Below are 288,358 nucleotides of genomic sequence, written 5' to 3' on the forward strand. Positions count from 1 at the left end.
AAAAAGCATAAGCATATAGTGAATGCCCACAAACTCAAGAATTAGATCATTACTAATAGATTGCGTATCATACTTCTTCACCACATGTCAGAAGTGATCACTAGCCTAAGTGTGAATTCCTGGCTTTTTAAATATGTAGTTTATCACAGCATACTGTTTAATTCTACATTTTTATCTCTATAACTGTATCATGTTTATTCTTCTGGGATTTATGCTTTTAGTTAAATATATGTTTCAAAATTTGGTTGTGTATAAGATTATACATTTGTAGTGCTGTGTATTATTAGTTGTGTAACTAGAGCACAACTGGTTTATCTAATCTTCTTTTCATGGCAGTTTGAATGTTTCAAGTTTTTATCACTCAGACGTTGCTGCCATGACCATTCCTGTATATGTCTCTTAGATAGCATCTCATGAATAAGATTACTGGATTGTAGAGTACTTGTTTTAATTTCTTTCATAATGCTAGAATTAATCAGAGTTTCTGTTTTTTTAAATCAGTTTTGGTAATTTATATTTTTCTAGGAATTTGTCCATTTCCAAGTTTCCAAGTCTGTTTGCATAAAGTTGTCCATAGTGTTCTCTTTTTATGTTTAACTTCTGCTTTATCCACTATTGGGTCTCTCATTTTAATAATTTTATTGAGTCATAATTGACATACAATCAACAGCACCTTTTTAATGTGTCTAATTTGGTGAGGGGGTAGCCATGGGACTGTCCTTCTCAGATCTCCTACTGCTAGGAGAGTAATTGGCTAACAGTGCTGACTGCTATGCTCTGAAATCCATCACTGCATTTGGCCCAAGGCCACACTTCCCACAGGATGCTCTTACCCAGTGACCAAGTACAGCAGAGAACTAAGACAGACCCTTTCCTGTGAGATGCAGGACTCCACTGATGGGCCCAGAGAACTCCGTTTCAACCTTGCCAACATTTCTTAGAACTATACTCTTGTCCAGGACCTTCCCGTTTTCCATCCTACTTTCCTTTCTCCCATAGCTGGTCTGTTCTGTACTGTAGTCCCATGGTTCTCCCAGGCTCCTCTATCTCCCTCACCTGTTTTCCTCTCAGGTTTTCCCCCCAACTGCTCTTTTAAAATCTGATCCTATTGTGGTATCTGCCTCTTGAGGACTCAGCCGAACACAGTGAATTTTGACTTCTGTAAACACTATAAAACCATCACCATAATCAAGATAATGAACATATTCATCATTGGTCATTCCCAATAGTCTCTTCTTGCCCCTTGTCCCCATGCAAACTCTGGTTTCATTTCTGTAACTATAGATAAATCTGCATCTTCTAGTATTTTATATAAATGAAAGCATACAATATGTACCCTTCCTTGTCTGGCTTTTTACATTCAGCATAAGGATTTTGAGATTCATCTATGTTGTTACGTATATCAACACTTAATTCCTTTTTTATTGTTGAGTTTTATCCCACTATACAAATATACAATATGTTTATTCATTCATCTCTTGATCAACATATAGATTATTTTCCATTTTCAATTATTACAACTAAAGCTATGAAAACTCACATCCAAATTTTTGTATAGTTTTCATCTCTCTTGGACAACTACCTAGGAGTGGAATGGGTTATATGTCAGATGTACATTAAACTTTTTAAGAAACTGAAAAGCTGTCTTCTGTGGTGTTCTAAAATGGGTTTTGTGCCTTCTTTCTTTAATAATTAAAAATTCTAGCCAAATATTTACTTCTTTCATTAACTTAAAAAAATACTGTTGGCTTTGTTGGTTCTTTGTATTCTTTACTTCTATAGTGTAGATTTGTTTTCTATTTCATTGATTTCTTCTCTGATATTTATTATTCAGTATCGTCTTCCATAATTTTTTGCCGTTTTATTTGTTAATTTTCTAACTGAAGACTATAAATTTATCTTTAAGTATGCTTTTGTAGCCTCCCATATGTAGTATTTTTATGATTGTACATTTCTAATTACTTTTAACTTTGTGTATTCATTTTTTCTTTGACTCATGAATTATTAGGCATGTGGTTTTATTTATCAACTGTATAGGAATGTTTGGTTTATCATTTCATTGCTGACATATGCAATTACACTCTGGCCAGAGAACATCGTCTGTGTGATATTGATTCTTTAGAAGTTTTTGCAACTTGTTTTATGACCTAAGGCATGGTCAGTTTTGATATATGTTCCATATTTATATGAAAAGAAGGTACATTCTCTGTTTTTCCCCTATATTCACTAGATCAAGATTGTTTTATTTTATGTTGATTGAATCTTTTTGATTTTTATAAATTTCTATGTATGTAGTGACATGTCTCTCAGCAGCCCTACTCCACTTGGTATCATGCAAAGATGACATGTCAGTATTTTTCTGAGGGCCAACCATGGACATAGTGCATCGTTTCCCCAGGATGCTCTCCAACTCATAAAAATGAGTGGCTACAAAGAGAGGCTTGATGGAGGGGTATTGCCTCCCTCTTATGCCAGCCACAGCCATTCCTCTGCTACAGTCTTGTGCACACACCTTATGTACTTATCAGCATCTCTGGAGCATACGTTAGCACCTTTTGCTGGCAGTCAACTTTTTCTTTAAAACAGGATCTCATTTCAGAAAACATGCTAAATTGAGAAGAGTGGAAAGAAACGCAATGGATAAACTAATCATAATCTGTGGGCTCAACAAAACAATTTTCTTTCATGAGGCAAAATTACTCTGGCTTAACTTGACTCTCTAATGACTAGCCTGACTCTCTCTTCAGGCAACTCTTCCCCAAACACAGCCACAGCTGCTTGACCTGCATGTGACTTGAGATCAATCCAACTGATTGACTTCCAGATCCTTAGATCTTTTTTTTTTTTTTTTTTTTTTTTTTTGCGGTACGCGGGCCTCTCACTGTCGTGGCCTCTCCCGTTGCAGAGCCGGACGCACAGGCTCAGCGGCCATGGCTCACAGGCCCAGCCGCTCCACGGCATGTGGGATCTTCCCGGACCAGGGCACGAACCCGTGTCCCCTGCATCGGCAGGCAGACTCTCAACCACTGTGCCACCAGGGAAGCCCCAGATCCTTAGATCTTAAAAAGCATGACTGCCACTTACTGTTGGGCTCAGTCTGACCCTGTGAGTTTGGGGCTCAGTCCGACCCTGTGAGTTTTGGGTGTGTACTTTTCCTATAAGAACATTCCACCTTGTGTTCTCCATGGGGAGAGTCTTACTTTGATATTCCATCTTCTCTCTCTCCCCTCTTGGTCTCTGAAATTCTGAGCCTCAGCCTTACCAGCAAACCTTGTTATGGGCCAAAACTCTTGCTACTGGCTGCCATTTCTCACCTACAAGGTCTGACCTCCTGGACCACTAGGTATGAGGGGCCCCGCACTGTTCGAAGGCAGCTACCTCTTGGAGGATGCTAGACACTCCTGGTGATTTCCTGAGGCTTTGAGCTGGGGCCTGGAGCACCCACCTACCTGCCTTCCTTCTCTTCACCTGTGTTAGTACTTATATTTACTCTTTTAATAAATCTTAGTGGAGTTGACTTTCCAGATTCTGATCCCTTCTGAACCAAACAGCCTACTGGCAACCAAACTCTAACTAAGTACTTGGGGGGAGAAATCAGTGTTGAATTCTCAAACCCAATCCCCTGGCTGAACACCATATTCATAATGTCAAAACAAAACCCCTAGCAAGTATTGTACATCCTGACATATTGTTTACTCCCTTATGGCAAATGTTATATGTGCACATAATTGTCTGATTGCAGACATATATTAATATCTCTTCTGTACATTTAAATTATAAGCTTCTTAAAGGCAAATATAAACTCAACACAATCCCTTAAATAAAACAGCTGCTTAAGAGAGATCTGCCAATTGAATTTAATCAGTTAAGAGATTAACTTTGTACTTGTTTTCTTTAGTGTAATTTCTTAGCTTGGTGTCTTGTTCATTCTTTCCACAAATATTTATTTACTGAGGGCCTACGATGTGCTAAGGAACTTTTCAGGCGCTCAAAGTATTATTCCATCAAAATAAATAGAACAGATTCCCTCATAGAACTTATGTTGCAGTGGGGAGTTAGACAGTAGCTAAATAAAAAAGTAAAAATGTTATATGGGAAAAGGTGCTACAAAGGAAAAATAAGTGGGGCAAACGAATAGAGAAAGATGGAGGGTGGTGTTTATCTGGAGTTTTGTACATTTTGCCTCTCTTAGAGAATAAGCTCCTATAGGTCTCTGTTTTGTTTGCTTTGCATTTATTTTATTGGAGACTTCTAAACAGAATATACTAAACATGGAGTTTTTAGGTCTTTAACAAATACTTTTTGCAAATAAAAGATTTATCAAGCTTTTAAAGATCCCCTACTTCTTCATTTTTTTTCCCTTTACATTTTAAATATAGGAGGCGGGGAGCAAAAGACATGGATTACAGTCAGTTTAGTATGTGTGGGAATTAGTTTTCTTTCTATAAGCCCTCTGGCTCTAATATTTTCAATAGCACAGTTTATTTAACAGACAAGATCATTTGTAATCTTTTTGTTTGTTTCAACAGTATCTGGAACATTAGAAACCCTGTTTACTAATCACTTTTTTCCAACCCAAGCCCCACTTCCCTAATGCTTAACAAGCTGACGTACCTGAAAAACCCTTGATGCAACCCACTAGAAGAATCACAAGAAATAGGCTCTTCAGAGTTACCTTGTGTGCTAACCTGGGGCAGGCACTAGGACCGCCCAGACGCCAATAGGCAGCCAAGCTTCACTGCTTGTCAGAGGGATTGAGCCGCCTTTGCTGTTACACAAGAGAGCAGGCAGCAGCAGTAGCAGCTCAGCATCCTTCCCCCTTCTGGTGGATCGGAAGGTATTTACTTGCTGTTTATCATTCAGATTTTGTACACCGTCAGTGTGCCTTTAGTGTTCACTTAATCTGATGCTCTGGAACACTGTCCAGCACTTGTTGGGTTACTATATTATTTTATGTTAATTTCCACAGCTGATGGAAGCAACAGTGCCATAAAGAAATGGGCTAGATATTTCCAGAGGCTGAAATCTGGAGGCATTTGGAGGTGTAAGTACATCGGTCACAGATTTCTAATGTGCTGGCTGTGTTAACTACGTCTTCTGACCTTCTTCCTCATTGAAGGATCCAATGTAAGATGCCATCTACATATTTCATTCATGAAGGAAAAGCACCAAGAAGGTGACAGAAACCACTAATGATGGGCCTGAGACTCCACTTTGGAGTGGCTGTGGTTCCCTCTTCTAGCCTGTGGGTCTGCAAGAGGAGAAGCTGGATTTGCAACAGAGTTTTGATGGGAAAGAGCTTTTGCTCAGGGCTGCAGGCTGCTTGCTCGCTCGCTGCTTTCTGTTTTCAAAGCTCAAGAAGGTCCTTTCTAATCATTGCAGTGGTGCGGTGTAGGAGTCTTTTTATGCTTCGTTTATTTCTGGTTTCAAATACTCTTATCATAAATGTGGGCTGCCAGAAAGCTGTGAGACCATTCTGTACCTCTCAGTGTAAAGCCACTGAAGAAAAATCTAGTTTGCTTTCTCTTGACCATACTATACTCAGTACTACAATTAGTAGATTATATTTAAAAAAAATAATAACCTTAGATTCCCTTTCTTGTTCAACAATAAATCTGGTTATGTGTGGTAAGGGAGTAGTTTGCTATTAGGAAACCTAAATAAAGATGACTCTACAGAGAAAATTGGACATTCCCTTTAAGTATTTTACAAATCAATTGAAGTTGATTTTTTTAGGGCCTTGGTACAAATTTCCTGAATTGAAATCTCTTTGAAAATTTTAAAGTCTTGTCAAACTGTCAGATTAGATTATTACTTTAGAAGTTAGATCAGATTTAGGAAACTTATACCAAAATGTATTAGGTAAACATATTTATAATTCAATAAAATGTTAAGTCATATTAATGGTCAGTTCATAGAAAATTTTAAGATAAACAGTGTCATTTAATTTATTTCAGGAAAGAAAATATCAAACTAAGACACAAAGCAATTCATCAGTATCGAAAAAGTGACTTCAATGAGAGCAATTTTTAAAATAAATTTTAAAATTCTTTTAAGTGTTTCAAAAATTAAGTACGTTATATTTTCTATATTGGAATACGCTAAGTGAGATTTCAAATTAAGTATCAAACTTTGGAAAAGACACCTATAGTTCTAAAACTCAATTTTGTAGAAGAAAGAGGGACAGAGGATATGAGGGAGGGAGAAATTGAGTCTTATTTTATTGTTCCATACTTGGTAAATTTAGAACATTCTGATTGAATATTTACTATACAAATATGCTACCCATATTTTTCAAAATGTAACAAAAATTTACAAAGCTTATATTAATTTGTAAATCCTTAAATGCAGGTGAATATAAATATATAAAAATAACATGCTAATATTGCTATATAATATTTCTTAAGCAGGGAAAATTTTTTTGAAGACAATGCCTTGCTTCTAGTGGAAATGAGGGAAATCAGGTTGGGGTTAGTAACAGCCTTTCAATATTCTGTGATGCGAAAGTAATTTTTTTGTTTGTTTTTTTGCGGTACACGGGCTTCTCACTGTTATGGCCTCTCCCATTGCGGAGCACAGGCTCTGGACACGCAGGCTCCGCGGCCATGGCTCACAGGCCCAGCCACTCCGCGGCATGTGGGATCCTCCCGGACCGGGGCACGAACCCGTGTCCCCTGCATCAGCAGGCGGACTCCCAACCACTGTGCCACCAGGGAAGCCCCAAAAGTAATTTTTAAAGTTTATTTTTAGTTGGTATAACAATATACTAGATAGCTCCATGAACTTTTGTTAATAAAGTCTCTCTCTTTCTCTTTTAAAAATATTTTCTGTATTCCAAGTTTAGAATGTTGACTCAATTCTTCAAATTAATACTTAGCTTGAAAATTCTTGCTCAGCCTATGATTTGCAGCCTTAATCTTCAGTTTTATGTCATACCCATACATGTCTTATCATAAATAATTTTAAATAACTTCATTTTATGTTCAGTCTAAAGATTCATTGAATTCAGTGATGACTTAGGGGAAAAAATCTTGAGAACATAGATCTTATTCAGAATTTGATACTTTTCTCAGAACCTGAAACTTCTTCCTGAATTTAAGCCCTGAAATTAAGTCCACTGGCTAGAGTCAATTGAAGACAGTGGGAAGAGTGCTCAGCAGAAATCTGGAATTGCTGGCAAACAAGTGGAGTATAAGCTGAAGAATAAAATGCAAAACCGAGGGCTTCCCTGGTGGCGCAGTGGTTGAGAGTCTGCCTGCGGATGCAGGAGATACGGGTTCGTGCCCTGGTCTGGGAAGATCCCACATGCCGTGGAGCGGCTAGGCCCGTGAGCCATGGCCTCTGAGCCTGCGCGTCCGGAGCCTGTGCTCCGCAACGGGAGAGGCCACAACAGTAGAGGCCTGCGTACCGCAAAAAAAAAAAAAAAAAAAAAAAAAAAAAAAGCAAAAGCGAAAGCTAATTTGTTAAAGTGTGAAAGTAGGATAACCCCCTTAGACCTTGAAAAGTCTCCTTGCCCTGGAAATCCAGGTGAATATCAGTATTGTCTAGATTTACTGATTAAGTAAGGTTGGTATTTCTAAGAGATTAATTTTACATACATATTTTTATTTAAAGAGGTTCAGCAGATAGCAAATCTGGTTGCACCGATTTTGCCTGCAGCCTTCGGGGGGGGGGGCTTCTAAAGAACATAACATTCCATTTGAAACTGGTGCTTAGTGAGACCTTTAAGAAAGATGGAAAAAATAGCTTTTACATGGCTAAACCACCTAGAAGAAACTAGCGTGAAGGGAGAAAAGACACATCAGCAAAACTTGTTCCGGTATTCCAGTTTACTTTTATTTTGGTTTTCTGAGCACCTGTGCTTTGAGTAAGAAGAGATGTCTCCTGGTAGAAGCTGTGGAAAAGGCAGCTGGGGGTTGTCTTCCAATGGGAAGCACTTCGTGTTTGTTGAAGGGGTAAAGAAACAAATGTAAAGAAATGACAAATAGTCCTTCTCAATTTGTCCTGCAAGGTGATTACATGAGTTTTTCAGATTCTGTTGGCCACATATACAAGCCACAATAAATAGGAATTATATGTCACTTGAGAATTTCTTTGAAATCTAATTATGATTTTCCCTTATTAAATAAAAGACCTAAAGGGAATGGAATGAAAGAGTATTAGCGGCAACAGTTACAGTTGTGCAAACCAGGAGGGATGAGTTTTGTATTTTGCTGGAGTTTGGCAATAGGGGTAAGCGATTATCCATTTTTATCCCGAAAATTTTTTCGGAAGAAGCTTTTCTCAAAAGCAAAGATGTTGTTTACAGAAATTGATTTTACGTATAAAGAAATAAGTTTGTAGGTACAGCAGAAGGCTTTTAAATAGATGAGACACAGCCTTTGGGTAGAAAAGAGCCATTAACAATAGGAAATGTGTGCCGTGCATTGTTGATAAGCTGATTCATCCCAAACATTAATTGTCCCTCCTGATTCTCACAACTGTAACTGATATAAACATGGGACACGACTAATATATGCTCAGTCCCTTCCCTTAGGTCTTTTATGGAAGAGGGAAGAAGTTAAAAACTCTAAGGAAACTGTTGACAAATATTAATCATGATTTCATAGATGTTAAGTTGCAAATGAGCTTTGCTATTCCCCCACATATAATGTAATAATTGCAGTTTGCACTTTGGAGTTAATGTAAAATTTTACGGACACAGCATTTAATATTTTTGGATTATCTTTTTATTATTATTTCTGTTTAAAATAATAATGGATTATCTTTTTAAAAATAGATATTTATCAATTTCTTAATGTATGTCAGGTATGGAATTTAGACAGTAAACAAGGTATGTCGAACATTCGTGGTCTCCATCATTCCATCATTTTGTGAAGGGAAATAGGCAACAAACAAATATTATGAACCAAACACATGATTATTAAACTTCTTAAAAATTATTATTATAATTTCTTACAGAATATCTCTGATAGGTACTAACTTGAAAATTAGAAGAGAGTGCTAAGATAAAGAACGACTTGGTGGCTTTTTTAGATGTGGTTGTCTAGAAGGTTCCCTGAAAAAGTGACGTATCATCAGGGATCCCAGTAAAAGATGCAGCCAAGCAGAGGGCAGCATGTGCTCTAATAGAATAAGTGCAGACTTTGTGCAAACCTACTGCAATTTAAATCCATTCTGTGTCATTCTTAAACCTTGAAATCTTGAGCATTCCACCCCCTTGATAAAACTTTACAGAGTTTTGAGAAGAATGAGATTTTCTTTACAGAGTTTTGAGAAAAATGAGACAGCATATCGAGTGTCCATGACCATATCTGGGGCAGATTTAAATTTCCATTATAACTTATAAAGCATTGTTGCAACTTTATGAATTCACTCCTTTGAATACCTAGTCAAATAAACAAGTATTGGACTATTTTATCACTCCTGTCCCCCTTTAAATTCTTCAGGTGATTCTATAATCACAGAGTTGAGGCAGAAAAGATAGCCCCTTCCACAGACAGCAGAAAAAGAGAACAATGCTCCTGAATTTCCTAAAGACCAAGTCTCCATGAGGAGCTTTGTCAGATGCAGTTATGGTATATTTTTGATCGCCTCCTCAGAACTCACCAGCACAGTGCTGGATGGGGATTAATTAAGGTGCTGTTCCTTCTAGGGAATGCCCGACAGAGATGACCACACCCAAGGAGGTTAGATACATGTCCCTTGCCAGCACTGTGCTTCCTGGACTTGGCCTGTCAAACACAACTTCTCGAGAAGTTCAGTGAGATGAACGTGGCACTTCACAGCGCACAGCACAGGGTTCAGGCTCAAGTTGAAGAAGTGAGTTCATTGGTGAAGACGATAGTTTATTGATACTTGGAGTGACTCACATCTAAACACTTTTGGAGTTTTACCATCTGATCAGTATGCAGCCCTAAAATATATACCTGTACACAAACAGCCACAGTATATATATAATTTTTAAGTGTAAAATTGCTATGAGTGACTTAAGTATTTTCCCCCACAAAATTTACTTCTGTCTGGAAATTTTCATAAGGAATCTTAAGTTGGACTTTTAAAATTCACTTTTAATACCTCTTCTATCTTAATGCTAGGAAACCAACCCCAAAACACTCTTTCCACTAGATTTCACCTGCAATACCTATACATTTAGGTGAAAGCTTCTCTTTTAGAGCCCTCAAATTTGCTAAGTTCCCTAACCTACTAGATCAGCTTCCTAGAAAGGCTTTGTGGGCGTCCACTCCGCATGTGTTCTATAATGATAAGCTGCCATACTTAAGTAAGAATCCATCTGAAATGTGACACTCCAAGCATAGACTTGGTTGCAACACTGATTTGTGTAGTTATATCCTGGTAAATATGGTGATAGATTCCTATTGATACTATGGAGATTTTAAATTATTTTATTATTTTTATGTTATAATTTTTATTATTTTATTATATATATATATTTATTGCCATGGAAAGGAAGGAGACTCAGTAAAAAATATTTACTTCTAAATTCCAAGTGGGTTGGTGAGACTCAGATACCATTTAGAACATTTAATTTCAGTTTCCAAAGCATAACTTTCTAATGTTAGGATTAGAGATAACTTAAGAAGGAAGAGAAAGCATTTCCTTATATGCTTATTAAAAAATAGAATGTTAAAATAATGCCAAACATATTCCAGACAAATAATCACACTTGCTTTTTCCCCATGAGCTCATTTAGTCCTGGTGGTTAATCCTTTCATGCAGTATGCCTGCTTCTAGATTACAAGGAGTCCAGCAACACCTGACTCATTTCACTGGTACAGCCTGAAAGCTGTCTAAGCCATGTGAGTTTAGAAGCCTATCCCGCAGAGTCTATTCTTTGAAGAGTACTGGTACTGTCCTTTGTATGAGGCTCCTGGACTGACCTTCTTTGTCGAAGACACCGATTCTAGCCTATAGCTTATAGCAGCGCCTTCAGGCAGGCGTCCAAAAACAGAGAACTGTTTGATGATGGGACTGATTGGCTGTTAATTTCTGACAATAACCAATGATGTCAGAAGAGAGGAGAGTAAAATTCTTTAATAGGGCTCTCATAATGGTTTGACCAGTGTTTTCTCTGAGACAACAACATATTACGGAAGGCACTGAAGAATCTCCAGGGCCTTCCCCACAAAGCATCTCGTTTCCGAAATATTTATATTAACACTTTATCTATGCAAATTAGCCTAAGGAAGTCTGAGTCTCTATTCTGATTTTACAGCTCTTATATAATAGTATTGAACTAATTAGTAACTACGAAACTGCCAAACCTAATTATTTCTAGCAATTTTTTTCACTTTTATAGAGTAAAATAACAAATCTTTGTCATTTATTGGATGCTCTCTGAGAAATCTCAAAAATAATTTTATAAGTGAATTTTAGGGGCTTTTGGGGGTGACCTCCAAAACTGCTAAAGTCTAATTTTCAAATCATGCCTCTCTGGAAAATATAAAATGAACAAATATAAACAGTTGCACATATTAATTAATAAAGAAACCAGATGTTACGATCGCTTTGGAGAAAATGTGAGGCATTATGTATACATAGGCAAATTAACAAAGATATGTTAAAGCAAAATTACTATGTCAGATTTGAAAACTGGCTAATATCTAACAGGTCATAAATCTTTGGGGTTATTTGCTCCACTGGGCAAAAATTATTTGCATATCTATTGGATAAAATTCTACAAATTAACAAGTAATTTTACTAAGTCTAGGTGTTTTAATAATAATAAATTGGGAGATTGGGATTGACATATATACACTAATATGTATAAAATGGATAACTAATAAGAACCTGCTGTATAAAAAATAAATAAAATTCTAAAATTCAAAAATAATAATAAATGAGACAAGTAGTACATTCCTCTAGACCTGTAAATAAATAAAGTAGCCACTAATTCTTTAAATATGGCTATTAAAATTTAAACTCAAATTAATTAAAATTAAACGTAATAAAGCTTTTAGATCCTTAGCCCCACTATCCACTTTTCACATGCTCAATGGCTGTACTGGCTTAGGGGCTACCATATTGGGCAGCATTTCTATCTTCATGGAAATTTCTTTGGGATAGCACTGCTCCTGCCTAGACAATCCTTAGGTGGCCATCGGCCTTTTATGGATAAGGATAAGTTCCCCACCTTTTTGCCTTATTTCCAACTTTCAGAAAAATTTTCTGACAGTCTTAATTGTGGTAGACTTTATAACCATCTAAAAGTAAAACTCAATAGTAAACGACTACTATCTGAATAGACTTAAAACGTAGCACAGTCATGCCAAAACAGGGTGATTATATGATACATGATGTATTTTGGTAGCAGTATAAAAATGACTTTAGAGCAGTGCACACTTTGAAAAAATACGATGCTACCAAAATATGTATCATTTGAATTATTCAATGTGATTCAGTCAAACCTCTTAGGAAACCATAGAAGTTGGGATGTTGTGAATGGTTCTGGTAAACAAGAGTAGAGTCAAAACAGAAAAGATGTGAGTCAGGACAACCATAGTATCTAAAGAAAGTTTTGCCTTTTGCTTCACATAGCATTTTATTTTTCTGTGTTTAATTATGATAAAATGGAATTACACATATTGCCATAAAAGTAACTTCTATGTTAAATAGAACCGTATGTTTTATAGTAATGCTCAATAGTGCAGAAGGGAAATACAGCATTATCAAACTAGGATGCTATTTAAAAATTGTGAGAATTACTTATGTAATAGATAAATGCTTTATCTTGGATTTCTCGTTAACAAGCTGAAAGCATTATTTCCCTGAATTTCACTACTGTGTGTAAATTTCATTTATTAAACAAATAGCTGTTAGGTGCCTATAGTACAAACAAGATAGAAACAGTGTCTGCCCATACAGAGGGTGCAGACTGGTAAGGAAGGCAGAAAATAAACAAATAACTAATTAATTACAAATGTCGTAAGCTTTATGAAGAAGCAGTGTGAGAGCATATGAGGGAAACTTTACTAATCTGTTGGGATAGGAGCTGGTTGTGTATTTGAAGGCATGCAGCCAAGAAAGCCATCTTTCAGAAAGTGCCGTGTAAATTAGGATCTGGAGGATAAGGAGGGATTTTCTGGGTAAAGGAAAGTTGCAGGCGGTGGAAAATTTCATAAAGGAAACATCATATAGGAGGTCCCTGACCAACGAGGTAGCATGAGCATTTGAGTTTTCAACTGAATGAAGATGTAATAACTTGAACTGTTTTCCTAATGCTATTTCCCCTTTTTTGGCCAAAAGAGAGAGAGAGAGCAGATTGGCCCAGATTACCTCCTTATATCAAATTGCAATCAAGGAAATACATAAGTAGACAAAATCCTTGTGACCTGCTTCTCATTCAGAATTGCCAGAAATGTTTCCCTCTGTGGAAGAAAGCTGCCCATAGTAGTCGCCTTGACCTTCCACTGAGGTCCAAAATGGAAGACATCAACTTCATATCCTAATTTATGGGTTCACTGTTGACTCTCTGGGCTGTCTTATGCAAACAAAGTTTCTTTCTCATAAATAAAAGTGAAGGCTTGGATGGGCTTACTGTCTTTAGGCATAACTGCAGGTGTTTAAGTAACCAGAGAAGAGGAGTTACTGTCCTTGCCTGGGAAAATAGCCACAATCTTAATGCCCAAATAACTCAGTCTTTATTGATAGTATCAATTATAGACCATCTACATTGATATATCTAAGTGGCATTACATTTGATTGCAGAATTTTAGATTAGATAATGGATGGATGGATCAGAATTTTCTTTGTGAACTTTATCTGGAACCTTATCTCAGCACCATCTTTCTCCCTGTCCACACACTTCTCATGATGCATTTGACCCACCGTTATAAATTTGTTGCTGTATTTGACATTTTTTCTAGAATATGAGCACATAATAATCTCTGTATTTCTGGCACTTAATGCTTGGCCACTGATGTTCAATGTGTGTTTATTAAGAGACTAAGCAACTGAATAAATGAAGGATTGTAGGTTTATAAATATATTAAGAGAAAGAAAAAGACCTTAAAATATCTGACTTAATCAAAGTTTTTCATTTTATTTGGAAGTTAATAATATTTAATTTATTTGATTAAATAATATTGATGAAGCTATCAGTCTCATCAACAATATTTTCAAAGATGAGACTATCCATCTCATCAACAATATTCAAATTTTACTGAATGCTTCTTCTGTACAAATCAGCAATACAAAAATAAAAGGTATCAGGCATGATTCTTGCCTTCTAAGAATTGGTGACAAAGTTGAAAAACAAGGATGTTTGCTTAAAAATGAAATGTCTAATATAGGAAATGTGTACTAAACGCCAAATGAGTCCAATAAAAAGTGAGAGATGCCAGAGTTAAGAATGTAAACAGCAAGGACATTCTGAAACCCAGGTCATATTAAAAATCACAAGAGGGACGACCTTTCATAAAATACTAAACTCCTCTCATTGTTCTTAGATGACTAACCATTGACTCATAATCTTGTCCTTTTGCTGTATCTCTCAGTATTTACCTACATTTTCCACACACAAACAACTGGAAAAAAGAATGAAATTAGTATCTGTTGATCACCTACCATATCTCAGACATTGTAGTCAGAATTTTACATAATGTATCTCTACCTTAAACATTTTTAGAACATAAAAACGTTCACAATATTTTTTAAAAATTAAAGAAAAATTTTATCTTCATCTTTTGCTTAGTTGTTGTGACAGAACCTGATCTTGACAAGAACTTTTTTCCATAAAACAACTTTGTTGTGGTGTACTTACATAAAATAGACACCTATTTTAAATTTACAACTTAATGCATCTTGAAAAATGTGTACTCCTGTATACACATTCAAGATAGAGAATATTATCGTCACCCCCCCAAAATTCCCTGATGTCTTTTTGCAATCAGTCTTGGCCTTAGGCTACCTCTGATATGCTATTTATCACTATAAATTCATTTGCCTTAGCAAGAATTACATATAAATGAAATCATGCAGTATGTATCCTTTTGTGTATGGCTTCTTTCATATGTAATGTTTTTGAGTTTCACCCATGTCCTTGCATATCTAAGTACTTCAAGATTTTTTTAAAAATTTCTTAGTATTCCATCTTATGAATATACTACAATTTGTTTATCCATTCTCCTATTGATGGACATTTAGGTAGTTTTCATTTTTTGGCTGCCATGAATAAAATTGGTATGAACCTTGATTTTCAAGACTTCTTATAGAATTGTGTTCTTATTTCTCCTGGTGAGCACCTAAGAGTGGAATTGCTTTGCTGTATGATAAGTTTACATTTAGCGTTGTGTTTGTTGTAGTTTGGTTTCCCAGCAGAAATGGTTGAGAGTTCTAGTTTCTCCTTATCTTCACCAGCACCTGATATTATTAACGTCTTTAAGTAAACCTTCCCTGTGGGTGTGTAGTGGTAGCTCACTGTAATTTTAATTTGCATGTCAAGTTAAATCACTCTCTGATAGATGAATGGAGTTGAGCATCTTTACTTGGGTTCATTAGACATTTATCTTCTTTTGAGAAGTATCTGTTCAAATCTTTTGCCCACTTTTGTGTTGAGCTGTTTGTAACAGAGTTGTAAGAGATTTCTATATTTTCTGGTTACAAATCCTTTGTAAGATATATGTATTGCAAATATCTTCTCTCATTCTATGCTTTTTTTTTAAACAAGACTTTATTTTTTTTAGAGCAGTTTTAGGTTCACACCAAAATTGAGAGGAAGGTACAGAGAGTTCCCATACACCTCCCCCTCAACCACCTGCGTAACCGCCTCCATTATCAACATCCCCCATTCAAAGTAGTACATTTGTTACAACTGATGAACCTGCATTGACACACCATTATCATTCAAAGTCCATAGTTTACCTTAGGGTTCACCCTTGGGGTACATTCTATGGGTTTGAAAAAATGTATAATGACTTATATCCATCATTATAGTATCGTGTATAGTATTTTCACTGCCCTAAAAATCCTCTGTGCTCTGCCTATTCATCCATGCCTTCCACCCTTGGCAACCACTGATCTTTTTATTGTCTCCATAGTTTTGCCTTTTCCAAAATGTCATATAGTTGGAATCATACAGTATGTAGCCTTATCAGATTGGCTTCTTTCACTTAGTCATACGCAGTTGTCTCCTCCATGTCTTTTCATAGCTTGATAGCTCATTTCTTTTTTGTGCTGAATAATATTCCATTGTCAAGATGTACCACAGTTTATTTATCCATTTACCTACTGGAGGGTGTCTTGGTTGCCTCCAGGTTTTGGCAGTTATGAGTAAAGCTGCTGTAAACAGCCATGTGCAGATTTTGTGTGGACATAAGTTTTCAGTTCATTTGAGTGAATACCAAGGAGCATGATTGCTCAGTTGTATGGTGAAAATGTGTTTAGTTTTGTTTGTTTTTTTATTTTCATAACAGTTTTTTTTTTCCTAAGAGCAGTAGGTTTTAATTTTGATATAGTCCCATTTACGTTTTGTTTTTGTTTGGTCGTTTATGGTTTGTGCCCGGTCTGGTGGCAATTGCACATGACTAGAGGAAGAATTCATCCCATGCTTAATATTATTAAAGTTCAGTTATTTGACTGACTCTACATAAGGCAGTAGTATTGAGGATCATCATAGAAGAGTGGTTTTATCTTATACATTTATTAACCAGTGCTTTGGATAATGAAATAATTCATAGGCACTGTCTACCTAACTCCTCAGAGGTCTAAATAGAAAGAGTTATAGAGCCTCAGGGTTAGGAAGGAAACGATAAGACATTCTTTCCATCCATTGGATAAACATTTTAGCAGTCAGATCATTTTTCTAATGCACTTTCCAGAACCTATTTTCATTGTAGGCAGCAATGTAGCATAATTCATCTGGATGTTAGAGCAGGAAAAGAAATAAGAAACTTCTCTCTGATTTTTCATTTATAAGATGCCTGCCTGAGTTTCCACAGCTTAGCAGCGGAACATTTCTGGTCAACGTATCACTTGCTTTCAAGAAGAATCATGCCTTGGGAGAAGCTGCAGTGGTTCTCTGGGCAGAGTGAGAGCTTTCTAATCAGACAAAGCTGGGCATGTATGCTGGGCTAGCAAAGTGACCAAGTAACTGAAATGTCCTGAGCCACAGTTTCCCTCATCTGTAAAATGTAAAGGTTAGGATATATACACCAAAATACAGTAGGACCTCACTAGACAGCTTTTTTTTTTTTTTTTTTTTTTTTACTGATTGGTGATATAAATAATGAAATAGAGAGAAATTTTATTTTATTTCTGGTGCATTTTTATTATTAGAAGAAAGACAGCTAAGAAATTCAGCAGGACAAAAATGTCAAGATGAAAAATTTGGTCTTTATTTTCAGTAAGGCCTACCTGGGTTTTTATTCATGATCATAATCTAATTGTGGTCTATTTTCACAAGAAGCATGTCTTAGAAGTGATGGCTATTGCATTATATCTTTGGTATGCACAACCAGAGAATGAAGTGGTATCACAATTATTTTCAAAGGTAAAACAAAATTAAATATTATTAAGAAAGACCATGTCTTCCTATGGGACCTTTTAAAGTTTTGAATAAGTAATAAATTGCCCTGATTCAAAACCCAAGCAATAAGGCTACACCAAGTAGACTCACCTCCATTCTTCTCCCCACCCATCAAGTTCTCCAAACCTCTGTTCCCTAAGCTATCAGTTTTATTACCTACTCTGTGTTTTTTTATGCCAATACAGACAAATATGAATATATAGTCTTTCCTCCCCTTTTGTTATACAAAAGTTAATGCACTACATACTCTGTTGTACATCGAGCTTTAAAAAAATGTATGTATAGGGCTTCCCTGGTGGCGCAGTGGTTGAGAGTCCGCCTGCCGATGCAGGGGACACGGGTTCGTGCCCCGGTCCGGGAAGATCCCACATGCCACGGAGCAGCTGGGCCCGTGAGCCATGGCCGCTGAGCCTGCGCGTCCGGAGCCTGTGCTCCGCAACGGGAGAGGCCACAACAGTGAGAGGCCCGCGTACCGCAAAAAAAAAAAAACAAAAACAAATAAAAAATATATGTATAGAAATTAGCATGTCACCCCTACAGAATGGCCATGCTAAGCTTCTGTGTAGCATTCCAACATTATTGAATGTGCTGCTGAAGTAAAAACCCTGCAAGTCCTTTGCTAAATAAAAAAGTGACCTACCTCTCAGCCTTGGTGGATTGGTTCTCCTCTTGCCTAGAGGCAGAAGGTGGCAGTAGGTAAGAACTTGAGACCTCTGTAATTTTTGAAGACATATTCTAGAGTTTAACTACTCAGGAAAAGAGGCTCTGGGAATTCTGACATTCTTCCTTCTGGCAAAATCAGTCTTGAGGGGTTGGTTTTAGCCTGAAGGCTTGTGCTACAAATTAATGTATGTTTCAGCATAGAAGTTAATACAGCTTTTCATTGAAGAGTGAAGGTTTTCATGTGTAAAACTTGCAAGGGAAAAGGAGTCTAATGTAGTCTTATCTCCTGATTAGAACAAATGACTGGAAGGAAATCCTTCTAAGGCTATTGCTTGTAGAGGTGACTTAATTGTCACCCTGGAGGAAGCTATAAGCTTCTTGGAGCACTATCTCCCAAGAAAGGCTTTTCTCTGAGTCATAAAGGTGGGTGCAGTGCAACGTGGTGTTGGCGACACTGTTACAACTGCAGTTTATTTTGCAGCTAAAATTTCTGCATTCAGTTTCATCTTTCTGAGCTTATAAGCATCCCAGCTTGTTTTTTTTGTTTGTTTTTTTTTTGCGGGTACGCGGGCCTCTCACTGTTGTGGCCTCTCCCGTTGCGGAGCACAGGCTACGGACGCGCAGGCTCAGCGGCCATGGCTCACAGGCCCAGCCGCTCCGCGGCACGTGGGATCTTCCCAGACCGGGGCATGAACCCGTGTCCTCTGCATCGGCAGGTGGACTCTCAACCACTGCGCCACCAGGGAAGCCCCCAGCTTGTTTTTAAAAACCTAAAAGCACGTGTATACAATTATTTTAACTCATAATTATGGAAGGCAGGAAGAAGTTAGTGTCAGATATACAAATATTAAAAAGTATAAGGCTGCTTAAGTCACTCACAATTTATTTCCTAAGAATTAATTTGCATATATCATATAATACCGTTTATATGTGGAGTCTAAAAAAGTGATACAGATGAACTTATTTACAAAACAGAAATAGACTCAACAGACATAGAAAACAAACTTATGGTTACCAAAGGGGAAAGAGGGGAAGGGATAAATTAGGAGTTTGGGATTAACAGATACACGACTACTGTATATAAAATAGATAAACAACAAGGACCTTCTGTATAGCACAGGGAACTATATGCAATATTTTTAATAACCTATAATGAAAAAGAATCTGAAAAAGAATAGATATATACATGTATGTATAACTGAATGACTTTGCTGTACATCTGAAACTAATAGAATATTGTAAATCAACTATACTTCAATAAAAAATAATAATTAAAAAAAGAATTCATTTGCTATTTCTGCAATAGATTTACCTTTATTTCTGTGTTTTCCTTCTGCCAATAATCAAGTTTATTTGCATTTACTGAGTACGTAGCAAGTCATCAAAAGAAAAAGAATAGATACATGTATATGTATAACTGAAGCACTTTGCTGTACACCTGAAACTAACACAACATTGTTAATCAACTATACTCCAGTATAAAATAAAAAATTTTTTAAAAAGCACAGGTGCCCTGAAGACAGCTGAGTGGTAGGTGTAAACCAGTGTGGTGCCCACAGTTTCTGGGTTTCCAGATTGTGAGAGTGAACACAGCCAAGCCACAAGTAGTGACTGCTGGCCAAGTGTTCTCGGCTGTATAACATTCTGGTTCCCTCTGCAGATAGTGGCCATATCCCAGGACATCGACGGGAGATCTCACTTCCTCGAGCATGCAAGAAAACCTTGTAAATTTTGCATCCATGTCAACTCATACTGTAGGGACAACTATTTATAGTAATCAGACCCTGTTCTACTTTTGGAAGCCTGCAGAAACTGGCTATCCTCAAAAGTGTGTCTTTCATTTTGGGACAGGATATTTAGAAACAGAGAGAATCGTTTTCCTTCCTGGTCCTGTATAACAGCATTCAAGCATGCAAGGACATCAAACGTATGGTCTATACCAAGTATGTCATATCTGGCCCTTAATTCTGTACTAGATTGTAGAATATCATTCAAGTATAATGCTATTTAGCTTTTATATGCTGTAGTTTTCAACATTTTACATCCTCTTACTATAACTGAATTATGAGTTTGTTTTAGCACAAGTATTCCATTATTCATTCAGTAAATATTGAGTGCCTACTATGTACCAGATCCAGTGATAGAATCCCCTCTATCCTGGACCTCTGGATAGTATACTAAATATACTAATACATCTATAGTTTGTTAGATGGGGATAATTAAAGGAGAGAAAGAGTTGAGAGAGTGTGACTGATTTAGATTGAATGGTAAGGGAAGGAAACTCTGACCATGCGGTCCTTAGGCAGTGACCTAAGTTCAGTGAGTGAAGGAGCCACACAGATAACAAATGCAGGAAGAGCACCTATGACAGAGGGAATGGCATATGGCAGATATCTTGGGCTTTGCATTGGGCGTGTGTTTGCCATGTTCAAGAAAGAGCAAGGGGGTACCTATGGATAGAAAAATGTGAAAGAGAGGAGAGTAATAGGAGAGGAGACCAGATACACAAGGGAGAGGCTTAGTGGGTAGCGTGAATAATTTTATGGAACTGGGGGCTTTATGGTGAGTGAGATGGGAAGTCATTGGAGGAGGCTGAGCAAAGGAGAGACAGGAGCTGTCGAGTGAATGTCTCACTCTGAGGGCAAGGGAGCAGGGATAGAAGCAGGGAAACCATTTCCAAGGCTGTCACAATACTCTAGACAAGAATAATGGTGCTTACAACCGGTGGCTAGAGGACTAATTCAGACATAATTGTTATCCAGTGAAATCTCTCCAGAGAATTTGGGCCAAGCAGTGTGCCTGACTCTGTGCTCTTAACCACTGCAGTGCTTCTTGTAAAATAAAACAGTTAATAATGAGTATTATATTAATAAAATAGATTGATTTCATTCATTTGAAGGTTTTCAAGCCATGGCTACATCTCTTAGGCAGCTCTCATTGGACTCCTACAGGAAGATTACCGGATACAGATTTTTAATATTCCTTTTAATATTCCTAACTCGTTTTCAGGACAAGATTTTTAGTTATCTGTTTGTATTCCAAAATGTGATAAACAAATCTCTTAAGAGAAGATGAAAGCAATTTTTTTCCTTTAAGATTTGGGCTAAATTGATAATACTAGAGCTGTGAGGCCCAGATCATATGTGACCCTGTATCTCATCACCCACGATCTAGACCTATTAGCTTGTTTCTTTTTTTTTTTTTTTGCGTTATGCGGGCCTCTCACTGTTGTGGCCTCTCCCATTGCGGAGCACAGGCTCCGGATGCACAGGCTCAGCGGCCATGGCTCACGGGCCTAGCTGCTCCGCGGCGGCATGTGGGATCTTCCTGGACCAGGGCACGAACCCGCGTCCCCTGCATCGGCAGGCGGACTCTCAACCACTGCGCCACCAGGGAAGCCCTAGCTTGTTTCTTTTTATAGGAGGGTGCATAGAGATATCAGGAGCGATGCCATCTGGGGGAGAATAATACTTCAAAAGAAGTTATTGGAAACATTCATCCAGTCAGTTTACAAATATTTATTGAACCATGGCAGTGAGTTGGCCACCATGTTGGCCAAGATAGATACAAAGTCTGGTTGGTGAAATAGCACATAATCTACAGTTATATAGAAGCATGATGCACAGACCACAGGAGACATATGTTCAGAATGCTGTGAGAGTATAGGGAGGGAGGTATCTCATTGTAAGTGGGAGAGGACTGTCAGAAGATGTTGATGGATGAGATGAAGCTAGGAGGTTGCTAGGTGGACAAGGAAATGCATTGACTAGTTTTTGAACTTGTCTGAGAAGAATGAAATTAGTAGGTGCTTATTCTAAAAAAAGAAGTCCCCAGCTGGGGAAAAACTGAATAAAGATTATGCCAGTGTTATTACACGGCAAGGCTATCCTTTGCTTCGGTCCCGGGTATGAGATAAGACTCCTAATTGCCAACCAGATGGTATAAAAACCAGGAGGTTGACTTTGGTTTCTGGATGGCAAGGATATTATTAGATATAGGTGCTATTGGGAGGATCTATAGTAAGACCTGAACCCTCAGTGATGTTAATTTTTAAAGACCTATTTTGAAGTATTTCCACCTGGGTCATAATTTTAACCTGTGAAAACATCCCTGAAATTTTGCAAGGAGATTTAAAAATAAAGTTGTATTTCTTTTATACATGTCAAAGGAGATTGTAGATATAGGAATCTTAAATTTAAGGCTTTTTATGTAGTTAACACTCTTTCAGTTTTTGAAGGCATTCAAGCTTGCAGTTAAGACAAAGGGGACTAGAATAAATCAGACTCGAGTGTAAACCTTGGCTTTATCTGCTACCTGCTATCCTTGTTTAATTAGTCTTTGTTTCATCATCTGAAAAACTGGGAGAATAATAGTACCTTTCACCATAGTTGAAAGTGAAATTAGTATAAATAAAACACGTAGCAAAATGGCTGGCACAGATTAAGTGGTTAATAGTTACTATACTCAAACCCCGATTCACTTTTTGTACACTTGCATTTCCACAATGGTTTTGCTTCAAGTAACTTATTCAAAATTTTATAAATCAAGCTTTATCAAAGAATCTTGGCTTGGGGAACCTGAGAAGGAAAGCTTCCTAATAACAAAGAGAAACAGTACAGAGATTTAACGTTTACCTACAAGTGAAATAAAATCAGTCTCCTCTTGACCTGCCTACTTCTCAGATCTCTGTGTAGCCGAGAGGAAATGTACATCTGCTGCAAATTATCTCATAACATTCCACCGGGCCAGGCCAAGACAGACTTTCATGTTCGGCTTCAGTGTTCCCCAACCTACTCTCTGTCTAATAGCGCTCTCCTCCCTACAATCTTAAATCCTCTCTAGCTTCAAGCTACTCCTGAATTGCCTCTACTTTTACTTATAACAAGGGACTCTATCCTGTAGAATTTTTTCTCCCTCTTGTGATAATCAAAATTTGCCAGCCCAATGTCTCACTTTCTCTCTTCACATTACCTTATAAATAAATACAGATTAATAATATAATAGTGGTTGTTAATATCTATGGGTTACTCCTTCCTGGTGACAAGGTTAAAACTAACAGAACTTTTAATACATAGATTTTTGTTTTAATTTTAAATATAGATTTTAAAAAACCTGATAAGACAAATTTGCCATGGATATGAATTATGAGCTAGTGGTGGTGTACAAATGACCACAGTGGGTGATTCAGTCTGTAGAATGTGGGAGGATTTTTAAAATCTGAACGCTAGTTCTTGGCATTTCCAGGTGTGTGTTATGTGTGCTCACGTGCACACATTTAAATTCTCTTTTTGCTTCCCATTCTTGGCCTGCATATAATTATGACATTCCAAAAGAGGCATGGATTTCTGAGCCAATGATATTAGATTGTGAAATTAGAATTTCTAGCTTGGGTATTTTATATTCTCTTTATTAAGACTTTCTCAGTGGTTGATCCTATCCTGTTCACAATTATAATGTTGTATTACATTCACAAGATCATCTGAGTTCTCGTAAGGATTAACATACTTCCTGTGAGGATCGCTCTGGAGGATAAGCCTTTAGGAAGCCTTTTCTAGAGAAAAGCCAGAATGACCGGTGTGGGAGTTCAATGAGCTAGATTATTTCAGAACCTCGCAGCCATTCTCACCTCTGAGCCTTACACATATGGGGATTCACTGTAAGGTATGTCACAAGTATTTTTCTTGTAAGTAAAATGCAAATGTTTCTAAATGAAATACCTAAATGCAAGTGGATTGAAGGCTGTCCCTAAAATTACGTGGTTCTCTGGGGTGGGAGAGAAAGGAGCTGTAGTCACAGACATTTTGTATATGGCTTAAAACAGATGTCCCCAAACTCTAGCCTACCTCTGAATCCTCTGGGGAGATTGATAACATTCAGATTCCTGGGCCCTACCTCCAAGAAGTCTGATCTTGTACATCTGGGTTGAGGTGCAAATGTGCATCTTTAACAAGCAACCCAGGTGACTCTGACCCAGGTGGGTAGAGATCATATTTTCACAAACAGCCACTGGACTTCACAAAAGGCAACCGGTCTCTAACAGACCTCACGACTTCCTTCCAGCCTGACTGCCTTGTCCTAGCTCCCAGTCTAAGACTTGCTGGTATGTTCTCAGTCAAAAGCGGGTTGGCTCACAGACCTTAATTTCTTACGGCAGGTGCTGACAGCTGTCAGTTCCTAACGTGAGTCACTCTCCTCCTCACTTGCACTAGCAGAGATTGTAGAGGACTTTTCTAAATCAGATGTCACTGCCACCTACAAATAACAGCACAGAAAATGGAAAAACAATTTTTTTTCATGTCTAAAAAGAACATATTACATGAAAAAACCTACTAAATGGGTGGGATAAGAGAGTCCAAAAAGGCTAACATTATGAGTGACTTATCTAGCATGAGGAGAGATGATAGGAAGGGAGAAAAGGAGCAAAACTTTTCTAAATACTCATAGCTTTTCCCAGCAATGCTACAGACAATATTACAGTGCTTTTGGTTTTGTTTTTTGTCTGCAAGCTATAACAATGTGAGCTATATTTTATTATAAACTAATACTTCTTATTAATTATGCTCTTTGCTTTGGGCTTTTAAATTTTTTCTACTGTTTTAAAATACCTACAGACAAGGTTTTTTTAAAATACTGACTGTTCTTGAATCCCTAATCATTGATGTTTGAGATTTTTGCATCAATTAGTGTCATGCTTTCAACAACATTGTACCAGAGCCAAAAAGATAGATGACTCATGCTTCGTTTGTATACAGTGGAAGGTCCATCTTTCCTTACTAGCCATTCTTTCATGTCTCTGTCCATTCACACTTGTAAGGAAACTATTTCTTTTGACTTTCTATCAATGCAATTGATGATCTCTTTCAGAATCTTATAATTATTCAATTCTGGAATAAGGCAAATATTCTACTTACAGTCAGATATGTAAAGGCAGTAAGTAGCTCCTTTTTTAAAAAAAAATTGAAGTATAGTTGATGTACAGTATTACTTACAGGAGTACAATATAGTGATTCACAGTTTTTAAAGGTTATACTTCATTTAGTTATTGTGAAATATTAGCTATATTCCCCGTGTTGTACAATATATCCTTGTAGCTTATTTTGTACCTAATTGCTTGTACCTCTTACACCCCTACTCCTATATTGCCCCTCCACCCTTCCTTCTCCCCACTTGTAACCACTAGTTTGTACTCTATATCTGTGAGTCTGCTTCTTTTTTGTTATATTCACTAGTTTGTTGTATTTTTTAGATTCCACATATAAGTGATATCATACAGTATTTGTCTTTCTCTGTTTGACTTATTTCACTTAGCATAATGCCCTCCAAGTCCATCCATGTTGCTGCAAATGGCACAATTTCATTCTTTTTTATGGCTGAGTAGTATTCCATTGTATGTGTATACCACATCTTCTTTATCCAATCATCTGTTGATGGAGACTTGGGTTTCTTCCATATCTTGGCAATTGAAAATAATGCTGCTATGAACTTTGGGGTGCATGTACCTTTTCAAATTAGTGTTTTTGGTTTTTTCGGTTACGTATCCGGGGTGGAATTGCCGGGTCATATGATAGTTCTACTTTTAGTGTTTTGAGAAACTTCTATACTCTTTTCCATAGTGGCTGCATCAATTTACATTCCCACCAACAGTGTAGGAGGGTTCCCTTTTGCACCACATCCTCACCAATATTTTTTGTTTGTGTTCTTTTTGATGATAGCCATTCTGACAGGTGAGGTGATATCACATTATAGTTTTGATTTGCATTTCCCTGATGATTAGCAATGTTGAACATTTTTCCGTGTGCCTGTTGACCATCTGCATTTCCTCTTTGGAGAAGTGTCTATTCAGTTCTTCTACTTTTTTTTTTTTTTTTTTTGCGGTATGTGGGCATCTCACTGTTGTGGCCTCTCCCATTGCAGAGCACAGGCTCCAGACGCACAGACCCAGTGGCCATGGCTCACGGGCCCAGCCGCTCCATGGCATGTGGGATCTTCCCAGACCGGGGCACGAACCCGTGTCCCCTGCATCGGCAGGCGGACTCTCAACCACTGCGCCACCAGGGAAGCTCTCTTCTGCCTAGTTTTTAATCGAGTTGTTTGTGTTTTTGATGTTGAGTTCTATGAGCTGTTTATATATGTTGGAGATTAATTCCTTATCCGTAATATCATTTGCAAATATTTTCACCATTAAGTAGGTTGTTTCCTCATTTTGTCAGTGGTTTCCTTTGCTGTGCAAAAGCTTTTAAGTTTAATTAGGTCCCATTTATTTAGTTTTGCTTTTATTTCCTTTACTTTAGGGGACAGATCCAAAGAAATATTGCTGCGATTTATGTCAGAGTTTTGTCTATGTTTTCCTCTAGGAGTTTTATAGTATCTGGCCTTATATTTAGGATTTAATCCATTTTGAGTTTATTTTTGTATATGGTATTAGAGAATGTTCTAATTTCATTCTTTTACATGTAGTTGTCCAGTTTTCTCAGCACCACTTATTGAAGAGACTGTTTTTTCTCCATTGTATATTCTTGAAGGTAGTAACTATCTCTTTTTTTTTTTTTTAGTAACTATCTCTTAAAGCTCTAGGAATCTTTGTTTCATTTGTTTGTATAGAGAAGTGAAGGATAATACTACAATTTTACTTGAATTTTTAACGTTTACCATTTTCAAATTGTGTGAACCATTATATGGAGATTGGACCTTACTTACTTCCTTTTTTTAGTTGTCACTGGTAGAGCACCTGCTTATGGTCAGGCAATATAGTTAACACTGAAGAAACAAAGATGAATACAATACAGTCTTTGAGAGTAGTCCTGGAGTTAGCAGTGTGGTTAGAGAGAGGAAAGACACAGTAAATGCTATAGAAGATAATGAGTACTGTAGAAGAAGCATATACAGAGTGCCATGGAGGTATCTATCATTCACAATGTTTCACTGAGTACCAGACTCTGTCTAGTTGTTGAGGGTACAGAATATCTTCACTGAATTCAAGAAATTCACATTATAGAGAAGTATAGTGATTAATTTTAATGATAAGAGAATTGCACGGAATATTATGAAAGAAAGTAGAACCTGGGAGGCAGTGGCGGACAAGGTACAGTTTCCCGGAAGAGGCGTAATAGAAATGAGTCTTAGGTGATGGGCAGGAGTTAGCCAAACAAAAGGCAGAGGGCCAGAGGCACAGATTTCAAAGCAGGTTGGAGGGGCAGTGCAAACATCTATTATTTTTGGAGAACTGAGTCCTAGACAGAGGCTGATGGGAGTTGTGAGTAAAGAAGAAGGCAGGGACTAGGAGATGTAGAGACGCTTGGCCTGCTGAAGAGATGGGACTTTATCCTGTCCCCGAGAGACACTAAAAGTTAAGAGGGTAATGAAACAGGTTTAATTTTATACTCCGGCAGCTGCATAGCTGATGGGTTTAAGACATACAATACTAGAAGCTTGAGCATTGAATTGGTAGTGCTTGTGAAACATGATAGTCTTAACTAGGGCAGCCCAGCGTGGAAGAGGATGGTAGCAGAGAACTGCAGAGGAAGTCAAATGAGCAGCACATAGCAGTTGATTGATATGAGAAGTAACAATGAAGGAAAAAATCAAGACTGGCACCCAGAGTTCGAGTTTGGATCGAGTGATGCCACCGACTGAGAATCTGAGGGGGAGAAATATTCATGAAGAGGAAGATAAACAATATGGTTTTGGGCACATTGGGTTTGAAGTGCCTGTGTCACTCTTGGGGGAGCCTCACAGATAATTATTTGAACGTGAAAGGGAATCTGGGCAGGGGGTATAGATTTGGGGCTCCAAAGACTATCGGGGTAGTTGAAAAACTCTGAGTTCAACTTTGGGCACAGTGAATTCCAGGGGCCATTGGAATGTGGCCATGCCCGTCCCAAACTCAGAAGTGAGGTTGAGGGAGAAGGATTTTGAAACCAGTAGCATATATGTGGACCGCATTTCTCTCAGCTCACACAAAATATGATAAACTAGGTGGTTGAATCTACCCAGATGCTGGAGGGAAGACGTAAAAGATGAAGGGAAATTAATGAAGCACAGAATAAAGAAGATCCATAAAAATTGAGCATCCCAGCTATTAGGCTGTGAGAAAAGTAATTGGCGAAATGACCGCCATTAGCGAAAATGCTGAGCTGGGAAAACAGTTGCTGAAATTATAATTTCTCTGGTTGTCACTTTTGTGGGACTGCAGTGTAACAGTTCATACTAGTTGGGGTTTTTTTAATCTTCAGTGGCCCCATCTGGTTCACATTCTAGGACCCAAATTGTGAGTTAAGATGAGGACATGGGTCTTCCAGTCAAAGAAGTTATTATTGCAACCATTCAATTTAGCACTTCATAACACACCACTGTATATTTTTCTGTGCTTGATTCACATGTAAGATGAGGCAGGGGAACACAGTGGGTAGCTGGTCTGCTTCCGACACTAACTCTGTAACCTTAAGTCACGAGCTCAGTTCATTCAGGCTTAAGGGCAACTCTCAGCCCGGGCTGCCCACTGGAATCATCTGGGAGTTTTTATTAAACAGGATGCCTTGACCTCCCTGCCCCCAGAGATTATGATTTAATTGCTGTGGGGTGGGACCTAGGCATTCATATGTTTTAAAAGACCCCCAAGTGATTCTCATGTGCAGACAAGCTTGAGAATCACTGCTGTCAAGTAAGGGAACACCTGCCTTGCCAAATCAGCTCAGCGGGAAGAAATCCAATAAGATAACTAAGGTGTGTGAAAGTATAATCCTATTGTAAGAGGGTATTGAGGAATGAAATAGCAAAAACACTAAAAGGTGTTTGTTTTTGTTTTGTTTGTTTGTGGTTTTTAACCTTAAAAGATACCTGTGCAAGGGCGAGCAATTGACTCAGGCAGTAGACAGTCTTAGAAGTTTCTGTGTTCCTCCCAACAGCCAGGAGGACCATGAAAGCCCTACTGTCTGAGCGGGCATTTTACACAGCCCCACCCACTCCGATGGAATAGCTGTGCTAGCTGTATATTTATAATTGCTTACCTTGGGATTTCTGTGCCTCTTTCCTGTTTTCTAAGCTATCCACTTGCCTCTCCACTTTCTGTACATGTCTCCAGGCAACACATTCCAAGACTTGTATTCTGTCTTGTAGGCTTGGCCACTTAATAATTGTTTGGCCTTGGGCAAGTTATTTGAATTCCTTTCCCATCCATTTCTTCATTTGTACTCAAGTTTGTTGTGAAAGTTAAATCAGGTAATACATCTAAAGTGCTTAGCACAGTGCTAGATGGATTGTAAGCTCCCCAAAATGGGTAAACCACAAGGCTCTGCAGTGCTATACATTAGTTTTACTTTATTTTATTGTTTATTTATCCTCCGCATAGCCCAGATGTTCCCCTAAAACAAAATATTTCTATGAGCATTCACAGATACATTCAATGTAATGAACAACAAAAGATTTAGAAAGATAATATACCTGTGTAAGTTAATTGGTAATTTGTACATAGTTTATTTCATTGCATAATTTATTTCACTTAGTCACATCCAATAGTTTTGCTATTTTATAAAGGACTAAGTTAATTCCCAGACCCCCAGTGTCATACACACTCATACAAATGGTGTTTAGAAGAAATATTCATGTTAGCAGATCCTACAGTTTTTGTAGATTTTCTACCGATACTTAGAGAGGTTAGACCTGTTTACAGAGAGATAGCTGATTGAGACTGTTTTCTTTGGATGTGCACCTTTGTTATGTAAGTTGTGTTAGCTATATAAATATAGGTTATTGTTACTGCTGAAATTATTATAAAGTATTGACTTTCCTGTGAAAGGAAAGAAAAATGTTGGAAATGGGACATTTCCTTTATAGGGCATATTGCTCTGTTGACACTTGGAAATGTTTGTTTACTTGTAGTTTAAAAAAATCACTTAAAACTTTCACCTAAAGGAGAGTTTTTGGATCCAGAAATAGTTTCTCCATAGTAACACACTATGATTGGTTCCTGAGAGATTTTCTAGGATTCCTCCCCTATGGGACAATGTAATTCTCACAACTGCAGATCACATTAAATGACAAGTGGGCAGCGTCCCTTTCAAGGCACTTTGGCATTTAACCTCCTCATAACTAAAGAGAGCCCCAATAACATGGGCCAACAGTATGGACTGCGTGGGATCGTCACTTAGCTGTAGTTTTATAGTGCAAACACCTGGTCTGACCCCAGATCCCCATGATTATTAACATTCAGTTTGAATTCCTGATAGGAAAAGTTGATGATAGCAAATGCCCCTGTTCCATCACAGCCATCAGAGTTCCATCAGCCAAATGAATCTATCAGAAAGTAACCTAGATGTCAGTGAGCAATGATCATGTAGAAACATTGCACAAGACGATGCTGAATATTACGCTGAGAGCATATAACAGTGTTACCACAATGCGGTTTTGGTCCAGAGGCCTGCATGAAATCAAAAGCAGTTAACCCATGGAGACCTCTGTCTGTTAATAGTGACTCCACTTTGATTGGCTATTTCAATAGAGATCTGAGTAATATTATCTTTTTGCAGTTTATGTCTCTATACAAAAGTGAAAACATCTATCACTGAGTAATGAAGAATGATAACTGAATAATGTCATCAAACTATTGAAAAAAGTGTGAAATGATCATTGATCTGTCAGCCAGGTAATTCTATTGAACTTGACCTCTACTATAGGCGTACCTCAGAGATATTGTGGGTTTGGTTCCACACCACTGCAACAAAGCGAATATCACAATAAAGTGAGTCACAGGAGTTTTTTGTTTCCCAGTGCGTATAAAAGTTATATTTACACTATAGTCTATTAAGTGTGCAATAGCATTACGTCTGAAAAGCAATGTAGTACCTTAATTAAAAAATACCTCATTGCTAAAAAATGCTAACCATCATCTGAGCCTTCAGTGAGTTGGAGTCGTAACATCAAAGATCACTGATCACAGATCACCAAAACAAATATAGTAATAGTGAAAGAGTTTGAAATATTGTGAGAATTACCAAAATGTGACAAAAAGACAGGAAGCAAGCAAATGCTATTGGAAAAATGGCAATAGACTTGCTTGATGCAGGGTTGCCAGAAACCTTCAATTTGTACAAAAGCACGATAAAGTGAAGCATAATAAAACAAGGTATGCCTGTACACAAAAATCAATAGAAATGATCCAGGAATGACCAAAAACTTTGCCTATCCCCCCCCCCCCCACAGTGATATTTTCCTTAAGTAACAGAACGACCATATGAAAGCACCATTTTACATTTCCCGGGAATCATTGCCACCATTTCTGCCTTTTCTTGATGTCTACAACTTGCTCCTCTTTCAACCGGAAGCCCCTCCTTTCTGTTACACATTGCGTCTAACTGATTCATTCTCCCAGGTTGTTTTAAGTCTCTCCACATTGACACATTCACTGAGAACCCCGAATGCTAGTTCACTTTTTCCAGATTATAAAATACTGCTTTACTAGCATGATTTTGTCCCGGCCCCCTCTTCTTGCCCCTGGGAACAACACACTTTGCTCAGAACTACCTATTCAGTGTGGCAGGTAAGGGACTGTTCACTCTAGAACTGGTGTTGTTCAGTGGAAACCTTCTCTGCTCTGTCCTGGGCTGGATGCATTTATGTGTCTGGACAAAGCTAGTCCCAGGCCAAACTGTGATGTACATTTGTCTAGTTTACCTTAGCACTATGGCAGATACTCATGTTAAATGAATGGATGCATGCATAGATGAATGGATGAAGAATGAAGGTGATAGATAAAGGAATGAACTACTAAGGTCAGTTGAGAAACTGTATTTTGCTTACAAGAAAATGAATTTCCTATACCTACCACCTTAATCTTCAGCAAGTTCTTTATTTCCAACTAAGCTTTCATGCTGCATATAAGTAAACAACTTCTAGAGTAACCCTCATTGAGACAGTTCATCCAGATCTATCCCACGTGGCACCCAAGTGGTAATGGCTTCAGATAGGGTGGTCCCTGCAATGGTCGCTAGAGGTCAGGATAGAGCTGGGAACCAGATGGGCAGAGGGCCATTACACTCAAAGTGGCCAACTTAATGGGAAGACCAGGCCCAGCCAGCAGTCCTGGTTTTAGAGCAGGAGTGGCCAAAATCTCAGTTAGGAGCCATACACAAATATTAATACAGGAAGCATGAGCAGAGTAGGAAGCAGACAGGTCAAAAGTATTAAAAGGACACCAAAAGTCAGAACAGAACAGAACAGGGATCCTGGAAAGCCTTGGATATCCAAGCCATTATCAGGGGAAGTCAGATCCAAAATTGGGAGATAAAATTAGAACTCTGGGGGGAGGAGGAAAGGAACTAAGGCTCTAACAGCATCTGAGGGGGTTCTAACCACTATTACATGTCTGTTGGATATCAATTAAAAAACTATTTCCTTATAACGTTTGCAATTAGTCATAACTTTTGACCTTAATTTTTCATCTTAATTTGAGACACAGTGATGGATGGCATAGTGGTCAACAGAGAATATGAAATTCAGTCTACTATTTCCTGAGAAAGTTGTTGATTATCTGATTTTATCATTTAAAATATATTTTGTTATGTATAAAATGAATCCCTATATGTATTTGCCAATAACTGAATATTAATAAATTAGTGTAAATTGTTGCAGAGGCAATGTAATTTATCCCAAGGAAGAGTGTTTTGTCAGAATAGAGACCAAAAAGGGTTATTTATTTTTTTGGTAAATATTTAAGGACAAGATAATTCTAGTTGAAATTATCACAGTGAAAATGGAAAATAATAGGTTTTATGGGGCCTGAAGCTTGTAGTATTTGGGGGGAGCGTCTTTGATTTGATCATAAATAAATTAATTATGAATACAAAATTACATATGGAAGCAAATAATTGAAGTGACAAAAACAAAATAAAGTACAAATTCTGTACAAACTGAAAAATATAAGAAACACCATAAAATCTAGAAATATTTGTATTAATGAATTGTCTGATGTACTTCTGTAATACCTTATTTTTCTATGGATTTTTTGGTTACGTGTTCTTCATATGTTGAAGAGTTGTAGGATCATTTTTTGTACATAGAATGGAGAGATAATTCAGTCTCTCTATTAGCATAATTGATCAGAACATGTGTTTGCAGCCTTGCATGTGTATATATGCGTGTTTAACTTACTGATTATGTAGAAAAGATTTTTTTCAGTTTCACACCATTTTTGGTAGCATCATGTACATTTATAGAATTGTAGACAAATTTGGTAAACCTCTGTCAGGTTTCTCTCATATATGAGCTGTAGGTTTTTAAAACATTTCAGGTTTTCTTATGCAGTGTCTAATCTTAAGTGCTATTTAAGTTGATGATGCTTATTTACCAGCCTGTCATCACTGTCCTTGTTGTAATGATGTATTTTACATTTTGTGTTATTCTTGTCTTCCATATTTTGTGGGAAATCAGCAAGAAATTTTTTTTTTTTTTTTTTTTTTTGTGGTCTCTCCCATTGCGGAGCACAGGCTCCGGACACGCAGGCTCAGCGGCCATGGCTCACGGGCCCAGCCGCTCCGTGGCATGTGGGATCCTCCCAGACCGGGGCATGAACCCATGTCCCCTGCATCGGCAGGCGGACTCTCAACCACTGCGCCACCAGGGAAGCCCAGCCAGAAATTTAAATCCTTTTCCAGTGTCCATAGATTCACTCCTCTTCATTAATTAAATTATCAAACTATGAAAGAGTGTTGATTCATTACTTTTCTTTAAAATATATTTCCTCCTCTTAATAAATTATTGCTTTTGGAAGATAATTTTTATCTGATGTTTTTGTTATAATCCTCTAGATACCAGATAGATTTCATTAACTTTCAGTTAATTTTTTATCTGAATTTTCTCTCAAATCTTTAATGAATGATGTTAAAGAGATAAAAGCAGCTGCTTTTCATGTATGTTAAATCAGGAATTTGTAAATACTCAGACTGTCTAAATTGTTAAAATGGAGATTTTCAACTCAACATTCCCTTAGCCAAGTCCCCAAAATACTCATGGCCACTGATATATGTCTGATGTGAGAGGAAATGTGACAGAGGAAAAGTCAGAATGGAAATGGACAGTGTTCTTATCCAAGGTAGTTAAAATACCTTATTTTTGTAAATTTAGCAAAAAATATATGACCTTTTGATTACCCCATGCAAGTAAGGGGATCTGAAATTTATGCTTCATTGGCTTTATGGCAAATCTTTTTATGGATGACCCCTAACATTTATGGATGACCCCTAACATATGCATGTATAATTTGTCTGCATATAAAAGTATAAAATATGACCCAATCATTCACAATATAATCTGCATGACACTAGGTCTTGCACAAAAAGATCATAATTTTCAGTTAAGAAAGATGTGATCCAAAAGTTTTTTTGCAAGCAACATCTGTATTAGTATTTGTAAATTTCCTCGACCTAGGAAATGGGGGAAAACAGTAACATACTTGAAAACCAGTGAAATAAAAGTTATATACACCACACACATGTACTCACAGAATGACACAGACTGCTTGCAAATACTAACAGTGTGACCTGCTTTGAGATCTGATGAAACACCAGCCAACCATAATTTGATGTCTCTAAACCCCGAATTCAGTATTTCCCTAAATCTTGCCAGTCATGCTCGCCATATTATACCAGGAAGGTCCGCTCTAATTTAGATAACGAGTCAGAAAGAACGTATGATTCTTCCTTAAGCTCTGTCGCTGGTAAATAGTGATCCAGATTATACCTTAGCAGAGCAGAATCTCAATAAACGTGCTGATTTTAAGTGAATTATTACTTTAGTCAGGTGCTATTACCTATTTTTTTTTTTTTTTAAGAAGATGTTGGGGTAGGAGTTTAGTAATTTATTTATTTTTGCTGTGTTGGGTCTTCGTTTCTGTGCGAGGGCTTTCTCTAGTTGCGGCGAGCGGGGGCCATTCTTCATCGCGGTGCGCGGGCCTCTGACTATCGCGGCCTCTCTTGTTGCGGAGCACAGGCTCCAGACGCGCAGGCTCAGTAGTTGTGGCTCACGGGGCTAGTTGATCCGTAGCATGTGGGATCCTTCCAGACCAGGGCTCGAACCCGTGTCCCCTGCATTAGCAGGCAGATTCTCAACCACTGCGCCACCAGGGAAGCCCTATTACCTATTTTTAAGTGCAGCTAGTGTCTTACTGTTTAGGAATCTGACTCTTAGAATCTTAGTTTGTCCAAAGCTTGTATATATAAACTTGACCCCTACCACTAAACTCTCAAGAGTTCTGGCCTGGCTCTTTCTGCACATCTTCTAACTGAATAGCATTGTTTCACGTTATGTGAAATCAATAGCAGTGGTTACTAATATCATGTAAAATGCAAAGCACATCCGAACCAAGAATTGATTTTTTTCATAATATTCAGTAATTAAGAGCTGTATTTACTGTACCTGCCAGAAATAAAGTCAGATTTTGTGTTAACTCAAATTGTTCCCCCAGTAAATGCAAAGGTTCTGAATTTTTACATGTAGCCCACTTGTTTGAATAATTGGATCCAAAACGTAATTTGGTTTCTAAAAGCTCCAATAATTAGTTTAATGTGTCAAACATGTATGATCCTTTAAAATTTTTCTCTTTTTTTTTTTTTTTTTTTTTGCGGTACGCGGGCCTCTCACTGTTGTGGCCTCTCCCGTTGCGGAGCACAGGCTCCGGACGCGGAGGCACAGCGACCATGGCTCCTGGGCCCAGCCTCTCCGCGGCATGCGGGATCTTCCCGGACCGGGGCACGAACCCGTGTCCCCTGCATCGGCAGGTGGACTCTCAACCACTGCGCCACCAGGAAAGCCCTTCTCTTTATTTTTGATTTGTATCTTTCCCTAACTTACCAAGTAGGCTTCCTTGAAAGCTCTTTTTAAAGTGTTCATTTGTATTATTTAACAGATTCTCCTACCACCACCACCCACAACCACCAAACAAAGAAATACCAACACAGTCTTCTTCAGAAAGGATAGCATACTGTAGGAAACCAGATAATCAAGAATTGTAGTTTTCTGTCACTAATCTTGACATTCCTTTAGAGCTGGGAGAATTCCTTTGTGAAATGGGTTGTGATTCAGTGAGTGTGGTATCTTTTCTTTATCTGGGGAATTAGAAGGGTCTTTCATTGGGGAAAAAAAAACTATTTTTGAAGAATCTGATGAATGCTAGGTGTAAGATTAATGCTGTGTTTTGTAGCCTAGGTTTTTTCCTGTGTTTTCCAGGCAATTCTTTGTCCTCTATTAGTTAATAACCAAGTGTTCTTAAAGCAGTTTCTAGTTGGAGGCATGACAATTAAGATTGTTAATTCCCTGGCTATTTGATTGAGAAACTACCTTCACTGTAATTTACAGAACAGGTACAATATGTGGTAATTTCTCATTGATTCTATTCAATTTACCAAATACTCATGAAAGCCATTATGTGTACAGTACTGTGTTAGTGACTGCAGGTGATATGAAAATAGAACAGATAGAGGTTTTACCTTTGAGAAACTGACAATGCAATGAAGAAAATTAAACAAGCATCCAAATAAATATAGTACAAAATTCAATAATAGAAATACCTAAAATGTGTTATAAACAAAGTATTAAGAGTTAGAGAGGGGAAGATATATCAGATTTGGGAGGAATTAGGAAAGACTTCATGAATTGAGGACCATCTGAGATGGGTCTCAAAGGTTGGGGATGGAGTGATCAGTAGACCAAGGTGCCTCTGTCCAGCTTGCAAGTGACCAGAAACAAACAAAAACAGAGGAAGAGGTTGGAGCCAAGAGATCCTGCTGGATTCTAACATTAATCTTTGCCCTCAGTCCACTCCCTGTCCCTCTAGATGAACGAAGATGTTGGACTCCTGATTCCAGTGTGCTCTGTAGTGCGTTGAAGTAGGAACAGACATCAGTGTGGCAAATAGGAGTTAATGAGTGGTCACTAATTAGCTTTGTGTAACTAACCTGTTCAGGACTTGATACCTCCTTTTAAAATGAGTTTGAGGGAGTCAGGAGACTTCAAAATTCTCTCTGGAGAATTATACAATTAAACAGAAACCCAGCACCAACTTCTATTATCATATTCTTACCAGAGGTAACAGTGTTTCCTTTTCATTTTTTTAAATTGTGAGTATGCTATTCCATCTATAACACTGATTTTTGCACACAGCAGTTGGTCAATAAGTACATATTGAATCACCACTAGCGTCAGGAAATGTGGCAAGTCACTAAGTGGCGCCGAGTGTAGATGTGCTGCTTTGCAAGATGCTGTATGTTCAGAGGGGTGTAAATACAAAGATAACTAGGAATCCTGGGTAAAACAGAATACATATCAAAAAAGTGGTAGAGAAAATGTGTTATTCATTTATTAAATAAACATTTAATTAGCTACATCTCTGTTCAGGGTGACCGCCAGGACACCTAGAGACAATCTTGACTAACTCAGATATAAACCGAACTCATAATCACCCAAGCATATATTTCAGGCATGATAAGTGCTATAAAAAATGTAAGATGCAATGAGCACAAAAAAAGCAGGGTACCTGATCTCGTATGATGGATTGGAAAAGTATTTTCGAGGATGGGATGCTTGAGCTTAGATCTAAAGGATGAAGAGAGTGAAGCTGGGAAAGAGAATTATTATTTCAGGTCAGATGAGGTAGGTGGGAACGTGCACACAGAAGATCGGGCCAAGAGTGAGTAACTTGTGTAGCAGGTGAAGATGGGGCTGTAGCTTAGAGAGAGAACCTGGAATTTTACTCTATGTGAAATGGAAAGCTATCCAAAGGATTTTAAGCAATAAATCACATAAGTTAACTTACATTTTGAAAATATCATTTTGGCTGCAATGTGGAAAATAGACTAGATGAATTAGTCAGGAGGCAATTGCATTAGTCCAGGCAAGAGATGATAACTTAAACTTGTTGCAGGGTTGCCTCAAACTTTCAATTTATGAAAAACGCAGTATCTGGGAAGAGCAATAACACAGGTATGCTTGAATGTGGAATCTAAAGCCAAAACAAATGAACAAGCAAAACAAAACAAAACAAAAATCACAGATACAGAGGACAGAATGGTGGTTTTTTCCAGAGGGGAGGGGGCTTCAGGATGGGTAAAATGCGTGAAAGTTGCCAAGAGAATAAATGTTAAACATTCTCATCACACATATTAAAAAAATAAAATTGTAACTTTGTACTGTGACTGGATGGTAACTAGACTTATTGTGGTGGTCATTTCACAGTGTATACAAGTATTGAATCATTATGTTGTACACCTGAAACTAATATGACCTTATATGTCAATTATACCTCAATATATTTTAAAAAAGCCTTAAAGATGTTTCTAACTAGTTACTTGCAAATTGCTTTCAGCTCAGTATTTTTTCAGTGAAAGGAAGTGATACCCATACTGTAATGAATGTAGTGAAATGCTTAGCAATAATTTTAATAGAACTGTTTCTAACTAAGAAAAAAAAAAAGAAAGAAAACCTGGAGAATTCTGAGTGAGAGAGATGGTATCCTCTTCAGGCAGGACAGGCAGAACCTGAAGGCGATCACGAGGACGCCACGTTTAGAGGAGATGGCTTTAACTGGAGCCCTGACTCTCTTATGGAAGGAGGAGAAGGTATGAGAGTTAGACTGAATACCAATCGTAGAAAATGGAAGAATGTTCCTTAGATAATACATAACAAAGAGACCATTGTCGAATCAATGGGAAAGGCCCATGGACAGGCAATTGTTAAATAAGGGGCATACTTGGTCTCTATTTTGTACTGAATATCAAGAAATGTGCTTGAGGACCTGACATGACAATGGGGATAATTTACAGTATTTCATTTCCTTCATTCTCCCTGCATGTCCTGTCCCCCTGAGGTTATAACTTGGGAAGTGAATCAAGATTTCAGCTGAAACTGTTACCAAAGCACTCAGAAGTTCATATTGATTCTCATTATTATTTTTCCGGCTGAGCTGAACTTCTGAGGTTCTTTAAGATGCAGGTCTTGACTTTCTTCCCAGATGGATGAGATCAGTTTCCTTCCCTAAAGAGCAATATTTCCATTCAAATAGATTCAGTGAATCAGAATATAGAGTTGTTTTTGTTCTAGGGTTTGCATAAGAAATGTAGTACATTTATCCATCCCTGTCATGTGAATGTATTTTCCTCCCTCAGAACAATTTATTTATCTTTAAAGTTTTGCTCTGTTTGAATTGCAACAAAATGCATTACATCATAGACATACTTAATAAGAAACACCGAATATTAAAACTGGAAAAGGGACCCAGTGTCCCCTGCCTACATACAACTGTTTGTAAACCATCATTCAGGTTTATCCCTTATTCACAGCAGACTCAATCAGGCAATAACAGCTACTGGGCTGCCACATAACTTTTTCTTTTCCTAATACCAATGCTTCTCTTATTTACAAAGCAGTGAAGAAGAAAAACCCAATAAGTCCAAAACCCTATGTGTCAATAAATCCTACTGGCTTAATTAAAAATAGATCTAATAGGACCACTTCTCACCACATGTCTACTGTTACCAGCTCAAACCACATGATCCCACAGATGGATTAATGACATCTGAATCCTTTCCTAACTGCCCTGGATGCTTCACCCTTGCTCCCTGTGGTGGACTGAATAGTGCTTCCACCCCTACCAGCCCGAGATTCATGCCCGCCCAGAACCTTAGAATGTGGTCTTATTTGGAATAAGGTCTTTGCAGATGTAATTAAGGTAGCGATCTAGATGAGACCCTACTGGATTAGGGTGGGTCCTAAATCCAATGAGAGTGCTCTTGTAAGCGACGGAAAAGAAGACGCAGAAACACAGAAAGGAAGGAAATGTGAAGATGGAGGTAGATATTGAAACAATGCATTTACAAGCCAAGGAGTGCCAAGGATCGCCAGCCACCACCAGAAGCTAGGAGAGAGGCATAAGACGGTTTCTCCCTCAAAGTCTCCAAAAGGAACCTACCACGCCAACACCTTGATTTTGGACTTGTGATAAATTTCTGTTGTTCTAAGCCACCCAGTTGGTGATAATTGATTATGGCTGCCCTAGAAAACAAATCACTCCCTTCCAGTCTAACTTTATTTCCTTCTACTCTCCTCTTGCACACTCTGTTTCAGCCACAGTGGCCTCTTTGCTACTCAAACCACCAAAATATACTCCTGTTTTGAGCCTTTACACTTGCTATTCCCTCTCTTGGAAATAGTCTTCACCCAGATATGTGCTTGACTTGCCCAGTCAACTTCTTAGATGCTTTGTGCAAAGATTACTTCTTCCTTGAGGGCTTCCCTGATCATTTTACTTAAAATTGCACGCCTCCTTCCTCTCCCGACCCACTCCTTCTCCCTGCTTTCTTACTCTTTCTAGCATGTATCACTCTGTGGCGAATATTTTACTCCTTTATTTGCATATTGTGTGGCTGCTTCCTCTAGTCTGGAGGCTGTGTGGGTGCGGATCTCTACTGTTTCTATCACACTCGTGTCCCCGACACCTGTAACAGTATGTGTCATAGCGTACCCAGGCAGAGAGGAAGAAATGCTTAAACTAAAGAAGGTTACTTTACTTCTTCCAGCAGAAAATTGGCACTTGCCGTCTGCCTCTGCAAGGATGAGGTCACTAGCCACTGCAGCCACTGACCCTCAACACACCCTGAAAGGAGTTCAGGGTGGAGATCAGGGGTGAAGCACTCTGTGCTCTGGGAAAAACTGGCAGAACAAGCCTTTAGATAGATATTTTCAAGATAAGATTTTATGAGCCCAATTCTTGCATCTTATATCTAGAAAAGCACTAAAATCATTAACAGTGACATCTGCTCCTCGTGACTAGTAGCCAGCCTCTGCCAAAATGTGTGCTTGACTGCACGTCCCCCCTTCACTAAAGTCACATATATACTGCCCCTCCCCCTGCCTCTCCGGAGCAGTTTCTCAGAGCTATCTGAAATGCTGTCTCCCGGGCTATAGTCCTCATTTTGCCCCCAATAAAAATTAACTCACAGCTCTCACACTGTGCATTTTTTTTTTCAGTTGTCAGTCGACACTTCACATTTATTTTTCTAATTAGTTAACTCATCCATCCATCAAATATTTGTTGAGTCTCTAAGCTCAATGATTTGATGAATACTTTGATCCATAAGACTTGGTCCTTGCCCTCAGGAAACTTAAAACTTAAAAGGGTAAGTTATATATACAAAAAAAGTAAGTCAGGGTAATGGAAAGTCTCTGAAGTGAGAGTACCATGGTTCATATACTGCATCTGACATTATTTTGAGCATTTAAAATATTAACTTCCTAGTTTTGTAGATCGTGCTTTTTGAAAAGTCACAATACAGACCAGTGAGTGACACAAAAACACAAAGTCCTTTGAAAAGCACAAAGTGCTAAAGAGCCCAGGAAGGGAGAGTTCATTTCAGGCAAAGGCATTCAGGGAAGGCATCCTGGGGGAGAAGGTATTTGAGCAAAGCTATGAAGGTTGGCATGATTTTGGTTGGTAGAGATTATCAGAATGTACTCCAAGGATAGCAAATAATACTACAGTATACTGTATGTTAATACATCTGGCAAATGTGCAGCGTCTCCAGCTTTAGTGGGAGAGATGCCCGGGAAGGTTAGGTGATAGACTGAAGTATCCTCTACATGATTTGATTCCTCTACTTCTGTTTGATAGAGAAAGAAGCAGGGATAGGAGGAGTCTCTGTCATTCAAATACATTTGAAAAAAAAGTTATGACTCAGGCTTTCCCCCTGAAACTCCTATGCCTCATTTGTTTCTTTTCTCTTGGCCCCATCCCCTTTAAGTACTAACGTCCCATACTCAATCCAGGACTGCAGCAGGAGTCTGGTCCTAGTAGGAACTGGCAAATTGGATGAATGAGAGGTATTAATTGAACCTGTTTTACATTCTTGGTTTGCCTGAAAAGGACCAGTATTGAGAAGGGAAAAGTTTCAAAGTTCTCACTCCCTAGTTTGGGCATTTGTCACCTCTAATCAAGCCATCCGTCTTTGGCAGCCTTGACATCTTAAATGTTGAACATTCTTCTTCAGTCAATCATGCGCTGTCTCGCATGTAGTAGGTACTCATGAAACAGTAGTTAACCTTGATTTATATTTAACTTGGCTTGTTTATTGATTGCTCTCTCTTCCTCTCAGCCTTCCCTAGATGTAAGTCCTTGATCTACATTCATCATCGAGGTCACAGAACTGAGCACATACCAGGTACCTCATTAAAGCTCATCTAACTGAACTCAGTTCTCTTGGAATAAATACAGTGTCCCTACTCCAACTTTCATATCTATGTGGGTAAACTTGAAGTCTGTATCTCTGACCGGGCATTTTCTTATAATCCTATACCTCCTGAAATGTAATATTGTAAAAGAACGTTGAATATAACATCATGAGATTGGGATTAAAGTTTTGGCTATACTCCCTGCTGAGTACGTGTGTTTAGAGCAAAACCCGATATTTCTGCTATACAAATTTCTTACCTGAAAAGTAGAGGTGATAGTGATCATATCTATATCTCATTTGGAAAATGTTGTGCTTTCCACAGTCACCATTGTGGTGATGGAACATCTCTCCGTGGGTATTTGCCATCATATCCTCAACACTCTGTTAATGACACTACCACTCTCTTAGGTTAAAAGTTGATTTCCTATCTTTTTTTACCGTACCTTTTCTTTGTTTTCTTTACTGAGTTGCTCTGCAGGTGTATTGATTCTTTCTTCAAAATGCATTTCAGACTTGTGCACTCCAGGGTAGGTTTGTCCTAAACTCCTAGCTTTGTCTTCTAACTGATGGCTACTCTTTGTGGTATCTCACAACCCCAGCCCACCTCAAACATCACCAACCAGATTTATTTTCAAAAAACCCTGCTGGGTCATCTTACTTTCCAGTCAGAAATCCTCCGGCTGTTCTCCATTGTACGTCTTTTATTCATTCATTGGTTCTTTTCAATGCCTATTTTTCATGCCCAGGCTATGTAGAAGGTGCTAAGGATGAAGAAGAAAAGACCCACAACTTCAGGAAGACTCTTGAATTCTCATTAGAATAAAGACATTTAAATTCTGCATGTACCCTGCCCCTCCAATCATAATTTCCTTTCCCCTCAAGCTCAATGCTCAACCCTAACCCCACTCCAGGCAACCTAGATTCTTCACTTTTCCGTGACTAAAACGTTGCAGTGAATCTGATTTCAAGATACTGTTCATGCTGCTGTACAACCCAGAATGCCCTTCATTTGTTAAGCAAATATGTATCGATCAAGGCACTTTGTGCAAGGCAAAATTCTGTCTGCATATACTTGTGGGTCTAATTTAGAATGTACTTTGTCCCAGTTGAGCTCAAGTCGAAAATTCTAATGGCTTCATCTGTGCCTTATGGGGATACTGGATACTGAATTATTCACTGCCTTATGATTTTGCTTACTTGTGTGTTTGTCGAGATTATAAACTCGAGAGGTCTAGAGTCTTGTTAACTTCCTACATTTCCTTCTCCCTCCCCTCTCCCTCTCCTCACCCCCACCATACGATGAGCTGCCTACAGAAAACATTCTGCAAATACTTTTTAATAAAATGAAGTATTGAAGGAGGAGATACTGGGCCACACCCCACTGCTCACTGTGATAAAGCAACTTACTAATGTTTGTTCTGTAGAAGGTTAGTTCTGTCAGAAAATGGTATTAGGTGCACACACACACACACACACACACACAAAGACTTCCATATTCAAATATGTTTGAGAAATAATGGGTTAAATAAAACTAAACTAGTTTATTTATAGCAGGACTCCTCAGAGCTTTTAATATGCAGATAAACATTGACTTCTTCCAGCAGGAACTATAGTTTCTCAAATTTATTTAACTACAAAACACAAATGTTTTTGTTGTGGCACATTTTTAGTATTAGTGCACAACAGTCCCACCTCTGGAATTGCCAGTTTTAGACTCGGTAAACCCACTAGTTCCTCGAGTTTAGTTCCAGATTTGTAATTGTTGCAGGCAGTAACACATGGCTTTATTCCGTTTCACCATTTGATCATCTTCATGGTAAACCCTCCAGAGATTAGCAAAAGCAGCAAATAATACAAACAAATATAAAGCAAAGCAACATTGGAACATTAAAAATGGGGTCAATATAGGAGAACGAAAGGGCACTGAGGACCCTATAAATTTAGCTTATGGAGGTTGCATAACAGGTAGAGTAAAAGCCGGGGCACACTTCTGCAGTGAGCATCAGACTAGGATTCAGGAGAACTGGGTTCCATTCTTGCCTTTGCCCTCAATTGCCCTAGGATTTGACCAGGTAATTTAATGTGTCCAGTCGTCAGCTTTTTCCATTTATAAAGTGAAGGGGTTAGGTTAAATGAGTGCTAAAATATATTTTGGGTGTACTGAGGTTCTTTTCATTTTAGTTGTGTCTTACCTCTCCATACAAATCCATGAAATATGCCTCAGGACATGGACGTAGTGCATGAAATGCTAGAAACCTCTGATAAGGGATGTGCAGGTGACTGGCTTTTGTTTCATATCCCCTCCAGTAGTTTGTGTGCTGGTTCCCCAGAGATAATAAACTCAGCTTGTTGGTTCTGAAATGTCATTTCAGTTACTCATTCTAAAGTGAAGAAGCGATGCCTGCCTAGGGAGTTTTTAATGTGAATCAAGGAGCTAAATCATCACTACTGCATGGTAATGTGACTTTGCTAATGGCTTCTTTAGAAGGTTGCTGCTGGTCTGCTTTTGGCTCTTCCTTTAATTGTGCCAAATGACAAGAATGTAGGCATTTGGCCACAGCTGACGAGGAACTTTTGATGACTATCCAATTCACTTAATTTGTGAATGAATATAAATTTGGACTGTAGACTCAAACAGGGAAGGTGGGAAACTTTATCACAAAGGTTTTCCTTTCTTTTATCTAAGACCTTTAACATACTACCTAAAGGAAATGAAGCACTAAACTACTTTCTCCATTTTCCCGTTTGCTCTAATACTCCCCAAGCAGGTTTTCACATGGGTAAATAATCTGGAAGGGCAAATAACTCTACACACAACCAAGCTTTACCCAGTGGCTCACACTGACGTGCGGTAGGCAGTACTGACTTATCAGGAGTCGCCCAGCTGTTCTAAGTGGTTAGAGGTCACAGGACAGTGCTCTGGTGAGATAATGGCTGTGAGGGCATTTGACTGCAATAGCTATTTTAACTCCCTGTATTTTCGAGAGAACCACCAGTAGATGGTGACTGATTAATGGTCTTTCTTTAAAACAAGATACAGCTAAAAATAATCTAGGTAGGAACAGTTTGTATCAAGGTGTTCACAAACACAATGAGGCAATCATTTTCGTATTAGTTTAGATAATGACACTGAATACTATGAAGTCAGCGAATGTTGTTTATCTTCCATTTTTATCTTGTTTAACGTACACTCATTTCATTCCATCTGGTCAGTCCTCAACCAGCTGAAGTCAGTTGGTTCTATTGCCTGTTTCCCACAATTCACCAAAGAGCACACAAAGTCCCCACAAGTGCCACCCTCTGCACCTTGAATGTTGCTACTGTTGTATGATTGAGCTTTTACCTACTGTGTGGACACAGCAAGCTCAGCCTTATCTCCACTAAAGTGATCAGGTTGTAAGGGAATGGTTTGCTCCATAAAAGTAACCTGGAATCATTTCAGGGAATGCCTGTATTGAGGAAGCTAGTGAGAAGAATAAAAGATGAGCAGGGACATATGATAGATAAGAGACCATCCTTTCTTCCAAGAATTCCAGGCCAATAAAGGCATGAAGAAGAAAGACAGGCAAGGAACAATCACAGCACTGCCTGGTAGGAGCCATTGCAGAGTAAAGACAAGGAAGGTGTGTAGGAACTGGATGGATACGCTGGAGGAGGTGAAACTTGAACTCCCATTGAGGGATGAGTAGAAATTCAGCAGGTAGTTAAAGAGGAAATCGTTATAATGGTAAATCCGAAGAAAAGGTAGGATGAGAGAGTGGAGCATGTTCTAGGAATGGAAAAATGTGCCCTATGGGTAAAGCACGAAGGTGTTTGTGAAAATGGAGAGCTGTGATGGTGGAATAACAGGCGATGGTCAGATGGTGAAGAGCCTTGAAGGGCAAACAATCTTTAAATTAAAAACGTTATTGCCTAAAGCTAATAAAGAGCCATGGCGAAATTTTAAATTCTCTTTCCTTCACTCAAAGTATATATTCTTTTCATATAGACTAAAAGTGAACACATACAGGCTTTCTACATTGGATTTCACCTTAGCCTCTTGTCTTCTGTATTCTCATCAGCAAACTACCCACTTGGGATAATCGATGTTAACACTCTGATTTAACCTTCATGCTTTCTCACGGTCTGTCTAATCATATACAAATATGTAAAAGCACACACAGATGGAGTTATCATTGTTTAATAAGAATTTACTCATATGGTCTATACTTTTCTGCATCTTGGTTTTCTCACTTAATGCCTCTTTGGAACTCCTCCAAGTGAACTTACATTTTCGAGGCTTCGTAAAATGTGAATGTATCATATTCTCCATGTTTATTTAATAATCCACCTATGCATCTGTTGATATGCTTCTTCTTTGCCTCCAGTTTATATATACACATACACATTACACATATATTCTTACAAACTGGTGTTTCTGTTTCTAGGGTAAACACTTAATAACTTGCCAGATTATATTCTCAGGAGGCTATAACGACATACATTTCTGCCAGCAGCATGTGAGAATACCTTTTATTACAGAACCTCGTTAGCACTGGATGATATAATTCTTTTTTGTTTTGGATGGTCCATTGTGTATGAAATTATTACATTATGCCACCTCATTAGAGCACCTTTTCTTATATTTCTTCACCACTAGGATTTGATCTTTGGGGAATAGCTTTCTATTCTTTGCCCAGTTTTGTTGTTTTATTGTTTTTTTCTTGTTAAGTTTTTGAGGGCTCTTTATCTATGCTCTGAGATAGTAATACATATTCAAAATTTATTTTGTCTAGTGAGTTTTTTTTTTTTTTTTTTTTTTGCGGTACGCGGGCCTCTCACTGTTGTGGCCTCTCCGGTTGCGGAGCACAGGCTCCGGACACTTAGGCTCAGTGGCCATGGCTCACGGGCCCAGCCGCTCCGTGGCATGTGGGATCTTCCCAGACCGGGGCACGAACCCATGTCCCCTGCGTCGGCAGGCGGACTCTCAACTGCTGCGCCACCAGGGAAGCCCCGTGAGTTTTAATAATAGTATATTTTGCCATACAAAAGGTTTAATTTTTATATGGTATCTTTTCATTTCTAACATTGGGGTTTCTGGTTGTGGTTAAGAGGATCTTCCTTTCTCCTACATTGCACATGTATTTGCTGAGATATTCTTTCATGATTTTGTGGTTTTATTTGTTACAATTAATTACCTAATTCATGTGACATTTATTTTTGTATATAATGTATGTCAGGGGTCCAATTTCTTTTCCTTCTAATTAAGTACCCTACTATTTATTAAGTAAACGACCTTTTCCCCCACTGCATTGAAGTACTACCTTTATCATGTGTTAAATTCTTCTGTATTCTGGAATCTATTTCTGCATTCTCAATTCTGTTTCATTGATCTATATCTCCATTCCTATACCAATACTATGTGTTTGAAGAGCAGCCTTATAGTACTTTCTATTATCTGTAGAGAGGGCAAGGCTTATCCCTTCCTTAACATTCTTTTTCAAAATTTTCTCCTGCTCTTATTATTCCATATAAATGTTAGCATCATTTGATCCAATTCAAAAAAATCTTGTTTGGGCTCTAATTAGAATCGAATTAAATTTATACATTAATTTGGGGAGCAAAGGCGTTATAGTTTTCCTCATTTACGTTCTGTCCCTTTTTTGTTAAAATGGCTAGGCAAGACCAGATGTGTATTTTAAAGGTTCAGTGCAGCATCAGAATGGAGGAAGGATTAGACTGCAGTAAGACAGCACAAGGAAGATCATTATGTGGATATTGTCACCATCCAAAAGATGCTGAGTCCAGGCTAAGGCAGTGACAGTCAGGTGAGCCAAGAGGGGACTGAAAAGAGAGTTATTTTGCAGGTAAAGATGAACATAAATTTTTAATGGAACCGATTCAGAAGTTGAAGGAGATGTAGGAGTATTTAATGACCTAGGATCTTGGCTGGATTGTGATTGGACTCACGTGTGTGCCATTTATAAAAAGGCATCAGAATAAGATCAACATTTCCAAGAGTAGAGAGACAGTGAGCTCAATATTGGGTGTATTTCATTTTAAAGTGCCTAGAAATAGATAAGAATTTGGAGTTGAAGTGAGAGATCTGGGTTAGAACTATAAAGGGACTATCATAGGGTGAAGGTTATAGTTGAGGCGCGTGCGTGTGGGTGTGTGTGTGTGTGTGTGTGTGTGTGTGTGTGTGTGTGTGTAGAGGATGAGATTGCCCAAAAAGACCATGCAAAATAAGAAGATAAAAGTTCATTAAAGGAACTCTTCCACTCTCTCTTTAAAACATCACATCTGATTCATGTTTGGCAAAGTGACAAAGGATATTTCTACTTGTAAAGAAGCCAGACTGAGGATAAATCTTCACTCAGTTTTCCTAAAATAGTTAGAAGGATGGACTAAAACCCAAGCAGCCTTGGACACTGTGATCTGAAGACTCTGGCAAGAATAAATATTTGCTTTATTTATGGTGTTGAGGAAGTCTGGTCACTAATTTAGTCAGTAAAAATCATCCGTATTACTTGATGGAGTAAAGACTTTCTCATTTGTGTACATTTATTGACACACATGCAAACCCACAAAAACGCACTGATTTATTTAAATGTTCCTCTTCGATTTCTTCATGTTATGTTTGCTTATGGATGAGCTGCCATGTTTATTTCTAATGATGAGTTTCTTTAGAGAATGTGTCTCTTTACCTCCAGTGATAATATTATCAGTATAGTCACATAGAGGTCCTGGATGGGGACTGCTTTGTTAGATGACATTTGGCAGCTGGCTGACGAGGTTTAGCCAATTGCCATGCCAGATATTTAGTAACATAATGTATCATGGGTTGGATGCCAGTGGTTCTTGGACCATTTCCTCTCCGTGCTTACGTGCTATGGACCCAGGGGGTGACTAACAAAGTGGCACACTTTATTCATCTGTGAATAACAGCATGTGCAAATGAAGCCTGGGAATTAGAGCTCTCCTTCCTTTGCTGGAGAGAAGAGAATGCTTTGGTGGCTCATCCTTAAGTCTGCATTGGCCTCTAGGCTTGTCCTTATTGATTGTTCCCACATTTCCATGCAGCAATTTGAATCAAAATGTGAAACCTTTCATATTAAAAGTTGTATGCGTCCAAACTTCAAATAGACATATACTCTGAAAATAAGAGATGTTTTGCACTGAACTAGGACAGTTAAAATTCTTACTCTAAACCCAGTTCTCCTTTATTAATCACTGCAAAGTAATACTTAAGGTATTAAGTATCTTAAGATATTATATTTTATACTCAATTTGTTGCATACTTAGTAAGAAATGCTTCTTATTCATTCACTTATTTAACAAATTTTTATTAAAGATGTACTGTGTATAGTCACTAGGCTGCATGTTGTCCCATCCCATATGCTTTATTACATGTGATTCTTACTGCTTTCATTTGTTTGCTCATTTCTTCATACAACTTACCTTTGCTATCTGGAAGAATAATACCAGTTTCTTTCATAATTTAATTCCATGATCTCTTCATGCATTTTGTACTTGATGATTCATATGCAATTTCAAATCCAATGTATTTTCAGAATCTTTTAAAAAGCGGGTAGACCAGTTGTCAAGCCTGTATATCCTTCTTTCTTCACCAATCATTTTTGGTTCACTTGGCAACGATCATCTCATATTTTGTCCTGCATTTAATTGATCTGAGCAGTTATTGGCTTTGAAATTTAATTTTCTAAAACACAAAAGAAAATGAGTCAAGCAAACAGTTAGAGGGATCAATATTTCTTGCTCCTTAGGCCAGGATCCAATGTACTAATGTTTATCCTCTTTAAGGATGCTCCTGGGTGGATCTTCTAGACAGAAGCTCAGCACCAACGTCACTGGCCTGATTCTCCCCAAAGGAAACAGCCCGTGGGGCTCTACAGGGGAAAGGGAAAGGGGTATTGCCGTGGTGGTGAGCCCCAGTTCCATTTTATACAAGCGTGGCTCAATACGATGGCCTCTTCTCTCTTACTTGGCTATTATTTATTATTCCTTTCCATCAGGCTATCAGGTCAAATTGACCTTATCGTCTAAGCACTTAACTCTGCCAGACACTGTCTTAGGTGTTGCAGATACACATGAATACGGAAGTTTTCTTACACAAGAATGCACACTCTAGCAGAGGATACAGATACATAAAGCAAGATATATGCTACTTCCTAAGGCCAGAAAGTGTCAGTTATTTAACTTTTGACTAGTAGGAAATATACCTTCTATTTTTTCTAACATATTCATTTTCTTCAAATGGTAGCCAGAAAAGTCTTTAAAGAAACTGTATGAATGAATAACTAAAACACACAGTAGATATCTCTGCCTATTATACTCTCAACTGACACTGTATACTCTCCCCCCTCAAAAAAAAGTGAGTGCTATCAGAAAGAAAGTCATAGATTATCATTCAGAAATAATTATAACACTGTAAGGTTGGTTTTCATGCTGGGAACATTTTCCTGAAAAGGTTACTGTATTAATAGATAACTTATATTGAGCATCTATTCTATGTGACCAGCTCAGAGCTAAGCAGTTTGTTTGTAATATTATCTCATTAATCCTTCCAATAACTCCACAAGGAAGGTACCATTATTACTTCATTTTACAGACAGGAAAGCAGGGACCTAGAGGGGTAAATTGGGTTCACTGACTAAGGCTATGTGGATTTTAAGGCATGGAACCAAAACTGAATGCAGGAAGTTTGGCAGACTTCTAAGTTCTAAGAGAATTTAACTACTCCAATGGTCTCACCCTCAATAATTATGTAAACTACCCATTATTCACTGCTTGCTATATTCCAGAGAGATGGCAAAGCCCTTCATAACTCTGTTGCATTCATTTCTTGTTACAACTTGGAGAAATTAAGACTATTCATTTCTATTTTCATTTTCATTTTACAGTGAAGAAACACTGTTTAATAATTGCTCCAGATCCTAAAATAGCATCTTCCTCCTGCCACTCTTTATCCTCATATCCTGCTTTATTATTTTATTTTCATAGAACTTACTTCCATCTGACAGTTTTGTATTCATTTGTATATTGTCAGTCTCCCCTCACTCCATCAAAGGCTTCTTGTGTTTTGTTCACTGCTGCATCCCCAGAGGCTAGATCTGTGTCTTAGAAACGCCATGCGCATAACAAATATCTGCTGAGAGGTTGAATGAATAAATACAAAAGGGTCTGTGTGCTTTTGGGGGGCTGTCAGTCACTGCTCTTGCATCCTGGGAGGAACTCTGTCCTTTCCACTGCGTCTTCAGAGGGCCTGGCTCTGTAGTGGGCAGTTCAGCTTCACCCAGGCTCAAATTAGGAGTGTGTCTGCCATTCTCCTTTTAGATGGCCCCCACCTGGAGGAGGCCGTGATCACAGTGTCAACATGAAGCAGCTTTGAAATCACGTAAAGCCCAGAAATGATGTCTGGTACATTCTCAAGCTCCCATTAGCTAAATAATGGAATGTAGCAGTTGCACTTTAGACCTTTTTCTCGAGGCTGGAACTGATGCCAATTTGACAATTCTATCCATTACACTTCCAGAGAACAGGTTGAATTTCTTGGCCTAATTTTTATCCTCTTGGCATCATATTGCCAAGGAAAACATATCTAGGGATTTGTCCGCCCAAACCTGCTGCCCCAGCCAATAATGTGGTCCTTGCAGCATCCATAAACTTTTCCCATCTTTTGCAACTGCCAAGCTTTGAATCTTAGCCTTTAGGATAACACTAGTGTATGTGGACCACATGGAGTCTGACCCCAGAATAACTGTTCTAGTGAACTGAATCTAATAGTCCTCTGAAATCTAGCCCTTGTCTATTTCATCTTCATCTCCTACCACCCCCTGATAGAACTACTTGTAATGTCCCCCATGTCAGCCATGCTGCCTGCACTCAGAGATTTTCCTCGTGCTGTCGCCTCTTCTTGAATGCCTGAATATCACCCCTCCTCTTTGTGACCCAGCCAATTTCTAGTCTTCTCCAGCTTTCTCCCTGATACCTCCATCACTCATATGAGTGTATGATCGGCCTTGGTGCCATCACTCACCATCATATACATATTGAGCATCCAGGTGCCTTGCAGTGTGTGCCAGATTCTGAGAAGCATAGTGATGCTATAAGGCAACCATAGGAAAATGCTGAGACCCTCTGGCATTTCCACAGATGATTTCTCATGGAAAAGATATGGAGTTACTATACTGTGATCATAGCTGTTAAGTATGTTACTCCAAGATTTATGTGCTGCTTATTCAGAAAATATGTCAGATGGGACACAAAGAGCAGACATGTAGTATTCGCAAATCCCTTGGTATAAATCCCATTTGTTTGCAAATTGAATTTGTTTGACTGCAATGTTTTTAGAAAACAGAGAGAAACTGGTCCTTCAGTGTTTCCAGTGAGGAAAGGAAGTTGCCCGTGATCGCAGCTACGAGCTAGAGCACCACCCCTCCTAGGAAGGGTTTCCTGCTCAGACACGCAAGGCCTGACTGCAGGCAGAGACCCCACCCACTACTCTTCACACACCTTTGCATTCCACCCCAAAATCAAGTGACCTGATTCCTCGCTGAGGCCTCAACCACTCATGAAATCAGGCTTGATGAAATCACCTTCAAGGAGCAGCCCGTTGTATGTGAGCATTGCTGGGCCCTGCATTTTGTAGGCAACAGGGGCCAGTAAAGCTCATGTGTCTGGTCTCTATCCCTTGGTTTCCTGAAATCTCCACCTTCTGTGGTTGAATGACTCATAGCAAGGACAACCCAGAAGAGAGGTGCTATCGCTGCTTTGGGGAGATTGCAAAACCAGCAGTGAACAAAACAGACGACTTCCTTATCTTCCTGGAGGATAGATTCTAGAGGGTGTTGCCGTGATGCCCTCTGCAGATTTGTATGTGGGCCCCTTCAACACTGTTCTACATCAGTTTATGTGCCTGTCTCTTGGACTGTGGAAATTTTTGGAGTCTTTTCATGTTGATGTCCACAGTGCCTAAAATAACTCCAGCTCCTAATCAGTCACATGGGGAACATTTGGTGAATAAATGAATCTGATCACAATAACATAAGCATATATAAGAATAGGGTGCTTAGAAGTACTCTCATATATACTTCGGAAAAAGTGAGAGGAATTCTTTAGTGTACAATAACTTTTATAAGGTGAATTAATTGTTACAGCTTTGAAGAATATGAACTCTGGCCTGTTAAAGTACTCAAAAAGGATAAATGGGGACTTCCCTGGTGGTGCAATGGTTAAGAATCCACCAGCCGATGCAGGGGACATGGGTTCAAGCCCTGGTCCAGGAAGATCCCACTTGCCGCGGAGCAACCAAACCCATGTGCCACAACTACTGAGCCTGTGCTCTAGAGCCCATGAGCCACAACTACTGAGCCCACGTGCCACAACTACTGAGCCTGTGCTCTAGAGCTGGTGCTCCGCAACAAGAGAAGCCACTGCAAGGAGAAACCTGCGCACCGTAACGAAGAGTAGTCCCCGCTTGCTGCAACTAGAGAAAGCCCACACACAGCAACGAAGACCCAACACAGCCAAAAATAAATAAAAATAAATTAAAAGTTTTTTTAAAAAAAGGATAAGTGGTGAATGGTGTGAAAGGAGAAGAGAGAGACCGTTCAAAACACAGAACTGCAATCTCTTAGGGCAGGAGATGGGAGCAGGGGGCGAATGAGAAAATGATACTAGAAATGCACTGATGTGAAAACAGTTTTACAGAGTTGGAAACAAGGTCAGTATTTTTTTTTTTTTTTTTTTTGCGGTACGCGGGCCTCTCACTGTTGTGGCCTCTCCCGTTGCGGAGCACAGGCTCTGGATACGCAGGCCCAGCGGCCATGGCTCACAGGCCCAGCTGCTCCGCGGCATGTGGGATCTTCCCGGACCGGGGCACGAACCCGTGTCCCCTGCATCGGCAGGCAGACTCTCAACCACTGCACCACCAGGGAAGCCCCAAAGTCAGTATTTTTGCAGCCCAGCAAGACTGCATGGTCTGTGCTCTGGCTGCACTTAAATTTGGTGGAAAGTTCTCCAATAAAAACTGGAAGGATTTAGGAGAAATTTAGTAAGCAGCATGGAGATAACATACCTTTTGTTTAAGTAATTAGCTTGTGTGCTCAAGAAGTATGTTGTCTGTGTTCTTGGCTGTAGTTCTTTAAGGTGTCTGTATTTAACATGAGGTATTAACTTTGATATTTGTCTTAGTTTTCCTTTTTACCTCCTTAAAAATAAATTTAAATTGCAAACTGTATTTCCATATTTCCTTCATGATATAATCAAAAACAAGGTTCCTCACAAATTTCATTAGGAATTGGCTATTGGTTTTTAAGTACTTCTTTGGATATAATGAGTGGCATTTTTTCTCTCAGTCTAGCTTTCACTTTCACTTAGTGATTCTGGTAAAAACATAAAATAACAAGACAAGAAAAACTTGCTATAGAGGTCAGTGTGCAAACGAAGAAGCCCCTCCCCTGCTAATTTGCTATAACACTTCACAACTTTTAAAAAAATTTTTTTTCTTTTATTTATTTTTTTATACAGCAGATTCTTATTAGTCATCCATTTTATACATATTAGTGTATACATGTCAATCCCAATCGCCCAATTCATCACACCACCACCACCATCCACCACCACTTTCTCCCCTTGGTGTCCATACATTTGTTCTCTACATCTGTGTCTCAATTTCTGCCCTGCAAACCGGTTCATTTGTACCATTTTTCTAGGTTCCACCATATATGCATTAATATACGATATTTGTTTTTCCCTTTCTGACTTACTTCACTCTGTATGACAGTCTCTAGATCCATCTACGTCTCTACAAATGACCCAATTTCATTCTTTTTTATGGCTTCGTAATATTCCATAGTATATATGTACCTCATCTTTATCTATTCGTATGTCGATGGGCATTTAGGTTACTTCCATGATGTGGCTATTGTAAATAGTGCTGCAGTGAACATTGGGGTACATGAGTCTTTTTGAATTATGGTTTTCTCTGGTTATTTGCCCACTAGTGGGATTGCTGGGTCATATGGTAATTCTATTTTTAGTTTTTAAGGAACCTCCATACTATTCTCCATAGTGGCTGTATCAATTTACATTCCCACCAACAGTGCAAGAGGGTTCCCTTTTCTCCACACCCTCTCCAGCATTTGGTGTTAGTAGATTTTCTGCTGATGCTCATTCTGACTGGTGTGAGGTGATGCCTCATTGTAGTTTTGATTTGCATTTCTTTAATGATTAATGATGTTGAGCAGCTTTTCATGTGCTTCTTGGCCATCTGTATGGATGGATTTTCTTTGGAGAAAAGTCTGTTTAGGTCTTCTGCCCATTTTTGGATTGGGTTGTTTGTCTTTTTAACACTGAGCTGCATGAACTGTTTATATACTTTGGAGATTAATCCTTTGTCCATTGATTCGTTTGCAAATATTTTCTCCCATTCTGGGGGTTGTCTTTTCGTCTTGTTTATGGTATCCTTTGCTGTGCAGAAACTTTGAGGTTTCATTAGATCCCATTTGTTTATTTTTGTTTTTATTTCCATTACTCTAGGAGGTGGATCAAAAAATACCCTGCTGTGATTTATGTCAGAGTGTTCTTCCTATGTTTTCCTCTAAGAGTTTTATAGTGTCCGGTCTTAAATTTAGGTCTCTAATCCAGTTTGAGTTTCTTTTTGTGTATGGTGTTAGGTAGTGTTCTAATTTTATTCTTTTACATGTAGCTGTCCAGTTTTCCCAGCACCACTTATTGAAGAGACTGTCTTTTCTCCATTGTATATCCTTGCTTCCTTTGTCATAGATTAGTTGACCATAGGTGCATGGATTTATCTCTGGGCTTTCTATCTTGTTCCATTGATCTGTATTTCTGTTCTTGTGCCAATACCATACTGTCTTGATTACTGTAGCTTTGTAGTGAAGTCTGAAGTCAGGGAGTCTGATTCCTCCAGCTCTATTTTTTTCCCTCAAGATTGCTTTGGCTATTTGGGGTCTTTTGTGTCTCCATACAAATTTTAAGATTTTTTTTATCTAGTTCTGCAAAAAATGCCATTGGTAATTTGATAGGGATTGCATTGAATCTGTAGATTGCTTTGGGTACTATAGTCATTTTCACAATATTGATTCATCCAATCCAAGAACATGGTATATCTCTCCATCTGTTGGTATCATCTTTAATTTCTTTCATCAGTGTCTTATAGTTTTCTACATACAGGTTTTTTGTCTATCCTAGGTAAGTTTATTGCTAGGTATTTTATTCTTTTTGTTGCAGTGGTAAATGGGAGTGTTTCCTTAATTTCTCTTTCATATTTTTCATCATTAGTGTATAGGAATGCAAGAGATTTCTGTGCATTAATTTTCTATCCTGCAACTTTACTAAATTCATTGATTAGCTCTAGTAGTTTTCTGGTGACATCTTTCGGATTCTCTACATGTAGTATCATGTCATCTGCAAACAGTGACAGTTTTACTTCTTCTTTTCCAATCTGTATTCCTTTTATTTCTTTTTCTTCTCTGATTGCTTTGGTTAGGACTTCCAAAACTGTGTTGAATAATAGTGGTGAGAGTGGACATTCTTGCCTTCTGCCTGATCTTAGAGGAAACACTTTCAGTTTTTGACCATTAAGAATGATGTTTCCTGTGGGTTTGTCATATATGGTCTTTATTATGTTGAGGTAGGTTCCCTCTGTGCCCACTTTCTGGAGAGTTTTTATCATAAATAGGTGTTGAATTTTGTCAAAAGCTTTTTCTGCGTATATTGAGATGGTCATGTGGTTTTAATTCTTCAGTTTGTTAATATGGTGTATCACATTGATTGATTTGTGTATATTGAAGAATCCTTGCATCCCTGGGATAAATCCCACTTGATCATGGTGTATGATCCTTTTAATGTGCTGTTGGATTCTGTTTGCTAGTATTTTGTTGAGGATTTTTGCATCTATATTCATCAGAGATATTGGTCTGTAATTTTCTTTTTTTGTAGTATCTTTGTCTGGTTCTGGTATCAGGGTGATGGTGGCCTCATAGAATGAGTTTGGGAGTGTTCCTTCCTCTTCAATTTTTTGGAAGAGTTTGAGAAGGATGGGTGTTAGCGCTTCTCTAAATGTTTGATAGAATTCACCTGTGAAGCCATCTGGTCCTGGACTTTCGTTTGTTTGGAGATTTTTAGTCACAGTTTCAATTTCATTACTTGTGATTTGGTCTGTTCATATTTTCTATTTCTTCCTGGTTCAGTCTTGGAACGTTATACGTCTCTAAGAATTTGTCCATTTTTCTTCCAGGTTGTCCATTTTATTGGCATAGAGATGCCTGTAGTAGTCTCTTAGGATGCTTTGTATTTCTGCGGTGTCTGTTGTAACTTCTCCTTTTTCATTTCTAATTTTATTGATTTGGGTCCTCTTCCTCTTTTTCTTGATGAGTCTGGCTAATGGTTTATCAATTTTGTTTATCTTCTCAAAGAACCAGCTTTTAGTTTTATTGATCTTTGCTATTGTTTTCTTTATTTCTTTTTTATTTATTTCTGCTGTGATGTTTATTATTTCTCTCCTTCTGCTAAATTTGGGTTTTGTTTGTTCTTCTTTCTCTAGTTCCTTTAGGTGTAAGGTTAGATTGTTTCTTTGAGCTTTTTTTCTTATTTCTTGAGGTAGGCTTGTATAGCTATAAACTTCCCTCTTAGAACTGCTTTTGCTGCATCCCATAGGTTTTGGATTGTCGTGTTTTCATTGTCATTTGTGTCTAGGTATTTTTTGATTTCCTCTTTGATTTCTTCAGTGATATCTTGGTTAATTAGTAATGTATTGTTTAGCCTCCATGTGTTTCTGTTTTTTACGTTTTTTTCCCCTGTAATTGATTTCTAACCTCATAGTGTTGTGGTCAGAAAAGATGCTTGATATGATTTCAATTTTCTTAAATTTACTGAGGCTTGATTTATGACCCAAGATGTGATCTATCCTGGAGGATGTTCTGTGTGCACTTGAGAAGAAAGTGTAATCTGATCTTTTTGGGTAGAATGTCCTATAAATATCAATTAAATCTATCTGGTCTATTGTGTCTATTTCTTCTTTATTTTCAATTTGGATGATCTGTCCATTGGTGTAAGTGAGGTGTTAAAGTCCCACACTATTATTTTGTTACTGTTGATTTCCTCTTTTATAGCTGTTAGCAGTTGCCTTATGTATTGAGGTGCTCGTATGTCAGGTGCATATATATTTACAATTTTTATATCTTCTTCTTGGATTGATCCCTTGATCATTATGTAGTGTCCTTCCTTGTCTCTTGTCACATTCTTTATTTTAAAGTCTATTTTTTCTGATATGAGTATTGCTACTCCAGCTTTCTTTTGATTTCCATTTGCATGGAATATCTTTTTCCGTCCCCTCACTTTCAGTCTGTATGTGTCCCTAGGTCTGAAGTGGGTCTCTTGTAGACAGCATATATATGGGTCTTGTTTTTTTTTTAAATTAATTAATTAATTAATTTTATTTTTGGCTGTGTTGGGTCTTCGTTGCTGTGCGCCAGCTCTCTCCAGTTGTGACGAGCGGGGGCCTCTCCCCGCCACGGTGCGCGGTCCTCCCACTGTGGTGGCCTCCCCACTGCAGAGCATGGGCTCCAGGCATGCAGGCTTCAGCAGTTGTGGCATGTGGGCTCAGCGTCGCGGCTCACAGACTCTAGAGCACAGGCTCCGCAGTTGTGGCACATGGGCCCAGCCGCTCCGCGGCAAGTGGGATCCTCCCCGACCACGGCTCGAACCCGTGTCTGCTGCATTGGCAGGCAGATTCCCAACCACTGCGCTACCAGGGAAGCCCCAATGGATCTTGTTTTTGTATCCATTCAGCAAGCCTGTGTCTTTTGTTTGGAGCATTTAATCCATTCATGTTTAAAGTAATTATCGATATGTATGTTCCTATTACCATTTTCCTAATTGTTTTGGCTTTGGTTTTGTAGGTCCTTTTCTTCTCTTCTGTTTCCCACTTAAAGACGTTCCTTTCGCATTTGTTGTAGAGCTGGTTTGGTGGTGCTGAATTCTCTTAGCTTTTGCTTTTCTGTAAACCTTTTGATTTCTCCATCGAATCTGAATGAGATCCTTGCCGGGTAGAATAATCTTGGTTGTAGGTTCTTCCCTTTCATCACTTAAGTATATCATGCCCCTCCCTTCTGGCTTGTAGAGTTTCTGCTGAGAAATCAGCTGTTAACCTTATGGGAGTTCCCTTGTATGTTATTTGTCATTTTTCCCTTGCTGCTTTCAGTAATTTTTCTTTGTCTTTAATGTTTGCCAATTTGATTACTATGTGTCTTGGCGTGTTTCTCCTTGGGCATATCCTGTACGGGACTCTCTGCACTTCCTGGACTTGGGTGGCTATTTCCCTTCCCATGTTAGGGAAGTTTTCGACTGTAATCTCTTCAAATATTTTCTTGGGTCCTTTTTCTCTCTGTGCTCCTTCTGAGACCCCTATAATGCAAATGTTGTTGTGTTTAATGTGGTCCCAGAGGTCTCTTAGGCTGTCTTCATTTATTTTCATTCCTTTTGCTTTATTCTGTTCTGCAGCAGTGAATTCCACCATTCTGTCTTCCAGGTCACTTATCCGTTCTTCTGCCTCAGTTATTCTGCTATTGTTTCCTTCTAGTATATTTTTCATCTCAGTTATTGTATTGTTCATCTCTCTTTGTTTGTTCTTTAATTCTTCTAGATGTTTGTTAAACATTTCTTGCATCTTCTCGATCTTTGCCTCCATTCTTTTTCTGAGATCCTGGATCATCTTCACTATCATTATTCTGAATTCTTTTTCTGGAAGGTTTCCTATCTCCACTTCATTTAGTTGTTTTTCTGGGGTTTTATCTTGTTCCTTCATCTGGTACATAGCCTTCTGCCTTTTCATCTTGTCTATCTTTTTGTGAATGTGGTTTTTGTTCCACAGGCTGCAGGGTTGTAGTTCTTCTTGCTTCTGCTGTCTGCCCTCTACAACTTTTTAGAATTACACATTTACGTGTAGTTTTTATCTCAAAAATCTTCTTCTCATGTTGCAAGGCCTGGCAAGTTACCTCTGGCCAATAGTCCATATGCTCTTTCTCTGAATATCTCACAAATGCCGTAATTGCCATTCCTTACCCTGGGTACTTCCAGAATTTGCATTTGAGCATCCTGCTATCACCTCCATCTGAACACACTTAAAGCCATATTCATCTTTTTTTTCCCCTAAAATCACTACTTAGGATGACCCCACAATTACTCCTGCTCAAAATCCTCCCCTGCTTCCCCTTTTCCTACAGCATCAGAATGTAACTCCTGAACTCAGAGAGCACTGCATGTATGAAAGCAACTGGTCTTTTACTCACAAATCCTGGTTACAAATCTGCCTGTGACACTTGGACAAACTGATTAACCTCTGTGAATCTATAAAAGAAGATGAAACACTTGAGCACACCATTGATGTAAACCAACTAAGTAACATAGAGCTTTACATTCCTTCATTCAACCTATTTTTACTGAGCACTTACTTTGCAGTGTGCTTGGTTCTAGGGATAAAAGACTCTGTCCTCCTAGAGTTTATAGTCTGGCTTTTAGTAAATGTTCAATATATAGAAGCTATTAGCCATAAATGATCATTATCTTATATTCAAGGCTATCTCATTCTGGGTTAACTCAGCTTTCGGCCCTTATTTCTCTCCTCTCCATTCTCCTTCGAATAAAGATGATTTGTGTATGGTCCCTGGATACAACTTGTGCTTTCTTTCCTCTCTGCTTTATTCACCATGGCTTCTACTAACCTCTAAGGTCTTTCTCATTACTTTCTATACATATAAACCTTTTTCACCCTTCAAGGATTAGCTGGCTCTTTTGAAGTCATTCTAGGTTATTTTAGATAGCAATTCTTTCTTCCTCCTCTAAAATTTTGTAGCATTGGTTGTCACCATTGAGTAAGATACAAAACACCCAAAGATGTTGTTAACAATGCAGTTCTTACACACTGTGTTATACTCCACACTGCATAGTATTGAAATAGAAAGTATAGGCTTTGAAAACATACAAAGTAACATCCATGACAAAACATTTTTCTATTTTCCTATTAAGAATTCCAGGTTCTGGGACTTGAGGGAAGCTGGTCCCATCAACCAGGACTGCTCAGTGGGGCACAACACAGATAAAATCCCAAGATTGAGGTCTCATGTTATGAGGGTGCAGTCAAAATCAAGTTCAGCACAGCCGGGGAAGAGTATACATGGCAAAGTACAAGGGTCCAGAACTGGGAAGCCATTCCATCAGCTGAAAGGACCTAATCAGTGACCATCAAGGTGTGGTTCTTCAGGTCAGCAGCAGCAGCATCACTAGGAATTTGTTAGAAATGCACATTATTGAGTCCTATCTCAGACCTACTCTATTAGTTTGCGAGGGCTGCCATAGAACATATCACAGCCTGGGTAACTTAAATAACAAATTTATTTTCTAACAGTGCTGGAGGCTAGAAGTCCAGATCAAGGTGTCAGCAGGGTTTGTTTCTTCTGAAGCCTTTCTCCTTAGCCTGCAGATGGTCACCATCTCCCTGTGTTTCTTTTCTTTCTTTTTCTTTTTTTTTAAAGTCTTCCAACAGTGTCTTAGAAAGAATATAGACAGTTTTAAAACCTCCACTGTCATGATCATAAATTGAGGTTTTTAGCCCTGGTACAAGCAGAATCAAAAAAAGAAATGAAAAATCCAATAGTGTATTAACATTTTTCACTCATTTTCTATACAATGCAAACATAAATTTGGTCTAAATGACTCTCAAGCAACTCAAGCAACCATGTACAGCCTTTCTTTGCCCTCCATACTAAAAGATGTAAGAAGACGCTTTTTTCAACAACAATGTAGTGTGTTTTAAATAATCTAGGAAACTTTTCTTCCTACCCTCTTCCCTTTCTATTTCTCTTCTTGTGTTAAACAACACTAAGATACAACCTTATGGCTATTCTTATATATTTTCGTCATTGATTGTCACATAAATTCCAAGAAAACCTCTACAGTGATTTTCAAAATTGTCATTAAATCCAGTGATCCTTTAAATTTGATTGTAAAACATACAGTTCATACATGTTCCATTTTCTGAGCAGTAGTGATGTTGACTCTTCTGTAACTTCAGAAAACCATAGTAACAAATCAGTCAATAATAGCTAGGGCATCATGTTTTTTAAACTGGAAATACACCTTGCAGTACTCCCCTCAGTTCCATTGATGAGCTAAGTATACAGTATCAGAATCCTGTATGAAAACCAGAACTAAATGTGCAGCTGACACAATGACAGGGTCATTATGGATTTCTCAGGATAATAATGGTAAGATTTTGGCAATAATATTTTAAGATGCTTTTGGGAACACACCAAACTGATGCTTATCATTAGCACAATTCTTTCAGAGTTTGAAGAGTGTTTTATCACCTCCCCTACTGTGATTTTGCAACTCTGATATCCATTTCTAAAAAGCATTTCGAATGTGGTAGCTGAATTACTAAATAATTTGCTTCCAGCTTTAGAATGTTAATCATGGAGCCTGTGGAGATACATATTTTTATATTTATGTATATGTATGCACGTATGCACAGTAATCATCATACTTTTAGATCTTTAGTTGTCACACCAGGGTCTTATGTTAAAGTTTTCTGAGTACATATAGTTGTAACTAATTCTAGGCAATTGATTGTGAGGATACAAAGGTTTCTAATGGAAACCAAGGAAGGCACCACACAGATGTCCTGGAAGCTGCTCTCTCCCTCTCTTGTCTCTTTGCTACTCTTTAGGTATGGGCTTTATTCTTTCCTTCCTCTCGAAACCAAATTCTTCCTTTTCATGGTGGAAAGTCTGCATGGTGGAAACTGATGCCAACCACATGTTCCAAGCTTACACCTCCACTCCTCAGGAAAACAGCCAGACTCTGGGCTCTCAGAACTACAGATACCCTTGGGAAGCAGCCCACTGGGCTAGCGTGGGTCTTGCGCCCGACCGTGAACCAATCAGTGCAACAAAGGCAGAGTCACATTATCCAAATGTATTTGCCCCCATGAAAATATCAGAAAGAAAGGAGGGGGGACAGTTCACAGAAACAAGTGGACCGGGAGAGTTATCCATAACGAGTCTACCATGGTATGCCCATCTGGTCATATTCCAGAAAATAATTGCTAAGCTGTGTCTGAAGAGTGATATGATTAATTGAGACAACAAGGCAGGAGTTGGAGTGAGGGGGATTAAGGGAGAGACGTCTCATCTGGTTCTGCCAGACAGCCAAGGAATCAAATAATTTCCAAATTTCACATTTCTATCGATGTTGGCCTTACCTCTTTGCATCTCATTTTCAATACAGCAGCCAGAGTGATTGATTCTCTTAAAACATATGTCAAATCATGTCACTCCACTTAAAATGCTCAAATGGTTTCTCCTCTCACTCAGAGTGGAAGCCTCTATGGTCTTGCTCACGACTCCCTTCCCGACCGTATACCTTTCCCCATCCCCTTGGTTCATCCCTCCAGCCATTTCCAAGTTTAAAATTAAAACAAGTGCCTGCCTGATCAATCAACAGACACACCTCTATCTCAGGACCTTTGCCCTGGCTTTTGCATTTGACTGGAATGTTCTTTACCCTCAACTTTCTCAGATCATTTCGTAAAATGCCACTCTATCAGTGAGACCTTGCCTGACCATTCTTTCAAAAACTGATTCCCAGGACTAACCTTCCTGTATTTCCCTTGGTAACACCATCTTAGATAATGAAGTTTATAGTCTACTTATTTATTTTGTTTATGGTTATCTTCTCCCATCAGGATATAAGCTCCACGAGGGTTTTCGGTTTTGCTTTCTTCCCTGCTGTCTGCTCAGCTACAGGAGCATGGGAGGTATTCAGTACATATTTGTTGTTCAAATGCATTAGTGCATATTTTATAGACACTGTCTAATAATAAGGACAAAAAAGAGAATGCATGTTTTTGAACAGCTGTGGGCCAGCTACTATAGCACAGGCTTCTAATGCCTTAAGAGAAATCTAAGATCAAATCAATGAATAAGGGATTTTTCCCACCCTACAGTTGTGACTATAGAGGCCCCTAACATGAAGTAGCACGTCCAAGTGAGGTGTCAGAAATGGGGTGTAAACCTACGCCAGTTTGACTGGCATTTTGCAAAAACACGTTTTCTTTCCATACTTTTTGTGGCTAATCTGCCTCTTCCTTCTCCTCTTCCTCTGCTTTCTCTTCTTCCTTTATATTTTCTGCTCCTCTTTTTCCTCTACTTTTCCATCATTTTTGTCTTCTGCAAAATACTTCCTCCTCCCTCAGACAATGTGGTGTTTGCTTTCAACTTTATGAAAAAGCCAAAGTTCCTTCCCTTGCTTCTTTTCAGAATTACTCCAACTAATTCTAAGTTGTTGGGAAAAAGTAACATCAACAGAAACGTGCCTTTGACATTTCCTGCCTCCCCAGACCTGTTCTCACTTGTCTCTCTATGTGCAAATCTTAGTCTAGTTGAAGTGGAAATTCACTGGGAGCAACCAGAACCCAACCTTCCTTTCTGCCTAATTCCCTGGTGACACACTAACTCATTACTTTGTTTCATACACAAATCAGCTAGATAATAAAGCTGTCTGAAGGAAGAATGTACCATCTGAAATACCAGGTTAGATTAGATAATATCTTTCTTTTTTCTAAAACTTAAAAAAAAAGTTTATAGTTGATGTACAGTATTATATAAGTTGCAGGTTTATGACATAGTTATTCACAATTTTTAATATATATATTCCATTTAGAGTTATTACAAAAGATTGGCTATATTCCCTATGTTGTACAATATATCCTTGTAGCTTATTTTATACCTAATAGTTTGTACCTCTTAATCCCTTACCCCTATATTGTCCCTCCCCCCTTCCTTCTCCCCATTGGTAACCACTCGTTTGTTCTCTAATCTGTGAGTCTGCTTCTTTTTTGTTATATTCACTAGTTTGTTGTAATTTAAACTCCACTTATAACTGATATTATCTGGTATTTATCTTTCTCTATCTAAGTTATTTCACTTACATAATACCCTCCATTTGTTGCTGCAGATGGCAAAATTTCATTCTTTTTATGGCTGAGTAATAACATTTAGAAACACATCTAGACATACATATTGCATCTATAACACATGCAGTGGAAGTATAAGAGAATAGTCTTTAAATTATTTGACAGACTGATGCCATTTGAAGTGTTAATAAAAATTTGAGAGTTTAAAAACCACTATAGAACCTGATTTTCAGTTAATTATTTTTTAACATTCCTGAAATATATTTATTTGAAAATGATGTATTTGAGGTTTGACAACTACAACTGGAGGAGTTATGTTCATAAGTAAATTAAATTAAAGCACTTCAGCTATGATAAAGTGGTCTTAACGATTTATATCATTAAGGTGTTATATATTGAATAAGTATTTTAACACGTCTCTTTGCATCAGCAGAGATCAATAAAGTTCTGTTGTGCTCATATGCACCGATTAATTAGAAATTGACTCAGGTTTATTTGCGTTGCTTAATTCATCATGCCCAGAGCAATTTCATATTTCAGGATGCAGTAAAGATGCTGACTGGTGCAGCTCAAAAACTCGGTCCCACTCTTGAAGACAGAGTAGTAGCTATGTAAAAGAAGTATTTAATAGAAGAGTGAACAGAACAGAGTTAAAGCTTTCCTCTAGTCCCCTGTGTTAGTCCAGTTCAGAAAAGTCTTCCCTTTCGTTTCACACTGTGAAAGTGAAAACAAGAGTCGCCTTCTTTAGATGGCATCAAATATTGTTTTGAATGTTTAGTGTTTCTCACAAAAGCAGGAGCCCTGAAAGGTTTAGGAGCAGAGTGAGCTGCAAATAGGGATAGAGTCACCATCTGAAACTGTCATTAGGGTCATTCCATCTCCCCCCATATCTAGGCTCAGTTGTCCTGGGTTGACTCTGTTGATAGGCAGTTCTCATCTGTAGGGGCAAGATAGTGGCCAGCTGTTCCAAGTTTATCACCTACTAACACAAAAGTATTCTAGAATTGTGTCTCATTGCCTTTGAGCCTTTTGCGTTAGGTCATGTGCCCACTCTTGAAACGTGGGAAGGTTCTCTTTCCCACCAGAACCACGTGGTCTGAGAGTGAGCAGAGTATAACTGCAGTGTTGTTATCTTCAAAAGGGGAAGGAGCTCTGAGTCAACAAAAACAATAGACCTCTGCCTTACTACCTGTAACTCTATGATGGGGAGAGATGGAGAGGATCACCTTGCTTCCTGCTCTGAGAGAAGGCCTTATCTCTTGCTAAGCAGACAGAAATTTTGACTTCTCAGCACACTCACCTACACACACACAGAGGTAGAGAGAGGATAAAAAAAAAAAAGAAACTAAAATCTAAGAAATAGTAATGGCATCAAACTTCAAGAAATATAATAAAATGTGGAGAAAATTTGTAAAGATCGGTGCAAGATTCCAAAAGAACGTATTAACTGGCTAGAAAACTGCTAAAAACTTGCGAATCCCTAGTGAGATGATTAAAGTTAGATTTATGCCTAAATAATGACTTAGCTTTATATGTATATGCCCAGGTTAAATGTTCATAACTTGCACTATATAATTTTTTCACATGAATTCTTTAAAAGTCAATTTAAGTGGTCTAAAATTTCAGTAAAAGATTCCATTCAAGCAATATTAAACCAAAAATATTGAACCTACAGAGTCCCAGTTGTCACTCAGAAGTCACTCTTCTGGGATTCATGAGATCGACTTTGAGTATATTGCTAGCACCAGTTGTGCATATCTGTATTTTTGGTATATTTCTTCCTGTGTTCCTCCCATTTTCTCAGTGAGGCTAGAAAAATACTAGAGTGGCAAGAATTAGCCCAGACAGAAATAAAATGGTTAAACTAAACAAGCTCTAATAGAGAGATTTGATTGGAAGAAGTACAGATTTAGAGACTTCTAAACTCTCCAAATATTTCAGTATTTGTACGCATCATGGCTGATTGCACATGGTGCTGAAGTGTGGTGATTCCGTTGATTATTAAAAGCACTGAGACTACAGCCATGGCTCTTGGAAATCTGATAATTCTACAGTTGGCAGTCTTCCTCAGCCTTAAAACAAAATTAGGAAGGAAAAAAAAAGGAAAGAAAAAACAAATGATCTCTTCTTCTGACCTCTTACCCTAATTCCCAGCTGTTTCTTACCACTCTGAGGCTGTCCCCAGTTTCTTCTTCTTCCAATTTTGCCCTTTAGTATCCTTGTCAATAAAAGCAAAACCCTATCCCAACTAGTTTCTTATTTCCTTAGAATCAACATCAAATGGGAAATAAGCAAAAGGAATAAACTTCACAAGAGAATTCGCATTTCAGAGTTCAGTTAACTCAATGAGCTCTCCCAATGGTGGCATCTGCAAAGGAGCTACTTTTGAGTCGGAATGTTTGTTCTATCCCCCAACTATGCATCAGGAAATAAAACATATAGAGTTGGCCAGCATCTAGTCCCTTTGCCAGAGACTTACATCCCAAGGAACTCAGTAACTGAAAGATCCTTTGAATAGAGCGTGTGCTGATTTTTCACAGTGCATAAGAGAGGTCACTGAAATTATGAATTCCACAAACTCTGTTTAACTCATGGTTCTAAGTAATTATGACATTTTTCCTAGCATTATTTATTCTAGATATTGGGTCTGATTGACTTTCCAATAATGGAGATCTTAGCCACTTAGCACAAAAGGTTAATTTTAATTCCATATTTGAGGTTGAAGAAAAGTAGATCATCTGGGTCAGAGCTATAAGAAATTTTTCAATTCTTATTGTGATATCCATAACATCCTTAAAATACTATTATGAACTAAAAGAGCACATCAACATTGAAATGTTTTATTTTTATATTCATACCAAGGGCATTAATTTACCCTGTTAATTTTTTAAGTATCAAAATTATAAATTTAGGTATATTATGGGATGCTTTCATTCAAACCAATCAATATTTTTCTAAATCAGTATATAAATACTGTTTAAATAACAATTAATTCTTTTTAAATTATAAGCAAACAAACTACTGGAACACTGTCTAGTTATTATTGCCCCAATAGTTTATAAATGATAGATGTTTGAAAAGTAATAAAAATTCCATGGTGCTTCATAAATACGTATGTATACATATTCATTTGATCATCTTATTACCCAAATATAGTTTTCAGATGTCCTATCTTGAAATTTTTTTCCTGTTTTCCAACAGCAAGTAATGTTTCATGTTTGAACTAAGTAGCTGTAGCAATAATGTTTTACATGTGAACTAAATAAATTGTTGTAAATGAGTAGTGTTAGAAAAAACACACTACAAGGGGCCTTTCATATCTTTCAGATGGATTTTTAGATCAAACATCTCTGTGATGTAATTATCATATCAGAAGAACTGGCCATGTTCAAATTGAAATTAACTTCTGCTTGCTTCCTATTTCATTAGCAGAATTAAAATGAAACACAATGAAACAATCTGTTACTAGGATATTTTTATATTAACACTCCAATCCCACCCTGGTCTATTCTACATTTACAAAGATTTTGCTTTTACATTTGAACCATGGACTATTTTGATTAAATTTGAGCTCAGTTGCTATAAGTTCTTAAAATTAAATTGTCTAGTTTTAATTGACCATCAGATCATTCAAAGTGGCAGATTTCTTAGGTCTTTTTTGACATAGCTTAACATGAGGCAAACTTACTGATGGAAAATTAATGAAGTAGAGGAATGAGCTATTGACATTCTGTGTTTGTCAGAAAAGTTAAAATAGTATTTAAAGATAACTTTGTTAAAGGAACACATGCTATTTGTTGATATTATGAAGTATTCTCTAAGTGCTTATTTCTATAGATGAACTATATTAATGGATGAAGTATGGCATATTTTAAAAAGAAAAAAAAGACATTAGGTATATAAACCAGACAGTTGTAAAAGTGAAACGTAGTTACAGTGTTTAAAAACAGAATCCAAGAAACATTTATAACATTTTTTAAAAGAGTGAATTTTCACATTTGTGAAAAATTATTCCTTCCAAATACTCTGAATGATCTGGGCCCCTGCCATGACCATACCTGAATTTATTTTGGATGTTAACTACATAAAGACCATCAGTAATTTAATCTTGCATGGTGCCAGAAGACAAGCATGTTAAGATTGTCTTGTATATTAAAATACAGAGGTAAAAATAAAAAATTCAGTAAACACCTAGATGTTTTCAAAGAGCCAGATAATTAGTATATATTCTTAACAGGTGTAATTTTCAACAAAGAAAAATAATTTCAATTTTTCTTGAAGATGTTTTTTATGTAAGATGTCCACAGTCTTAAAACATTATCTAGAGATGACTCCAACATTTATTATTGCAGAATGGCTATTTGTAGTTTTTTTTTTTTATTTTTGAAGGAAGCATATAAGAATTTAGAAACTCAAATGAGTGTCGTCCCTAAAAAATTGTCCTAGAAAATTACAACACTTTAAAAATGCCAAAATTTCAGTAAAACATTTTAGCACTTGTAGAATTATCTTCAAGGCTTAATTTTGAACCGTGCAGAGCAGGACATGACTCAACTTCTTGAACTCCTCTCTTTACCACACTTGATTCAGAATGGTTTCTGGCTCTTTATAAATATCAAATTCAGCATCAAAGTACCGAGATTTTTGAGTGCTAAGATTTGTTTCAAAGATACTTAATACAGTTTAAAAAGTGGGATTTGAAAAACATTTTGAACAGGGACATTGCAATAAGAATATGGTCTTAGGTGACTAATCATTTGTCATTTGGATTTTAGAATTCTATATAAGTTTTTTTTAATCCCTCATTATTTTATAGCCTTATCTCATAATAAAGGGGGATCTAAATCATCAAAAAAAAAAGAAAAAGAAACCTCAACTCTATATGGACCAAAGAACATCAGATTCACAAACTAACTTTGCTTGTTTTCCCTACAAATTGATTCCTGTACATGGCTATTTATGTCATCAAAGATGCAGAAGTAAGGCCAATAAATAACAATCGAAGCCCCTTGATTCAGTTGTGCAAACTGAGCAAAGGTAAGAGATAGGAACCTAGATGAACACTTGTGTTAATGAGCAAAAAATATATTTATGTTTGTAAGCTAGTGGATAAATGGAATATATCCTAGTTTTCTAAATAATCCTTCATTCGTTTCCTCTAGTTATTACTGTAATAGATATTACTATATTCATTTATATTCAAAGCAGGAAATAATTTTTCCTTCCATGCTCCAATAGATAACACTCTCTAATAATAAGGATTTCCTGAAACCCTCTGCTAGATTACTACCAGAAGAAAATTTTCTCTACAAATTTCTAACAAAAAGTAGGTTTTCTTAGGTTCTGGTAAGAGTCATAAAAGGTAAAATATTTGGATATGCTAGTGTCAATAGCATAATAGTTGTCTTTTTTAATAGCAACATAACAGTAAATTTCTGATATTATGTGAAAATCAAGACTGTCTCAATCCCTGATGTAAATACTTGGTAAATTAATGGACATTGAAATATCCTTGGGTCTTTGAGCAAAAACACAGCAGAAAAAATAGCAGAATACTTTGGATTTAAAATATTTCAACTCCACTACTTAACAGACTTTGAGAGAAGCCATTTGACCTGATTCCTCCTCATTTTCCTCCCTGGAGAATTCTCCACCATCAGGAAATGACGTCCTTTTTCAGGTGGTGTGCAACATAAAGAGAAAGGAACATAAATTAGTGATAGAGGAAAAGGACTCCCCTATATTCTGACTGAATTTTGGTGGTCAATGGAAAGATAGGTGTCCTAATTCTCATTTAGTTTTCCCAAGTTCTCAATTAAGGGTAATTTGGACCAGATGATCTCCATGGTCTGTTCCTTCTAATTTTTATTCCTTAGCATTTTGTGAAATATTTGAAATGACAACAGCAAGTGAGCAAATCAAATGTTGCCATAAAGTAATAAAGACTTCCTTGTGTTGCATATTGGACGGAAAACACTGTCAGTGGTTCATAATGGATTCAGAAGATGGCGCACTGGAGTGGTCCATTCAGTTACAGAATAGTTACCTCCTATATACTGCATCACAGGAATGCACCAATCTGAGATTCTGCTGTAGTTTTCATGGTTCACATAAAGATGGACAATCATTTTGATATCTATTAACTTTTTGATTTGAAAAGCTGGCAGAGGGATTGCTGTTGGACTCTGGAGCCAAACTGCTTGGGTTCAAACCCTGGTTATACCACTTGCTAGCTGGGTAAGAAATTAGACAAGATACTTAAATCTCTGTGCTTCAGTTTCTCTATCTGTAGGGAGATGATAAAAATAATACCTACATCAGGTAGCTGTTATGCGAATTAAATGAATTAATACACACAGAGTACTCAGCATAGAGCGTGGGACCCAGGAAACACTATATAAGTGTTTGTCATCATCACACACGCTAACCTTCTAAGAACTCTCTATAAACTCTGAGTGCCGGATGAACACTTGGCATATTTTTCTGAGTGCCCTTATCAGTGACATTTAAATAGGACTGAATTTTCATTAAATAAAAAGTTGAGAATAATCAAAATGAGCTCCAGTGGCTGTATCAAAAGGCATGCTTTTTTCTCTTAGTTAAACTGGAATGGTGAAACGCCATTCAACTCTGACGTGAGCTCTGATAGAGTGAAACATCTTTACACTTTTCTAGGAAATGAGATCTGAGCCTTATATGTGGGAGAGTCCTCAGTCTGGAAATACCAAAGTCGTTTTACAACAAAGGTCACAAATCAATGTGTTTGATCCATACACTGTTGAAAAAATATTGGAATTACTTACTATTTTTTAATGAGAGTTCACATAAATTTCTTGATTTCCCACTTCTTTTGAAAGAATCATAAACCTGGCAATATGTGCCACGATAATTACCAGCTGAGTTGAGCAGATGTAGCTCCCCTTTGGCGTAGAGGAGCAGTTTCCAGAATGCGGGTCCCCAGCATTCCCTCATTCCCTTTGTTTTTCATACAGTGTCTAGACTGTCCCTCCAAATATGTTTGTGTTCGTGCTTCCTTCTTTTAGTGTAAAATAATGAAACATATAAATAGAAACAAACGACCCGCAATCCGGTCACATAAGACACAAATGATGATTTCCTTGGAATCACATGGCTGGCTACTCTGCACGTTTGTTGCTTTCTTGGCTATTCCACTTTATTGCAGAGACTACGAGCCATATTTTTCAAAATGAGGCCCTCCGTTTCTCACTGCAGCACAACAGCAGGCTGACCTGTCTTCTGCCACCAGCTTCGCAAATGTCCCATCCTTACATCAGAGTAGAAGTTGAGCTTCAGCGTGATTTTTAAAGTTTTTTATTTTCCACTTCAGGTTAATGTTACAGAATTTGTGATGCTACCATGATGTCACTCCCTTGTCACATGCCTGAGTTGATAACTTGGACGTATAGCCTCAAGACCCCTCATTCTGGGACTAACACCTCAAAATCTGGTTTTTTTTTTTTTTTTTTTTTTTTTCGGTACGCGGGCCTCTCACTGTTGTGGCTCTCCCGTTGCGGAGCACAGGCTCCGGACTCGCAGGCTCAGCGGCCGTGGCTCACGGCCCCAGCCGCTCCGCGGCATGTGGGATCTTCCCAGACCGGGGCACGAACCCGTGTCCCCTGCATCGGCAGGCGGACTCTCAACCACTGCGCCACCAGGGAAGCCCGTCAAAATCTGGTTTTAAGTTCGATTATTAATTAAATTTTTGCCGTTATTACTGTTCTTATCGTCACCATCCAAATCTAGTCATATCAACTTCTAATGGGAAAAATATAGATATTGACTGATCAAACAATTGATAGATGAAACAGTAAGTCTGAGGAATGATCTTCTTTCCCAGATGTTTTAAACAATCAGAGACTAGTGCTCTGTGAAAATATGTTCTCCTCATACTTTCCCAGTTTATATCTACAGTTGGGAAAACTATAGTCAGGAAACAGTCATTCTAGCAGATCTGAAATTAAGACAGTAGCCATGTGACAGTTGTATTAACAGCTGTATCACGTGGTACTTGGTCCTGAGCAGGGTGTAGAGGCAGAGAATTTTCCAAGATATCAGAGTCTAAGATGACTCATTGCAATCCTTACCCCATTTCAGAAACAGGGATATAGAGTTTTATCCATCTGATTCATTTCTGATGTGACTAATATCTAACTCTGTCAACAACAAGAAAATATATTTCTAGCCCTATAAAAGTATGTGCACAGTAATTATATAAACACGTGTGGGCACTTGAATGTGCAAGTGTGTGTACAGGCCTTTAAGAATTTGGAATTGTTTATCAGCATCCACAGCTTTTTAAAAATGCAAAACACTAATTCATTCCTTCTTTATTCAGAATATTCCAGTCTAACTTACTTTCCTCATTTATGGTAACAGACTAAAGAAACAACTATCTGTCTCTATTTTCCAATGACTGAAGACTGGAATCTAATAGGAAGCAAATTTAAAACTACTGCTCACTTCCTTACGCTCTAGAGAGTCTCAACCCTGGCTGCTCAATAAAGGACTCATTAAAGGAGTGACTTGTAGTTTCTTTGTAAACCAAGAAGAGTTAAGATTTTTAGGTTTGTAGATATTAAAAAAAAAAAAAAATCTCCATTTGCATAAGAGTATTTCTGCATTGACTTACTTTCTCTCTTTTTCAAATAATTCTGTCACCATCATCTTGTCTTGTGATTCTCAGTCCTGGCTGTGCAAAAGAGATGCCTGAGAGTCATTATTTTCATTCTTGTTTCAATATCAATGTCATCCCTATCCTGGAAGATTCTGATTTAATTGATTAAGATAAAGCTGAGCATTTTGTTTAAAACTCCCTAGGAGGCTCTAATTCTAATGTGTGAATCACTGGTCTATTCTGTAATCTAACAACTGAATTCTCTTCCCATTTCTCTGTTCTTTCTGCTTGTCTTTCCCGTTAATATTTCAGATTGAGAGTTTATCTCCCCTCTCTTATTGTTTAACAATTCATTTCCTATTTCCTAAGAACATTAGAAGCTCACGAGACAACTTTCCAGCTCAGAGCAAGTGGAACATACAGGCAACCCTCCTCAAAGGCTGAGAGATGCTAAAAGAAAGCTCCAAGGAATCCAGGATTAAAGCGTATTTCCCAATCTGGTCATAGAATCAGAGAGGTTTGGGGCTTGAAGGGACCTTATCTATTAGGTTGCAGAAGTCTTTTATTTTGCAGATGATGAAACAGAAGCTTGAAGATGTAGAGATCAAAGAGCTAGTGATGGCAGAGCCCAGATGAGAACCAAGGTCATGGGGCAACCAGGCTTACTCTGACTCCACTCCATCCCAAAGCCACCCCTGTTATAAAAGAGCAGATGAGTCCCTTCAGAGAAGTATCAAGGCAGAGAAAAGTCCCCGTCTGTCCAAGCCAAACTACACTTGTGAAGTTTCTCTGTGTGTTAAGCCCTCAAAGAAAGTAGGAAAAATATTGTCAGCATGGCAACATTTCAAAGTACTACTTACTATGAAGAGATAGATCTTGTAAGTTTTAGAACTTCTAAGTTGCTAACATTCTAAGTTAGATTATATTCTATGATCCAAACTTTAATATCAAAGAGTTCCTAGTTGTTTGAATACCAAATACTTTTATTTATTTATGAAGCTCTTGTTTTCACTCATGATATTAGATATTAATGTAGTATATCACACAAGTCTTGTAAATTAAAAACATTTTTTTAAATATTCTTTTTTGAAGTGTATTATTGACATTCAAGAGATTACAAAAACATTGAAATCAAGAGGAGTGGAGATGAAGATGAAGATCAAAATGTACATTTTTTTTAACATCTTTATTGGAGTATAATTGCTTTACAATGGTGTGTTAGTTTCTGCTTTACAACAAAATGAATCAGTTATATATATACATATGTTCCCATATCTCTTCCCTCTTGCATCTCCCTCCCTCCCACCCTCCCTATTCCACCCCTCCAGGCGGTCACAAAGCACCAAGCTGATCTTCCTGTGCTATGCGGCTGCTTCCCACTAGCTATCTACCTTACGTTTGGTAGTGTATATATGTCCATGCCTCTCTCTCGCTTTGTCACAGCTTACCCTTCCCCCTCCCCATATCCTCAAGTCCATTCTCTAGTAGGTCTGTGTTTTTATTCCTGTTTTACCCCTAGGTTCTTCATGACCTTTTTTTCCCCTTAAATTCCATATATATGTGTTAGCATACGGTATTTGTCTCTCTCTTTCTGACTTACTTCACTCTGTATGACAGACTCTAGGTCCATCCACCTCATTACAAATAGCTCAATTTTGTTTCTTTTTATGGCTGAGTAATATTCCATTGTATATATGTGCCACATCTTCTTTATCCATTCATCCGATGATGGACACTTAGGTTGTTTCCATCTCCGGGCCAAAATGTACATTTTTTTTCAAAGTTACATTTACTTCCTCTAGGCTTAGTTGCATAAGGAAACATCTTTTGTTCAATTTCTCTGGCAGTTTTCACGTAAAAGTAAAATAAAATAGCCATCTCCATTTGGTTTCTACCTGCAAGTGATTTCTTATTTAAGGTTATGTTCAGCACTAGTTATAACAATTTAAAGGTTCTATAATGGTAGACTAATACTTATTTTTTAAAACCAAAATTGTGATTCACTTCCAAATTGGTGTTAGTTGATGAAGCTAGAATTTGGGAGAAAATATAATGTTTACATGTTTTATTTGGCCCACTTAATTCATCATTAACGACGCAAAATGTCTCCTTTTCTAACTTAATGGCACTTTTGCTTTCTCTAACTATGCCTTTCTCAAACTTTTAGAGACACAAATAAATCTACTGGAATTTTCTTGATTGCTAACAGAACAAGTAAAGTCTGGTGTTAGTGATCTTTTAGGTCATGACATACAACTTCATATAAAAAAATGCTACACTAAATTTTCCCCGAGGGTATAATGTATGGATATTCTACCTTTAAATATATATTATATTTCAGATTGATTTATGCATGAAAGTAATAATATTTTTTGCTTTAATAGCAACTTTTATTCCTTTTTTCTTATTATAGGAGGAAGATATATTTGCAATATATATAGGAAAAAAACCCAGAAAATATAGACAATAATTTCTAAGCAGAATAAATAATTACTATCTCAGCACCCAGAAACAAGCAGTAAAAACATCAGTCAACAGAAACATGAACTATTGAGAACATTTCTTTCAGTGCCTCCTTTCATTCACTTTCTCTCATGCCCTCCCATCTATTTTGTGCATTTATAGTATTTTGAATATTTATTTTACTTAAAAAAGGTCATAAACTATCTTCTCCATACATATGGACATCTCATTCTCTTTGACTGCTGTTTAACACTCCACTGGGTGATTGTTAATATCATTTATTTTATGAATGGACATGTGAGTTATTTCTAATTATTTGCTATTATAAACCATGTTACAAAGAACAGAATTCTATGTACATCTGTATCCACTGATTCAATTGTTTCCTTAAGATATTTCCTAGATGTGGACTTGTGCATGAAAGAACGTGTACATTTTCAATTTGAGAGCAATTTTGTTTTATTTTTTATAGGTTTTTTAAAATATAAATTTATTTATTCATTTATTTTTGGCTGTGTTGGGTCCTCGTTGCAGCGAGCGGGGGCCACTCTTCACAGCAGTGCGCAGGCTTCTCATTGCGGTCGCCTCTCTTGCAGCAGGGCACGGGCTTCAGGAACGCGGGCCTCAGTAGTTACAGCATGCGAGTTCAGTAGTTGTGGCTCGCGGGCTCCAGAGTGCAGGCTCAGCAGCTGTGGCTCACGGACCTAGTTGCTATGCGGCATGTGGGATCCTCCCAGACCAGAGATCGATCGAACCAGTCTCCCCTGCATTGGCCAGCAAACTCCCAACCACTGTGCCACCAGGGAAGTCTCTTTCGAGAGCGATTCTAGATAGCAAAAAAAAAAGTTTATATTTGCCAAGAGTGCACTAGTGTGCCTCTCTCTCTCCTCATTGCCAGGCCACACTGGGCAGTACTTCCTTTTTAATTTCAACAAGGAAAACTGTCTCATTTTAATTTGCATAGATTTGATTATCATGGAAACTGAGCATCTTTTGCAACTGTTTGCAGTTCTTGTTTTGAGATTCACCCGTTTGTATTTTTTTTCCACTCTTCTACTGTTTATTCTTTGCATCATCTATCTGAAACAGTGTTATAGATCACAGATTTTAAGACTCTCACCCCTGCTTACCTCCTTAGGGTCTTCTGTAATCTTATCAAGTACATGATATTGTTTAAATTTTGTTCTTTATTTTTTAAATAGAATTTATATTTTTTAAATTTAATTTTATTTATTTTTTATACAGTGGGTTCTTTAATTAGTTATATATTTTATACATATTAGTGTATATATGTCAATTCCAATCTCCCAATTCATCCCACCACCACCCCTCCCCACTTTCCCCTCTAAATTTAGTTCTTGTTTATATTAACATTTTTTTTTACTGGTAGGCATTTTCTCTAGTTATTGTTCAGACTAATGCCCATTTTTAAACTGCTGTCTGTCCTCCTACGTGCTCAGCCTTAATTGTGTGATTATAGTCATCTCATGTATAATAAATAAAGTACTAAATCTGCAATGGCAAACCAGCAATCCATGGGCCAGATCCAGACCACTGACATATTTTTTTTTTGGCTCGTGGTGTGGCTTTATGTTTTTTAATGTTTTGTTTCTGTGTTTTAATTTGGATTGGTTTTCAACATTATAAAATTGATTTCCAAAATTTATAAAAACCATTATAAAACTGGTTCGCAACAATAGAAATCACCCATTAAAAACCCAGATTCCTTTCCTCTCTTCGTAAATTGTCATCACCGCGCCCATATTGCTGTATCCCAGCTCACCACCATCCCCATGATGCCCTAATGATTCATGGCCAGCAGAAATGGGGGACATTGGGCTGCCAAAGAGTATAAGGTCTAAATGGACTGGTATCATTCTGCAGAACTTTAAGTAGCCTCCTGGACATAGCAAGAGGAATGGTCCAAGGGCCTCACATCAATGTCATTCCAGCCTAAAATCTATGTTGATGGAGCACGCACAGATTGGAAAGGATACGCTGGTGGTGAGCAATCATGTGGGAAGTCATACCTTACCAATTCCTCATTGGCAATCTTTTGCTTACCAAAACATTTTGACTTAGGCTAGCACTCATTTATTCCCTCTTTCATTCATTTTTTTCCAGTTAATATTTATTGAGTGCTTATGTTATATCTGGCATTGGAACGTAAATACATCAATGAAAAAAATACAATGTTTCTTCGCCTACAAATAAATAAATAACTTAGTTTCACAGAGTGATGATGCTTACCATGAAAATAAAGGTAGTGAGTAGAGAAGTAAAAAAATTGGGGGACGGGGCCATTACAGATAAGGCAATCAGGAGGTCCTTGGAGGGGTTGGTTTTTGAGCAGAGGTCTGAATAATATGGAGTAGCAAGCTATGCAAAGTTCAGGAGGAAGCTTATCCAAGGCAGAAGCAGCTTGAAGCTTGGCTGGTCAGAGAAAAAACAAACTGGCCAGTTTACAGTACAGGCAAGGATGAGATGAGAGAAGTCACACCCGTCCTTGTGAAAAAGGAAGGAGCTTGGATTTTTTTTTTTTGCCTAAATGTAATAAGTAGCCAAGAACCTGGTATGCTCTTTCAAAAAGATCTCTCTGGCGGCTGTGGAGAGGGGGACAAGAGTGGGAGCAGTGAGACCAGATGGGAAATAATTTCAGTCGTGCAGGAGGTAGTGGTGATATGCAATGCATTAAGAGCAGCAGAGACAAATAGAAGTGAACAGATTTGGGGTGTTTTGGAATTAGTGTTGCCAGATTGGCTGTGGGAGCAGAACATGAGAGAAGAATTAACGATGACTTCTTGGTTTTGAATTTAAACAACTGGGTGGATGATGGAATTATTCACTAAAATGATGGTCAGGACAAGCCTGGGAGTTCATTTTGGGATGGAGGAAATCAACGGCTCTAGAAGGCTGGGATTTCTGGTGGTGAAACCAATAATTTTGGAAGGTTTGAGCTTCTGGATATGACAGCATTAAACAAGCATGAAGAATGGTGGGATTAGTCCCGATGAGGGGGGATGTGGGTAATCAGCCCTAATTATAGCTTCCTCTTCTTGACTGGGTGTCTTATGGGCTCTTTTTAATCAAAGTGTGGTCAGCACCATCAATGGCCTGGGGGCTTGTTAGAAATGCAGAACCAGATAAACAACGAGGGCCTACTGTATAACTGTATAGCAGAGGGAACTATATTCAATGTCTTGTGATAACTTATAATGGAAAAGAATCTGAAAAAGAATATATATATATATATATGAGAATCACTTTGCTATATACCTGAAACTAACATAACATTGTACATCAACTATACTTCAATAAAAAATAAAAAAAAATAAATAAATGCAGAACCAAGAATCTCACCATAGTCTTATTAGTCAGGATCTGCATTTTAACATGATCTCTGTGAGATTCCTATGTACCTTAAAATATGACTGTTATTTTGAGTGGTGTTATAGGAAGGAAGGGGGAATTCTCATCAAGTGTCAGAGAGGTAGCAAGAGGGAAAAACTTGGGTAGACAAGGGGGAAACTATGGCATTCATTCCCAGAAAAGGCTCTACAAGAAAGCACCATAGAAACATTTTTAATTCCGAATCCCTTTTCCTTCGGGTTCATTTTTTTTCCCCATCAATGCATAATGGTAAAACGTTCTATTTGCCTTTTTCTCCACTTGTAGAAAGTTATGTCTTTCTATTTAAAATTGTCAAGGTACTACCCTAGGTATATCTCCAAAGCACAAAACAATTTTCTCAACCTTAAATGGTAATGATTTGCTCCATATACTTGGAGAATCCATGAGTAGGTTTGTCTTTACCCAATGTGGTTGAAGATGTCCCTCTCTGAAAAGACTACAATCCGGTAGTGATGCCTTGAAAACGCTAGCATGAGATTGTGAGTTTAGAGATCATGTGTATCATGCCCTGAAAATGAAGGGCAGATATTTCTTAGAAAATATTAATAGAGTTGAATGTAATCTCAAGGTTCACTCACCATTCACTAAACAGGCACCTTTAGTTGTTGTTTGCAACATAAGTTTCTAAACTGAAGATCAGTTTCAAGAGATTGGGTTTCATGTTGAGTAATAAAAATGCTTCAGAAACCATGTATTTTTTACTCCATTGGAAAATAAAATTTAGGTCCCCAAATGCATGGATTGAATAAGTAAACACTGCTCCATTAAAAGCATGCATTTCTTTCTCATAAGTTGAGACAAAGCAGCTACATATGAAATTGTGTTCTCATTTGTTTTTGTGGCTCTGTTGCAGAGCATCTGATTTAGCTGCTTCTTCAGGATAAAAGTGAATGATGTATTCAGTCCACTGGATTTTCTTGCAAGCTGTGGGATTTCCTTCAGAGATATGAAACACTTTGCTGCTGCTTCCTTATTTGTTTCCGATGCCCACATCCTGTGCTCAGAGGAGAGTCACGTCTTTTGAGACAGTGTTGACAGCCAGTACAGATAAGCAATGTACTCAGCCTTAGGTCGAGAACCAGAAATCGTGCTGGTATCTGAGTCATCTGCTTAACTCAGAACTCACCTCTTATTAAAGAGATGAAGCCAGTTGTGACACGGAAACTATTGTGTTACCTTGTGGGGGGCATGTAAGACTTTGATTAGAGGAGCCATCTCTCTTTTTATCCCCTTGTTTAGGTAGCCACTTTGATTTCAAGTGTATACAAGCATTGAGGATCCAAATAACAAATGAAAAAATACAGCCTACCTAACACTCTTGGGCACTGTTATTTCTTTCTCATTCATATTTTAAGTGGTTAAATGTATGCCTATTCAAAAGTTATTATTACAGGAATTATCACAATGAAAATTATCATAATAATGATTCTCTAGTTCAGGCTGTTGCTTTTCTGTTAGGTCTGTTAGGTGTTAAAAAAGCATGTTTTCTCCTCATTAGTCGCTTGAAATGTTTCTCACTTCCAAGGTGACCTACACATGGAGAATGTGTTAGGATTTACCTGCATGGATCTGCAGAAAAATAAACACATTTCTAAGACTCCTATCAAAGAGGGGAGAAGTTACCAGGGACTGAAGCAGTGGCAGATGGGGCATGCTTTTATCACTACCAGGCAGTCTCTGGTTAGTCTATGTATTTTCAAAAATAGTTAAAGTTTGTTGACCTAAATGTTTCTAAAGTTGCTTGCTTCGTAAAATAGTGTAAAGAGCTGCTGGTTGTCTCTACTTGTAGGAAATACATTTTCTTCTGTAATAAAGGCATTAGACGTATGACTGCTAATACCAACACAAAGTATCTGCAGATTGTAAATTCTTACAATAAAAGGCATGTGACTTTCATATAGCCATATCTACGTACTTCATTTTGGATACCCTTAGCTGTTAGGTGCTATGAAGCAAATATGAATTTCCCTGGAATCTGAGGGAACAATTGACAGCTAATACTGACCTGTGACTTCTCTTTGGGTTGATTAGTTGAAGTTATTGCCTCTCATGGATCTCATAGAAAATTTCAAGTTCCATTTTGCAACCCTTACATCAAGAAATAGTCTTCATTTAACAACTTCTCTGCAGTCATCTGCTCCTGTTAGGAGCTTGCCATTCTCCTTCTAGTTGTTAAATCTAGGGAAAACAAGAAGTCGCCAGGATTGTTTCTGCAATCAATGAATCAATGAGCGGTGGTAAATCCAATCTTCATCAGTTCCTCAAAGCCATACCAATTAAACCTATCATCTACAAAAAAAAAAACTAGCCTTCTCATTTTGCACACTCATTGGGGAATTTGTATAATATCTCACTCTCCCTGAACACAAATTGATCAAGTTTATGAAGGCATACTAGTCCCCTACTCTCCTTCAACACCTCTTTGTAGGAATTCTCAAGTTCCCCTTCTGAGTCCTTTTTTCTTTTTTTTGGCTGCACCATGCAGTCTGTGGGATCTTAGTTCCCCCGACTAGGGATTGAACCTCGGCCCTCGGCAGTGACAGTGCAGAGTCCTAACCACTGGACTGCCAGGAAATTCTCTTGAGTGTCTTTATAATAGGTCTTAATATGTGACATGTAATCCTTCTCATGCTAGAAGCTTATCTTGCTTTCAGGGACCTTACAATCTGGTAGGGGAGAATACACAAATAAATATGAAACAGTTCGGGTGTTACATGATCAATCAATTCAACATAGGTTTTGGTATCAGCTGTATTTTTCAGAGAAAACGATTTGAGAAGGTGGGACCTGATCTGATGCTGTAGGAATAATACATGAAGGATTTGAACTAGTCAAGGTGATGGGTTTGGTATCCATGAGGGGAAGGAGACCTAAACAAAGATATTGAAGTGGAAAGGAATTTGCTCTAACAAACTGTGAGGAAATTTATCCCATTTATGTGAAGAATTTACATGAGAAATTACTAGATAAGAAATATCAGATTATGAAAGTGAGGCAGAAATGTATGTTTAATGCTGTAAGAATTAACAAACCAAATTTTGAGAAATGGCAGGACATGATTAAAAAACCCACACTTACACATTAAGCTAACTGAAAGAAACCATACTAAAAAGGTTATATACTCTATGATTCCATTTATTTGACATTCTTGAAAAGGCAGAACTATAGGGACAAAAACCAAATCAGTAATTGCTCTGATGTTGAGGTCAGGTAACGTGGAGGGTTTTTTTTGAAAAGATGGTACTGTTCTGTCTGACAGTGGTGGTGACTAAATGATGTTTACCAAATACATTTAACAAAGCTTGCAGAATTACACACCCAAAATGGTGAATCTTACTGTCTCTATATTATACTCTTAAAATATAGGACAAATATAGTTGTCCTTATTTAAGGACAAATATGGGTTGAAAATGATAATGAATGTTGACAGGAGCAAATAGAAGAAAGAATTGTTAAAATTAATGACAATATATTAATCAAAAACTTTGAAATTTTCAAACCTATGAAAGAAGATAACATACGTGGAATATAAATACATGTCTGAGGACTATATACATGTAATTTTATAAAACCTTTCAGATGTATGACATAGTTAGATTAGCTTTCAGGATGTTTTGTTAGTTGCTTTCAAGCTGGGATGGTTAAGTGAATAGGAAACATGAGTCTCTAACACCATGTTTAATCTGTTACGGACTAGAAAAAAATAACATTCAAAAAATTAAAGGATCACATCAATACTGACCTGCTCAATATCAGAAATAAGCATTCTAGGTCTCTTATAAGCAAACAAGAGTAGGTCTGAGCAAATTTGAATTGACTAGAAGATGGTTAATTCTGAAATGCTGAACCACTTTCTGAGGTTTAGTTAAATTAACTGGAATTTAGTTTTCAATTAACTGTACTTGTCCTGCTTTGAGATATAGTCCATCATGTGCAGTGTCAGTATTCAGGAAAAAAAAAAAAAGTTTCCAAACATTGATGGGCACTGACGTTGAGGATAATCTTCTTGTGTGAGGGTTAAACTTATCATGTAGGAGTGGGCAACAGAAGAGTTGGGCAGGCTTTGTATAAGTCCTCAGCTTTTTGCCCTAAGAACATAACCTCCCCAGAAATTTGTGGCTTTACAGGGGTGACCACAATAACTTGACTCATACCACTAACCCCCAGCCTTTGACAAAACCAGCTAATTTCTTGACTCTGTCAATATTCATACCATTTGACAGCCAGCTATGGAAACAAGCTCATCTTATTCCTGGTGAATGTGTGTCAGTAATGATACCTTTGTGGGATTTAAGTACCACCTGCAATGTCTTGTTAGTGATGTACTGGTTTTGTTCTTGAACACTCAGTGGGGAACAGACCAAGTTTCCCAAGCCCTTCATCTACACTTGCATTCCCAGATGAGTTCTGAAAATGGGATAACTCCATGCTGCACTGCAGGGTACACACTGTGAAAACCACCCATGTCTGAACTAAGGGAAAAAAAGAGTTCAGAAAATAAATGAGAACTTAAAATTCGTCTTATTATTTCATCACCTCATGGGATATCATCTCTCTCTGAATATAGACATACATGGTACTAAGCCTTGGTCTTTTAGATCTTTTTCTTGTCCCCAGTCTGTTTGTATCTTTAAAAATAGGAGTTAATTTGGCACTATCTACATGTTAAACATTGATAAAACTAGTAAAAAGCCAGAGGAGCTTCCATTATAATGAAAGTAAGGTATCCTGTAAGAATAAACAAAATTGGCTACCTATCATGCCATTATGAATATTTAAAATTTGTTTATTTACTACTTAAGGTACTATACATTCCTTGTACTCATCTGGATAAGTTCAGTAATGCTGTGGTAACAAACAAGTCCCCATCTCTGAGCAGTTTATTCCTTATTCACATATGGTCTCGGCGACCCTTCTGGGCAGCTGTCCTCCGTGTGTTTTTCCAGCATCCCAGGCTGCTGTGGTCTCATGGCATCTCCAACTCAACCCATGCTTCTGTGGTCCCTGAGGAAGAGTGGGCACCAGCTCAGAAATGTTTCCTCCTGGAAGTGGCACACATCACATCACCTCTGTCCATATTTCCCTGACCAAAACTAATCACATAGCCAAAGCAGACCTCAAAGGGCAAGAAAGTGCAACTCTTCACCAACACTGAAGTAGAGAAGAACTAGCTAGTGGGAAACATCAGAAATTTCTACCAGTCATCAACAAGTAAAGATGCCACAAATCAACCTATTCAAGCAAAGCCAGTATACTAGGGAATGTGTTTTAAAAATGTATTAATTTATGATTGATCATGCAGTTCTTTACTGAATAAACCAAACCAATTTATTTTTTCCAATCTGTGGTCAAAAATGTAAATGATTATCATGTGTACATAAACACATGTACATAACTTAAAAAGCTTCCAACTTTCAATTAGAATACCCAGTTAAATACTCCCACTTCACTGAAGTAACACAATTAATATGAAATATTAATTAAAATAACAGAAAAAATATGAAAAGTAATCACTTAATATCTAGCTGTGCTCAAAAACGAAATGAGCATTTACTAGACCAGGAACTATAACAAATTGCTAAGAGAAATCAAAAGAAAGGCCACGATGCCAAAAGGAGGCCACTGTGAAAAGATGTGACCCAGGGTCCACAGAAAAAACTTTTCCTAAGGAAAGATAGTTATTAGAGCAATTAATACATGATCAAGTCTTCTGAATGAAATTTTCCCAATTAGACAATAAACATTGGTTTAAGGCACTGCTGTTTGGAGTGATTTATTATATTGCATTATTGCAGTAAAAGCTTAACCAGTACGAAAGTCAAAACCAAGTGTTTGGAGTCAAACATGCTTAGAAACACTTTTGTTAAATAGACAGCAGTTGGTTATATAAAATAATTATTCACTTCAGTACAACACCGCATTGAGCATCTACCTACATGCCACATAAGACACTACTAAAAATTAAGTATAAATGTTATTAAATAGATCCCACATTAAGATTAATTTTTTTGGAAAATTGGGCTTTCTTTAATTGCTTTATAGAGTACACTCATGCCCATTTATGTACAGATAATCCTACTTTGGATGACACTGATTTTGAAAAAGCTTAAAAAGTTAGATTTTCCTATTCATTAAGAATCTAAATAATCATAATTTTATTTTTCTCAGTGTCCAGGTTTTCAACATTCGTGTAAGTTGAAGTTTTAAGAATATTGATCTGAAAGTATTATTGAAAATATACCATGTGAGAACAAATAAACATCTTCAAAATATAAAATAGAAGAACCAGTGCTTATAAGGCACCCCACACTGAGGGACTCAGAGTAAGAGGAGAGGAGTTAAATAAAAAGACAATGGTGTCTCTTTTAAGGGGTTGCTATTTAAGCCTAGTTTTATGTTTATGTTCCTTTTTTTAGACAGCTTTATTGATGTTTCACTGACATAAAATAAACTGTACATAATTAAAGTATACAAGTTGATCATTTGACACATGAGCATATGTACTAATGAACCATCACCACAGTCAGGACACTGAATAGATCCAACATGTTTAATGTGTCCTCCTGCCCATCTGTAATCCCTTCCTTATTCCCCACTCACTTTCGATAAGGTTAAACTTTGGGGTTCCATTATAAGGCCTCTTACTTAGTAGGCTCCCAATAAATTTGGTTGAACAAAACTTTATTCTAGGAAATACTGTGCTTTCTCATTTTTATTATCAGAAATATCTATCAAAGTATTTTCAGGCATGCAACTCTATGAAATAGTTATTGTTATTATTCTTATTCCTTTATATAAAAGGGGAAACAAAGGATTAGAGAAGTTATGCAACTTATTCGAACTAATATCGTTTTGAAATTCAGACTCAGAACCTCACAAAATTTGTAGATGCTCACTAAACACCTGTTGAATAAACGTCTTTAAAAGTCTGCAAAACTTTGTGAGCCCCCTGAACCCCTGCAGTTGTAAATTTCTTAAGACCAGGAGTATAGCTGTCATATAATTTTTTTTTTTTTTTTTTTTTGCTGTACACGGGCCTCTCACTGTTGCGGCCTCTCCCGTTGCGGAGCACAGGCTCTGGACGCGCAGGCTCAGCGGCCATGGCTCACGGGCCCAGCCGCCCCGCGGCATGTGGGATCTTCCCAGACCGGGGCACGAATCCGTGTCCCCTGCATCAGCAGGCGGACTCTCAACCACTGCGCCACCAGGGAAGCCCTGTCATATAAATTTTACTGTTAAGGAATCTTCGTATCCCCAGCGTCTAGTCCATTGTTTTTATATAGTCAGTGCTCAACGATGGTGACCTGCAACTAATGCATTTCCTATGAAACAATGAATAATTATTCATATAAGAATAATTCATATAATTATTCAGTATTCATATAAGAACATAGATTGATTTATTACTTTTCAGTTAGCCTGTGTTTCATCACCCACCTGAATCACTCAGAAATAGCTGTTTCCTAAGCTTTGAGTGGGAGAGGAGATTCTCTGTATAGTGATGTTCATTCAATCCTTACAGATCAGCTTCATACCACGTGTCTCCAATGAATCCTTCACCCTCCCCTGTGTCCCCCATGCAGGGACTTAGAGGGTTCCCGCCACTCTGCTAAGGCAGTTAGCACACTTCCATCTGCTTGCTAACGTCAAAATATCTGTTGCCCCTTTCTCTTGTTCTTGTCCTTATGCATTAATACCTTTCTAATTCCTTCATTGCCATTTTTTGGAGTTTTGGGATGGAGAGAAGATAAACATGTATTCAACAGGACTTCGGGATCTAGAAAACATTTAGATTAATGGTTGGCAGACATGAACTGAAGACATGAGTTGCAGTGTTCACTTTTTTGCTATACATGATGATATTTCATTATCTATAGAATGAGTGAATTAAACTAGGTGAAGACTTACAGATGTTCTGGGAAGAATACAGATGTTCTGGGAAGAATACTTCCAGGAGATGTGAAATAGGAGTTTATGAGTAAAGAAAGTTTATTGCCAAATTACTTAGGATAAGACAGGCTTAATAAGATTGAAGAATTTTTTGCTGCAGACACTTCAATGTGTTTGCACTCGTGGATTTAAAGAGGCAGTAGCAGAAGCAGTGTTTCCCAAAGTAGTCTGACTAAGGAACGCTTCTTACACATGCACACAATTAATACCTCTCCTATATAGTGTTCCTTGGAAGAGAGTTTAGAAAATTCTGACCTAGATGATTGCTTCCAAATTTTGAGTTTCTGTGACTCCAAATTAAGTAACAAGAACATTTTAGGAATTACATTTGTTAATAACTTTATTTCTAATGATTTGAAGATAAAATGAAGAAGGATTTTGCGTAAGGAAAAAATACATACAAATATGTGTGTATATATACACAAGTAGACACACATATATACATATGTATATGTATACATACATATATAAATATACAAAATAATGGCAAATAAAACTAATAACTTAAGACTTTTTTTTAACCACTTCTTGATGCAAATGATAATTCTAAGCCTCAGCACGGGGAATAGAAAGAATAAAGAAGCATAGTTCCTTTGTCATCCTCTGCAATTATGGCCTTAGTTGACATAATTCAGAGAAGAAACCGGATGTCATGGATGGCATAGAAATATATTATTACCCTTTTCTCAGGTTGCTGTCAGTGGTGGCTTTTTTCTCGGGGGCTCTGTGGTCCTTGTCCATCACTGTGGTGAGGAATGACCCAGCCCTTGAAAGGGTTTTCTTTACTCCTTTCTCTATTCCATCTGCTTATTGAAAAAGAATAAGATAGGAGTTTCTTGTCTCTTCTCTTGTCTATTAGAAGCAGAGGTAAGAGGAAAAATTTTAAATGTAGTATGCCTTGCTATGTGCTGGACATCACATTAAAACTTTTATACATTTTATTTCTTAATTAAGATCACCATAAAGGGTAGATATTGTTACGTTAATTCACCTCAAATCAGTTTTTGGAAGGGGGGGAGAAATATCCATATTTGAATATCTCCAGTGTATAAAAAAAGAAATGGAACAATAAGGTAAGGTAACTCATCTGTTTCAACACAATTGGTGATTGGTTGGGTCAGAAATGGAATTTGGGCCTGTCAGACTCTGACAGTTGGGCTCCTTCAATTCTAAGCACCCCACATAGTGCACCCATGATTTTAACAAAAATTGACCTCTACCGTGTATATTGTTTTCAATTGCTTGATTCATATGCATTGTGAATCTATTTTCATCTAATTACACATTCTTTTACAGTAACATTTTAATGGATTCAGTCTTTCATCAAATGGATAAACAATAATTTATTATGGTCTACTGTTGGGGACAGCAGACTTCCTTTGTAAAGGGTCAGATGTTAAGTGTTTTAGGCTCATGGGTTACTTGGCAACTACTTTGTCACAGCAACTAATCAACTTTTACGTTGTAACGGGAAAGCAGTTATAAACCCAGATTTATGATCCAGATTTATTTACTATAAGTACTCTTCTTGAAAAAATCCTGTATATGAACATTAAGAAGCTTGTGCATACATATAGTGGTCAATTAATATTTGAAAAGAAAGTCAAGAACACTCAATAGAGAAAAGACAGTCTTTTCAATAAATGGTGTTGGGAAAACTGGATAGTCACATGCAAAAGAATGAAACTGGACTCCTACCTTTCTCCACTCACAAAAATTTACTCAAAATGGATTAAAGACTTAAATGTAAGACCTGAAACCGTAGAACTCCTAGAAGAAAACAGGGAAAAAGCTCTTTGACATTGGTCTTGGCAATGATTTTATGGATATGACATCCGAAGCACAAGCCTCCAAAGCAAAATAAACAGGTAGGACTACATCAAACTAAAAGGAAGGTGATCGATAAAATGAAAAGGCAACCTACAGAATGGGAAGAAATATTTGCAAACCACATATCTGATAAGGGATTAATATCCAAAATATATAAAGAACTTATACAACTCAAGAGCAAGAAAACCAAATAATTCAATGTATAAATGGGCAAAGGACCTGAATAGACATTTTTCCGAAGAAGATATTCAAATGGCCAACAAGTACATGAAAAAGTGCTCAATATCACTAGTCCTCAGGGAAATGCAAATCAAAACCATGAGATATCATCTTACACCCATTAGAATGGCTATTATCAAAAAGTCAAGAGATAGCAGGAGTTGGTGAGAATGTGGAAAAAAGGGAAGCCTTGTGCTCTGTTGGTGAGAATGCAAACTGGTGCAGTCACTATGGAAAACAGAGAGTTCCTCAATAAATTAAAAATAGAACTACCATATGATCCAGCAATTCCACTTCTGGGTATATAACCAAAGGAAATGAAATCACTATCGTGAAGAGATATCTGCACCTCCGTGTTCATCGCAGCACCATTTACAGTAGCCAAGACATGGAAACTATCCAAGTATCTATCCATCATGGATAAAGAAAATGTGATACACACACACACACACAATGGAATGTCATTCAGCCATAAAAGAAGGAAATTCCCATTTGCAACAACATGGATGAAACTTGAGGGCATTATGCTTAGTGAAATAAGAGAAAGACACTTATGATCCCACTTAAATGTGGAATCTATAAAAGCCGAACTCATAGAAACAGAGAGCAGATTGTCAGCGGCAGGAGGTGGAGGGGGAGAAAATGGTAAAGGTAGCCAAAGGGTACAAATTTCCAGTTATAAGATGAATCAGTTTCTGGGGATGTAAGGTAAGGTAATGTACTTACGTGAATATAGTTAACAATACTGTATTACATATTTGAAAGTTGTCTAAGAGAGATTTTAAAAGTTCTCTCCTCACAAACACACACAAAATTGTAACTATGTGAAGTAATTGCTGTATTAACTAACCTATTGTTGTAATCAGTTTGTAACATACGCATGTATAAAATCATTACATCGTAACCTTAAACTTATACAACGTTATATGTCAATTACATCTCAATAAAGGTAGAAGAAAAGAAGCTCACGGAAGTACCTTTGGTTAACTCCAGGGCGTAGGACGAAATGGAATAAGGGAATTTATGGCTTTTCTTTATGTGTTTTTACATTGTTTCACCAGTTACAATGAGGAAATTCCATTTTTAAAAAAATTAAATTTCAAACAGTGATTCACTTCAGTGATCCAGAGCATATTAGCCTCTGGCTACTTTTTATTTTTAACAATCACAAGATACACTTCTTGGGTGAGCTACATCTACTCCCTCCTAGTGCATACCATAAAAAGACAGGGATTGTTAAGCAATATAATGCAATTTCTTATTTTCCCAACATAGGATTGACATTAATAGAACAACAACCAAGCCAAAATAGTAATATTCTGAAACCAAATTCATCTTTTTACTAGACATATTCCAACATTTAACTGAGTTAACTTATTCCTTTACCTGAGGACATACAATACAAATTATTTATATTGAAGGATACTGAACGAGGTTATAGTGATCCAGTTTAAATGTTTAAATGTCTGTGAGTTGGGGCTGGAGAAATGTAGCTGTTATTATTTTGAGTTTACATTTGATTTCATCAGTATTTATTAACCTTTATTTCACATACATCCCCCCACCCAGGGAGCATTTTCAGTTATTTTTTCCCCTAATTGCCCCCCCACCATGAAATATTAATACCACTGTTATACTGTGTATCTGTTTATGTGCTGTATGTATATCTATGTTTTATACATAAAAAGAGTAAAACCATTTCACTCTCCAAGAATGAATTTCATCCACTTACGGGTAATATTGTTCCCTTTGAAAATGCATGGATTAAACCTACTTCAATTCTTTTCCAAGAATTGGACTGATGCTCCATGAAGTAGAACTTCAGGGATGTGATGACTGTTTAGTAGCGAAGACCCCAAACTGCTTCTGAGGAGCCTCCTTTGATTTAGCCTTGAGCAGAAATCGGGAACTTTTTCTGTCATACACACACCCATGCCAAGCTTCTCAGCTTTCATAACAAGATGTCACTCTTTCCCTCATTGGCTAAAGCCCATGGATTCTCATTTAACCAGCAATATAATGGTCGCTGTCTATGTACTCCTGAGGAGATATAGTCTGAAATCCACTTGCCTCAGGACTTATCAAAATCTATGTACTGAGGATACAGTCTATCAATTCTGTACTCTCAAAATCAATTCTTCAATTAGATTAAACCTATAAAGAATGCCATTTTGTGAGCCCCTAATTTGTCCAAAGAACTACTTACTTACTTTTACTGAATTAAAATCTACTATTAATACCATGCTTCTACACTAATGGCCATTTTAAGAAACCATCCCACACAATTCATTATGGTATTTTACTGTCAGAAAGTTCCAGAAGTCGTAGCTCATTACATAGGATGACTCCTCTTCACAAACATGGGAGCAGAGATCTTCATTCTATGAATGGACGGGTGTCTCTTGAGCGACACGTTTGTTTTTTTATGGACATAACGAATGATATTAACTTCATGGTCTCTAACAAACAGAACAAATGTTAGAGAAGGTATTTTTCCATCCTAGTCTAACTTCCGACTTCATCTGTCCATATTCTCTTTTTCACCTTAATCTGATTTCAATTTTCATTTTGTTGTTAATTTGTATTTTAAGATAATTTTACGGCTGAGCAAAATGCATGCAGAAATGTGTACAAATTGTACATATAAGCCTGAGTAAACTTCACAGAACAAATGCGTCTATGTAACCAGCACACAAATGAAGAAATAGAACATCACCAGAATCCCTCTCCTGTCTCTTCTCAGTCAGTGCCCCCAAACCCGACAAGATAATCACTGTCTTGACTGCTAACACCACTGATTAATTTTGCCTGACTTTGAAGCTTATATATATGAAATCCTATAGAGCATAAGGTTTAGTGTCTGGATTTTCTCATTCAGTATTATGCCTGTGCAATTCGCTAATGTCACAGGTAGAAATACTTTATCCCCATTGATGTGTAATATTCCATTTTATGAATACACCTAAGTTTAATTTTTATCTTATTATTAATGGACATTTAGGTTGTTTTCAGTGTGCAGCTACTACAAGTAGCTCTTGTGAAAGACTTCTGGTGAACATACTACAAAGTTCTACAAACCATATATTTAAAATGGGCCATATCTCTGCCCAAGTTCAGTTTTCCAAAATAGTCAAACCAATTTACACTCCCACTAGCAGTAAATAAACATTTCATTTACTTCACGCCCTCACCAACACCTGGTATTTTGTTTTATTCATCCTGGTAGATGCATAGTTGTATCTCATTATGGTTTAATTTGCATTTCTCTGATGACTAATGAGGGTGAGCAACTTTTCATGCTTACTGGATATTTGGATTTTCTCTTTTTGTAAAGTGTCTATTCAACTTTATTGCCCATTTTTCTATTAGGTTATTGATTTCAATTTTATTTTTCTTACTGGATTCAATGCAGTTATAAAAAACTATCATCTTTGTAAAACAAATTTGGGTATAAACAGACACAAATAAGTGAAAAAAATAAAGTAGATGTCAAGTCCAAACTAACAATAAGCAAAGCATTTGGGGCATAGGACTTGACAGTTTAGTTCTAATAAACTGTAGAGGAGGCTTGAAGGGTTAATAGCACCATTTTTATGCAGAAAGGACATAGCATATCCATCCTAAGTCTGATGTTATTGTCAATCCTCAGTGATCCTTTGTGCTGATCAAGGTTTAGTCACTGAAGAACTTCATGAAACTTATTATGAATAAGTTAAGAACCATTGGAATTGGGCAGTCACATATGAGAGGTACAGTTAGTAACAGCGTTCTTATGCCCAGTATACTGTAGAATTTCATTGTGTAAATTACTGTTCATTTAAAAATATTTATGTGCTAAAGGATAAGTCAGCAGCAGTTACCTTTTTGGGGTTAAAATGATAACTTTAAAAAATGTAGTCTAAATTTTCGACTATAGATTAGTCACAATGTATAAAATCTGTGCTAAGCTATGGCTTTAGGAAAATTAATCAACCTAGAACTAGGAACTCTTTAGTTATAAAAGGACATTATAGTTTTAATTTAATGGATAAATCAATTAAGGTAAGGTATACAATAGAATGCTTCATATTTTCAGGAAATATGAAAACATTTTTTAATGGTCAAAAACAACACTGAGGACTCAAGAAAATAGTCATGATTATTACATGGGTCCTAGAACAAACCATATTATACTTAATTTAATACCACCTACCAAATTGTTAAAAAGTTACAACATTTCAAAGAAAGAAATTTAATAAGAACTGTTGAACAAAAGTATTTGTTACAACTCAGACCTTTCCCTCTTACCAGTAGCACAATAATCATGAGAGCTATTCAGTCAAACAATGTAATTTTAACATTATAGGTAGATATTAATTGAATGAAGAAACATGCATTAAACAGGGACCCCTAAAAAGACAAAATGAAGACTAAAGGGTTTTATTTTGAGGATCAGTAAATAAATAGATGAGATAGTTATTCTAGCCAATGGAATCCAAAATTATGAATTTCAATTTTCAAGGTTAAAGCACATAAATGTTTGACTTCCGGGACATCATCAGGGAATTTGATATTCTACTTAGTATTTTTAATTTATCAGCTAAGTAAATCTTGTCTTTTTAAATATAAACAAATTTTTGTCTCAGCGTTTGTATTTATTAAATTTGAGTATATAATCCTTTGCTTTCTTCAGCTGGTTTATTGACTATAATTTAATTGTTTTTGTGAAAACACAAATTCAGCAGTATAAAGGAAACTATTTATGGTTTCTATTAATGGTGTAAAGCACTATTATAACATGCAGAGGTGTAAGTAGCAAGCCCTTTTAGAGTTACTGTGGGGAAGCAGATTTGGTAGTTACAGGTCGTAGCTAAAAGTCGTCATTTGTGCCAGCAAGAGTCCTAAGAGGGTGTCAAGGGACTACAGATGCTTTATGGTCCCCCAGGACCAAATTGACAGCAAAAAGCCAATGTCAAATGAAAAATAACTTACATACAGTAATAGTTGCAACTACGTGAATCATGGGGTCATGGAGTTATGGGGTCAGGAACTGTATTCAACTTTGAGATACTTTACAAATTTCCAGTGTTATCAAAAGGCTTTATTTGTGCTATTTTTCAATCTGTAAATACAGTTCTCCCAAAACAACTGAGGAATGGCCATGTGTGGAGCTATATACTAACTTTTTTCTCTAACTTATTGGGTGGTTATTAATAGTTGAATGAATTATTTAAGCAAACATTTCATTTTAATTTAATTCCTAACTTTAAAACAGAGAAGCTTGAAGGATAATATTTTTGTCTTTACAGTGAGAGTCTCAAGGAGGAAGAAGAGATTAGAAAACTTGCAATCACTTGCCATTAGTTGGAGAAAGCAGATTCCAAATTGTGATGACCAATGTTAAAAGATCTCAGATCATTAAATGCAAGTTGGGCCGTGCATTTCTGATTGTTACAGATCCAGTTTTGTCGCTGATGGGATGAGTCAAGGCTGAGGGTGCCCAGCAGTAGCCAAGGCATTTCTGTGATTTATTTGTCTTACGTTAAATAGTAGGAGAGGGGGTTGCCAGTATGTTTACCTTTAGTCGTGACATAAGGTCATAATAACTGAAATGAGAGAGTCAAAGTCTCTCTTTCTAATTTTCATTGAAAAATAATATGCACATTTGTATCGTGATGCCTCAAGGAGTTTCCTTAATTTGCTATGAACCCTTTTATTTCAAATCACGTTTACTTTGAGAGACCGATATACAGTTCCTTGAATCATTTTCACAAATCTATTTTTCCAACTCTTAATATTTCAGTTATGAAAAGTAAGATTTGATGAAATATAAAGGACAGAATGGACAAGAGACTCTTCTCTGCCCCACTCCCCTCCACTGGCTTTTTTTTTTTTTGAAAACTTCCTAGCTAAGGATGTCAAGGTAGTGAACAGATTCATTTATTTATTGACTCATTCAACAAACATTCATTCTTTGGACACCTATACTGGTGTCAGACATGAAATTTTTATGAACAGAACAAATTATTTTAAATCCCTGTTTCTAACATGTAAGATCAAAGAAGAATCATCACAAATGTCTTTTGGCTAACTATGGAGTGAATGTCAAGCTTTTTGATTTAGAATTCTTGTTCTAAAAGTAAGATTGCTTTTCCCAGGTTTGATATTTTATTGTCCCCGCTGCAGGGCATGCTGGCATAGAACTAGAGTTATAAGCCTAAAAGCATTCAATCATGTAATTAGAACACCACCATGGGAACCACTCAATGCTATTGCATCCAGACCCTGCATACTGCCACCCCTGTCATGAGTATCTGACCCCTTTGGCTTTTATAGGGGACTCTCACCAAGACATGAATTGGAGAAGACCTCACAAACAAAAAAGGGGTTTGAATGCCATATACCCAGAAGATGACTAATATTTACCACATTTTACAGGTGGAGAAATGCAAGAAAGGGAGAAGTTCTTACTAGCTGTTGTATCTTCATTCTGATCATGTGTTCTTTTACCAGTTCTTTTAAAACATCTTCTCTCCCGACACTCACACTAAATATATGACTATAAAAATAAATTATTTATAATTTATTTAAAATAAGTTGAATAGTTCTAATGAAATATATATTTTATATGAAGTACACAGAGATTTTCTTCCATTCCTTCAATCTACAGTAGTTAATAAAATATGTAGCTAAAAATTCCACAGCGTGGGAACCTACTTAGTGGTTATGGCAGCGATGCATATTTCAGGAAGTAATGTATGGCTACGGTACTTAAAATTTTCATGTTATTTTGGAGATAGGACATTTAAATATATCTTAGAAATATAATAAAAATTATTATGGATATATAAACTTTTACCATACTGATTACAAAAATAAATTAGATGATATTTCATGTAATTATAATGTAACATTGTTTAAAAGACAGTCTTACTATTTCTTAAAAATACAGTTTTAAAAAGTAATCAGTTAGGGCTTCCCTGGTGGTGCAGTGGTTGAGAGTCCGCCTGCCGATGCAGGGGACAGGGGTTCGTGCCCCGGTCTGGGAATATCCCACATGCTGCGGAGCGGCTGGGCCCGTGAGCCATGGCTGCTGGGCCTGCGCGTCCGGAGCCTGTGCTCCGCAACGGGAGAGGCCACAACAGTGAGAGGCCCGAGTACCGCAAAAAAAAAAAAAAAAGTAATCAGTTAGCATGGGATTCTTGGCTATCACCAAATCTTTATTTGCTAATTGTTATTTTCGCAAATTATCTTTTAATATCATATATGATCAAACATAAGGAACATCATTTCCCAAATTATACCTTAAAAAAGAGATGTTTATCTTATATTGATATCATTATAGATCTCTTATAATGGAACATTCATGAAAAAACTTTAATTTGATCAAAAAAGTATTTTGGGAAAAAGACATATTTGCCTGAAATTACATCAATCAATGTTAGTTTGGATGTGTGGACAAATTACCTGATAATTTGTTAAAAGGCAGGCAAAAGAATTTAAGACAGATTTAATTATTCCTAAGTGTGTGGCATTACAATCTGAAGTGTTTGCAGTTAAAAAGTAGCAAAAGTTGTGAAGAAGAACACTTTCTTTTGATAACATATTTTGGGAAAATGAAGGAATCACCATACAGTTGTTTACACTTATACGGTAGGCTTATGTGACATTTTATTTTGTAGCTCACTGTAAAGCTAGCATTAAGCATATATACGTATATACTTTACATGTGCTTGTAAAGGACTATACTTATGTTCACACATGCAATTATATATGTAGATATATGACTGTGTATGTATATATATTGTCATTACATTCTTTTCTACATATATAGAAAAGAATGCTTAGTTTTTATGAATATGAATTTATTAATATGAATTAATCATTATTTATAATTAATACAATTATTAATTTTATTAATATGAATTTATTTCTCCTTAATTTGATAAATTGATTTAAGTTTATAATTGTAATTTTGTCCATAATTATGGCAGTTTTTGTTTTTTGTCTATATGCAAGCATTACTCATGAAACCATTTGTTCCTTTCCCACAGAATGTTCCTTTAACATAAAAAGAGAGAATTAGATTAAGTTACATGATTTCCATATAAGGTTCCAGCGTATGTCCCTTTCACGTTTTAAGAAACTGAGTCAAAATGAAATTAGAAGTGGGGAAGTTAAGACCTCACCATAGAATAGATGCTGTACATATAATTATGTGAACAGGTCCACTTCGATGCCTAAAATAGGTCTTGACGTTCTACACATTTAAAGTAATTTGCCAGTAAAACTTCACTTAAGCATATATATTCCTTGACGTTATATCTTTAAAAGTAGTTAGGAAAACTAGCATGACCTGGGAGTCCAGGCTTGTGATTTTGAGCCATGCTGTGGGGTTTCCTCAGACTGGGGAGGGGTTGATTTTTATTTGTGATTAGACGACATCATATGAACTGCAAATCAGCAGAGGGTGGAGGCAAACCCGTGTGTGACTACCTGGCAAATCTTTCACTGCAATCCCAAGAATGGGGTGAGTTAGGAAACCTCTGATCTCATCAGCGTGGGGTTCAACTCAAAAGACAAGATGGAAATTTTTAAGAGTATTTTGAAGGAGGAAAGGCAATCTCTTACCCTAAAAGTTAAGTCAGTGGCTCATGTCACCTAGGACAAGAGAGAAGAAACCAAATATATTTGTTCTTTAAAGCTTTAACATGCTCATTTTCTCAGAGTACCTTATGTTTTTCCTTCATGTTCTCCACTTTATCCCCCCTGTGCCTGATATCCCCAAGTATCAGGCACATGTTACTTAATAACTGTTTGTTGAGTGAATAAATGACTGTGCAAACCTCTCAAATCTATCTTCAGTCTGCACCCTAAATTCACTTTCTCCATTGCTCATAGGTTATTATGCAAAAAATATGCAAATACTTTAATAATAAATTGTAATGTTTTCTCTGTTAAACACATACCTTTTGTTTTCCTATGTATATTTTAAAACTAATATTATTTTTATTTTTATTAAGGTAAAAAACATCTCATAGTGTTCAAAAATAGGTGTTCAAATTCTTAAAAACTAGCACAGATTTCTTCTTACGTCCCAGTTTCAATCCCCACAGGAAAACACTTGACTCTTTCAGTGGATTTTTATTGTAATACTTACATGTGTTTTTCTAAATGGTTTGCTTATCCTACTATTTCTTTATTTAGTAATTTCATACATTGTTTATTAACTATGTTATAATAGTTGAGAATTTAGTTGTTTTGCACATACATGCACCGTCTTTCCCTATTGCCCACCCTCCATATGCAGCTATATTGTAGTTTATGGTTACTCTCTTGTCAGTGTTACCATTATTCTGATTATATTCACATTTGAATGGGGTGCTATATTATTATTGTTTCTTTTCTCATAACCTTTTGTTTTTCCTGGAGTTACTAATATCATTTTTTCAATTTGTTTAGTATACTTTGTACCTACTGTAAATTATTCATAAATGCTCCCAAATGATCTTTCAAACTGAAACAATCAGAATGGTCTAACTGCGGGACTTCTCTGGTTGTCCAGTGGTTAAGACTCCATGCTTCCACTGCAGGGGGCATGGTTTCATCCATGGTCTGGGAACTAAGATCCCACATGCCGCGCAGCACAACCAAAAAGAAAAAAAAGAATAGTCTGACTGCGTTAACAAACAACTCCTAAAACTCTCAGTGGCTTATCTCAGTGTAAGTTTATTTCTTGCTCGTGTCACAGCCCAATGTGTGACAGTTAGGGTTTCTATGCCACACAATCATTCAGAGCCACAAATACCTTTCATCTCAGAACTTTAGTGTCTTCTAGTGCCTCAGAGCTCTTCAGTTAGTCTTTGTGTCTGGATACTAATAAGGAAAGAAGGAAAGCATGGAGGATGTCATAGGTCATTTTATGGGAATGGCCTGGAAGTGGTGTATGTCACTGCTGTGCCCATACCATTGGTTGGAACTCAGTTACATGCCTCCTTACTGGCAAAGGGCTAAGGACTGAAATCCAGTGGGGTGCACAGGAAAAAGAGAACCTGGGATTGGATGAGCACTTCCAGTCTCCACTACATGGACGTTATCAAAAATTTTTCAGGGCTTCCCTGGTGGTGCAGTGGTTGAGAGTCCGCCTGCCGATGCAGGGGACATGGGTTCGTGCCCTGGTCCGGGAGGATCCCACATGCCGCGGAGCGGCTGGGCCCGTGAGCCATGGCCGCTGAGCCTGCGCATCCGGAGCCTGTGCTCCGCAACGGGAGAGGCCACAACAGTGAGAGGCCCGCGTACCAAAAAAAAAAAAAAAAAAAAAAAATTTCAAATGTACATGTACATTAAGTAATTTTTTTCTTTTTCTTTCCTGGAGACTTTCCCTCTGCGATCCAGACTTCTGCTTCTCTCTAGTGCTGTTGTTCTAGAGAATTCACTTCACTGTCTCCTGTGTTGGACCTTCATTTCCTGGGTTCCATCTCTCCCTCTTTCTTGATTTATAAGTTTGTTGGGGGGACCGTTCCTTAGAAACAGTAAAGGAAATATATTTTTGAATCCTTATATGTCTAAAAATATCTTTAATCACACTTGGCTGACATTGTGTATGGGTACACGATCCTCATTTCAAAATAATTTCATTTATAAATCGTGAAGGCATTTAAAGAATCTTCTGGATGCATTATTGCTCTTTTTTTTGGTTTATTTTTTTATTTATTTTTATTTTTGCCACTGTCACTTTTTTTTTATTATTGGAGTATAGTTGCTTTACAATATTGCATTAGTGTATACTGTACAGCAAAGTGAATCAGCTATACGTATACATATATCCCCTCTTTTTTGGATTTCATTTTCATTTAGGTCACCACACAGCATTGAGTAGAGTTCCCTGTGCTATACAGTAGGTTCTCATTAGTTATCTATTTTATACATATGCAATGAAATTTTTATTCTTTTCCTTTGTATGTGATTTGCTTTATGTTTCTGGAAGATGTTTTTTGCGCTTCTCTTTATTCCTGGGCTTCTATTATTTCAGAATGATATGTCTTGTTGTGTTTAATTACTTAATTAAAAAATTTATTTTCCTGAACATTTCATCTTATAGCCCATCTTTCAAATTTGTAAAATTTTGAGTATTTTCAATTTCAAGAGGTTTCTTTTTTTACTGTCTTGAAGGTACATTTCTTTTTAATTCATTTTCTATAGGAGCAGAGTAAAAATGCATGTGTTCAGTTCATCTTGCTAAACGACAATTTACTCTAGTTTACTTTCTCCAGAAAATAAACCTCCAGTCTCCTGGAGGCTGGGGTGAGCAGATGGGGGGACTTATGGTTGGTTGATTGCATGACAGTGCGGAAGGGAACATTGGGTCCAAGCATTCTGAATACAGACATCTAACCAAGCCCCTGTGTTCACCCCACCAGCTGGCCTCCTTCTCCGGTGGTATTTCCGCCTCCTAAGCATGAGCCTCCCAGGTTACACAGGGAGTTAATGCTTCTCATCCCTCAGCCCTCCTACAGGCATGCAGTGTCCACCTCATCCTCTTCCAGATCAGTTACCCAGCCTCCGTATGACTTAGGTTTTTCCAAATCATCCAATGCAGTTTATTTTGTCTCTTGATTTCTCTTCTCCCTTTTATTTGTCTTTATGGTTTCATAACATATAAAAATGTATTTATTCTTGTGTCAGAGGAGTTTGGGGAAGGAAAAACGAAACACATGTGATCAATTTACCATTTTTAACTAGAAGTCACCCATGTACATTTATATATCCGTTTACCTCAGTGCTGTGTTTATTCAGTGATAAAACTATTGACAGAAATTACGTCTATCAAATTTGTGCTATGTAAACTCCAGGTGCAGAAGACATTTATTTTTTATTACAACACAGGATGCTGTGTCACCTTGTTTACATGGTTTTCCAGGGTCTTTTATTCTGCTCCATCTCTGGTCAAAGTGGCCTTCATGAAGTGGCCAAGAATCATTCTGCTCATATTCTCCCACTGCCGTCTCATCTTTGGAACCCTCTGCCCACAGGGAAGGAAAAGTTCCACCCTCTCCAGTAGCTGAATAGCATCACAATGTAACACTAGTACCTCTGAGCCTCGGAACCAGAAACACAGGATTTCTGTGGCAGGTGACTCCAGGAGAGTTGTCCCTGCAAGGGTTAACCTTACAAGGCAGCTGACACACTTACGTATCCGGGGAAGGGAAGGGTGACAAAGAGAGCAGATGATAAACGTGTGTGTTAGACTTTCTCCCGACAGGAACTTTGTCCATAAACAGAAGGGAGGCAGCACGGTGTCCTGACCACTGTGAGCTCTGTCTTCCAGATCAGCACACCTGAGTTCTACATTCATGGACTTTTGTGATTCTCGGCACATTGCTGGGACTTCCTCAACCTCAGTTTCTTCATTCTTAAAAATGGGGACAATAAAAAATAATAGAGGCCTTGCTCCTTTCAAAGCAATATTGTGAAAATCAAATGAGATGATCTATGGACAATGGCATTATAAAAGCTGTGGAGTATGGGAAATAATATCTATTAGGATTAATGTAATTGAACACATAAACTAGGTGAAGAATACACATTACCATTTTATATCATGTACAGAGAATCATTTTAAATTAATGTGCTATAAAAAGAGGAATAAAGTCAAAGTTGTTTATGTATTTCTTTTATCTCTCTCAGGCCCCATAGATACACACAGCAATAAAAATATTGCTGATGGTGCAAAATAGATTTACTATAAATATATATTCCCAGCATATGTATTTTGAAAATCTACAACCCAAACCTCCAGTAATTTTTCACAGTAGATCAGAATAATTTTTATGAATCGGACCTTACTTTGGAGGAATGGAGTAGATAAGTGCTACCAAAATAATAAATATAGCCAACATATATACTTTACCGTGCCAGGTGCTGTTCTATGCGCTTTGCTGATATGAACTCATTTACTCACAATAACCCTATGAAGAAAGACATTTTATTATCCCCATTTTCAAGATAAGACCATTGAGGCACAGAAAATAGAACTTCTCCCATATTTTCCTAGTAGAATAGACAGATTCCTGTGAAACCAAATGTTTTCTCCAACACTCCTCTTCTCCACTGCTTTGCTATTGTTTGTTTATTTGCATGTGGTTTTGGCTTTAGGTTCTTTCTTTTCAGATGCCTCCCACAGCACTTCTCCAGGAGATGTTCCATAGCTGATGTCAGTGCCTCTCAGATTGTCTCTAAGGCACCTTGTCAGAACTGGGTCAAACAATTAACATTTTAGCAGTCACCTCATCATTTACCAACATGAATGCAAGCAACATATTTGGAACTTTTTGATTTTCTTCACAGTGGAAAAACTCAATTGCTATTATATGTCTTCAACCTTGGATTCTTACTGTTACCATCAGGGATGTCAGAGTCTGTCTGAAATGTGACCTCAAGAGAGCCAGCCAGGATCTTGGTTGTGGACAGATGAATCCGAAGTGTCTAGAACAGGGTCGGCCACATAGTAGGTACTTAATAAAGATTTGTTCAGTGAATGTATGTGCTCCTGGTTTCTTCTGATCTCATAGACATGACACCTATTTACTAACCTACGTTATCTCTGAAATGACTTTAGGAGGCAAAGATTAGGGCGGTGCATACTGATTAATGTATTCATATTAACAGATTCTAACTTTTAAAACACGGATTTCCTTCTAAGCCCTTTTATTTCCGGAAGTCTTTGTTTGCTCTCCACTAGCAGTTCCTTGCTTTCTCTCTAGTTAATGAGACATCTCCCCGGAGGAGAGAAATGCAGTGCGTTGGAAGCAGTTCTCCCGGTGCCCAGGGCTCTATGAAAAAGAGAAATCAAAGAAAACACGCAAAAATAAAGGACTAAGAATGAGCTGCCTGCTAGGGCTTGGAGCCCTGCAGTGAAGAGAAGTGAACCAGAAGCCGAGCGCCTTTGAGTCGCCACCAAGATTAGCCTGAGGTGCGCTCCGCACGTCCGCGTTAGGACTGGGAGACACGCCTTCTTCTCACACAAACCTTCCAGATCCCCGGTCTCCGCGGACTCAGGGGTGGTGCTACAAGTCCGGCCACTTGCAGTCCTGACTGGCAGGGGCTGGGAACCGGCCGGCGTTGCACCGATCCAGCGCCACAGGTTGGAAAAATAGGAGCTGTCCCCAGGACTGTCGCCCTGGAAGGCAGATCGTTGCTGGAGTCGGACCCCAGGAGTCCAAAGGCTTGGGAAGGGGGCAGGAAACCTCTGAAACCCGACACCTCTTGCTGCCGCGGAAACTTCGCAGGCTGGTGAGTTGGGGAAGCCGGGCTGTTATTGCTGGAATGTGTTCCCACCAATTCGGGGTTTGCTGGGCGGCTCGCCTGCGAAAAGGAAGTGAGACATGGATGAGGGGCCGCAGGCTCGCGGCGAGGGAGACGGGTCCTGGAGCCTGGTTTTGGGTGTGAGCGCAGTAGGGGGGCGGCTTCCACCGAGATCCAGGTGCAGACGTGATGGGTACGCGGACGTCATCCAAAAACTAGCTGGTTGTCTTTCTTTACTTTGGCTTTTGCCTATCAAACAGCTGGTTCGGATTACAGAAGAACCTAGCACAGCAATGTCAATTTCCTTTCATCTGTATCTCAAAAAAACCCCCAAACAAACAAAAAACCAAAAACAATTCATTATCATAATGTGTTTAGAGTTTCGTTTAAGGAGAAGTCATTTCGTGAGGCAAGCCAGGTAAGCGACAGGACATTTCTATGTCCGTCCGTGGGTGAAAGAGCTTCAGAGAACTCAAGAGCAATGTCTGTCTGCCAATTTTTTTTTTTTTTTCCCCGTGTTCCTTCTGAATTGTGATCCGGGTGTTGCAGTCCTAGAGGGTGTGTACATGTGTGTTTGTTCAACTGGTCACAATAAATTAGCTTCCAAGAGTTTTCCACTCAATACATTATCTCATTATCTGAAAACTATTAAAGCCGGTGAAATGTCCCTAAACAGAAGCTAGAGGCTGTGTTCCTAGGAAGAGGCTGAGTTTGGTTAAATTCATCACGCTTGTAATACGGACACTGCTTTTTATTTCAAGACCTAAAATGAAGAGTATATAAGATTCCAGTTGTGTATATGGCACATTATTAAATTAAGCCCAAGTTAATAACATGTAGTTTCAGAGCTCTTAGCAACAAAATTATTGTTGAACGTAATAATAGCTGTGAATTTTGATTTAGTCTGTTTCAAAGAAAAATGTGTACTGTTCTTAAAATTGAGTTACATTCACGGTAATATTATAAATATATATATATTTTTATATGCATGGGTATAGAGTTCTAAATCTGGAAAGTTAACAGAAAAGTTAACTTCAGCATGATAGCCTCAGGAATTTAAGTTTATTGAGTTTTTAAGCTACTATAAAGTCCAAATTGTAGTTTGAAGTGAGAGCCATACTTGCCTTGTGCTGTTCCCCCTAAATACTTATTTTTCACAGTTTCCTATCATAATCCTCTACCCAGAGGGAATCAGTCCTTCTTGAAGGCAAGAAGGGATTCTCAGGAATGACCAAAACAAGGTCATCTTGGCAGGTAGTTTAATATTAATGAGCCTTTTCTGCTTAAGAACCGACAATGGCCTCCCATAAAATGGTACCATCTTTGCTTTAGAAAGGAGAACAAAACATTGCAGATGAAACTGGATGAGGCTGTTCTCAAAGATGCCAAGAAGGAATAAAGGGAATCTCAAATGTAAGCAAACCACAGCTCTCTCCTAGGCCGTTTCTGGAACAGGAATCTTTGACGCCCTTACAGGAAAGGTAACTCTAATATAATTGATTTGCTCAGCTCCTTGGTGCACCATCTTAGACTAAAAGTATCTACTGGTTTCTGAATTGCTTTTCGTTTATTTAGCTGTACTTCTGGAAAGGTGGAAGTCATCCAAAGCCCCAGGTGGTTCAGAACAGAAACCTGCTCTTTTCCCACCCTCAGCCTGGGACATTTCTGGTTAGTTTTTCAGGTCTTTCAGGTCAGGAGAGCATGAAACATAGACCAACTATTCCCATAAAGCTCAGCTCACAATTAATCCAGTTGCCTGAGTTGATTCATAGAGGTAGGTTAACCAACAGTTCAGCTCTTAAGCAAGTTTTTGCAGTGTTGAGAGACAGGAAAACAATGACAGTAAAAACAGACAGGACAAACCAGGGGTTTCCCATGAAGGGTATGCCACTTTCTGGAGCTGGTGGCTAAAAGGGAGCGATTTTTCACTCATTATTAGATGTAGTATGGAGCTGACATTTATTATATAGTAGTAGGAAGTAGCAACACCACAAAGCACAATAAAAACCTATTGTAAACCCCATAAATGGAGTTCAGAGTATTACTTAATTTGTTTCACACCCTTTGCATTATTCATATTCTTTAAATATTAACCTTCTCTTATAGGCCCTCCTTAAATGAGGGAAACTTGTCTGGATTATCAGTAATGAGAATGAAATGCTGTTTAACACACAGCCAAAAAATCTTCAGTAAGTTGTCTTTTCTAACTAAACAACTGCTGAATGCAGTGAGAAAAAGGACTTAAGTTTCTTGTTCATTTATTCAACAAATATTCATTAATAGTGTCAAGCCCTGTTCTGGGCTGTGTGTGGACAGAGGTGGACCAAATGGACCAAAATGCCAGACCCCAGAGAGCTTGCCTTTTACTTTAGAGAACAAACGAGATGAGCAAGTTGGATCCATGCTATATCGGAGATAAGAACTAAGGAGAGAATATAAAGCAGAGGAAGCACACAGAAAGTGGCAGTGGCACGGCCCAGGCTGTGCTGAAATTTTAGATCAAGTGCCCAGGGAAAGTCTCACTGAGAAAGTGACATTTGAAGGTTGCTCTGAAGGAAGCCAGGCAGCGTACCTTGTGGTTACGGGGAGGAAGAGCTGTCTAGACTGAAGGAACGACAAGCAGGGGTTTGCCTGGCATCTTCCAGGAGCAGCAAAGAAGCCTGTCTGTATGTCTGGGGGTGGGGCGATAATGGGGCAGGTCACAGAAGGCTTTTGAAAGTACATGTTGGCTTTTGATTTTTATTCGGAGTAGAAGAAGACGACTAGCATTTAGATATTGTCTATTGAAAAGAAGAGTTTAGAGAGTAGAAAGCAGGGGCTGGAGAGGGGCACAAGGTGAGGCTGGAGAGAAGTGGGAAGCCGTTGCAAAGGCTCGATAAGATGTGAGAAACCTAAGTCCACTGCATGACTTATTCACTGTAGAGATGGTTTGTACCGAGAAGAGGAACTAAGTCACCTTCAACCCCTCTTCCAAAACTGTGATCCTACAAACACAAGAAAGGACACAATTTGTTTGGTATGTGATAGATATTCTAGATCACAAATTAAGAGATAATAGTGAGAGTTTAGTTAATACAGTTGTAAAAAATAATATCAAAGTAAAGTAAGTTGTAGCTGTGATACAAACCAAATGCCTAATATCCAGAAATGCAGGACCAACATATTTTTAGTAGGTAAAAAGGACATCAAGACTCACTCACATAATCTGGGAGAAATTTTAGAGAAGGCAGATACAGATATCATAAATTGGTGGGATTTAAATCAAACCTTTAAGAAGCCCATCATTAATCAAATTCTACTAGTGCTGAATAGTATAGCTATGGGTATGGCATTCAGCCTCCTTAAGGCATAATTTTCTCCTGTGTAAAATAAAAGCAATAGATTGGTTATTTTAATATCCCTGTTGTCTAGCTCTAGGCCTGGGTAACCTACAACTCTTACTTCATGTTTAGTTCCTTACCTTCCTTTTTTTCCTTGTTTCTTTCCTCGCTTTCATTTATGTACCTATTACCCATTTAGTTAGATAGATATTCATAGTTATAGATGTTTTTATGTGTGTGAGTATCAATGTTCATAGATATAGATGTATATATGTGTAAGTGTATACACACACATACACAGAGAGATAAAGAAAAAAGAGAAATACATACACTCTATAAAAGAGGAAAATTTTCATTTTAAGAGGCTTAGGAAAAAAATACAAGATTTTATTTTAGTTTTCTTTCTGTAGCCCATAAATTTATTTTCAATTATAGTGAACTTGGGGTCAACCCGATCTGTTTTCTTGTTGCTCTCTTCTTAACTTTCTCAGAAAAATGAAACTGTGTGTTAAGTCTGACCTGAGGGATACACCAGAACAAAAATAATTAGAAAAAGCAAAATGGGTTTGTATGATATTTGTCCAATCTAACTTAGGCAAGGTCCTCAGAGCCTGAGAAGTTCTTTAAAAGAGGTACTCAGTTCTCATGGACTGTTATTCAAAATATACTGTTTTCATAAACAAAATGTACTGTTGATAAGTGTTTCTGGATATGTCAAAATGGTAAAAAATATAGAACGAACGTAGATTTTTCAAAGAGGGAACAAAAAATGAAGCATCTCTTAGTGCCTAAAAAAAGTAGAAACCTTTTCCAAGATCAAGAACTGCCTTATATTGACCCAAGGCACCTTCTTGGACTGACTTAGGCTTCCGATTTTCTGAAATTTTTTTCCAAATGCTGGGAAGTACAGGAGCAATGCACCTCATTTGCTAATTTCTTAATTTCTTGTGTGAACTAAAGATGAATACCACAAGTAAATACGTGGAAACTATTACTCCCAGTCTCTGCCCCTATCCCTCCCCGATTCAACCTTTGATCCTAATCATTCCAAGGTTGGCAATGCCAGTTATCAAAGGCTGCTTCTCAGGGTTTGGAAGTGAAAGCTTCTATTAGAAACAATGTAGAAAACAAACACTGCAAAACATATCTTAGGAAAAAGTCGCTTTACTGAAAATATCCTTGTATTTATAACTGAGGGGTAAAAACATACTGAAACAGGTTTAAATGAATAGGACATGGTATGACAAAGACCTATTCTTTAATCTTAAGTTAGAAATGGGATGTTAAGAAGATGTGGTATATAATATAAAATATATATATTATAAATATATATATATATACACACACACACACACACACACACACACACACACACACACACACACATACAATGGAATGCTACTCAGCCATAAAAAAGAATGAAATTTTGCCATTTGCAGCAACATGGATGGACTTGGAGGGCATTACGCTAAGTCATGAACTAAGTCAGCTGAACTAAGCCAGAAAAAGGTAAATACTGTATGATATCACTTATACATGGAATCTAAAAAGTACAACAAACTAGTGAATATAACAAAAAGAAGCAGACTCACAGATACAGAGAACAAACTAGTGGTTACCAGTGGTGGGGGCAAGGTAGGGTGGGGCAGTGGGAGGTACAAACTATTAGGTGTAAGATAGGCTCAAGGATGTATTGTATAATATGGGGAGTATAGCCAGTATTTTGTAATAAACTGTAAATGGAAAGAAACCTTTAAAAATTGTATAAAAATTTAAAAATTAAAAAAAAAAAGAAACGGGATGCTAGTTGATGAAGACTACATGGTAGCAATAAAGTGTAATGAACAACTTTGGGTTTGCTTTTTTCTCAGGACCACACTAGGCCATCATCAGGTTCTAGTCATTTTGAAATTGACCTATTTAATTTCCCCAAATACCCCTTGTTAGGTGATAATTTTGCACTTAGCTACTAGAAAACCCAACGAAACAAAAGTAGAATGTATAACTGATTAGTAGGCTCCTGGATTGCTTCTCTCTTTATTTATTTTTTGGCATTTTTTTCCAATTTTTATTAAAATATTGTTGATTTACAGTGTTCTGTTAGTTTCAGGTGTACAGCAAAGTGATATATATATATATAGATGATAGATAGATAGATATTCTTTTTTAGATTCTTTTCCATTATAGGTTATTACAAGATATTGAGTACAGCTGCCTGTGCTATACAGTAGGTCCTTGTTGGTTATCTATTTTCTATATAGTAGTGTGTATTTTTGTTTGAATTTTTTTTATACAGCAGGTTCTTATTAGTCATCCATTTTATACACATCACTGTATACATGTCAATCCCAAACGCCCAATTCATCACACCCATCCCCACACCCCCACCGTTTTCCCCCCTTGGTGTCCATACGTTTGTTCTCTACATCTGTGTCTCAACTTCTGCCCTGCAAACCGGTTCATCTGTACCATTTTTCTAGGTTCCACATATATGCGTTAATATGCGATATTTGTTTTTCTCTTTCTGACTTACTTCACTCTGTATGACAATTTCTAGATTCATCCACATCTCTACAAATGACCCAATTTCGTTCCTTTTTATGGCTGAGTAATATTCCATTGTATATATGTAGCACTTCTTCTTTATCCATTCATCTGTCGATGGGCATTTAGGTTGTGTCCATGACCTGGCTATTGTAAATAGTGCTGCAATGAACATTGGGGTGCATGTGTCTTTTTGAATTATGGTTTTCTCTGAGTATAAGCCCAGTAGTGGTATTGCTGGGTCATATGGTAATTCTATTTTTGTTCTTTAAGGAACCTCCATACTGTTCTCCATAGTGGCTGTATCAATTTACATTCCCACCAACGGTGCAAGAGAGTTCCCTTTTCTACACACCCTCTCCAGCATTTGTTGTTTGTAGATTTTCTGATGATGCCCATTCTAACTGGTGTGAGGTGATACCTCATTGTAGTTTTGATTTGCATTTCTCTAATAATTAGTGATGTTGAGCAGCTTTTCATGTGCTTCTTGGCCATCTGTATATCCTCTTTGGAGAAATGTCTATTTAGGTCTTCTGCCCATTTTTGGATTGGGTTGTTTGTTTTTTTAATATTGAGCTGCATGAGCTGTTTATATATTTTGGAGATTAATCCTTTGTCCATTGATTCGTTTGCAAATATTTTCTCCCATTCTGAGGTTTGTCTTTTTGTCTTCTTTGTAGTTTCCTTTGCTTTGCAGAAGCTTTTAAGTTTCATTAGGTCCCATTTGTTTATTTTGTTTTTATTTCCATTACTCTAGGAGATGGGTCAAAAAAGATCTTGCTGTGATTTATGTCAAAGAGTGTCCTTCCTGTGTTTTCCTCTAAGAGTTTTATGGTGTCCGGTCTTGCATTTAGGTCTCTAAACCATTTTGAGTTTATTTTTGTGTATGGTGTTAGGGACTGTTCTAATTTCATTCTTTTACATGTAGCTGTCCAGTTTTCCCAGCACCACTTATTGAAGAGACTGTCTTTTCTCCATTGATAACCTTGCCTCCTTTGTCATAGATTAGTTGACCAGAGGTGCGTGGGTTTATCTCTGGGCTTTCTATCCTGTTCCATTGATCTATATTTCTGTTTTTGTGCCAGTACCATATTGTCTTGATTACTGTAGCTTTGTGGTATAGTCTGAAGTTAGGGAGTCTGATTCCTCCAGCTCCATTTTTTTTTCCCCTCAAGACTGCTTTGGCTATTCGTGGTCTTTTGGGTCTCCATACAGATTATAAGATTTTTTGTTCTAGTTTTGTAAAAAATGCCATTGGTAGTTTGATAGGGATTGCATTGAATCTGTCGCTTGCTTTGGGCAGTATTGTCATTTTCACAATATTGATTCTTCCAATCCAAGAACATGGTATATCTCTCCATCTGTTGGTATCATCTTTAATTTCTTTCAACAGTGTCTTATAGTTTTCTGCATACAGGTCTTTTGTCTCCCTAGGTAGGCTTATTCCTAGGTATTTTTTTCTTTTTGTTGCAGTGGTAAATGAGAGTGTTTCCTTAATATCTCTATCAGATTTTTCATCATTAGTGTATAAGAATGCAAGAGATTTCTGTGTATTAATTTCATATCCTGCAAATTTACCAAATTCATTGATTAGCTGTAGTAGTTTTCTGGCAGCATCTTTAGGGTTCTCTATGTATAGTATCATGTGATCTGCAACAGTGACAGTTTTACTTCTTCTTTTCCAATTTGTATTCGTTTTATTTCTTTTTCTTCTCTGCCATGGCTAGGACTTCCAAAACTATGTTGAATAATAGTGGCGAGAGTGGACATCCTTGTCTTGTTCCTGATCTTAAAGGAAATGCTTTCAGTTTTTCACCATTGAGAATGATGTTTCCTGTGGGTTTGTTGTATATGGCCTTTATTATGTTGAGGTAGGTTCCCTCTATGCCCACTTTCTGGAGAGTTTTTATCATAAATGGTGTTGAATTTTGTCAGAAGCTTTTTCTGTATCTATTGAGAGGATCATATGGTTTTTATTCTTCAATTTGTTAATATGGTGTATCACAGTGTTTGATTTGCATATATTGAAGAATCCTTGCATCCTTGGGGTAAATCCCACTTGATCATGATGTATGATCCTTTTAATGTGTTGTTGGATTCTGTTTGCTAGTATTTTGTTGAGGATTTTTGCATCTATATTCATCAGTGATATTGGTCTGTAATTTTCTTTTTTTGTAGTATCTTTGTCTGGTTTGGTATTAGGGTGATGGTGGCCTCATAGAATGAGTTTGGGAGTGTTCCTTCCTCTGCAAGTTTTTGGAAGAGTTTGAGAAGGATGGGTGTTAGCTCTTCTCTAAATGTTTGATAGAATTCACCTGTGAAGCCATCTGGTCCTGGACTTTTGTTTGTTGGGAGATTTTTAATCACGGTTTCAGTTTCATTACTTGTGATTTGGTCTGTTCATATTTTCTATTTCTTCCTGGTTCAGTCTTGGAAGGTTATACCTTTCTAAGAATTTGTCCATTTCTTCCAGGTAGTCCATTTTATTGGCATAGAGATGCTTGTAGTAGTCTCTTAGGGTGCTTTGTATTTCTGTGGTGTCTGTTGTAACTTCTCCTTTTTCATTTCTAATTTTTTTGATTTGAGTCCTCTTCCTCTTTTTCTTGATGAGTCTGGCCAATGGTTTATCAATTTTGTTTATCTTTTCAAAGAACCAGCATTTAGTTTTATTGATCTTTGCTATTGTTTTCTTTGTTTCTATTTCATTTATTTCTGCTCTGATCTTTATGATTTCTTTCCTTCTGCAAACTTTGGGTTTTGTTTGTTCTTTCTCTAGTTCCTTTAGGCATAAGGTTAGATTATTTATTTGAGATTTTTCTTGTTTCTTAAGGTAGACTTGTATGGCTATAAACTTCCCTGTTACAACTGCTTTTGCCACATTGCATAGGTTTTGGATTATCGTGTTTTCTTCGTCATTTGTCTCTAGGTATTTTTTGATTTCCTCTTTGATTTCTTCAGTGATATCTTGGTTAATTAGTAATGTGTTGTTTACCCTCCATGTGTTTCTTTTATTTACGTTTTTTTCCCCCTGTAATTGATTTCTAATCTCATAGCGTTGTGGTCAGAAAAAATACTTGATATGATTTCAATTTTCTTAAATTTACTGAGGCATGATTTGTGACCCAAGATGTGATCTATCCTGGAGAATGTTCCGTGTGCATTGAGAAGAAAGTGCAATCTGCTGTTTTTGGATGGAATATCCTATGAATGTCAATTAAATCTACCTGGTCTATTGTGTCATTTAAGGCTTGTGTTTCCTTATTAATTTTCAGTTTGGATGATCTGTCCATTGGTGTAAGTGAGGTGTTAAGGTCCCCCACTATTCTTGTTTTACTGTTGATTTCCTCTTTTACAGCTGTTAGCAGTTGCCTTATGTATTGAGGTGCTCCTATGTTGGGTGCATATATATTTTCAATTTTTATATCTTCTTCTTGGATTGATCCCTTGATCATTATGTAGTGTCCTTCCTTGTCTCTTGTCACATTCTTTATTTTAAAGTCTATTTTATCTGATATGAGTATTGCTACTCCAGCTTTCTTGTGATTTCCATTTGCATGGAATATCTTTTTCCATCCCCTCACTTTCAGTCTGAATGTGTCCCTAGGTCTGATGTGGGTGTCTTGTAGACAGCATATATATGGGTCTTGTTTTTGTATCCATTCAGCAAGCCTGTGTCTTTTGGTTGGAGCATTTAATCCATTCACATTTAAAGTAATTATCGATATGCATGTTCCTATGACCATTTTCTTAATTGTTTTGGGTTTGTTTTTGTAGGTCCTTTTCTTCTCTAGTGTTTCCTGGTTAGAGAAGTTCGTTTCGCATTTGTTGTAAGGCTGGTTTGGTGGTGCTGAATTTTCTTAGGTTTTGCTTGTCTGTAAAGTTTTTGATTTCTCCATTGAATCTGAATGAGATCCTTGCCTGGTAGAGTAATCTTGTTTGTACGTTCTTCCCTTTCATCACTTTAAGTATACCATGCCACTCCCTTCTGGCTTGTAGAATTTCTGCTGAGAAATCAGCTGTTAACCTTCTGGGAGTTCCCTTGTATGTTATTTGTCGTTTTTCCCTTGCTGCTTTCAATAATTTTTCTTTGTCTTTAACGTATGCCAATTTGATTACTGTGTGTCTCAGTGCGTTTCTCCTTGGGTTTATCCTGTATGGGACTCTCTGCGCTTCCTGGACTTGGGTGGCTATTTCCTTTCCCATGTTAGGGAAGTTTTCAACTATAATCTCTTCAAATATTTTCTCGGTCCTTCCTCTCTGTCTTCTCCTTCTGGGACCCCTATAATGCAAATGTTGTTGCGTTTAATGTTGTCCCACAGGTCTCTTAGGCTGTCTTCATTTCTTTTCATTCTTTTTTCTTTATTATGTTCCACAGCAGTGAATTCCACCATTCTGTCTTCCAGGTCACTTATCTGTTCTTCTGCCTCAGTTATTCTGCTATTGATTCCTTCTAGTGTATTTTTCATTTCATTTATTGTGTTGTTCATCTCTGTTTGTTTGGTTTTGTTTTTCTTTTTTTGCAGTACGCGGGCCTCTCACTCTTGTGGCCTCTCCCGTTGCGGAGCACAGGCTCTGGACGCGCAGGCTCAGCGGCCATGGCTCATGGGCCCAGCCGCTCCACAGCATGTGGGATCTTCCCAGACCGGGGCATGAACCCGTGTCCCCTGCATCGGCAGGCAGACTCTCAACCACTGCGCCACCAGGGAAGCCCCCATCTCTGTTTGTTTGTTCTTTAATTCTTCTAGATCCTTGTTAAACATTTCTTGCATCTTCTCGATCTCTGCCTCCATTCTTTTTCTGAGGTCCTGGATCATCTTCACTATCATTATTCTGAATTCTTTTTCTGGAAGGTTGCCTATCTCCACATCATTTAGTTGTTTTTCTGGGGTTTTATCTTGTTCTTTCATCTGATACATAGCCCTCTGCCTTTTCATCTTGTCTATCTTTCTGTGAATGTGGTTTTTGTTCCACAGGCTGCAGGGTTGTAGTTTTTCTTGCTTCTGCTGTCTGCCCTCTGGTGGATGAGGCTATCCTGGATAGCTTCTTAATTGAGGTGCCCTCTCCCCCCACCAGGAGCTTGCACATTTGGTGAGAAGTCATTCCGTTTAAGATCACGAAGAGTATACTTAGATAAAGGTGAGAATGAGGTGAGAAATGGAAAGTATGGACCCATGTCCCACGTGTGTTTTGTCCTCTAACCGGGGTAGTTTCACCAGCTGTGGGCTTGCTTTGCTCAGCAGACTTGAAGGAAGCCTGGCATGTGTCTGTTTCCAGTGCAAGTTGGGGAGGAGGTCTTTGAGTTCTATGGTGTGGTTTTCTCTGTAAAACAACTATCTGACAATAACTGAGTTGCTATGAAGATTAATTTCCTTTGAATTGTAATGTTCTTCTTTCTGGTTCCCAACAGCTTTGCTAATCAAGTGTGGTTTTCATGGTTCTGACTCATTACAGTTTTCATTCTTTCAAAGTCCACTTTGACTTTTTAAGTCAACTCCTGTGTGAGGCCCAGGGAACCGTAAACTCATTTCTTATCCTTTAATTCTTGGAAGGTGTTGGATTAGGGTGATTTTAGTGAAATAAAGCCTGAGGTACGGTGTGATTTTTCTAGAGTAGTGTTGATTCTTAAAATCAATATAGTAAAAATGCAGACACCTATGGGGATAAGCTTGGCACCTTGAGAACAGAAAACTAATTCAAAAGAGAAAAAGAAAAATTCGAATTCATAAATGTTAGCTATATGTTCAAAGAAAGATGTCTGTTTCATCATAATATTTTATAACCAGTAGAAACGCTTTTATTTGTCTTATTTCTCAGGAATCATGTTTTTAAAAGTGTGTAGAAATTGAAATTGGAAGGTTAAAGAAATAGCTCTAAACTACTTTTAGTCTTTTCTACCATAACCATGTTATTGTGCATTATCACTTGACGCAAAGCATGAAAATAAAAAAATTTTTTTTTCAAGAATTATTGACATCCTTTGGAGAGCACAAATTCTACCTGTACCGTATAAACTTTAGAGAAGATGTCAAGTTAGTTATGTTAAATTTGACAACATTATTACTTACAATAAAAAGATCTGCTCACCATGTTAAAACTAATAATAGCAACTTAATTTCTGGTATAATTTTTACATATCTGAATTTTTTACTAGAAATATTCCTTAAGTGCTTTTTTTGTGTCAGCAGCATATTTGGTACTTTGGTTGTAAAGATGGATAAGACATAGCTTGTGCCCTTGAAGAACTTAGAATCTGGTGCAGTAGATACATGAGCAGATAATTTGAGTATAACCTGGTAAAGTTTAAGTTAGTGGTTTGAATGCAGTATTGTGGTAATAAAGAGGAAGATAAATCTAAGGGGGTTAAAACTGTAGAGAGATCAGTTAGAAGTGGGAAATACAAATGGTCTGAAATTAGCTCAACGATTGTAAGGTTGGAGAAGTCAGAATAGGGAAATAATTAACTAGTGACGTTGATTAGATATTGAGAGAAAAGAGAGATTTTTATAGTTGCAACTGCTGGTTTTAAGGAGGCATTAGATGAATGAACAGTGGTCCCCCAAATTGAAATTAGGTGTAGAAAAGGTGAAGCGCATTGAAAGAGGAAGACATACTGCATTTGTGTACCTTTAGTGATTCAATTGGATTTGTTCAGGAAAATGGCTTCTGGAATCTAAATCTCCTAGGAGAGGTCAGGCTGGTAATAGTAACTGGGAAGTACTGGCCTGCAAGTGATCATGAAAATCCACAAGACCTAGTGCCATCCCTTAAGGAGACCCTGGAAAGAGGGAGGAGTAGTAGCCATAAGATAGGAGTAATAATTTTCTTCCTATTCTGTCAGCACTGATTCGCTTTGGCTAATAATGACATTTAAGCTCTGGAAGGACTTTGGGGAAATGTAATGTTATATATAATTATGTTTATTATTATTATTATTAAATTGGGAGGATGTATTAAATATACCTGTAACTCTTAGTTACAGGTGCCATTTATCCCTTTCTGTGGGACAACCGCTTTAAGCATTTCCTTTACCTAGAATTCTATTCACCCATATTTTCTCCCAGCCCCCCTTGTGAAAAATGAGAAGTCATAGCTCCATTAGGAATGTGTTCTATCTAGTACCATAGAACAAAAAACCTAATAGATTACTAAAGTGATTGAATTTATTGATTTTGGCTCATTAATATCATGCTTTAATAACTGATGCCCAACCAGTATTAATTTAAGAACAAATTAACTGCCATTCTCTTTATTTTACGCAATAGCTTTTTTCTAGCTCTGCTGTGTCTGAATTTATGACACTTTTAACCTCAAGATCTGATTATGAAATCTCAACAAAATGTATCTCTATGTTCTAAAAGAATTAAAGAATAATTATCTAGTAATGATTACTTTTTAAATTTCCAACCTATATAAAATATTGTTAAGTAATTGACTTGTAAATATATGTCTAGTTTACGGAAAGTTATTTTCTGTCTCCCACCTCCTCTTCCCCACCCCATCTCCATCCCCATGTTAATACTCTTTCCAGTTCATTGTTTGAAAAAGTTTGGGAAATATTTTATTACATTTAAGAACATTCCTTATACAACCATCTGGCTGCCTCTCACTCTCCATCAAAGTATTTCTGATTATTAGATTATCAACATGAGACTATTCCGCATGAGTACTTGTCCAGTTGAGACGTTTCTCTCTGTTCCTTCTGGATTCAGGTGTTTAAAGTCTTCTTTGTTATGGATGCATCATTTCAGACATCTAGTTCTGAACAAATGTGTTTTTCCATAAAAGCTTCTTGTAATATGCCAATAGCTCAGTTATTTGTGTTCTGATTATTATAGATGGAGAAGGAAAAATTCTAAACAACATTTTAATGACTCATCTATGAGTTAGACACATAATCCATGTCTACAAATATCCCAGTCAAGATTTCTAATTAAATCCATGTTGACTTTAGTGCTTTTTGTTCTCCAGCATTTGGTTACTTACATTATTTTTTTAACAATTTTTTAAATAATTTATTTTATTTATCTATTTATTTTTATTTTTGGCTGCGTTGGATCTTCATTGCTGCACGCGGGCTTTCTCTAGTTGCGGCGAGCGGGGCTACTCTTTGTTGCAGAGCGCGGGCTCCTCACTGCGGTGGCTTCTCTTGTTGTGGAGCACAGACTCTAGGTGCGCAGGCTTCAGTAGTTGCATCTCATGGGCTCAGTAGTTGTGGCTCACGGGCTCTAGAGCACAGGCTCAGTAGTTGTGGTGCACGGGCTTAGTTGCTCCGTGGCATGTGGGATCTTCCCGGACCAGGGCTCGAACCCATGTCCCCTGCATTGGCAGGCGGATACTTAACCATTGTGCCACCAGGGAAGCCCTCCTTACATTATTTACTAAGCTATTATCCAACTGTGATTGTGAATCTTCTAGAATCTAGATTATCCCATTCTGTAAATTCATCAAGATTTCATAGTCTCTTGGGAAATATCAGTGTGTTTTTTTTCTTGTATGAGGTTTGAGTATATGTAAGCTAACATTAGGGACACAAATCTCTTGTTTTTGGCACTCCTACTTGTGTGGAGTATAATAATAAATATGAAGAAAAGACAAATATCATTACTGCAAAAAAATCCTTTGTATAACTTATGATGAACATTTGTATATCACTATAAATTATGACTGTTTGACATGGTTGTCAAGGGTGAAAATTTGCACTGATGTTTAACCTTGGATTAAAGACTGACAGCAAGCATCCTCATTTTCAGCTTTGAAATATCATCACCCGAAGAATGCGTTCAATGAATGCACCAATTTTCAAGTCTAGGCCATTGTGGAAGAAAATCAAAAGTTTGGTAATTTTTATTTTAATGGGTACAGCTTTACAAATTCTACTTTCTCTTACAACTGCTTCCTGTTTGGAATAATTTTTTGCATGTAACTTGTTGAGATTTCAGGACACTAATACAGGCTACATGCCAAAGTATGAAAGAGGTGAAAGAAGGTTAAACAAACGTTTTTCCCATTCTATCCATAATCTTTATGAGTCTAGTTTCTTTTAATATGATTGACAGAATTGGCCCCAGGCACATTTAAAGGCAAAATTGAACTGAGTGACCGAAGCAACAGGGACGTCTTCTCCAAATCACGGAGTCCCAATGAAAGGGGTATATATGGGCAAAAATAGAAGTTTTTATCTATTTAGGGCCTTTCTCTTGTCCTGATACTGAGAGCATATATAAAATCCAGTACTAATTAAGAAAACCCTAAGGAGTAGACTAGATCTTGAATAATATTTTTTGTTTGTTACAGCAAGTATCACTTAATTCTGATTACTTTAAAAATATTCCTGTTTAACTGCATCTGAAATGAATTTATATTAGAATTAAATAGAGTGAATATTTTTATGATATCCATTCCAGGAGTGAGTTTCCAGAACTACATTTATACTATAGCCATGGTGTCTATGAGTAAATCTGTAACATTCTTAACAATAGTAGGTTTTACCATGAAGCTTTATTAAGGAAGAAACAAAAGATGCTTTTCTGCAGACTTTTTGTAAACATGATATATCCTCAGCTTCTCCTATGTAATTGGAAATAATGAAGCTTTTTATAAGGCCAAATATTCCCTACAGCCCCTAAACTCCTGTCTAGGTGAATCGTTTTATTACATATCTATTATATCATGGAGGGAAGACTATCTCCTTGAATCTTTTTTCTTTGACATTAATTGAAGGTGGAGCAAGGAATTTTCTTTTTAGTACAAGTCAGAACTTCATCTCAGAGCCCCCTTTTATCTCTTTTGATACTTTTCTACAGTGCTAGTACCAATTTGTTGCTACCAATTTGTTGTAGCTGTAAACAGCTAATGAATCACTCTTCCTGGTAAGCATGTTTGCTTTAAAACATGTAGCAAAAATCCAAAGGTATGCCTAATGTTAGAAGTTCCAGGCTTAAGAATAGAGTTGTAGGGGAACAATTTGGTACAAAAAGAACTTTACCAGTAAAAGCTAACGTAGCCTATGTGGATGGTGATGCCCTGGCTGAGAATTCCTGGAGCAGCCACCATCTAAAATCTTCCCTTACCAGGGCAGAATCTGGGTTAGATAGATATTCAAATCCCTAGTTCTGAAAATATGGTCCCTTTGTAGAAAGGATGTCCTTTCGGTAGAGCCTCTTAAGTCCATCCTCGGAAAGGTTCTTTCACAGAGTTTGAGACTTGATCACCAAAACTGTTCGAAACACTTAACTGTGTATCCTTGACAGTAAGTTCTTAGTTTCCTGTCTTCTGGGTGAACATGACAAGTATATGTAAATAAACTCAGTTGATAAACTGGCAGACATTCTGGTTAGTCTGCAGGTTAAATTAATAGTAACTGCCTGAGTATTTTTCCATCAGGAATGGTGGCATTTTTCTTAGGTGACCTCAGCCAACTGCTAATATAAGAGATGGGCTCATAAAAAACTGTAGTTTCTCTAAATAGATTCAGATCCACAATGGCACACTCAATAGCCAAACTTATAGACACAAAAGATCTCTCTCTTTTTTTTTAATAGATCTCTATTGGAGTATAATTGCTTCACAATACTGTGTTAGTTTCTTTTGTACAACAAAGTGAATCAGCCATATGCATACATACAGTTGTTTGCATCTTGGTAATTTTAGAGTAATCCTTAACACCATCAATGCCCTCTGGGTTGCTGCCTTCAGAAATGGATACCCATCTACTGTTCAGTTCATTTTCTAGCCTGCCAGCCTAGAAAAACAGACTTATTACATAGAATAAAATGGTTCAAAACTGAGGATTTCAACAATTCACAGGAACCACAAAGAGATAACAGTTTGATTTTCCTTAGAGACAGAAACATACATTATGGATCATTGTAAGCAAAATGGAGTCCAGTATTTGCCACATAAAAATATTTGGAAGCATTGTCAAGTAACAAGAAAGGTCAAATGTCACATGGCATAAGACCGCTATGGAAGAAATAGCCCTAAAGTAAAATTACTTAGTTCATTATGGGAAAATTTAGCCCTGGTTTTCTGCCTGTACTTGGCTTATTTCCAAACAATAATTAATTTTAAGTCAGTGAAATTTAGAACACTGTCATGAAAGTGGTTGACCCTCTTGTTTGAACGAAGTGGTATGTAAGCAGTTTCTCATTTATTCCACTATATGGAAAACCTATGTTGGATAACTACTGAAATTTTTAGAAATATTTTATGGATTTTTCTTTGCAGAACTACTAGAACATGTAAACAACACTGAAATAATTTCTAGTATCTTTTCAAGGACTTGAGGTTTGTGAGCTGTTTTTCAGAAAGAGAGTTCTGTAAAGCTTCATGTTTGAAAGGAAATTTATAGATATTTTCAAATAATTTTTAAGCATAACACAGTTTATCGGGACATTATCAACTCCATCAAAGCTTAGATGATAATATCAAAAAACCAAAGAAAATATCCATTGAGAACATATCAATAGGCTAGGTAGAATTCCTTTTTACTGTGGGTCAAAGCAGAATTCAAAACACTGACTGCAATATATGTTAAAACACCGATTACCATTAGGTCTTATCTGTCTCTACTTCTAAGAGCAAAAAGCCTATTTAAAAATATTCTTCGTTCGGAGGGCTGCTGCAGCCAAAAATCTCACCTTAGATTTTCTAGTTTCAGGCAAACGTATCTTGAATTCATGCATTTATATTATTTTTTCATGAGCTGAAACTGTAGATTTCTATAAGGTCAGTCACTGTCCTTCAAATTTACTTGTACCCTTGTCACTGGGCATTGTGTCAGCAAGTAATATAACCCGATGAGAGTTTGTGGTTAAACTTTTTCTTGTGATTGAGGTTTAGGAAGGCATTAAAAAAATTAGCACCTCGTACCGTTGTTATTTGTTAAAGCTTTGTGGTAATAGTGTACCTATAATTTTACATTTTCAATAAAATTCATTATTTTGTCTTAGCAGTGGTAAACTGCCTTATATTAAGAAGATGTTTCTGACAGGAGAACTTGCACTTGTGGTTTTAGAAATAGCGTCAGGGATGTATCTGCACTCATCTTTCCTGTTTCCTCTCCTGATGTCCCAAGGGGCTAGGGCTTTGATATTAAACACATTAAACAACTGCCATGGCACCTGCTGACCAATAAGAATAACAACAGGAACATTTAAGCCACACTGCTGTGTACCTGGTGCATATCATCTGAGCCGGGGGACCAATGTCAAACTATTATAAAATAAAGCAGCGCAAACTGGCTTATTTGGAAATACAACACATTCAAACTTTTAGCTCAATCCACTTGATTCTAATGCTTTAAAATATTCTATGATAACAAGATGATTACTTCTATTCTCATGAAATATAAAATGTGAATGATAAAGTCTTCTTTGAAAGGTTTCTTCAAACTCTATAAAGTTTGGCCAAACTCTAGCTATACATTTTTCTCCCTTTTCAGATAATCAAGATTAAACTAATTTTAAAAAAACATGAATATTAGAGAAACCATTCCTCATATACTGGAATCTGTATGCCAGTTGCTCATCCAAATAGATTTAGGACCATAGTCCAAATGAAGCCCAGGAAGTACAAGTGTCCCAGAACTAGAAAAGCCCTTACCCTGAGATGGCTTTAGTGAGCAGAGAAGAGTATCACAGTAATCAGGGTGGGGTCTGAAATAACAAGGGCGTGACTTGAAGAACCAAGCCAAGTTCATGAATAAAGCACAGTGTACAATTACGGTTTATCTATACATCAATATCTTCTACAGACAATAACTTTGTGAAAAAGGCATTGAATTAGCCATCAACCATGACAAATAGCCATGAGTTAAAATATCTACAGAGCCCTGCGGTGCTAATAATCGCAATAATTTTCGCTGAATGAAAGATCCAAGAGAGTTAATTAGTGTTGATGATAAGCCAAGTACAGGCAGAAAACCAGGCTGAATTTTCACTTCCTGAGCTAATAAGTTTTCATTCAGAGCTACTTCTTGCATAGTTGATCCCTGGAGGACTTCGCTAGGAGCAACATCCTAATTGAATGGACTGATCTGCTTTACTACTAGCCCTACAAAATTCATAAGAATCTTTCCCAGTCAGCCTTTCTGCCAGTTTTTGCCTAGTATGTGTCTTTATGTTGGTGTCACTGGGAAAATGGAGGTTTTGGGGAGGGGAGTGGCTGTTCCCGGTTTAATTCTGTTTCTCATCATCAACACTAGAAAGAGGGATCTTCCCTCTGAATCTGGTATTACAACTTTTACTAACAATTACTAACTTTTACTAACAACTTTTACTAACTAAGTACATATGAAGCTGCTTTTCCCTCAGACATTTTAGCATTGCAATACTTGGTCATATAGTCTGATACATGTTTCTAACTTTAGGGTAGGAATCTACTGGGGAAGAAAAGAGGTTCCCCTGAACTCCCCTAGGTAAGCAAGAAGTTCCCCTGAATTCCCCGAGGTAGGCAATAATGGATATAAAAAAAGGATCACTGCAATAGGAAAAAAGTAAAATTGTGAAATAGGTTAATGCAATCTCCTTTTTAGCCTCATCTTGTTTCTCCTATACTTTTCCCAGAGACCTGAGTCCCTTGTGGGACTCTCTGGTTGCTCCCTTTGCATCCGCTCCTCTTGTCTTTACCCTTCTCACGTTTCCACAGGATCAACAAAAAGTACCTGTCCCAGGTACCTCATTCCCTGAGGGCCCTCCTTTCTACTCAATCATTTAGTATTCTAATTGTTACTAATGTGCTAATTGGCCAAAATATAATAAGATGTTCACCTTGGGAAAGCATACAATCCATCCTCGTGATTTACTGATTGTGTATTTGTGAATGTGCCTACTGGCTGAAATTCCTTTGTAACTCCCAAATCAATACTCATGGTGGTTTTGCAGGCGTTCACAGACACGCGTGGAGTGGGGAGAATTTCGTGCAAGTGCCCAGCTGAGGTCAAACAAGTTGACACTCTCCCTTCTTGTTTCAACTCTCATACAGTAAACAAGTATCCTTTTCGTGGTTGTTTTAGAGCCACACTTTTTGCATTTTTGTGCTTTTAGGTGGTAGTTTTTCTGTTTAAAATGGCTCCCAAGGATATTGCCGAAGGGCTAATGTTCCTAAGCTCAAAAAACTGTGATGTGTCCTATGAAGAATGTATGTGTGTTAGATGAACTTCATTCAGGCATGAGTTATTGTGCTATTAGCTGAGTTCAATGTTTTTGGATCAGCAATCTATATTCAATAAGGTCTCTTTAAACAGAAACACACATAAAACAAGGTGATGTGTTGATCACTTGGTGAAAGTATTGTGACCAGAGGCTCACGGGAACCTCACCCTGTATTTTCCCTGGAAGTAATTCTTCAGTGTTTGCTAATTCAGTGTTGGCAGTGACTTTATAGAATAAAACTACCATAAATAACAAGAACTGACTATGTTTACTTCTTCCCGTAAAAGCATTTGCAGTAGTTAAGGGCTAGTGATAAAAATGCGGTCAAGTAGCTAAAGGAAGAATAAAAAACAAGCAAAAACTGAGTCATGTAGTTCAGAATTAAAGAGAAGTAAAGTAGCTTAAAAAAAGAGAAACTTGATGCTTATTGTATTTAAGCAAAAAAAAACCCTGAACTCTGATCTTCCGGGCAAAAAAGATAATGAGTACCACAGCTTTTCTTATCAGATTAAAGAAAGTGTATCAATTTATTGAGAGAGACTTTTTTTTCTGTTATTATGTTCTAAGAGTAACTGTAAGGCACAAGCACAGACTAGATAATGTTTCTAATGGTAGTTTTATAAGTGATGTAGAAAAGGACCTTATGTGATTGCTTTCATATTGAAAACAAAGCCCAAGGCACAAATACTATTTCATCGTCCTAGGAAGGATTTCTAAAGGGATCTGAATGTTCTGTATATTGCTGGGACACTGACATGTAATGCAGTACTATCACAGGTATTATGCTGACATTTGCATTCTAAAGAGCTTCAGAGGAAATGGTTTTAATAGTGGAGTTACCCAGTTCTCTGGTGAATTGGAGGAAGAGTTATCTTTGAGCAGGTGGCTGTTTTGGTGCCTCTAAAATCACTGTAGAACAAGGATATCTGCATTTGCCTGTGGATTAGAGAGTCAACAGGGGGAGGCCAGAAGAATGAGGAAGGCTATGGCCTCCAACCCACGCCAGACAACTCCAATTAGGAACGTGATGTTAACTAGAAGTATCATGTTGATTATGAGCATAAACATATCTGAAACTGTCCCCTCCAAGCTTTGACTCTTTTAAATAGCAATGATCATTTTTATTTATTAATTAATACTACCACTGGTGCTAAGAATTTTCTGGTAAGATTTGGAGGAAGGTATAAATTATAGGCTCAACGAGTAAGTAAAGAAATGTTAAGAAAAAAATTCAGCGAAAGCTTATAGACTCATTTAAACCTCCCAACACATATTTCATGATTGTTGATGTCCAAAATCTTGGGCTTGATTTGTCCTGATTTGAATATTAACCCAATTCTTGTCAGAATTTATAAAAATAGGTGTTTATGTCTGTTTCATAACCCTATATTATCCGAAATTTTTATATAAAGTTTTTTATTGAATGTTGGCCTTCATATTATTAAAATATTAAATGGGGAAAACTCATGGAACTTATTCATAAATAAATGTACAAATATTGCCCCAGACTCTAGATGAGGAGACATTTAAGGAGGAACAGGCTACTGACCTACAGGGGAAAAAAAAAAAAAAAAGACCTTCAGAAAACTGAGGGAAAAACATTTTTTAACCATTATGATTTATAAAAGATGTAAACCATTCAATTTCCCTATTTTTAAAATTAAGAAGAGTAAACAAAAAACTTGATTCAATTAGATGTAAAACTAGAATTAAATGGAGATGCGATTTGATTTGTTGGAAACTATATGAATTTTTATGCAGATTAATTCTTGGTAATGCCTTACCAGAATGTGATACATTCTGAAAAATGTCCACTAAATCAAATATGTGTAAATATGTTAAAAAGTAAATAAATTTCATGGTGCTGGGTGGGGTGGTAAAAAATAGGGAGATGGAGGGGTATCTGTTTCCATGAGTAAAAGTGATGTGAAATTCTCAATTACTCATGGCCTTTGAGACACAATCTTTGATGGTGTAGATCTAGCATTTTATACATATCCTTTCATTTTTTTCTTTCAAAGAAAATGCTCACTTTTTAAGGAATAAAGAAGAAAATAAATAGAATATTCAGATGATGGCACAAACATTGCTCTGCAAATATGGCGACCAACACTGACAAATGGAACCATTGCCCAGCCAACAGCACCTCTGGGGCATAGTCTTAAATGTTCAGTCCAGAGTCGATATTTTAAAAGCCTGAATTTGGAATTGTAATACTGGCTGCTCAGAAGAGTAAATGTGTGATGAGAGAAAGCACAAAGTTTAAACATGGGGAAGTCAAATCTTGCCTAAACCTCAGCTGCCCTGCTCTGGTTGCACTTGGACTGGAGAGGACGATTACCTGCCTCACCACCACTCCCATCCCAATACCTGACAAAAATCCTGACAACTATTTAAGGAGTCTGTGGCTCTCCTCTCAATGGAATGATAGTTTTTGGTCAACTGTTTTTAAAACTAATTTTCTAAAGACTAAATATAGCTTTCAATTGTCATATGCAACAGATAGACCCCTTCATCCCACTCACCACACCCTGCAGTATAAAGAGGACAGATCATTGGGAAATGTACAGAAGGTGTAGATCAGAACAAATTCTGGAGAAGTCTTAGAAGACTTTCTACTCATTCGTGTTAGAAAACGAAATACTCCTGTGTCTGATAAGCTGCGAAGATAGTACAGGTTTGATAAGTGAAGCAATGTTCTGCGTCTCCCTGGCAAATATTTACTCATACTTTTTAGACATTAAATCTGCTAAAGGTAGGCTCCAGTTAGAAACTTAATTTAACTAGTTAAATCCTTTGTCATGTAGCAAAGTACCCTCTCCATACATAGACCATCCATCATGTTTTGTATTAAGACCCCTAACTCCAAAGGACAATTATCAAACTCCGAGAATATCCCATTTTGTACCTTGTCCAAAACCAACTGAATCTGGGTCAGCCATATTACAGAAATAGCTTCCCTTCTAAAAAAGAATTTAACAGTTTATCTAAAAAGTAGACTCCCAATTGCACTCTAAATATGGTTACATTTGCATAAATGTCATTTATAAAAACGGCTGTCTTGGAACAGAAGGACCACATAAAGTGAAATATACCTGCATATTTACTTAGAAACAAACATGATACTTGCCCGTGTGTCCTTTTTCATAGCTCAGTAACTGATGTTAGCATATGAGAGTGCTCGTTCATTGCTCTTCCTTTTTGTATCAATTTTCATGCCCAAGTACAAATGTCCTGACTTTAGGAATTCATATTCTTGAAGACAGTACAGTGATGTCTTGTGTTTAAAAGCAACAGGCTATGGATACTGAAAAACCTGGATTCAAACCCCAGACCTGCCAATCATTAAATGTGTGGTTCTGGGCAAGTCCACTAATGTTTCTGTTTTTCAGCGTTTTCATTTGGAAAACCCCCAAAGATTATTGTGAGGATTAAATTAAATTAACATAATAGCAACTGAACAGGAGGTTGCTAATATTAATTCCCGTTATAGCCTGGCAACTCAGCAAGTGGTTGTTAATATTCTACTTACATCTAACTACCAGAGTATAATAGAATAAAATATTGGGGCCAATTTCAGTCAGTTTTATTTTCTAAGTGTATCATGTGTATTAGTTTTGTCTTCCTATAATGAATCTTCACTCCTTTTAGAACTTATTTTAAATTTTATAATTTTATTTTTTAAAAATATGTAATACATTCATATGTTTCAAAATTACAAAGGCACAAAAACTAAACAGTGAAAAGTATCTTTCCCTTCCTTGCCTCCTGTCTGGGTTTCCTCCCCAGAAGCAAATCTTCCAAATCCATTTTATGCATATCTAATTAAACAATTGGATTCACATATTCTTTTTTCTCTCTTTTTTTTGCACAAAATTAACATACTATTTAGCTTTGCCAAATGAAATACATGACATCCAGTTAAATGTGCAATATTTGAGACACACTTACACTAAAAAGTTAACTGGTGTTGTATCTGAAATTCAAATTTAACAGAGTGTCCTGAATTTTATTTGCTAACTCTGGCATCCCTAAATCACTATTCACATTGTTTGGCATCTTGTTTGTCCACTTTTGTTTTTTTATTTTTTTCATGTTAGAATCATCTGGAATGGTTTTAAAACTTCCTGTATCCAAGTCATACACTTCAGACCAATTTCGTCAGAATCTCTAATGGCTGTACTTGGGCAACAGAATTTCTTTCAGTGATTGTCTTTAACTGAGGAATAATTTACACCCCAAAAAATGCACCCATTTTAAGTGTACAGTTCAATGAACGTTGACAAATACACCTGTTTTTACTTAACAATATATTTTGGCAATCACCCAAAAATGATTTCTTAAAGTGTAAATGCTTTAGAGCAAGCATTGTATTTTATGCTACTTTTCTTCCTTAACACTTGAGCACTCATTCGTGTTTCAGATAAATGCAGGCTGATTAGCCACAAAGTCCTTTATTGCAATCATTATTTAGGTTTAATGCACAAAATGAGAAATGTTATTAATGAGTGTTTGCAACGGTAATTACAAAGACACACAGACATTGCAAAGAAATAGTTTCCCCGCAGTGCTTTATACAAAGAGATCAACTCCACCTGCTTGCTGTCTCCCCATTGGCTAAGTGGAGAGACAGGGGCTTTACATGTACTGTATGACGGCGCCCCCCGCCCCCCCCTTACATCGGTGGGATCTGAGACCCAGGTTAAATAAAATAGAAGCCAGGTAGCTAGTAATTAGAGGAGCTGGGATTTGAACCATGTCTGACCTCAAAGTCTCGCTCAGGTCACATCCCAATCTGGCCTAATTTTGAGATTCCAGCTCTCTTAACACTCCTCAAAAACTCCTATTTTTAATTTGGAAAAAGATCTAGAGCAGGAGTTTCTGTTTCTCAGTGGATGACTATCTCAGCTAAAATACCTTCTTGAGAGAACCAGCCGGAGAGAAACCAAACAGGAAAAATTCCTTCAGGCTCAAGGCTCTTTCATGGCTATTAAATCCTTTAAGGTCGTTCTGGATTTTGTTGTTTGGTTCACCTGCCTTGTATCACCTGAGCGTGATGGACTTGTGAAAAAAGAGTTGAACAGACATAATGACAAGTTGTGAATTAGGGGGAAAGGAAGCAGTGTCTTTTGCTAATGAACCTTATCTTTCTGATCAAATTGGGTGTCTGTCATATCCATGTCTGGATGTGTGACTAAATGAAGGAATTGAATTAAAACACTGGCAGTGTATATCTTGTCCTGCACATGGCGAGTGAATTCTATTCCTGGCTTAGCTGCTTTCATCTGTCTCCATATTTACGGCACTTTTTTGTGGGAGGGGGGGAATGAATCTATTTATTTCAAAGGTTATAACAGTGTTGTGAGACGGAGGAGTTAAAAGATGAGGAAAACACGCCAAATAAGACTCATATGGAACTGATTATACAATGAACAGTTAGGTCATATCACACCACCAGTCTCTTCATTGGAGATTGATGGTGGGAAATTCCATCACAGTACAGATTTTGGCACTTAATTTTCTTCATTTATTCCTTCATTTTTAAAAATTATTTATTTTTGGCTGCGTTGGGTCTTCGTTGCTGCATGTGGGCTTTCTCTAGTTGCAGCAAGGGGGGTGCGGCTACTCTTCGTTGCGGTGCACGGGCTTCTCCTTGCAGTGGCTTCTCTTGTTGTGGAGCACGGGCTCTAGGTGCACAGGCTTCAGTAGTTGTGGCGCACGGGCTCAGTAGTTGTGACTCACGGGCTCTAGAGCACAGGCTCAGTGGTTGTGGTGCACGGGCTTAGTTGCTTTGCAGCATGTGGGATCTTCCCGGACCAGGGATCAAACCCGTGTCCCCTGCATTGGCAGGCGGATTCTTAACCACTGGGCCACCAAGGAAGTCCCTATTCTTTCCATTTTAATTGAAGCAAATCTTGCACACTATAATGTGAAGAGATCATGAATATACACAGATTAATGACTATTTCAATATATAAAAATGTAACCAATGTCCAAATCAAGATAGAAAAATCCTAATTCCCCAGAAGGTCCCCTCATGTATACCGTACAACCACCACTGCCTCCACCACTCTCATTTCCTTCGTACTCCCCTCTCTTGTACAACCGTTCTGATCTCCATCACTACAGATGAGTGTTGCCTGATCTTAACCTTCACATAACGTAAATGATAGAAGGGTTCTGTGACACGCCCCCTCTCCTCATGCGCATTCATGAAGATTCACCCATTTTGTTGCCTATAATAGTAGGTTTTTCTCCTCCCTAGTGTTTTAGTTTCCATTACATGAATACTCTACAATGTCTATATGTACTTCAGTATTGGTGGACTTTTGTTGTTTCCAGTATGGATACAGTTTATTTGTGGGCTAGCACAAGGGCTTCTGTATTAACTCTTGTTCATTATCTCTTGAGGGGATGTAAATACTTACATCAGGAGGAGAGGAAGAGAAACTTTAAATACAGTTCTGAAGACACGCAAAAAACACACAGGACAATACAGACACTTTTGAAAGTCTCTTGCATGTAGCTGATGTTCAGTAAATGTTTGCTGAACTGTCTTGATGTTCTTTTTTAAAACTGAAGGTATACTATGTTCCGGGTATTTTGACAATGTGGAGACAACAGTGGGGTGGAATCTGAAAGCATAGTTATCATGGAATCAGAGACCATAAAGCTGCAATGGGATCTTAAATTCTTTTAATTTTGACAACTTCAATTCACCTAGAAGCATCTTTAGAAGTTCAACTAAACTTGAAATCTTAACATTCAGCAAAGAGTAGATGAGAAAGAACTCTTTAAGGCCCAGTGAATTTCAGAGAAAACTTGATGCTTGGCAGTCTGTAGCAAGTGTGGATTTGCTTTAAAAAAAAAAAAAAAAAAAGACATCCATGAAACCACAGTTTGAGTTATTCCAGTAGTTTGGAATTGGGTCTCAGCCCAGAATCCGAAGGATAATGCTGTGACAGCATCAAAAGAAATTGTAAGTAGTTTTCTCTAAAGACTATGAAAGAAGAAAAAAAATGGAAACCAGGGCAACTTCTTAATTTTTATTAATTCTCGTAGTGTTTTTTTTAATTACATTATTTTTTTTAATTTTATTTATTTATTTTGGCTGTGTTGGGTCTTCGTTGCTGTGCGTGGGCTTTCTCTAGTTGTTACTCTTTGTTGAGGTGCGCGGGTTTCTCATTGTGGTGGCTTCTCTTGCTGCAGAGCACGGGTTCTAGGCACGTGGGCTTCAGTAGTTGCAGTATGTGGGCTCAGTAGTTGTAGTGCACGGGCTTAGTTGCTCTGCAGCATGTGGGATCTTCCCCAACCAGGGATCGAACCCGTGTACCCTGCATTGGCAGGCGGATTCTCAACCACTGCGCCACCAGGGAAGCCCCTCTCTTAGTGTTTTGTTAATTTTATGAAGCGGCCTGAAGTTTCTTGACTCTTTTTCAGAAGTATCACAATGGGTTCTCTTCATGTGTATTACTGTTGGTGCACCTTCTTGTCGTTGAGGGACTAGCCTTTATAAGCTCAGAATGATATATAGCTCTTGCTGGAAGTTTATAAAATCTCTTTTGTCCAGGCCAGGCCTATCATTATCTCACATCTAACGTTCTCACCTCTCTTTCTTCAGGCCCCTTGCATTTGAGTTTTTGGTAGCCTTTTGCCAGTGGCTTCTTTTGCTTCTGGAATCACATAACACGAGTATGTCTTTATAAATTCTAGCTGTGAACGATTTGGTGTCTCCCTTTGACTCCTCGCCATTTTACTGCATCTTTTGTCAACACACAGCTTTAGACTTAGTATATTAGTAAAAGTTCAGATTGTTATAGATTTAATTAAATGCCACCAGTAAAGGGCAGAGTGGTTTTCCCAAGTTAATTATTTACAATAGCTTTTAGAATCTGAAGAGCTCAACAAATGTGGGCTGAGACCATTTACAATACAGATATTTAGGATGTGTTATGACATCTTTACGGCCAACTAGGAGCAAAATTCCAAGTGGGGTGTGATGGGGCCTTGGCTTTGTCCCCCATCCCCCATCGTTTTTAGTGTCCCTCCATCTGCCCGTGGACCTTATTCTACTAAGTTTCTTCTCTACTTTCCCATTCAGGAATTTCATTAATACAAATATGTCCTGTTCTGATCTTGTCCACCTTTTCATTATTCATTCAACAAAGTATGTTACATCTCCTTTTACCAGGTACACTGCTAATGAAAACTTGCATTGGTGACAGTGGGAGGTAATGAGTTTAATGAGTTAACTTAGTCAACACTAAGAAGGGAGCTAGTTAATATATTACTTCCTTGGTGACTTCTTGCCCTAATACAGTTAACATTACTTCTTTAACTAGACTCATTATGAATGTCTGTTTCACCCTGATTTCATGAGGATTTCAGTCACTGTGGCTGGGTAGATGCTGGGGTCCAGGACAGTCTCAGTATACCTCAAAAAACAAAAACAGGGCTTCCCTGGTAGTGCAGTGGTTGAGAGTCCGCCTGCTGATGCAGGGGACACGGGTTCATGCCCCAGTCCGCGAAGATCCCACATGCCGCGGAGCGGCTGCGCCCGTGAGCCATGGCCGCTGAGCCTGCGCATCCGGAGCCTGTGCTCCGCCCGCAACGGTGGAGGCCACAACAGTGAGAGGCCTGCGTACCCCCCCCCCCAAAAAAAAAGAAAAAACAAAAACAAAAAAACTGTCCACAGAGGCCACTTGTAGAGAACAACTATGGAAAAAAGATATGGGAGCGCACAAGATACAGTTTGCATTTGCATCGCACAAGAGAAGATCAACCGTAAACCTTATTTTAAAAATATGTGGAGGTTGAAAAATAAAACAGATAAATTAAGTAAAAAGTTTCCTAATCGTCCATAAGATGTCTATAATACAGGTTCTGAAGGTTTCAGTGTAGCTGAAATTTGTCCACAGGCAGACCGGCCTCCAGAGTCTAGTCCCTTACTGAGCAATTCTTTCCAAGAATCGAGTCCAAAGTAAAAACAGTGGCTCAGTAGCAAACTTCATTCTTCAGTTTACATATAATATGAGTTATTTGCCTGCTATGGTGATAATGTTTTCTTGAATTTTCCTGAAATACTAGCCATTTTTATACATTTAAAACATGGTCTTGCTTTTACTTGAAGTACAGACTACTTTTATCATATATCCTCAAAAGTGGATATCCAAGACAGTGTGTTGCTCCATTAAGAACCTTGCATATGGGATGGTAGAAATGAGGGCTTGAGCCAATGATTCTCTTGCATGAGATCCTGTGATATTGTGATTTGTAAGAAATATATATATTTGGTCATTCAGATGATCAAAATATATTTCTCATATATATTTGATGTTCATCCACAGTTCCTGGCCCACAACTCCCCAAACCCTTGAAATTTCCTAAGTGATAAGAACAATGGGACATCTTTTATTTTAATATTTGGTCTCTTGTCCTCAGTGCCTGTGCTTCAGAGCCATAAGGGCAAAATGGGTGTCTTGTTATTCATAACAAACTCCTTTCCACCACAACTGAGTTTATGTGAATGAGGTGACTTTTGGAAAGCACCTAAGGATGGTGCTGGTTACCAAGGGGACCAACCACGAATAGGGGGTTAGAACTTTCAGTCTCTCCCTTGATTTGGGGGGAAGGGGGTAAGGGCTGGAGGTTGAATCAAACACCAATGGCCAATGTGTTAGTCAATCATGTCCAAGTAATGAAGCCTCCTTAAAAACCTAAAAGGAGGAGGTTTGGAGAGCTTCTAGGATAGGGAATCATAATGAGCCCACATGCCACCATGCCTGGCCCCAAGCTCCATGAAGACAGAAGCTCCTTTGTTCAGGACCTCACCATATGTATCTCTTAGTCTGGTTGTTGATTTTGTATCCTTTAATATCCTTTGTAATAAATCACTAATCTAGTGAATAAGTGGGTTTCTTGCGTTCTTCGAGCTACTCTAGCAAGTTAACTGAACTCCAAGAGGGGACTGTGGGAACCTCTGATTTACCGCCAGTTGGTCAGAAGTTCAGGTAACAACCTGGCTGTGGGATTGGCATCCTGAGTAGGAGGGGGTCGCTGGAACCTCCGATTTGTAGCTGGTTGGTCAGAAGCAAAGGGCTTGTGATTGGCATCTGAAGTGGAGGGCAGCCTTGCGGGACTCAGCCCTTTACCTGTGGAATCTGATGGGTAGACAGTGTCCGAATTGAGTTCAATTGAGTTGATTTCTCAGACACCTGCTCATGTCTGAGAATTGCTTGTTGGTGTGGGGGAAGGCTTCACGCACATAGACACACACGTTGGAATTAGGTCCAGGAACCCAGAGGAGATTCCCTCTTCAGTAATCTACCCTTGGAGCACTTAAATAAGACCCTTCCCCGCACCTCATCAAAATCCCCCATCACTTATTTTTCCTGGACATGGTTTTAAGAATCAAGGAAGCCGAGGTAGGTATTAAGCCTTTTACCCTCTTAAAAATGGGTATTAATAGAGTTGGAAACTATACATTCACCCATCAGAGTCTTTAGTTCTGTAGCTTTATACTCAACTTGTAAGTTTTAGATTGGTTTCTTCTTAAGATACAAGGTAACTTTGTTAGTAAAGATACATTTTCTTATACAGAGTATTCAAGTTTTTTAGTGCACAACCTGAAGCTCTCCAAGACCAGCAGTCTTTATAACAGAGCTACACTAAATTAGGTCTAACAGGGCATATATTAGTGCATCCGGCAAACATTTGTTGACGTCCATTTTTACCTAGACCTCAAAGTGCACAAGGCCTGTAAGAATTCCGCCCCCCCCACCACCCCGCAAGATCTTGCATTCTAGAGGGGAAAGTGAGTGATGATAAACAGGAAGACAGATATCTGTGGGGCAGAAACACTATTCAACAAATTAAAATGGGGTGATGCCGTAGAAGGTGAATGGGAGCATTCTACATTTGGGGGCCCTGCAAGATCTCTCTGACAAAGAAACAGTTAAACTGAGAACTGAATGATAGTAAGGAGACAGCTTGTGAAAACCAGCAGGGGGAATAGCCAGTGCAAAGGTCCTAAGACAGGATGAAACTTGGCTCCTTCAAGGAAAAGAGAATTGGTAGAGAAGAGTCAGAGGCAGGTCACGCGGCACTTTGTAAGGCAGAAGAAGGACTTTGGATGTTCAGATTCGGTTTGATGCGATGCCATTGGCAAAGATTAAGCGGAACAGTGACATGGCCTGTATTACATGTTTAAAAGATAACTCTGCCTGTTACGTGGAGGATGGATGGGGGCAAGGCAGAACTGGGGGCATGAACACAAGTCTGGAGGCTCTTATTAGTTTCAGTGATCATACAGTTTGTTCAGATTAATATCCTTCTGAGAGTGAAAGGGGAGACTATTAATAGAATAGCGGGGAGAAACTGGGCCCGGCTGGGCATACCAGGACCTGTGGTTGCTGTAGCTCTTACAGTTGTCCTGGAGGGTGAGAGTAGCAGAACCTGTTAGGTAACTTCATTTGATCCCCACAGAAAACTCTCTGTGCCCAGCGCACAGTAGGTGCCCAAGAAATGTCTGTTGAGTGAGTGAGTAAATGACCGAATCTGGGAGAGATTAGTATCCTTTCCTTATAAATGTTGCTGTGCTACAAGTATATTGTGAAGTCTAATTTTGATTATAAAAAACCACAATTTCAATTTTTTTACATAATACCTCCTGTTGCTGCTCTTTAAATGTTTCTAGACCATCTCACACAGACTTCCATTTTCTTCCTTCATCTCCTCCTCTCTCCTGGGTTTAGTGTCCTACATACAGAGGTTCTGAAATGTATTTGCTGCAGTAGTTTTATCAAAGGCAGGCATCTGAAAGGCATTGACAGTCTAAGTATCCCCAGGCAACTTTTTGAGCTTTTCTTTGAAGCATCCTGTGTCGTTTTTAATGCCCAATCTCAGAAGGCCTCCACCTGGGCAATCTGTCAGGGTTGGTTTACTAGGGCTGATGGTACGTGGTGCCCTAACATTCCACTCGCTTCTTTGACAGGGGACCCCCCCTCCTCCGTCCTCTTCTGCTCCTCCAGGAAATTAGTACCACCTTTTTCCCAGGTAAAGAAACCTAGGAATCATGTCCATAAGACCACCTCCCACTCTTTGCAGGTAGAGACGCTTTTGCATGCTGTATAACTTGCACCAAATTCTCAACGTGAAATATTATCTTCCTCTCGTACTTTGATTTATGGACGTAGAAAAAATTCAAACTGTTTTATTTTATAAAATTTGTATTATAAATTGTATGTATTTCTGGCTTACTCCATTAATATTCAAAGCAGACATATCTTCTGACAAGGTCAAGTTAAATAGAAGACTGACTTTAGAGAGTGTATACACAGTCATAATGATTCCATGCGTGATGTGCCTGCATGCGTGTGTGTGTGTGTGTGTGTGTGTGTGTGTGTGCTTGAGCATCTGTGTGCATATGCGCTCATTACAACCCTGCCAGTTCTTTATAATCAATACCTCATGTAACCCAGTCAGTGCTGTTATGCTGGAGAAAAAATATTCCAGCTTGTATTCTTATACTCATTCCTCATATTTTACCCTACGTATTTGACGTAGACTATATCATTTGCTGACATTTGTGATTATTCAATGATGACACCTTACCTCTAGCTGGATTTATAAAACTAGTTTCTGTTTCAGATCCTAGGGAAATTCAGCTCCTTCAGATGACGTTGGAAGATTTCAAGGTGTATACTATCATAGTCCCACCCTTTGCTCAATTAGGGGAAAGACAAGGAACTTAGTAGTAACCTCTGTTCATCATTCTGTAAATATGAACTAGAAGGTTAGCTGCTGAGTAACATTACCAGAGTAGAGCAGAGCCAACTTTATCCTAAAATATAAACCCCCAAATAGTCATCCATGTTGGTGTGTATATTCACCTTAATATATTCAACAGAAATATTTAGAAGGAACAAATGTGGAACTTCTCTCTTTTGCTATTCTATGTAACTAGAAGTTATACTCCTGAAATTTAATATGCAAGCATTTAACTTTCATAATTTTGCCATTTATTGGAATAATAGAACCTACCAAAATGGGCACAGATTTTAGCAGGAAAACCTTTAGTTTAACTATAACAGAAGCCCCCGGTTGCAGTTAAAGTTACTGGAACCGTAAGAAAAAAGACAGTGAAAGCAAGATATTTGAATTTTCCTTTTTAAAAACTTGATGGAAATGATATAGGAAGAACATTCTATGATGTTGCAGAAATTGACTGATTGCTAACGATTTCTTCAAGACACAGACCTTCTATACACTAGAAAGTGTCGGATATAGCAAATGTATTCTTCATGTCAGATAGCTTACTGTGATTTTTCTCCACGAAAGTGCTAACATTTATCTTTCAGTATTTTGACTTACTATAGTAGATTATGGTATTTGTCCTTTTGGCCAAAAATACCAGAAAGTAAAATGTAAATCTTTAATGGAAAATGTAATCATGTTTTTCCTTGGACAGGAGTGGATATCAGGAAGGTGATTTTGCAGAAATGAGATACAATATAAGCCAGTCTGTGTTCTCCCAGCCTCCCATGAGCTTTCCTCTCATTTTAGGTCAAATCTGGAAAATACAGACCAAGCTAATTTCATAAGAGCTGCCTTATCACAAATGCTAGGTTATTAAAAGTCCAACTCTCCGCCCTTATTTCTTTGCTAAAACCGTGATCCTTTTACAGTGAGAACAGTTACTATGACTAGGAGCTATGGAGAGAGTAAGTTTCCACACGAAAGTCCCTTTTTCGGTTTAAGGAAAAGTTAACCAAAGGCATAATGCAAAATTCTGAGGAGCAACCTCTTCATAAGTGTCCTTTCAGCAAACCATTCACACTTTTGAACATTTCATACCTTTTCTCAGCCCCAAATTGTTATTAACCAAAAAATGTTCACCTACTGTAAAGTTAAAGAATGTTGTAGAAAGGAGAAGCACACGGCCCTGTTAGGACTCTCTCTGTTGTCAGAACCTTAGCGGGCTCTGAGCAGGGCACTAAACAAGCTGCCGTCTGCTCTGTTCGGATTAGTCTTTAAAATGCACCAAACAGCAGGAAAAGGAGGGCATTGCTATAAATGTCTTTGTGCCAATGATGACTTTTCTTTTCACACCAGTAACAGCTGGGGGTGAAAGTTATCCAATTCAAAATTATAAATATTTGATATTGGAAAACGCTAGGTGAGTTTAAGACATGGTTAGTTGATTAGGTTACCGCCAAGAAGTAAACAATAGACTCATTAAAGTTGTAATTAGTCACTGTTGACATATTGTATTTTTAATCAGAGCTCCATCAGGGGATAAAGTGGCTGAAATAATCTAGTGCTTTGTTAAAGAGAAGTAAGACCGGCTTTTCCTTGGGATTTCTACACCACCTTTGTTCTGAGAAATTTGGTGACTTCACGTTAGGCTATGAAGTGACCCGTGTTAGTTGATTAATCATTTTGTGTTTTGTTACATTGTGTCCTCAATCAAAACATTTTTTAAGGTTCTCTGCTTCTTGGCAAGCCCAGAGTGAAGGGGAATTCATGGTGACTGAATGCATCGAGCCAGGTATTTTTACCTACTTACAGCTGCAGATAAAGACCCTAAGAATAAGGGGTTAAGTAATCTGCCCGTGGCCACATGGTTGGCAAATAGCTAAAACTGAACTTGTAAACAAGGACTATGGACTCCAGTGCTTACGGTTACACCTCTTACAGCCAACACTTGATTCTGCACATCCCACCGCATCAGCCAAGGCCCCCAGAAAGCTGCTTCTGCTTCCACCTGAGCCACGTTTCCTGTAGCCAGGGCTCCACGGTGCACGTGCTGCTTCCAGGACCGGTGCATGTTCTCTTCATCCCAATCCCTCTCTCTCCCCTTTCCCCGTCAAACTCCAGCTCTCATCCCACCTCCTCTGTGAAGCCCGCCTGATTAATTCCGGCCCCACCTGCATATTCCTCTTTATGAGTTTTTCTCTCTCCTCTGAACATCTATCAGACTTCGAGCCCTAGATTTTCTGATGTAGACCTCATCTCAAATAACTTATCAGAGGAAAGGACTGAACATTTGTTCATTTTTCTCCCCAACCACATAAGGTTTAAGAACCACGTGGAATAGCTTTTTTAAAATTTTCTATTCAGCCTCCGATCACATCTATTGCAGAAATAAAATTCCGATTTAGAAATTTCAATTAACATACGCATCTACATAATGTGGAAAGAGCCCTTGTGAGACAAATAAGCACTTTCTTTGGACTAACTCCATTCTTTGTAGATACAATCTCTCTTTTCCCCGCATTTAATTAAGCTAATAAAATGCATCTTGTTAAATATTGGCTAAAATAATGACCAGCCAACGTTCTTTTCCTAAAGAGGCCTTGGACTTTTTATCTGTCTTATTCTTGGAATTGTATGGCTCTGGGAGTTATCTAGAATTATGTTTAAGTGAGAAAATTGTAATAATATGGCCCTCATCTTATTTTCATAGATATTTGCCTGTGGACTCCTAGATGCTATCTAATTTGGCTTCCTCACATGTCAGAGAGGCAGACGTTGTGGGCAGATATTTTGATTAGTATGTCCTTTCTCAGATATTGAAGCAAAGCAGTAGAAGTGTGGCATGACTTTCTCAAAGCAGCAGCCAGCTGGAAAATGAACCCGATCTGCAAGATTATTAGGCCGAAGTCGGAAAACTTAGTAAAACATCTTATTCAACAAACATCTCTTTAACTTAAAATCATGTCTTTTTTCATGTGAAGACATGGTTTAAGTGTAGATGGTTCAAGTTACATATCTACACTTAATGTCCTTTCATATATCACATCACTCTACAGATTGACCGCTAACATAGAGGATGACATGTCCTTGTCGTGATAAGGGAAAGGAACACTCCTGTGACTGGTGCTGGTTGGCCCATCGAGCAGAGGCCTATAGTGGGAAAGGACCATCTTTCCAACAAGCACTATCTTAGGAAAAGAGATGTCTTTATGCATGTGGTCCACTCTGCTCTTCTGTTAGCTATAGGATGGGGGGCTGAGGTTACTTCCAGATTAGAAATCACTCATTGGCAGTGAGGAGTCTCTGGGCTAGGAGGTAGGGCAGTGGTTCTCAAAGGTGGCTGCATATTGGAACCATCTGGAGAGCATCAAAAACTACTAACACTTTTGTCTCACCATCAGGATTCAGATTTACTTGGTTTGGGATGTGGCCTAGGCATCAGGGAATTTTAAATGCAGCCGAGTTTGAGAACCACTAAGTTGGAAAAACCTATTTTCTGGTCTTGCTGATAGATTTCAGGAAGGCATTGACCTCTTTGTGTATACTTACTAATCTGATTTATTGCATCACAAGATTTTCCAGCCTGGAAGAGATATATCAATAATATGTCAAAGATTCTTTCAATATAAGGCTTTGCAGAATTTCAGGGATTTACTTTTTTTTTCTTGCTCCTGGCTGAAGTTCTGGAGAAAAGGACCTAGGAAAGCACTTTTAAAAAAAGTACGACTCCCTTAAAAAAAGTAAGTCATGCAGTCCATTTATGAAACCAAATGGAAAAGCTTTCCGGGTCAAATGTTAAATCTTGCAAAAAATTCTTGAAGCTTCATTTATTTAATCCAAATATTTACGTAACATCTCAGTGATATAGTGTATGTGTTTAGAGCAAGTAAAGTATTGATTTGGGGCTACTAATGTGTAGGGAAGCAAAATTTAGGATATGTGAGGGAACAAAAGCATGTAGCTGGGAAAGCATATTAAAGGGCATTGTCATAATGGGTTTCAGCAAAGGAAGGAATCCACTGTATGCTGAGCTTTGCTGATGATAATCAGCAAGAGGAAATTGCTCTAAACTGTAACAGGATCAAATTAGATAACTGACTCCTTTCCTGACCATTGAGTTTTTCTCTACTAGAATCAGTTGCTGAAAGGGGTTACAGAGTCTCAGGAATATACTTCCTTGAGTATATACTACAGGCCCTTTCCGTTAGGTTGTAAGAAGGTATTGTTTGAATACACAAGACACTTACTAGGGAGTGGCTCCATTGTAAACAAGTATTAATTAACACCTAGCTAGAGGAGCTAGGCCCAATCAATTATTTTTAGTATAAAATATAGTATTCTTACACTGTTGGGTTTTTTTAAATAGTAGCTTTATTGAGATATAATACATATACCATAAAATCCACCCTTTTAAAATGTATCATTCAGTGGGTTTTGATAGATTCACAAAGTTGTGTCACCATTAATATCTAAATCCAGAACATTTTCATCATTTCTTCGAAAAAACCTCATGCCCGTTAGCAGTCACTCCCCATTCTTCCTCTCTGCATCCCCTGGCACATGCTAATTTACATTCTGTCTCTACAGGTTTGCCTATTCTGGACACTTCATATAAATAAAATCATAAAGTCTGTAGCCTTTCGCTCCTGGCTTCTTTCACTTAGAATAATGTTTTCAAGGCCCATCTGTGCTGTAGCATGTATTTGTACTTCATTCCTCTTTATAGCTGAGTAATACTCCATTGTCTGGATACATTCATCCACAGATGGACATTTGGGTTGTTTTCAATTTTTTGTGTGGATGAATGTTTTCATTTCTTTTGGATTTAGAGCTAGGAGTAGAATTGATGGTCTTAGGATCACTGTACGTTTAACTATTTGAGAAAGTGCTAACCTGTTTTTCAATGTGGCTGCACCATTTCACATCCCCACTAGTAATATGGGAGGGCTCCATTTCTCCACATCTCCACTAGCACTTGATGGTGTCCCTATTTTTATTATAGCCACCTAGTGGTTAGGAAGTGGTATTTCATTGTGGTTTTGACTTGTACTTTTCTAATGATTGATGCTATCTTAGCATCTTTTCGTATGCTTATTGGCCATGTGTATAAAATCTTTGGAGAAATATATCTATTCAAATCCTCTGTCCATTTTTTTAAATTGGGTTATTAGTCTTTTATTATTGAGTTGTAAGAATTCTTTATATAGTTTGGATTCAAGTCTCAAATATGACTTGCAACTATTTTCACCCCAACTGGGGGTTGTAATTTCACTTGTCTCATGGTGTCTTTTGAAGAAAAAGGTTTGAAATTGTGATGAAATCCATTTATCTATTTTTTGTTACTGGTACTTTTGGTGTTATATCTAATCACTGTCCAATTTAAGGTTATGAATATGTACTCCTATGTTTTGTTCTAGGAGTTTCATAGTTTTAGCTCTTACATTTAGGGCTATGATCCATTTTCTGTTAATTTTTATATATGGTATAAGACAGCAGTCCAAATTTGTTCTTTTGAATGTGGCTGTCTAGTTGCCACAGCACCATTTGTTGAAAAAACTATTCCTTCCCCGTTGAATTGTCTTGGTTCCCTTATCACAAACAGCCATAAATGTATAAGTTTATTTCTAGACTCTCAATTTTATTCCATTGATCTATATGGCTACTCTGAGGCCAGTGCCACACTGTATTGATTCCTATAACTTTGTAGTTAGTTTTGAAATTGAGAAGTATGAATCTTCCAACTTTGTTCTTCTTTGATCAAGATTATTTTGGCTATTCTATGAATTTTAGGGTTGGCTTGTATTTTCTGCCAAAAGGCAGCTAGATTTTGATAGAGATTGAGTTGAATCTGTGTGTTATTGGGTTATGTTAAAGATTAACTGTGTTAATCCTTAGTACTTAGTCCTTAGAATAAGTGCCTGATATATAAGAAGGCAATATAACTTGTTAGATATCACTATGTTATCATTTGAATTGTCTCAAGTAATCCTTTCTGTTTGATACTTCTGTATTTTATACTGCAACTGTCTTCTGTGTGGCATTTTTCTCTTCATAGTCACAAATTGCTTTCCTTGGTAAAAATTATTATATTTATATGAAAATTATGTTAATTGGTAAAATCTATTAGAATTGCCTGAGTGTAATTCTTACCTGTCTGGAGAAGAAGTCATAAAATCCCACATTGTAACATTGTAGAGAAGCATCTGTGAAGTTTCTCATTACTATTTCTGAATTTCATGAAGTCTTAAACTTAAGAATAATATCTGCAAATGCTCTTATTCCAATCCATAAAATAATTATTTTCCCATTGGCTTAATACTCTGTAAATTGGGCTAGAAGCCAACTTCTGCCTATGTTTTCCTCTAGGAGTTTTATAGTATCTGGTCTTACATTTAGGTCTTTAATCCATTTTGAGCTTATTTTTGTGTATGGTGTTAAAGAATAATCTAATTTCTTTTTTCTTTTTCTTTCTTTTTTACATGTAGCTGTCCAGGTTTCCCAGCACCATTTGTTGAAGAGACTGTCTTTCCACCATTGTGTAGTCTTGCCTCCTTTGTCATAGATTAATTAACCATAGGTGTGTGGGTTTATTTCTGGGCTTTCTATCCTGTGCCATTAATCTATATTTCTATTTCTGTGCCAGTAACATACTGTTTTGATGAATATAGCTTTGTAGCATAGTCTGAAGTCAGGGAGCCTGATTCCTCCAGCTCCGTTTTTCTTTCTAAAGATTGCTTTGGCTAGAAGCCAACTTATTCCTTTAAATCACCAACGTGAGCTGAAGGCTAATGTGTACATTTAAAGTGAAGTTCGTCTTTGATTCACTTGCTCATTGATTACAGACATGTCAGCATCCACTGGGCTTCTTTTGGAGACTTTGGTGGGAAATGCCAAAACCATGTCTTAGAGTTGAGTAAGTTAATGTTAAAGCTTAAAACTATTTTGTGGTGGATATAGAAATACTGCAGGAGAGTGCACTGAAAGACCCTCTCAGCTGTTGATCAGGATATCTAAGCAATGCTTAATGTGGTAATTTTGTGGCTCTCTTTCAAAACTAGAATTTATGAGTTTGAAGTAAGTTATACAGGAGATCTGATATGAAATAGGTATACTTTCCCTGCCACTATCTTGGTTATAACAGTGTCCATTTAATTTTCTAAACCTTAAAAAATAAAATGAAGTGAGATTCTCAAGATTCTAGAATTTGGTATCAGTGAGGGTTTTATCAAAAAAAGCAGAATCACTGTAAGTGATACAGAACATGCGATTTATTAATCCGATTGGATTTTTCACAGTTGTGGGAGCTGGCTTGGCAGTGTATGTAAGCCTATTGCTTTTCTGTGTTGTGTTGTACCTGAAGTCATCCGAACCAGGGTCAGGAGAGAAAGATGGACATAAAGTCAGAGCAAGGTCAAACAGGAAAATCCATGAGGACAAACTGGAATCCAGGAGGATGCCTGGAACTTGCCTGCATCTCTCACCACCTCTAACCTCAGTGGTGCAGATGACCTGCCAAAGAGTCTGTGCCTTCTCTATGGAGCTGCACACACACCCAGCCTAGGATTCCGAGAAGCCAAACAAGGAGATCTTGTCAGAGCTAGAGAAACTGAACGCCCAGTTCTTTCCTGTGCCAACAAGGTGAGGTGACAGATCAGTGACAAACTATGTGAGCTTCAAGGCCTGTGCCCTCAGTATGACCCTGGACACACTTTGGGACTGCACACATTTAAGTTTCTAAGAAGACTGTGAAGTTTTCTTTTTTAAGAGGTATTTCAGTTTATCAGCATTTGTAAATATAAGTACAAGCCTTCAGAGGTTTCTCTGAATCTGAAACAGCAACTTTGTAAAGTACTATTTTGTTCCTGTTGATAATTTACTCATCTGAAGCCAAAAGCCTGAATTGCTTTAACTACCCTGAGATTTGAGTCATGTCTGCTAAACAGTGTTTTCAAGCACACATCCGTTAGGGGTTTGCTTTCTATCCAGGGGTACACGTGAGCTTCAGAGATAATGCTAGACCATTGCTCTCATGTCCTTTTCAGAATGATTCCATTTAGAACATCTGTCAATATCATGCTGCAACTGGGAACAAAATAGCTTTGTGTTTTGCTGCCTCCTACAGAGTCATAATGATCCAATATTAGGGAAACACATGAAAAGCATTGATTCTGAATGGATCTATATTAGTGAACCAAATGATTTAGAAGCTCTTTCAATTCAGGTAAAAATTTCTCAGATCAGGGAGCAGCCTTATCCTGACCCTGATTGTGAGAATTATTGGCAAGCTGCAGTGTTCTCAGTAAGAATACTCATTGAGCAGATTTGGGTTTTAGCAATTTCAAGTCCAGAATTTCAAGGTCTGCTAGACCTTGACCCCAGAGTACTATGCCCCTTATGGATACAGAAAAACTGGAATAAAATTGGAGAAGTGTAAGAACTCACGAACAAGGAAAGTGTGGATATGATTTGAGTTTAGAAGGTAAAGAGTAGGGGTAGAGAGGACATTCTAAGGGAAAAATTAATGATAGTAGAAAATAGGATTACTGGACTATGGGCTATAATATGAAAATTAAAATAAACTCTTGAGATAATAAGACTGGTACTTTCATTGATTTTCTAAAGCCTTCCACAAATAAGTACAATACAATTATACAGGATTAGAAATGTCAGGTGGAAAAATAAGTATCAAAACGGGATTTAAAAAATCATATGAGAGTAGTTTGTACAACTCTATAAAGTACATTTGAATTTCTAGATGAGATGATTAATGTCCTACAAAATTACAACTTTGCAAAACTGATCCTACCGGAGACAGGATTAAAGGGACCAATTACCAGAGAAGAAATAGAGAGCAATTTAATCCCCCCCAACAACACACACATATCACCTGGACAAGATGGTTTCATATAGAAATTCTTTCGAACATTTAAAGATCAGATAACCTCCATAATACTTAAACTACTCTAGCGCACAGAAAAAGAAGGACATTTTTCATATCCTTTCAATGAAGTGATTGTAATGTAAAGCTCAAAACCAAAGATTGTTGCAAAAGCAAGACAAATCTTACTTATTAATACTGATGAAAAAGTTAAATAAAATGTAAGTAACATAACCAGTGGCACATTAAAAGATACTACATCATGAGCAAGTGAAATTTATTTCAGAAATATAAAGGTGTTGCTATATAAGGAAATCTATTCATAAAATTAAGCTAAGGAGAAAAACCAGGAGATCATCTCAATAGAAGAAGAAAGAGTAATTGACAAATTTAATATCCACTCATGTTAAAAGCAGCCAGCATCTTCCTTAATGGAAAAACACTAGAGAATTTCCAACTAAAATCAGAAACAAGGATGTCCACTGTCTCTACTACTCTTTAATTTTATAGTAGAGGCATCAGCCATTGAAAGTAGACAAGAAAAAACAAGTAGAAGCATAAAAATTTGAAAGGAAGAAATAAAGTATACCTGTTAATCAAGGATATAATTGTACATCTGGAAAATTCAAAATAATGAATTGAAAAACCACTAAAAAAATAAGAAAATTTGGCAAAGCACTGAGTAATAAAACCAATATACAGAAGTCAATAATCTTCACATAAACAACAAAACAATAATAGGCCAAAGTTGACAGATGAACCCCAAGTTACAAAAGCAAATAAGGAAAATCATATACTTAGTTGTGAACTTAACAAAAATATCCAAAATCTGTATGAGGGAAACCATAAATTAATCCTGGAAGTCACAATAGATGACTTGAATACATGGAAGACATATGATTTTGGATTAGAAGACTCAATATTGTAAAGATGTTAAGAAAAGAACAATGAGGAGGGGATAACTTTTTCAGATATTAAACATTGTATACTTACCTGGTGCTTCATGAACAGACAGCTAGACCAGGGGAACAGAAGAGAAGAATCCAGGAATAGACACAACTGTGTATGAAATTTTACTATATGATAGAGGTAGTATCTTAAATCAGTGATGAAAAGATGAATTTGTATGTAAGTTGTATTTGGACAGCTATCATGAGATAAGTTTGGATCAATTCTTCATAACATATTTATGGTAAATTCCAGGTGAGTTAGATTTTTAAATGTAAGTTGAAACCATGTAAGTAGCAGAAGAACACATAAGTGAATTACTTTATTATCTGGCATGGGAAAACCTTCTTGTGGTTCAGAATTTGATTTCTCCTCCCCCAGACATCAACAATAACAATAAAAGTCGTTTGGGTAGCATAAATGTCACAAGCAAAGAGACAAATGGGGAAAAAGTATTTGCAACTTAAATAACAAGGTTTTAATGTCCCTAATACACAAAGAACTTCTAAAAATAGGAGAGATAAACCATTTTTAAAAACTGAACAAGAGATATGAGCCTTCCAGTCACACAAAAAAGGAATACAAATAACCCTTAAACGTATGAAAATATGCTTGACCTTGATCACTGTAAAAGAAACACAGGCTAAAACAGTATTAAGATATGGCTTCAGACCTATCAAATAGAAAGCCAGATGTTTGACAATCTTCTCTATAGGTAAGCACAATATAAATGGTAAGCTGAGAAATCTTCAGAGATATATATTGAATTATTCATGAAAAAATGTTATGATGCCTGGTATTTGCTTCAAAATAATCTGGTAAAGGGAGAGTTTTGGATACATGAAACAAAGATGGCCATGTATTGGTAGTTTAGAAGCTGGGCCATCAGTATATGGGTGTACACTACTATTCCCTCAAATTTTGTATATGTTTGAAAGTGCTCATAATAAAAAGTAAAGGGAAAAAGGGGAAAATTCATACAGTTTCAAAGGATACCACAAAATTAAGCTAAAGGGAAATTTTTACCTTATAGAAAAAAGAATTTTAGAGAAATTAAATTATACTTTGGCTTAGAAGTGCACTTAATATGTGAGAATAATGATATATCAATGGAGAAAAACCAATTTAAAGCTGACTTGTGTTGGAATTTTTACCCTTTATTTTCGGGGTGAGTAAGCTCAATGAATTCTTAGTCTGTCTCTATTATATTATATCCCTTGACCATAAATTGCAACAAAATGAACACATTTAAAAATAGATTTGATTGCTCCAGTAGACACATTGACCACTGTCAACAAATAAAAGTCCAGTTAATTTGATGTTGATTTATATTTGCAGTTTAGTTTGAATGTTCCATATAGGCTCACATCCATTAATTCTAAATAGCATTTAGGGAGTATCGAAATAAAAATTATCTTTGATAAACTTTGCTAACCGAACAAAATGCTATGGAATACACTGAAGAGGTTTTTATTTTTTATTTTTTAATTTACACCCTCCCCCACAACTTCCCTCCTTCCAGAAAATGCCTTCTGTTCTGATGCACAGGCTACAGGCCCCTAGAGTACTTCAGCCGTCCATAATTTAACTGTAACCTCCTGGACATGAATGTGGTGGTAGGAAGCCGTATTTCAAGGTCAGTTAATGAGAACCACCTTTAGGCTATCGTTCAGATAATGAAGTGCTTGCTGTGAGAATCCCAGACCCCAAATGCTCTTACTGGAGCCCAACACAAACCAATCAAATAAAGATAAATGAGGAAATAGTAAACATCTGTCCATTTTATGCTTGATAGTTTTATTTTATGGAAACCATCTACACTGAATGCAACGTAGTATCCATGATATTTTATTTGTCTACTATTTTAAGCTTTCTGAAGTACCTTAAGAATGGTTTTATGAATTTAATAAGTTCACGTCACAAGGTCATAACTTGTCATGGCATCCTTAAGATTGTTACTTGGAGAACTAGCAAAGTTTGCATGGGTTAGTCCATCTGGGTAGTAGTCGTCCACACATATCTGTAGCATTTGTTAAGCTCCCCACTAGACAAATCGGAGTGTATCCTCAGAGCCATGCAAAATATCATGCAAAACAGAAGGTGCCAATGAGTGTTAGATGGACAAATGGATGCTTTCATAGGGGAGCCCAGTTCTCTGAGCTCTGACCTATTCAACTGACAAGTTAATATGCTGTCTGCCAGCACAAATCTCACTTTCAAAAATTATAGTCCCTCTGTACTTTCTCTTTTCCCAGGTTATTTGAAATTGCTCTTCTGAAGATATAAATATTCTACTTTGAGGAAGTTTTTATACTCTTGTGCAACTTAAAATAGAAAAATGAGCTCAGGAAGCCAGACCTGGAAAGTACCAAGGTCATTATTTAATCTAAACATTCACTTTACAGATGAGGAAGGAAGGAGAATCCAAGCTCTGAACTTGGAGAGACTCCACTTCCACCAACTGCCCAAAGACACATTTCATTAATCATGACATTTGCATGGCTCTGAGAATCTTAAATATTAAATATACACTAACACATATGTATTGAGCTCCTCCTGTATGCCAACCACTATACTGGGCTCTGTGGATCCAGCAGTGGACAAGGAAATTAAATTCCTGAGCTAATGGAATTTATGTTGAACAAGAATGAAACAAAGCAGGGTAAAAAAAAAAGAGAGAGAGACAGTATGGGCAACCTCATTTGAGATATTCTAACTATGAAAATCATGTTCCCAGAGAAAATTCCCTTCCCTCATAGAATGAATATATTTCTACTTTCTACCTATCTAACCCAGTTTCCATTACAAATCATAATGAACACCAGTCTTGGGGTTTCCTCTATTAGAAATGTCACCCCATAAATTAGGTAACTTCCCTGCACGTGATTTCTCATCTGTAAACTAAGGGCTAGACCACATGATTACTTAGATTTCCTTCTACCTTTAGGATTCTTCATTAAACAGAGCTTCATGGGTGTTGTGAATTCTTTTCCCTACTCCTTCCAGCCTCTTACCTTCCCACGAAAGGCTCTGAGGTCGATGCTGTGGTTTCTGTATCTAAAAGACCTTCTGGCTCTTGTGGTATATAGTTTGTGACACAGTGATAATGGCAGAGAGTCAGACGCATTTCCTGAAACATGGCAATCCTCTGGCTTTTTCTTCCCTTTTAGATTCATAGAACCAAGAACTAACAATCCCATCAATCATTGCGCGGGAATAAACAATACTGCTAAACTTGTCAGCTTTTTGATCCTTACCAGATCTTTTCTTTTAGCCCAGTTCTTAGAAAACAGCCTTTTTTTTTACCAAGGCTTTTATTTTTCTTTGTGGTGGTGTATTTGCTGTGCCAGGGATAGACTACTGAGGTCACATGATTTTAGGACTCAGAAAATCACATAGTAATAAAAGAGGAACGAAGCTAAATACAAAAGAAATTTCTTTAAAAGTTACAAACTAAATGCAAAAGAATTGTATATATAAAATAATTCATTTTTAAAAGAAACTTGGAGGCAAACTATCTCATACCCAGCTTAATATGTCAATTTCTTTAACTAGTCTATTGAAGACACTAAATAAATGGTTTCCACAGTACCAAGCTTGCATTCATTTCAGGTGGAATTTATGTTCAATGCCACAAAATCTCCACCATCTTTCAGTTAAAGAAAAGACCCTGTGTGGGCTGCAGTAGAATTGATCTGTGTTAGCCAGGATTGTTGACTCTGGATTAGAGCCTGATTGGGAGGCAACCCCAGGCAGTTTATGGACTGCAGATTGGCTACAGGTCAGAAATACATGGTAGGGCATGTAGTTGGCAAGTAGTGATAGTCTCATTCTGTAAGTGACAATTCATCTCCCACGCGATGGTCCTGAATCTCCTCTCGTACCTAATTCCTCCCTATGCTATAAGGTTAAATGCAAGTTCATCTTCCTCTACAAAATCTGCTCTGACCATTGCAGTCCATGAAGATTATTGTTTTGTTTGAACTAAAAGCACAACGATTTGACTCATTTATCAACTAATCATGTTCCGTCTTGTAAAATTATGTTGTATTTTCTTTCATCCTTATTCGGGGTATGCGTGCCTTGACAGAAAGTAGATTATGGATTACATTTTTGGAATTTTCATCTTTGGGCCTGATACTGTATATTGGAGGTATTTAACTAGATTTGCTCAAGACTTAGCCTTTAGTGACACTGTCACCAAAAATATTGCAAAAAGCATAGTTAACTGTAAGCAAAGTTTTAAAATGTGCTGATGTATCTTCTTGATTCTATTCATGTTTCCAGGAAACCACAATATCCTCCGACTTTATCGTGTATTTAGGTAACCAGTAGCTTCAGTTTCTTCCCTCTGATTATCAAGGATTGTGTCCAGGGACGAATTTTGCTTTAATTACTTAACTATCTTAGAATATTTAAATTTCATCTGTTTTTTTTCACAAGAGAATTAACAGTTTTATCTGATTTTACTGGTGAAATAACAGACTTTATCACCCTTCAGAGGAGTTTCACATGAGCAAGTTTGGAAGGGAAAGAGAGACTAAGGTAGAGTGATGGTGGTGATGATAGACCTTAGATGGGGGAAACCTTACAACTTTGACAGCAATCTCCTCTAGCAACCCATCTGGCTCAAAGACTAGAAACAGCAACATCTTCAACCAAAAAGTCCTGGTAAGATATTTGGCACCAACCCAAACGCAGAACTACTCACTGCCAGGGGGTTGATCAATGCAGACATTTTCTAAGAAGAATTTCACATCAGTAGTGGAGATATCTGTATCCCTGCATTAAGGAAGGCTGGTTGTTGATGGTTGCTATGCACCTCTTCCTGAGCAATGGTTATACTTTGTATAGACCTTAAAAAAGAAAAAGAGTACATTCACAGTCAGCAAACATCTACCCTGAGAGCCCTACTCAGTGAAGAAAGGATGTTATAAGAGAGGAAAACTTTAGTGCAAAAATATATATTGGCAGCCCTCAAAACACCTGACCTCAAAAACCATTCATTAATTAAAGAAATATACATCCATCAACCATAATACATTTAGGAGGATTTAGCATCAATAGGGTTCAAATTTTAGAAAATTCTAATGTAAAATCATTGTAAATCTTCCAAACGATGTAATAATACTGGCTGGCTAACTACCTAATCATCATCTTCATCATTATTTATCCAAAGACATGGAACCTTTTAGTTTTGACCCTGTACCAAAATGACAATGTAAAAAATAAAGTTTTGTGTAAATTGATGAATATGTGCATCATTTTCTTACATGTAGAAAAATGATTCGAATTATGTAGCAGTTTTCAGATATGTCCATGGAGCAGCCTGTTGTTGACATTTAATCTTGATCACCTCAGAACTCCTGAAGGGTACAATGTTTTCTGGATTGTAGAGGTGAGGAAATATTCCTCCTTCTTACCTAATAGCAGAGAAATGTTTCTATTCTAGGGATGTCTTCATAAGCCTTCCTCTATCCATCTGTATAACCCACAAATCAGAAAGTTGTACCAAATGGCAAATCATTTTGCTAACCTCAAGAGTGGAAAGTACATCAAGTATTTAGTGGGTGATGGTGTAATTCAAAGGTATGTGGTGGTAGTTTTCATGTCATCACTGTTTTTGGCATTGGCCCTTGGCATCACCCATAGCCATTGTAACAACGGAAGAAATTAAAACCAAGGCAGGAGAGGTTAGGGCAGTGGGTGAAATGGCAAGTGATGTTCCTTCAGGAGAAATATTAGAAGAATTACCATAGTTATGCCTCTGAATAGCTCTTCCCTTTTTTCAAGGCCTAGAAAATATTCGGCAGATTTGCCAAATACAGCATATTTGCCGTTGGAGAACAGAGGGTTCAGTATTTCAGAACGTAAGATTTTAAAACATTGCTTTTGAAATGATTTCAAATCAGTGTTTTTAAAGGTTGTCATTTCAGCTGTGAAATTTTTTAAATTAAAAAGGAATATTTTGTATGCATATAATAGAAAGGTCATCCTGCAGGATTACAGGCAGAATATCCCCCTAGGTTTTTCTATTCCATTACTCATATATAATTTCAGTCTCCCTCTAGCACACCTGCATCATCTTGGACAGTTTTTTCTATTCCCTGTGACTGTTTTTCCTAGCACCACACTCCTGATTCCAAGAGACACTGGCTTAAAAAAAAAAAAAAAGGCTATAACTCTTTAAGTTCTACTATTGCTGTGGCAATAGCCATGGTGGGTATCACATAGCTTTTTGTTCCATATTACCTGACATGATATAAAAAGATAGGTACTAAGTGAAATCATAGAAGAGTCCTTACTCCTGAAGCTGCTCTGAACTAGTTAACTCACTGAGTCACAGAATAGAGGCATTCCAAGTTTTTACCCTTGAAAGCTAAATTGACGTTGCTTTGCAGGAAGGCAAAGGAAAACCAATTTTAATCATAAGTACTTATTTTTCCTCCTACACAGGCCCACCAAGACCATCACTATGACCGATGGGGACTATGATTATCTGATCAAACTCCTGGCCCTTGGAGATTCGGGAGTGGGGAAGACGACATTTCTTTATCGCTACACAGACAATAAATTCAATCCCAAGTTCATCACGACAGTAGGGATAGACTTTCGGGAAAAACGTGTGGTGAGTTTTTAACCATACTGTTAACTGGTTGCTGATCCTACTATATAAGATAAGGATTAAGGGCTTCCTTGGTGGCGCAGTGGTTGAGAGTCCGCCTGCCGATGCAGGGGACATGGGTTTGTGCCCCGGTCTGGGAGGATCCCACATGCCGCAGAGCGGCTGGGCCCATGAGCCATGGCCACTGAGCCTGCGCGTCCGGAGCCTGTGCTCCACAACGGGAGAGGCCACAACAGTGAGAGGCCCACGTACCACAAAAAAAAAAAAAAAAAAAAAAAAAAAAAAAGATAAGGATTAAGAAGCTATGTTTATTGCATTGCAAGGTGACCGTCTTTTATCACATGAAATTCATAACCTGTCACTTTAATCCAATTTAAATATTATTTTTTACTGTCTCAATTATAAATAACATGTTGCTTAGAAAAAATTGAGTGGCACTATCACTTGCCCCCAGAAGTACACAGGGCAACTAAAATCATTTATGGGTTTGCATAGTGTGTTTTCTATGAATTCTTAAGGAAACTTTCAAAACATGAATTAGTATCTAAAATCATTAACTCTTTATCTGAGTTCCTCAATAAAAACAAGTGTTCATTTCCCTATGCTTACAAAAAAAGTTAAAAGAATGATTGGCAAATAGCTGGAACGTGAGCTTTGTGAGTTCCTGCTGCATTTTTATTTATGTGTAGACTCAGCCATCAATCACTAGCTTCTTATGAACAGAATGTGAGACCAATCCTTGCTATTTTTCAAGATAAGGGATTTTAAGTGAGAATCACAACCACTTCCTTCTCCTATGCTAGACGCTAATGACAAGGATATTGTGACATGTGAGACGTGTAACATAGGCACAGAAGCTTAGCCAGATTTACTGCCACCCAAGGTATTCTTGATTGCCAAGATGGCGGTGGCTTCCAGTTGATATCACAAATCCAAAACAACAAACAAAGAAAATGATGTTGAGAAGTTAAATCATGGTTCCTTATAATGTCCTGTACCTTATCTGAAAGTCCAGTACTATAGTCTTAGCAAACTTGCTCCCAACCCTTCCAGGGTTTTTCTGTGCCTTCTCCCCTCCCAATTCCCCACCCCCAACCCCAATCTAGGTATAAATCTTTGCAAAGCTTATCTTTAAAACATCTTCACTAAGCCATAAGTAAAAGAACTGGATAAATATTAAAATTTCTATGCTTTGTTTAAATAAGAAGTCAAAATGCCATCATTTAAAAAATTTAAACTTTTCTAAAAAGAGCCCTTGAAGGAACGACTAGCAAGGAAAGACTTGAAATATCCTGTGTAAACTTATTGAGAAATTCCATGTGTTTTTCATTTTGAAAGTCCAGTTCACAGTAGAGGATATTCAGGTATTTGTAAAGCATTTTACTGTTTTAAAAATGCCTTCACATCTGCTATTTCATTCAAGTTAGCAGTATCTCTGTAAAGTAGGAGGAAATGATGGGTCTAAATTTGCTAAAGGAAAATAAGATTCTATGAAGTTAAATGAAGAGTCTATATTTGAATGTAGAAGTTGGGTCCTAAATCTAATGTTTGCTGCCTCCATGAGGAAATGACAGAAGGTGTCTAATTTAAGTTTGCAGGATGCCTAAATTGTTTTGAAAACCATACTTATACTTGACATTTAAAAGTGAGAGTATATGTGATACTTCTGGGGAAACAAAACAGAGCAAATATTTATTTTGCACTATGAACTTTGATTATAGTAATGAAGAAAAAATATGCTGAGTGAACCCAGAGAATTTGAATGCTGACATAATCCAAAGCAGTATCAACTGATGACATTTGTATTTTTCAGGTTTATAACACACAGGGACCAAATGGGTCAACAGGGAAAGCAGTTAAGGTACATCTTCAGCTTTGGGACACAGCAGGACAAGAGAGGTAACAGTGAATTACTTTGTTTCTAGCTACAAATATCTTAGGAAAACTTATTTTAATGTGAACGCTGTATGTGGTATGTGGACTTGTAAGGATATGCAACTCTCCTTCTGGTTTCAAAATAAACATTTGTATCAAAAAATAAAAATAAATTACTTGTAGTTCATCGACTATAACTAGCACTGTGTATTTGGTACAGATTTCAAAAATCAGATTTTCAGAAATCTCTGTGAAAATTCTTATGCATTGTCTTTGTACTTTGTAATAGGGGAAAAAAGAAAAAAACTTCTCCAGAATTTAATTAAATTGAGGTGGGAAATTGACATTGTTACAAGTACTACTTGAAGAGGGAGTTGAAGAAAAGGTGTTAATATCTTTCTCATCTCTTCCTGCCCTTACACACAGACTCTCATCCTGTGCCGTTTGACTGGCTTAACTCTCTGAGATTTTGGTCTCACCATCAGCCTCCAGCTGGAATGTTTTACTCCCTTTCCACCTTCCCTGAGCCTCTCCTTTCACCAGGCCTGGCTCACATTACACCTGCTTGTCGGGGCTCTTCTGAACACCCCAAGTGAAACAAACTCCCTCTTTCTTGAACTCCTACATCTATTCTTCCATCCCTTAAATTACTCAATTAATTATATACCACCTTGCAGTAAGGTGAATCTTTTATTTTTATCTGTAACTGCTGGTCTCTGATTCACTTGTGACCTTCTCACCCCAACACAATTGTGAGCTTTATAAGGGCAGAGGCCATACTTGGTTTTTCAGCCTCGTCTCTGGTACAGCGTCCAAGTCAAGAGACACTCAGTAGACAGTAGTGTGGCTTGTTGAGAGCTGGAGGTGCTATGCCATTATTTGATGAAAATATATTTCTTTGAGATTCAAACTTCCGGAGTGCAAAAGACCCCAAGCTAGTGAAGCTTTTCAATATTAGATTAAACAGAAATTGGCAATAGATTGTCAGAGAAGACATTTAGAAGGCACATACCTCCCAATTCTACATCACATGTCTTACAATGTTTATGCTGGTAAACACTTCAGTCTTTGAAATGAATCCAAAACATTCTCGCTTTCAGTGAGTGTAAACGCCAGGAGAGGGGCTGGGCCCTCTCTGTGAGCTTTTTTGACTGTGAATTCCATTTACACACATCCTTCAACACGGCTGGTTCTTCTGAAGTCATTCCTTACAAGAATCTCTGTTCATATGTCAGTTTTGTTGTCACAAAGATGTATGTTTTATAGACCGATTTAATTCATTTTTGAAGAAGGAATATGAGAAAATGTGGTTCCCATATGTCTTCGCACACGATATGTCAGCCTAGCGTGATGGCAGGCTTCTCTCATCTGTCCCCTTAAGACAGCTGCTCCAGGAGTGAAATAGGAAATACTAAGGACAGTCTTAGTACATCAAGGTTATTCATTCCTTGAGAATTTTGCATTCTGTATACAAAAGGTGCAGCTAAGCAGCAGGATGAACAATGCCTCACACCTCAACCCTGTGCCTGAGGACGGCTGGCAGTATAAGCCATGTAAGATAATGATTATTGATAAAAGGCACATTATGGGAAGGAGGACAGAAATCATACCCCTATGTAAACCTAAAGGATGTAGGGCACAGACTTAGTTCTCAGTGAGGGAGAAGGAGCTATAATGCGCCCTAGGATCTGTTTTCTGATGGGGTCCTAGCTTTCTCCACCCTGGGGCCACAATGAGGTTGGTGAGTGAAGCTAGAAATCAATAAGCTTTCCCCTGGAGTAAACCCTGGAAAGTAAGGGGGTTAACAAGGGTACTGGGCTGAGTGGTCCAGGGTATGAAGCTGGTCCAGAGCAAGAGTATTTTACCCATGTTGCTGTGGATGCAGAAGTGTTTGCTCCAATGAGATCTTATCGAGCAAGTGTGTTTTAAAGAAACTGTCATGTGCTGTGGGCAATGAGAGGGGGATAAGGCACAGTCTTATCCTCAAATCAGACACACGCACACACACACTCTTAAGGAGAGGACAGAGAGGAGACTATTGTGGCTGAGTTAGCCACACTCTTGTGGTTGGAGCAGGAGACAGTTTTGGGAGTACAGCTAGTTCCCAAAGACAGAGAAAGAACCCTTCAATAAAAGCCCTGTAATCTCCGAGCTTCTAGTGACTGGTAGGAACAAATCCACAGGAAGAAAACTGAGTAAAACTTTTGGTATTTCATAATCATCATGAGTATGTCCTACCAAAGGAATCTTATTTTGGAAATAAAAAGTCATTAAAATATCTCTTCTGGGCTTCCCTGGTGGCGCAGTGGTTGAGAGTCCGCCTGCCGATGCAGGGGACACGGGTTCGTGCCCCGGTCCGGGAAGATCCCACATGCCGCGGAGCGGCTGGGCCCGTGAGCCATGGCCGCTGAGCCTGCGCGCCCGGAGCCTGTGCTCCGCAATGGGAGAGGCCACAACAGTGAGAGGCCCCCGTACCGCAAAAAAAAAAAAAAAAAAAAAAAAAACTCTTCTCCCTGCTTTGGTATTGAAAGTATTGTTCTCTATTGAAGTCATTTAACACTTTAATAATTTATATCCTTTGCTATTTTCTTTCTTTATTTCTTTATCTATATTTGACAGGCATTTAGCGAGCCAAAAATGTGCTCAGGGCCATAGAAACGCAATGGATAGCAAGTTAGAGACACAGCTCCTTTTTTCTTGGAGCTACCGGGGTAGAATTTGGACAAATAAACAATTGCAATAATAGCTTTAGGGCACTAACAGGAAAACAAAGAGTGGTTGTCAGGTGCACCAAGAGGAGCCCATAAGCTACATGAGGGTGTTGGGAAGTCAGCGTGGGGAGGTGATACTGTTATATGTAAATATACATACTCATACACAATGTATGAGTGAATCTTATCCAGGCTAAAAGGATAGAAGGTAAAGGAAGCATGAAGGTGAGGCTTCCCACAGGAATAACAGTGTGTGTGAAAGCCCAGGGGAGAGTGTGAACTTTCTAAGAACCAAAAGAAGATCAGCTTGCCTGTGGGTAGTCAACAGATGAAGCTGGATAGATGAGCAAGGGTTAGTTCATGCAGAGCCTTGACGGATTGTTGAAAAGTTCAGTCATTATCTTAAGCAAAGTACCATCATTTAAATGTTTTTAGCAGAGGATTTATATAATCAGTGGGAAGAAATCAGGGAAGGGGAGGATCCCATACGACACTGGAGACAGGAAGACTGTTGAGAAGGCTGTTGAAATTATCCAGGTGGAAGATAATGGGTCCAAAACTAGAATAGTGGCAGGGTACGTGGACAGAAATGAGAAAGTCAGGAGATATTTGTTGATTGCTTGTATATAGCAGGTGAGGTAGAAAGGCTGTGGTGACCAAGGAGGATGGTGATGTCATTGACAGAAAATCAGGAGGAGGGGCCAGTTTGGTTTTAAACACATGAAGTTGAGGGTACCTTAGTTTCCTCCAAGTGGAAATATCAAACAAGTAATTGGGCATATGGTGCGGAGGGCAGGAAAAATCTAGACCTATAAATTTGGGGTTCAACATATAGGGGATAATAGAGCCAGGGAAGTGAATGAGATTAACCAGTGAATATATGTAGAGGAAGAAGGGGTCAAGAATAGAACCCAGAGGAAACCCAAGAATCTACAAATAGGCCAAAATAGGAGATCCAAAATTAGGAGGACATTTAGGATAGGAAGTGATACGCTTCTCTGTTTCAAAGTCATGTGCCTTTCTAAAAGTCAATTGCCAAATTCACTTCTTTATCAGTATAACCCAAACCTTCTCTGGACCTTACGTGTGATCTCTTGTTTCGCCCATTGCTGACATTGAAGTGGATCTCAAAGCATCTTCAACTTCCCTGAGGATGTTGGGGTCGAAGGGGTTGGAACAAGGGAAAGTCATCGCACATGAAGGAGTGCATTCTTCAGAATCCTCCATTAGAGATGAGACTTCTTGCTTTCTCTCCTCAACTACCAAGTCTCTCTGCCCTTCCCTCATTCCCCTAATCAACATCCTCTTTTTCCTTTCTTCACTGTCGTCCTTCTCCTTAAGAGACATGCATGCCAGCCTAAAGCTCAGTTTTATCCCTAAGGAGTGCTTATAAAAGAGTTTTCTCACCTATGTTCTTCCTTACAAAAGAACCCTAGTTCCAGCTGCTAACAAGTTGTGATTTTCTGCATGTAATCACAGGCATTCATCTTCAGGCTACCATGTGCCAAGCTTCCTTCTGGGCACAGACAAGAAATTTGAAAAGTATAAGTTAAAGTCCCAACTCTAAAGTGGCTTCTATTTTAATTGTGGGCCACAAGATGCCCGTGAGCCAATGAGAGAAAGATTCCAAGGGGCTGTGTAAGCGAGCGTGTGGTTGAAGTTTACAAACTCTTGCACGCCTACCTGCTCTGGAACATAAAGCCGGGACGCGATCTTAAACAAATCCACAACGAGGTGTTCTCCCCGACCCTTCAGCAGTCTTTCTGCCCATTCGGCAGAATAATCCCGAGGGATGCCATGGGGAGTTCATATCTGAAAGGGAAATAGTGTTGTTTGTATTGTCATCAGAATTTGCATGTGGACTGACTTCCAGAACTATCCACTGTGCTTTTTTGGCAGATTCCGGAGCCTCACCACTGCGTTTTTCAGAGACGCCATGGGTTTCTTATTAATGTTTGACCTCACCAGTCAACAGAGCTTCTTAAATGTCAGAAACTGGATGAGTAAGTGGGACTGAGTAACTTCCGTTGGCCACGTTGCTTCTCTGCCTCACAAGATGAAACCAGATTGGGGACCACAGATTAACTCTAAAAAGTCACAGGTTTAGTGTTTCCTGTGTCACCTTCAAAGCGGTGGCTTTTACGTGGCTCATCCAAAGTGGCTTAAAATTGTGTTTTCCTTTGACGCCTTAGAAGAATCACCACCTATACGTAAGGACTTTATTGTTGCAATTGACAGGCCATTAATTCCACGTATCCAGTAAGTCTTGAAGGACTTCTTAAAACTAAATGAGTGGTCACATCTACTCCATCTAGCCTGGTGGGGACACAGAAAAACAGCAGCGTTTTCTGAGGGGGCATCTGGTACCTACAGTGTGTGCCCTTGCACGTGGGTTAACTAAAGTGTTAATGAACTAATGGGTTAATTAGGTGAGAAATTGTTTCAGAGCAGAGCAGCCACGTGAAAATACGGTAGCGTGTCAGTCAGCAAGCTGACGTTGAAATTTTACTTCTTTTTAGAAAAGTGTTCAAATGTGAGGAAGACTGGTACAGAAAAATCTCCAGCCTTCATGGCAATTTAAACATAATATAAAGTTTCAAAGTAGCCTAATCAGTTATTAAAGCCAGATTGATATGTCAGCACAGAAGCGTGGTATTTGATTTTTCCTTTATTTTTTTAACTGATGTAGCACTAAAGACAATATTTCATTTGCATGTTTTAAATTACAAATACCAGTTTTGATCCTAGTGGGACGTACCAGCAGTCGCATGGGGCTGGTGCTACTTGTCATTTCTAGATTTGTCAGGGCTGTCTGTGGCCAGAGTGATATTTTTTAAAAGACTAGATCATATTATTCCTCTGCTCGAAGTCCTTTGGGGATCTCCCATCTCACTTGGAATGCCTCTTTAATTCACTTTTACTCTGCCCCAGCTCACTGGCCTCCAGCTAAAGGTCTCTCCCCTGAGAAGCACAGTCCTGCCTTGGGGACTTTGATTTCTGTTCGCCTCTGCATTGATTTCTCTTTTCCGATTTATAGCGTGTGTTAGTTCTTTCATCTCCTTCAGGTTCTCGTTCAAACCTTATTTATCTCTTGGGAGAGGCTTTCCCTGACAGCCCCATCTAAAACAGTGCTCTTCACCACTCTGTATGCCCTCAATACACTTTCTATTTCATTTGGTCACTGCCACCACCTGACACATATTATATTTATTATATTATATTATATTTATTATATTATTTCTTTGTTTACTTGTGGTTTGGGTTCTTTCTACCACTAGAATGTAAGCTCTATAAAGGTGCGGACTTGGTCCTCTTTGTTCCATTGCGATACCCCAGATCACCTGGCTGAGTGTCTGGCTGTGTAGATTCTCAAATATATACATATCTTATTATTACATATTATATATAATTATTAATATATATAAATGCTTTAAATGTAAGTTCACTAACAGTGGGGAAAAATACCAACAAATTCTGACTTAATTCCTTCTCCAAATGAGTGTTTATCCTAGGATCTGTCTCCATTTTCTTTTGCTATTACATTTCTTTATCCAAATTTTGGTGTTATTATTAGATTCTGGGGAGATAAGGAGATAATAAGATTATTCAGTTCTTTCAGAGACTGATTCGTTCATCATTTTTCAAGGTAGATGAGATGCTCCCTTATTACTGAAATTTCCAGAAAGATACAGTTGGGATTTAAGATAATTAATTGCCGTATCTAATAAGGCTTTAATTTCTAACATCCAAATAATTGGTGTTATAGAGTAAGCATTTGTCTTCTTTCTCTGACCTCAGCAAGGTTGCAAATAGCTTGCCTTGAGGTAGACCGTAAAATAGTCCCGTAACCTTGAAAACATAGATTGACAAGTGTTTTTTATCGTTTCCTTCCTTCCTCCCTCCCTCCCTTCCTTCTTCTTCTCCTCCTTCTTCTTCTCTCCTCCTCCTCCCCCCACCCCCCTTCTCTTTTAAACAGTGTCTCCTGGAGAAAAGAGAAAAACAAGTGACCTGTCTTAATATTGTTTCTACATGAATTTGTGGTGGTTCAAAAAGGTTCTGCTCTTATGGATCATCACCTTGAACTTCAGGAAAGGGAAATGTAGCAGCCTCCTAAAGGAAAGAGCAAACTTATGTACTTTAAGATCACGTTCCATTATCTCCACTTATATTTGAAGAATAAATGGAATGAAAAACAGTATGTTCATCTCAAAGGGCATTTCCCCAGATAGAGAGGAGCACTGATAGGTATTCATACAAGCGCTTCATATACACTCTTATTAATCTTCACAACCTGCAACCTGTGAGGAATTAGCTCCATTTTCTAGATGAGGAAACTGTGGCTGGGAAGAGTTAAGCAACTTGGCTAATATAATGTAACGCGTAAGCAGCCAAGCTGCAGATGAACAATTAGATTAGGACTCTGAAGTATGAGCAGTCATTTGACATCTCTTGTTTATAACTAACTTGCTGGTTCCATCTGTTTTCTTTCCAAGGCCAACTGCAAGCAAATGCTTATTGTGAAAATCCAGATATAGTATTAATTGGCAACAAGGCGGACCTGTCAGACCAGAGAGAAGTCAACGAACGGCAAGCCCGGGACCTGGCTGACAAATACAGGTAAGTCAGTCATGTGGAGATGTCCTCTAAACTCGCACACTGCTGCTTATAATGGGGTAGGCTCACAAGATTGATATTAGAAGGGATACCTTTGATTCAGGAATGTCGCATGAATGAAAAAGATCTTCCAGAGGAATATATGTGATGTTTTTAATGAACTATTTCATAATACTAGCAGCTAACATTTACTGAATGCTTATTATGTGCTAGCAACTGTTCCTAGGCTTTAACTCATCTAACCCCTCATAATCATATGTAGGAAATCTAGAGTTATCCCACTTTATATATGAGTAATTGAGACACAGAGGGATTGAGTAACTGATGGAAGGCCACATAGATAGTAAGTAGTAGAGCTAGAATTCAACCCAGGCAGACTGAAATCAGAGTCCATGCTTTTCAACACTGTACTCTACTGCCTCTCAGTCAATAACTACAAAACTCTAAGGAGTGATACCTGACCTGGAAATAATATTGCAATCACTATCCTAGCTGAGCTTAAATGGCAGCTTTTAAAATTTTTTAAATATTCCATGTAATTGTAAATTGACTCCCAAGGCAGAAATTGTCATTCTTTTCCAAATGTAAGCATCTTTGCCAAATCTGTCCATTTTTTGCTGAAGGATTCTCCTTGAGAGCTTTATAAATGTACATGTCTTTCTGGAACTTTGGATTCCAACTAAATATAGACTGTGTTCACATAAATACCCTATACAGTGCCCGCTTGAAGTCTAAATCAGACCCCTAGATAATTGATTGGAGGGAAGTAATAGTTCTGATGGTAATATTGTTCACTAGTTTAGGCATTTTTACCCTCTTAATTTTTAAGAATCAGGGATGATGCTTTGGCTTCAAGTCCCTGATTACCTCCTGTATCAGTTTCCTTGCCCATAAAACTTGTTACACCCATACTAAAAAGAAACCCACCAGCTTTCACTCACTGAGGAAAAACAAGGATGTTTTCCAACTCAGCCAGCAAGATCGTGATTATTTCACAATCTCTCAGCCAGCCATGTTGTTGCATGTGTGACTCATTGGCGCATCTTGTTGTATCTTTTCTGGTTCCTTCCTCTCAAAAATATTTGTCATCTCTTCCATGCTAGCATACCATATTTTGAAACAAGTGCAGCGACTGGCCAGAACGTGGAAAAGGCTGTGGAAACCCTTCTGGACTTAATAATGAAACGAATGGAACAGTGTGTAGAGAAGACGCAAGTCCCCGACACTGTCAATGGTGGTAGTTCTGGGAAGCTGGATGGGGACAAACCAGCAGAGAAGAAGTGTGCCTGCTAAAAAAAAAAAAAAAAAAAAGAAGTGTGCCTGCTAAACTTTACCATGTGAACTGATCATCCAGAACCCCACACAAGCATCACTTCCAAAAAGAGTGACAAACCACACGATTGTTGTTGAGTAGACCATGCATAATGGCATGTCTTTCTTTTTCTGCCAGAAAATCTATTTTAAGAAGTCACAGTAGTCAACAGTGTTCAAAAGAGTTGACCAGTAGTCCCTGAGGCCCATCCAAACAAGATCAAAGATTTTCCATTGTCATCATACCATCGTGGATGCTCCATTTGTTTTCCTTATAAAGAAGATGAGTGTATAAGAGAAGTACACAAGAAGAAGTATCAGGGAGTTTTCAGACCAAAAGAACCAAAGGTACCTTGTCACATGGGGGACAAGAATAAGCTTCTAAAGGGATAACGTAGAAAGATGACTTTTTTAAATAGTTGGATTTACGTCTTATATAGAATCTGACTTGTACTTTTATAGGTTTGCATTGGGAGAAACATTAGCTAAAAATGCGTATACACAAAAAAGAATTCTAAGTGGTTCATTAAGAGTGACATTACCATGTGCATCCTATAAGCTGTGCTAGAATGACTACCTTACGAGAGGATGAATGTCAGACTTCTGAGAAAATGTAGGAGACTGTGTGATAATGTCATTTGTATATTCTTAATAAACGGCAGATAGACAAGAATAGGACTGTGAAGGACAGAGGACAAGAGAAATGCCCAGGGAGAAAAATGAAGGTATGGGAACGTGGCATTTGGGCAACTGAAATTAAATGTATCTGTTACAGATGTCTGGGAGAGGTACTTAGCCAAATTTCACTCAAGCCAATTAGAAGCTGACATTATCAATTGGGATTAAGAGAGTCTCCAGAGGTTTGCATTTCCAACAAAATTTTAGAAATTGGTGTAGTGTTCAGCTTCACATTTCATATTTCTTAGCAATCATGATGAAAAGTCACAAAGAGAAATTAAAGATTGCTCTTTATTAACTATCTCTTTATGCACTCAAGAAAAACGATTTAGCCTTAATTTTTTTAGATAAAATATGTCGGTGATATGAAATAAAAAGTGACTATTAATTCTAGGTTTCTTTCTGATTTACAAAGTACTGGAAACTCTAAATCACATTACTCTCCTCCAACCCACACCCACCCCTGGCTTTGAATCGATTGTAAAAATAGAGGGATGTCACTTTGTAGATCAACAACTTAGAATAATGATGGATCGATTTTATGGTCACTCTGAATTTTCATGTCATTTATCACATAAAAATGGATGATACATCATGCCACATTACAGTGTGTTTAGCATCTGTTTTTATTTTGCCTAAGGCAAAACACCTCTGCTTGAACTATATTGGGGGGCTGGCAGAGATGGAGCTGTATCTGATCTAAGCAAAACTTTTGTTAATGGCTTTATTTTTCACATAATGCTGTCTTTTCTTTCTAAAAATGATCACAAAGGTATTTTCCATTGGCCTATTATTATTGCATCTAAACATTGGCTTTTGATTTAGTTTCTGGTAAACGTAAACCACTCCTATTACTATTATTTATGTATTTCAGTCAATTTTGTCAATAACAAAGTCATCATACTTTAGGTTTTCTCTTTTTATTGTGAATATATGATTTTTCTACAGGATAGTTCCTCTTTGTAGAAAAATTTTCCAATTAAACTTCACTTTTCTAGACTCTCTGTATATTTTTTGTTAAGTTACAAACATAGGAAACTCTAAATCCCAGTCCCCCACCTTTAACCTCCGTCTGCCAACCTCCACTGGGTGTCAATCAGTTTTAGGAACACAGACCCAAGGGACTGTCTAGTTACAAGACCCAGAAATGTGCCATGAATCCAGGTAATTTGGAAGCTTTAATGGAGTTAGTCCTTAACAGATTAACAAGTTCTCACTGTCAGCTGCCCAGGTCCTCTGATTTCTGCAGCACGATGCCAACTTCTAAGGTTGGTCATGAGTGGGTATTCGCTCCCAGGATGCTTTTCTCTGTGATGCTATTCATGACCTCAGTGCCTGTGCCAGGAGGATAGAAAGCTATTAGCTATCGTCAAAGATGTTTCTTCTGAAACGAATATGAGCAAAAACAATGTAACCATTGGTGTGGCAAAATTTGGTGAACTTTTCGGTCATTAGGTCGATTTCTCCTTCGGATTCAAATTATGATGCCCCCTGTATTTCCACAACAGGAAACACTTAGCCTTTCTAAAATCCAAAAAGCATTTTATTTTTGATATGCCTTTTTGTTTCTATTTATTTTCCAGTTACATGATTGATTTACTTATCCAAGATTCTGTCACTGTCAGTTATTTAACAAGCCTTTATTCAGGGTCTATTTTAGGATCATTATTTGATAGCCATAGCGTGAAGCAGAGGGTGATGATGCTTATAATTGAAGAACTATTCCTATAAAAATAACAATTATTGGGTAATCTCAAGAGGAATGAAATTTAAAACAGACAAGAAAATTAATTTAAAATAGTATTCTACTTATAAATAAACACTTAATCTAAAAAAAATGTTTTCTCTGTCAAGTTTGATGTAAGACCCTGAAGTCTATGTAACCATTACTAGTAACCATTACTCTTTCATTATTTCAGAATTAATTATTCTGTATAATTCATTTTACAATTTCAAATTGACTTGGGGGTCACGAAGTATACAGACTGCTTTTAAACAATTGCATACACCCTTTAATACACAGCAATATGTATTACTTATTTTGTCCCAAATGCTTTAGTTAACCATATCATATTTTGGAGAATTATTTAAAATGTACATGAAGTTCCTTTCTGATATAGAAACCATTTTGGAAGTGTTTACACTGGTTTAATGTTTACATTGCTCTAACACAGTGCCTCGGAGACCTCCTTGACCAGAGTTGTCTCCAGCCCCATAGCTTATTTCCTATAATACCATGTTGTAGGAAGGCCTCACAGAGACTCTAGTGCAGCTAAAGGTATTCTGAGGTTTTCGGCAAAGGGTATAAGAATCTTATTCAAATCTGGAGATTATTACCACCGTCTCCTGGTCACTTTTTGGGGAGTGGGCATTATTTGAGACTCTGTGATTAGGTACAAGGTTACCTTTTAATGTAAAAAAAAAAAAAAAAGTCCTTCGAAAAATGTATCAAATATAGTTGAGAGAACATGTTTGTCTTGGTGTGATGAGGGTAACAAGTCACAAATTGGCAGGAAAAAAAATGCTAAATGCTGGGAATTGAGCTTGTGGGTCTCTACGTAAGAATTTCAAGACTCCGGCCAGTCCCACTCCAGCCAAGTTGCTGTCATTTCCATATTATCAGCCAGCACGCTGCAACAAATTTGAAACCAGCGTTTTCTAAAGTAAATATTTTACCTGTTGTGTTGAACCAGATGGGACGTTCTATGTATCAGTGGGTGTCTTTGTTATGCTTCTAGTATGTTATTCTCTGCCAATCTGTACAGATAGGAGGAACGGGGCAAGAGTTTTTTATCAGGCGTTTCTTGTCTTCTTTATAAGAGAGAGAAACTTGACCATAGAGGAGGACTCACTACATTAAAAGATAGTTTACTAACAGCTGAAATATTCTTTAAAGTGTAAATTTTGTCCACTGGGAATCAACAAATTTGATGAAGCTCATATACATTCTCACCAATGGAGTGGGTGCATCGGTTAGAAGGAGAAGCAATATGTGTAAAGAGGTACAGTGTATAACTAGATGTAGCATATAGCCTGGAACTAACCATTTGAGGGAGAATCCTCATCCATAAAGAATTTTTGAGATTAAAATTCTAATTGTAAAGAGATAATATTGAAGTTTCTGGTGTCCTAAGATACTTAATAACTCTTTAAAAGGAAGATCTGGGAGCTACATTAGCCAAAGTGATAGAAAAGTTGTCTTTCACCTTCTACTCCCAAGCTTGAAAGCATTAAAAGAAGTCTAGTGTATCTGAATATTTTAGGGAAAGCTTTATCATTGTTAAAGATTCCAAGATACTGTCTATGTTTGAAAAGCTTGTCTAAGAATTCACCCAAAGCTGTATTTTCTTCTTGATCTTTGACCAAAGTGGTATAAGTTTATTTCTGGGGAGAGTGCTGAGCTCTTAAATATGGAAAGTAGATAGAGAGTATTCTCTGAGATGAGTGTTGTCTCAATGCTTTATAAATCTGTGGAGATACTTGTCTCATAAAGTAGAACTGATAAAAATGAAACATTGTTAGCTGAATAGGGAATTTTATAAACTTATTGCCTTGGAGTTCTTGGGTAGAGACTCAACCACATTGACATTGTTGAGCAAGAACTGTAGAGATTAGAGATTAAAGTTGTCTAAATAGAGTTTCTAACTATGGCAGAACACGGAGAAGACCATACTTACAAGGTTGATTTTTAGGCAGGGAAAAAAAAAGACTGACCAAGTTGTTTGTAACCAGATCTATCGCAAATGTTTAGCCATTATTTTTATCAACCAACTAGAGGTTTATGCCCTTAGAACTAAGCTAATAAAAATATTGAAACACTAAATATTTCATGATTGGCATCAAAATTTGGGAAAATTAGAAACATTTACTCTATCTGAATCAAATTTTCTCATAAATTGCACTTTAATTTTTTAAGAAGTAGCATCACAAAGATGCCTTTCTGCAGAGCTCTTTTTCCCAACAGCCTATGATTGAGATATTTTCTAAATTCATAGTTAGAATAACAAACAAACATAAAAAACCATGAGTACCAAAATAATGGGGTTATTTAAAAGGGTGTTCTCTTTTGAAGAAAAAGAGTACAAAGAAATTGTCTTTTAATTGAGTTATTTAAATCTGTTTCCGAGTTCATTTTCTTTCCAACTGGTCGTGGAAGTCCTGGCTATTATCCCTCAGTCGACTTAGTCATTAGCAAGTTCTGTAGGAGCCGCATGTCTGTTCTTAACCTAATGGATCCCTTATTTAACCAATGGCTGTTGTCCTTATGTCTGCCGGCACATCAAAATAGTATCTGTCCCTAGCAAAGTAATAACATGTGCTTATCCTTACTCTTCTCCAGGTTGTTTTTTTCAAATGTTCTTTGAGAGGAAGCCTAGTATTATAGAAAGGAAAGTGGCCAAAAAGAACAATTTGGGGGCCATGGGTATGTCATTAAATATGGCTTCTCCAAGTAGGAGGCTTATAGATCCTACATGCCTCACAGGGTTCATGTCTGGCCCAAAGGAGAACATATGTAGAAACTGGTTTGTAAATTATGTTCCATTTCATAAACTGACACTATTATCCCAAGCTAAGAATAATAAAATATCACAGTCATACTTTCACAACCGTACTTTCTCAAGTGTTATAGCAGGGACAAAACACTAATTTTAGTCGAGATATTGGAAACTTGAAATGGGTAGTCGGCTTACTGTCATTGTATTTGATTGAAAATGTTTAATATATCTCAAGTTATTGAAAAAATATGAGTCCTATTTCATTTTGTAGGTCATCTTGTATTTCTCTCAAGGAATCCAATTACATTCTAGATAGTATATTACAATCGGGCCAAAATCCTCCTTGTATAAATAGGGCTTCTGTGTCCACAGCCTTATAAAAGATACTGACTGTATCTGAAATTATTTGAGGAAAATAAGTTATCCCACTTAATGTGTTAAAAGTAGACAACGTTCCGGCATAATGCTGAAGTGCTGCACTGTACCCCAATGGTCTACATTTAAGTGATATTATCTTCAGTTTTAGGCTAAGCACGTTCGGTTGTTTTGTCTGTCATTTACTCAGATCTCTGTTCTGTCTAGTGCCATGAATGTAAATTAAAACCCTAAACATGGAGTTTTTATTCTCTGTGACCCTGAATAGACTGTGGTGCCTGACAGACACTGTTAGGTCAGGATTTTGTTGTACCAAAGTTCTAGTAGCTTCAGAAATCAGAGCATCCAATGATTTTGTGGTGTGTGGGTTTCAAAACTATGGTTGAGAACTGTATTCAGTGATTGTTTCTGCACACTTTTCAAATAAAAATGCATTTTTATCAATTATTTTGTATATTCAAGGCAATCTTATTTCTGTGCTGAAGTTGAATGAATGGTGAATGGGGAACATTAAATTAGCATCAGTATGGGAATTGTATCCCATTAAAAGTGATATCCATCAAGAACTAGGAAAGAAGTGATTTGGATTTGGCCAAGTGGTTTTTTTTTTTTTTTACATCTTTATTGGAGTATAATTGCTTTACAGTGGTGTGTTAGTTTCTGCTTTATAACAAAGTGAATCAGTTATACATATACATATGTTCCCATATCTCTTCCCTCTTGCGTCTCCCTCCCTCCCACCCTCCCTATCCCACCCCTCCAGGCGGTCACAAAGCACCGAGCTGATCTCCCTGTGCTATGCGGCTGCTTCACACTAGATATCTACCTTACGTTTGGTAGTATATAAATGTCCATGCCTCTCTCTCACTTTATCACCGCTTACCCTTCCCCCTCCCCATATCCTCAAGTCCATTCTCTAGTAGGTCTGTGCCTTTATTCCTGTCTTACCCCTAGGTTCTTCAGAGTCTGTCATACAGAGTGAAGTAAGTCAGAAAGAGAAAGACAAATACCGTATGCTAACACATATATATGGAATCTAAGAAAAAAAAGGCCAAGTGGTTTTTATCCATCTCTCTAAACTTTCTAATTTATTATTTGTTTAAAGGCTGGAATTTTCAAGGCACCTTTTCTAATAATTTTAAATGATACATTTATAAATTTAGCAGTTAGCATGTTACAGTATTCCATGGTATGTCAACACCTCAATGTATTATAACCTATTTCTTCACCATAATAAAATGCTGAGGCAGGTGGTAATATCTCCTTTAGTTACAGACTGGTGACAGGACAAATGTTCAAGGCCAATTCAAGACCACAACCATACAGCTTCCTCTTAAATGTTCATTTGCAAAGGCTGCCTTGTTCCCAGAGTTGTTCTCCCTCCATATGTTACTTAGATAGGCTTTGCCAAGATAATGATGAGTTTTTAATTTAAAGATAAACAACTCTCCCACTGCAAGCAAATAAATCCTTGGCACCATTCTCTCAACTTTACTCCATGGTAGCAGTAATGCTGTTTCACACAGGCAGAATCTTTTGCCTCCTGGATTCACCTTAAATAATTCAAGACAAGTCAGTAGAGACTTGCTTTTCCTAATGGTTTATAGGGTGTAAAAATAGTCATAACATGCCCCCTATTGAGGAAAAAATAAGGCCATCTTGTAATGGTAGGATTTCTCTTTTTAAAACTGGATGTAAGGTATTTGTATGATCACAGTTCTCTACACCAAGGAAAATTTCATTTCTTTTTTTTTTTTTTTTTTTTTGCGGGACGTGGGCCTCTCACTGTTGTGGCCTCTCCCGTTGCGGAGCACAGGCTCCGGACGCGCAGGCTCAGCGGCCATGGCTCACGGGCCCAGCCGCTCCGCGGTATGTGGGATCTTCCCGGACCGGGGCACGAACCCATATACCCGGCATCGGCAGGCGGACTCCCAACCACTGCGCCACCAGGGAAGCCCCCCTGGGGCTTATTCTTTACATGCCCGTCCAGCTGATGTCCTCCTGGCTATTCCGGAATACAGCTGGCCTGCCTGCCCCTAGGGACTCATGCACTTGTGCTTGCCTCTGCCTGGACCCCTCTTCCACCAAAAAACATCTCCTTCCAATCACTTCCCTAGCATTCTTCCTATCTTTGCTTAAATATTACCTTCAAAGAGAAAGGTCTTATTTAAAATCAGTATCCTATTTAACTGACCAATCTACACACAGTTTAGTTTCAATTATCGGTCAGATAAAAATTGCCGCCACAGCCTTTCACCCCTGGTACCTCCCTTTCCCTAGGTTCTGCTTCACTTTTCTTCAGAGTCCACAGCACTTCCCTGAGTTTATCTGTTCCTCATCATTGGAAGATATTTCCATGAAGGTAGAGATTTTCCCCTTTTCTTTCTTCCCTGCCAGATGCACCTCTTCCCTCTCCCCACTGCTGTCGCCTTGGCATCTAGAACAACGCCCGGCAAATAGAGAGCCCCAATAAATATTTGGTGAAAGAAGAAATGAATGAATCTAGTGTGAGAAACGAACTGGGTGGATTGTAGAATAACATAGTGTTAACTTAAATTTTTTTTTACTACTTTATTGAAGTAAATGTTTAAATTGTACAATTTATTGATTTTTTGTCATAAAACATACCCACGAAAATATGACCATTATCAACACACTGAACATGCTATTACTTCCTAATGTTTCCCTGTACTCCTTCACACTCTCTCCCTCTACTCTTGTCCCCAAACACTGATTTGCTCTCTGTCCCCATAAAATAATATGGTATATCCTCTGTTTTTCTACTGGATGTTTTCAAGTGTAATAATTTGATATTTATCCATTGTTGTAATATTGTGGTTTGTTTTTATTGTTGAGTTATATTTCAATATGAAGGAAGGAAGGAAGAGATGTAGGAAAGGAATCATAATATTTATGATATTTGTTTAAAGAATTTTTAGTTATTGATAGATTGGATCCCTACTCTGACATTGATAAAGATTCTATAATTATTTTCAGATCAGAAGATTTCAGGCCAGGTAAGAATTTTCAAACTGAAGCAGTATGAAAGAATTCGATAAAGTGTTTGTGTGTTCTTAACTTTATAATGCTACCATTTTTTTCAAATTTAGAATAAAAACATAATAGATTACTTTTGCTGTTAATTTGGATTCACAGAAAATTAGGAGAAAAATTCAAGGAGCTATCTAAATATCTGCTCACTGACAAAAACTATTTATTATGGGTTATATTGTCATTAACAGTCAAATAACAGCTACTTAATTCATTTATGCATAATAATTTTAATGTAAAAAGAAAAACAAAACCCACAAAATATGGCATCAATTTTCTTTATTTTAAGGCATATCATAAGCAATTATTAAAATGGTATATATTATACCAATTGTTTAAACATTTCTTAATGATAATTTGTAACAATATATGTAATCAAAGTGAAACTAAGTTTCTTTTCATTTCCCACCTCCATGTAGTTACTTCATAGCCCACCTCAGACCTTCTTATCCAATACTTTGATGAGTATCATTATAAGCACAAATACTTTGACTACAATTGAGGTTTTTGTTTTTGTATTTTCTGTGTGGTACTAGTTTTAGACTAATAAATTTCATTCTCCATTGTAATGATTTTTTATCACTCAGAAATGTTTATTTAAACGAAGAGTTCAAATGATGAAGCCGAAACGATGAGGAAATAGGAAATAATCCATACGTGACGTATAAATGATCTACTGATGTTAGTAAAACAATACTTTTGTATTTGAAGAGTTCAGATCTTTTTAGGCTTCTGAAGATGCTTATTCTTATTCTCAAAAGATCCAAACACCATCCCAAAGTGAAGCTGGAGACCACATGAGCAGGTCCTACCTGTATTACATTGAACTGTACTTCTGTGTTCAAAAATGAATATAGTGAAACCCAAATAAAATTCAACAGTGTCCTTCCATTTTTGATTTGAAAATACATTATTCTAATGGAAATCATCCAGGCTGTTCGGTCAGTTAGATGGGTCCATTCCAAAAGCTCACATTTATTACAACCCAGCATGATGGTTGGGGTATAAGAGGAACCTAAGTGATCTCTAAGTGAAAGGTGAAATCTCCTACCACACGCAGATGCTTAAAGCAGAATTCATGATCCCCACACCCCTACACATGTGCCAGGAAATGCATTACCAGAAATCTTCGATGTGGCATAAAGGCATGAATGACAAAATTAGCAGATTTTTAGCAGGAAGTTTTTCTGTACTAAGTACTCACGAGGGTAGACCAACAGCGAAAGGCCAACTCATCTCAGCAAAGTATTTACCTGATTAGTAAGTGTTGTTTCTGACTGTCATCCACGGTGTGGTGCAGAAAGCCAACAAAAAAGCTGTGTTTGTTAAAGTAGCAAAAAGAGAGACATTTCTATAGCTGGGAGGTGTCTCAGACCACCAGGTAGGAGTATCAATAGTCAAGTCAAAGGTTCAAATGTTCGCTCCGTAGTTAGCAGTTAGGAAAATTACTTAATCAATGACAGTATCCTCCTCTGAAGAACAGGGATAATAATATGACCTATTTCTGAGGGTTGCTGGGAGGATTAAAGAAATTAATACAGGTGAAGTACTTAGAATTGTTCCTGGCATAGGGTGACTGTGTCCTAAATGTTATTAGGTAACTACACCTTAAAAACTACAAAGCAATAAAAACAAGAAGTATGAAACTCACAAAATAGTTACGCAACATTGCAAGGATTACAGTACTTTGCTGAATTTAGAAAGATATTACTTCATCTCATTTGTAAATACCTTTAAATATTTCATAGATCATACAGATGTTTCACACTCTACCTTGAAAGGCATGAAGCATCTTTCCTGAGAAAATGTTTAGAGTTATACACCAAAGAGAATGATGAAAAAACCTACAGGTAATTCACCTTTTAGGATGACAAAGGTCTCCCATTATGCCTTTAGCTGAAGTGTGTTCTGCTTTCCTGAGTGTCAGTATGTTTGTATTACTACAAGTTAGAGTTTTCTTTTACTTATAGCAATTTCAAATTCCACCTGTAACGAATGCATGTATCAAAATGTAAGTCACTTTCATAAAATCACTAGACATATAATTCCAAGTTCATGAATTCAGATTCCTCCTGGCTGCAGACAGCAGCCACTGTTCCTTTGAACCCATAATGACTACCTTTTTAGGGAGGTATGAGCTAACAGCACTGTGTTCTGTTCTTTCCCCTAAACATTTTACTTAGATAATACTAACAAAGATCGAAAAGAAAATCAGTCACAAAGACAGAATCACAAGGTGTATTTCTTTGTGCTGATGTACGGGTTGCCTCTAGCAACCAAAGTTCAACCCCAGCTGAAGAACAGCCGCCTCCTAAGATGTTGTGAAGCAGGCAGAATTCTTGACTTTGGAGGGTTGTTTGGTTTGGGGAATTAGCTAAAAAGAATCTACTCCTTTTTCTGCCCTTAATTCAGTAGAGAATAACTCTCCCACTGACCATGGGTTAGGAGATGATTTATATCATGGTAAGATATTTCTTATTTTCCAAAAGTCAACTTTAAAATATATCATTTATTCACACACATACACACACACAGATATCGCAGGTTCAGTACCAGAGCACCAATCTAAAGAGAATATCACAATAAAGCGAGTCATATGAAATTTCTGGTTTCCCAGTGAATCTAAAAGTCATGTTTACACTATATTGTAGCCTGTTAAGTGTGCAATAGCATTATATCTAAAAATATATATATACATACCTTAATTTAAAAACACTTTATTGCCAAAAAATGCTAACCATCATCTGACGATGCAAGGTTGCCACAAACCTTCAATTTGTAAAAAAAAAACACAGAGTCTGTGAAGCACAGTAAAAGGAAGCATGCCTGTATATTCTTCCTTATATTTATGTACAGTCAGCCCTCTGTACCTGCAGGTTCCACACTGACGACTGATTGAATCCATGGATGTGGAAACCATGGATACAGAGGGCCAACTGCACTCTGCCATTTTATATATGGGACTGAGCATCCGAATGGGCTTTTGTACCCGAGGGGGCTCTGGGAACCAATCTCCTGTGGATACCTAGGGATGACTGTACATAAAAAACACTATCAAAAGGTCAAAGTTGACAACCTTAACCAGTCCCTTCAGCAAAAATCTGCCAAAAAAAAAAATTCAGTTCTTTTTTTTTTTAAGTTTAAAGCAAAATTCATCTTCCATCATAGGAAAGCATCTGGTTTCTTCATCCATTAGTAAGTTTTGAAGAAAGAGGTCCTTTCTTTGAATATATATTGGTTTGATTTTCTGAAATGTCATCTTCCTGCAAAGTTATTGATGTATACATTAAATATAATACAATACATTCCATTAAATACTGTCATTGAGCAGTTTTAATATGTAAATTTAGACTGTGTTTCAAGGAGTAAGTAAGACGCAGGTAGTGGTCTTTCTCATTCAGATCTTCAGCCAGGCGCCTCATTTCCGTAGCCTAACCAACATCAAATATGGGGTCATGCTTCCAGTCTTCAATTCACTGTAGAAAAGACCACACAATTCTCAAAATCGAGCACATAAAGCTTTACTGACATAACTGCTGTACCACCTTCATTACCATCTCCACTACTGCTGTACTACCAAGTCTGAACAAATTGCTTTAACCGAGTTGATGATGGTTAATTGATTCTAATTCCCCATGAGGCACAGTAGAAGCACGTTATGGATGCATTAACCTTAGGTAAATGCATCTGGTTGTAAGAGGACAGGAGTGAGGAAGAGTGAGGGTGTGTCTGCCCTTCTACTCAGTGAAGACGTGCACCAGAGTGACTTGGAGATGGGACACACAAATAGACTGTTCTGTCAGGACGTTTTAGTTCTGTGGGTTTCTCATAGCCTAAACGTCTCTCCTCACTGTGTGAGTCTAGTTTAAAAAATATGTATACACACACACACACACACACACACACACACAAATATACACACACACACATCAATATGTGTGTGCACACATATATGTATATATGTGTGTTTTATTGTTGCTGTTTTGCTGTTTTCTAACAACCTGATCCTTAATACCCAGCAAACCATTTCTTTGGTGTTCAACTTAAGAAACATCTATACGTTCTAATGCTTGGGGAAAAAAAAAACTTTTTTTTTTTTCCTGCACTGACTGAGAGAATTCTATTTTATGAGTGATTTAAGAGATTTGCCAAGATTAATTTTTAAATATATGTGATGCTTGTTTTTCTTTGCATTAACAGCTACTTTTACATTCTAATTCCTCCCGAGAGTTATAATTCCATTCTACGTTGGTGAATCTAGACTTACCAAACCATACTACCACTTACATTCTCAAACGGCCAATTGGTCAGATTTCATTTGGCAAACATGAGACCTACCATTATAGATATATCATTACTGTTGGAATTTCTACCAAAATTATAAAACAAAGGACATATTCATTCCAGTTTCCCTATTTCAATTAGGAAAATTTCCCATTTGACCTTTCCTCAGTCATAGGGAGAAAAAAAGTCTTTAAAACTACCTTTATTAATGAACTGCAGCTAAAGAACTGGCCATAGAAGTCATTCTCCCAAACTCATCCCCTCTGTACCAGCCTGAGTCTCATCACGCAATACTGGAGTCAGTACAATATGGAGACCACGTGTTGCTCCTTCCTCTGCTCCACTCTGGCTCCATTCCCTCCAGGGTCAAAACAGCTGAGGTTGGCCATGATACCTCACTACCCCAAGAGGATGTATCTGGTAAAGGAGCTAAAATCGACCATCCTCCCTTTCCTTGGAAAGTCATGCTTCCCTTTCTATTCTAAACTCTTCAACTCTTCCTGCTCTGAAATGTCTGCTTCTCTTACTGCTTCTAAAATGTGGGCATTTCACTTCCTCTTTCAATACTTCTTGGGCTTAATTTTCCTTTTTAGACGTTGCAGGGCTATTGGCCAAAAAGTTAATGACTTAGCCTCTGGGGGCCCAAAGATTTTAGAAGACTTGATGCATAATGCTTCATCTCTAGTCTCTAATTACATACATCATTAGCAAAGTGAAGCATGGTTGCAGGGTGTCTTGAAGAGGGAGAAAGATCTACTTGACTCCCTAGACTGGGGCTAATCATAGGGGACCTGATTCTCCACGTCAGGCACTGTGCAGAAGAGAGTTTCAGAAAATGGGTTTCGGCCCTAGAGAGACTAGGATGGAAATTCAAAAGTTGCTAGAACAGGAAGTTTTTAGTCACTTTCTAAATGATTCATGTAATTACAGACTATGTTTTCTTTTAAGTGATAATTTCATGGAATTTTATGGAAATGAGACTTGAGCCCAGAAGGCTTTTTTTTTTTTTTTTTTTTAACAAACCTGTCACTTCTGATTCTGTCAAAATTAGAAAGTGATTTGATGGTTTCGACTATTATTTCCATTGCTTTAGGGGTCATTATCATTGCTTCATTCATTCGTTATTAGGTAGTTGTTGAAGACACTTGCCTTTAACAATGCAGGAAATAAAGGGAAAAACAAGGAACTATTCCTGCCCTCTTGACACTTACAATCGACTTGAGAGACAGACATGGAAACCTAAATAAATACACATGATTTATGATTAAAATGCCCATCGGTGACACAGAAAATATGAGCAATGGAGGAACAAGGATGGTGGAGGAGATAATCTGTATTGTTTGGATGAAGCCAAGACTGGGCTTGTTTTATGTCAAAGAAGAGGAAAAATGATATCTAAATTTGTTCATTCATTTACTCATAAAGTAAGTATTCGTATATCAGGCTTCAAGGATTCAGTGGTTAACAAGATTAATAGAGTTCCCACTCTCAAAGAACTGGGAGACAGACCGTAAACACGTGATTACGTAAGTACTAATTGAATGGATAATTTCTCAAGTGGTATAAATGTCAACCGTGTTCAACAGGAGTCGTGAAGGCAGATGGTGGGGGCAGAAGAGAGGCCTTACCTTGTAGAGATGGCCTTGGATACCTTCGGCCTAGGAATTTCAGACCAAAGTGCCACCTTGGTTTTTAGTTCTTTGTTCTGAAATAGAAAACAAAAATTGTGCAGAGATCACATGCATGTTAGCACATTTACTAGCCATGTGCTTAGTGTTTCTGGACGACCCACCATCTACATCCCTCTTTAGCAGTAAGTCTGTTGTTTCAGTCACTGTATTAGAACACAGAACACAGCCAGTTGCGAGTCCCCAAATATTACTTCTGAAAATACAAACACTCCTTGAAAAATGCATAATTTACCAAGGGATTCAAATTCAGTCTTCTGACTTAGCCTCTGAAATTCAACAGCTGAACTCTCTGTTTCAATTTACAGTTTCTTTTATATGGACAGATGCGAAGAACTTCATGAAAGAACTCTATCAAAGAACCTTTTGAAAGACACGCACAATATTTATTACACATTTGTCTTTCTTGTGCAATCTCTTGATTAGAAACTCCATGAAAATAGGCACCATCTGTTCTTTTGGTTCACGGCATCCTTAGCCTCAATTTTCTCATTGAAGCCTCAGTTTCTTCATCTCTAGTAGTAGTGGTCCTGACTACCATATATAAGGTGGAAGAAACAGATATCATACGACCATAATATTTTAAATCTGGAAGCACCTTGGAATTCTGGGAGATAATGCAATGGCTAATAACGGGAAGGGAAAGCGTTTAAGTTTTCAGGTACAAATCCTAGCACAACCACTTGCTAGCTGTGTGACCTCATTTAGTTTACTTATCCTCTCTGTGCCTAATTTCCTCATCTGTATTAACAGATATGATCATAGTCTCTTCTTCACAAGTTCTGAAATGAAATAAAAGTACATAAACTACTCAGCTCGGTGTCTGGCACAGGTTTTAAGAATGAAAGGCAGTTGGTTATGACTTTCTAGTCCAAGGCCCATTATTATATATTATATATAAAAACTGAGGTCCAAAGAGTTTAAGTGCCCAACATCTTGTTCAGGGCAGAACTGAAGATTCAAAGTCAGGTCCTCCGATAAATGGGAAGGAAATCCAAAAAAGAGGGGATATATGTATAAGTATAGCTGATTCACTTTGCTGTACAGTAGAAACTAACATTGTAAAGCAACTATACTCCAATAAAAATTAATAAAAAGAAAAAGTGAAAGAAAAAACCCCCACAAAGTCAGGGCCTCCCAGTCCAGAGACAATACTTTCTCTACAATGCAGCAAAGCCAAACAATTGCTTTTTACAGATCTGGAAAGTGAGACTTTCCAGTGAAGACTCATGCCCAAGGTTGACTTGCCGGTTGGCTGCATGGGCAGGCCAGAAGTCCTTCAAGGATACATCTGTACAGAAAGTTCTGGGCCTGAAAGGTAACCGTGGGAGGAAGGCAGAAGAGACACCACGGCTTTCAAAGAACAGCAACACACCAGCTCCCTTCCCGTGTAGGAAACGAAGGACTGAATAAAAGTTATGTTGTAAGACTCCATCTGCTGGTTTGGAGTAAGCCAGCACCAGAATGCATGGTTTTGGGAAGTAGACACCAGAATTTTGATGGAAGCAGAAGAGTTCATAATTCTGAGTACCTAGCAAATGTCAAGACTTTTGCCTGGTGTTTTCCAGACATTCTTTTCTTCGATATAAACTCATCTCTGAGGAGTAACTTTCATTGTTGTTATGTATGTGAAAGAAATGAAGCTGGCAAAACTCCAATTGACGAGGAACCTTGCTTCCAATGACCCACAGGTAGTATACGCGGCATGGGTCTGCAAATGTGCAGGCTTTATGCAGGCCTGTCTGACTCCAAAGCTCATGCTCTTTTCCCTGCAAGAAGTTATTTTTCTGTGACCAGAGGAATTCGCCCAGCCTCCTTATATTACAAATAAGCAATCGGTGGACCCCAGGAGATAAAGAGATTCAGTGATTTCTGAAAGGATTCCAGGTATGATATATAGGAAAGAGAAGACAGCAAACTGTCAGGGAATTAATCAACAATGAATCTACCCCAAACATCCAGCCCCCCGCAATACACCCAGTTACTCGGTCCCTGCCATGTCTGCAGCACCATACCAGTAGCAGAGGGAATGTGACACAGCACAAGAAAGGATAGTATCTTCCCTTTTAGTACACAGGATGCACCGTATGGTGGAGGTGATAAACATGTGACCATTCAAAAATTAAAAATAAATTAATTAAATGCGATTCAAGAGATGCCATAAGGCAGCCAGTAATTCAAAGGTATAAACAGAAATCAGTGTGACTAGAATAATTTTCCTACACAAGGACGTTTAACCTGGACCTTGAAGACAAGGTGAAATGGGTTAGGTGGAAAAAAGGGAGAGAAAAAAGATGAAGACACAGTTCTTTAAGTGTAGTCCTGGAATCAACAATCGGAACATCCCCTGGGAACTTATTAGAACTACAAATCCTCAATTCCCAACCAAGCCATTGGACCAGAAATCCGGGGTGGCCAGGTGATGTGTTTTAAGATATTCATCAGATGATTCTGATGTCTGCTCACATCGGAGAGCCACTGGACCAGAGTAGTTTTAAATGTTGGTTGTATATTGGAATTACCTGGGAGATTTACAATCTAGTGATGCCTGGGTCCTACCCCCAAAGTTTCCATTTAATTTGGTTGTAATCTAGGTTCAGGAGTTTTCAAAACTCCACAGGTGATACTAATGTACAGTTAAGATGAAGAACTACTGAACTAAGGAAAGCAGAGACAAGATGTGAATTTTGTACCTTCTTACCCCTCGGCATCTACACAGAATAATAACTAAAAGATGGAGCAAAAATCTTCACACATGAATCATTTCACTGTGATATTTCAAGAGTTAAGCACTTAAGTCTCACTCAGGAAATGTACTTCAGATTTGACAAATTGATGATATAGATGTTCCTTGTATAATGGAGATATATCGAATATACACTCCAAACAAGTGCAGGCATATATCAGGGCCAAGTACGTGGCTAAGAAAAACTCCTCTCTGTACAGTACTTTACAAGTTATGAAGCACAACTCGAAACACAATATCATGATGACAACAAGCATTGGAATAAAAATATTTTTGTGGCTGGACAAGTATGTAAAAGCTATTTGGAGTTTTTCCAAAATAAACTCCTACTTTCTGAAGTTGTTGCCTTCCAAACATTGCAGAAGCATAAGAGTTATCAGCTTAGACTGTCTTTATTTTCATATATTTCAACTTCTGTGATGATTTATTTCATCTACTGGATTTAGGTCTTCATTTTTTTTATTTTATTATTTTTTGTGTGGTACGCAGGCCTCTCACTGTTTGTGGCCTCTCCCATTGTGGAGCACAGGCTCCGGACGCGCAGGCTCAATGGCCATGGCTCACGGGCCCAGCCGTTCCACGGCATGTGGGATCTTCCTGGACCGGGGCACGAACTCGTGTCCCCTGCATTGGCAGGCGGACTCTCAACCACTGCGCCACCAGGGAAGCCCTAGGTCTTTATTTTTGATTCATGGGCTTTCATGTGCTTTTCTTTAACTAGAACAACCAAATGCATGAGTTTTCATCATTAGTTTACAAAATTACAAATCAATGACCAGAGTAAGTCCACCATTATTATGACTCAATCCAAGGATAGTTCACAGACACAGTTTTCCAAAAGAACCTAATTTTTGCATACTTAAACTTCTAGCAACATGCTCTTGGAAGTAAATTAAATTTTAGGGATGATGGTGATTACATAAAGTAGGATACTCTTCAAAGTCTAGAAAATGGAGTAATTTCTGAAGATGCATTTTCATATGAGCATGTCATTAGTGAAGAAGTTAGAAATGTGTGAAATGTGAGATGAATTTCAGAGCTGTAAATTAAGATGATGAAAGATATGCCAAAGTAGAAAGAAAAGTAAATAATTTTGGCAGAGTTAAGCAGAAATTTTCTGGTGATACTTAAAAGAGGCTTAAGATCCTGAAAGATTGAAAAGAAAAAAAAAGGACAGAGTTAGATGAGTGAATTTTATCCCCTTGTGGTGGGGGGGGAAGGTGGGAAGTCCTTGGTAGGATAGAAAAGAATACACAGAAAAAAGTATTAGTTTCCATGAGTCAAAAAACTGGAAAACAGAAAAACATTTAATGTAGTAACTGTGACAATGGCTAAAATACATACAAATGATTCTGCAAATTTAACATTATATCTGTTCATTTAGACTCAAATGCAGCCGAGTGATTTTGAACAAGTGTCTTAACTTCTCTGAATCTCAGTTTAATCCCTGAGGGAATAAATAATAATTTTCTCCCAGAGTAGCTTTGAAGATTAAACAAAATGAAGTGTGTAGCATGCCTTAAAAGAGATGAGTTATTATGGATGAGAAAACTATGTTGTCTGTATGGTTTAGAAAGTTGATGTCTTTAAAAGGGTTGTTCAGCTCTGGTGACCAATTTTTCACAAACTGAATCGGCTCACACCGTTATTTCAAAATAGGATAGTCCTAAGTTTGTGTGCAAGATAGTGCACCCCTGCGTGCCCTCCCAGTTTAAGATCTTCATAACGAAGCATTGACTAGGGCTAGACTAGAAACAGGTTCACTCCAGCTCAAGCACTTACTAAATTCAGGTACCTGGTCCAAGATCACAGGCTCAGAGATGCTCTTCCTGACTCCCATCACTTTATAACTGTCACATTGTTTTACTCTTCTTGGAGCAGTTACCTGTCCCTAATTAAGTTGTATACTTACTTGTTTATGTATTTACTGTATGTATCTTCAATTAAAATAAAGCTAGATGAAGTCAGGACAGTGTGTCCTGTTCCTACTATGTACCTACCACTTAGAACATTTCCTGGTACATCATAAACACACAAAACTATTTGCTGAATAAATAAACTAATGTGGCTTGGCCAGGCTTTTTAAAGCTGAAAAGGGCGTTGTAACATTCCTTACAGTGAAGGAAATGATTTATCTACTGAAGACAAAAAATTTTGAGGTCATAAAAGACATTCATCAATACTGCTTTATCTGAAGACTTTTTTAAATAAAAGAGAATGTTAGAAAATAGTAGTTTGAATCAACTGCATACAGAGAATCTTAGGCAGTACTGAGAGATGCTGTCCCATCAATGTGGGCAGACTGCATCCAACCAAGAAGTTTCCATGAGGAGAACACAATCTATTGCTTCCTCCTATGACACTGAGTGGCTAGTCTGCAATTATTTGCTAAATTTGGGGATATAGAAGTAGTGCAATGGAAGCAATACATTATTCTGGTCTAACTATTATACCAAAAGGCCAATTGGATAATGTAGTGTATAGGTTAAGTTGCCGGTTTACTTAGGACAATAAAATTAGCTTTGGGGTTGATATAAATAGAGACACAACTAAAAATATAAGATTGAATTAGAAGCAGTAGCACCATTGATGCCCTGACTCTGTGATGAGGGCTAACACTTAATTAGACATGACCAGAGCCTAGGACCATAATGAAAGATCAGAGAAAGACAACAATCTCTCCAATTAAAATGTATTACAGATGTATGATAATTAAAGCAGTAGGGCATTGGAGCCAAATAGGCAGATACACCATTGGAACAGATTTCCAGCATAAAAATTTAGTCTAGGATATATCAGCATTTCAAAATCATGAAGGAAGGCCAGACTGCTCAATAAAGTGAGACAACTAAAAAATTAGATCCCTACCTTACACCGGACTGCCTTGAATTACAGATAAACTTGGATCTAAATGAGAATTCCGTGTCCCCTGCATCGGCAGGCGGACTCTCAACCACTGCGCCACCAGGGAAGCCCTAAGCACATGTGTTTTTCATCTCTACTTTCTTAGATTTCATTAGAATGATACCAAAGGATTTTTAAATATTGAAATCCCTTAGTAATAAAGAGGAAAAAAGAGGGCTATTAGCAGATCAGAAATGTCAGAACTGAAAGACTGAATGTGAGTAAAGAGTTAACTGCAAGAGCAGAGGCAGCAGCAGGTTTGGCTGTGGCAGCTGAGGGAGATGTCTGATCCAGCAGACATGGAAATTCAGAGAACACAGATCAACAATCTTAAAAATGGATAGTCTTCGAGTTACCAATTCAACTTCTAAAAATGTATCTTAAGGGAGGAAGTAATTATACAAATAATCGGTAACGTTTGTAAAAGTCTGTTGAATTCATTGCTGTTTACAAAAGCTGTACTGGAAAACAATCCAACAGCAGGGATTAAGTTAACTAAGTTATTTCATAGCAATACAGTGGAAACCTTGGTGGCTCTTTAAAAAGATAATGTAAATTTAATTTGCCTGGTAAGCAAAGACTTTCTTGTTATACTGTTCTATAGAGAAAAAGAGCCCTTAGCATGGCCTAAAGGCTTTTTATGATCTAGCACCTTCCTACCTTTCCAATGTCATCCTACGCTATTTACAGCCTTTAGATTAGAAGCACCCACAATGGCCTCCTGTCTGGCTACCTGACAGGCCCTACCACCCAGTTTTCCACAAAGGTCATATTCAAATTCATTTTCTTAGAGAGATTGTTCCCACCCGCCAATCTAAATGGTCCGTATACATTCCTCCATCCAGGTATTATTGCCCAGAGTATTTTGTCCTTTTCCTGCAGAACTTTTCCAAGATATTATTAGTTACATATTAATTTATTTGTATCTATCTCCCTCATCAGTTAGTAAATTCCAGACAGCAGGGCTCATGTCTATTTTGTTCAACATTGTTTATCCAAACGTAGTGCCTACACCATAGTAGCCACTCAATAAGTATTTATAGGGGCTTCCCTGGTGGCGCAGTGGTTGAGAATCCGCCTGCCGATGCACGGGACACGGGTTCGTGCCCCGGTCAGGGAAGATCCCACATGCCGCGGAGCAGCTGGGCCCATGAGCCATGGCTGGTGAGCCTGCGCGTCCGGAGCCTGTGCTCCGCAACGGGAGAGGCCACAACAGTGAGAGGCCCACGTACCGCAAAAAAAAAAAAAAAAAAAAAAAAAAGTATTTATAGACTTACGTAACTAATGATATGAAAAAATTGTTGAAACAAATAAAAGTTTAAAAACACAATAAAATGATGCCATATATAGTCTGTATCTCTAATATATACACACAAGTATGTAACAGGCACAAAATTCCCACAGAAATAGAGATATACACAACTGTGCTGAATAATTGCCCTTGGATGGTATGTTTGAGTGGTTTTCTTGTTATATTTGCTCATCCATGTTTCCTAATTTGTATGGGATGAATGACCATATGTTAGTTATGTAAAAAAATAAAAAACAGTTATTAAAATATTATAAGAAAAATATTTATAAGAAAAAATATTTTATCAAGTAACATTTGTCAAAAGGCCACTACATAAGAAAAGTTGGGAGGAAATGCGTTTAAAGACATTTCTTAGGAGGGGGGGCTCTAATGCGACATAAATCACATCACCTGATGTAAACTAACCAATTTACATCTTACTTAGGTGAGAATCTAAGGAAAACCCAAGATGCGATGAGCTTACCCTCTAAAATAAAGAGAACAGTGGTCCCAGGAAGGTAGAAAGGGCAAAACAGGGGGGTGGTTCCAAAACTTAAGTTGCAAAATATTTACAACCTCTTTATGTTATTATGAATTTTTTCTTCTGTTTGAGGGAAGCAGAAAGAATGTGGTGGTGGAAAGAATGGTGAGGCGTGTGCTGGGAGTCCAATCATGGAGCTCCTCTCTGGTCTGTCCTGGGGAAGAGAACAGCTCCAAAAGATAAGCAGGTTTCCATGGAAGACAGAGCATCTCTGGACAGGACAACGTGACACACAGAGAAGTCACAATGCTGAGGGATGCAGTAGAAAAGATGACCAGGTCTAGGCGGTCCGTGATGAGCTATTCAACAGAGACAGAAGGGGTGACACTGAGCACAAAGCAGAGCTGGGCTGGAGACACCTGGGGGTCGTCAGGTGCTCCAATAACCACAGGGCTTCTCTGTACTTCCTGTGAGGTAGGGGTACCACCAGCCTAGGACTGCAGCTCAACACCTGAAAAGGGCTTCCCCAGTCAAGGCGGGGATGAGTGGGCAAAAGTAAAGCACATCTTATCACAGTGTAGTATAAAGGTTTATGATAAGTTTTAAAACACTGAAACATAAGAAAATTTCAATTGGCTTCTTGAAGTAGGTGAGCCCTGAGGCGAAGCTTGGATGCCCTGATGGATACGGATGGAGAAAGAGGAGGAATAGTAAGTCTCAGGACGGGGGAAAGAAACAAAGACAGGAGACAGCAGACCCGGCTATCTGGCTAGAGCTGAGTTCACGCAAGAGAGGCCTTGACCAAGCTTCTAACTCAAGTCCACATCGAGAGATAGTATCACTGGTCTCCCCAGTAGAGAAAGTATTCTGGAACATTTGAATAAACTTTCAACAATTCTTTAGTAATATTTAATATTAATAATTTAATAATATAAAATTATGTTTAATACTTAATATTTTAATAATGATTAAGAGTACCTCCCCCACAAAGCTATAATTCTTATACATAGAAGATGCACACACACACTCACAAAAAGGCATTCATACCCACATAGAGACACATGCATGTCCTCACACATACACCTAGACACATCACACACAATCACACAGACACATTCACATACAATCACACAGACACATTCACATACAGACATACTTGGACACAGTGTCACACTGGCACACCATCGCACACAAGCACTCACAAACACACAGGACACATTCGTACGCAGGCTCACAGATATACTGAACACACACATACTCACTTCATACTGAAATATAGAACAGGTTCCCTCCTTACCTGGGCTTCGAGTATGTTAACTTTTTCTTTCAGATCTTCAATTCTTTTATCTTGTTCTTTTAAATTATTTTTTAAGCCTTCCATCTAAGATTTAAGAAACACAAATGCAAAAATCTTGTCAGGCAACAGAGAATAGTTCCTTAAGTCAGAAATTGTACAGGTTTCTGTGGTCAAGTAATGTTTATCAAATCAACAAAATTAAATCCCAAGCATTGGCGGACTCAGCAGGCTACAGAAAATAACAGGACAAATTGGCACCTGGGGATGAGAGCACACAGACAGTGCAATTAAACACTTTAATCTTTAGAAAACCTGTTTAAACCAAACTCAGCAGGAGTGCATCCTGTGGAACAACACTGGTCCTTGTTCTGTGTCTCAGCCACCTAACATTTTCATCCTGCACAGGCAGAGGCCAGGGGACATGATGCAAGGCCGTGGTCTGGCATGGGGAAGCTCCCTGCGGCAGAGATCTGGTCAACCAGCAGCATATTAAGGTGAGCCCACTTGCTTTGGAAGAAAAGCATCTGTTAAGAGGCAACGTGGAACTGGGGGATGTGGGGTGATATCCAGGACGGTGCCAGAAGAGAAGAAACACGTGGATTCCAAGGCTAGCTCTATCATTTAACTACTGTGGGCCTCAGTTTTCTCATCTGTACAATGAGGACATGGGATGCCCCCTCTGTCCTCCCTGACTCGCAAGTGCTATGACTCAATTCTCTGGCTGTTTGGAGAGGTCCTACCGCAGCAAGCATGAATGTTACGTTTATGTCAAGAAGGCATTTGAGTTATTTAGAAGGACTCCTTTTAGAAACAAATATTAGGTGGTTTAAAAAAAAAAAAACGAATGGATGAAGTTCTGGTTTTAAGTCTAAAGCAGATTCCCAAACCAGATCAATACAAATCTGGATGTAAACTGTATGAGTATGCAATTCACCATCCATCTGGCTGCCATCACGACGACCTCTTCTCTTTCACCTGCCAAGATGTTCCCAGCGAGGAAGGGCCAGGTTACAGCCCTGTGCTAACACACCCTCTACGTAAATTAACCACTTATGAGGTTATGAAAACAGATCATTTCTTCTTCAAGAAAGGGCTGAATCTCCTAATCTACAAAATCTGCTAAAGAACAGCGTGCGTTATCTGGCTCAGAACACTTAAAAAAAAAACACCAAAACATCGAAAGAGCAAACACAATTTCCCACATATCTTCGTTGAGAACATCACAGGTGTCGGCACAGAGACAAAAGAGGACACTGAAAACAGAGCCTTGTCACGTGGGGATAAAAAGGAAATGTCAACGGGGAGAAGAATCTCAGTGCTCGTGGAGTCCAGGCAAGCCACACGTATTTGGTCTTCTCACTGGAAACATACTAGCTACCGCAGAAACACACTTGATTAATCTGACCTCCTGGATGACACTGCGCAGGCTCTGGTGCTGGGAGTGAATCACAGACTGCAGATGAGAGATCTGCTCCTGGAGGAGGGAAATCTCCTTTTGAAGATCCTGGCAACTGGAAATGCAAAGGAAAAAAAGAGAGAAAGATTTGCTAAAGCATTATACAGCTATTTTTACAGCTGTGCTACCAGGATCTCCTCACTGACTCTACTGCTGGGCAACATGTGGGTAAGATGCCCAGGGTCCCTTATGCCAAACAAGACACACTGAAGATAAACAGTCATGAAGCATGCTCTGATTAGCTCAGACATGAACTTGAATGAGAGGATCAATTCATGTCCAAAGCTCCTCTCTGGCCACCTGTGACTCCCTCCCTCCAGCAGGTAGTTGAGTCAAGTTGCATCGAACCAGGTGAAGCACTTATATATCTAATCTGTCTCACCTAAGAGCATCCACAGACCTAGCATCCATCAGAACACACACATATGGGACAGTAGGGTTAGAACATGGGGCCAGGAATGGAGACTTAACACATATATCAGAAACCAACTTCCAACGATACAGGGGTTAGTACAGGTTGTGAATTGCCTGTTTTGTCTTTTTTTTTTTTTTTTTTTTTTGGCTTCCTATTTTCATTAACTCTACTACATGTAAATAAGGCAAGGAAAGAAAAATTAAATTCCAGCTAATATTTTGAGTCCACATGAACCATGGTGAGGAAAGATGAGTGAAGTTTGAATTTAGATTATTCATCCTTTCCCAAAGTTCCATTTAAGTAACTGGTATTGATTACATGCCTTTTGACTATTTCTCTTCTTGCCAATGTTATTAGAGTTTGAGGCAAAATGCCTGAGACAAGACCCCTAAACTTGGGAGCATTGTAATTTTGGAGTCACATAACCTTTCTAAGCCTCAGCATAACAGGTATAACAATCCCTACCTTTACAGCATTGAAAGATTATACGGTACACTTAAAGAGATAAAGTGAATGTGCTTTCTGAAAACGAGCGTTTTATAAAGTAATATATTATTTTAGCTTATTAAGGTTTCACAATTAGTAGCCAACATCCAATTCAATCGCAATTCGGATTTTCAGAGTCTCTACAAATATTACAAAGGTCATAGAAATTCATGTGACACTACGGCGGAACTTGTTCTCATTTTTTTCAAAAGAGTCTCCATTTTGTTTTACATCATGTACTAAAACATTGCTTCTCAAACTTAATATGCATTGGAGGATCTTGTTAAATTGTCAGGGATCTTGTTAAGATGCACATTCTAATCCAATAGCCTGGGGAAGGGCTTGAGAGTCTGCATTTCCAACATGCTCCCAGGTGTTCCAGTGATTTTGCTGGTCCATGAGCCAGGCTTTGAGTGCTTTGAGTAGCACAGCACTAATCCACTACAGTTGTCTCAATAATGTTTAATATACAGTAAGGTCACTCAAAGCCAAGTAACTTTCAGGCAATTTGCAATATTTAAGACAGTCTTGATTTTTTCCCTTGTTCAGTTTTGTATGAGAGAGCTTTAAAAAGAGTTTGTTTTACTGTAGAAAAAATTAATTTCTATACAACTATAGAAATGTTTGCACAAGTACAAATGATGTATAATGATAGCCATTATTATTTATTTATCCTATGGAATGAAATAATTTATATTATAAAATACTGTACAATTACACAATGTATGTCACAAAATATACGTGAAATGTAGTTCATTATTGTTCATAGCATTAAAAAATGGAAACAATCCAAATGTTCATCAATAGACTGATAAAACAAATTATGCTGTATCCATGTTACTTTTATTTTACATATATATAACAGAGATAGACCAATAGACAATTTATATCAAAGATGATGTTACAGAATATTATAAAAGGATGGTCTTTTCAACAAATGATATTGTGACAACTGGATACTCATAGGAAAAAATGAAAAAGAAAATTAATCCTAACCTCGCTTCATCAAAAAAATAAATTCCATGTAGATAAAACCGGAGACCCAAAAAACTTTCAAAAGATAATACAGAAGAGCATCTTCATGAATTTGGAATAGAGAAAGATTGTTCAAATAGAGCTTAGAACAGTATTACCTGCAAAGTAAAAGATAAGTTTGACTAGACAAAAATTTTAAACTTCTGGTCATCAAATCAGAGTGAGTAGGATAGCCTCAAAATCTCGGTAACATAAATGACTAATAAAGGCATTGTATCCAGAATATATAAGGAACATCTACAGATCAATGGAACAGGAACTCAGCATAAAAATTAGAAAGTGACTCAAAAAGGCATTTCACAAAAACAGATGAGTCGTGGACATAAGGATCAAAGTGACACGGAGGCAAACGGAAATCTGGCCCACAGCTGGTGCTAAGATTCAAAATTGCTCCAGAGAGAAGGGAAAAAAAGAGAAAAGAAAAGGAGGAAAGAGGAGCCAGACTCAGGACTTTCCTGGGGAGTAATGAGAAGGAACTCGGGATGCTTTGCGGAGCCAGGTCGGCTTTGAAAATTCATAAAATATGAAAATACCGTATGTTATTAAAGGTGAGTATTCAAAATGGTCTCATCGTGTCTTATGATGACCCAGAACTCGGGGACTGAAAAGAAAAATAGTCTTTAGAAGGATGGGAGTGGGTAGATATGTTCTCCAAAATAGAAAACTCAGGAGATTTCCCCATGTATTTCAGGAGAATATTACCATCAAGCTCACCGTAAATAAATAAAAATCTGAAACAGGTCTTAAGATGGAAGAAAAGTATTTCTGAAAGAACTCTGGAGAGCGTAGGGGTTTCAGACTTATGTGCATTATACACTGGAATAGTGATTTAAGGAAGTTGCAAAAAAAAAATCTCTTAGGTTTGTTCAACAAACAGAAAACCTAGTCATCCATTTAAGGTCTTTGAATGTGAGAATATAGCTAAATAAGCTGCATTTGAGCTCCCTTTAATCTCTGTTATTTATCTTTCAGCTGAAGCACTCAGTCTTAATGTACTAAAGCAAAACAGTAAGAAGAAACATAATGAAGGCCAGGCCTAGGAAAGGAGGCCAAACGTCTGTATCTAGGATTTATGCTCTGCTTCCCAATGCCTCAATATAAATACAAAGTCAATGTTGAAATTAAAATAGAATTGCATACTGCTGCTTCCAGAAAGATGTAGAAGATGTGTTTTCCCCTATTCTTCCTGTTAAGTCAACCCAAACCCTGAACATTGTACATCAACAAACACAAGAAGACTCTGAGAGGTGGAAAGAAGGAGGAACACTAGCTTGGGACCTTGGGATGCAGGGAACAACACAATGGTGACCTCCCTGGGTTTTCTTTTTGCTTTATAGATGCTAGGCTTGGAGCTGAGTAAGTCCACAGCCTAGAAACGGCAATGGGAGCATAGAAAAAGCCCAAACAAAAAGAGAGGAAAACCCTGGCTCCACCCTTTCGAGAAAGGGAACTGAAGACGCTCTCTCAAATCACTATGGATGGAGAGTGAACCGAGTACCATTTCTGGTTTTCTTCATGTTAGATTCCCTAGTGTTCAAGAGAGGAAGTCAATCTTATCTTTAACTTGCAGAAATGTGAAAACAAATGGTTTGTCTTTAGTAACACAGGATAACGGTAGAATGAGTACTAGGCAAGAAGCACATCCTCAATCTCTCTGCTGGCCAATGTCTGCGAAAGACGTGGTCAAAGGAAATCAAGGTCATGGAGGACTGTCTCTCCATCCAATGGTCAGGATACTTTAAAATCTATCTCGGGGTTAACGTCCACCACCCGAGGTAGCATTATTGAGCCCTGCCACACTGCCCTCTGCTGCTCGCTGTTCAAATGGCTTTGAGTGAATTGTTCTTTGGAGGCATGGTAACCTTTTGAAGAGTATTTTCTGAGGTACAGCTTCTGTGTTTACTATAATGACATCGTTCATGGTACTTTTTATGAATATATCCTGGAAATTTTTCTCTCTGGAATTACAGATACATTAAAAAGAACTGGACGTTTCCTAAAGAACTGGTTGGGTTTAGTCATTTGGACATTGTGAATCACAAAACTACTCATAATTTTCTCGTTGGATTGGCTGCTAGAAAATTTAAAATTGAGTCAGTGGTCCACTGTGAGCACGTGTATACATTTTGTGGGGCAATCTCATTATATTACCTGTTCTTGTATCTCCTTGGCCTTCTCATCTAATCTATTTCCGGTTAAAGGATTATGTTACTTTTATGTAGTTTTTGTAAATGATCTTACATTTTCTTAGAACTCAGGGTACATAAATACATAATTGCAAAGGGTATGAGAACATGAGGATGGCCATGTTTGCACAACCCCAGAACATAACCCTTTTAAGTCTTTATAAATTGTACTTATTATCAGGGATTAATGCATTATGCTGTTTATAGGAATGAAAATTCCAGAAGAAATAAAAAGAGCTAGATACTGAGAGACAAAATGAATGCAATAAAAGTGGCAACTGAAACTATGCTGCATGTACCAGATGCTGCTACTTCTGGGCACACTACTCATAGCATTGGGCATATGAATAACCCCATATGGAATTCCCACTTGAGAGAGAAGATAGTGAGATTGGTGGCATCCTGGAGCTTCTTTGAAGCTATGAAAAAATCATACTAGAATCTACAGGGACTCAGGTTTCCTGCTATTTAGGATTTGATGTTTCTTTGGACCTTTATGGTGGCCAGTGGAAGAGAGGGAAACTGACAATCACAACCATAAGAATAGGAGGAGCCGGGTCCTTACCTTTCCCAGGCCAGACCAAGGTGAAAGAATAAACAAGACGTAGGTATAGCTCTGTTCACATTTCAACCAGAACTCAGGAATATGTATTACTATTGCCAGTCAAAATCTTCCCCATTGTTGTTTTCAGTGGTAGCACTAGATGGGCGGGGCATGGGGGTGTTTAAGACAGCCCTCAAAACTACCAAAGATAAATGTAAGTAACAACAGTATGCTGCGACATGCAACCACATCTTCAAGATACCCTGTTTGTTCCTCTAAGGAACGTACCATCCCTAAGCAGCTTCTACAGGTATGTTGAAGCCAACACACTACTTGTCTTTACAAAGCCCAAATGTGTTCCCCAAGGGATAACTCTAAAATGGGCCTGTGTGTTTGTCTGTGACATCACAGGGCAGAGAGAAAAGTTGGAAAACTGCCTTCTGCTCGGAGCCACACAGGGGACTGAGGAAACCAGGCAGAGAAAAGGTCTCTGGAGTTTCCAGAAATAAGAGACAAAAAGTCAAGTCTCCTCTATAGAAGAACAAGCACAGGCTTTGCTACCGCAATACTAGAGCCCAAACTCCCAGCCCTACAACTTCTGGAGAGCCGAGTGATCTTGACAGGTCATGTAACCAATTAGAAGCTCTGTTTCCTCCCTGAAAGGTCCGTGGAAAGATCAAATTAAATAAGGTCCCTCAGGTTACTTTATAAACCGAAAGTTAGTCAGTTAGTAGTGTCAGTTAGTAGTGATGGTAGTAGAAATATGGAGTCAACCTTGTTTTTAAAAAAGATGGCTTCTGCCAAACCTTTTTACTCCCGTTAACAGTAATTGTGAGTTTCTGCCGTATAACAAAGTGAATCAGCTATACATATACATACACACCATTGTAAAGCAATTATACTCCAATAAAGATGTTTAAAAAAAAGAAGTAATTGTGAGGATTAGCTTAATATAATGGTACATACAAGTCCATGTGCAAGAAGAAACTCTTTTTCTTCTGAATTATAAAAGCTTAAAAGTTATCACCCTCAGAGACGCTTTCTAATATTAGAAATGCCAAGTTACAACATATTGAATCTTTTTATCTCTTTATCAAAATTGTAGAATGAAACTCACTGCAATTCAAGAAAGTCATGGCACCTATCAAACTATCTATGTTTAAGGGAAATTAAATCACCCATAGCCCCCTGCTCAGGGAAGAAGCCCTAGGCTATTCTTTGAGTAAGGGGAGGCCACCCACAAGGATGGGAGGGGACGCCTGCCAAAGGCTATTGGTTGGATGTCAATGCAGGGGTTGGTCAAGATGATCTATCTGTCCAATACAGGAAGTAATATTAGGCCAGTCAGACTCTTTCCTCTGGAATCTGAAAGGAGAATACAGAGAATACAAACCAGCTGGTGAAAAACGGTGGGAAAAGGTAATGAATCATCCAGGACGAACAAGAAAAGAGTGAAACTGCATAAACACGCATCACTAAGTGGGATCAGCAAAATAATCTGGTTTTTCAAATCACATTAGGTGCTAAAGGGTTGTCCTCCTGTCTTCGCATGAGTACATCTTCTTTATGGCCATATCTATTCAGTCTTCACCTAACAGAAATCCTATTTATGGTAGCTTAACCAAGTCTCTGTTGTTTTAACTAAAGGAATCTGACTCATACTGATTTCATTTTCTTGTCACTTAGCAAAGGGAATACCTCTACGCACGGCTCAAAATAACAAGTAAAATAAATATTTGTGACACCTGCAATTTATGAAAACTGCACGAGCCAGGATGTTCAAACACCTTTCTGGAAACACAGAAGCTCCATTTCCCTCAAGATATTTCTAAAACCTCCTCAAGAGCTTTTTGAGAATTCTTTATCCTGACTGCTCATATATAATAGAACTGAAAGAATAGCTCAGCTTGGTTTTTAAAATCATTACATTTTTGGCTCAAAGACTGACAAAACCTCTATTATCAATAAAAAATCATGTTTTAAAGAATAAATCAAACTCATTGTCTGGACTCTTAATGGAAGGCACAGTGTACCAGCTGTAGTTCTGCTGCATGGAAAAGCTCTCTTTAGGGAAAAAAAAAAAAGAGGTAAGCGAAAAATTTACTTAGAGTTAAATTATGAGTATATACAAGTAATTCCAAAGACTTATGGATACTTTCCATAATATTTCCTTTATTCTCTACAGAGAGTACAGTGCTATGAAACTCAGAAATCCACCTTCTGGGGCTATATGCGTGTTCACAGGGAAGCGTATAAGGAAATTAATATCAGTGGTATCCCAGTGTGTTTCAAATATGTAGGTACAATTGCCAGGGTCAGCCCAGTTCTGGACTTTGGCTTATGAGGTCCAATGATGAGAAAGAGAGATAATGGGAAAGGAAAAGGAGATAGGAAAAAATCAAAAGACCAAGAGAAAGTGATGTCTGAGCAGATGTTATTGAATAAATGAGAATAAGAATGTGTACATTTTGAGATTCATAATAGTGCCTAGATCAAGAGGTCTAGATGGATAAACTAAGATCTTGAAATAGATTTGACTTTGGATGTTATATCAGAATATAGAATGATTGTGGTAGGTTTAGAATTAAAAGAAAAGAAAGGAAAGGAAAAGAAAAGAAAAAGTTCAGGAGATTTCATATGATATGAGTTATTCTATGACATTCCAGAGAATTTTTCTAACAGCAGCCAAGTAGTCAAGCCATTCGATACCCATCAACCCATAAATCCATCCCTACCCCAGCACACAAGGACCAGGACTGCTTGTGAATTACGAATATTTGTAAGTAAGTCCCAAGAACTAAGGATGCTTTTCACAGTATTTCCTTCATTCTCTACGAAGTTGGGAGCACGACAAAACTATCTTACAATTCCACTTGCGGGCTAGCTAATTTAAGGCCGGCTGTAGCGGAGATCCATTAACAAAATCAGAAGCATCAGGGGAATGGAGACCTCAACAGCATCCTCTTCAGCACCAAGGGTAAACAGGGAGGGGACAGGCTCATTCACTCTTCAAAAGGATTAACGAGCCACCACACACATATACACACACCAGTTTCCCCGTACCCCCAGTGACTTCTGCCCCATCCAGATTCCCCAGTGGGTAGGGAGGGAGAGGCACACAGCTGTTAATGCTAAGAAATCTCCCTTCCTCCTGCACGTTCAGGCTTCCTTTCCCTTGGGGGATAGCTGCCTTCTATCCACTGGTCAGTGGACCTGAAGAGAGGAAAGATATCAGGGACTGCTTTTACGTAGGAGATCTGCAAACCTTTTAGCATATGTAGCGTTGGATTTGAGATGCAGCAGCTTGTTTTCCAAAGACAGTTTTTTTTCTAGCAGTGTCCTCTTTTCCTAGGAGAAAATAAAATACAATTTTTGCTCATTTCTTTTCCTTTATTTCTCTCTCTCTCTCTGTCTTTCTCTCTCTCGTTCTCTTTCTCTCTATGTGCGTGTGTATTCAGCAAGGAATTCTTGCAAACTGTTCGCAAAAGATGCTTCTTGTAATACTAGAAATATGTTTTGAGCTAAAGAGCTCATTTCATACGGAGCTGTTACAACCCACCCCAGTGAAGTCCGGGGCAGGCATTCTCCAGCATGGTTTACAAGTGTAACAGGGAAGAGCCAGGTCTGACTACATGTTGAATCTGTTTCTTTTACTTTAACCTTTGCTTTCCACTGCTTTTGTTCACTAAAAGGATACTGTCTATACATAACGGCCTGCCTCGGGGAACCCTGCCCCTCTGTCTGAATGTTAAACCAAACTGCCTTTGATCAGGGAAACATCCAGACCCTGTTCCAGCCATGGATGGCTGCAAAAAAGAAGAAATTAACACATCCGCTCCCCGAGGCTGGCCATTCCAGGTGATATTTGCAAAACTTACGCCTTTTTACTTTACTTCCTCATCTCCCCCTCTGTGCTATAAAAGAAACTGGCATCCAAACCCCGATAAGATGGTTATTTTGAGACTTTAGTCCGCTGTCTTCTCCGTCTGCCGGCTTTCCAAATAAAGTCGTGTTCCTTGCCTCAACACCTCGTTTCCGATTTATTAGCCTGTCGTGCGGCGAGCAGAGCGGTTTTGGACTCGGTAACGTAAGCCGCTCAAGGACAGATCAAGACTAGTTGTCTTCACTAACCACGTTTTTCTGGAGAGCTTTGCTTTGGCCCCTCCCCCAGTCCATGGCTCAGTCAAACTTCTCTTCTGTCTCTCCATCCCGCCCTAAATGCTAACTGCCTGCCCATCTCTCTCTAGACACTGGCTCTCCCATCATTCCACCTGCTTCTCCTCCGGTAATCTTGAGTTGTTGGTATCCAAGGATATTATTGCACTTGTCTTGATACCTACCTGCTTACATGGCATCTGTCCGAGGTAGAAAAGTAGTAAATGTATATTTAGTGAAAGATCAAAGTCATAAGTGATAAAGTCACTTCCTAATTAGGATATAACAGAAATGTTGACATTGTGAAAGAATCCCTAAAGAGGTCTCTGATTGTCACCATTAAACCAAACTCTCTATATCCAACAGGAAAATAGATGAGTCCATGAAAAACCAAGCTGGGAGGATTGTGTTCTTTTTTATATCTGATGGAAATAGATGTTTTGACAGTATTTACAATGCTGTTTAAAATCATTCCTTCTGTAGTATTTATATGGGTAAAAGACAAGACAGTGCCATTAGAGCAAAAATCTCAGAATGTCTTTGGACATGGACAGAACTGGTTCTGAAACTTGGTGACTGTGTTAAGTTTTGCCAAGGTTTTAACCCTTCTAGACCTTATCACTGTTAAGAAAAATTAACCAAAACTTGTAAATCAAAATATATAATTTTAATGTCATATTGGGTCATGGTTTAATAACCTGACACAAGGATTTTTTTAATTCTCTTGGAGAATTTCTTTGCGTGTGACTTTATTATTTGATTAGAGCCCTGACTTTGTGAAGTTGCATGTTAATTTGTGGGTTTCTGCCTGGTAGAAAAGGTAATCCCAAAGGTTATGGTTTATTGCCTTAAAGAATATTAACTACCTTTGTATCTAACCTAGTAATCCTATTCTACATTCCTTTTCTCAAAATGCATGCAAATAGCCAATTTCAAAAAATATTTTATTTAAACCAGCTTTACAACCTTACTGGTTCCCTCATTAATTAATGAGTTGACTAAAACATCTGACATGTATTCATTCTATATTTGTTTGAGTCATGTTTTTGACTTTTTGAACATCCCTAAGATGGGGATAATACTATCTATATTGAAATGTTGGGATGATTGGAGATGTATGTGAAAGGTCTACATGCTTCTCTGAAACATATTAGGACCTCAATATATAATAATTTGAAGGTGCCAAATACTTCATATCTTATGTGCTCTGTTATTTTTAAAATTTATACTTTTTCAAAAATTTCCTGTAGCATTCTTGTCACATATATTAGATACTGTTCTGGTGTAGCCTTAGTTGATCTGAGGGATCAAGATACTCTTTGCAAGCTTATTATGACACTTGGGTCATCAAAGAAACACATCACTGATAATATATTTTGAATTTATAGGAGGAAAAATGGTGTTTAACAAACATTATTTCTAACGGACTTACTCTCAATTCATGAATCTTTATCACCAGGGTTCAAGGAGACCAGACAGCTGGACAAATAAATGTTCTGCCTTGGTCAAGCCTCCGGTATTTAGCTTGGACTCTTTTTTTAATTTAATTTTTATTTTATATTGGAGTATAGTTGATTTACAATGTTGTGTTAGTTTCAGGTGTACAGCAAAGTGGTTCATTTATACATACATGTATATCCGTTCTTTTTCATGTTCTTTCCTATATAGGTTATTACAGAATATGGAGTAGAGTTCCCTGTGCTATACAGTAGGTCCTTGTAGCTTGGACTCTTAATGCTGCCTCTCTGACAACACGGAAAATCACACTACATCAGCTAGCACTTCTCAGGGACAGTGTCTTCTGGGAAGGGAAAGGCGTTCACAGCACCACCCAGGGGGCAATCCACTCTTGCCAAAACCACACCTCTGAAGAGCGTAAGAGTTCCCGCACCTTATTGATCAAGGTGGAGTGGACACCAACTTAAATCACTGCCATATGTTAACATCTAAATGATTTAGGAACCAATGGCATCCCTTTTATCCCACATCAGAGAAGATGTGGGCATAATGGAAAGGATTGTGAACTGCTAAGTGGAGGATGGTGGAATAGTCCCTCATTCGCACTGTCCTCGTTTATAAAATGATGAGGAGGAATTAGGTGGTCTCAAAAGAGCCTTTGAGCTCTAAAATGCTAATAGAGCTAAATCAATGACACTGGAAAGCAAATATGATGCAACAGAAGTGCGCTGCCAGCCAAAGGGACATATGCCGTATTAAAATGCTCTTACTGGGCGGTTTTGCTGGCTTATCGCTGTGTTTATGGAATTCATTCTCACTGCATTCCTGATTAAAGTGGGACAGATGGTGAAGGTTTTAAGTAATGCGTTCATTACCAGACCTCATACCACTAATGGCTATTTACTGGAGCAGTGGCTCGTGCAAGCGAGTAGAAAATGAATCCTTCTCCAGGGGGTGCCCACCACCAGGGCAGTATTTATCAACCTTTGTTGTGGATGTTTATTTTTAATTTTCATTTCCTTTTTGAACTCATGGCCTTTTCTTATTAATACAAAGGTCTCAGTACCCCCTCCTCTCATTCCGATACACACTTCCCTCCTGAGAAACCCTTCATCACAGCTTTTATCCTCAGTATCTCCTTAGACCAAGATGTTACCAAGCTTTGCTTCTTATAGTTTTATTTATTTGCGTGATCATTTTACAAATGTAATGTATCTTTAAACTAAATATGTTTAAAAAATAAAGATAAAACTCCTGCACATTTTCCTTCCACTGTATCCCCACCTACCTCCACCTCCCAGAGATTCCAAAAGACTCCACTCTAGGAAGTCACTGAACTAGAATGTTCTGGAAGGTTCCTGCATGGCCTTGCTGAACGATGGGCATTCTGTCCACTTACTATGTCACAGAGCTCCTAGAGACAGCTCTCCATTATGGGTCAATATCAAGACAAATGCTAGGCCATCACTTCTCAAAAATGTCTGCCAGTCTCTAAGCCACTTAACCTTATTCTGGGGTCCATCCCTACCTTCAGTTGGATGTCAGCTTCCCTAAGGACCCCTGGGAGAATGAATGAAAGGAGATCTGGGCAGTTCCTTGAGTCTCACACAACCCAGATATATTACATTGCAATCTCCACAAAGAGACTGTATCTGGTTCATTCACAAATAGATATCTAGCTTGGAGCTCTGCCTGGTAGGCGGTAGGAGCTCAAATATTTGTTGAATAAATAGCCCAGTGACTACACCCCGGAATTCTGAGATGAATTCACATCCAGTACAGATTTCCTGGGGTTTCTAGAAGATAGAAATTACATTACACTATTTTTTTTGTTAACTTTCAGGGACTGACAGCTGACCAGTAAACATGACCCAGTGTTACTGGGTTTGAGGTGATGGCAAATCTACATTTAAATGTCAAGCTGGTTAATCAAGTAGTTTGATTAAACAACCCTATTTGCATTCCAGAATTGTCTTCCTTTCCGAAATGCAAACGTTCCTTGTGCTGTCTTAGTTTGCTAAACTATTTATTACAGGATAAATATTCTAACATTGTAAAGTATTCATCCAAATGTTACAGTTTGTCCAAAACATCATAATTATAAACTGTTACACGAGGGCAAACCAGCTACTTGAGGACATTCTAGCCCTGTGATTTTGGCTAAAGTAAAACACTCAGCATCACCCACCGTACAACACAGATGTAGCTGTATATTATTATTATTAGATTCAGTTAAGGTTGGGCTTATTTAATTTTCATGATTTCTTCATAGGACCTTCATTAAGATCACCAATTCAGCCAAACTCACAGTGTTATAAATTAAATTCTTGGGAAATATGTAAAAAATTACTCAAGGTTTCTCAGGCAAATATCCTGAATGTTGAAATGTGATGCTTTTGAAGTGATGTTTCTGAAATAGCCTCAATTCAAGGAGACTCCTAAAAAACAGTAAGACTGAGCAGAGTGGAGGAAAATCAGGGAATTCATGTAATAAATATAAAAATGTACTGGGCAATATTTACTAGAAGTTAAAGTCTGTATTCTTATCTACTCCAACTCAAAGATGCCAGTTTTCTATTGGTTTGTTTTACTATTAAAAAATATTGCTTGGTTTATCTAAATTCTAAGGCATGCAAAACGAAATTTATGTGCTAACCTTTTGTGTGTATTTGGAGGGGCAGCTACTTAAAGGAACACTGCATGAAACTTTTAATAACTTTTGTTCTATTATTACTCTTCCCTAAATTTGGCCAAGCCGTGCGCCGTGCCCGCTGCACTGGGAACGTGGAGTCTTAACCACTGGACTGCCGGGGAAGTCCCAAGAATGTCTTTTCTTAATCGTGAACTATACCTGTCCTAGGGCAGTCATAGGTTTTTATAAATCTAAAGGGGACTTGGGTGGCCAAAAATAAACACTTCGCTGACTCCAATACATAAAAATGCTGTAATTACAGGGATTCGCTATATTATTACTAGCAGTAGGTAGACTTTGTGATTTTTTCCATTATTTCTCTTCATAGCCTCACATTTCCCCTTTCTAAGCCATACATTTACGAGAAAAAAAAAAGGGACAGATAATGATTCGAGTGCAGTATTTGTAAAGAGGTAAATCAGTAACTACAATACACATCATATTAAACGTGTAAGGGAAGAAATGAACATTATTGAGTACATCCTAAGCTCTTAGGAGTTGCAAAGAACACTTTCACTTAATGTTATTTATTTTCATATTATCTTCTTTAATTCTCACCCTAACCCTGTCAGGAAGAAATCCCTTTAATTCTCCAGAGGCCTACCTGTTCCATTCTCTGTACAAGGTTCTCCAGTTCTGTGATTTGATTATGTCTTTCTTCAAGCTTTTCAGCAATTTGATTCAGATTTTCAACATGTTGCTTCAATTTCTGTTCTTTTTCAAGTGTGTTAACCTTTTGTCAGAAAAACAGTTATCAGACTATCGTTTTCATTAAACCTATACAGCTATTATCTCCCTCTAAAATTTTCTGAGTCACCAAAAAAATTTAATAATTCACACTTGTTTAGAAGTACTTCCTTGAATTCAGTCTTTCTTCAAAATAAACCTGATGGACTACAGCAACACTAAATCAATGGAGAATTAATAACATATAAATATTATTTCTAGAATGTTGACATTTGCTACCATAAAGCATACTCTGTGAACTGGTATAAGAAAGAGAGAGAAAAATTTAAGAAAAGCAAAACTTTTGACTTTTTCTCAACAAAACTTATCTAGAACAAAAATAAAATCTTATACGTTCAAGTAAAAAGTGTTTTCTTTTTAACCAGAAAGTGTCATAAAAGCAGAATAATTATCCCCGCTGTGTCAGGGGGTTATCTCCTAGGCGTATAGCAGGAGTTATACTAAAAGACATAGGAGAGAAGTCTTCAGCGGGCAGCCCATAGGCCACACTTGGGAGTGTTTCAACTTGACTTGTAACTGACATACGCACCCACATCTGCTTGTGTGTTTAATAGAACTCAAGATTTTACAGTTAGAAAAAAAAAGTGTCTGACTTCCCTTGAATATACCAGGTGGGCATTCCTGCCCAGACACTCCCTTTGCTGGGACATGGGCACTCCCGTCCACACACACCTGCTCACTCTTTCACGTAGGTACTTTACCTGCACCCTGCGTGCCTAGGCATTTGTGACCATCATCACCCCAACCTGAAGCTTGAGGGCGTGTCGCCTATGCAGTGGATTCCTACTGTGCTTCCCTGGGGACCCTCCTAGGGCCTGAGCTGGCAGAGACCCAGGTGCCCTACCCGTGCCTGAATGAGCTTCCCTGTTTTGAGTTTTGGCAAACACACACATACACACGTTTCCCTCTTCCAGTCCTAGAATACATTCTCCAGATAAAGTTTTACTGGCCCTAGGACACATATTTCAGATTCAAAAACAAACGAAGTGTAGGTGTGTGTCTATGATATAGAGACACCCATATACACACACATATATATTTGTATGATTTTATATTTTAATTTATATATTAAATGTAAAATATATAATTTTATATGATATATATATGTACATACACATACATGTTTTTGTTCGTTTACTCTGAAGAATGTATTCCAGGACCAAAAAAATTTTGAAACCATTTATGTAGCCCAACTTTTTCATTTTAGAATCAAGTCAGAGAGACAGAGTGATTCAAACTGGGTCACCTAGTTAGTCAAAGGCAGAACCAGAAGAGAAGCCACTGGCCAGTGTCATGAGGCCAGCCCTGATTTCTAGGCTGGGTGGCAGGGCTCTGGGCAAGAGAGGCATAATATCCGGGTACCAGGCTAAACAGGGGTGGGGGGACATCAGGGCAGAAGACGGGCAGCCTGCCCTTCCAAGGTCTTGCCAAGTCACGTGGCCATTGCTTGTTACACATCTAACTCCTCCCCAGAAGAGAGACTTGAACAGCTTGGAGCTTAGTCCACCAGTATGCAAGCTGCTAGCTCGGTACCTGGAGTAAGTGTCTACTGTCCTCATGCTTCTTTCTAACTTCTTTAGACTGTGTTTGATAGTTTTCAAATAATCTCTGGGCCACATTTCTCAGAGCCACTGCTCCTGCTTCTCTGGAGGCTTCGAGCTAGAAACAAAAGGTCACTGTGCATGTTTTGACTTTTACAATAAAAAGGGTTAAAGACAGAACTGTTTGATGGGCAACCAGAAACACAGAGGCTGTAACCGTACCATTTGCACCTTCATAGACAATGGGTAAGAGGAAAGATGCTGTTATCTGGTAAGAAGAAAGCATAAAATGAGGACCCCCTATTTATTGGGGCTGTCATGCAGGTGATTTGCACTGGCCAGGCCAAAGCGAGCTCTATGAACATCAGTGCCCTGCATATATAGACCACACCCCTGCAAAGTGTTCCCCAGTGCCGCATCAGCGTATACACGTATTTGCAAGCGTTTTTGTATCATTGGCCACAACAGTACTAAAAGACATATTTCCTGAAATAGAAGGAGGACAAGATTGAAGTATTAGGGGCAATATCGACAACGTGTCACGAATCTTTCAAAGATTTAACCTAGAGAAATAATCAAGGATGGCTGCAAAGATCTACCTACTAAATCACTGTAGGACTGTATATAAAATAAGCCAAAAAAGGAAACTATAAGGCACCCAACAATAGATTAGCTAAATAAAACAATGAGACATTTGACTGAGTGCTCTAACTAATATGCAATTTTTAACACCTAATTATTACATATATAAAGACTTTTAAATTTTACTGTAGTAAAAACACTTAACATGAGACCTGCCCCATTAACAGATTTTTAAGTGTACAGTACAGTACTAAATATAGGCACAATACTGTACAGTGAATCTCTAGAACTTATTCATCTTGTACAACTGAAACTATGCCCATTGAACTTTTGTAAAATTATTTTAATAATAAAAATCGCCTTCAGAATAAAACAGTGAGATTTAATTGATCAACTGTAAAAGTGCTTCTCTAAGTATGTGAGCACATGTGTGGATTTATGGATGTGTGTGGATGTCTATCTAATTTCACAGATCCACAAATCTATCCTACCGGCACAAAGTACAAAATCAGAAATTTCTCCTACTGCTCATACCTTGATTTTCAACACTTCATTCTCTTTGTTCATTTCTAAGAGCTGTAGGTCTTTTCCTTTTATCCTTTCCATGAGCAGATCCAAACTGCAACAAGAGGGGTCCATTTCAGAGTCAAGGCCATTTTGAACGTGCCGACAGTGCTGAAAAGAGCAAACAAGAAAATCATTCACCTGACTTTTCCTTTTCTCTACTAACTTTGATAACAATAATTATCACTCAGTATTACATATTTCAAGGAAGATTCAGATCAACACAAATAAATCTTTTGAATCTCAAATATCAATGGGAAGTTCCAGATGAAACGCAGCTGGCCTCTATATTTGCTCAAATTTGAATAGATTCCTATATTAAAAGGAAGGTGGAAGTACATCTTTCATGCCTTTTATATTCCCTACAGTTTAAAATATACTATTAAGACCTTTTAAGAAGATAAATGATATCCACAAAGCCAGTTGTTTGTTTTTTTTAATCTAACTTGTCTGCTGACCTTCTGTGGTTTGAGATGGCCGAGGCAGACATACTGGCAACACAATTCATCTGCATTCCCAGGAAGCTATTCCTATTAAGGTGTCCAACAACCTCCCCATTTTTATAGCCAACGGTCGATAACTAGCCCTCAATTTACTTAACCCACGGACGCCATTTGACACAGCGGTCCCTCTTCACTTTCTAAAACCCATTGTTTTCCTTGTCTTCAGTAGCTCCATTCTCTCCTGTTTATCCCCCTAATTCACTAGCCTCACTTCTCAGCCTCCTGTGATGGATTCTTCTTCTTCCCAACATCTAAATATCATAAATTCAGGACTAGATGCTTAGCTTTTCTCTCCTTTCTATCCACACTGATATGTTCGGTGATCTCCTCCAGTTTCAGAACTTTAAATACCATCCTTACTCCCAAAATCTCCATAGCCTGGACCTTCTATACCAGACTTCTACCCTCAACTCTAGAATCAGATATCCAACTTCCATCAGAAACCTCCACTCTGATAGGCAACTCAACATAGTCAGAACTGAATGTTTGATCTTTCCTATCATTCACAAACTTTAGTCTTTTTTTCAGTTTCAGAGCACTTAAGAAAATAATTGGAGTGAGTTGTGTCAGTTTAGGAGCTGAGGATGATAAAGAAGACTCTGTTTATACATCTTACGCTATGTTCTAGTGTTCTCTGTGGCCATCCTGCAGAGTGGATAACACTGACATTGATGAGGTGCATGTGGCTCAGGTGAGGTCTAAGCTGGCAGAATCCAGACAAGGCTAAGTGCACATCATTTGACCTTAAGAATAAAAGGCTGGTCACAGGGGAGGGGGTGCATTTAAGCTTATTGACTGATCACGCAGCGTAATGGCTTCAACTAGATGTCCATTGGTGTGGCCCAGGTGAACCTGTATGTATCCCGGCTGAGCCAATATCTTCCCATACAATTTAGATAAGTAAGCCAAGTTTAAAATATTCAAGTAAGACCTGGCCATTCCAATCTGATCCTACTAATGACATCTGTAGTTAAATATACATATGCCCATTAACATCTTTAGATACCAACAAAATACTTAATACTCATCATTCAAAGAATAATTTAATAATATCAGAAAGTTATTTAAAGGAAGTCTACATGGCTTTACGTTCATTTACTGAAGGAATAAAAGTGGTACATTTTGATGAATTCATTACCCTTGCATCTTGTTTGTGATTTGTATTATTATGTCTTACTTCATCTTTAAATATTTGATTTCGGATCTTTTCCAGAGTAGTTCGAATCTAAAAGAAAAGAAAAATATTTTTTTCAAAGGCATTTAACACCAAATACTTTTTTTTTTCTATACCAGTTACAGGGTGCCAAATTTATCTAGGAAGTATTACATCTGTGTCAATCTCAGATTTAAATGACTGCCATTGACCTAACTTGCATTTAGGCTAATATTGTTTAGATTGCAGAAAATGAGCATTTGGTCTTTACAACTGTTTCTTAGGCAAACCTAAAATATAACGCAAATGAATATTATACCACAAAATAATTACAATTTAGTAATTAGTATTTAATACTAGTTAGTTCTGTTTTTTTCTATATAGTAATTTAGTACTAATTTGCTATTTGGTAATTACTATAAAACAATTACTATTTGGTAATCACTATAAAATAATTACTATCCAATAATTACTGCAAAATAATTACTCTCTAGTAGTTACTAGAGAATAACTACTATTTAATAATTACTAGAGAATAATTACTCAGAGGAGATCATACAAATTTATGCATGAAATACAAGCCCCGTGTCTTGGTGACCTATGGAATTGCAAGACACTCAAAGATAAATTAATCGCTCTAAGTCACAAACTAGCTATGTCCAAATTTTTCCATCTGTTCTAAAAAGTAGTTCATGAGAATATATACCTTTGTCAGACATTATCATTGGATTCTCATAAGATTTCACATTTTTAATGAAGTAACATGCCAACATGTACAAGTCATTGGCGATAGTGGCTCTGAACTGCTTGAGAAGGAACAAGGTAAGGAGAGACAGAAACTCAGCAGGCATCATAAATATCTACTTGGCAACAAAGTATCAATACTTATGAAAGAACTGAGAAATGATGTAAAACAGTAGGACGCAGTGGTGAATAGTGTGGGACAAATTAAGTGCTGATAGGTGTTCTGAACCCTCCTGGCCCTTTATTCAGTTTTAGTCCAAGTGTAGGAACAGAGGTTCATACCCTCAAGAGAAATGACAACACATGTGTTTAAATTTCAGCTATCAAGGTTGTCCTTTGCCAACCTAGGTTTGTTCTTCCTCACATGTTCTAGGGAGGGAGAAACAAAGCCCACTAATTCATATCAGACTTTATTGTAAAAAATCATACCATGGTAACATGATTTCCAGTGCCCACATACCTTTTTCACATATTCGGTTTCTTCAATAATGTGAGCTGATGTGGACTCATACGAGGCAGAATTATCTTCTATCTTCCCCTTCAGGGGAACTGTCGTGGTCACTGTTACTGCTGTCATTGTGAAGCCCAGCCCAAATCAGCTGGACAAAACTAACCTCCTTGATGTTATAATTATGTGGTTTGTAAACTGAAAGGAGTTCTGTATTAGCACTGTAATCAAATATAGTAAAAAATATTATAAATTATGGAAATCTGTATATATCCAAAATTCAGGAATTAACTTAATATTAAAACGACACCAGTTGAAACAGTCATTGATTAGAAACTTAAAAATTAAACTGAGAATGAAAAATGGGAAAATTTTCTTTTCATTCAGTATCAATTAGACTATAAAACCTCAAGAGTAGAGACTATGCCTTATTCATATTCGTAAGTGCTTAATAAATGTCTGTGGGGCTAATAATATAACAAAATCATATATATATATATAAAACTTATATACATGTATGTATATCACTTTATACTTTACAGAGACCTCTAATGTACTGCATTTCATTTAACTCTCAGTAGCCTGTAAAGGCCATTTACTCAAGAACTATTTGTAATAGTAAAAGATTTGGAAAAGCCCAAATGCCCACAAAAAGAGGACTGACTGAATGAACTACCTACTTCTATAGAGTTTTCTCTAGGATATATTTATTCAGTGAAAAAGCATGGTGCAGAAAAGGATACATATAATTTCTCTAAGAAGAGAGAGTAGGATAGAAGGGGAAAATCTGTAATTTACAGTTTTGACACTGAAAAATGTAATTATTTTACCTAATTATAAAATAAAACTAAGTTAAAAAGAAAAAATAAAATCCTCAAAAATAAAAAACTAATAAAACAAATGAATATATCTGCATACAAACTTGGTGGCATATCCTCATGAATTACTTGAAGTGACTTTAAAACATGCACCAGGGACTATTTTTCCCAGATGTGATATGTCCTAAGAACAAAAAGAATCCCCAAACAATCTTAAACCGTATTCACTAATAATACTTTAGTGGAAATATTGGTATTGCTATTTTGAAACTATTATATGTGTGTGCAAACATTCACATGACTCACTCACATAAATGCATGATGTAGAATAAAGTCAAGAAGTCATGGTCTTAATGTCTTAAGAACCAAGATTTTTAGCATAAGAGAAGAAGAAATCCAAATCAGAACCAAAAATGTTACGTAAAAACCTTACAATCCAAACTGGAACCATGAGTAGAAAATAATGATTTATTTTCCTTTAAAAATGTATATTCCAAGTCTATCCACTGAAAATTTAGAAACAGAAGCAATTAACACTCCCAGTGCCCAGACTATGGTCTCAGTACACTATTTTCTACTAAAATGCAACCAGGGCTTCTTGAGTGATTTAGATCTGGAGCAAGAAGTATATAAGGTGAGCCTGAGATATCTTGTCATACCAGAAAGCAAAATAGTAACCAAATACTACTTGAATAAGACACAAAAACCAACCTGAAGAGGAATGACTGTGATGGATTAAAACATATCAAAACTTTTTTAATTCCTGAAATTATGTTGACAAGAGAAAAACCGCCACCAACAACAACAATCCTCAAACTCAATGGAGACGGGCCACGATTATACTAAAAATTAGCCCAGAAAAAGGGGTGAGGGGGACACCAACAAGCATTGGTCTTGCCTTTATGATATGAATTTACCGTGTATTTCTTGGTAACCAAACAGTTGATTAGGAAAATTTTGCTACAGAATTTCTGCTAATAAACCCAAAAGGACTGAAAGAATTAGAAAACCTACATTTTGCAACCCTTTGTGAAGTAATGGATCTAAGCCACAGTCATCAACCAGCTCTAAAAACATCAGGTGAGAGCTTGATGAAGAATGCATCAACTCGAGGGACCCCACTAATCAACCTTAACAGAAAACTAAAAAAGAGACAACCAGACGCTATGCTCTCTAGATGTGGTACAAGCACAAGTAGAAAGCATCACCTATGAAGTATGCAGCCCCTCTATCTACTGACGGTAAACATCTGAGAAAGAGGAAACTGTTCAATGACTCTACAAAGGTGAAGGTTGCAAACAGCCAAATCCAGATTATGTAAAATTTTACAGGGCAAATAATTATTCTTTCCACAAATTAATTATAGGAAGAAAGATGGGGAGAAGAGAAGAGAAGTTGCCAGAAATTATGAGACTTAAGAAACATATGACCAAATGCAATATATGAATTTTCTTTGGCTCCTGATTCAAATAAACCAGCTATATAAAGACATTTTTGAAACAAGTAGGGGAATTTTACCACTGACTGGATAATAGATGATGTTAAAGAATTATTGCAATTTTGCAAAGCATTACTTGTAATTATTGTAATTTTAGGTGTGATAGTGGAATTGATATTCCTTAGAAAGATCTTCTCTGTTGGTTATACATACTGAAATATTTGCAGGTGAGATAATATTACATTTGAAATGTTAAAGAGAGTATTTTACTCTAGTATTTAAAGAGAGGAAAAAATGGGGTGAGGTAAAAATGAAAGAAGTTTGATAAAATGCACGGAATTGTAGAAGCTGGGTGAGGGCACATGGGATCCCTACAGTGCTCTACTATTTTGTTTCTCTTTGAAATTTTCATAATAAATAGTAAAGGACTAAAAAAATAAGATAAAATAAAAGTCCTGTAAGGTAGGATTATTAATCTCATTTTACTGATAAGGAAGCCAAGAATCTAGTGGGTGCTATTCATTTACCCAAGATCACAGTAAACTAACAGAGCTGAAACTCAAACCTTTGTCTTTTGGACACCAAGATCAAAAGTGTTTCTATCACATTAAGGTCAGATTCCCTAGTGGGAAAAAAATTAAAATTTAGCAATGACCTATGCTGTTAAAACACACAAAGAATTTTCATATTTGCTAGCATCACTTTGAAACTAAATAGCTTCTGGGGATGACTCAAAGTCCTGCATTTATCCTTTAATCTTCAATGAAATTGACAGAGTATGCCAAGAATTTTCCATTTTATGTTAAATCCTCTTAGACAGCCACCGTGGCTTCTATTTGTTTCAGGGGAACTTGATTTGGCCGTAGCAGCTCTGCATGTCTGTTTTTTGCAGGATGTGAGCGGAACTACTTCTGTTACTTGGTCCTCTGAAGTCTCTTCCGGGATTAAGTTCTTAGTCCAAAACAACATTTAAATGCTGGAAGTAAAAGAAATGCCCACAGAGACAAGAAATGATGTGTTTGGAAATGAGAGAGGGGTGGTCAGGCTGGAGTGGTGGTCATCAAACCACGGCGGGGAGCCCAGTCTGGCTTCCAGCCTGTTAGGACAGCTTATGAATGGTTCTTACATCTTTTAATGGTTCAAAAAAAAAAAAAATCAAAAGAAGAATAACATTTCAGGACACATGAAAATTATATGAAGTTCAAATTTAGTGTTCACAGATGAAGTTTTACTCTAAAATAACCATGGCCGTGCACTTACGTATTGTTTATGCTGCTTTTGCACTGTAACGGCTCAGTTGAGTAGATTCAACACAGAAAATACATGGCAAACAATGTCTAAAATATTTTCTATCTAACAGGTCCTTTACAGAAAAAGTTTGCCCTCCCCTGAGGTAGAGTATGGCAGCAGGTGGGAGCAAAAGCAGGGGGAAAATAGAGGCAAGCAAAGCAATTGACTTGGTCTGCGTTGTTTTCTTGTTCGTCAATCCAATCGCCCTTGATCTATAGTCGCATTTGTTTGACTCACCGTCTCTTTTCTTTTTAGTGTGTTATATAATTGTGTACATTACCGAATGATAAGGGGCATTTCATCACAGGAATTAATCACTCTTTAGAATGGATCCCACTGCATTCTCAGTCTTTCATAATTTGAAAATTGCATCTGGCCTCACATTATACATCCTAAAATATATTCTCTTATGTGACTTTTATTCTTAATATCAAAAAATTCTGCTCCACAAATGAACCTATTTATGGAACAGAAATAGACTCACAGACATAGAAAACAAACTTATGGTTAGGGGATAGTGGTAAGAGTAGGGGGAGATAAATTAGGAGTTTGGGATTAACATATACACACTACTGTATATAAAATAGATAAACAACAAGGACCTACTGTATAGCCCAGGGGGGAACTACACTCAACATCTTGCAATAACCTATATCTTGCAAGGAACTACACTCAATATCTTGCAATAACCTTTTCTTTTCAGAAAAGAATCTGAAACAGAATATCTATATCTATATGTATTACTGAATCACTTTTCTGTACACTTGAAACTAACACAACATTGTAAATTAACTATACTTCAATTAAAAAAAAAATTCTGCTCCTTAATCAATGATATTTCTCAAAACATCCTCCCTCCTCCCCTCACTGGTTGGGCCAACTTAAACAAGTTACATAAAACCTGAGCCCCGACTTACATATCTGTAAAATAGGGGTGATAACACCTAGAGTTGTAAAAAATGAAGAGTTTTTTAAATCCCTGGTTGCAGAAGGCACTCAATGGACAGTAACTCTTAAAATTCTTGCTCCGATTATTTCATATTATGAATAACCACAGAAAATAAGCAGTCTGTAACAGAGAGGGTAGATCATGCCTATCTGGTTGCAAAGTTTATATGCAACTCTATTTATAGGAAATCAAATCCCATTTCTCTTTTGGTTCAGGAAACTTTCACGATCACAGTCCTTCATTTGTATAAAGAAACCAAAGGGGAACTTAAGCCAGGAAAGTCCAAATTGCCATATGGCGTTACCGTCCGGGGGAAAATCTATCTTAACATTTATTTCTGCCAGAAGTAGTTTAAGCAGATAAAATTTTCAAAATAAAACACAATCAGTTAATTAAAGTGAGAAAAGAATTTTATTTGTTTTATGCTAGAGTGGATTGAAGACAGCTTACAAGTGGCATCAAGCCAAGAGGTATTATTTCCTAGATCAGGCCTTTTCAAACAGGGCTCCCCAGGGAAGGGGAGGCACTGCCCAGACAGGGCTTTGCCGTCTGGACTTGAACCAAAGCAGCTCTGCTTTGTTCTGTCACACACTGAATTTTTCCACGAGACTTTCTGTGAACAAAGAATGTTCTACAGCTAAAAGGTCTGGAGGCAGACTGCCTGGTTTCATGGCCTGACTCTGCCACTCAGTAGCTGTGTGACCTTAAGCAATTCCTTAACTTCTCTGTGCCTCAGTTTCTTTATCGGTAAAATTCAGATAATATTATTATTAATAATAATAATATAAATAATAAACATGTGGTTGTGAGTTAACATTTGTCAAGCACTTATAATAGTGCTTAGCACATAATAAATGATTAGTACATGTTTGTCAAATAAGTAAATAAAACATAAAGCCATTATCCACAATTACTGCTGACAAGCAGTCTGACTGGTAGAAAAAAGTCCGGTAATACTTTAAACAGTCTGCAGAGAGAGCTGGGCTGTAAAGGAAAATCCATTTGGGGGTATTTTAAGACTAGCAAATCCATAGTATTGATTCTTTCTTGATAATGCGTCAATAATTTGTCAACATCCCCAGCTGATTATACTAACATCCAATGAATAGTTTACCATTTACAAAGCAATTCATACACATTATTATGAATTATTATCCATGTGGTAAACCAGCACAGCACTGGGCACCCAGGATTATGTAACCAAACCTACTTTTCTGATTAATGACCTAAGCATGGCTCAACCATTATACAATAAACACAAAGAAGGCACCTGTTGTGGGTTGAATTTTGTCCCCCCTTCCATTCACATGTTGAAGCCCTAACCCCCAGTACCTCAGAATGTGACCTTATATAGAAACAGGGTTGTTGCAGACGTAATTAGTTAAGATGAGGTTACACTGGAGTATGGGGGACCCTTATCCAATATGACTGATGTCTTTATAAATAGGGAAAATTTGCACACAAGGAAAACTCCATGTAAAGTTGAAGGCAGAGATCAAGGTGATGATTCTACACACCAAGGAATGCCAGAAATTTCCAGGAAACCACCAGAAGGTGAAGGAGAGCCTGGAACAAATTCTTCCTTATAGTTTTCAGAAGGAACCAACCCTACCGACACCTTGATCTTGAACTTTCAGCCTCCTGAACTTTGAGACAAGAAAGTACTACGTTTAAGCCATTCAGTTTGTGGTACTTATAGTCTAGAGATTTTAACAAAGGAGTTCCCTTCCTTTACTTAACCCTTGATTCATTCATTCATGTATTAAACATTTATTGAATACAGCTGTGTTAGGAGCTGTGGCTATAGAAATGAGTCAGAGACCCCACTTTCACGGGACTTTCAGTACAGGGGGGAAACAGACATGAAACAAAACAATAAATATATAGGGAACATAATCAGAGGTGGTGTCATGAAGAAAAACGGAGGCAGGGTAACAGAATAAAAAGCGGCGCTGTTTTGGATGGGTGCTGAGAGAAGGTCGATCTGAAGAGGTGGCATTTAAGCAAAAGACGTGAATGAAGGAGGTGAAGCCGTGTGGCCATCTGGGAGAAGAGGATTCCAGGCAAAGGGCAGAGCAAGAGCTGAGGCTGGAACTTGCTTGAAGTCATATTCTAAGAACAAGGTAGGCAGTGTGGCCTACCTTTTTTTTTTTTTTTCTTTTAATGGGCAGGAATTTTTCTTTTAATAGACCGAACTTGTTAAGACTTTCAATTTACCTAAGGAGTTTTCTCCTTGGCCACTTAAAATAGGTCTAGCCCTGGCTGGTAAGGCTCCCTCAGGGTTGAAGGAAAGACAGGGACAGCAAAGTCTGGGATGCTGTCAGGTGCCACAGGGCACATGCAACTGAGTCCAGGTCCATGGAAGGAGTAGCGAAGGGCAGCTGACCACAGGGCAGCTGACCACAGGGCAGCATTCTCAACTCACTTCTGTGGGTACTGATTGAAAAGCACCGTGGTGGACGCCTGGCTTGAATCTCCCTCCCAGGTATGTAGGGTCACCATCTGCAGGAGTCTTTTCAGGAAAGATCCCTTACTTCTCCTTCACTCCCTGGGGCTGGAGCACAGGAACAACTCTTAGACTCAGCCAACTGAGCGCTCCCTCCTGGAAAGGCCAGCAAAGGATTGTCCCTTGGGCTTGATAAGCTGGAGGCAGTGAAAATCCCATCATTATTCTGGGCAGGAAGGAGTCTGGCACAGAGAGTGCGTTGTGTCCAGCAGCAGGGACACCAGCGTGGTATCTAGTGACCAGTGGCAATGCCAGAAGAAGTCTATCCCCCTCTTGTTACAGGCTGATCTTTGCTGAGGTACTGGGACTGGATTCTCTCATTTCCATACCTAGTTTTCCCATCGATTCTGGAAGATGAATTTACTTCCAGTAAATTCCTTTCCTACTTAGGTTAGCCAGAGTCAGTGACTCTGCTTAGTGACCGAGAGCCCTGTTTTCGCACAGTTTCTGAGTTTTCACCTCCTCAGTTCTGAGCTAACAATATTGACAATTGTCTCATCATTCTTGGCCACTATGATAGAGAGCTTTGATATTAGAAACTGAAAGAGTAATTTACAATAAAAGTGCTACAAGGGTAATTAGGTTATGTGATGGAGGAGAAAAGCTAATATATCTCCAGACACTTGAAGAGACTGGTCATGTACTGAATGCTGAATAGCACACCTGTTCTGCAGCGACATTACACGGCACAATGGTGACATCCAGTGTCAGCTGGCTAAATCTCAGGTGACTGTGCAGTTTACCTGAAAATGATGTACAGTATATCAAAAGACATGCATGTTAACACGGAGCCCAAGTAACTGCAATGCTGTTTGCAAGAAATAATCTAAGATTTTTAAAGTAGAATTAATTTTTATTCATTTCTAAATGCTACTCATTTGTATATACAAATATATTTATATCATAGCCAGTGCTATAGCAAGCTCTTAGATATGAAATGAAAGCTATTTAGTTTGGGGGGAAAAAAGGATTGAAATCCTAGTACAAACACAATGTAAAATATATACTATTGACAAAGCACTGTGCCATTTACCAAAAATTATTTTCCATATATTGTCAGAATTAATCATCCCAACACACTGTGCTATAATTATTACCTATATATCTATATCTGTCTATATGTATAATATAGACATAGGTATAAGGCAACCAAGTCACAGAAAAGTGACATGTTTTTCAAGATCATAAGTTAATCTTATCACCTGAACCCAGATAGACTGACCCCCAAATCCAAGTGTCTTTGTAATGAGAAAATCTATCTTCATAGTTCACTGGTATAATTTGAAACTTTGAAAAACAGCTGAAGGTTTCGCCCAATGACCAGTATAGCAGCTCAACTGCAGAGTGGTGCAAATCACATGAATCCCTTCCCATTTGGGGAAGAGCGAGGGGACCGGGATCTGATGACAGCCCACCTCATGCAGGCTGGGGTATGCTGCCTTTAATAATCCTCATGAACACCTGAGGCGGTTAAGTGTTATTGTCCCCATTTTACAGATGAGGGAATGAGCTCCCCAAGGTCAAGCAAAGACAGCTCATTAATGATGGTCATGGACCCCAACCCACAGGGCTTGGGCTCTTTCCAAATTTCCACTTTGTCTCCTGCTGCATTCTGAATGGACTTCCAAGCCTAGTTTCTTGGGTCCAGGCTCATTTAGTAACGGGGGTTTTCCGAAGTAAGTAACTAAGTAACAGTCAAGTGACTCCTGCCATGAGTCCCCAGGTGTGTCCTTCAGGAGCCTAAGCAGATGTTGTCGCAATAGATTTATTCCACAAACAGAGGCAGTGTGACTCCATGGCTTGAAGATGAGGGCTTCGGACTCGGTACTGCCCACAAGACTATTTTACTTCCCCACTAGCTGAGCAGCCTTGGAAAAGTTTTTTTTTTTCAATTCCTTTATCACCATTTATTGAAATTATTAATTTTTACATATTGAATTAAATTTTATCTTTATCAAAAATCAACTGTTCTTTTTGGGTAAATTTCTGGATTTTCTTCTAATCTATTTCGGTATATGTCTGTTCTTTTTTTTTCATCTTTTTTTATATTTAATGTTTATTTTATATTGGAGTATAGTTGATTTCCAATGTTGTGTTAGTTTCAGATGTACAGCAAAGTGATTCAGTTATGCAAATAGATCTATCCTTTTTCAGATTCTTTTCCCATACAGGTTCTGACAGAGTATTGAGTAGCATTCCTTGTGCTGTACAGTAGATCCTTGTTGATTATCTATTTTATATATAGTAGTGTGTATCTGTTAGTCCCAAACTCCTCCTTGGAAAAGTTTTTAAACTCCCTTAGGCTTTAGTTTCCTCAACTGAAAAATCCAGATGAAAATGTTAACTTCCTCATAGAGTTATATGACAACTAAATGGGATACAGCATCAAAAGTGCTTATGGCGTATCTGACCATGATACACATTCAGAGAATATTAAGTAATTATCTTTATGTTCACAACTTATTGTAGACATTTACTTACAGGGCATCATTTGAAAGTGTCAACACCTAAGCCCAGTTGTCCCCCCTCTTCTCATCCCCCCACCCCCACCAGTCAATTACTCCTCTTGCTTTGACCTTCTCAGTTAACAATCAACTTAAAAGCCACTTATGACTCGTCAGTGAAAAAAACATGAGAAGCAGTTGTCACTGACATATATCTCAGTCATTTGTAACATTTATAAGGAAGGTGCCCTTTTGGAAAATTTTTGTGGCTTTATTAAATATTTTAAGAGCAAAAGGCTCAGGCATTTACAAAATATCTGTAGCTTCCTAAGCTGGTCTTGGGATAGCTGAGCTTCAACATCATCTACGTCACTTTAAAAATTATCCAGCGAAGGAGGGAAAAACAGATGATACAACGTGTGGGTGAGGATGGAGAGTAGCCGAAACTCCTGTATGTTGCTGGTGGGAAAGCAAATGTGCAGCCACGCAGGACGGCAGCACGTAAGCAGTTTCCTATAAAATTAAGCACAGACGGTACAACCCAGCGACCTCTCTCCTAGGGGATTTTTATGTTCCGTAAAACACAAATGTTTATAATTGCCAAACACTGGAAAAAATTCAAATATTCATCAACAGGTGAATCCTACTCATCAACACAAAAGAATGACCTACTGATACCCACAGCGATATAGGTGAATCTCAAATGCCTTATGCTGACTGAAAACAGCCAAATCCAAAAGGATGCATATTCCATACTCCCATTTATATGACATTCGAGAAAATCTGAAACTATAGGGCCAGAAAACTGAACTGGGGATTAAGAGTGGGGGAGGGATTGACTACAAAGGAGACACTGGGGAATATTTTGGGGGGTTGGAGAGTGGTGACGGAACTGTTCTCAATCTTGATGGTGATGTAGGTTCCATGATTGTAACCATTCGTCAAAACCTACAGAACTCTACACTAAAAAAGATGGATTTATATGCTTTTATTTTTTAAACCGTAATTCAACAGTACCCTAGAAAATGCAAAGTGCAATGGTGATTTCAAAATCCAAGGAACTTCACTGATTATACCAGAACTAACTGGAAGGCACAATTAGCTGAATTTGTTTTCCTTAATTCAAATTGTTAACCCCTCCAGAAGTGTAAATGACAAAAAAAAAAAAAAATAGTGACAGAATCGGAATTGTTAAAAAGCAAGGAACTGATTTGCTGACAGGTAGTTAGTGCCGTTGCCCCTAGAAGAATAGTCCATGAAGTATGACATTCAATATTGTGACAAAAACAAGGGAAATCTTAAACATCTTAAGAAAGTTAATCATGATTATTATTTACTAATGTGGAAAAGTAGGAGGAAATGTATAAAAATATATAAGACGTATTCAAGGATATTTGCAACAAGAAGATTTAAATCTAATTCATGAACCTAGAACTCCTTATTTCATCTACCCATTCCTTTTCTGATCATCGTCTAGACGCATGTTTTCATTCTTCACAGTAGAGCATAAACACATAGACCATTGAGGCAGTGACTACAAAGTCTATTAAGTGTGACCACCCCTGAAGCAGCCCGGACCCTGTGCTTCACTGCCCCCTCTGCCCATCCTCCTATATCAGGAAGAGGTTAGACTGATCCCAGTGCGGCATCCTACCAAAGTCCAGGGGCTAATAGAAAGATACAAGGCTGAGAAGCAGCTCCTGGCTCTGGGTGAAACCAAGTTCCTTATACCAGATCACGTGACCGTTAGTGATGCGTGAGTGAACTCACCAAAATAACTAGAAGAAGTTTACAGCTCAGTGCTTGAGTGACCCTTCTTGCTGTTGGTGAACAGACACAACAGGGGGAGCGTGTCCACTCCAATTTCCAAAAGGTGAGAAGGATGAAGATGGATTCCTGTAATTGACATTTGACTCTCAAGAGACAATTGGAATGACATTGTCAGTGTAAGACTAGAAAAATACATTTGTTATAGAAATTTTTAAATTCTTACCAAGTTGAGAGAGAGAGAGAGAGAGAGAGAGAGAGAGAGAGACGTTGCCAACAGAGACTTAATTCATCTAACCACAGATCAGCAAAACATTAGTGTTATGAGCCATGAGTTCAGCAAGTTGTTTTGATATTACCAGCAGACAAACTGAGCTCCAAATGAGCACATCCAGCTTCAGAAAACTATACTATTTAACCTAGGCTACCTTATTTTCAAACTTTAGGAGCATAAAATTAAAATCCTTGCATTCCAAGTTGTCCATAAAAAAGACCTTCAAGTTATCTGAATGCTCTTTTTTTCCCCATAGGATCTTGCAATTTTAGCAGTAACTTACAGGCATTCAGAGACATAGTGTCTTCTCTTCAGTTTCACAGAATCTGCCAACATTTTACAGAAGTTTCCACTCAACTGGAGAAATCTATGTTAGAGCATAAGTTGTCAAACGTAACCCACTAAAAATGCATGTGTCTTAAGAGTTAGCACAAAGCAGGGTGAATGGGGCTAATTAAGAAAACAGCTCTGACTGAACTGCTGTTCAAGGTCCCGGCTTCCTAAGAGACGTATAACCAAAAGCCAGTGTTTTTGTAGTGTTAGAGAGTTCTTATTTCATTTGTTCTGTAGACTACTCATAGAAGAAACACCACCACGTAATAGGAACCTGGAATAATTTATTACTTTGGTCTAGCTCCTCTAAAGGTCCTGGAGGAACAAGGAGTGGCATTTCTTCTGTTTTAGATTTTAAGAGCTCAAACTAGTGCCTGATTTGGTAAATCAACAAACCGCTGTATCAGGTTCATCCTTTAGCACAGTCATAGAAACTACAGAATAATAAAACGAAAAGCATGTCAATCCAGATGCACTCCCTTCTACTTTTTGGCTTAAGGCTCTAGATGACTCATGCTTTATGTTAAGTGTACCACTAAAATATGTTATTAAGAAGTGCTCATATCTTTAAGAGTAGTTCAGTTATCACTGTTGGACCAAACACTCATCAAAATCCCCCAAATTTAAATGCATATCATTTGTGAAGAAAACGTAGCAAAGGAGACATAGGCTCTCTACGGAAGTTAACGTCAAGAGTTAAACGTCTTTCCATACAGATGGGCAAGAAACACATGAAGAGATGCTCAACTTTACTAATTATTAGAGAAATGCAAATCAAAACTACAATGAGGTATCACCTCACACCGGTCAGAGTGGCCATTATCAAAAAATCTACAAACAATAAATGCTGGAGAGAGAAGGGAACCCTCATGCATTGTTGGTGGGAATGTAAGTTGATACAGCCACTATGGAGAACAGTATGGAGATCCCTTAAAAAACTAAAAATAGAACCACTATATGACCCAGCAACCTCACTACTGGGCATATACCCAGAGAAAACCATAATTCAAAAAGAGTCATGTACCACAATGTTCATTGCAGCACTATTTACAATAGCCAGGACATGGAAGCAACCTAAATGTCCATCAACAGAGGAATGGATAAAGATGTGGTAGATATATACAATGGAATATTACTCAGCCATAGAAAGGAATGAAATTGGGTCATTTGTAGAGACATGGATGGACTTAGAGACTGTCATACAAAGTGAAGTAAGTCAGAAAGAGAAAAACAAAAATTGTATATTAACGCATAGATGTGGAATCTGAAAAAATTGGTATAGACGATCTCATTTACAAAGCAGAAATAGAGACACAGTATGGATACCAAGGGGAAGGGGGGTGGTGGGATGAACTGGGAGATTGGGATTGACATATATACACTATTGATACTATGTATAAAATAGATAACTAATGAGAACCTACTGTATAGCACAGGGAACTCTACTCAATGCTCTGTGATGACCTAAATGAGAACGAAACCCAAAAAAGAGGGGATACATGTATATGTATAGCTGATTCACTTTGCTGTACAGTAGAAAGTAACACAATATTGTAAAGCAACTATACTCCAATAAAAAAAATTAAAAATTAAAAAAAAAATAAAATAAAATTGAAGGCAGACCTCTCAAAGAAACAATGAGGTCAGGAGATAGTGACATTACATGTGCTGAAGGGAAAAAAATGTCAACTAAGAATTTTATATCCAACAAAATTATCTATCAAAAATAAAGGCAAGGGCTTCCCTGGTGGCGCAGTGGTTGAAAGTCCGCCTGCAGATGCAGGGGACACGAGCTCGTGCCCGGGTCTGGGAAGATCCCACATGCCGCGGAGCGGCTGGGTCCGTGAGCCATGGCCGCTGAGCCTGCGCATCCGGAGCCTGTGCTCCGCAACAGGAGAGGCCACAACAGTGAGAGGCCCGCGTACCGCAAAAAAAATAAAAAATAAAAAAATAGAATAAAATAAAGGCAAAATAAATTCTCACATTTAAAAAAAAAAAAAAGAGTTAAACGTCTTCTAAGTCCAACCTAGAATATGAAATGACCGATGCTTCCTGCCACTGGCACAGGATTTACGATTTACTACTTTCATGGAGTATCACAGAAAGATCACAGTTATGACATTTGGTAAATATCAGCAATCCATATCAGGAATATATTTTTCATAAATAGAAATACAAGTTTGGCTCCTATCAGTTATTTTTAAATTATGCTACCATGGAAGCTGGACCAAAATATCTGTCTTACCCCTTCAATGTGATTGCAGAAATGCCCATCACCTGGTAAGCAAAATGTGGCATAGCCATCCAATGGGATGAACATTAGTTAGCAATAAAAAGGAACCACTAGTGACACATGCCACAACCTGAATGCACCTTGGAAACATTATTCTAGGTGAAAGAAGTCAGCTGTTAAACACCGTATATTGTATGATCTCATTGTATGAAGTGTCCAGAAAAGTCAAATCTAAAGAAACAGAAAGTAGATGAGTGCTTGCCTGGGGCTGGGGGTGAGAATGGTGAGTGACTGAAAACAGGTCCTTGAGATTTGGGAAGGATGGGGATGATGAAAATATTCTAAAATTGGATTGTGATAATGGTTGTACAATTCCGTAAATTTACTAAAAATCACTGAATTGGACACCTGGATGTATTTTATGGTATGTAAATTATACCTCCAATAGAGCTGTTTTTAAAAATAGCAAAATGAAAAAAGAAAAAAAGCAAGCATGCCTTACATAAAGTCACTCTTTTCCTCTGAGGTTAAAAAATAATTATAGTCATGTTTTTCTAATTTACAGGAAAAAAATAACTTGATGGATAGGATTTTCTCGATTTGAATTTTTCACCCCCTAAATGATTGCATCTGCTACTACAAGTTTAGTTTTCATTGAATTTGCATGAAATTGATATTTAGCTATTTCAGGTTTAAGATCTCAATATTTCATAATATTAAACCCAGAACACAGGATCCCTAAATTCTTTCCCAACCTAAGCAGAAGAGAAAACTGACTTGAATAACATATAAGTTCCTTTACAATTTTTTAATCTATTTCAATCAGTGTAAAAGAGTCTGATTTGAAACTAATCTAGTTTCTAGTTTCGGTCACTGTCAAAAAGTGATGGATGGTGATTGCTGTGATTCCTAATCTATGGCCTCGGGGTGTCCCGGAGGAGTCCAAAGTTGTGTAAATTCCATGAGGACAGGAATGTGTCTTATTTACACAAAGCTGTATCCCCCTGTGTCTCCTAGAAAGAACGTAGTGCCCTACACAATAAATATTCGTTCAGTGAATATATGACTAGGCCCGAACATCCACAGACACACCAAATATTTTCTAAAACCGAGTGTACACACACACACACACACACACACACACACACACACACACACACACACACACATACACATATACACACACACACATACACCCACACCCACACAAACACATACACACACACACACACACACACACACACACACACACATACACACACCGTGCTTTTGGTTTCCAAATTCAGTGGGTGGCTGTTTTCACACTTAGTGAAATGTAAATTTACTTAAACATGCTATTAAATTGATAGTAACGTGTTGCCATTTTGAAATGCTTTTCTGTCGATAAATGGCCTTTTAATTTTGATGTAAATGCCTCGCCGAGTCAAAGCCACTACTTTAAATGACATTCCCTTCAGAAACCTTCAGTTGTTCCCTTTTACAGCCATTATTCTAAACAAATAAATGTACACCTCACTTTTCAGTTTTGGCCAAATCTAGCTTAGATCTTCCGGCTTTGTCCAGATTTGGGGATTACAACTCAAGCCCACTGTCCAGCACATTATAAATCAATACGCTAACAAATAACATGCCTGTCATTAATTCTCAGAATCAGAAAGGTGAATAATACAACTGAAATAGTGTCTGTCTTTATTTCAAAAATCTCTTTTTAGTTAGTGCAGGTTTAGTTACTACATTTAGTTAGCAAATCACAAAGGTAAAAACCTTGGGAAGTTTGCCTAGGTCACAGGAAGTGTAAGCCATTTTCATTCTTTCTGTAAGTGGTTGAGAAGCCTCTGCTTAGGTGCACATTCCTCTGTGTCAGGGCCCTTCACTCTCAAATTATCAGTGTAGGGCGAGAGCGAGGGGGGAGAGCCCAGCAGGAAGAAACAACAGCACCGATTGTGTGTGCTAGGGTACTGAAACTCCAGCTCAGATCATATTTCTGAAAAGCCAGCTTCCGCAGAACTGAATATTCAATAGCATTAGGTTAAAAAGACATTATCTTCTCCCAATTGCAAATGAGAAGTAATTCCCTTTTGGACACTTCATCTAGTCTATATATACCAAGAAGTAAAAAAGGTTTTGATTCTTAAATCAAACAACTATAGTGAAAATGGTAAACAGACACAGCTTCAGCTACATTTGGAGCTAACGGCTTCTTCTGCTCATATATATATATATATATATATATATATATATATACACACACACACACACACATATATATGTATATATATGTGTGTATATATATATGTATATATAAATTTATTTTCCCTTTCGAAGAAGGTTGAAAAGTTACAGCCATGTCATCATCCAGCTTTGCACTGTCCTGTACTGTTCTTTCCGTAAGATGACACTGCCCCTTTGCAAAATTGCCTGGGGCTGAGTAACTTTCAGCTCTAAAATCCCATGACAGTAGAAAATTGTCAGCCAATAGGCTGTTCTCTTTTCGCTACACCTACAGCTACAGAAGCCAGCACGAATGAATGAAGGGTAAGACAACCACCTTCACTCGTTCATTTGTTTATGCTCTTAAAAATTTCGGGCACAGTAAGCCGTCAACGTTGCCACGCAGGGGTTCACAGGTGACAGCAAGTTCTCCAGAGGGCTTTCTCCACCGCCTGTGAATCGCGGGGACCCCTGACCAAGGGACTGCGTAACACCAATCTAAATAAATAATCAGGTGTGCACAGGGCTATGGAGGGGGTAAGCTTTCTCGGGGAAGGCAACTCTGTTCCTGGAGGAGCACAAACTTCTCGCCCAGGGAATCCGAGCCCAGAAAAGAGGTTTACAGGGAGAATATGCTCCTTACCAAGGATCCGTTTTCAGGAAAATGCCCTTGGTACACTGGGCGGCGCTGGGGGGGGCGGGCAGCTCCAAGGGCACCTGGACACCCACTCACCTGGGGGGCGGGAGGGTTGACCTGCCCGCAGATCGCAGGGGCTCGCCTACCTTGGAGGGCGCTCAGCGAGCGCAGGGTCCAGGCGCTGCTCTTCCGCTCTGCTTGGACCTCGGGCCGGGTCGGCCAGGCCGGGCTTGGTGGCTCCGCCCCGCAGGGCGCGCCCAGGGCAGAGTCCGGCGCCCCAGCGGCTCCGGGGAGGAGCCTGGGCCCCCGCGGCGCCCGGACGCGCACGCCCGGCCCCGGGCTGCCTTCTCTGCATCCCAACACCCGAGTTCCCAGCACTGCACACCCCTCAGTAACTGAGTTATGTAAAGGGGAATAGTTGCTGCTGCTTTTTCAAAAAGGTTCTGTTTGCACTCCAGGTTCATAAATTTTTGCTTTTGTTGTTGATAATAAGCCTTTTTATTTTGGAGTAATTTTAGATTTCCAAAAACTTGCAGAGATAGTACAGAGTTGCTTAAACCCGCTCTGCCGGTGTCCCCTAATATTCACATCTTACATCACCATGGTACAGTTGTCAAAAATAAGAAATGAACACTGATCCGTTACTATTGCCTAAACTAGACTTCGCGTAGATTTCACTAGTTTTCCTCTAAGATCTTTCTGTTCCAGGATCACGTTCAGGACCCAACGCTCCATTTAGTGTTATGCCTCTTTAATCTCCTCTTGTCTGTGACAGTTTCTTGGTCTTCCCTTGTTTCTCTTAACTTTGAGTGTTTTGAAAAATTCTGCTAAGCTATTTTGTGGATATCTATCATTTGGTTTTTTCTGATGTTTTCCTCATGATTAGGCTGTGGTTATGGGTTTGGGGGAGGAAGACCACACAGGTAAAATATCCTTCTCGTTATCACATCCTCTCAGGGGCTACACGATAGCAACAGGACTTGTTACTGGTGATGTTGACCTAAATCGCTTAAAGTAGTGTCTGCCCAGCAGTTGCTATTTCTCTTTCCATACTTTTTTCTTTGGATGAGTGTCACCAAATTCAGCCCACACTCCAGAGAGGAGGGTTGGGGAAATGCAACTCCACCTCCTGGAGCGGGGAGTATCTACTTTATTGTTTGGAATTATTCTGTAAGGTAGATGTATTCCTTCCCTCTTAAATATTTATCTATTCAATCATTTATTTATAGCAGTGTGGACTCATACGTATTTAGTTTATAATTTGAGCTATAATTCAATACTACATTATTTATTTTGTTGCTCAAATATTTACAGCTTTGGCTGGAACTCTTTCAGGTTGGCTCCTGTATCCCTTTGAAAGTTCATAAACTTTTAGACCTGAGGAGACAAGAAAACTCACTAATGATTTGCTCTACCCCCTCCCATGTAACAGATTTGGAGAACTGCAGCCCAAATCCCCCCCAATCCGAGGGTTTTTCAGTGTCTTCCTGGGAACCCTACAATTACTGATTCCCACTTCAGTAATAGGAAGTAAAAAAAAAATTCTTTTTCCCCAACAGATAAACTTGTGCGTCGGGACCCAATTAGGGAAGTGAAAGTTGATAGTTCTTAGGTAAGTTTTGGTTAACTAATCCTTGTGGTTCTATTAAATAGATATATGTGTATGTAGAGATAAATCATGTTCCAAAGATAGTCATGGATGTTTATTACTACTTTAAACATCAAAGGAATCCAGCTGTTGAGGATCCTTTGTTATGTTGCTTTGGCTGACTCATGTTTGCATTTGCAAGTTGGTCCCATAAACATCACATTTCCTCCTTCTGAGCTTGCCTCTGGCTCAGCATTTGAGGCTGTCCTGCTTTTTGAGAGCCTCTCACCTCTCTTCCTGTCCTTAACTCTCCTTGGAGAACAAAATCTACTCCATTGGTCCAAGTTTTGCCTGCTAAACACAGGATGGATGGCCCAGTGCCTGGCATCACAGAGCTAAGTGATTTTCTGTCTTTCATGTATTTTTGACAAAGTTACTAGAAACAATAATTGTTAAGGGAAAATATTTTGTATTGAAGGCCCACTATATCCCAGAAGAAATTGACAAAATTGGAGGAGAAGGTGAGATTTTTGTGCACTTTTCTGGGAGGAGACTTCAACTGAAAGTACCAATTCTAATCAGTATGAAACAGTGACTGTATTTCATAGTTCTGTAAATGTACTATTCCCTGGGTAATTTTAATAAATCTTGTGTGGAGGGCAACGGGGAGCCACTCATTAACAAGAATGTGGAATTAGAAAATATTGGCAACCTACATAATGCAGCTCAGGAGGATCTATAAACCACCCATAAATATAAAATGCCAGTGGTGTGTCTTAGAGGTTGGAAATTGGGAAAGAAGGGATAGATGTTTACGGATTTCTTTTATGGCTATAGCAGTTGGTTGCTATTTTGATGACAGAATATGTACAAATCATTTTAAATAGCCAAATATTCTGAAGCTTCTTTTCTTCACACCTTACCTGAGATTATTTGTTTTTCTTTTTTGGGGGGAGGGGGAGGGGTGTCAACTGGCTTCACTTTAAATTTATTATCATTAACTTCAAATGGGCCTTAATGCTGCCCAGTGATCATATGATACAGCCCCAGACCTGTTTCTCTCCTATTCCCCTACATGACTGTTTCAAGTTTCCTCCTCTCCTTCCAGATTTCCAGCAACAACTCCTCTCCAGCAAGCTCAGCTGATGACCTTGTTCTCTGCGTACCTGTTAAGATCAATGAATCTGAAGATAAACTTTATCTGCTCTAACCCATTTGGAGTTCATTCCTCCAACTCCAAAATTCTAAGTTTCTTTCCAGATTTGTTTTTCTCCATCACACTAGTTACCATCTGCACATTAGTTAACAAGAGAGAGAGAAAGAGAAAGAGAGAGAGAGAGAGAGAGAAATTTGTCTTTTTCACTTTCGTACCTCCATTGCCTGAAGCTGCTCCAGACACATGGTAGTTGCACAGTAACTGTGGAATGAATGAGGGCAATGAGTGGTACTTTACTGACGATGATCGAAGAATCCTTGGGGCTTGATGAGGGTGCCGTGGACAGGGAGAGAAAGCTGAGCAGAAGACAGTATGGCCTCCACACCCACTCCAAGCAGAGCAGCTTCAAACCTACCTGCTTTATAAGATTATCCATATGTTTATAAAAGTATTAGTATTATGTATTTTTTTGGAATAGCTTGGGTTGGTCCGATGGAGATTGTGTAGGGACTAAAGCATCCCCAAACCACCATCAGCACCCTCTCTGAATAAATCCTCTGACAATGCCCCTGTGAAGGGGGACCACTAAAGAGGAGAGATTTAGGGGCAGAAGAAAGTGCCTCGTGCAGTCTCCCCTCCTGGAGCACAGTGCATGTTGTTGCCCAGGTGGGAAGAAGGGTCTGACTGCAAATCAGGTGCCCACATTCAGAGCCTGTGCTTTGTGACACAGCCACTGGGGTTTATATTTGAAATAACTGTTGTTTATTTCTGTTTGGAAGTTATTTGCTAAAAGGAAGAATTACATATATATATAGTATACATTATATACATATAATGTATATAGTATATCCATTATATGTATATAGTATATAATATAATGTATATAGTATATACAATATATACATATTGTATATAGTATATACAATATATACAATGTATATAGTATATATACATATACACTATATATACATATTAGTATATATACTATATATACTATATATACATATATATGTATATCTATGTATATATAGTATATATACATATATGTATATATATGTGTATATATACATATATATAATGTATATAGTATATACAATATATACAATGTATACATTGTATGCATTATATACATATAATGTATATAGTATATACATTATATGTATATACTATATATTATATATGCACATATATGTGCACATATATATGTATATATGTATGTGTATATACATTATATGTAAGATATATTCTATGTAAGATATATTTTTTAGTGCAAATCTTTACCATGTCATTCCAGCCCCCCAGTACACATACATACACACATACACACCACCATTCATTAAAAGACTTCATTGCCTCCTTAGGCCCCCCTGTTTAAAGCCTAAGCCCCTCGCCAGGGCAGAGAAGTCCTCTCCACACTCTCACCCCATCCCTCCTGCTTCATCTCTTGCCATGTTGCTTGCTAGCAAGGTGGGATGGCTTGTAGTGATCCAAACTCACTCTCATTTCTCACCTTGTTCCTTTTTGCTCATGTTTCTTCCACACACATCCTGATCCCACACACTATAATGCCCTTTCCCCTCCTCTTTGCCCTGAAAATTCCTTCTCCATTTATTTGCTGCATACAGGGAAACCTTCCCTGAACTTTCCAGCTTACATGGGGCATCCCACTTAGGTGTTCCCATAAAATGCTTGATATGCTGCATTTGTTATTGTATCAGTTTCTTTGGCTGCTGTAACAAATTACCACACACTTGATTGTTTAAAAAATACATATTGGGGTTCCCTGGTGGCGCAGTGGTTGAGAGTCGGCCTGCCGATGCAGGGGATACGGGTTCATGCCCCGGTCCGGAAGGATCCCACATGCCGCGGAGCAGCTGGGCCTGTGAGCCATGGCCGCTGAGCCTGCGCGTCCGGAGCCTGTGCTCCGCAGCGGGAGAGGCCACAGCAGTGAGAGGCCCGCGTACAGAAAAAAAAAAAAATTTATTATCTTCTAGTTCTGTAAATTAGAAGTCTGACATGGTCCTCACTGGGCTAAAATCAATGTATCAACAGGGCTGTGTTCCTTTCCGGAAGTTCTTGGGGACAATCTGTTCCTTGGACTTTTCCATCCTTTTCTAAAGGCTGCCTGCATTTCTTGGCTTGTGGCCCCTTTCTCCATCTTCAAAACCAGCCCCATCTCTTTCTCTCAGTCTGAATCTCCCTCTTTCACCTACATTCGGCCCAATGGGGTATTTTAGGATAATTTCCCCGTTTTAAGATCCTTAACTTAATCACACCTACAAAGTAAGATAACATGTTTACAAGTCCCTGAGATTAGGATGTGGACAGTTTTTTGAGGTCATGATTCTACTAACCACAGCTGTGCTCCTAAATCACTTTATAATTCAAACATCAATTAGATTTTGTTATTAAATATTTCATTTTTTAAAGGCATAAGATCAAGAAGGCTTGGCAAGATTATGAAGGAGGCATGCTCCCATCTCCTTTTTAGTGATGCCTCTGCTTACCCTCCTCTTCTTTCCACTCCCTTTCGCGCAGCCCTCCCACCATACCGCCCTAAGGAGGGCCTGGTGTTGGCAGATTTTCTAAGGTTTTCCTCCTACCCCATACCTACAGTCTTCCTGGGCTTTCTGGGACTTGTTGGATGGAGAAAGGAATGCAAACATGGCAATGAAGGCATTTGATGTTGACAAAATCAAACTCTGTGGGTCCCCCCTGAGTCTTGCAGACTGAACTCTGAGCTTGGGAAAATGAGTATTTACATGTCTCTCTCCAGCTTGGGAAAACAATCCTTCTACTCCATGCAAGCTGCTGTGCTGAGTGTTGGGGTCAATTTTTATAATTTTAAATTTTAATGAGTTTGTACTATAGGTGGATAAGTTACCCATGCACATGGAAAATAACTATAAATACAATTACATAATAAATTAAAAGTGTCCCAAACAAATCATCACTGAGTAGTAAGAGAGCTAAAAAGTACTAGAAGACTAAGAGAGAAAATTAACTTTAGTGAACAATCAAGGGAAACCCTCAAGGGGAGGCAGGATTGGATCTGGGTCTTGAGTGTAAGTACCTTGTTATACTGGAGAGAGGAGGAGTCTTTTGAAATCAGACAAAGGCGGAGGCACAAAAGCAAGTCAATGTTCAGGCAGATTTGGGAGCTACCCAGTAGACCAGTCCAGCTGGACCATGAGAGACTGTGGGAGATAAATCAGAGAGGTGGAAACACATTGTGTGTAACAAACAAAAGCTCCAGGTAATAGATTTTTCTTGTTCATCCCTGCTAGGAGAGGAAAGAAAAAGTCACTGTAGGAAATGAAACTCTGGTTGCTTTGAGTGCATTAGTAAAACACTTAGCAAATATTTATGAACAATATACGAGTGGCTACTTGTAGCTACATGTCTGTCTAAACAGGTAGATCTTTTTCTAAGACTCCTTTCATATAAAGGATACAAAAACCATGACATAACCAAGCTTGACATTCCAAATATGTGCCTACTGGTTGAGCAATGGCACCAACCAATCAGAAAAGCTGCCGGCCATGATGAACTGGTACAGATGAACCAATGTGGACCAGCTGGAGGTCAGCCCTAGACATCACTACTTAAAACTACTGCTGCTCGCTTAGCAAGACTAGGTGTTCTTTCATTTTCTTTCAAAGTACACAGTTGGGTATATTCTTTTGGACTTAACAAGCTGTGATTTTTATAATCTTTCTTTCCATGATGAACATGGTTCACTCTGCCTTAGCAGTAGCTGAAATAATCAATGTCACTTCCCTCTGTATCGTAAGGACAAGAAGACCACCCAGGTCTCTAGAAGAGACCAATTGAACTTCAGGACATGTTTTCATAAGCTGGGGTGATAATCTAGGCCCCTGCTTCAGAGTCTAGTACAAGAACAGATGGCCAGTTTGTTTTTGGTAATCACTGGGGCTGCAGTTGGCTGATGTATCTTTCCCAGATATCTAAATGCTACTCCACAGCCATTGTGATATCAGGGGTTTGAATAACTCATTCTGCAACAAAAAGAGCAGGAAACGGTAACCCTCCCTCAACGACACACAACACACTCTGGACGAGCTCCTGATCAGTAAAATCATGGCAGTGGTAAAGAGCTACATATCCTACATCAGTACCCTGTGGCCTAACATTATTTACTTTTGGCCAAAAGAGGAGACTAAGAAAGAGAAATTCAGACCCTGTCAGCCAAGAGACAGCATGGTACTGTCAACTGGCCTTGATATTGCTAGGCATTGATCTGGTGCTCACAACTAGACCATCAGACGGTATAACAAGACCACTACAAGAAAGGAAGATGAAAGCCAATGTCCTTCATGACCACATACGTAAAGTGCTCAAATATTATCAAATTGAATCCAGCAAAGTACAAAAAGTCTACTATACCCTAACCAAGTCGGGCTTATTCCAGTGTTGCAAGATTGGCTTCATTGTTAAAATCAGTCAACATAATTCTCCACGTTAAGAAAGCAGAAAAATATCTGATAATTTTTAAAAATGGAGAAAAATACTTTGTTAAAGTTCAACACCTGTTCATGATTTAAAAACAAACAAAACTCATAGAAAACTAAGAAGGAATCTTCCTTAATTTGATCAAAGAATATCCACAAAATTTATAGAAAATGTCATAATTTGGTGAGAAATTGAAAGCATCTGATCTGAGATCAGGAATGAGGTAAGGATACTTTCATCACAGTTTTTATGCAATATCATATTGGAGATACTAGACAGTGAACTAAGGCAAAAAAAGGAAATAAATTATACGAAGATTGAAAAGGAAAAATTATGTCCTTATTTACAGATAGTGTGATTGTATATGAGGAATGCCCACAAGAATCTACACATAAACTATTAGAACTAAGAAGTGAATTCATCAATGTTGCTAGATACATGGTTAATACATGAAGAAAATCAATCACTTCTATTTCTACATAAAAGCAACAATCATCATAGAAAATGATGATTTTTAGAAAGATACAATTTACAGTAGCACCAGTGAACATAAAATAAATAAAACAAAATGCAAGATCTCTACACAGAAAACTACAAAACAGACTAAGCCAAACGGAAGAAAGATTGTAGGAAAAGGAGAGCCGTAATATGTTCATAGTTGGGGAGCCTAATTAGTAAAGTGGAAAATATACTAGAAAGATGTTAGCTGTCCTCATATTGACCTTTCTAGTTTTAAAGAAATCACAATCAAAATGATATTTTTAAATTTAAGTTGACAAGTTATTTATAAATTTATACAGAAATGTAAATGTCCAAAAATAGTAAAGATAAACTTGAACAAAATGAACTGTGTTGGAGGACTTACACAATCAGATATCAAGACTGGGTAAAAAGCTATAGTAATTAGCTTTGCAAGTGGCCCGAAGACAAAGAGTAACACAAATTGAATAGATTAGAAAGTCCAGAGACACGTCACATATATCCAGTCACATAATTTATGAAATGAAAAAATTGGAAAAGATGTTTTTTAATAACAATAATCAATGATGAATCTTGTACTCTACCTCACACCTCACATAAAATTAATCCAGGTGGATTTTAGATCAAAATCTAAAAGACAAAGTAGGCAAAGCGCTAGAATTTAACACAGGAGAATATCTTTATAACTTTGGCATGGGCAAACTTTCTTACACAGAACACAAATTCACACACCCTAAAGAATAAGATTAATAAATGTCGCTACATTAAAATTAATAAATTATTTTCATCAAATCACGTCATTAAGAGAGTGAAAAGCAAATCACAGAGTGATATGATACACAATTAAATACTGTACAGAAGTGAGAATAAATGCCCTCCTCCTGCATGAATAAATCTCACAAACAGAAAGAAGGAAGCCCATCACAAAAGTGCACACACTAAATGATTCCGCTTATATAAAATTCAAAAACTGGAAAAATAAATTTGTGGAATCAGAAGTCAATGAAATCGTTACTCTTGGGTGCCTAGTACCTGGCTTGGGGTACAAGGGCAGCTTCTGGGGTGCTAGCATTATTATATTTTCTGGTTTAGATAGTGTTCACCTTACAAAAATAATTCACAATCTATGCTTAGAATTTTTGCACATTCTGTGTGTTTTTGTACTTCAATTGAAATATTTAAGAAAAACATTGTCTTGATTCCATTTCCTCTGCCTGTTAGATTTCCATGCCTTTGGACCAACATATAGAAGAACTCTTAAAAAGAGATATTCTCTCCAGTGTCTCTTTTCTAATCTCTTAAACCGATTCCCGATGCTGAACTCCCTCACCAGTTTCAAGTCTTTGCTCAGATGCCACCTTCTCGGTGACATCTCCCTCACCACCTTATTTAGTGATGCTGGCCTCTTTCCACTGCACCCCGATCTAATTTTCTTTTTTCTTTTTTTACAAAGCACTTATTTCCCTCTGACACACTAGGTAATTTATTTAGGTGTTTTATTTGCTGCTTATTTTCTACCCCTTCCGTTTTTTGTTCCCTGATGAGTCTTGAGCAATGCCTGGCATCTAAGACGTACTCAATAATACTTGTTGAATAACTAATTTGTGAGATTGGAGTAATAGAAGAAAGAACAAGTCTTAGAGAAAATGGAGTGTTTTGTTCAAACTTTTATGACTAAAATGCCTATTAGATACCCAGTGAGGACAGATAACGCTGAAGTAGTTGAATATATGAGTCTGGAATTCAAAATTGGATATAAATATATATGAATTATTATAGCCATGGGAAAAATATAGAACTGGATGAAGGAACTGAGGAAATGAGAACAGAGAGTAAATATTGAGATGACAGGAATAGGAGGAGGATGTAGCAAAAACTGAGGAAAAACAGCCAATGAATTGGGAGAAAAACTGGATTTATGTAGCTTTGAAGTCTCAGATTTCTTTGTAAATTTCATGATGCCATGAAAATAGGATTCGATCACAAGTCCAATTAACGAATCAAAATGACTAGTATGTAACCATTGAAAGCTTATGTGTGTATGTTATCATGATGACGAACTGGGAAATTTAAATTTTATTAAAAATAAAAAAGGAAGCTATTTAGGACTGCTCAAACAGGTGAATCAGTTTAAAATCTGGAAAGAAGTCTAATTTGCATCTTATTCCTGAAAGCAGAGAGTTGCCAAAGGTCACAGCATATCTTACTAGCAAATAAATGTCCCCTCTGTGCGCACACGATTTGTACATATGGTGTGAAGCAGTCACAGACACCTGGGGAGGAGCATGGCTTTAGTAACAAGCAGGCATTTGGGCCCCAAGTGTCCACAGATGATCCTGAAATTCTCCTTCTGGTACCTCATCTCCCCCTGCCCACATCACTGATTCTCCCTGGGCTTTTAGACTCAGACACTCCCACACTTCAGTCCTAAGAAGACACTGCTCCCCATTCTATGACCTTAAAGAGACCTTAAAGGAGTGATATTTACTGGAAAATGTAGCTAAACCAAATAACTACTATTTGGTGTACTAACTTTTTGACCAAGCCAATATACTGCTTGGAGAGAACTACCCTGCAAACTAAAGTAAAATACTGGGCTTCCCTGGTGGCGCAGTGGTTGAGAGTCCGCCTGCCGATGCAGGGGACACGGAATCGTGCCCCAGTCTGGGAGGATCCCACATGCCATAAAGTAAAATACTGCTCCTGCAGACGTGAAATACCCGCATCATGGGTTTTAGGTGTGACAGGAGGTTCCGTCAGTCCTAGAAACTGTTTCTTTTTGTTTGTTTGTTTAAGTTTTTCTTCTTGTGGTAAAACATACAGAAAACTTACGTATCTTAACCGCTCTTAAGGGTACAGTTGAGTACATTCACACTGTGGTAGAAACGTCACCACCCTCCATCTTCAGAACTCTTTTCAACTTGCACAACTGAAGTTCTGTACCCATTAAACAGCAACACCCCATTCTCTCCCCACTCCCAGCCCCTGAAAACTACCATTCTAATTTCTGTCTCTATGATTATGATTGCCCTAAGTACCTCATATAAGTGGAATCATACAGTATCTGTCTTTTTTTTTTTTTTTTTTTTTTGCGGTACGTGGGCCTCTCACTGCTGCGGCCTCTCCCGTTGCGGAGCACAGGCTGCAGACGCGCAGGCTCAGCGGCCATGGCTCACGGGCCCAGCCGCTCTGCGGCATGTGGGATCTTCCCAGACCGGGACACGAACCCGTGTGCCCCGCATCGGCAGGCGGACTCTCAACCACTGCGCCACCAGGGAAGCCCCCAGTATCTGTCTTTTTGTGACTGGCTTATTTCATTCAGCATAACGTCCTCAAGGGTCATCCATGTTGTAGCAGGTGTCAGAATTTCTTTCTTTTTTAAGCCTGAATAATATTCCACTGCAATGGATAGACCACATTTTGCTTATCCTTTCACCTGCTGATGGACATTTGGGTCACTTTCTATGTTTTAACTATTATGAATAATGTTGCTACAAAACATTACAAATGCCTCTTTGAAATCCTGCTTTCAATTCTTTTGAGTATATGTCCAGAAGTGGAGTTTCTGTATCATATGATAATTCTATTCTTAATTTTTTTGAAGAATCTCACCATACTGTTTTGCACAGCAGTTGTATCATTTTACATTCCCACCAACAGTGTTCAGGCTGGAACTTGTTTCCTGACCATCGCTTCCCACAATCCTCTCTGGCCCTTTCAGAGCGGAGTCATTTCCTGTCTGCTTTCTTCACTCTGCCCTTCCAGAGCCCTCAAGCTTTGCTCTAGCCCTTGGTTTAGCAAAAGGAAAAAGAAGATCCCCATCCCCTCACCCCTGAGTCCTCCCTGGGCTTCTGGGCTTCTAGTAGGTTCCACATTCCCTCTACAGGAATGTTCTGGAGCACCTTTTCCTCCAGAGGGCCAGCCCCCCCTCTTGTGCCATCTCCCTCTGCATCTCTGCCCTGCACCGCTGGTCAATGCCACATTCACTGCCGTCTTCCTCAGGGAAGCGAGCACCTTTATTTGTTCTGACCCCAACTTTGCATGGTCCAAGTGACCACCTCGCAGTTCAGTGCGCATCTTAAGCCACTTGGCAGGCATCGCCCCTCTTTCCCAGCTAGAGGGAGAATCTCAGCCCTTCCACTTTCCAACCTCTGAGCAATCTTTGGCTTCTCCCAGCACATTACTTTTCCAGGCTGAAGAAAATCTCCCATTCTTGTTTTATTTGCGGAATGGAGATTACTGCTAAGTCATGTGCCAAGGGAATGATCTCCTTTCTGTGGAGTCCCTGAGACTCACTCCAATATTTAAGGAAATAATTCTCTAGGCTTTCACAGTGGCAAAATGATTTAAATGTGCACTGAGCACAGCATTGAGATAATTCCTACCAAAGGCAGGGCTGGGGCAGGGGAGATATTTTCCCACCATTTCTATATACCTCTTTGCTTTTAGCAATGTAGTTTAACATCCTGACAAGTACAAAAATAGAAATATGATTTTGAAATTGAAACTAGAATTTTAAAATATATTTATTTACACTTCACATCTTTCCAGAAATAGCTTGAGATAGAATATCATAAATATTCCCAATTACCTTAATAGTTGGAAGCACATAACATTTACTAGGAACTGGGAATTTAAAGTGAGCTAAATATCTGAGTGAAATTAACTCAGAGAAGGGGCCCCAAGTATTCAAATATTGATTTTCACTGCGAGGAAATACTGTTCCTTGCCTTACAAAATTAATTAAGATCTGTGTTAATTAATCACTACGCCTCTATAATGAGAGGCTGCCAATCACCCTGTCAGATTGTTTACAGCTGAAATCGTAGCCGAAAATTCATCTAGTTAATCATCTAAGTTAAATTTAACCCATGTCTCAGGACCTCACACATAATTCTAGATTACAGCAGTGATCCTAGCTTTTGAATCCCCTGTCTGCCACTTTGCTTCTCCATGAAAGTAGCCAAGTTCCAAATCTCACAGAACCTCAGTCTGAAACTTATCTGAACCTTCCAAGGCTATGAAAGTAGAACTAATATACAGAAAATCTGCGCATCTGTCTGTTCTGTCTCATAGAGAAATAGTTTGATAAATAATTTCTTTCCGACGTGTAACTATAAAATGACTAAACTCTTTGACAACTTTGCAACTTAAAGAGTTTCAAATATGAGATCAATATGCCACTGATCTGTGAAAAAAAAAATAATAGTCTCAGTTATAACACTCTGTTTATGTTTTATTCAGGAACTTAAGACTTTTGGCCTATTGCCTTTTCATGGTATTCCTTCTCTTTCACTTGTGTTATTTATGTGGAGCCAACTTCCTTGAACAGGAAAGCTATAGGAGTCAAGCTATCCCAGGGAAATGTTAGTCTCTCTGGCACTTAGGATTTTAAAACCAGATTAACAAGGGCTTCTTGGACTGAGACTCTGGTTAAGCCTCTTGGGTGATGGGTAAACCTTTCCAAAGCAAAGAAGCAATGGTCTCACGCAACATTTCAGCCACTTAACGTGACACTGGATGGGCAACAAGGTCCCTTTAAGCCCCGTTAGTTATTTTTGACATTGGAATTTTCATTCATGTGGTTTCCTCTCAAGCAAAGTCTCAGGAGTGAGGAGGCGATGGACAAGGGTAGGAATTTGGAAAAGGAAAAATCACAGAATACAACTGGCCTGGAAACCAGCCCAAGTCTGTGGTCAGAGAAGAATGCGGTGGTTGGACCAGGTGATCAGTCCAAGGTCAGGTTGTGTCCCCAAGTTCAGAGTCAGGCAGTAGCTTCAAGCAGCACTGTTCAATAAGGCAGCCACGAGTCACATATGGCCATTGAGCAATTGGGATGTGGCCGCTGGTCTTAACTGAGATGAAATTTAAGCATATACACCAGATTTCAAAGACTTACTATGAAAAAGAAGAATGTCAATGATCTTATTAATTGTTGATAATGATTACAGATTAAGATGAAGGAAATACTGGGTTCAATAAAATCTATTATTAAAATTAGTTTCATATGTTCTTTTAATTATTTTCATGTAACTACTAAAATTTTTAAAATTATATCTGTGGCTCACATTGTATTTCTACGAGATAGCTCTGGTTTAGAGCCATCTTCTTAGAGATAAGTCAAGCTTCCCATTGCCCTGGAGGGAGGGGCACACATAGGGACCCTGGTGGAACTTAAAGAGTCCAATAGGGAATGGATTTTCTTACCCACACACCTGACCTTTATATAATCCTCATCTCCATTATAAGGTTTTTTCATGTTCAGCATTGCTGATGAAGATAACCATGGGATCTACCCAGAGGTTTTCTCCCAGTCACCAATTTGTATACATATAAGGCATCCATTCAGACAAATCTAATGCTAGATCAATGGTTCTTAAATGCGGTTCCCAGATCAACATTTTCTCCCAGGAAACTTGTTAGAAACACAAATTCTTCTTCCTCATCCCAAATCCACTGAATCCGAAACTCTGAGGATGGGGGCCTAGGACTCGATAAATCTCTCCAAGCGATTCTGTTGCACTCTCATGTTTGAGAATCACTCGCTGCTCTGGAATAAACATTAGAGTAGGGCTGCCAAAGAAAATTTATGATGCTCCATTAAATTTGAATTTCAAATCAAGAGCAAAGAATTTTTTAGTGTAAGTATGTCCCATGCAATATTTGAGACAGACTTATACTAAAAGAAATCTTTACTTTTGTTCTAAAATTCTAATGTAACTGTGTTTCTGTATTTTTATTTGCTAAATCTGGCAATTCTATTTTAGAATGGTGGGTGTCAACACAGACTGTAAATTAATTCATCTGGTGCGGTCCCCAGGCATTGGGATAGATTTTTTATGTTTTATCCCCAAGGTACTCTAATGCACAGCTGCATACTTTTACATTAAAGTAAAGCTTTTCAAACTTTAATATGCATTCAAGTTATCTAGAGATCTTGGTAAAACACAGATTCGGAAAAAGTATTTCTGGGGTGGGGCCTGAGATTTAGCGTTTCTGACAAACTCCCAAGTGATGTCATTGCTCCTGGTCTGGGGACCACATTTTGAGAAGCAGAGCCGAGGGCGTGCAGAGACAAGTGCTCTAACATCTGGTAAATGCCACGCAGGAGGCCACCTGGAAGACAAACACCAGGCAGGAAAGAATACGATGCAAATTCTTAGTACCATGAGAGAAGTTCAAAGTTCCAGTATGGTGAGAGTTTCAAAAAGGGAGAAACCACACCTGGTACAGGAAGAAAGGCTTCATGGAAGAAGTAGCATTTTTAAAATGTTGTAATACATTAGAATTTTACTTGCAATTTTGCAAGAGATAGAAACTGGTCATGCAGACGCTGCCACAAAAGTAAACGAAAATATGTGGCTTTGACTTTGTGTCCAGGCAGCAGGCAGAGGCTGGAGCAGCAGTAAGGGGATTGTTGGTGGAATATAAAAAATTAATACTTAGAAAATTAAAAAATATATCTAATGGACTTATGGCTCTGATTAAGGAGATGGGAACATTTTTGTCTCAGTTTTCTATTGCTCTGTAACAAGCTATCCTAACATTTAGTAGTTTAAAATAACCATCATTTATCAAAACTCACAACTGGCTTCTGTGGGTTGCTCACTCATGAGTCTTCAGCAGGAGGATGCTGGGGGCTGGAACTGCCTGCCCTTTCACCCTCAAAAAGGCTAGACTGGATTTTGTCACCTGGTGGCAGCAGTGTTGTAAGAGGACAAACCCCAAGGCACAAGGGCTTTCTCTGAAAGCCTCTGCTTCTGTGCATTTACTAATGTCCCATTGGCCGAAGCCAGTCACATGACCAAGCCCAGTGTCAATGCAGGAGGGACTCTGCAAAGGCATGGATACCCGGGGGTGTGATTCACCGTCAATCTTTATTATGACAGTTATCCCAGAGGGCTAAGCTAATGTCAGGTAATTTATTGACTAGAGAGCAGAATGTAAATAGGAAAAATAGTAGGAAATAAAACTTAAGAAGTAGACCATGATTTTGTTTTGGGAGGCCTGAAACTTCATGGAGAGGAACGTACACTTAATATGCCAGGTCCTCGGGAACGATTGAATGTTTGGACAGAAAAGCCCCATAGGCATAGGCCAAGGCAGTCCTTTAAGCTGAAGAATGTCAGTGCCTTCGGCAGCCTGCAACAGAAACTGGGCCCTGATTAAGTTATTTAATTGGAAGGAGGTCACAGAATCAAGGGAAAAGCTGAACAACCAAGTCTCAGGAAAAAGAGAAACCCAGACAGCTCTACTAGGCCAGGATTCAAGGGGCAGGACCCAGTAGGAAGTGCTTCCAAGACACTTCTGTTAGAGTGAGTCAACGCCCCAAATTCTGTCCACCCAAGATGCAAATTTCCAAGACAGAGAATCTTATTGGTCTGTATGAGTCATTGCTCATTATTTGGCCAAAGTTAGGAAGAGAATCTTGGTCAACAGTCCCGACAAGAATGCAGGCAGTGGAGACAGGTAGTTTTCCAAGGAATTTCTAAGGATAGGTGTATAACTAAAAAGGCATCACTGGGCTTCCCTGGTGGCGCAGTGGTTGAGAGTCTGCCTGCCGATGCAGGGGACACGGGTTCATGCCCCGGTCCGGGAAGATCCCACATGCCGCGGAGCGGCTGGGCCCGTGAGCCATGGCCGCTGAGCCTGCATGTCCGGAGCCTGTGCTCCGCAACGGGAGAGGCCGCAGCAGTGAGAGGCCCGCGTACCGCAAAAAAAAAAAAAAAAAAAGGCATCACTGCTCTTAAACTCAACCCCAAACCTGAGATTGCTCAACAGTTCAAATATCAGGCAGCTTGGAGAAAGCCAACCCCACACTCCTGCTTACTTCAAGGCCTTCTTGTTACTCAGACCACATTCAATATATATTCCACGTTCCAGTTCTCCAATCCTATTTCCCTTTGTGGTTTCCCCCTTCAGTGTAACCCTTCAGCCCTCACATTTGACACAGTTTTCCTGGCTCTCCCTCAACCACAGTTTGGATTTTTTTCTGTGAACTCTGCGGATTTGTTCTATGGGGGTCATTCAACTTGCCTCTGGAACCCCTGTATGCATCCCCATTCCCCTCCCCCTCTCCCATGCCCACCCCACTTTATCAGACCTATTCCTGCCCAGCCCCACAGACCTTTCAGGTAGGACTTGGGCAACCTGAACAGAGCTGTATTTTAGGAAGATTAATCTGGCCTCCATGTAGAGTGCCGGCTGGAGGGAGTGAGCTAGCTGGGAGTCTTCTACAATATCTGAGCATGTGAATGTGGAATGAACAGGGAATGGAGAGAGAATGGAAAGGAAATGAAAGGCACAGTCCCCTGGCTCTGGTGCTGGGCTGTCAGGGGACCCATTTAAGATCACTGAAAACTTGATTCCAGGGTTTAAGGGGGAAGAAAGGTACAGAAATGGAAGCAGGGGCTGTCTAACTACACTTTAAAGAGTTTTTTGGTTAAAAAAAAATTGCAGTGGGATCCAAATAGTTGGTTAAAGTGGTAGAATCATAAAAAATGGCATGTAAATACTTTAAACATTTCACTTTAACTTCAAACGTAAGTGTACCTTTATTCATCAATATTTTGAGGCAGGCCCCAAGTCTTTGAGTAAGTGGCTGATGTCTGTTGAATCATCTTTGGGCATCTTGATTCTAAATGCATACACCCAAAAGGGCACATACTACAATGTCCACATTCAGTTTCTTTAAAAAAGCCGAGACTTAAACACACTTATGAAGCCATCTAAGGGTACGCCCCTTCTAGATTTTTACTGTTTCTCCTAATCTGTTAATTTTCTTACCTATACCTATTTCAAAAGCAAAAATTTTTTTTAGCAATCTGTCTTTAAGCCTTCAAAGCATTCAACTTGTTTTCATAAAAACAACCACTCCTTTTCACACTATTTTATCAGTTTACATAATATTTAAGTAAATTAAAAAAACTAAAATGTAGAGTAAAACTGGCATAAACAGGTCTGGGGAAAAATGTAATTGATACTTAATAAGCATACAGTTCACTGGTGTGAGCAGAAGTATTTGGGGGCTCTAGAGACATACCTTACCAGCTGCCCATATTCAGGGCAGTGGGTATCACTCACAGATTTTATCAATGGAATGGACACTGGAAGTTACATCCAGTGAGTCAGTGAGCTGGGGATCAGATAGAGTTTTGTAGATTCTGTGCTAGCTTGAAGGATCGCAGGGTACCAACAAAGTGGTAGTGTAACATGTCTACTGATTATTTGAAAGATCATTAATTAGTTACATTAAACAACATGGGGTTTTGTGGGGTTTTTTTGTTTTACATGTACAAATCACTGATTTAGTAGAGTTAAGTTCCAATATGCAGTCTAGGCAAACTTTCTTCTTTTATTTCAAATGTCCACTAGCCTGCTTTCCCATCATTGCTATATGTAATACAAATGTTTACTTATTGTCTGTTTTCCTATTGAAACCTATGAGTAATTGTGAGGGCAGAGACTATGTCTATCTGGATCACCACTGAATTCCTGAGGTCTAAATCAAGAAGTCAGTAAATATTTGTTTAAGGAACAATGATATACTTCGTTCTTGCTAAGGCTAAGTTTCCAGCGCTCAGCAACTACAACTTGCAATAATTCTAAACCATTCATGTATACCATTCATGTGCTTTTTGCAAAACAAGCCGGTGAAGCAGCACTATACGACATTGACGGATATTCATGTTTCACCATCTAAAGGCCTACATCCTGAAGTCAACAAATATTTGTTTGATGAACAATGATATACTTTATTCTTGCTCAGGCTAAGTTTCCAGCTCTCAGCAACTACAACTCTCAATAATTCTAAACCGTTCAGATACTGACAGGGTATTCTTTACAAAACAAACAGATAAAACCCTACTCTACAACATTTGCAACTATTTATATATTACCACAGGGTGACTTTCAATATAATTGGAAGTTTATGCTGGATGACCCTTCCTCAATAATACATATTATAATCAATAAGCCTCCTTTTCCACTATGGGCCCCAGTACCATCACTAATAACAGCAAAAGTAATTTTAAAATGTTGCTTAAAAATCTGAGTGTGAGAATGAGAATTTTATAATAGGCTGACAGGTTCATTTTCAAGTAATAATTTGATCATGAATGACTTTGAATTAAAAAGTAAAGACTTAGCATGTGTATTGATCAAGAATATATTATTGTTTTATTCTAGGCAGTGGGATTTCAGAAGCAATGCCTACAGACAGCCCTTGTTCTGGAACTTCATTCATCAATATCAACTATTCCCCATCCATTTAATGCTTTACAGTAAAAGTAAGTAAGCAATCAGTTGTGTCATGGGACTTTCAAAGCACTCTCAATAATGTACTCAAATATGTATTATGTAAAGTAACAAAGTTTCATCCTACAAATATTTTCCAATTCATCTCCTTATAATGGTTTTGTTATATAATTGCGCTTTCCCTATAAACCTAAACCCTTCCTCAGGATGTAAATCTTTAATGTCAATTGGAATCATTAGGAATGTTTTCTACCTCATCCACAAATTATTTTATTTACTCCTTGTTCTCTCGCTGATAGCTGTTTCCCAAAGCTTCATGTCAGATTCATCAACTTCTTCTCCCTTGTGCCTTTTCTATGCCTCTGCAAATAAACACGCTGTAAAGGGAGTAGCACAAGAACGTAAATTAGAAGTTCACTTTGGAGAGATTACTTTGATATTTGTGAAAAAATGCCGCCCTTGTTTTATCACACAATCAGTCCCATGTGCTGTTCCTTACTGTTTTCATCTGCATCAATACTTTGATCAAAGAACACAAAATCCATGAGAAGAGAAAACTTCTTTATCCTTTGTCTCTCTAAGTTGTTACTATCACGGCAAATGAAAAGAAGGGCAGGCAATGAAATTTTTTGAATCATGGATATGAACATCTCCTAAATTATTCATCCTTCGTCAGGAAACCAACAAGTTAGAACATTCAAAATTCAAATAAAGAAGAGCCCAAGAATAGGAAATAGACGAATCCTAGAGTGTAATAGTTAGCATTACATTGCTCTTACGATACAAGGATAACCAATTCAAACATGTGAATAAAAAATGTTATTTTTTAAACAAGAAGCCACTAGTTGAAACGTTTCCTTTCTTCAAATGATGAATGTAGCCAGCGCGTTTTTGTTTGAGATAACAAAATTCTTAATTATCAGTTGAGGGGAATGTAGTCTCTCAGGATTCTTGCTGCAAATTTAGACAGTGAGGACAGTAAATATGACAACATGTTGCCACCTAGCGGACATTTCAGAAAATGTCTAGACATCCAGTTTCCTGATACTGTGTTTATACTTAGGATCATAAAACCCGGGACTTTGGGGTACCTTCCACACCGCCCTATACAGTCCTCTTGTTTCACATGGGCATCATAGGCTCTAGAATCATCAACATCTGCATTGTAAAATCAAGTATCAAGACCAGAAGACAGAAATGAGAAATGCCTAACATTTATTGAGCATCTACTTTGTGCCAAGGTTTACCTGGATTATCTTATATGATTGATATATCTCTGATGTATATATCTCCCTATTTTACAGATCAAGAAACCATGGCATAGGACAATTAAGTGACTCACCCAAGTCACTTGGTCCCAAGCTGTGCAGCTGAGGTTTGAATGCAGAGTCCAGGCTCTTAAGTGAACAGACATCACTCACTCCCTCAATTTATCTTGTGCAAGAGATCAAGAATGGACATCATCTTATAAAATATGGCATTGGGTGGGGAGGTTGGTGACTTCATGTTTTTTTGTTGAGTGTATACGATACTTGATACTTGGAGTAGCTCTAGGCTTCCAAGAAAGAAAGCAAGAGGACCTCAAGTAATGTGTCCCCTGGGCTGAAATAGAGTAGGCAGTGCCACTGGAGTAGGATTGCAGTAGGTACATCCTCCTTACTCCTATATGACAAAGCATCTCCAGAATTCAAACTTGAGTGGCCAATTTCTTTTTTTTTAATTAATTAATTAATTTATTTATTTTTGGCTGCATTGGGTCTTTGGTGCACGTGGGCTTTCTCTAGTTGCAGCGTGCACTCTTCATTGCGGTGCATGGGCTTCTAGGCGCACAGCTTTCAGTAGTTGTGGCACAAGGGCTCAGTAGTTGTGGCTCACAGGCTCTAGAGCGCAGTCTCAGTAGTTATGATGCACGGGCTTAGTTGCTCTGTGGCATGTGGGATCTTCCCAGACTAGGGCTCAAACCCGTGTCCCACGCATTAGCAGAGGGATTCTTAACCATTGTGCCACCATGGAAGTCCCTTGAGTGGTCACTTTTTAGGGGATAAAAGATTGCTATCTGGGAAGGTAACCCAGAATCTCTGAATATTTGATCGAATTAACTCAGTTTTGCCTGTTGTTTCTGAACTCGACCAGCCCCTCTTGCTGGGGTAGAAGGGAGGAAGGGTTGAAACTAAGAACTAAAAAGTCAAGGAATTGTCCGCATACTAGGGATGGAATTTGCGTGTGGAATGGAGAGACAGTGTTTTCCTCTAGTGCACCCACACAATTTGTTCAAACTTTTTCTTTACAGCACTTGGTTCTGTTATAATGAATATTTCGGTCTACTCAATGACTCCTTAACACCTCCATCACCTGCACCTCTGCCTCATACAGGATCCTAATTGCAAAAAAAAAAAAAAAAAAAGAATTAAAAAAATCTCTGCACCCCCTGGTATCTAGCACAATGCCAGACTTTTGGTATTTAGTTAATAACTGTTTTTTGTGTGAATAAAATAAATTTAGGTATATCTAAAATTAAAACACTAAATATGCAATTGGATGGTATGCTGGTTTTCTCAGCTCTGTTTGCACTGGAAATCATGTAAGGGATGACTTGAGAGACTTTTGTGATATTGATTGGTAATTTACGTCACCAAACAAAATTCATAATTTGGAAATAACATAACTGGGTCTATCCTGATAAGGAATAATTAAATTGTGTGTGCAAAGGTTTAGGTCAAGTTATTTAGAAGGGAAACTAAAGCAAACAGGTACTAATAGTCACCACCCTGCTAGAAAATCAGGAATTTATGGCTTTCTGGTTTTGCTTATATGATTTTAAAAGGAAAATGTAGTTTTTCCAATGAATCCAGAAAGTAATATCCTAGTTTCACCTCCTATAGGATATCTCTATTTAAATGTCTAGCGAATAGCTCACCGTTAATGTGTCTAAGACAGAAATGCTAGTCTCTCCTCTAAACCCTCTTCCTCCCACTGTCTTCCCGTCTCAGTGAAGGCCAACCCCATTCTTCTAGTTTCTCAAAGCCAGTAGTCATCCTTGACTTCTCGCTTTTTCTCATACCCTTCATCCCATCCATCAACAAATTCTTTTTCCCTCTACCTTGAATATATACCAAGAATCCGCCCCCTTCTCACCACATTCTCTGCCAGCACTGTGTCAAGCCACTGCATGTCACCTGGATTTCTGTAATGGCCTCTTAACTGATCTCCACCATACCCCAGGGCAGTGTAGCCTCACCCAGCAGGCAGCTGAGTCAGATTATGACCACCTCCGTGCTTAAAACCCTCCACGGGCTCCCATTTTCTCTCCGAGTACAAAGTAAATTCTCTTCACCGTCTTCGAGGTTTTAGACCATGTTGTTTCCTGCTCCCTCTCTGAGCTTTATTACTCCTCCATTCCCGTTTGTTATTCAGCCTCACCAGCTTCCTGCTTTGCTTTAACCATGAGGCCAGATCCTGCTTCAGGGCCTTTACTCCACCAGCTCCTTCTTTCTGGAGCCTCTTCCTCAGACCTCCACACACCTCACTTTTCTCCCCTCAAGTCTTTGCTTAAGTGTCACCTTTAAATTGTAACTGCCCTGCACCCTCCCCTGTGGCACTCCCAATGCCTCTTACTTTATTTTTTTTCTCTTTCCAATAGCCTGTCTCACCCTTCAGCATATTATATGATTTGCTTACTATGTTTATTGATTATTCTCTCTCTCCCTTCACTAGAGCAGAAGCTCCACAAGTAGAGGAAGTTTTTATTATTTGTTCACCGATGCAGCTCCAATATCCAAAATCGTGTCTGGCATATGCAAGTTGCTGAATAAATATTTGTTGCATGAATGGATAGATCAGTCTACCCATTCTGGACATTTTAATAGATCCAAATGTCACCATATCTCGGATAGGAATTGTACTACATTTAGTTGTTTTCCTTTTGTTCTATTTCTCCTAAGTTACCTGGAAATATAGTCTAACCGGCATGTCCTTCTTACAAAAGATGCTCGTATCTCTTTTATATCATTTGAGTCTCCAAAAGAAGCCCCCTTTTTAGCAGAAAGTACAGCATCACCAGCTAGAGGACTTTTGTGCCCTCCAATTGCCCAAGAACATCTCTGACTGTGTCCAGAAGAGGCCAGTTCTGCTTCCAAATAACAGACAGGACCAACAAGTCAGGAATGTAAAGTCCAACAGCTCCTCTGTCACTAGAGCTGCAGCTGGACACCAGTCCCACTTCCGTGGCTGCCCTCTGTATCAGTTATCTATCGCCACGGTAAAGCTGCAGAACATACAACTTCAAAACCTTAGTGGCAGATAACAATAAACATTTTGGGGGCTCATATGTTTTCAAGGTTCAGTCAACACAGGCTGGGTTCAGGTGACCTTGACTGGGTTTACACATGCGTTCGGGGTTTTACGTCTAGTTTAGCTTTGGCTGGGATGGTGGGGCTCTGCTCCTACATCACAGCTTCCAGCAGCCTCCCCCAGGTGTGTTCTCATGGCCACCACAGAGGAGCAAGAGGAGAGCAAGCGTGAACATGCCTGGGCCCCTGAGGCCTGGACTTGGAACTGTCACACTGTGATTTCTGCTGTATTTAATTGACCAAAGCAAGTTACAAGTCGGGCCAAAACTCAGGGGGAGGGGAATAGAGTTCACCTCTTGACTAAAACTGCAAAATCACACGGCAGAGGGCACAAGTTCAAGGAATGAGGACCATTGGAGACCATTGACTCAGTCTACTATACCCTTCCTGACCCATATTCTACACAGAGCCTAGTCTAGCTCAAGTCCCCTAAGCCATCATGTCCCAAATTTCTATACTGTTCAGGCAGGTCTAGGTTCAGTGGAGCCTCTAGCCTCAGCCAATTGTTACACCAGAATTAACCATGCCCTGAAATTTGACTCTAATTTAGTAAAGCAGAGAACATTCCGATTATCTAAGGAAAATTAAATATAAGGGATAAATAAACAGATGAAGAAACTGATGTCTTATAAAGCATCACTCTATGCCCAGCTCCATACTGGAGTCTGGGAGAGGGATACAGACACGGTTATCACTAGACTACAATTCTCTAATGACCTCAGCCTGGGGCACCAATTTACATAGAGTGGAGGAAGGATTTTAAAAGACAACAAACAGGGTAGAAGAGAGTAGAGCTAAACACAAACAAGATACACCAAATAACCAAAAAAACTTGGGGCTTCAGCCCATGACCACAAAGGAATTATGGGTATATAGGCATATATATGTACTTTTGTCGTATGTATGTACCACACAAGTTTCTGCCATCACCATCCACTCCTCTGCAGGCTCCTCGTTTCTTCTTTAATAATTTCTTTTCCTTTGAAGCCTGTCTTTATTACACACTTTAAATTATTTCAATTCTATGAAAAAGAGTTTAGAAAGGGTTGTGACTTAAAGAGCATAGGATTTAGTCTGATGTTGAACCAAGGAATCCATGAATCTGGATACAGAAATGTAGAGCAGAGGCTTGGCTTTCAAAAGCCTTACAAGAGAGTTGGACTAGCATGCATGAGTCCACAGTAAACAGGACAAGATAGAATGGATTTAGAGCTAAATCCGATGGTGTAGACAAGAAGCTCTCAGGAGAAAAAGTACAACCATTAGGAAGACACAGTTCCTGCCTGGAAAATTAGCCACTGCCCCAGTGGATTTTGGAATTACAATGCTAATAAGTCATGTCTAAGACCCAGATGAAACGACCATTTCTCCATGAACCTTCACTTGCTTCTGCAACCTCAGAAATGACTGTGCACCCAAATCTTAGAATACTCAGAATCTGTACCGCATAACTGAACACCTAATTGTATTTTTTTCTAGTAATGCTTACTGTTTTTTCAGGATGCTTAGTCTTCAACTCCTACCAGATTGCAAACCCATTAAGGCCTGGGAACATATGTGTCTGCATAGAATTGAATGAGACCTTCGAGATCTTTCTGTATAATCTTTTCATTTCTGTGGCTGGGAAAATCAAGGACTAACAAGTTGTGACTGGCCCAAGCTCATACAGCCCCTTCGTGTTTAGAAGACACCTTAAAATTCTGTTTGTTTTCTCTTCCTTTGATTGGTTAGGAAAGAAAAGTGGGTGAAGCTTTTTCCAGGGACTTTGTTACATAGTATAATGTTTTGTTTAGGATTCTGTCACCTTAAGAAGTAGACAGAGAGGTTAGGCTGTAGATTTTTTTTTTTTTTTAAAAGAATGTCGATTAGCTACCACTCTGTGCAAGACTTGAATGTAGCAATGATGGGATTCTACACACTGCTTAAATTCTTTCTCCCCATGCAGGGTAAGGAACTAGAACATACAGCTTTTCTATAAGGGAGTCAGCTGATGAGCTAAGCCCTGACTATGGGTAAGAAGGAGCAGTTAAAACTGGTCTAGGGGCTTCCCTGGTGGCGCAGTGGTTGAGAGTCCGCCTGCAGATGCAGGGGACGAGGGTTCGTGCCCCGGTCTGGGAGGATCCCACATGCCGCGGAGCGGCTGGGCCCGTAAGCAATGGCCGCTGGGCCTGCGCGTCCAGAGCCTGTGCTCTGCAACGGGAGAGGCCACAACAGTGAGAGGCCCGCGTACCGCAAAAAAACAAACAAACAAACAAAAAAACCCAAAACTGGCCTAGGTTGGTAGGACCAGAGACAGAAAGGGAGCATTGTAATCAGCTGAGTCTGGGTCTGGAAGTGGGAGTGCTGTGCTTTCTCTTCAAAGACCTAAAATGAGAGATGCTTTCTTTCCAGCTAGAGCCTTGAATGGTCCAAGGTGGCTAGCCATCACCAGTCCCATCCATTCTTGAGCTGAAGATGCCTGGAAGCTCAGCATCTTCAGCCCTGAGAGCAGAAGTGGGGAAAAGCTCAGATCATTGTACATTTGCCTTTTTCTCCACTATTGCCAATAAATAGCCCATTTTAATGTTTTCTTTAAAAATGATCAATATAGTTCGATGTGTTAGCTGAGTTAGACAGGTTTACCATAGTTCATCTTTAACCTCCTCTCTGTTTAGAAACCATTCTTGAACACTAATACTCTTTCCTTGCATGAAACTGAACTATCCATCCAGTTGGATTCTCTCCAGAGGATTGAATCATTCTGTAAAGCTGATGATTGGTTTTTTTTTTGGTACTGTAACAACCTTATGGAGGTATAACTAATATCCAATAAGCTGCAAATATTTAAAATGTACAACTTGCTACATCTTGACATACGAACACACCTGTGAAACACCAACATTTCCTTGTCATTTTTTGTAATCTCTTTCTCTTATTCCTGCCCCATGGTCCCCAGGCAACCACGGATCTGCTTCTGTCACTTTAGATTGGTTTGCATTTTCTAGAATTTTATGTAAATGGAATCATACATTATATACTCTCCTTGCCTTGTTTCTTTCCCTCAGCAAAATCATTTTAAAATTCCTTCATGTTCATCATGTAGTTCATCTCTTTTTGTTACTAACTAGTATTCCACTGTGTGGATATACATAAGTGAACGTTTATCCATTCGCTTTTTTATGGACATTTTGGTTGTTTTCAGTATTTGGCTAGATAAATAAAGCTGCTTTACATGTACAAGGCTTGGTATGGATATTCACTTTTATTTCTCTTAGGTAAATACCTAGGAGCCAAATGGCTGAATCATATGACGTCTGTATGTTTAACTTTTTAAGAAGTTACCAAATAGTTGCACCATCTTATATTCCCACCAGGAAGTCACATCTGGTTTCCCCGTACCCTTGGTATGGTGAGACATTTTCATGTTAGCCCCTCCATTTGATGTGTAGTGGTATCTTGTTATGGTTTCAATTTGAATTTCCTTAATGACTTAGGACGTTGAGCATCTTTCTATGAGTTTATTTTCCAGTCGTATGTCTTATTTGGTAAAAAGTGTGTTCAAATCTTTTGCCCATTTTTTAACTGAGGGTTTTTGTTTCCTATAATTAAGTTTTAAGAGTTCTTTATATAATTCGGGATAAAAATCCCTTATAAAAAAATCCCTTATAAAACATCGGATATACAAATATTTTATCACAGACTCTAGCTTGGTTTTCATTCTCTTAACAATGTCTTCCCAGAGCAGAAGTTTTTAAATTTGATGATGCCCAATTTATCAACTTTTTCCTTTATGGATCATGCTTTTGGACATATATATATACATTTTTGCCTTCCCCAATTTCACAGAGGTTTTCTCCTATCATTTTTTTCTAGTAGTTGTATAGTTCTGGGTTTTGTATTTAAGTCCATGATCCATTTAGAGTTAGATTTACATATGTATCTCTTATTAGGATCATATGGTTTTTCTTGTTTGGTCTGATAATATGGTTGATGACTGTGATTGGCTTTTTATGTATTTTTTTATGAAAAAATGTGGCACCATTACAGGAAAAGATTCTGAAACCTCATTCAGGCTCAGCAGGAAACAATAGGGCAATTGATGAGTGATGCCTGATCTGCGTACAGGAAGTGGATAGCTGCTCCCGTGACATGAAGCTGCCGTTTCGTCCCTCAATGGTGGCGTATTCACTAAGTGATGCTTTCACCTGTCTCCTTGCAGGCAGCTTGCTGGTCACTTCCGCTGATGAAATGCTTAGATCCAAATGCTACGGTGATCAGAAGGTAGCTTCTGAGACCCCAGTATTGTGGAGGTTGGATGTCATTACATTTTCAAGGTATTCAAAAAAAATATTTACCCTCTTCTCAGAGGAAAAAAAAAAGAAAGAGTCTGATAGACAAACAGCAGGCCAATGAGTATATTGAAGACTAGAGCTCCCATTTCTTCTGGATAAATTTATCCTTTTTTCCCTCCGTTTGGATCCGCCTGGGGTGTGAGTTATCTGGAGAAATGTGTTTCCTTTTGAAGCTGTGGAGTGTTAACAAGATATTGGCATAGGGATTATTTTCGCCTGTGTCACGCAATCCACCCTAACCTCACATGCCAGTTCTTCTGTCCCCTGCAGAGAAACCACCGAATGGGGAGAGATGTGTTTCTGGTATGTGTTACTGGAATTCAGAATGAATTTCTTATCATCACTGGTGGCTACGTGCCATTAAAATATTGCTGAAAGTGCTTTATACTGATGCATTATGGTTCAAATTATTTTTTGTTTTTCTTGGACTCTACCCTTTAATGCTACCACTGTTCCTCTAGGGAGATGTGTAACATGCTTTAAATGGTTGATAAAAGGGTTTTAGGAACTTAACCCATTTGTAAATTGGAGACAGTCTGAATACTGTCCTTTGCCATATCGTTAAAACATGTATGTCTTGTGTGTGTTGAACAATATGTGAGAGCATTTGAGAAGGCATTGAAAAAGGAAACTTAGTTTTCTTGTGCAACAAAATGAAAATTGTAGGAAAAAGTTCTCAGACTGCTACTGAACTCTCTGAGACAGCTAAAGTTGAAATTGATTCTGGCAAGGACATTACGGGGGTAATTGTCCAAGAGAATGTTTTCTTACACAAGAAATTAGAGACTGGGAAAACATTATTAAAAGCAAAAATTTGTAGATTTTTGAGTCTGCCAGCATGTGTAGCAGCTATTGTATCCCCTTATGGGATTAACAACTGAATTGAATTTTAGTTAGACTCAGATTTTGAGCTGAATTCCAACTTTGAAGAAGCTTCGAGGAGGAGGGGAAAAAAGGCAGAGGGATTCAAGATGTTTTTTGACACAGTGAAACTCACCCCTACAGCCCCCCACCCAAATCACATGTTTTACAAAGTTACAAAACAAGGTCAAGCAAGGGGGTTTATTGCTTATATTAAATGAAAGATCAAAATGTTTTGATTTGCGCTTTAGAAAAAAATCTGGTCGTGATTCTGTACCAAAATTCACCATATGTACGTGATTCTACAAGTTAGATATGACAAGATATGAAAAATATCTGTCACTAAATCTTATGATTAAACTCGACAGCAAAATGGAGAATTGGTTGACTAATCCAGGAATATGGATGTGTGTTTGTGAGCAAGTGTGTGTGTTTGTTGTGTGTGCTTGTGGCTTATGTGTTATGTGTTGTACATGTTGGGTGAGTGTCTGTATTTTGCAGGGGGAAGGAGTGGCAAGATCAAAAATGTTAATTTGAAAATAAAAGTTCTTGAATATCTAAATCACAGTAATGATTCATATTAATTAATTTTGCCAAGTAGTCCATTTATTTTTTGTTTGGCTTATATATCTATAGTTCTCTGGATTTTCATTTAAAAATGCACCTGTATTGATAAACAGCTTCTACCACTCTGCATTGATTTAAAGGAATAGTGATTATATTCTGTCATGTAGATAGACATTTTTGGACCAGACATGATGTGAATTCATTAACAGCTCATTTATTTACCATTATAAGTTTGGCATAAGTGAATTTTCCAGATAACCAACATTAAACCCACGAAGTTTTTATTTTAACCATTTTAATAGAAACGTCTTAACTTTCCTTTTTTTTTTTTTTTTTTGGCTGCGTGGCTTGCGGGATCTTAGTTCCCCAACCAGGGATTGAACCTAAGCCGTGGCAGTGAAAGCACTGAGTCTTAACCACTGACTGGACTGCCAGGGAATTCCCATCCTTATTTCTTAGATAAACCATTCTGATGAGGATTACAACTGAGTACCAGATAACTGTGAGAAGGAAATCCTGTTACCTGGTGAAGAGGAATTAGAATACAATGTATAATTTAAAAGATACTTTTGCATGATATTTAATGATACGGAAAAAAACCCCTCTATAAAGTTGAATGGCAAAAAAGGAAGTAAAGCTATATTCTGTATTATCTCAATAATGAGCTACAGATAGAGTATGTACAGGGAAAAGTAGATCTTTTGATCTACTTTTAAAAAATGATCTATGTGTAGAATATGGGCAGGAAGATAGGAAACACCACAAATTGGTACATGGTTCTCTTTGGGCAGTTAAAGAGGATTTTAATTTTTTTCCTCATTCTTTTTTTTATTCTTCAGATTTTCAACACTGAACGGTTTTTTATAATCAGGTTTTCTTAACGTTGTTGGGAAGTTGGAACTTCCTTTCTTAATGTTGTTCTTAACGTTGTTTCTTGATGTTCTTAACGTTTTTTGAATTGTATGACAGGTACACTATTTACCCCCCTCTCAACAGTTCCTATAACATATTAAGTAATGAATACATATTTTATGTAATAGATGCTCAGAGAACATTCATTTATTCATTTTTACATAAAGACACTCTCACAAAAATTCTGAGGACATTTCCATGCACAAGCTGCTCTCGAACTATTTCATGTAAGAGAAAGATTTTTTTAGCTTTCTTATATAGACTAAGATTTTTTTAAAAAAATATATGCACTCATTTATTACAGAGACTAAGTGATATAACCAGAAGTTATAATATGGGTAATCCCTCACCTTGTACCTACGCTCTACGAAGCAAAGTAAGGATATGCTGTTTACAGGCTTCAGTCAGCGTAAACCCTTAAGGATGTGCTACTCCAGCCCCAAATTTTTGCCAAAAGCTAAAAGTTGTCTGACTTGCTGCTGCCATTAATCATGTGAATGGAAATATAAGCAACGATGTCAGTGCGTCATAGAATAAAGATGTTCTCCACCAACAGTTAAATCTCCCCTTCCATTCTCTGTGGATAATCAAAAGACAGCAAGAAAAAGAGAAGGAAGTTATCATGGCTAAAACGCTTTAGAGTGGTTTCTGAGGTAACGGTACTCAACCTTTAATATCATTGAGGAATGGGCGATCACCGATGGCACTGTTGTTATTTCTTGGGTTACAGCTGGTTAAAGCACACTCAATGAGCCATTTTCACCGTGGTACCATTGGGCTTATAATCCTCACACCTAGAATCACGTGAACAGTGGTAACTAATGTGGGCTCTGGAGGCTGACCACTTGGATATCTTTCAACCAATCTTGAGCAAAAGATACTCAACCTCTCTGGGCGTCAATATCCTCATCTTTAAAATATGACTCATATTAGAATCGACCTCATAAGGCCATGGAGCAAATTAAATGAGATAATTCATATACCATGCTTAACACAGTGCCTAGGACACATTAAGTGTTCAAGAAATGTTGTTGTTGTTCTTCTTATTATTAGCTTTTTAACAGTTAACAATGAACATAACTGTGCCCGTAAATATTTATAAATTCTTAATGTGTCAAAAACGTGATAGGATACCAGCAAGTCTGACCTGGCAGGTGATAGTCCAGAACAGAGGCGGGCAAACTGTGACCCAGAGGCTAAGTCCAGTCTTCTGCCTCTTTTTATAAATAAAATATTATTGGACCACGGTTACAGCCATTTGTTTAAATATTGTCTGTGGTGCTTTTGTGCTGCAGCGGCAGAGCTGAGTAGTTGCTACAGAGACAGCATAGTCGCAAAGCCTAAAATATTTACTATCTGGCCCTCGACAGAAAAAGTTTGCCATCTCCCTATCCAGACCAAAAAGTGAATACAAGAAATCTGGGAAGAATATTTTGGAGCTAAAGGAAATCCAATACTTAGAGAAATACCAAAGGAAGAGACTCCGAGAATGACCCTGGTTCACTAATTAGCAAGTAAAACAATAATAGTAACCATGGTAGAAGCAAGTGATGACGTGAGCAGAGCAACATCAAGGAATAAATAGAAGTTGGCTTATTTGAGGACAACAGTAAAGATCCCCTTGAAGGGAGAGGGACTGGATGAGGAAGAGGGAGTAAAATAAAGTTTCGTGGGCTTCCCTGGTGGCGCAGTGGTTGAGAGCCCGTCTGCTGATGCAGGGGACGCGGGTTCGTGCCCCGGTCTGGGAAGATCCTACGTGCCGCGGAGCGGCTGAGCCCGTGAGCCATGGCCACTGAGCCTGTGCGTCTGGAGCCTATGCTCCACAATTGGAGAGGCCACAGCGGTGAGAGGCCCGTGTACCGCAAAAAATATAAATAAATAAATAAATAAATAAATAAATAAAATAAAGTTTTGTGTTATCAGTGAAGGAGAACAAGGAATACCATCTTCATGCCGAATAGCTCTGTATACCAAGGCAATAATAAAACACAGAAATGATTCAATGATGTATACAATTCCTAAAAATATATGTGTGTGCACATCAACAACATTGACACTATAACACGACTAAGGCAGAGAAAATAGAACCTAGAGAATTCTGCCAAATCCAGTTCTCTGATTCGCTAAAAGTAGGTGTCAACCTCTTGGGAAATATGTGAGGATAACACAAGAGCACCCAGCCTATCCAAAAATAACAATTGGATGATGTCCTGCGTTGAGTTACATACTCTTTGGAAAGATTAAGGCAACAGCGCCTTCCCGAGACAATAAGTCATAGAAAACATCAGACCAGAACTACTTTCCTGAGGAAGAAAGCACTGACTCTGGGATAAAGTAGCCAAAGCTAGAAAACCTCCCATCATTCCTCTCACACCGAGCTGACCCCTCATGCATGAAGGCACCAAATGCTAATACTCAAACCTACGTAATTTGAGTCTGTAATGTTTAGGTCTGTAAGCCACACCAGTGATCATTAATATCAAATCTCCATTCTCAGATTTAGAATAACTTCTCTTGTGCTTCCACTGGAGACAAGAGAGTAAGGGTCAGCCTGCTGAGTGACTGATGGTCGCAGTTGAACTTCCAAGGTCTCCTGAGTCCTCATTCAAGCAGCCACACAGCCGTTCAAGTGGGGTAAGCATGGACATGCACAGTCAGATGCAAAGTCCACTCCTACAGAACCTGAATTTCCCACAGAACGATCAACATTTCCCTTCACTTGGACTATGTCGACTGTTTTCTCATCAATCTTTGGTAAAAGACTAAGCAGTGCAGGGAGCAACTTACGCTTTAAGCTAATGGAATCAAAACAGACCTATTACTGGCTAATGTCTTCAGGGAAAAAAAAATTCTTACCATGTATTATGTTCCAATTTTGGAACCAATGGATACCTCCTGAGACATTAAGTTCATTAGATTTATTCTACACTGACACTCTGAATGGTGCGATTTCTTCATTGACGCTGCTTTCATGGTTCCATCATCATTATGATGCACTTGGGAGAGAGACTTGGGAACAGTATATAGAGGCTCTGCTCTGTGGCACATATGGTTGAATACATCAAAAGCAGTGAGGGATGCAAGGTTGAAATGAACTCAGCGTAGACTAAAACATCATTTCTGCAGGACTCAGAGAAAGATGCATGAACTAAAGGTTCCTGAAGCATTTTGTTGCTTCTTTTCAATCTGGGACAAAATAATAAGAATGTATCAGTAATTATTAAATATTTTAGTGGTTTGCAAAAATGTTGCTTTAAACCCGTTAAGTGGTCATAGGGGGAAAAAAAGACTGGAAGGAAGGAAATTCACTAAAATGTTAAGATTTGTTTTCTTTGGGTGGTTAAAAATAATGATTTTTCCCCTCTATTTTTCTTTATTTCAAAGTTTTCTAACAAGTATATTATTCTTAGACAGTGGAGAAGATATATAATAAATTACATTACATTAGTTTCTCTAATTTTTTCTAGCGTATTTGAAAAAGAAAGAAAGAGGAAATTAGCCTATTTCCTGATATGACAGATGGGTGTCTGGGAACTACACTTTTAAAATGATTTTAATAAATGAGAGTCGGCAAAATAATTACATTTTTCTGGCATTTAAGCCTCATATAAATGAGTAAAAAAGGCACAGCCCTACCTTAATGAAATATTTCTGCCAAAAAATCATTCATTTTTATTCGTCACGTGGCTAAATAACTATTATTTCCCGAAACTCCCACCATTATTCTATTTCTGTTTTCTTCCTTTCTATTTTTCTTTCTCCCTATTTCCACCTTTATTGTCCATATCTAGCAACAAGCTGAATTGTTCAAATACATAAAATAAAGGTGTTTGTCTTTTGAGGTAACGGACTTAGCATTTTGTACATTTATTTTCCATCTTGCTTCCTACTTATAAATTACGTATGTGTGAATTGGTCTATATTGGTCATTAAAATGAGGTAGGTATTATTCTAATTCAAGAAATAGAGAGTAACTGAGTTATATTTGCAATTAATGAGAATGTTTATATGTCTAAATCACAAGTCAACATTTAAAAAGACATTTCTCAGCACATATAGACTAAAATGTGTATTTTAAGCTGTTATAAGAACTCTAAGTACAAAAATTGCTCATGTCTAAAACAATTTGTACTTTTGCATTCGCAATTTTCTTGGTCTATTATAAACAAACGTGCATTTTGTAGAGCACATTTAAATGCACTATTTCCGTGCTTAAAAATGTACTCTTTAAAAAAGAGCATTAAAAGAAATGCTAATGTAGCCATTTTACTAATTTCACGCGGGCAAAAGGTGAATCAGTTGAAGGTCGTGAATTCAGATCAAATATCCTGTGTTGACAAGATATGTGATCCTGTACTTTCAGTACAGCAGTGAATCCGTCAGGCTGAGCCTGATCCTACCTGTAACAGACATTCCCAGACCAAGGAGATACGCTACAGCAGCTAGTACTGTAAGCTTCCAAGTCAGAGAAATCTGTGTGCAAGTTCTACCACTTACACTGGTAAAGAGCACCCGTCTCAAAGGGCTCCTGCAAATGAAACAATGCTTGCGAAACATTTCACGTAATGTGTGTCCTGTCGTAAGTACTCAAGCAAGGTCATCTGCTGCAGTGTTACCGTTGGCACTGCCCTCCATCATTCTACGACCCGCTCATAGAGTCCAATTTTAAAAACACACACACACATACTACCAGGCATTGAGATTAGTAAAATATTAGTAAAATTAGTAAAATTTTCAATTTTAACTCCTTAAAAGTAGCAGAACTTGACCATATTATTATTACATGTATTTGCCCTTAGCCCAGCTGGACACTCTCCTTTCTCTGTCTCTCTGTCTCTCTCCCCTGCAGACATAGCACTCTGGAGAAGAAGGCCAATCCTATCTTTAGATGAAGAGAAGGAGTCAGAACCCCAGACGTGCAGAGGGGGGCCTCACGTGGACCCCTCTGAGGAGCTGCCCTGTCCATGCTCAGCAGTGGGGCTGCTACCATCTTTGGGAACCATCTCTCACAGGAATCTGCCTTGTTTCCCTGAGCCCAGGTCCATGCTTCAGTGACATTTCCAGGTCTCCTTCAGAAGGAGGTGGAGAGGCCTGTGGCTTATTCCTGCCAGTACCCAGGGATGGAGGCCTGCACTGAGTTCCCCTCAGAACCTCTCCTTTACCGTAACTCACTTTCTAAACTCTCTCACCCTGATGCCAGGCCCACCCGTCTGGAATCCCCCTGCAGCACCTGCTCCGTGATCCCTGGGATGCTGCCACCCTCTCCTTGCCACTCCACTCTCTGGACACAGAATTGCCGTAACTGGCTGCATGTCTTTTGTCATCAGCATGTGTGTGTCATCCCAATCACCATGCCCCCGTCTCTGCCAGTGTGCCCCCTTCCCTGGTCTCAGTCACTCAGTCTGCCTCTTCCCAGTGTCTACTGGCTTCTGGCTCCTTCTCTGACGTGGAGGATACAAAAACGCACTTTCGGTTACGGCTTTTGAGCCCCAGAGAGCCACAACTGAAGAACAGGTAGAAATCTTGTGGCTCTCATTGTAAAGGCTTCAAGTAATGTGGATTGTTTTTCCCCTCCATTAATTTCATTCTGACTCTGTAAATGCCATCTGGGATTCTTTAAATTTTTCTCAATCAGTGTTTGTTGTTTGAAAAATACTCCAACTTGCTTCATTGCTGGCTGTTGAGAGAATTGACGCTCTGTCCTTTGTTCCACTGTGCTTCTCTGTTTACTAATGCCCCGAGAGCAGTATTTTTAACAGATGAAGGAGTTGGGAAAGCAGCCTTGAAGCAGACCAAAATCAAACAGAAAAAGGATAGTAGTAAGGCTGCTTGAGATGGAAATGTTCACATTCCTTCAATACAAATCATATTTATATATATGATCAGGGAAGATATATATAGGGAGATATAGATCTATATATTTGTATCTGCCAGGATTTGTAAGCGAGCCATCTCTACCTCTCTACCTTCCCATAAGAAAGGGAGCTGGAGCCTCAGCAGGGGTAAATGAGCTTCCTGTAGGTTTAAGAAGCTGTTCCCTGATCCAAACCGTGGTGCTTGAACAGTTCCGATAATGAAATGAAATGAATTTCAACTGCCATAGAAATGCCGTTCAGCTGACCTAGACAGGAATCTCCGTCGGTGCTCACACAGAAAATGAGTTTATCACAGATGTTCCATCTCTTAAAAGTCTTCCTCCCATTTTATTTTAAGTAACTCACTCTCTGACTGGGTTCTTCACAAGGTTATCCACCTCTTAGCAGCAGAAAGAGCACCTAACCCGTACCTTTCCATAAAGCAATTGCAGCAAATGCATTTTTAACCTGGCCACCCTGATGGAGGCAGAGGAGTGAGGCTGGACGAACACCAGCCAGCAGCCACCTGCATACACAAGTATACCCATTCCCATTTACAAACTGTTTTAGGAATGTCCTGATTCGAAAGATTTACTTACATATTCATTTACATTTGTAATTCTTTCCAAGTCCCTGAGATTTGAACATAGGAGAGTATTACATTCCTGCGCCTGAAAATGACCATAAGAAAGCCAAATATCGAACCGAGAAAAATATTTACAATAAATGACAAAGGTTTATTATTCTTTTACAGAAACAGTTCTTACTAACCAATAAGGAACAAATAAAACCTTCCATTCCCACTTCCCACCAAACTATATAAAGGAAAAGACCAGGTAATTTGCAAATGGTAATATATGGTTGGTCAAAAAGCACATGGAAAAATTTTAAATCTGCGGTAATCAAATAAATACTTTCTAAAAATTGAAGACATACCGATTTTTATTTGTTTAAAATGAAATCAAATGAAATATTTAGTGCTTGTAGGTTTAAAGATGGTGAATATTCTTCAACACGAGTGGAACTATAGATTGGCTCTCTTGCTTTAGAAGTCAGTTTATTTAGGCTGTATGTCGATTGATGCAAGTGGTAAAAAGTATTTAATAATATGTTAAAATGTTCACTTTATTATGTTAGTCATGCCGGCACTTAAAAATATATAACATAGTTGCTAAATATATATATAGTACTAATCAATACATTTGTAAGAAAAAGACTAGAAAATAATAGATCAAAATATTAGTGGTTATGTTTAAATTATAGACTTTTGGGTGCCTTTTTTAGTTTTGCTTTCCTATGTTTTCTAAAATGTCATCTTTTTTATGTTAGGTAAAAGAAATTAAAAACATTGTATACATGTCTTTTAAAAAATACCTACCTAATAATTTTCTTACTAAGAACTTTTAGCATCTCGTTCTTTGAACAGTTTTACAAACCCCCTTATATTTAACCAGTGAATAGTCAAGAAAGACTTTCTGGCAGCAGAAAGGCAAGTCTATGTGAGTTACGGAGAGTGAGAACCACAGGTGGCCCATCAACCTCATTACTCCGTAATTATACGTAATGCTGTAAATCCTAGTTTCAGTTTTCTCCTGGTAGAGGTTTCTATGTAAAAAGAAATCCCTAGCACATCTTATTGTACAACCGCTGTCAGTCTACTTTTTCAGAAAATTAACTGAATTTTGTAAAGTGGTTTTGTTTTTAGTTTTCTGGCTCTGAGGTTAGTGACGTCCTGGGCACTGGTTGCACTTCACTGCAGAGTCCAAGTGTAGTTTAAGCGGGGTCTTTGCTTATGCCTGCATTTTATAGAACCCTGCAATCTACAGTCCACTGTGTAACTCCAAGGTTGAGGGGTTGCGCCTGGCCCAGATGAGCTGACCTGGCAGGACGCAGGCTAACAAATGCAGAAGGCTCCTATGTGTAGGAAGATGGACTCAGAGAGAGCCTGACGTGTTTCCAGAAAGTCTGATGTGACCCTCACTCATCCAAACCTTAATGCTTTGGGGACCAGCAAACGGTACGCTGTCAATCTTGGAGAAAGTAACTATCTTTTGCCATGAATCCTGACTCCAGTGAAGTTCTGTATCAATTTGCTACTATAATAAAATAACCGTGTCATTTACACAAGGGATTGTCTGACCTGGTTTTGGTGTGTAAATCTCTGATTTTCATATGTCAATAGGGCGGTCATTCAGTTTTGTGTGCATTTCGTATGTGTGTGTGTATATGACTGAACATTTTATAAACATTATTTTTGTTAATTTTTTTAAAAGCCTCTGAATTTATAACTATCCCATTATATAAAAAGGACAAACTAAGTCTTACAAGGGGTTAAACAACTGCACGTTACCACAGAGCTAGAAAAGGAAAGGTTAATTGTACGAGCCTCAGAGACAGATGGAAGTGGGTCCTAATCCCACCATTGACTAGCCATCTGACATTGAGATTTCACCTAACCTCTCTCTCTCTCCCCTCATGGTCTATCTCTCCAGAAATCTACTTGGATTCTTTACTTGGTAATGCCTTGTGAGAGACAAAGGTGAAAGCTGTCAGACTCTTCAGGTCTCAGACTCCCTTGCAGTTAGAAATAGCCTCCTATCATGGTTCTGGACAAGAAGATGTCTGCAAGAATCCTTGGGGAAGGAGAAACTGACAAACATAAAGGGCAAAACCTCCGTAGGAGAAGCTCAGCTTTTCCCCCTCGTTCTAGCGCCCCTTTCCCCTTTTCCCTGCCCAAACCACATATGTGATATTTATAATAGCAACCACCATCTTGTGACCACGAGGTGACAGCGGTGAGGACAAAGCCTACATGGTAAGGATGGCAAAACAGAAACATGGAATGATCTAGGTTTTCGATGGCACTGGACTGCCCTGTACTTCACTAAACAGAAAAATCCCTGTATGTTTTCTCTCGCTGTTATACTTGCTGTTTTGATGGCCCAACCCTTTCCAATGGATGATAAAGGGAATCCTTGTCATCTGAACCCCAATTCATATTTACTGTACTCACACTGCTCAGTTTCACTTTTATTCAGTAATCCGTTCATTCAACAAATATTGAATGTTATACGGCAGGAACTCTTCCAGATGCTGGTAATACAGTGATAAACTAGATCAAGTACCTGAACAACTGGGAATGATATTCCAACTCCTGGAAACTCAGACTCTGCCGCAAGACACTCTTCCAAATAACCCTATTCTTCATTCAAGATGCATGTTTTTGTGAAATCCACTGATTCCCAACATAAAGAGGAGCTTAACTAGGGAGTGATTCTCTTGTTTCACCAACTAAACTGTAGGATTCTCAAGGTGAGAGACTGTGATTTGTGCTTCTTTTATGCCTTCATTTTTTTCCACTTGATATTTTATCATAAAGTCCTGTTGGTTGACTCATTTCTTGGCCAAAGGGGAGAAATTTTAAATTTTGCCAAAAATACCTTTCCAGCAGCCTCTACCTCCCTTTCATCTGCCACATGTCCTTCCAAGCAGGTTAGAAACCTAGACCAGGTCACTGACATTTCTGTTCCTCTCTGCTGTCTCTCTGGCTTATATAGTCTGTGCAAGTTAGATTTATTTACATTGTTCTTGGTTGAAATTTAGTTCCTACAATTTCTCCTTTGGGTAGGTTCCTGCAAATCTCCTCATGCTTCATGCCATTCCTTTAAGCTATGTTTCAGCACAAAGCTTTCTTTGTTCACAGGAATTCTGAGAGTCTCTCACCACAGCTACACACAACCTATGCAGAAATGTTTCCACCACTGCTTCAGGAAGGGAGATACATGCATGGTTTCCCAAGCACAGTGGGACAATGGAAGTGTAGAGGAAAGCTGACGTAAAAAAGATTTTCATTCTCTAATGCCAAGACAGTTGTAAGCTTGAAACAGAAAAAAAATGCAAGTCTGAAATGGAATGCCCTTGCTTTGAGCAGGCAAAGTGTGTCAGCTCAGTGTAGGAAAGTATCCTGTTCCACATTGGTTGACTATTAGCATATTGTAACTGAACATCATAGTTCAGAGATTCTTCGTGTAAATGGTTTAGAAAACTCTGTAGGCAATTATTGTTAATATCAAGCAATTGACAGCATACAGGGATCCCAAAGCCTGTTGCAAACTAGTAAACAGCATCGTTTCAAGCTCACCATTACGAAAAGGATGCTCAGAGAGATTAAATGGCTTGCAAAGACCCCATGGCCAATCACAGGGAACAGTGAAGCTACAAGAGTACAGGAGTCAACAGAATTCATCCCTGAAGCACCATTTTCCCCCAAGTCCCTTGCACCATAGCAATCCCACTGACACTGTGGTCCTCTTCTCTCTTGCATTCCCATCTCACCCATTCATCAGATTTTTCTGTATGGTCCATTTAGCTTTCAACGAGTTGAGCAAATATAGTCAAAGACATCACCATGGATATATGGACACAGTGGAATTTGAACACCTGCATGGGAATAATTAATAGCCAAAAGAAAACTGACAAAAACGAATTATTTCCCAAGTAACAGATCATTTTAATCAGTGTATAGGTGACTAGATATTGTTCATTTGGACCCCGACGATTCTTCTTCCTTACTCTCCCCGTCAGAGATTTTTTTGTATAATGAGTCCCAAGTTAGAGAAACAGTCATAGTGGAAGTAAAAATTAAAAATAACTTGAAATCCACAGAAACCAAGGAAAGATGTTCCTGTTACCTTTCAGAGAAAATGAAAATATCCTGCAAGGCAGATACATCTGTGGAGGATACATGAGGGTCTGTAGGACCTATAGTATCTTTTTTGGGACACAGGGTGAGCTTTAAGATTGACAAGACTGACGGTTATAGAAGTGGAGGCTGAGTAATATTTATTTGAGGGAGAGAGAAAAAATAGCTGTGTGTGAGTTTTTCCACCATTCTGCACAAAGGGATTTATTGGCTGGATTCTAGCTCTGGTTTAAGCTCGTCTGTGGAATGCTGTGGCCTCACCCAGTAGAGTTTGAAGATCCTCTTGCATAATTTCTCCTTTCTTGCTTGCTCTTGTGCCAACTTTTTTTGTGATGAGGCTGTTTGCACCACTTCAATAGAGGAAAGCCTTTTGAGCTTACATAGCCAGCAGGTGAGAAAGTTCTCAAGCCCACTGTGTTCCTTGAAGCTCTCTTCAACTACTCAAGCCAACCAATAGAATCCAATGCAGCTCAACAAAACTCTATAGTAGGTTTTGAGGGTGAGCAAAGGAATGAGAAATTGTCTCATCCCCCAGGAGGATGCAACCTCCCTCTTTGCTAAATATCCATTGTCAAAAATATCTGTATCATGCATGTGACATTTAAATATATATGGTCTTTATTTTTATTTAACTTTTCAAGAGAGGCTGTCTTATCTCTCCAATTATGTTGTCAACTCTTAAAAGCCAGAAATTTTGCCCTTTGTGCTTTCCAAAGCACCCAGTAAAATTCAAGGCCTATAGTAATTGCTACTCTATAGATAGTTTTGGTCAATCAATCAATAAAAGAATATTAATTGCACCTTTATAGGAAGGATTATATTAGGCTCCTGACTCTTCACTTTAGAACTTCATCTTAAGAGCTCCCATCTAAAGGAGCAAATGTGATATTCACAAGAGATCAAAGTTCATAACCATATTCTGGAAATTAGAAATTACCCCTGTATGTATATAGAATTAGCTAGGAATTTCCCAGAACTTTCTACCAGTCTTTCCATCTCACTAAAATTATCTGGACTGTAACACAATGAACGTAATATGGCTGCAGTCAAACAATAAACAGAAGCCACAGATATTTGATAATATAAAAATCACCACTGGGCTTTCCTGGTGGCGCAGTGGTTGGGAGTTCGCCTGCCGATGCAGGGGACACGGGTTCGTGCCCCGGTCTGGGAAGATCCCACATGCCGCGGAGCGGCTGGGCCCGTGAGCCATGGCCGCTGAGCCTGCGCGTCCGGAGCCTGCGCTCCGCAACGGGAGAGGCCACAACAGTGTGAGGCCCGCGTACCAAAAAAAAAAAAAAAAAAAATCACCACTGATATATAAAAGCTTGATCAAAAGCTCCTTTTTCAAAAGTGTTGTGCAGGGTGTTAATAATTTACCAGAGAGAGAAATAAGGGTAAATAAAAATTCTTACATCACAGGATGTCTCAGAGTCTTCACTTGATTAGAGTGAATTGTGAATCTTGATAAGGAACATATATTCTGCAACATTTCCAACATACACGTGAAAATGGGACTCATGTTTTCAAAATACCTTGTAGGACTGGGGTTCCAATGGGACATAAATTGGCCAATCTATGAGGTTTGTAGGACACTGGATCCAACCTTCAGAGAATATGCAGAGCATGACTCAAGTTCTTTGTCAATCTGAACATATTTAGAAAATATGTATAAGTAGAAATTTGCTATAACTTTCAGCTCTACATTGATTAAAAAATCTTATTCTTATTACAAACTGACATGTGACATTGCTCTTCTCTAAACGTACTCTTAGACGATCATTCTGACCTGATTCTACAGCACTGTGTGAATAGCACGCTTTCTTGCATCTATGCTTCCAGAGTATCTAGCCATGGTAGCCTGTATATGCCATTCTTGAGATAACGATCAAGAATTAGTTAGATTCATTTCCCTGATACGAAAGAGCACATTTGGACACTAAGGTCTAGGCCTTGCATATCCTCAAACACAGTATATTGCAGAATAAGTAATAACAGCAAATGTAGAGAAAATCCTGATGGCCTCCCTAGGGAGAGTTCTTTGTTTTCATGGTTTCTATTGCTTTTGTAACCGCCTTGACCTTCATCATGACTCAGGCCTTATTTTTGCAGAAGAATTCACATCAAAGCAAAATATCTGACAGGGTTTTTGTGTCTAACAAATTTTTTAATTAGACCCAAGAGTTCCTTTTCTTCTCACATTGAAGATTTATGTGCTCACCCAAAGGTACCATATGCCCCTGAGTTTCTGGATCCTCAAAACCACCAGCCCTGATCTTTATTGTTTTAAAAATGGAATACACCCACACCTGAAATAACTACAAAGGTTCACTCCTCTGACCGTTCACCAATCAGACGACACCTGGTCTAGTCCACCGCTAATTGATCCCATGCGCAATACACACAGAAATGCATGTTGCTCTACTGAGTCCTCTAATGGCTTCCAGATCCCAGAATGCCATGAATCACAACAGAGCGTGTGTCGAAGTTTTAACTGGGAGGTTGTGTTATATATTTTTTGTTATATATTTTTAATAAGAATTCCTCAGAAAGGAATATTTTCTGAGATCTTCGCTACCCAAAGAGCAGCCCTCAGGCCAACAGCGTTGGCATCTTGTGGGATCTTGTTAGAAATTAAAAACTAAGGCTGCAGTCAAACCAGCTGAATCCAAATCTCCAATTGAACAAGAACCTCAGGTGATCCCTGCACACATTACATTTGAGAAGCACTGAAATCTGGGAGAGATTTGGTCAAATTTCCCTTTTCTAGATTTAAACCTCACCCACACTCGTTGTATGGCTAACGATTTCTTTCCTCTCGTACAGAAATAAAATGTAATTAACAAATCATGGTATATTACAAAGTGATACTATAAGATTCGGTAGTTTTCCCAAAGATAAAAATCAGATGTTGCAACAAGCAGGGTGTGTAAAGATCTCAAAGTTCCTTTAAGAAATCTTTCCTAACCAAAATTTTGCTTATTAACTGTAATGTTGCCGCTAAGTTATAGGGGGGCCTGTTAGTCTCATGTCATATAAGGTAATGGGTTTATGATTGACTTTCACAAAAGTTGATCATTTCTGCCTTGGGGAGGTAATAAAAAAGGTCAGCAAAACACCTCCATTTAAAGCAGTTTGCCTTGTATCATCTTCCCCACTAAGTGCCTTGGATTTTTGGAAAAAGATTATTTTAAGCCAAGGACTTGAACCAGAGTGGTACTTAACACACTTGAGATAGAGCAAAACAGCAGGGTAGAAAAGTGCCCTGGTCTCCATCTTTCGGTGTGCTATTTCTGCTTTGCTGCTAATTTTAAAAAGTCCCGAAATTAGGTCTAGCCCAGGAAAGAGAGTCATCCACTGATCTGAAAAAGCAAAGAGCTAAACGGGACAAAGCACAACCCTAAGGGAAAGCTGTCAATTTTTAACAAACTCCAGATTTTGTATATTCAGGTTTGTTTGATCTCCTTCAAATTAAACACTCTAGGACAGCAGTCCCCAACCTTTTTGGCACCAGGGACCGGTTTCATGGAAGACAATTTTTCCACGACGGGGAGGGGGAGATGGGTCAGGCGGTGATGTGAGTGACGGGGAGTCACAGATGAAGCTCTGCTCACCAGCCTGCCACTCCCCTCCTGCTGTGCGGCCCGGTTCCTGGTACCCCTGCTCTAGGAGGCTCTGTACTTTCATTCCCAAGGTGTTGCCATCACCAGAAGCATATTCTTCTAACTCATCTTTGAAGACTGACCTCAAAGTAATCTAGTGAGCATCACAGAAAAATGACATGATTTTGTCCTCACTGGTTAATTTTAGATGTTTCTATCCAGCCTGGTCTGCCACCTTATCTCCCAAAGTTACCTCCCAGGGATCTCGAAAAATTTCTCTAAAATTCAGAAAGTAACTCTAAAATATATCTTGCACTCTTTGATTAATTAAAAGTTTGTGTCCCAGTTTTGTTATTCCAAAAAAGAATTCTAGGACTTCCCTGGTGGCGCAGTCGTTAAGAATCTGCCTGCCAATGCAGGGGACACATGTTAGAGTCCTGGTCCAGGAAGATTCCACATGCCGCGGAGCAACTAAGCCTGTGTGCCACAACTACTGAACCTGCGCTCTAGAGCCCTCGAGCCACAACTACTGAGCCTACAAGCCACAACTACTGAAGCCCACGCACCTAGAGCCCGTGTTCTGCAGCAAGAGAAGCCACCATAATGAGAAGCCTGTGCACCGCAACGAAGAGTAGCTCCTGCTCACCGCAACGAGAGAAAGCCCACGTGCAGCAATGAAGACCCAACAAAGCCAAAAATAAATAAATAAATTTATTTATTTAAAAAAATAAAAAGAATTCTAGGGCTTCCCTGGTGGTGCAGTGGTTGAGAGTCCACCTGCTGATGCAGGGGACATGGGTTCGTGCCCCGGTCCGGGAAGATCCCACATGCAGCGGAGCGGCTGGGCCCGTGAGCCATGGCCGCTGAGCCTGTGCATCCGGAGCCTGTGCTCCGCAACGGGAGAGGCCACAACAGTGAGAGGCCGGCGTACCGCAAAAAAAAAAAAAAAAGAATTCTAAAGCAGTATGGGGCAACAGCAAAATGATGGCAGCACCAACTCCCCCAGTTTCTCTTTGTGAAGACAGAAATTACTCAGATAAAGATAAAATGTTCAAAGAGTATTTGTAGACCACAAGGAGTATTATAGTCCAACAAACTCAGGGATGTCTGTAGGCATTCTGGTAGGTGTTTGCAGATATCATTCAATTCACTCTACTGGCATGTCTCATCACGTATAATAGCCACCTAATTACATATATGTGAATTATACAACTAGTAAACTCTTGAAAGATTTCTCCATCTCTCAAGGCCCTTACCCCCAACTCCTCTGCCCTAGCTCCCTAAAGAGTAAACCAGAAATACAGGGAGTGAGATGTCACTGAGAGATCTAGCATGTGCATAAGGCTGTGTGCGTATGTATGTGTCTGTGTGCGTATGTGTGTGTAGCTGTGTTTCTAAATGCCCATTCATAACCCTGTCACATCACTCTGAGTCTATTTTTCCTGCACACCCAAGTCAGTTGTAATATTTTCAGTGAATATGTGTGCTCCCCTTAATAGCATGGATATTTGAGAAATAATATTGATAGTACTGCATTTGAGGTCCCTATCCATGGGGGGAATAAGGATAGAACAGTCTGTCCCCATGATGGGGATCAGGGCAGGCATTGCCACATGGTCTCTATTGAGAGCGTTTTACAGAGCCAGGGCCAGGGCAGGAATTGTGAGTTGCAGCAGTGCAGGGCACCATGTGCTGGAGGGCTGAGTTGTCCCAGTGTGTCGGGGAAAACACAGCCCTGCACTGGGGATGCCCAGCACTACCTTCCAGTTCCAGGGGCCAAAGGTTGAGTCAAGTTTAAGTGAGAGAGTCCAGTGTTTGAAATCCATCAGCACCACAGAGATGTTCAGGAGATATCACAGACGACTTGTCATTCCCAATGGAGCCCCACAATCACCCGCAGACAGAACTCTTGAGAGTCCTTGGAGGTACCTGTGCGCTGCTTTATAAGAGCCCCGGTGGTCTGGAGGAAAGACTGGTAACCACTCACAGGAAGTCTGGAATGAGACAACCTGGATTAAAATTACAGTCCTGCCATTTGCAAACTGTATGATCTTATGATTACCACTCACTGTACATAAAAAAAGATAAATATTTTCACTAACTACTTATCCAACAAGTATTTAAGTTTCAGGGGACGCAGCAATAAAAAAAAATCACTATCTTTGATAATTTCACTAAAATGATGACAGCATTCATTTATCAGCCTCTTGCTCTAGAGCCGGATCGATTAAGGTGCTTTACACACATCATCATCATTAATTCTTTGAACAGTCCTATGAAACAGGTATTAACTACATCTACTTTACAGTTGAGGAAATTGGGGCTTAGGAAGTTAAATTACTGAAGTTTACAAAGTAAACTTTGTAGATTGGGAGTTTGAACCCAGTTGTTTTCTGCTCACAAAGCCTGAGTGCTTAACCTCTTATACCATCCAATAGATCATAGGGAAAAAGCATGATAGGATCATAAAAGTCACATTACAGATACAAATACATCCTGCAAGGGTCAGGGACCACATGAGTGTTAGAGAAGGAAGAAGAAGCACATCTACATTTAACCAGGGGATATCAGTGAAGTCATCCTGAAGGATGAGATGACAGAGATGGATTGGAAGAGCTTTCTAGGTAGAGAAAAATATATAGATTAATAATAATGGTCTTCCCTGTAGGAATTTATAAGAAATTGCTTATACCTTTCTCTATGGAACTCAAATAACTGCCCCAGCTTTATACTAATTTGCTTTCTCCCTTGAGAGGAAAGGAATAGGGTACTAATTTTGGTCTCTCATTTGCAGAAGAGGAAAACAACATTCATAGAGCTTAAATAAATCTTTCAAGATCATGTAGAACACCAATAAAACAAAAACAACAACTACAAATTGAGATCTGGGACTCTGTTTCGGTCCACGGTCTGTTCACATAATCAGTCTCTTATTTAAACACAGACCTGAGCATGGCTTATGATGTGTGCTATTATTATTTGCTTTGCAAATACTTTGCAAATCCATGCACATCTTTTCTTTTCCTTTTTGCACATATAGAGCTTTCTCAGGAAGACTGTGGGAACATGTTTTTGAGAACGATGTGGAGAATTCATTTTTCCACATTTTTCTTGGCAAACCTGGGGATCACAGTATATTGCTTTAAAAAGTTTATCTGGGGTTATTTCATTGGCTCTTCTCATCTGTAACCCTAGTGCAAGTGATTGATGCTTACCAAGGTGGAGAGAAGTAAAGACATGGTGATGATAACTTAGCTTCACCAAGCCATTTAGTCACTCAGCCAGGACAAGAAAGAAGTTATGGTAGGGTGTGAAAATGACCAGAGTCTCCATCCACTTTTTTACTTCTGAATCTTGTCAGGATGTGGACTAGCCTGTCAAAAAGTATTTGAGCTGGTGCCCATAAATGGTGATTTATGAGGCAGTAGGGCAGAAACTGACAATTGTCTTCTCCACCTCCCTCAGTAACAGAAATACTTTTATCCGATCATTTAGCTACCCAGAAAAAACAAAAATTGTATTTCCTAGCCTTTTGCAATCAGTTGAGTCAGGCAACTAACTTCTGGCCAGTACAATAGAGGCAGAATTTGATTGTACAGCTTCCAGGAAGCATCCTTAAAGATAAGCGGAAGATCCTTCTCCCTCTCCCTCTCTTCTCCATCCAAACGGCTGGAATATAAGCTTAATAGCTGGAGCTCCAGCAGCCACTTTGAACCATAAGGATCAATGCAAAGGAAACCCACAGATAGAACAAGAGAGAATGAACCCTAATACAATGTCCTGCCATACCAGCTCTAGACTTCATGATTTCTTGAAGTGACAAAGAAATAAACTTCTATCTTGTTTAAGTCACTCTTTCTTGGGGTTATTCTATTACTCATAGCTGAACCTAGGAGAGACTGGAACAACCTCTTGGGTTTTGTAGTGTGCTCCTCAATCGGGGGGAACAAAAGTAATCTTTCTCCTGATTTCTCTAAATAGTGGCTAGTGCAATAATTATTAGCTAGAATAGTTAATTTGCAATTTATCAAGACACTCTTTTGACATTTTTGTTGTCATTGTTTTAAACTCACATTTAAAGCATTAATTACAATTCAACTTGTTGTATATTTCCATGCATTACACCTGTTTTTTTTCCAACTAAATTGGGAATTTCTTCCATTATTGAGTTTCACTCATGAATTCCAGATTTTCAAGTTTCAGTGATAACTTAGGGATACATTTACCACCTGTGTTAAAATTGGAAATGCACTTTCTTTCAGAAGTTGTCTGTGCATTTGTATATGCAGAGTTACTGAAAAGGAAAGCAGCATGGGGTTTAAGAGCTTGGTTTCAATCCCAGATATATTACTAGGTGAGTTATTTACTCTCCTTGTTCCTCAGTTTTCTCACCTGGAAGATGAAAATAATAGATGATAATAACATAGATAAAAATAATAATAGAAAGTACTAATTTAGCAAGTTGATGCTATAATCAATCTTGTTTACAGATGAATACACTGAGACACGGAGAACATAAATTGCTCAAGGTCACAGAATTAGTAAAGGGTGCCAGAGGGATGCACAGGCTGGCATCCTGTGTTTTCAACAAGTACTGAGTCCCTGAAGATGTGACAAAAGCAATACTGATATTTCTGCCCCAAACCAACTAAAAGTCTACCGTAAACCTATTACTTCTACCATTCATTTTACACTGACTATAAGCTACCTTGTAACTTTTGTTTTTACCTTGTTAGGATGCTTTCCAAAACTTAATAAAAATTAATACAAATATAGTATACCTTTGTCATCTAAACATTTTTCAAACAGTCAACAGATAGTGTTTATGCTGATGACGTTTTCAGGTTAGAGAGCATTGCAAATTATGGGTAACAAAAAGGTGCATCGATTCTAATAGTGTTTGGTGTTTTTTTTTTACCACATTCCAAGCCTTTTTATGATAAGAGGAAAATGGCACAAGTAATACAGACCCAAATATAAATCCTACAAACCTACATTGACCAATGCAATTTGCCATGGACACTCTAAACATTAAAATAATTATTCACATGATCATTAAGACATTCACTGCCTATGTTTCTGTTTTAACAAGTAGTGGTTCATTTTGTACATTAAGTGAATTTATTATTTTTGGCTTATCAAAATTAGAAGGAAATTGCTTAAATTGAAGGATCAAGCAGTCAAATTCCCAATCTGAGCCATAGGAGATTTACCTAAGAATTATTTTGGGACTCCCTAGATGACCTCAGGGAGTCCCAAAACTACGTAACTACTTATTCATCACTGTTAAAAATGGCCATAGTGTAGTCTCAGCCTCTAGTAAAATCAACTGAGTGGAAAAATATTTAATAATGTGACTGTTACAATCTATCAGAGACTTACTACTAAAAATGTGTGTAATTTTAGAAGTAAAGTTATCAATAAGAAAAATCCAAAATTAGAGAACAGTTATGTTAGGAGGTCATAATTTATATTTATAAAATAGTCTTCACTACTCAAAGATAAACCATAAATTTACTCTGGAAAATATGTATTTTGAGTGTCTATTAATAAATGTAAACATTCTACAAAATGAAGTTGCATTGAAGTTAGTTCCATTTTTAACTGAAGACCAAAAGAGAATAATTGTAACAGTGTCTTATTTGTTTAGGACTACAGTTTGTAAATCATTTTGGCCTCTACTATCTCATTTAATTCTCATATGAATTCAGAGGTAGCAGGTATTATTACCCATCTCTATTTTACAGAATGGGAAGCCAAGGATCAATGATCAGAGAAGTAAAGTCTCTTACTGTCTTTACATAGTAACTGACCTATTTATTTTAGGTCCAAATCCTGCAATCTTCCTAACACAATATGCTTCAAAATTTTAGCATAGGTCAGTAACAAACTCAAGTCCAAAAATCTGATTTTTAGCAAGCTTTCCAAGAAAAGTGAATGAAAAATGACTATAATCGGTACCTTGCGTGAGTATGCTAAGTTAAAATATATTTGTCCCCAGTCTAGTGAAAAAATTTTAAAATCCCTAAGAACAGATCTATTAACTCTACTCTCAATGCATGTATATTATCTACACTTAGGGACCAGGTCTACATTTATCTCAGGAGGTACAAGGAGAAATAATTTGAATTAATTCCTCCCCACCTCAAAAAAACCAAAGTCAAAAATCCTTGATTTTTCCCCCAATCAAAAGAACAAGACAGAACTGCTAAAATCTTCCTTCCCGCAATACTGAGGTGCACATGCTTTTTCGTCAGCTCTCCCAGTAGTTTGTTTCACAGAATTAAACACTGGGTGTGGAGTCTGTGGCCATCCAATGACTGAGTACACAGGGGAATGGGCCCGAATGATCCGGTCCAGGTGCAGAGTAAACAAATGTTCTTCCTAAAGTGTTTCCCCTTCTTAATAATAATAGTAAAGTTATAATCACTTTTTCAATAAGTTTTTTCCCATTTGGAAAAGCACAGTCCATGAGTGTGGATCTCTCTGCTCCAAAGTGTACTGTTTATGCCTGTTAATGATCGACCCCCATAGTTTACTAATCATAAGCTCATCTCACTTTGGTGGGTTCATATTGACACTCAGCTCACTTACAAAGACTATTTATTATCAGTTTTTCAAATCAGCAGTTGATTGGCATTCAGCATAACTTCTTTTGAGGGACAGTGTCTTTGTATACAACTAATTAAACTAAGAAGCTCATCTGTTCAAAGTTGCTAGAATTAGGATTGTGAAAAAATAATATTTTTTGCCTCAAAATTGCTATGCTCATATATACAAAGTTTCTATATAATGTGATGAAATAATTATTGTAATTAGCATCTTAATTTGAATTTAGATGCAATTTATTTTGTCTTTTTAGAAATCTAAATTAATTCCCTGGGAAACTGATGAGAATTTTTCAAAGTAGAAATAAATGCTGTAATAAATCAAGAGATAAGGGAACAGGCAGACATTATTCTGCAATTAAAGTTTACTAAATTAATTCCACTTAAACTCCTTGGAGTTTAATGTGAAAAAACCAGGAAGTGTGTATCTTCTTGAATTAAAAAATTCACACACTGAAATTTAAAGGCAAAGAAGAGAAAAGAACCACATAATCAGTATTTCCCTAAGCACTAATCAGAAAATAAATGTTAATATTCCTCTCACAGTTTGATATTAAAAATATAAATAAAAGGCACCAAACTTAAGAAAATTAAATGAAAGCATGGACAGGTGATTGGAAGTTGAATGTGAATATTTGTTTTACCCCAATGAATGTAAATTTCATTAGTTGATAATTAAAAGGAAATTATACAGACATTACAATTACTGCCAACGGCATAAATTATGAAGCTGTATGGCAAAACAATTTAGGAACCCATATTACCATTATTATTGTCAAACTGGTTACCAGAGAAATCTAGGGTAAATAATATACTCTGTGACTATGGAAATGAGGCCTTGATGTGTTGCTAGACGGTTAAGGCTAATGTCATTGTATAAAACAATAATGTTAAACATTATTAGTTTTTTAATTATGTCAGTTAATTAGAATTGTTCCTGTTAATTGCCTATGATTCATCTCCAAATGAAAAATGCTCAAGTAAGAGCTTTGGTTTTTTCTCTCCCAATACACCATCTACAATAAGGTCTGAGTTTTGTACCATTGGATTTTACAGATACCATTAGCCTGAGCAACAACGATAATGATGATCAAATTCATCCATAATAAAAGGTACTTTAATAAAGATATATTATTAAGGAAGGTGCTCAAGAATAAAAGGCCATCCTTTTACTACTGTGGACTCAAAAATAAACCCTCATTTCCCAAATGTTGGTTTTATGTCACAGATTTTCACCAACAAATTAAAAAATTAAAAGCATATCATAAGGTTAAACTAAACACTATCTGACATTTGCTTAGCCTACAAAGACCAAAACATTGAACTTCTATGAACCCTCAGCTTCTTCTCTTATATTTCATGACCTCAGGAAATATTTATATTTTCTGAATTTTACTCATATGGTTCAATACTTACTGAGCACCTTAATATACGATTAAGACCATGTAAAACACTGGATGTCCAGTTGTGGGGAAACCTTATGAGCCTGCCCTTGCAGGGCTTAGAATTTAAAACCACAAGGCAATAGTAAACCTTTTGCTGTCATTCAGACCATCAAAACTTTAAAACCGTGCCATAGCTTCATGGTCAGAATACCAACAAACTAACTCTAACTTCCTCAGTTTTCCCCCATCTTGAATAAAAACACAAATGCTTGTTCATGAAGTTTTGTCCATTATTGCATTCCTAGTGGCCAAACAGTGGCTCATAATAGGTGTTTACTTAATATTTGTTGAATGGATGAATTATCCATTACAGAAAATGCAAACAATATCAAATAAGCCTCTCAATATAGATTTTTCCATTGATATTAAATGTTCTTAATAGAACACTGAGATCGTTTACACTGAAGAAAAACCATTTTTTAAAAAAATAGGTTAATTTTTCAGTGGCCATAGTTTAGTATTAGGTACAAGGAAATGTTGTAGAATTTCGTTTATATTTTGATGAGAAGTCCTCGTTTTAAAAATATTTAAAGTGTTTAGGGAAAGAGGAGATTCCAAAGAGCAATTTTTCATACCACAATAAAATGACATCTGTGATATGATTGCTCCAACCTTCTACAATATGTGATATCAAGGAAGACTCATTTTATAGATAGCAAAAGAATCAGAACAGGACAGGCCTTTCCACCCTACCAGCCGTCTGCAAGATAGACCCTTCAAAGAACCTTTCAGAAGTGTTTACCATCATCTGTGGGGTGGCTTAATTAAGTCAAGATCCAATCCTTACCTTGGTTCTGAAACAAAGCTGGTATTTTAGATTTTATATTTCCATTTGGGTTTTAATGAGAAGGAGAATTTTCTGTTCCTAAACCACTTGAATTGGTTACAGTGATTTCAATTCAGTGGCAGGAGGGACTGACTAGGACAATGTAAAGATGCTTTAACACCTGCAAGTTTCTGGAAAACATCACGTGTCATATCCCATAACTAGAACCTGGACCAATGGGTCGGGATGGATGTGTTGCAGAAACCTACTATCCCTGTGTTACAAAGGGAGCGGTATTGAAGAATAAAGAAAGGACTAGACAATGTTAACACACAGAATGATGAACCCTGTACACATTCGTACCTTTCCAGAAAAATGCCCAGCTTGTTCCACATGCTATTCAGTAGTCAAACTGCCAAGCAGACTTTTTGTCCTTCCAAAGATGGTCTCATTCCTTGACGTTTCAGTTTTTGTAATTTGGTTGATTGGAGAACTTGGCTGAGCAAAGCATCATCAGAGATGATTTCTCTTGTCGTGAATTCAAAAGGCTTCAGCATACAGCATAAATGATCCATTAGCGTTCATTGTCTAGAGTTCAAGAAAACACCTTCTGCAGCATTGTCACTAATGTGTGTGGATTTTTTTCTTTATCTTTCTTCTCCTTCTATGGGGAAAGCCCGCCTCCCGACATATAGAATGACTGTGTTTTCAGTATGTGAGCACTTTGTGTGATTAACTAAAGTTGGGGGAAACTGTCACGTTTCAAAAATTCTCAAAGAATTCTGGCAAATGGCAAGAACAAGTTCCAAAGAGACTGGGAAAGACGGCCGTATTTCTAAGTTTATTGAAAAACCATAAATCAGATAAAATTGCTAGACAAAAAAAAATAAAAAGGATTTAGTGTGCATGGTGAAATATTTTCAGGTGGTCAAGATAGAATAAAACATTGCCAACTCTTTTTTTTTTTCTTTTTTTTGCGGTACGCGGGCCTCTCACTGCTGTGGCCTCTCCCGTTGCGGAGCACAGGCTCCGGATGCGCAGGCTCAGCGACCATGGATCATGGGCCCAGCTGCTCGGCGGCATGTGGGATCTTCCCGGACCGGGGCACGAACCTGTGTCCCCTGCATCGGCAGGTGGACTCTCAACCACTGTACCACCAGGGAAGCCCCATTGCCAACTCTTTTAAGCTTACAGTTCTAGTGTAAAAACAAGGACGCAAAACAATACATTGAAAAAAATAGTAACCAAAATAACTTTGAGAAAGCACAAAATTGGAGGATTAACACTATCTGATTTCAAGACTTATTAGAAAGCCATAGTAACCGAGAAAGTGTGGCAACCGGTACAAAGATAAATGCATAGAAAAATGGAAGAGAGTAGAGTCCAGAAATAGACTCATACATATATGATATGTGGATCAATGAATTTCAACAAAGATGCAGAAGTGTTAGTTGGAAAAAGGATAGTCTTTTCAAAAAATGGTGCCTAACAATTGAAATTTCAGATGCAAAATACAACTTACTTTGATTTATACCAATACAAAAATTGATTCAAAATACATCATAGACCTAAATGTAAAACCTAATAGTTTAAAACTTTAAAAGAAAACATAGGAATAAGTCTTTGTGACCTTGGGATGGGCAAAGATGCCTTAGATTCAACACCAAAAGCATGATCCATGAAAGAATAAACTGATGAATAAGACTTTGTCAAAATTTAAAATTTCTGTTCTTAAAATCACTGTTAAGAAAATGAAAAGACAAATCACCAGGTGGGAAAAAGTATTTGTAAATCATATATTGGCTAAAAGACTTGTATCTAAAATATATAAAAAATTCTCAAAACTCAATAATCAGAAAACAAACAACCTTTTTTTAAAATGGGAAAAACACTTATACTGACTTCTCCAAAGATATACAGGTAGCAAATAAGCATATTAAAAATATCCTTGATATCATTCATCATTAGGAAATGCAGATTAAAATCACAATGAAATACCATTACACACCTAATTTAATGGCTAAAATTTTTAAAAACTTACCACCCCAAGTGTTAATAAAGATGTGGAAGAACTGAAACTCGCATATACTGCTGATATGAATATAAAATTATCCAACCATTTTGGAAACAACTTGGTCATTTCTTAAAAAGTTAAAGGTACACCTACAATGATATGATTCAACCATTCAATTCCTGTGCAGTTACACAAGAGAAATGAAAACTTGTCCATACAAAGACTTGTATATAACTGCTCATAGTAGCTTTATTTGTAATAGCCAACCCAATGTCTATCAATAGTTGAATGACTAAACAAACTGTGGTATATCTGTACAATGGAATACTATTCAGCAGCAAAAAGGATTGAATTACTGATAACCCAACAACATGGATGGACTCAAATTATGCTTAGTGAAATAAGGCAGACAAAAAAAAAATGAGTACATACTTATGATTCCATTTACATAAAGTTCTAAAAAATACAAATGAATCTGTAGTGACAAAAAGTCAATCAGTGATTATTTGGGGAGGGTAATACAAAGAGAGGTTAAGGAGCGCAAGGAAATATTTAGGAGTTATAGATGATGTGTTAATTTTCGTAATCGTGGTGGTTTTTTCATGGGTGTATAGATATGTCAAACCGTATCAAATTATACACTTTAAATGTGTGTAGCTTATTGTATGTCAATTATACCTTATTAAACCTGTTAAACCAAAAACAAACAAAAAAGCAGTATGTGATGAAGTTGGAAGAAGATTTGGGGATGATGAATTGTAGGAATTCTAACAGGATCAATATACCGCATGGTCGATTGGAAACGTTTCCCAGAGGAAATGACACCTGGCATTGTCCCGAATGAATGAGGAAACCTTAGTTCATGCAGATCAGTTCATTAAATAGTTTTTGAGCACCTACTATGTGCCAGGTGTGGTTCTAAGGAGCTTATTGCTTAATGGGATAGACAGAGCTATAAATACTGCATTTCAAGGTAATTTGGAGTTAGAGCTGGATAGAAGTTTGCACGCAATGTTCTGAAAGCACAAAGGAAGGTGGATTAGCTTCACTTAGAGATTCTGGGAAGGCTTCATAAAAAACACTTCCTGAGCTAGGTCTTGTAGATGAGAATTATTAGCCAGGAAAAGAAAGGCGGAGTCAGTGCCCAAGAAGAAGGATACATCTGAGCAAAGATTTGAAGGTGTGGACAGTATGGTGCCTTCCGAGAAATCAAAGCAATTGACATTGGTAGATAATAAAAATGAGGTAAGGAGTGACACTCATGTATTCATCCACTCAGTTTGTTATTCAACAAATATTTATTAAGTGGTTTCTATGGACCAGGCGACATCAGGACAAAACAGGCGAAGTTCTTGACCTTATAAAGCTTCCATTGTGCAGCGGGAACTCATACTAAAGGGTGCCCTTGATTCAAAAACCCATAAAGGTCAACGAAGACCAGACTATGAAGAGTCTTGGATACCATCCCAAGGTGCTCAAGCTTTATTCTGGAGGCAAGAGAGATCCATGAAGAATGTTAAAAGAAGAATAACGTGATCAGGTTCATTCTCTGAAGATCATGCAGACTTAGAGGGGAGGGTTGATCTGATGAGAACAAGACTAGAGAAGGGGAAACCTGTTAGTTCACTGTTATAAGAACCAGGATTGGAAACAGGAGAATAAAAGGTTTGAGGGCAAATCCATGATGAGTTCAGTTAGAGACATGAAGCTTTGACACAACCAGGAAGCAGCTGGCTGTATTCGTCTGGGGCTCACCACGAAGGTCAGACTTAGAGATGCAGACTGGTGCTGAGAATCTGAATCAAGAGAAGGAAGGAAGCCTGAAGGGACGTATTTCCCACTGGTGTATCTATTAGGCATTGGATGCTCGCTTAATTTTTGCCTAAGGTTTCCTTTGTCCTAGCTATTTCCTCTTATTTACTATGCTTACATAGCCACCGCCAGCATAATCTACTGCCCCTAGGAGGTGCCAATCTGTGGCAGCAGACTCAAGATTATCAAATCAAGCAATGTTGGATTCAGAAGGGGTTTTAGAGATCATCTCACTCATTCTCCTCCACTTACAACACTATTGCTTCAAAAATACTATTTTGATAATCTACCATCGATTAACATATAAACTATCCAAAATGACCGCACAACTGGGAACTAGAGGTGCAAAAATCCCCCTGTAGAGTTAATAATCTGCCTAAACATTGCTTAATGATTTAAAGAAACACAAGCAACAGACATCTAAATAGAATGACGTTTTATTTGTATGTGAATCTCTCTGAGTGTGAGGGAGGATGATACCTTCATCATGCTAAATTGTAATGCCTAAAATTTAGACTAATGATGGTGTCACTTGTCCTAATGTTTTTAAGATGCCCAGAGATGTAAATGGTCACTTATGTCTCCCATAGACCTCACACTTGAACTGCCTATCAAGACCATATCTTACACATATCTTCATGTTGAAGCGATCATATATGAGAAATGAAAGGCAGTTACAGAATCATAGTCCTTGATACGTCGATAAACCAGGCACATATCCTGGCCATTAAAATGAACAGAGCAACTTCTGGGTGGGCGTTTCCATAATCCCATTTCTTCCTTTTTGACAAAAGGGCCCCTGATTTCTGTCCTTTGCTGAATGTAGCCTAAAAACATTCTAACCTAGAGTTTAACCAATAAAGGCAGCAGTCCTACATTTAATACTGAGTGTTGTGATGGAACAGAAGATTTCCATCCTTGTGGAAACAATGTAGAAACCTGTAGAAGCCCAAGAGGAGAAAGAGTCACACCCACATCTTTTATTTCCTGTCAAGGATATTCCAGCTTTCTTGACAGAAAAATGGCCTTTTCAGTGACAGGAAGATAAAACTCAAAACTTTTGAGTTGTGGTGAAAGTTATCGTTTTGATGGTAGTGATGGTGTCGCTGCCTCTCCCCGCTTCCTCCTTCTATGCCTCTATATGACTGTCTCATCTAATTGAAAACAATAGCTCTTATTCATCCTACCTGATTCCAGGGACCCTAAGTAGACTGTGTAACTCTCACGGCTCAGAGCAGCTCAGACACCATGCAAATATCGATTAGTTTCTGTCTCACACAGCCAATTATATTTTTCTGGATTTGCTTTGATCTGCTTGGTGACACTTTGGTCCTCTGTACTTCCGATGACAAGGAGAGTTGGAATGCCTTATGGGACGCCCAGCACAGCAGCCGACACACAAAGGTCCTAGCTGCCAGGTGATGTAGAGGCTCTAGGTCAGAATGTTGCTACCTAAAGTCATTATTTTTGCTAATATCTATGGAACCCCCTTCATCCTGTGCTTTAGCACTAATGTAGGAACAAGAATCTAGCCTCCCTCTTCACTCTTATAAGAGGCTCCCTTATTTAGCTAAACTATTGTCAAACTTCTTACGTTGAATACTTTAAAAACATAATTTGTATCAGGTTTAGATGACTAACACATATTTACTTTTGACATTCATCAGAAGTCTTTGACAAAATAGTCACAATTCATTTCTTAGCTCAGAGTTTCATAGTAGAGAATGTTTGTGTGTACTGTTTGGGACTGTCTTTGACTGGGAGATCGTTTCAGTATTTAAATCCAGAAATTATATAGAGTAGTTCTTATCAAAGTGTTTATCATTTCTAAATGAAGTAATCTTAGGAAACATTTTGTTATAACTTTCAGTTCATAGAAAAGTTCAATCACCATTCTAAAAAGAAGGTCTTAAAACTTCACTAGACAGAGTGTTTGTTCCTCTTTCTGAATCACAAGGATCAAAGGCATTAACTCCAGTGAGCATATATGCTAGTTTTGTTTGGCACGGTGAAGGCAACACACAGCACCTCTCATGTGAGTTTATTGAACTCCCAAAGTACAGGATCTGGGTCCTACAGTGGTTATAAGTGAAGACATTATAAATTTCTGACATCTTCTAGAGACTGACAGTAAAGGAAACGGGCTTTCATTGTTTCTCCCTTATAGTTCACGAATACAACCCAGGCAATTTAGGAAGAAAATGAAAGACAAATCACTAAATGCCAAATTACAATTTCCATACTTCGATCTTGCTTCTCCACTGCGGGATGGGGCTCTTTAATATTCTACAACGCCTGTGACAACTACTTCTCCAAGTGTTGGATATGCAATTTCGATCTTTTTCTCTGAGTCTTTGTACCTTTTAGTCTAACAACAAAGAGGAACAAAGATCCTAATTATACCCATAATCATTATTATCTGAAGAAGTTCCCAGTAATTAAATTTTAAAGAAAATTTATTTAATGAGCTTCCTACAGTCACATCCAAGCAATACACATTCAAGTAGATAGTGATTAGTATGAAATAGCACTAATTTGAATGACTTGATAAAAGCTCCTACTTCACTACTATGTTTTTAATAATTGTGTAATTACATAGAGAATTATTCCTGTAAATATCGCTTGTTTTATATAGAATAGAGGACATGAAGATGTGTTCTATCCAGAGCAAATTTCCAATATGTTGAAGCTGTAGCTCCTTGTGTCAGCTAAAAAGTTAATATGTATGTCTTAATTACACAAACACACACACTCTCTTGCATCGAATATACACCTTTCATTTGCATGAGTTCAGAAGAAGTGCTTAGCTTGGTAGATGCAGAGGTGGAGGGAAAATAAATCTTCTCTGAAGGAGTGCATGGTCATTACCAGTGAATGGAAATGAAAAGCATATTTCAGTGAACATCTCCTAATTATCCCATAAGAGAGGCGCGATAATTGGCATAGACTATATCGATGTTGTCGCGTCTATATCATTTCCAGTGATTCATGGAGCTTTAGAAATGTTAGCATGTAATATTGTGCATTTGTTCTTTTCATTTCAGGGCAAAATAAAGTGCTGATCTTAAATACAACTATAGAAAGAACTACGGCTCAAAGCAGACCTCGTTCATTTGAATATTTTTTCATATCATGGGACTAAAGTAACAAAGGATCCCACACATCCTCAAATAACTATTATAAGAGGCAATGAGACAAAGGCGACATATACTGGCCAAGGACTCAGGAGACCTAGGACCAAATTCCTGCCCCACCTCTAATTAGATGGGGTAACCTTTAACAGATTACTTGCCCTCCCTGGGTCTCAGTTTCTTCATCTATAAAATAAGATTAGAGATCTAATTTCTAAGGCACTTCCAACTTTCAGCTGCAGTTTTTCTCAACACCACTAGCTCTATGATACATAGCACTTAATTTTATAAACAGAAACAATCTGCTAGATATATTTCCCTCTTCCTACAATTCAAAATGAAAGGCAATATTTATTACTTTCAAAAGGAAACATTTGGATATAAAGCATCTAATGCAGCTCTGGATACCCAAAATATTTATTCAATATTTTATTCTATACGTCAGTGATACAATGTTATACTGACTTGTTCAATGGGCAATAAAAAGTCAACAAGGTTAAAATGAGAAAGTAAATAAGATAGATTTGGCATAAAGTTTTGATGTCACGCAAATAAAATTAAAATGGTCCTTCCTTCCTAACTCCTACCAAACCCTCCTTTTCAACTGCACACAATTTTATCCTTGGGAAATAGGACTTGGGATAGATGGAAAAAAGAGAAAAGCATCCAAAGTCATTGGAATCCAGCTCCTTATTAGCTGACACTTCATCAGTAGAAGTAATTGGCCATCCTTTGTGCAATCTCTAACTTGCAGAGAGATATTAGCAGTTTTAGTGCTGGAATGGAATAAAGAAAAGTTGAGTAACTCTAATGGCAATGCCCTGGGACTCAATTCCAGAAGCAAGGTTAGCGTGGCTCCGGCTGGTGTGATTGGCCACAGAAACCCTTGAATTGCAAAAGAAAATGTACTTGATCTTGATCTGGCCATGTCTGATTATGCATTGTTAGAATTCCTCTTCTGGTCAACTTAAACATTATCATCCCTGCTGATATCAACAAGACACAAACGAAGTATGAGTAGCCCCTGGAAAGTCCATGGTTTTCCTAAGCTGAAAAACAGGTTTGGAAAGAGAAGTTTTATCACCATTTATGTAGAGAAGTAAATTTGGGTGCAAAGCATCCCGACTGAATTTCGACCATTACATAATTCACTTAGACTTTCAGGAATCCAGGACCTGGTCATTCACATAGGAAATAACTCCAGGTAAAGCTACTAGAAACACAAATCCAAATTCATGTTGGGTATTTATTGAAGGTTAGAAGAATTAAGGAACTAGTCTTAGGCATTGTTCACTTGTCCTCTTTCTTATGGTTCTTACTAAATAAAAATTCTTTATAAAAAGCACTGTAATTTTTGAAGCCAATTCAGCAGCCATCTAAGATTCTAGAGATGAGGTTTTTCTTTCTTTTTTTTTTTTTTTGCGGTACGCCGGCCTCTCACTGTTGTGACCTCTCCCGTTGCGGCACGGGCTCCGGACGCGCAGGCTCAGCGGCCATGGCTCACGGGCCCAGCCGCTCCGCGGCATGTGGGATCCTCCCGGACCGGGGCACGAATCCGTGTCCCCTGCATCGGCAGGCGGACTCTCAACCACTGCGCCACCAGGGAAGCCCTAGAGATGAGTATTATTAAAGCCAGCCTCCGTAATCGAAGTGGGGCAAATGACCAAATGATAAGAACACAGTTAAATTGTTCCCCAACACCCAGATTCCATGAAAAAGGAATCTTTGCATATGCTTCCCAATTTGGTGTGATCCTTTTGTGGAAGCTTTTTCAAGATGTATAGAGAATCAAACAAAGCTAGATAAAAGGACAAAAATTAAATCTTCAAAAATTATAGATATTAAGAATTCTGTAGAGTATCTGCCACTTAGGGTTTTCTGCTTCAAGTCGGCTTTCAAATTAATGGTCGAAAAGATATTAATTGCTTTCAATCCAAAATTGTATTTACATTTGCTTTAAGTTCAATAACTACCACATTTCACATAATTGCATTCTAGTCAGCGCACTAGTCTTCATTTTAAAGTGTTTTGTGAGTCCTTAAGATGCGAAAAAATTAACATATCATGAAAAGGGCAATTCATTTGAGGATGAAATCTGGGTAGGAGAATTTCACTCCGTAAATACATTATTTGAGCAGGCTAGACTCAATAGGAATCATCTTCAGGTTTTCCTGTTTAATTTCAGAAATAAAGCAGGCAAATTTAGGAACAAGAAGAAACCTGAAAATAAAAGTAAGTTTGATAGCAACTCGTTGGCAATGTCGAGAAGCTGCCACTTTTCTGGCTGATTTTATTTTCTATGCCCATGTTGTGGGAGAAGAATGCCAGCACAGAAAAAATAAAAAGCTGAAAAAATGCATTTTGATTAGTAAGGAAATGGTCCTGATTGTGAATTTCTAGTTTGTCTCATTCTTCTGGCTTTCCTTTCAAAAGACTTTTCTTTCATGTTTTATGCTCCCGGGCTGTTAATGTACCCTGATTTGTTGGTTCTGCTTTCAACTCAGGCATTCAGTACCTATACCTGTACTTCTCCATCTCCTTTATTACACTACATCTTTTGATGCTGGTAGTTATTTAGGTACGCTTTTTATCAAGTCCCCAAGATACACTGAAAAGAAGTCTTTCTTCCAGCTCAGCAGGATACGTAATAGCCCATTCAGCTTCATTCAATTCAATTTCACAGAGCTTCACTGAGCAACCTACTATGTGCTAGGCAGCTGGGCAGCAAGAGTAGGGACCCGTTAGTCTCAATGTACATGCAAGTTCTTCTTAATGTTGCTTCTTGCAGTATTTTCTTGCTTCTGATGTCTCATTTCTCTTAATTCCATCACACACCTCACATAAACGGCAGCCTAGGTCATTTAGCCATAAACTAAGTTTCACAGCTGGGTAGAGGCAGAACTTTGTATCGTGAAGCAATACCCAATGACCAGAACAGTACGCTGTCACCTTTTCTGTGTCTGAATTCAGTGACTCAGTCAGTTGGCATTTAATTAGTTAATAAACAGACCGTTTCAGGGAGAGCATGCATTAGCATCTGATACCGGCTGGCAGATGAGCCTTCTTGATTGATTAAAATATACATTTAAATATATTCCCTTAATTTATATCAGTTGCAAAGTGAGGCAGTTATCTTTATAACTGAGAGCATTAGCGTAAATTATTTAGTATCTTCATTCTAATTTGCACCATATTATAATATCTATCTTGATCTCAGAATGAAATAAATCATCTGTCCCAAACTAAGCACACTGACTCCTGAGATTTTTCTATCTCTTTCCCATCTTTGCCTCACAATTCTTCCAAAGGAGACTGGAACTTCAAGGAATAGCAGTAGATTACTTGAGTGGAGAAAATAAACTTTAAAAAATGTTGTGGTTATTTTCAGAAGAATGACGAGCTTAGACTCTGACTTATGTTTATTTAAATATTTTATGATAAATTGAAAATAGAGAATAGTCTGAGCTTCCTCAAGACGTTTTGAATTTTTTATTTTGTCGCTGTTGCTGTTTTGGGGGTTTTGTTTCTAATCTGGATTAAAAATCCTTCTCTTGCCAGTCACTGCTGATAGTTGATTATGTGGCTGGTTTTGTCCTGGGCTCCCTAGG

At 38.1% G+C, this 288,358-nt stretch overlaps 2 protein-coding genes and 1 non-coding gene across 9 annotated transcripts; 1 reads left to right on the forward strand and 2 right to left on the reverse strand.

Annotated features, from left to right (window-relative positions):
• The first annotated feature begins 4,796 nt into the window (after nt 1–4,796).
• On the forward strand, nt 4,797–163,924 carry RAB27B (RAB27B, member RAS oncogene family). 2 transcript variants are annotated; one of them, XM_060029092.1, is made up of 7 exons: nt 4,797–4,837; nt 4,970–5,044; nt 153,263–153,434; nt 155,245–155,330; nt 159,917–160,020; nt 162,511–162,634; nt 163,735–163,924. In XM_060029092.1, exons 3-7 carry the CDS (start codon nt 153,282–153,284, stop codon nt 163,922–163,924), a joined length of 657 nt encoding a protein of 218 aa, XP_059885075.1. In that variant the 5' UTR covers nt 4,797–4,837; nt 4,970–5,044; nt 153,263–153,281. The 2 variants fall into 2 exon arrangements, with proteins under 2 accessions (XP_059885075.1, XP_059885076.1); XM_060029093.1 differs by lacking the exons at nt 4,797–4,837; nt 4,970–5,044 and adding an exon at nt 103,934–104,195.
• On the reverse strand, nt 18,042–18,149 carry LOC132436715 (U6 spliceosomal RNA). The gene has a single exon (XR_009521865.1). It is a non-coding gene; the product is annotated as a U6 spliceosomal RNA (small nuclear RNA).
• An 11,107-nt stretch (nt 163,925–175,031) lies between the features above and the next one.
• On the reverse strand, nt 175,032–225,097 carry CCDC68 (coiled-coil domain containing 68). Of its 6 annotated transcripts, none has more exons than XM_060029087.1 (13): nt 224,989–225,044; nt 219,158–219,302; nt 215,607–215,686; nt 207,955–208,163; nt 206,736–206,822; nt 205,065–205,205; nt 203,941–204,066; nt 202,265–202,393; nt 196,621–196,703; nt 188,639–188,744; nt 187,234–187,317; nt 178,455–178,531; nt 175,032–176,018 (listed from the first exon to the last, which is right to left on the reverse strand). In XM_060029087.1, exons 4-13 carry the CDS (start codon nt 208,069–208,071, stop codon nt 175,961–175,963), a joined length of 1,008 nt encoding a protein of 335 aa, XP_059885070.1. In that variant the 5' UTR covers nt 208,072–208,163; nt 215,607–215,686; nt 219,158–219,302; nt 224,989–225,044; the 3' UTR covers nt 175,032–175,960. The 6 variants fall into 6 exon arrangements, with proteins under 6 accessions (XP_059885070.1, XP_059885069.1, XP_059885073.1 ...); XM_060029086.1 differs by having other exon boundaries at nt 219,158–219,283; nt 224,989–225,035; XM_060029090.1 differs by lacking the exon at nt 224,989–225,044 and having other exon boundaries at nt 206,775–206,822; nt 219,158–224,159.
• Between the last annotated feature and the right edge of the window lie 63,261 nt (nt 225,098–288,358).

Source organism: Delphinus delphis, chromosome 13, assembly GCF_949987515.2.
Source record: "Delphinus delphis chromosome 13, mDelDel1.2, whole genome shotgun sequence".
NCBI lineage: Eukaryota > Metazoa > Chordata > Mammalia > Artiodactyla > Delphinidae > Delphinus > Delphinus delphis.

Coding starts and splice junctions, on each gene's coding strand:
- RAB27B (XM_060029092.1), top strand. CDS start 153,282: ATGACCGATGGGGACTATGATTATCTGATCAAACTCCTGGCCCTTGGA. Junction 153,435..155,244: donor ACTTTCGGGAAAAACGTGTG/GTGAGTTTTTAA, acceptor TGTATTTTTCAG/GTTTATAACACACAGGGACC. Junction 162,635..163,734: donor GACCTGGCTGACAAATACAG/GTAAGTCAGTCA, acceptor CTTCCATGCTAG/CATACCATATTTTGAAACAA.
- CCDC68 (XM_060029088.1), bottom strand. CDS start 208,071: ATGACAGCAGTAACAGTGACCACGACAGTTCCCCTGAAGGGGAAGATA. Junction 204,067..205,064: donor ATGAAGTGTTGAAAATCAAG/GTATGAGCAGTA, acceptor TTTTGTTTCTAG/CTCGAAGCCTCCAGAGAAGC. Junction 178,532..187,233: donor TTAACATACTCGAAGCCCAG/GTAAGGAGGGAA, acceptor TTTCTATTTCAG/AACAAAGAACTAAAAACCAA.